General features: G+C 45.8%; 2 protein-coding genes across 3 annotated transcripts in view; both read right to left on the bottom strand.

The window, feature by feature from the left end:
* Nucleotides 1-43,079: 43,079 nt before the first annotated feature.
* LOC146858973 (N-acyl-aromatic-L-amino acid amidohydrolase (carboxylate-forming)-like) lies at nucleotides 43,080-217,515 on the bottom strand. Of its 2 annotated transcripts, none has more exons than XM_085649613.1 (7): nucleotides 217,412-217,515; nucleotides 135,150-135,433; nucleotides 116,529-116,724; nucleotides 105,629-105,728; nucleotides 96,474-96,581; nucleotides 83,354-83,463; nucleotides 43,080-46,679 (listed from the first exon to the last, which is right to left on the bottom strand). In XM_085649613.1, exons 2-7 carry the CDS (start codon nucleotides 135,380-135,382, stop codon nucleotides 46,482-46,484), a joined length of 945 nt encoding a protein of 314 aa, XP_085505739.1. In that variant the 5' UTR covers nucleotides 135,383-135,433; nucleotides 217,412-217,515; the 3' UTR covers nucleotides 43,080-46,481. The 2 variants fall into 2 exon arrangements, with proteins under 2 accessions (XP_085505739.1, XP_085505738.1); XM_085649612.1 differs by lacking the exon at nucleotides 217,412-217,515 and adding an exon at nucleotides 135,660-135,797.
* A 49,543-nt stretch (nucleotides 217,516-267,058) lies between these two features.
* Nucleotides 267,059-288,358, bottom strand: part of MDH2 (malate dehydrogenase 2) — a 63,937-nt gene continuing 42,637 nt past the window's right edge. The window contains exons 8-9 of the mRNA XM_085649614.1: nucleotides 287,020-287,171; nucleotides 267,059-267,362 (exon numbers count right to left, since the gene is read on the bottom strand). Coding sequence (XP_085505740.1) covers nucleotides 267,231-267,362; nucleotides 287,020-287,171 — 284 coding nt within the window. The 3' untranslated portion in view covers nucleotides 267,059-267,230. The remainder of the gene's footprint in view (nucleotides 267,363-287,019; nucleotides 287,172-288,358) is intronic.

The following is a 288,358-nucleotide window of genomic DNA, read 5'->3' on the forward strand; positions in this document are numbered from 1 at the left end:
TTTTATTGAGCCATTCACGTTTTTCTTTCTCCCAATAAAGCATACAGCAAGGGCCAATGGTTCTGCCCGCTTCAGCCATTGGGTAACCAAACTGTGCAAAAGGGCATTCTTCCCTTTCAAAAATGAGCACATTCACACACACGTAGTTGTTCCCTTCAGTGCCAAGGACTACTGTAGCAAGGTGTACTTTGCAAGACCCCAAAAATATATTTGCTTTCAGATATTTGTTTTTCAAATTAGCGAGGGCCAGGCAGCTTCTTTAACAATAAAGTTGATAAAAGAAAATATGCTGTAAAAAAATGTCTGGCAGCCAACACTAGACCTATTGTCTTTGCCAATGCTTGTATTTGTTTGCAGCAGATAGCAAACAAACTTTGGCCCTCATTGGCTCTTCCGGCTACCGGCTTTCAGAGAGAGCGCCGCTCAATAGTCGGTCAAAAGGGTGAGGAGCTATCCGCCATTTTGTGTTCTTTCTTTGATTCCACATTTCCAGACCTGAGCTTTCCTGAGGAAGGTTCATACTTTCACAGTGGCCCAACCTCTCTGCCTGCTCATTGCACTCCTGCCCTGAAGCTATTATTTTCAGTTATTCAGTGGATCGTAAGCGGTGATGGGATGGTAACCATTTTAATTTTGGACATTGTATTAGGTACCAAAGTATTTTAAATAGTTGCACTCATTATTCCCTTTCTGTTAAGGAGATCAGTAATGGTGGTGGAATGTTTATGGGCAATGCTGGTACAACAATATGTGTCGGGTTGAAAGTGACTATTTTTCATGGACATGTTTGCTACTAGTAGATATATCTGCATGTTTTGTTTTGTGGATTAGTCCTAAGGCAGCTCGAAGTGGGTTGTGAGAAGTAAATTTGATACTCTAGACAAGATGATTGTCTATTCCACCAGATCTTTTTAATCATTTAATAGAATTAGAGTTGCTTCCCTGTTGATTTTAGTGGCTGAGAGTTTATGAGGAAAATGTATATATATTATAAAATAGTAGCAAGCATTTAAAGTTGGAAACTGTGTGGGATGAAGGATATTATCCTTGGAGAGATGATGACGTTGGCCCTATTGACGAGTACTGGATACAATATTGCCTTTAAGTTATACTATCACCCCAAATATGAGACCTTTTTCAACTAAAACACTGATGGGAAATTTAGCAAGCACTTTTCTTGACTACAATATTATGAGCAGGGCCGGACTGTGAACACAAACCAGCCCTGGCAATTCAGTCAGACAGGGCCCGGCTGTTGGGGGGGGGGAGGGGGTCAAACGTTTGTAAATGCGAGACCTATTTCACTTAAAAGAAGCGGCCGCCATTGTCCCGGGGTGCTTGGAAAGTGAAAGCGGACATGGCGCGCTGGATGTTGCAGGAAAGCAAGCTGTGCCTGCAGTAGGAGAAACTCATTAAAGAAAATAAGTGCTTACAGACTAAATAAGACATACTGTGTAAAAACTGAAGTAAAAGGGCCAGTCCTCACAGGACAAGGCGGTACTAAGGAGGGACTAACAAGCCTAATAACGAATCAGAAGCCATCGTTTACCTAAATTAAAATACATGGGAAGAAGGGTTTCACATATTTCTGACATATGTAGCCTGCCAAGTTCTGAACACAAAGTGTGCAGCAAATAAACAAGGAATGGGCAAGTACGAACAATAATACAATTAAACATGTCTGAAGCAGTTTCCTGCCTGGTCACCTTCTTCCACTGTAAAGAAGACTGTGCTTTCCAGCAAGTGAACATAGCTAGGTAGGACCAAGCCTCAATACCATGCTCATCATTTAGTTAAGAATACATAATTTTTTATTTTCAGATACTGACATTGCCCATCAACAGGGTGGTTCGCCTTTGCTATTTTTAAAGCAGCTAATTACTATCCCCAGCAGCTGGAACATACATGCCAGTTTAGACGCCCGTGAAGGAAGACAAAGTAACCCAGATAACTAGTTTGCTTACAAGATTTTGAAGATTTAAAGAGAAGTTAGGCTGCATAGTTAGAACAATGGGGAAACTGCATTCAGTAAAGGAATCCCTCACAGGTGTAGACAGGTGTCACGCGTCTACTTGGCGCTACACCGCCCAGTCTTGGAAGCAGACATAAGGTCCATCTGCTTCTTTATAACAGAGGCAGACCTGTCGCTATCACCGTACACACCGAGGCTTGTCAGGCACAGGCTCCCATTTATTCCACAGTCGCTGCCAAGAAATGACAGGGGTACAGGACTTAAAGCTTTCAAGTGCCCTGAGCAACTGCCCTGGGACCCCCTTTCAGCAAAGGAGGCAGCTTCGGCTCAAGAATGCAGGGCGGAAATGACTCCGCTACACAGATTATCTATCACCCAAGGTGCAAAACACTCCTTTGACGGCCAGATCTGTTACAGCTCTTCCTCCTTAAGATTCAAACAGATCCTTTTCTCATACCCTCGCCTCTGCCCTGCTCCCAGAAGTGCCTTGAAGTGACTGACAGGTATCAAGCACTACACAACACCAACACTGGGGAACAGTACACTGAATGCGGTTTACTAAGATGACATCAGCATCGCTGTACCAGTAGAGCAGCACAGAGACCTGAAACACCTGAGCACAGACACAAAGTTCAGGTGGAACGTGCAAGACCTGACCCATAAAAAACCCTTCAGAGTACCCTACTGACTGAGGAGTGGATGTCACCTACCCTTGTGAGTTTTATCAAGGAATGTGCCACACTGGCCCGAACAGAGATTTTTTCCAATATAGAAAGCAACTGTACCACCAGACCCAGGTTACTTCTATGGGGTGCACAGTTGCCCCGAGTCCAGCATGTCTCAATATGGCTGCATTTCAGAGAGACAATAATTTCTCCAGTACCAGCCCTTAAAGTGCCAATATACTTGTTTGGCGCAGATACATTGATGACTTCTCTTCTGGAAAGGAGAGAGGACTACTTGTGAGGACTTTGCAATTGGATAAACACTTTGAATCCCTACTTATGTATTCCAGTAACATCTCTGACAAGGGCCTTCCATTCCTTGACCTGAATATTTGGGTGTGGAAGACAAACTACAAACCACCACCTATAAAAAAACAGCTGACTGTAATAGCCTTCTTTTATACAGTAGTCATCACTCAAAATCACTAAAGGATAATCTCCCCTAAGGTCAGTTTTTACGACTAAGCCATAACGGCACAACAACACAAGACTTCAGCACACAAACGCAACTTCCATCCAACAATCTAGAAGCACACAAATACCCCCGCCCTCCACATCATGTTAGAACACCAAAAATGGGCCAGAACTATCCTGTTAGAACCACGCCACACGAGGATGTATTGATTTGCGTCACCTCTTTCACACCTGATTCCAATAAAATACGGAAGACTGTTACAAAACATTGGTCGATTTTACAGACGGCCAATCTATCACTATCCCCCTCTTTTTTGCCTTTAAACGCGCCTCAAATGTAAAGGCTATGCTTGTACATACTAGGCCACGCAAATCCACAAGAATAGACCAACATCCTTTTTGGGACCAACCCCCTGTGACAGGTGATTTTCCCTGTGGCTCATGTGCAACCTGTGCCTTTACGACTCTACAAAAGAGGCTAAACTAGATAGTAATTTCACCTGGAAACAAAAAACACCACCCAATTGCAACTCTGGAACATCGCAGCAGCATACGGAGTAGAAAGATCAGCACAAAAATGAACACACATTTTCTGACTGAAGAACATTCACTTAACGACATATGGTGGACCGTCTTAGAAGCATATCCACAAATAAACAAAAACACCCTTTTCCGTCTGTCGACCCATGTGAGTGGACTTAATTACAACATTCCATGAAATGAATTGAATAATTGAGCTCCCCGAGGTCACCTCAATGAATATTGTATGGTTAGCCACATGTATATGTTACACCCTCATTTGACTTTTCCATTCAATTTTCAGAATGAGTACATTGACTCCTTTTATAAATCATTTGCGTAGCCATGTATGTAGAATTTATGAAAATACTTTGAGCCTTCCTGTCTACACTTTGACACAAAGTTCATATTATTAGATTTCGTTTGGCCTATCAATGACACTCAGACATCTATAGAACTACCCATCCTGCTACATATATGACCTTGCACCCCTGTGTGAGGATTCACTTTTTTTAAATTGTCTTTTTATTGAGATCCATCAAGAGTTTACAAATTCATCCAAATAACACAATACAAATATCCAATAATACAACCTTACACAATAGCCATATTGATCATAAAAAGTCAGTTGAAGTCAAGTTTCATAGTCAGAAAAAAAGAAGAACCTTGGATTAGACAAAGCATTAGAGATCAGATACAGTATTCTTTCATCAATAACTAGATAAACACTAAAGTGTACATAAAGCAGTATAATATAAGTCTGGATAAAGCTGGAAGTATTGACGAAATAAAGGCTCCTAATGGCAATTTGGCGTACTAAAGATCAAATCCAACGTTGCCTGCCATTTCTAAAACGAGTTAAGGTGTCTATAGTGCATTAGGTCCAATAAAGTATGCAAAAATATCAACATATAGGTGATAATTAATGTTTTTTTGTTTGTTTTTTTCCTTTCTCCTTTTTTCTTCACTTCCTTTCTTTCCTTCTTTTCTTTTGTCCTGTTGACTTAAACCACTTTGGAAAAGGGAAGCTAAAGTATCTGTAAAATGGGTGTCTATAGTGCAATAAAGTGCTAACGAGTACACAAATATGTCAACACATACAACAATAGTTAAAATGTCTGCATATTAAGGTAACCTTTAAATATTTAAGCTCTCATTTAAAATTCAGTCACAATGAGCCGCCCAGACTTTTTCAAACTTCTTAATCCCTCCAATTTGTAATGCATACAAGCGCTCGCTATTCCTGACCTGTTTCATTTTCCGGACCCATTCACATTTTGGTGGTGCCAGGTCTGATTCCCATCTTTGAAGCAAGAGTGACCTTGCGACCGCCATTGCAATTTATAATTATTTAATAAAGTTATCGGAGAGATGTAAAGAAGGGTCGTAGCCAAGGTCTTTCAGCCTATTATTGGAGTCTCTTATGATAAAATATCCAGCCTCCATATGACAAAAAATCTCATTCCAGAACCCCTGAATTGAAGGGCACTGTGATATAATATGCGTCTAATTGGCTTTCGGATGATTTAAACAGCGAAAACACTGACCAGATTAGCTGGTGTAAACCTTAGATAAAAAATGTGGGGTTCTATATAGAAGCCATTTGCTAAAAAAATAGCATCCGGCGCCAATTTGCTCTCCTTAATGTTGTAAAGTTAAGTTTATTTAATTCGGACAACATATTCGCTGTAAGCTCCAAACCTTCGAGTTTTTCCCATTTTGTAATTGCTTTCTCAGAGAGATCCGAAACCCTGATTGGGGCTCAAAATAAATTGCACTCCCCTGGTTTCCTGACTGTGATTTCTTCTAAAAGAGCATAAACCAGCTTTTTACGTTCATTAATCTGAATCAGATCCAGACTGTTAAGGAACCTGATAAGAATCTTAAATGACCCGAGAAGAAGGAAATGATTCGGACTTAGATCGTACATTTCAGAAATGTTAAGCCACCTATCGATCCTTATAAAATCTGAGATTTTCCAGAAACCAGCCTTAGCACATTTTTGAATAATTTTGGTCGATTCTCTAGCCTCAAATACTGAAGTGAGTTCGGATAATGGGGGTGAAGAATAAATAACTGGAATTTTATATCTTCTATAAAAGTCCTGACGTTTATAAAAGAACCACTGCATGCACTTTTAACGCACTAATTTAGAGGATTTCGAAAAATTTTATGGACACCGTATCTGATGCTCTAAATTCATAAAATAATTTACAAATAGTCCTGTATTCAAATCTGACTTAAACCTGGACATATATTGTGCAAAAAATGTAAAATAATAATCCCTCAGAGTAGGGAGAGCTAACCCACCATTCTCCACCTCCTCATATAAAGTGCTTAGTGCAATTCGGGGAGTTTTTCTTTCCCCAAAGAAAGTATGTAAACATAGACTCTAATTTGGCGAAAAAAGATGCTGTTAAAACACACGGACTTGCCAAAAATACAAAATTAAATAGCAGGAGAACAGACATCCTAATCAGTGAGACCCTTCCCATAATAGATAACGGGAGAGAGTTCCACCGAAGCAGTAAATCTTGTACTTTCCGCAGAAGCGGAACACAATTTAGATCATACAGTCAACAATTCCAGACAAGAAATAAACCCCCAGATATCTTTTTTGTTTAGAATTCAGACAGGACAAAATGTTAGGATGTACACACTTTGGGCTTGCATCCACACAGGATTATTTCCGTTTTCTTTTTGTTGATTTTATACCCTTCAAGCAATTTAAACTGCTCAAAAACCTCGAAGCCTTTTGCTTGGACCACATTATTGCCTTTCATTAGAAGCATGATATCGTCCGCATATAACTTTAGTTTCCCCCTAGAAGTAAAGGTGGCTAATATCTGCATTGTTTCGAATAGCGATGGCCAAAGGTTCAATTAAAAAAGCGGATAAAATGGGGGACAATGGACAACCTTGTCTGGTCCCTCGTTTTACACTGATTTGACCAGCCTCAGAGGCGTTAACAATAATATTGGCTTCTGCGTTAAGATATATTCTCTGAATCAGCCCCGTGATCTTAGGAGGTATGCCAAAGATGGAGAGGATTCCCAGTCTCCCAGACCACAAGGTTGAACGCCTTCTTACGTCTAACAGAAGGACCAGGGCTGGTATTTCCTTGGTCTCGAAATAATCCAATGCTTCTGCTAGGTAATGCGTGTTAGTCCCAAACTGCCTACCTGCTATGAACCCATTTTGGTCGAAGTGTAACAAATATGCAGCTATAACATTGAATCTGTTAGCTAAAAGTTTGGTGATGATTATAGTCAGAGTTTAAAAGTGTGATTGGGCGATATGAATCAGGGTTTTCACAGTCTTTTCCCTTCTTTAAAAAACTAACTACATTCCCTTCTTAGAATGAAGGCGGAATCGGGCCTCCCTCGAAGATTGAATTAACAACCAACAAAAAATATTCTTAAACAACATCTGAAAATGTTAAAAAAAACTCCGCCGGGAGACCGTCCGGTCTACAGGCTTTGCCATTCTGGAGGGCTTTTATGATTTCCCCCAACTCTTCTCTGGAGAAAGGGCGCATCATTCTACTTTTATCGGCCTCGGAAAGTACCGGTCTTTCCTGTTGCTGGAGAAACTTGTCAAGGGATGCCTTATCAATGGGTGTTGTTGACCATAAAAATATGGAGGGCAGTATTCCGGACTAAGATTGTATATACCTGCTTTTTGGCAAGATTCCGCACCTCCTCACGAATCAATTTCTTTCTTGTGTCTAAGTCTCTGATTTTTAGTCAGTAGTCAGCAGAAAATCCTCCCAAACGGATTTTCAGATCATGCATTGCTCATTTTTGAGCTTGAGTTAGGTAAAATCTCGGCTCCTAAGAGATGGACTTTAAGTGGACAATGTCTTTCGGAAGAAATGTGGGTACTACTCTAGGAGTTTCTCACAAGAAATCACATGACGGCTCCTCCCCACATCATCTGGCATGGTCTGAAGGCTTATATTCGGGGCCTAGCTATTGGGAAGGAGGCTGAAAGTTCTAGAAAAAAAAAGGAAAAAAGTGAAATTTAGAACAGGAGGCGCAGAGGTGCTATGATATTTTTCTCAGTAACCCCTCGGCCCCCAATCAACGAAAATTCGATCAGGCCAAACGGGATCTTACCGAAGCTTATTACATAGAATGCTAAACAGTTAATAGCAATCATACGCAAAAGGTATATGAAGAGAGCAATTTCACCGGGAGGTTCCTTGCATGGCAGGCCCGGGAGCAGGCCGCAAGTAACTTGATTTAAACTTTGCGATGCCCTGTAACTGGTACCCGAAGTGAAGATATTGTGGTCATAGGGGACATAATGCTTCAATACTATAAGAATATTTATGGAGGATTCACTTCTATATATTTCCTTTGGCTAACATGACGTGTTGACATCTGATTTTGATTGTGACGTTTAGGCACCCATTCATGCCAACGTTTCTTGCTCTTCGTAGCTCACTTCTTACCCATGCAGTCCCGTGGCATATTACAACAGTTGTCACCGGAAGCACTGCTGGGGACTTGATTATGGTCATTTCATGCTCTGTACATCTACCTGCGTTTCCAGTTATCCATGACTAACGAATTTACCATTAGGCCACTTGTGCTCTTTCCAAGATGGCGCTGATGGATAGCCCTGCTCCTTCTGGACGCCGGGCCAGCGTGGGCCAGTGTACAATCTGTTGTAATGGCCAGTTTACTTTGCCTCAGAAGGCGGTCAGGTGCCTTAAAACACTTGACCCTACTGCTACCTCAAAAGGAAACCCTTTTGGCTTCCAGCTCAGTCCTCCCTGGTTTTTCACTCTGGGTAGGACAGTAATTTGATCATTAGCACTTTTTTTACCATTAACTATGAGGCTCCACATTGTCTCTTGAGCGGCCTCCTCCCCTTTTAAGATGGCACCTTATATCGAACAACGCTTACACTTGAAACGGTCTAGTTCCACCGTGCTTGATGGGAACGTTCACCTGAAAGCAGTTACTCACAAGTGATTGGTACTTAAGACGATCCTACCGCTCACTCCTCCATTTCAGAGGCAGTAGAGTTCAGGTAGGTCGTCTCCTGGAGTCTGCACTATGATACTGTGAGTACCACTGTGGGGTTTTTTCTGGGTTCCCTCTGCAAAGTCCATCATTGCACCTCGACTATGAGGTGAGTCCTGCATTACTTATGTGTATTTCTGTATTTTTAGTACACTAAGTTAGCATTTACTCTGCTCCCATTCGAGGAGGCATTACCACTACCCACACTGGGTGAGTTTGCCCTCTGACACAGTGTCTGAAATCTCTGTGTTCTTGTCAACTGTTCAATGTGTGGTTTGGTTTTTCACTATGCAGCTAGCATTTACACTGATAATTCCATGTTGGGCAATATCACGCATGCCACACTAAGATGAGAGTATGCCTCTAGCTACTTGTGCCACACAGGTGGCTTGATTTATGACTTTAATTTGCATTACAGGTCGGTTTTTAGAAATCAGCCCATGAAGGCATCTACCTATACCAATCAAGGTAAATTGTGACTGGATAATCCCTGGAATTACACAACCTCAGATTCCAACCGTTGGATGCAACTTAATCATCTTAAATGTAACACTAAACAAGCATTTGCAATGCAATAGGTCTCGCAATTATACGAGTTTGAGCTATTGGCATTGTAAATGACAATGCTTTTTATTTAAGTTTGGTTTTTGTAAATCATAAATAAAAGGCACTGTCATTTACAATGCTAATAGCTCAAACTCTCGCAAATGCGAGACCGATTGCATTGCAAATGCTTGTTGTTGAAGGTTCTGTTGTGCACAAAACCAATATGTAAAGGTGGCTTTGGGTCAGCATATTACTTGTGATTTGTTGACTTTATGTTTATCTGCCGCTTCATGACGCACACCGTACTCGTGTAGTGATGCAGGAACAAACATATGTCATCATGCTGGAGTCAAAGCCAGAATGGCCTCCACGTCATGACATATGCGTGTGCATTTTTGGTGTTGTATGTGTACATCATCATGCTTTGATCAGATTTGTTTTCTCTCATGCTATTTAGCATCTGCAACAAGTCTGTAACTCCGTTCAAAAGTGAGACCTATTGGCTTTGCCAGTGCTTGTTTTTCTTATTTTATGCCATTTTTAAGTAAGTTCAGTGTGCATTGGACAATGTTAAAATAGTATAGATTATTTTAGGTCACATTGGGGCATACTTTGGTTGTTTGGTTATTTCAGTTCTGGCCAGGTTAATGTACCAGGTTAGGTTATTGGCCGGGCCAATGGAATTGTGCGCAGGGGAGGACCAAATTATGTGGCAGGGTCGACTACATTATGCAGCAAGATAAGGCAAGTTATGTGACCTATTGAGGAACATTTTGTGATAGTATTGCTTCATATTTTTTTCATGTTAACACAATCTGGTCAAAGGTTTCACCTCAGTAGTACCAGTTTAACACCAAAAAAGAGTAATAGGAACATGACCAGTCAACCTTTGCATAGGGCCTTCCACTGCGTGGCAACATGGGTCGCTGCGTTTTCAGAAAACACATTTTTTGTATTAAAATCTGGAGATTATGCAGTAGATGATGGATTGTGTGGTTTATGCGGCAAATGTATTATTGTGCATACAACACTGCCGCCGCAGAATCACATAATTCCAGTGGTTCTGATTATTGGATATTTATTGAACTCACTATTTCCCAGCTTTTTGGCGCTATGGAAAATGTATCAATTTAGTAGCAGCTAGAATATCTGTTCTGCCGAACTTTCGGGTGAACGATGATTGTACGCATTATGTAATAACGCAATAATGTAACTCGTGATTATATAAAGCGCTACAATACCTTAGGGCCGAGTTCGCGCTAAATGAATCTAAAAACAAACAAGCATTGAAAATGCAATAGGTTTCGCCTTTGATTAAGTTAAAGTCATTTGCTTTGCTAATGGTATTATATAGCAAAGCAAATGGCTTTAACTTAATGGAAGGCAAGACCTATTGCATTTAAAATGCTTGTGCTGTGTTGCGGTTCAATTTTCCCCTCTGGAAATTGTATGAGGGGGTAAGTACAGTGGAACCCCATCCCTTTTTCTTGGGCCCTACTTGACAGATCAAGATCACCCCAAAAGTTTCCAGAAAGGAGCTGAGGTAGATTACTTTGTTTTGTCGAAAAAAAACCCTGCTTTTGGCATATTTTTTCGGTAAGACTGGGGAAACTTAGATGGTACTAGGGGGCTTATTTGCAAGCCCCTCACACCACCGGTGCATCACTTTTAATGGGGAAAGGTGACTTACGGGTGGTGCAAGGGGCTTGTAAATAAGCCCCTGGGTGTCCTCATAAACTTGTGAAGGGTTTCTGGATTACATTGACGACATGAGCCCCATAAAAGGTTTTAAAAGGCCTGGCTGTCAGGAAGCATGAAGTCAATCCAGAGTGGATGATGGACCTATCCCAGAGTGCTGATCTGGATAGCATAAATGCAGCTGATGAGATGATCACCTGTAGTCAGCACTGAATAATTGCATTCTAAACTAGTCAGCCTATTTACCTTTGATAACAAAAGTAATTGTACAATAAACAATTTTTTTGTGCGTAAGTGGCAACGTTTATCAATTCTCGTCCACCAACTTATTCATGTTACCATAGCATATCGTGTTGTCTGGAACGGACGACATAGAATAGTAATTATGTGTTTCCCATAATGCATATCGTCTCTTGGACCGCTTGTAGACCAATACTGAACATTTTATTTGGTGCTCCACTGTAATGTGAGTGAAACTGTTTTGACATGAAAAGTGTTACCCGCTTCTTCTAGGATTTTTTACAGTGAGAAGGGGTTTCCTTACTTCAGACCTGAATTGAAAATATGTTTTATTTCATGTACGAGTTCAACAAATAGGGGTTTCAACTTCAACCAATCAGGAAATCGATATGAAAAAGGCCCCTTTCCTGAAATGTGTGTGCTAGACAAGTAGCCGTGAACAGCACTGATATAAGCTGAACACCGATTATTAACATTTCCAGTAGAGGGCACCAGAAGACAAGCATAGAGGTCGGTAGGTTGCCTTGACAAGAATCGTAAGAGATAACAGGGACGACTTCCATTGACGCCAAATATTTACGCTCACCGCTCAGAATGAACGTCCGTTCAGGCAGCACGATGCCTTCTGGATAATAATTGATGTAAACATGCAGTAGCAGAAAGATGATTAATTTAAGAAATTATGAAGTTCTACAGACCATCTTCATGAATCTCTTGTGTCAATGTGCAAGGGAGCTAAGCGGCAGATCAGGTGCAATTCAGGAAATATCTTATCCATAGGAAAACTGTAGTGTAAAACATTAGTTCAGATATTCGCACCAAGAGCGAAAAGGCTAAACGCATAATGAACAAGAAATGAGTGAGGAAGAGTAACGGGCAGAGACAGAAGGTGAAAGAATACAAATATATAGAAAGCAGAATGCGGAGCGAAAGGGAAACGAAGAGAGAACAAGAAGGGCTGGGCGAGAAGGGAGGGGGGAATGCCAGCAACAGAGGAGCCCGCGAAAGTGAAAGTGATCGTGATTACGATCGCTACGGAGGAAAGACACATGGCGCTGCGCGCGTGCACGTTCACGTGCACTGTAGCTTTAGGCCACGGCAGCACTTTGAAAAGCCCAGATATAAAATGTCTCTTCGAGCCTTTGGCTCGCGAGACCTAAAAACACACAGCTAATGTTAGTAGGGAAGTCCAATCCATTCAATCTCAGCTTATGGTGGCCCAAAGACACTCCGCCCCCGCCTAATACTGTAGATGTGGTTAAGAATCTGCGAGTAAAAATCGACTCAGCTTTATCTTTTCGACCAAAAGTATTAGCTGCGGCTGGGAAGTGTTTCAGTCAGTCCCCTTTTACCGCTTCTCTTTGCACTTGAAAAGGAGGCCTTAGCTCAGAGGCTCTGCCAGGTAGGTGGGGAGTGGGGTTCCCGCTGAATGATGAAGTGCACAGTTGCACTGTATGAGGGTGATGTTCTCTTCATATACGTGACATCCAAACGGGGACTCTCAAGATTGCAGGATTTCTTGAAGAATGTCGGAGGGCGCCGAGACTAGGAGTCAATTGAACAAAGTCGTGTGTTTTCCCTCTCCGTGTTGACTGCCCCTTACAAGAGAGCTGAAGCTGCCATGAACGGTGCTGGGACGAGTATCCCTTTAGAAAATGGTGATGCTCCCCCGGCTACTTTTTCCATAATCTTCCAGGGCCTATCCCATGATCCACTTTTCACGCCTGACACGCTATGCTTGGAGGTTTTATATGTAACAGGGGCAGAAGGCAAGTGGCATTCCACAAGCTGCGCAAACGGTAGACAAGGGGGGCCTGGGAGTACCAAACTTTGAACACTACTATTTGGCGGTGCAGCTACAGTGGCCCGTGAGATGGCTGGTACGGAGGCAGACTGATGAGGTGGGCAGGATGCCAGCAGCCAGAGCACAATTAATGCTAGGGGAGGTGTTATTTCCAAGGGCGAGGATTCCTCGAGAGGCGAATAATCTAGTATGTACAGGCTGCAAGAGTTACCAGAGAAGCTTGCGCCTTATGTGGGGCCTGGTGCCATTTTCTCTGGCAATGATTGTAAGCATTATAGCTCAGTTTTCAAAACTCATAGGGAGGGATAACCGGCAATGTGGAAGGAGGCTGAAGTAAATACCATTGGAGATCTGTTCAGGGATGGGGCGCTTATACCCTTTGAATAGCTGCAAGAAGAGTGTGAGTTACCTCCGGATATTCCCTGCCTCACTGTAAATTAGTGGCAGAGCTGGGCCACCTATGGAATATCACTGACACCGAGCCAGAGCAACACCCACTGGCGCATACCATACACATCATGAGGAGCGGCCAACTAAACACCTGGTTTGCCAAAGCGCTAGCGCACATGACAACTGACCCCTGATGGTGACACATTTAAGCTGGGAGAGGGATATCTGCGGAAACTATCCCTTAATGCCAAATTTCAATACATCCAACACAATATATTGCATAGGGTTTATCTTTTCCCTGCAAGCCTACATAAAATGTTTGAGACTCCCTCTTTCTGCCCTAGATGTTGTGCACACAATGAGGATTTAGTGCACAAGTTCTGGAAATTCCCTGCGGCCGCTCCATAGCAATGCACTGGAAGGCACATACCCTCCCGAGTATACAGCACTTGTGTGCGTGAACGCTAAAATGGGGCAGAGCAAAGGCAGTGGCGGTGAGGAGGGAGGAGGCTAGGGGGCTGCAGAGGGTGCCCATAGCGGGTTTGTGGGAGAACATACTGCAGGAGGTACATGCGCTCCATGATGCCCCCTCGGATAGATAGAAGACAAGCTGGCCTTAATAGAGACCTTGACCCCTGGTTCAAGGCCTGCACTCTCCCCAGCAGCCCTGCCTGCTAGTCGTTCCACAGCAGAGCCCCTCCGAGCAGGGTTCGAGCCAGCAGCCTGACTCTGCGCCGCAGTTCCTCCTTGCCTGCTGTGTGCCTGGTTTTGTAGGGTAATCTCCCCCTGGTCTGTTTTATTGTTCCTCACTGTTTGCCTCGTTATTTTGTAGTGTTCACTGTGCGCTTTGTTTTTTCCCCCGCATTCCTCACTGTTTGCCTCGTCTTTTCCCGCCGCTGCTGCCCCTAGGGCCCCGCCCCCCATCCCGGCCCGCCCCCTCTCCCCTACTTATGGCGACCGCTGCGGGGGAGCGCATGTGAGACCTTGACCCCTGGTTCAAGGCCTGCATTCTCCCCAGCAGCACCGCCTGCCAGTTGTTCCACAGCAGACCCCCTCCGAGCAGGGTTCGAGCCAGCAGCCTGACCCAGCGCCGCAGTTCCTCCTTGCCTGCTGTGCACCTGGTTTTGTGGGGTAATCTCCCCTTGGTCTGTATTGTTGTTCCTCACTGTTTGCCCCGTTATTTTGTAGTGTTCACTGTGCGCTTTGGTTTTTTCCCCACATTCCTCACTGTTTGCCTCGTCATTTCCCGCCGCTGCGGCCCCAGCTGCCCCGCCCCCCATTCCGGCCTGCCCCCTCCTTCTGCGCCCGCACCCCTCCCCTACTTATGGCGACCGCTGCGGGGGGGGGGGGCGCGTGTGAGACCTTGACCCCTGGTTCAAGGCCTGCACTCTCCCCAGCAGCTCCGCCTGCCAGTCGTTCCACAACAGAGCCCCTCCAATCAGGGTTCGCGCCAGTAGCCCAACCCTGCGCCGCAGTTCCTCCTTGCCTGCTGTGTGCCCGTCCGTGCCTGCACCGTGCCCAGCACCAGACCCCCTGGCCCCCGCGAGCGGCAAGACACCAGACTCTGATACGACGCCAACACCCTCCACGAACTCAACGCCGGCCTTCCCACCACCTGCTTCCAGGCCACCCCGAAGCACACCCAAGGACCCTTCACCTGCCGAAACTACAGCTTCACCAGCCAACGAACACCGGTACGCCCCGCCTGTCCCACCAGGGCAGGCCACAACCATCTCAGATGCATACTACTCAACACCCGCTCAGTCCACAAGCACGCCATCGAACTCTGGGACCTTCTCAACTCATCCTCCCCAGACGTCGCCTTCCTGACAAAGACCTGGATGAATGCCTCCTCAGCGCATGATATAGCCATAGCCATTGCCATCCCGGACGGCTACAAGATCACCCGCAGGGATAGTAACAACAACCCAGGAGGAGGAATCGCCATCGTCCACAGGAACTCCATCAGAATTTCGCCCAACACCAAATACTCCGAACACCTACACTTCCAGATCCACGTAGATCACAATACCACACTCAGAGGAACCCTTGTCTACAAACCCCCGGGACCCCGACCACAGTTCAGCGACTCCATCGCCAACCTCGTCAGCACGCACGCCATCGCCTACAGAGACTACATCCTCCTCGGAGACCTGAACTTCCACCTCGAGAACACCAACGACAGCAACTCCACACACCTGATAGACAACCTCGCCAACCTCGGATTCAAACAGCTCAACATGACACCCACCCACTCCGCCGGACACACGCTCGACCCCATCTTCTCCGCCAGCAACCACGTCACCTTCAGTCACACCAAGATCTCCACTGGAGCAACCACCACTGCATCCACTTCTCCTTCGAGAAACACACTGCACACAACCAACCGCAACAAATCCCATTCCGCAGCTGGAACAAAGTCACCAAAGACCAGCTCCTCGCCAACCTCACCTGGAACCCTCCATCCAAGCCCTCTGACACCAACGCAGCGGCCCACAACTTCAGACAATGGATCGACGACTGTGCCAACACCCTCGCCTCGATCAGGAAACCCTCCAACAGGAGCACCGACACAAGAGCCATCTGGGTCAACGCCGATCTCCAGAATTCCAAGCAAACCTTGCCGAAGACTCGAGAAGAAGTGGTGCCAAGACCAGACACCAGACAACCACGCAGCCCTCGTGAACACCAGACGCAAGCACTACCAACTCAGCCGATCCGCCAAAAGAACCTCTTTCAAGGAACGCATCGACAACAACGCACACAACAGCAAGGAGCTCTTCAGCATCGTGAAAGCCACCCCCAGTTCCAGCTCCAATTGCATCCCGTCGTCACGAGAACTCTGCGACTCCCTGGCCACCTTCTTCCATCACAAGATCGCAGACATCCACAACAGCTTCGACACCCAGACACCGACGACAGACGCCTACCCCCTCGAATCAACGCCCACCGAACACACCAACCTCCTGCTATCCTGGAACAACGTCAACGACAAAGACACCATCAAAATCATGAACACCATCCACTCCGGCTCACCTTCCGACCCCGGCCCCCACCACATCTTCAACAAAGCAAGCTCCATCATTGCACCCCAACTCCGAAAGATCATCAACAGCTCCTTCAAGACCGCCACCTTTCTGGAGAGCTGGAGGCACGCAGAGATCAACGCCCTACTCAAGAAACCCAAGGAAGACCTAAAGGACCTCAAGAACTTTCGACCCATCTCCCTGCTCCCGTTCCCGGCGAAAGTCATTAAGAAGACCGCCAGCAGATAACTGACCCACTTCCTGGAGGAGAACAACATCCTGGACTCCTCCCAATCCGGCTTCTGCAGCAATCACAGCACCGAAACCGCCCTCATCGCCGCCACCAACGACATCAGGACCCTGCTGGACCAAGGACATCAGGGCCCTGCTGGACAACGCTGAAACCGCGGCCCTCATCCTCCTGGACCTCTCGGCCACATTTGACACAGTCTGCCACCACACCCTGTGCACTCGCCTCCACAACACAGGGATCCGTGACAAAACCTTGAACTGGATCACCTCCTTCCTCACCAGCAGAACCCAGAGAGTCCGCCTCCCACCATTTCGATCCGAAGCCTCCACAATCACCTGCGGCGTACCCCAAGGATCATCCCTCAGCCCGACCCTTTTCAACATCCACAAGGCACCACTCGCCGACATCGTCCGAGCACACCACCTCAACATCACCATCACCCAGCTGATCCTCTCCCTCACCAAGGACCCGGCCACCGTCAAATCCAACCTCCATGAGGGAATGAAGGCTGTCGCAGACTGGATGAAAACCAGCCGCCTGAAACTGAACTCTGACAAGACAGAGGTCCTCATCCTCAGCTCCACCCCCTCTGAATCGGACGACTCCTGGTGGCCGGCCATGTTGAGAGCTGCCCCGACACCCACCAACCACGCACGCAACCTGGGATTCATCCTGGACTCAATGCTCTCCATGACCCAGCAAGTCAATGCTGTCTCCTCCTCCTGCTTCAACACCCTCCGCATGCTCTGCAATATCTACAGATGGATCCCCACCGAAACCAGAAGGACGGTCACACAAGCCCTCTTCAGCAGCAGGCTGGACTACAGCAACGCCCTCTACACAGGAACCATGGCCAAACTCCAGAAAAGACTCCAACACATACAAAACGCCTCTGCATGCCTCATCCTCGGAATCCCTCGCCACAGCCACATCACCGCCCACTTGAGAGACCTGCACTGGCTCCCTATCATCGAGAGGATCACCTTCAAACTCCTCACCCACACTCACAAAGCACTCCACAACGCCGGACCAGCATATCTCAACGAATGCCTCACACCTTTCTACACCCCGAACCACGAACTCCGCTCCGCCGACCTCACCCTTGCCACCGTCCCATGCATCCACCGAACGACCACTGGCGGCAGATCATTCTCCCACCTCGCTGCCAAGACATGGAACTCCCTACCCACCTACCTGCGACAGACCCAGGACCTGCTGACCTTCAAGAGACTCCTCAAGACCTGGCTGTTCGATCAGTTGCTGCTTCATCCCCCTCCCCTTCCAGCGCCTTGAGACCCTCACGGGTGAGTAGCGCGCTCTACAAATGTCTGATTGATTGATAATAGTACACACAGTGGACAACACTACTTACAAATCCGTCTGTGATTGCCTTGGCTGTGATCCCTGGAATCCAGACAGCTCTTGCCGTGTGCCCTTTCCCCAGTTGACTACTGGCCCTGGTTGCCCAAGAAGATGGGGAAAGGGGGTGAGGGGCTACATGCATTGGAATACTGAAGATACAGGTGCACAGAGAGAGAGGGGAAACACAATTTAGAGGGGGGGCAATAAATGAGGTTGGGAATATATAAACTATGACTCTGCTGTTGTGATCTGAAGTTAGACACTGTTTACCACAGTATACTTTTTATTTATGTATTGAGCCATCTACTCCTGCCAATTTCTTATGTCTGTCATATCTGGTACCTCTTGAATGCATTTCCAAATGATGCCTCGCATGATGATTTGTACTGTGACACAATTCAATAAAAATGGTTTAATTAAAAAAAAAAGGAATACTGCCAGATTTTTTCAGAATGTGTTGTGCATTTACATACTGGCCATGAGTCTACTGGCACTGCTCCTGTAGAAAGAGTGACTTTTCATACGGTTGGATTATCATTACTGTTTTATTTCAAAATGATCCATTTCATTTGCTATAATAGATGTCAATATCTATATCTTCCTTCAAATTATAAGGATTCAAGACTGACTGATTCAGAAACATTGCAGTCAAAACACGGATATCTTAGGATGAAATGGCATTTCTCTTGCTTAACTATGTTGAGCAGAATCCCTCAATCTAAAAAGTAGTTCTTATTAGACCAGATTATATTCAAGATCTCGTAGCATCTCCATGTTGTACATTTTGTCTCATTTCTAGATGCTTGATCAGTTATGAATTCAATGCTTAGTAAGTCCATCGGAGCTGACTGCTTTCAATTGATCAAAGTCAGATATACATTTTAAAATGTTATACCGATTCAGAACGTCATGTTTGCCTTCAGAATGATATTGTGGGTTAAAAACAAGCTGCATATGAGGAATTGGATCAGAGAGGTTATGAACACATTTGTTAATCATTGTGCAACCAATTTTAACTTTGGAGATGTTTTGCATTATCTTTGTCGAAATACAATCTTGGTTAATTCCTGGATGAATGTGTTTTTGTTGACATAATTGAGTTAGTGCAATTGGCGTTGGTTTTTGTATGCGTTTGGTATTTTTTTCTATTTAATCTTGATTGTCAGCCCCTATTGAATTTTTGGGACTTAGTTTGAAATGATTGAGAAATTTCAATAACCCTCTTTGCTTCTTCCCTTTGTATTTAATTCCCCGCTGAATCCTTTTCTCATTCTGGAGTTGGAGCTGATATTTCATTAGCACTAGTTTGACTTGATGTGGACGATAGAAAATTAAGTTACATGTATTAGCATTTGGAGTAACCATGTATGAGGTAGCGTTCCCATCAACTTTGATAGAATAATCCTTACATTGATTGCTCCTTTCAAAAATGGGAACAATCTCTCAGTGTTTTTATTAGGTTCAGACTTATTTTTTTGGTTTTTTTATTTAATTTTCTTAAATTCTACAGTCTCTGTTTAGTTGTGCATTGCTAAAATCCATCTCCTCTTTTAGTCCTGAGTAATTTGATTGCCCAGGTATATTGATTATGTCCACTGATTCTGGTTGTATCAAGTAGTCAGCTTCTATTAGGATGTTTCTAGGAGATGGTTGAGTGGCATGGGACTTTTTTGATGCTATAGACCACGAAGAGCTATCCACGACAGTTTGTAAAGTATCTTGGTAATATTTTTTATTTGCGATTTTACTTTTATTAAGTTCTGGGGAGGCCATCTCGTAGAGCAGCTAGGTGTAATAATTGGGCTCCTATTTTGGGAGGTTATAATTGTTGACAAAATCATCTGTTTTTAAAAGTGACTGCATATGTTCCTGAAAGGATTCAAACCGTTTTTGCCAATTGTTCAGTTGAGTTTAGGGACTAGTGGTTTCAGATAACATTGACTTATTAAGGATTAAGACATTTTAGTCAGGATGGGCCCGATTCACAGAAGTAATCCGAGACAAAATCCTAAACTTACTACTTTTGGTATTCACAGAAGGCATTTAGTAGTAGTAAAGGTAGGATTTTGTCTTAAGTCTGTCTTAAGTCTGTCTTAAGTCTGTCTTAAGTCTGTCTTAAGTCTGTCTTAAGTCTGTCTTAAGTCTGTCTTAAGTCTGTCTTAAGTCTGTCTTAAGTCTGTCTTAAGTCTGTCTTAAGTCTGTCTTAAGTCTGTCTTAAGTCTGTCTTAAGTCTGTCTTAAGTCTGTCTTAAGTCAAACTTAAGTCAAACTTAAGTCAAACTTAAGTCAAAATCCTAACTTTACTACTACTTCTGTGAATACCAAAAGTAGTAAGTTTAGGATTTTGTCTCAGATTAGTTCAGTGAATCGGCCCCGATGTCACTGATGGAGCCCATTGCAGCCGGAACAGGGAAGGCAGGTGCAATATTATCGTCCTCAGTGTGTCGAAAGAATAGAAAGTTCTGTTTTTTATGCACAGGATTTTCAATTTCTAATAAAATGTCAGATATCTCTAATGAGTTATGGGAATCATTTATCACCTTTTATGTGCTGTGATAGACTTATGCCCTGTTTGAGTCCGAATCAGCTGCTTATTCAGGAACTGACGTGTGGTTAATCTGTGCCGTGCTTACCTTTAACTGAGACTGACGTGCGGCTGACTCTTCCAAGTTTTCAATGTTTATAACTGTTGATAATGACAAAGTAGATTGGCTGCTGGCCGGTGTTTTGGGGTTCGAAGATTGGGAATCACTGCGCTTCTGAGCTTTGCTCTATTTTCTTTAGATCCTTTGACCCCCGTCCCTTATCAGAAAAGAAAGCTGGTAATTGATCCAGATCAAGAAATTGCAAACTATGTCATTAAGGAACCTTTTTTCTTTGTTTGAGGGGGTGGGGGTTGAATTTAATTTCCAGACCTAGTTTCAATACCTTTGTAAAATTGTAGCTACAAATTCGGTAGATACTGGGCTGAACACAAATATCCACAAACATTCCAGATATATAAGTCTGTCTTTTTTCTATTTAACTGGTGTAATGCTTGACTCACACAGTCACAGATGAAAACAAGCAAAAAACATGCAAACTTTAAGCGAGCAGCTGTCAAAGCTTCATGCACTAGGAACAATTTATAGATAATATCTTCAATAATTGGAAGGAGCTTAGAAAATTTCTTATGCGTCTTTATGTCTGAAGATCGCTAATCCGATCGAGTCAAGGCTCCAACTTCCACTTCTTGTGGATGTACCCATTTACGCTGATTTGGCTGGTTGTTACAATTATTGTCATGCTTGCACTGTCCCCGGTTGCCTTTACCAGGCAGAGAGCAGAAAAGTGAAATGCAAATGCCAAACCGGTAGTGTCTGCCAGCGATTGCCAGAAATTGCCTTTCTGAAGCACTCTGTGGCCAGAATGGCCCGTAGCAAGCACAGGCTCTTTGAGATTCTGTGGTACGACAAGCTGCACCATGGCCGCCTTACCTGGAATGCAACTGCCCCTCCCTAACCAGCACCAATTCTTCTGACATGTCCAATAAAGGCTGGCTCTCCTGCTGGGGTCACAGGAACGCACGGGAGAAAATGAATAGGTGAGAGCAGTAGCAACAAATACCTGGGCATGAGCACAGCCATCCCCTGTGTAGCAGAGCAGACTGTAGACTCAGCAGTAGTCTGTATACTCTGTGTTTTCACGTGGAGGAGACTCCTAGGACTACCGCTATCTCCAGGACTTAGAAAGAATAATCTACTGCTCTCCTTCCTCCTCATTACCTCCTAGCCCCCTCCTCCTCCTGATCTCTTGGTTTGGGTATGAGTAAGGGTATTGAGGCTTGCTGGGACTTGTTCTGGAGATGTTTGATAATAGATGCGTGGTATGGAGCCCACAGGCTGGTGGAAGCGGGGCTTTGAGATGCTTTAGGATGCGGTCCCAAGCATGTTGCTTTCACTCTGAGTTATACAGCATCAGCCACTGCAGGCCGGTAAGCCACCACGGCAGACGGGAGAACTACTGGGCTGCAGTGGACCAGCCTCTGGCAATGAGAGAAGATAGTGGAACTAGCTGGAGAAAACACCTGGTGGTCAGCACTTGGCTCCTGGCTCTCCTTAAACCACATCGGACTGCCCTTGAACTCCTGCACATGACTACTCCGCCTCTCCTTGAATTCAGGACTTATGCAATGAGTCATCCTCTAGTTCAGCTACTGTGAAGCAAAAATATTTGACATTGTAGAGAAAGCTCTAGCAACTGCACTGCAACCTCCAAACACTTGCATTGTGAAGGTTGCAGAAAGGCCAACTGAATGCCCATGATGGAGAATCATTTTGATACCCAAAATAGGCCTCCCTTTCCCAGAGTTAAATGACAATTTAATAGAGCCTCCCACAACGAAGCACTTGAAAAACTGGACCAAACTTTCCTTGCAAAAAAGAATGAATTACTCTCCAAAGCACATGAACTTTCATTTTCCTTAAGTGAAGAACTCCCGATTGACTCGGGTCAATCTCATGTACATGATCAGCTTCCCTCTGAGGTGGATGGGATTTATGAGCCAGAAGACTAAGACTCTTACCACGATAACAATTACCAGCTATGGTTGCCAAAAGGCAATACGAGAACAAAGGGTGAAATAAATGATGATGATGACCTGTAGTACACAACATTCTCTATGAACTAGCTGTGGTATTTTTAATGCGGAGGAGATTGTGCATACACAGTCCTCTGATTGGACCCCTCCTCCCCACACTGACACTCATGTCCAGACAACACTGAGTAAAGCATTAGGTAAAAAGCTTAGGATCTACCTCAGGCCAGAATGCCCCATAGCAACATTGGATAGCAAATTGTCCTCTATGCCTGAGTTGAACACAAAAATGTCCCCCTTTAAGGGAAAATTCTCTAGGGATCAGCTAGTAATATATTTGAAGGAATTGAATTCCTGGATCTTTTCTTCAAATTTTCAAGTTGGGAAGGTAGTGACGGGGTATCCTTTAAAAGAATAACTGGATGGTCCAACTGGAATTCAGAGATGCTTATCTTTCCATTACGATGTTTCAATATCATTACACATTACATCAGTTCATTTGGACCAATCAAACCTAAAGGCTTTCTGGTCATTTCTTTGAACTAGCTTTAGTCCTGTGGTGCTTGACCAAAATGGTGCAAAAAGTTGCAGAATATTTCCATACCATGGGTCAGAGAATGATCATTTACTTTATCAACATGATATGCGTGGTAAAAACCATTAGTCCCTCAAAGCAGAAGTGTCTCTGGCCACAGAACCTTTCAGAACATGAGCTATCTAATCAAACTCACATCCCAAAATTGGAGCTTTGTCTGATGATTTTAACTGACTTTCTGGAGAAGGAAGATGGTAGGCCGAGGCGGTCACGGTGAACACTCTCCCGGTATACCCCCCCATGCAGCCTTACACACCTGATTCAGGCTAATTTTGGCCCAGGCAGTAGTGGTGGACAACGCCATGGACCTGGCACCTTACTGGCAGAGCGGAAGTTGTAGGGAGCGCCGGAGACGTCGCAGATGCTGTGACAGTGCTGTATCGTCTTGCGAGGGTGTTTGCAGCAAGCGAGGTTGGCTCGCTGGCAGACTGGCTCCATTCAAAGGCAAAAACGAAAACCAGCAATGGCTCCACTGCGCGGATCTGCATTGCGAGGAGGTCGGGGAGGCTACAACAATACGGCCGCATCTGCAGGTGAAGAGGTACATCAGGAGGCCAGGAAAGCAGTGGGATCTCTGATCGGGCGGCCCATAATGAAATTCTTGCAGTCTAGTAATGCTGCAGGACTACTAAACTCTTGTAATCCTGGTGAAGCTAAAACAACAGAATCAACGCTGGTGGAAGTGCTCATGAAGGCAGTTCAGAGTAACAAAGGAATCAATGAAAATGAACTGTCAACAGATTTAGCAACTGATACTGCTCCAGATGGGTGTAGACGTATGCAATAAGGATGGCACTTTAAATAATACTACAGACAACAGTATATTAACATCACCCCAGGAGGAGACATCATTCACTGCGGACTTTGGTACTACAAATGCCTCAGAACCCACTGCCAACAATGCGGAGCATGGTCCTATGGATAGCAAAGGTAATGCTAATGCTGGAAAATACTCCCTAGAAAGAGGTCAAGTGGCTGAGTTAGCTGAAGTTGGCTCTGAGGACTTGGAAATTTCTTCCTTAAGTACCGCCATAACAATGGATAAATGTACAGACCTGGAGGTGTTGAATGATAATATAGCTGAGCGGTCTGAAAATAAGAATGAAGACCATGATGTGAGATCGGAAGGGTGGGTAAATAATGAGCCACCTGTGGACAATGCAATATCGGACAGTAACATCCTAAATAAGAGGCAAGCTAGAGCCAACAGTTTAAAAGGAGCCAAAAAGAAAGGACATGGCCAGCGCAACGATATCCAATTGGACCACACTGTTTCAACCCGATATAAGACAGGGTCTAAATACGGGGAGGTTAAAGCTATGATAATAAGACTATCAAAGATCAGCTCTACAATCAATCAATCAATCAGTCATTTGTTAAGCGCACTACATAGCCGCGAGGGTCTCAAGGCGCTGGGGGGGAGGGCCGCTACTGATCGAACAGCCAGGTCTTGAGTGTCCTCCTGAAGGTCAGCAGGTCTGACGTAGGCTGAGTGGGAGGGTGTTCCATGTCTTGGCGGAGAGGTGGGAGAAGGATCTCCCGCCGGTGGTTGCTCTTCGGATACGCGGGGCGGTGGCGCGTGACGAGGTCGGCGGAGCGTAGCTGGTGGTTGGGGATGTAGAAGGAAAGTCGTCTGTTGAGGTAGTCTGGGCCAGTCTTGTGAAGTGCCTAGTGTGCGTAGATGATGAGCTTGATGGATATCCTCTTGTTGACGGGGAGCCAGTGCAGGTTTCTCAGGTGGGGGGCGATGTGGCTGTGGCGTGGTATGTCGAGGATCAGTCATGCCAAAGTGTTTTGGATGCGTTGTAGTCATTTGATGAGCTTGGTCGGGGCTCCCGCATAGAGGGCGTTTCCGTAGTCGAGTCTGCTGCTGACGACAGCCTGGGTGACTGTCTTTCTTGTATCTGTCAGGATCCATCTGTAGATCTTGTGGAGCATGCGGAAGGAGGAGGAGGAGACTGCGTTGACTTGCTTGGTCATTGAGAGCGTTGAGTCACGGATGATACCCATGTTGCGTGCGTGGTCGGTGGGTGTCGGGGCTGCCCCCAGTGCCGTCGGCCACCAAGAGTCGTCCAGGCCGAAGGGTTGGAGCCGAGGATGAGGACCTCCGTCTTGTCCGAGTTCAGCTTCAGATGGCTGATCTTCATCCAGTCGGCGACGGCCTTCATTCCTTCGTGGAGGTTGGCTTTGGCTGTGATGGGGTCCTTGATGAGAGGATCAATTGCGTGTCATCGGCGTAGGAGATTATGTGGAGGTCGTGCTGTAGGGCGACGTCTGCGAGCGGGGCCATGTAAATGTTGAACAGTGTCGGGCTGAGGGAGGATCCCTGGGGTACGCCGCAGATAATCTCGGAGGCTGCGGACCGGAATGGGGGGAGGCAGACGCTCTGGGTTCTGCCAGAGAGGAAGGAGGTGGTCCATTCCAGAGCCTTGTTTCAGATCCCTGCGGCGTGGAGGCGTGCGCGTAGTGTGCGGTGTCAGACAGTGTCGAAGGCAGCGGAGAGGTCTAGGAGGAGGAGTGCTGCGTCTCACCGATGTCCAGCAGGGTCCTGATGTCGTCGGTGGCAGCGATGAGGGCGGTCTCGGTGCTGTGGTTGCTGCGGAACCCTGACTGGGAAGGGTCCGGGATTCTGTTTTCTTCGAGGTATCGGGTTAGCTGTCTGTTGACGATCTTCTCGATGACCTTGGCTGGGAACGGGAGCAGAGAGATGGGCCGGAAGTTCTTGAGGTCTCTTGGGTCTGCCTTGGGTTTTTTGAGTAGGACGTTGATTTCGGCGTGTTTCCAGCTCTCTGGGAAGGTCGCGGTCTCGAGGGAGAGGTTGATGACGTTGCGCAGGTGGGGTGCGATGGAGCTGCTTGCTTTGTTGAAGACGTGGTGCAGGAATGGGTCTGACCGAGAGCCGGAGTGGATTGTACTCATTGGGCCCGATTCACAGAACTAACTTAAGACAAAATCCTAAACTTACTACTTTTGGTATTCACAGAACAGACTTAAGACAAACTTGAGACAAAATCCTAACTTAAGTCTGTCTTAAGTCTGTCTTAAGTTTGTCTTGAGACAAACTTAAGACAAAATCCTAACTTCTGTGAATACCAAAAGTAGTAAGTTTAGGATTTTGTCTTAAGTTAGTTCTGTGAATCGGGCCCATTGTCTTGATGGTGTCATTGGTGCTCATGCTGGTCCAGGCTAGCAGGGGGTAGTGGTCGATGATGTGCGGAGAGCCTGTTGTGTTGCTGTCTGTTGGGGCTGTCTGGGTGTTGAAACTGTCGTGGATGTCTGCTATCTTGCGGTGGAAGAAAGCGGCGAGGGAGTCGCACAGGGCTTGCGACGGCGGTATGTCGTTGGTGTTGGAGCTGGGGTTAGAGTTCCTTCACGATGTTGAAAAGCTCCTTGCTATCGTGTGCGTTGTTGTCGAGTCGGTCTTTGAAGGAGGTCCTCTTGGCAGTTCTGATGAGGTGGTGGTGGTTTTCGGATGGCGTCCTTGTGTGCTGCGTGGCTTTCCGGGGTCTGTTCACTGTGCCATTTCTTCTCTAGTTTCCGGTAAGCTTGCTTGGAGGCTAGGAGTTCTGGGGTGAACCAGCTGGCCCTGTTGCTGGTGTCTCTGTGGGGGGGTTTACTGCTGCACAACCTCAAGCAGTACCATCCAGGGATATGGGTCACACACTGAGCGGAAGCAGCTCTAACTCTGGCTCAACTATTTCTCCTGGATCGGGCAAGAGAACAGACCTCACCGGAAGGCCCTCTCTGGATGTAATGGAATCTGGTGATCTTCCAACTGATACCCGTGCTGGAGCGTTGGGCACTAATGCGCCTACTTTGGCGACAATCCTTCAGTTTTTGCAAACCCAGCGGACGGAGGCTCTAGAACACTATGCGCAGGTTAAGGCGGACAGTGCAGCGATACATCAGGCTCTTTCAGATGTCTCTAGGAAAGTGGCAGTATTGTCGGCCGATATGATGGAACTACAGCAAAGAGATGCAAGTGTGAGAGAAGTTGGGTCAGAAACTGTCAGTTCAGGAACAAGGAGGTTTCATCTCGACTCATCAAAGCAAACTGGAGGATTTAGAGAACAGGCAGTGGCACAACAATCTAAGGCTGTTTGGCATACCCCAAGGGGAGAGAAGGCAGCGACCCTAGAACATTTGTGGTGAACGTATTGCAGAAGGCTCTTCCCGAGATGTCAGATTGGGACATGGACTCACAGATCCAAAGGGCTCACAGATTGCCACCAGTTAGACAAGTCGGACAGGCACATTCAGCCAGAAGAAATTTATGGTAGGCGGTTCAAAATTATACAATGTTTAGGTTGAAATTAATGTGTTGGGGAGTGTTGCTGGGCTAAATCAAACTCGTAAAAGGCAGTTAGCTAGAGAGGAATTGGCAGTTTATAAACCTCATTCCCTGGGTATAACAGAAACTCATCTAGCACATAAAGATAGGCGGACACTGAGTCAATTGGGGCATGATAGTATGACCTGTACATTTCAGACAATGTCTATACATGGGGTGGCTATTTTGAAATGTAAGAGTTTAGCACTTAAATTTACTAAAACCTCTACAGATAGCCGGGCGAGATGGGCCATTGCTCAGCTGCTGATTAATACTCGAAGATACACTGTGTGGTTTATGTCCCACATTTGGATGAACCTGATATGTTTGATTACCTTAGCTTGGAACTGCTAGATTGGAAAGGGGAGTTGGTAGTATTGAGTGATTTTAATTGTGTTATGGATTATAATATCGACTCTACTAATAGAAAACCTAATATTCGTATGACTAAAACCAGCGCTTCAATTATGGCTTCAAGAGATGACATAGGCTAGATGATGCGTGGAGGATTTTATGTCCTCAAATACCTGGCTATACTTATTACTCCTTTCCCCATAGGCATTATTCACATATCAATATGATACTTGTAAGAGAGCAGATGTTAGAGCCAGCACAGATTGAGATATGCCCTAAGATCATGTCTGATCATAACACTATATAACTAACGCTGCGGTTCCCACAAGTAGGATCTAAAGTTCGATCTTTTATGTTCCCTCGGCACTTGCTCAATAATGTGGAATATTGTCAATAACTATAAACTTTACTAGTTGAATTTATTCAGCTCAACAAGGGCACTGCCTCTATGGCTACGATATGGGATTGTATGAAGGCATATATAGGGGGGGGGGATACATTTCAATTTATTTTAAAGAATAGGCACATGCAACTGGAACTGTCTGAATAACGGAAGAAATGTTTAGATTTAGAGCTGCAACATGCGCAGGCAGTTCTTGCAAACAACCCCCTCGAACAGGCCATACACCTTAAGTTAAAGGAGAGGCGGCAAATGGTGAATCGAGGGGATAACTGAGATGGTGGCAGTAAGCTATCAACAGAATAAAATGTATCAGTATGAGTATGTGGAATAAGTAGGGCACATCTTGGCCCATCAGTTAGCTGATAAAAAGCACCATCGCACCATTCAAAAGTATTATGGAAGATGACGGAGGTAGCCACAACTGCCATGTCAATTGTTGATCAATTTCCTGCTTTTAATGAAAAAGTTTATAGTAAACCAGACAGTATTAATCAGCAGGTCATAACTAACTATCTTGAAGAGAGTCAGATTCCCTGGTTAGACTCTACGCAGGGCTCTATGTTAGAAGCAAAGGTCGGGTTAGGGGAAGTGGAGGCCGCTATATGTACTTTACTATCTGGAAAAGCCGTGGGGGAGGATACTATTCCTCTAGAATTATGCGAAATATGTATGGATATCCTTGCCCCAGAATTTGTAGAATTGACAAACTATATCTATAGTCGGGGAGAACCCCCAGTATCATGGCGGGTGACTAATATTTTCGTCTTTCTGAAGAAGGGCAAACCATCTGTAGATAGGGGGTCCTACCACCCAATATCTCTGATAAATGCAGATGTAAAGATCTATTCTAAAATCTTAGCTACTCGCCTTGCCTGTCTCATGCACAAGCTGGTCTCAAAACAACAGCACAGGTTTGTATCTGGCAGGGATAGAATGGCACACATTAGTACTGTGATCGCAGCATTTGATGTTGCCTCTCAAACTCGGGACCGAATGGGAATGATAATGCTGGACCCAGAGAAGGCATTTGACCAGGTTACCTGGAAATCACTTTAGGCGATTATGGGGGCTTTTGGAATTGAAGATAGGTTTACAGCATTAGTGCAGAAATTATATAAGAATCCGAGGGCTAAAATTTTAATGGACGGTAAGTCCTCCTCCCTAATTTCTATATTCAGGGGCACTCATCAGGGATGTCCACTCTCCCCACTGTTGTTTGCTCTTTATATAGAACCCTATATAAAACATCATATGCTGAATCAGAATATACAGTCACTAAAACTAAATGGGGTTCAACTGAAAATAACTGCATATGCAGACGACATAGCAGTGTATGCTGCTAACCCATGTATAGCTATTGAATTCATATCTAAGGATGCAGAAGAATTCGGTGTATTTTCAGGATATAAGCTTAATCTATCTAAAACACAAATTATCCTTAATTTTAAAACACCCACTCCACTAATGGGAGTCACGGACAATCCATATATTTGGGGGTCGGACTTAGCAGTCCGGTGGAAAATAAAGTCACTCTTAATTACAAGCCACTTCTTAAGATAGTAATTACTAAGTTATGACAATGGTATTGGTTTCCCTTGAGCAATTGGGGATTATGCAATATTATAAAAATAAATGTCTTGCCAAAATTCGTTTATTTTCTTCGTTCTATACCGCTACGGGTCCCCAATTTGTTTTTTAGATGTATTGAAGGGGCAAATTGGTAGTTTTATATGGGGGTATAAGAGAGCTAGACCGGCCATTAGATATATGAAACTGCTCTATGAGCAGGGCGTATTTAAATTGCCAGATTTTAAATTCTATTTCTGGGCCTCATTTATGGGTCAGATTCAAAGATCTGAATGGAGATAACTCTAAGACAAGTTCAGTTGTATATCAATTAGCATTAGGTCTAGACATTAGGTATGTGATGCATAAGCTAATGGACCCTAACTATTTTGAAAGGGTGGGATTCAAGGTGATAAGGGACGTAGTTGGTAATGGCGTGAAATTTGTATTAAGTTTTCATTATCAACTTTCTATTCTCTTACCCCACTGTGGGGCAATCCACTATTCCCTCATATATTTCATGACAAGTTGGGTCAAGCTTGGGGGGGATATGGGATTACAAATTCTTGGCCAGCTATACGATACCCAGGGACTACGATCCTTTACAGTACTTCTGGAAATATATGGTCTTTCGCAACTATCTTTTTAAAAATATCTGCAGGTCAGGGACTGTCTCATTCATCAGTGCGACTACAAAGAGGAGCAAGAGATTTCTGCAATATCAATCGCCAAAATGTGATATAAGTACAATGTATCAGGAGTTTATGTCCCATGTTAAAGATGCATCTCCAATCTGACTCACTCAATTTCCTCAGTTTTTGACGGATCTGGAAAGGATGTTTCACTTTCTGATAACATCGAAACTACTTCACCTAATAGCGAACCTCTAGAGACAATGGCAAGTCCTGGTTCTGAGGAGAACCCTCAAAGGAAAATAGGGTTCTGAAAAGCGTCGACCTCACACAGCTAGCCGCAACCATCACAAGTTCACTGAATGATACAGTGTGCAAACAAGGCATTCAGCCTGTTGTAATTCTATTGCCGACTAGCTGGTTCTAGCAGGTTGCAGTAACGCAAACCATAAATAAGCCTGCACCGCTACTGTTTCTTTTCTAATTCAAGGACTGGTCATTTATGTTGTTAACGGTTTGTTGTCATGTATTTGTTAAATTTCAACTATATTGTATTCATTATTTGATGTAGTATTAAATGATAACATGTATGTCTTATTTCTATCACATGAATTTAATGTCTTTTATGTATGCTATACAAACTAATGTTTAAAGTAAAAGGTGAAATAAACACACCAAACCTGCTTTATGTGTCAAAAGGGGTTTATCTTAAGAGACTTAGCCAAACAACACGACCAAACAATCTCTTGTTACTAGTTTTAAATAAACCAGGCATGGGTCCCAGGTATCCAAAAGCAACACCGATCAGCTTGGTCCATGTGGATTAATAGTATGGTGAACAACCGATGGAGACACGTTAGAAATGAAGTTAATTTCCTATCAAAACTTGCACACAAGGGGTTACTTTAAAACACTTTAAATTCTCATAAATCTGCTATTTTTGCAAGACAAGACCCTCTCGACAGTCTACCGACTGGCTAATATCAGATTGTGAAAACAATATTGAAATACAAGGTACTCTCAGCTCCTACAGAACCTAGGCATTCTTCCCTTTGGTATGTCAGCGCAGTACTGAAGTTTACAGAGGTTTAGCTCGCCATGTAGGACTTCACCTCAAACAATTATCAGCAAAACTGGTGATGTCACTTTGTCTAGTTTCCTTCTGACGAGTTTCAGTCGTTAAAGCTCTAGTCCTAGATGGCAGGATGTTTGAACATTAGGGGGTCGCTGTTAATTCTAGTTAAACAAAGCAAGAGATCGATTTCTTATCCGACCTAGTTTTTACTGATAATTCTCATTTGTGTTGTCCATTGCTTAAAAAACAGGAGGATAGAACTAGAGAAATTAGCCGCAAAAGAAGGAGACCATTGTTAATAGCCTATGTGAAACCATAAGCTCCAGTTTCTACTGTTTCATTGGCCAGGTGGGTAAAATGAATGACAAAAGCAGTGCTTAATTTGAGCCGGTGCTTTCCAGTGCTCGGCTCCGGCACTTAATTAGTTTCCAGTGCTCAGCACCAGCACTTAACTATCATCACCACACTTATGACACTCAGCCACATGGTGGCGCTGCTCATCCAATTTAGAGATGAGCAGAACATTGTTCGTTTATGAACACAAAATACATTAACAAATACGAAATCCTGCCTCCCCTGCCATTTCTTTAGCTCTGGGAACCAGGAATAACGTGAACTGTCGCACTTGAAGGTGAAAGAGCTGGTTAGCAGTTGGTTTGGTACCGCCATTGGTAGTGATGACAGGCAATCGGTGGTGCAAGGTGTAGTGGCCTTATGGTTATGGCCCCGGCACTTATTATTTTATAAATTAAGCACTGGAGAAAAGCCAGAACAAATGTTGCCGGGTTTGGGGCACATTCTGAGAGGGGGGCCCAGTATTACGATGTCTGCTGATTGGACTAATCATGCCACATTGAAAAAGGTCTCCTTTAAGCCTATTCCAGATATTGCATCTGATATAACTGCTAAACTCATCTAGCATAATACTCCCCTATGGCGCTTCATCAGAATGCAAAATGTCCTAGCTTTTGCATCTGAAAATGTTGATTCTTTTATGAACATGGAGGCAAGTATTATCCCACCCACATACAGTCTTACTGCAATGTAATTAAGTTCTGATATTTTACATAATTACTCAGTTGTATGTGTTTTGACTCCACCCTACTTTTCGTGATGTATTGTAAGTTATTGTTTTCAGATTGAATTGAAAGTATACACTATGGGCCTGATTCACAAAGGCAAACCTACACTTTCATGTAAGTTTACGATTGCTTGCTATTAACAAAGAGATTTCCGAGTAGTTTCTTAATGACTCCAGGTACATTTTTATCAGGTTGCACATGGTGCCCATTAGGTTCCCAATGACCAAACTTGCAGACAATGTCAATTAGGCACAGACAGTATTTTTAACCACCAGCGGTATTTCATTTTATGCTGCTGCTATCTTTTTTTCAGATAACTTCCAAGAGGCCATATATTTTCCTGCCCGCTGATGATGATTTTAGATCCACTCTTGATGTTAAAATAATAATATGCCACTTTCTGGACTATTTCATGGAATGCTCCACCTGTTCCCATTGGTAATTGATTGCCCCCTCCAATTCCCTTCCAGCTGGAATCAATGTCTATAGTTGACAGTGTGAACACACGAGCCATGGTATCAGCAATCTTGGACTTGCCATCTGTATTTGAGTTTCACTTCATGCTCTCTGTATATCAGATTCTCACAAAAACAAAAGTATTCGCTTTCGGGATACAGCAAATCTGGTCTGTGTGGTGGTTAAGGAGGCATTATCTAGAAATTGCAGATTACTTCCTGTATGTAGCCTTATTGTTCACCAGACCTCTAAAGTTATAAGTAGAATTCTCACTTAGCTCATACACAAGACAGTAACAGGGAGGATACAAGTAAACTCGGGGTGGCATCTTAAGGGTGTTTATGGAATCTATCAAAACCAAAGACAGATCGCTTTTGCACAGAATGTATACATTTGCTATGCTTCACTTGCTTTTGGATTTCATTTTTTGGTGCATGCTAGATCTTACAAGCGGCCATGGTTTTAAAAACATGTTTACCTTTGGCATGATGTAGCCATTTCCTTTGGGTCAAATAAGGTTTTTAGATATAGCAAATATCTTTCTATTTTTTGTTTTTAAGATATATCAACGATCTCTCTATTCAAATAGTGAACATGTGTACTTTGGAAAGTACTGTTTTCAAATGTTTTAGGTTTTAATTTAAGATATGTTTTTCTCTGCAACGTTTCTACAAACTGACCTACAAGATACAATTTTTCAGTACATCTGAAGCTACAAATATGCCAAAAGTTCCTTTCCAAAATTTGTCTAAAACTCGTTTTACAATTTATTGAAATTAAATCCTGCAAGAAATGGTGTGGAGCTTCCCAAGTCACACACGTTACTTCCCTTCCATTTAAAAATAACAATTGCCAACATTTAAGACGGATGTGTGTTGGACTTGCTCAATGAATCCATACAGTTGTCTTCTAGTACCAATTTAATTAAGATGCAAGATTTCACCAAACAAGTTCTGATTTGTAAGAGCCATTAAGAATTCTGAATCAAGGAAATCTTCAGATACATTTTTATATTTAATCCAGTGATTTATTAGACACTTGGCCTGGAAAAAGTTAAATACTGTGGGCCGAGCACAAAGGCCGACAATGCACTGCAGGTCAAAGGATGTGGTGCACTCCAAAAAAACTAAGGTGTCATTTGTACATGGACGAAAGGCTGGTCCAAACGAGCAGAAACACTTATGTGGCTGCAGTTATACCATCCTCAGTGTAGGTCAACAGAAGGTGTACAGTCAAAAATGCGGGATATACACAGGGACAGATGGATTCCTAGGACAACAATAGAACAAAGTGAGGGAAAAATGGAACATCTCTGTCTTCAAAAAGGTATATGGACCCAAATCCCAAGGCTAAAAAGCAAGTTGTAGAGCAGCTGGGGGCGCTAGGTGGCGCACAAGCAGAATGGCCGCACTGCTGTGAGGCTCCTGCAGCCCAGTATATTTATCCTTTAAATGATCCTACTTAGAGACGTTGCTGAAAGTTGAAAGTGGTGACTACAAGGAGCACCTCTACCCGTGTGGCATTGGTGAAAGTCGCGGCACTCTTGGAGCAACACTGCGCGCGCTGTGCCGCTGAGAGGTTTGAGCCGGACTGGTGTGCAGAGCGGTGTGGAGCCCTCCCTCGGCCTGCGGGAGCACGCAAGGCCGGTGCTGTCCATGAGGTGACTGGGCCCGGGAGCGCGCTGCGGAAGACGAGATCTGTGCGGGCGGTCCTGGTCCCTGGGAGGAGTGCCTGCGGAGTTGATACCTGCCTGATTCCTGGTCGGGGGATCGCGGCGGAAGCTGTGGAGGGGTGGCGACGCGGTAGCTGAGACGACTGGTGCGGCGGCCCGCCTCGGCTGCCATGAGCGCGTAGGCTCGGTGCTCCTCGCGCGGCGCCTCAGCCCTGGAGCAGTGCCCTGAGAGACACGGCGGACGCGGGCGTTCCTTCGGACTCGGTGAGTGCTGCCAGGGGGAAGGATGCCGGCCTGCTCCCCGGCTGTGGATTGAGGAGCTCCCACCGCAGGAACAACGGAGCGGTGGCGGAGAGGGTCGTGAGGAGCAGTGCTGCCCTGGGGGCGCGGTGGCAGCGGGGACAGCACGAGTGGAGCCTTAACGTGGGACAGTGCGGCGAGTTGGAGCGCCAAGTGCTTGTTGCAGCCTGCTGGGGTGAGATTTTGGCGCTTTCTGCCTGTAATATGCCTAGACTGCTGCTCGGATCTGTTTGACGCTGTGGTGGCTGGGGTACTTGAAGGCAAACTCTGAGTACGGCCCAGTCCGCTCGCCTACGTAGACCCTGCCAGTGGTGACTGCACCGGGGTTCCCTACCCGGTGCGCTGAGCGTCCTGAGTCTCTCCGTGAAGTTGCGGGTGCAGAGAGGGGAGAGTGTATTCTTTGTTGCATGCGGTAATGGCGGGACGCTGAGACGATTGGGACGTTACTGAACTACCCCCGCGGCTCCCTTGCGATTGCTGACTCGTGATGCCCTGAGGAACCCGGGCCAGGGTGCTGCGGACTGCGGAGGGTTCGTCGTAGCCTTCCTCTTGGGTGGTCCTTGCTGTGTTGTTTTGGGGCCACATCCCGGTCAGGAGTGCTCCATCGTTGTGGCGTCATGGGTAAGTCGGATGCCCGGCAACCTAAGCTGACCTTCGAGACGGCCAAAAAGAATGCTCGAGTCCCACAGGATAACCAGGTGATGGACAATATGGAGGAGGCTCAGCGCGGGGCGCCTGCGGTGACTACCGATGTACAGAGTATACTGCAAGAGGTTCGGCAGGGATTCGCTACTATAGTAGACAAGGTGGACAGGATGTCATCGCGTATTGACTCTATTGCACATAAATTAGACGGCCACGAAGCTCGTATCACAGAGACTGAGAGTCGTATCTCGGACACTGAGGATACTACTACACGGGTCACCACGCAGGTCACCCGCATGGAGAAATTGCTGAAACTGGTGGCCGCAAAGAATGAGGACTTGGAAGCGCGCAGTCGGCGCAACAATATTCGCGTTTTAGGCATTCCTGAGTCCACCAATACGGGGCGGATGGAGGAATATGTGGAAAAGATGCTACTGACCTCTATCGGGCGGATGTTTTCTCCAGTCAATTCATAGTCGAACGCGCGCATCGAACATTGGGACCGCGGCCGCCTCCCGGGGGCACGCCGCACCCCATCATAGCGCGACTATTAAACTATCGGGACCAGGATGCCGCTTTACGGATAGCAAGAAGCAAAAAGCAACTGTCATATGACGGCAACACGTTTTCTGTCTACCCGGATTTCACTCCACTGGTTCAGGAGGAACGTCGCAAGTTCACGGCGGTCAAGAACAAACTGCGGCTGGCTCAAATTGACTACGCGCTGTTGTATCCCGCGCGCCTTCGGGTGACCCATCAGGGCCAGCAGCGGTTCTTTACTGCGCCACAGCAGGTGGAGGATTATCTTAAGCATCTGAAGCGGACAGGTCGCAGTGTGGACGCTGCAGCTGCATCACTGCACTCTTTGCCATCGGAGGCGGATGATGGCGCACAGTAACTATAGTATTGCTTCTTTCTTTTTCCCAATTGCTAATCTTTCTGTTTCAGGATATACTGGAGTTGGACTACATTTCGGGCAGTGTGACAATAGGGATGGCTGGGTGGTTAGGTATCAGGTGATCAGTACGATTGCTGCTCGACTGCCCGATCGCTCTAAGTACTATATTTGACAAACTGGGCACTCTCGGCTCCGCTAGAGTCCAGCCCTCACCATACGTGGTGGACCGGCGGAGCGGGGAGCGGTAAGGTGGCCACCTACTGCGATTCCTCATGGGTAGTCCCCCGCGGTGGCACACTGCATGGCCTAAGCCATGCGAGTTGGCCATTGCCATATTGCATGTATTTTTTGGGGCTGTTTTTTCTTTCCATTTGTTATATTTTTTTTTGTTGGGAGGGGTAGGGGGGTGGGTGAATACTTCTGGCAAGTTGGGGTTGCTTCAGTGGGGGGGGAGGGATTTCATAGGGGTGCTTATCAGAATCACTTGTTCATTACAGTATGGGACAGTTTGAGTTCACTTATATTGAGCACGATAGTGGCTAGCAGAACGGAGAGTATGGCACAGGTTGTACTATTACAATGTATGTGTTTTTCTTTTTTGGATTGTGCACAACAGGCACGGACCTTGATGGTTATTATTGAATATGTATACTTATGTCTGATGGGAAGATAGAAAAACTGAATGTCATTACTTGGAATGTTAGAGGGTTGGGAGATGCACGTAAAAAGCGACACATACTGGCCTATCTCGACCGACATCAGGTACATGTCGCCATGTTGCAGGAGACACATTTTAGTCCCCGGAGCCCCAATACCTTTGCAAGCAAATGGGCGGAACACCGAATTTTTTTCTCTTACTCCTCCTATGCTCGAGGCACAGCTATTCTTATAAAGAGGTGCACACCATTTCAGCTAGCTGGGGCTACCTGGGACGAGCAGGGGAGATACTGCACAGCTTGGGGTAGACTGGGTTCTGAGTCCGTCACCCTGGCTTGCTGCTATGGACCTAAAGTGGATGCCCCAGACTTTTATTCTGAATTGTGGGCTAGGATTTTTGATGTAGGCTCAAATCATATCATTAGGGGAGGAGATTTTAACGTCGCATGTGACCCAGGGAATGATAGGTCCCACCCTGCCCCGCATCATTACACCAAGGCCCGGGCTGTCCTCCGGGACATACTCTGCACTTATCATTTACTTGATGTTTGGCGGCACCTTCATCCATACAGATTAGAGGGCACACATTTCACGGCTAAGGCGGCATCCTGGGCGCGATTGGATTATATCTTCTTGACCCGCAGCCTCGGTCCAGCCATAACACAGGCGCAGCATTTGGCCCGCACTTATTCAGATCACGCCCCAGTTAAACTTACCCTAACATCGGCAGATTACGGACCCCCGCGCAATAGCTGGAGGCTGCGTGCATCTATTTTGTTGGATCCGGTTTTTCAGGCCGGGCTGGGGGAGGAGGTGAGTGAATTCTTCACACGGAATAAGGGCTCAGTCGAGCATGTTGAGACTGTTTGGGAAGCATTCAAGGTCACGCTTAGGGGGTACTGCATATCTAGGGGAGCGGGTGTGCTGAAAGATATTATGGGCACACTGAGGAGGCTGGATGGCGAACTGAAGGACCTGGAGGCGAAATTAGCCGAGTGCCCGGATGGTCCTACCCGGCTTAAATTTAGAGAAGGGCTTACCGAGTATATGGAGGCGGCGCGGCGTGAGATGCGCTTTCGGGGTAGATACTGGACAGCTAGGCGGTATGGTGAGGGAGAGCGCCCGGTCAAGGCACTAGCGGACGCAATTCGGAAACCACAATACTCCTCCTTAGTGTTGGAACTCGCGGGCCCAGGGGAAGTAGTGTACATAGACACGGCAAGTATCCTCAATGCCTTTGCCACACATTATGCTCAATTGTATACCACGCAGAGGACTGGTGAACTGCATCTAGATAGTTATCTGGCTGATGTGACACTGGGATGGCTAAGTGACAGGCAGCGAGAGTTTCTTTGCACCCCGTTTCAGCTGGATGAAGTTAGGGAGGCCATAATGCAGCTACAATCCGGGAAGGCCACTGGCACAGATGGCATACCTGTAGAATTCTATAAAATGTATGTAGATCAGATGGCCCCCATACTGCGTGAAGTTTATGAAGATGTCCTGGAGGTCGGGCACCTCCCTCCCTCTATGCGGGAGGCCCTGATCGTTTCATTATTGAAGCCTGGGAAAGCGTCTCATCAGTGTGACTCATACCGTCCATTATCACTTCTTAACTGCGACGTTAAAATATTAACCAAATTAATAGCCAACAGGCTTAGCTTATTGCTGGAGACCTTGGTGCTGCCTGATCAGTCTGGGTTTGTGCCCGGACGCGCAACCTCCCATAACCTACGCACTCTTTTTGCGGTGTTGAATAATGTCGCTCCTGAATTGCCTCTGGCAGCGGTGTTTCTTGATGCCACTAAGGCTTTTGATTCACTTGAGTGGGACTATATGTTTGGGGTGATGTTACACATGGGCTTTCCTCCTCTTTTCCTCTCATGGATCAAGCTATTGTATTGTTCGCCAGTAGCTACGGTGCTCGTCAATGGTCGCGTGTCTCGGGCATTCCCGGTCACGAGGGGTACCCGACAGGGCTGCCCCTTATCCCCTTTACTCTTCGCACTAGCAGTTGAGCCCCTAGCGGCAAAACTGCGGCAACATCATAGGGATAAGGCGTTGCGTTGCAACATGAGGCAAATATTAATATCCTTATACGCGGATGACATCACTCTGTATATTCGGGACCCACAAGCCAATCTGAATCCGATTCTTCGGGAATTCATCGTGTTTGGGAGACTCTCAGGGATCCAAATAAATTGGAGTAAATCTTGCGTCTTCCCTTTGACAGCCGCCGCGACCCGCTTCCCATTAGACTATCCCCTGGAATGGTGCGAGGATGAAGGGCGGTATTTGGGCATTACAGTCACGAGAGATAGGGATGCACTAATGCACCTCAATTACGGAACGGCTCTGACGCGTATCATGGAATGCGTGACTCGATGGATTACTCTCCCGCTCTCGATGGCGGGGCGGGCGTCCCTGATTAAAATGGTGATCTTACCCCAGTTACTGTATCTTTTCTTAAATATACCATTTTATCCTGGAAATTACTTTTTTTAAACGCTGAAATCTGAATTGATACGCTTGGTGTGGGGGGGCAAGCACCCACGACTACAGTGGAGTGTCCTTATTCGGCCGTACTCGCAGGGAGGCTTCGGTGTACCCAATTTTGAATTATATTATCTCAGTGCGCAGGCTCACTATGCCTATTTTTGGGTGCACCAGCCGCGATATATGCCACAAGTTGCAGCGGAGCACTGGTTGGCTCATCCCATCCCGATAGACGGAGCACTGTACAATGTGCCTGTTAGCAGGGAGCGGCCGACGACAACGGTTGCATGCACTGTGGCAGCATGGCAGCGCATAGGTGTCCTACTGGATGCTCCTATGCTCTACTTCAGGAAACGGTGTTTCACAGATTTGCGGAGTGCGTGTGCATTAAAACTTGGGGAGATCTTTACCAGAATGGTCAATTTCGAACTTTAGAGCACATACTCCAGGACTCACAACGCACTCCACTAGATGTGTTTTTATATATTCGCCTTCGGCAGGGCGTCTGCTCTCTCACCCCAGGGCTTCCCGGCTGACCCCCCGAGTTTGCGCCACTACAATTGATTCTTAAAAGTGCGACGGCTAAACGATTGGTATCGTTAATATATCATACCATCCACACACAGAGACAAGAACCGTCTGCTCCGGCCCGGGCGCGCTGGGGTGCAGAATTGGGGTTTGCGCTGACAGACAAGCAGTGGGTGTATTGCTCGTCACAGACAGAGCAGGTTTCGGCCAGCAGTCGACTGCGTAATATGCACTATACATTTTTACACAGGCTTTATTACACGCCAGCCAGGAGGCATAGGTACAAATTGAGGACAGCGGACAACTGTGAGAGGTGTAGAGCACCAAATGCGGATTTTTTACACTTAGCCTGGGAGTGCCCGGGTGTCTATACTTATTGGAGGAAAGTTTTTGAGGCTTTAACTCTGATGGTAAACAAGCACATTGAACCCACGCCCCTGCTGGCCGTACTAGGCTATGTGAAACCATTAAAAGCCGATTATCGCAAATATGTTGCACTAGCGCTTCTACTGGCAAAGAGGCGTGTGGCGATCCGCTGGGGCAGAGGGAGGGCGCCCAAATTTAATAAATTGTCAGGAACAACTCACCGCATATGCGGAGCTGATGCCGAGCACCTCTATGCCCAAGGATATTTGGGGGCCACTAAAATGCTATCTACTTGCACGCCCACAAGGGGGAGCCGCTGCGGAGTGGGAGAGGGGTATGTGTCCGGAGGGGATGCTGGGGTGTGTGACGGCGTGGGTGGGAGTTGATTCCCTTACTGAGACGGAGAGACATGGGGTTACATAGATTGGCTTACACTAGGTCGGGGTTGGGCTGCCCAGGGGTGCCAGTGAAGGAATCTCCCTAGAAGGAATAGATTGGAACCTGTCAGATATGATACTGTGCTATGCACGATAGGACAAGAGGAAACTGTGCCATGTAAGGTATTGATACTGTGCTGAACTAATGCTCCTGAATGTACTGCACTTGTTTGTAATGTTTGAAATTTATAAATAAAACTTTAAAAAAATAAAATAAAAAAATTAAAAAGTTGTAGAGCAGCTACATACGTCCGTGGCTCAGGGAGAAAGTCCCCTCTGTACCTTATTTATTGATAGAGAACTGCCTAGTCATTGGCAGAAATTACTACTCCTAGAGAACCAAAAACAAGAGAACAAGGAATGAAAGAAGGTAACAAAGCATCAAACACACTTTGAAACAATGACTGCAAGCCAGACTGTACCAAGAAAACAAACTACTTAAGACTTACTATTTCTAAGTTCTAAAATATACTTCTCCCTCATTTTCTTCAGATATGCAAAACACAGAAAGACTAGCGAGTGCTAGACGCTCAGAAGAATAGCATATGAAATCACTTTAAACACTAACACTAAATTATTCCAATTAGAGTATAACTTCAGCCAATCCTTGCTCTCTTTCTTCATAATTGGGAGCTCACGTCATACAAACAAGTCAATCTTCACAATCCACGATCTTCATAGGTTCCATAACTCATTTTGTGAAGGCGTATAAGTTGTTTGTGCACTTTTTTACCTTGTGGACAGTGTTAGATTGAACATTTCTAAATTAAATATGCATTCCTCATTAGCTCAGATGCGGTGTGTTCATGAGAAAGGCAAGCGTTTCCATACTTCTTTCACTATGAACATTAGCACTGCTTTCAAGGACTGCAGCAAGGGAATGACTTGTGATATCTCCCTAGTTCCAGATGAGGCCTGAGAAAGAAGAGCAAATGTCAATCATACCTTGCACAGTCTTGCCTCTCAATATTCCTGTGTGATAGATGTGATACAGGTGTGAAATGTTGGTCCAATTAACAGAAATGAATAAGTGGACGAATAAAAGTCTGTCCTAAATGGAGGTGGAAATGAGTTGAAGAAAAGTTGAATGTTTGGGGATAAAGGGTTCCTAACATGGGAATGGAATCAGTGCACCACTGCCACCTCAGTCAAAGTGTTTTATAATTACTTTCAAAAGACATTTGTAGGGTGACCACACAGCACCTCATTTCCATTTCCTGATTGTTTTCTTTTACTGTAGTCACATCCCCACACCCTTCCCATCACAGGTCAATGTCATAAAAGGGGTAATGATACTTCCCACCTATTCACTTTGTGATATCCTTTGTGCGTTTGTAATGTGTAGTGATATCTCATCAGTACCATGTATAGACTTGAACAAGACTCCGCATCTGCGTTTAATGTCTAAACGTGGAAAGTGTGATTAGATATCACTGAGACTAACCTCTACATAAAGCAATTTGATAGTCCTAAGCAAAGTTCTCAGATCTCCTGGCCCACTTCCTGATTCGCCTCTTTTATAAATAGGTACGATAATCAGACTCCCACCCTTATTTGTCCACAATTAGATGTAGAACATATAAACATACACCCTCATGGTGTTCCCAGCTCTTGAGGCTGTTCCTTTACTAACTTGTACTGTGTGCTCCTATCTCCCAACATTCTCAGCTGCAGGTAATCCCTTTGACAGGCTTGTACATGCTGATTAGATCGTGCCATGGTCCAGGACACAAATCAGCTCTTTAGATCCATCCTCTGCCCTAGCTCACAATGTGACTAGACACGAGAGGTGTGATCTGTGTCTCCCCAAATCCCAGCAGGTTATTTTGTAGTCATGTATAGGGTTCTCAGATCTTTACCATTTCTGATTCAGTGCTTTTATAGATATGTAGGCTTTCCTGTTTTCAGTTTCAATTTTTGGTCAATTCTGGTGTTTTTTTCAGTGTTTTCCAGTGATTTCAATACCTTAAAAAACAGTGGTTATAAGTGGGCACACATTTTCTCACCTTTAAAAACAACCAAAACAGGGGTTTTCAGGTGTTCATGGAACATTTTGCATTTATTATTGCTTGCTTTCTGCACTGGTAGTGCATGGTCTATAGACAGTGTATGTACAGTATATATGAGGTCCAAATATATTTTTACAAATCAAACTTATTATTATAGTACATCATATAATAATACTTCAATACTTCTTCAGTGAGTCTTTAGTCATGTGCCTCACTTTTTCCTTTCCATGTAAACTTTTTTCTTTGGGAGAAGGCCCTCTCAACATGGGAACTTGAGACGGGCAACACCAAAACAGCCAGTACACAATTTGCTAACTCTGGCCCCTGACATAGCTTTCCATGGCAATACTGGTGCACCTTAAGATTGCAATAGTCTGGTATAGGTTCTGCAACATATGTGTTGAAGTGGGCGCATATGCCCTCAGAGTTATTGAAGCGGTCAAAAATGAAGCAGTACTTTTTTAAGTCTGGAGAAAATTCCCTTTTACAGAAGGGATCTAGAACTTGTGCAGAGTACCTCAGTGAGGCTTCATTGACTTCAAATGCAGTGGTTGGTGAAGGGACATTTCTATGCATCATTGCAAGCCATTTCTCATGCATTGTAAAATAAAATTTCCTGAATTGCTCCTCAACATTTCTTTGCTTACCAAGTGACAAGAATTATAACATGGAACATGCTGCAGTGCCAAAGTCACTAAAAGTGTTGCCCAGCCAACTCTCAAGGAGATGTTTCACAGCTACACCAATTACACTGAACACTTGGTAGACAAGGGTGTTTTCAGACTCTAGGTATTTGATTCTGTCCACTACAGCAGTTTTCCTGTACAAATCTAAGAATGGAGTAGAATGTACTTTTCTTCACATCACTATCACTATGCGACCAAACATCCTCACATTTCTTGCCTTTGACATCATCACTAAGCAAACATTCTGTAAAGGTTGCCACATGGATAATATAGCATTCATGGGCTCTAGGACTGAGAACCATGGGCTAAATCACACAGTTGGGATGACTCTTTCTTTGATGCCACGTAAAAGCACAAAATGAGAAATATTAGCATTTTAGTTTGCACGCATAATGAAACAGTGCATCAGAATGGGCTAGAAAGTCACCAGCATTCTTCATTATCTCTGAAGATTGTAAACATGATTTCATCATACCATCTAGCAAGTGGCAAGGATCTCTTACAGGAAAGTACGTCAGCTCAGGTATCGATATTAACAGGTCATCACCTAACTTTTTCATATATGTACCGGAACCATTGCAAAGACAAACAATATCACTCCAATCTTTGTTGAACTTGGTGAGAACATTTTGCAGAAGCAATCCAAGAGGCACTACGTTCCATGTTTTCTAAATGTTCGGTGTCATATTTTCACCACTATCCCAGATACCTGTCACTACACCTTACATTGAATATTTAAAGCTTGCGGTATTTAGCAATTCACCTACTATCAATATTGACTCGCTAGAAAAGGGGGCTGATATAGCAAAGGGTTTCACCCATTCTCTGTCTGTGGGTAAATGTGATGGTACATATTGGGAAAGATTCTCATGAAACCAACCATCATACCTATCAGTGAAAGAATCAAATGTAGCCAAAATATCAAATATGATTTTAATATTTCCTGATTCTCTACAGTTACAAATAATTAAGACCTAAAACATGCTTCTAAATCCTGCACCTTGAGACCAAAGACCACAAAACTGAAAAAAGGAAAAGGAAGAAGAAACAATATTTTAGTGACATTCCTAAACAAAATAACTCTAGCAGAATATCTAGCAGAATAATGTTAGCCCAGTCTGTCTTGTTGCTACCTTGGATATTAAAGTTGACTCTTTCACGATCCTTTACATTTCTTTGGATGACATTTAGTTTGTTCTTGTGCAGGTGTTTTTTCAGTGTTTATATGTTTATACTGGTGAGGGCTATTTCCCTTCCGGCGGGGTGTTACTTATAGGTTTACACCTAAACCATGGGTAGCCTATAAATATGTGATCAGATCCCAAACCTTTGACAAGATTAGACATGAGAAGAGTATTCCTATTTCTTCTTAATCCCAGTAGTTGGGGCCTTTTCACAGATGTGTACAACAGCAAATCATATTTCTTTCGATTCTATACCTTCATTGAGCTATCTAAAGCCTTTGACCATGTGCCTAGGTCTCCCCTATTGTTTTAGACACTGATAAGGCATATGATAGACTTGTACGAGGGATCGGCCCACTCTCGCATTAGGGCATTGCTTTGAACAGAACACTGTGATCAGAGCTACCCCTGCAGCCAGCTCTTGCTAGTACAAGGAAAGGGTGAAAAGATATCCTCCTGATTCCAGTGCTTGATAAGGCCTCTTGATGGACATACACTGAATTACATGACCTATCCTTATCTTTCAGAGTCCCGGAAATACTGTTCAGATTTGTGTCCATTCCAGTGCCTTATAAGGTTTTTTGATACATTGGTAGCTGGTGATCAAATTTTCTTTGGTACTAGTTCTCAATAAGGTGTTGTGATGCACCTTTATAGAGTAAAAGGAATTCCTCATTCCAAACTCTATTAGGACCTTTGATTAACGTCTGCAACGTGATCAGATATCTATCAACTCTCAAGGCTTTTTATTCATGTGAACGCAATGATCAGACCTCCATCTGCTCCAGCTTTCAAAGACTGTTGTCATCAGTGTCCAGATCACCCTTGATCTCCTCACTTGTTAACACTCTTTTAGACACTTGTGTTTTGGAGATCAGGTCATGCTCAGTTCAATTCTCAAAGGCTCTTTGAACCTCATTTGTAGAATCATCCAACATCTCCATCTATTTAGATCCTGATGTTATTTGATATAATTCTGTACAAAAATATAAAATCTGACCTCATAACCATTGATGCTTTCTGACATATATGAAGAGAGTGAGAAGATCTCTCCTATACCCAAGTTTCAGATAAGGATATTTTACACGCTGGCATAGGATAATGTAATTGCCCATCGAGAAACAGGGCAGTTGGATGGCTTGCGCAAGATGATCATATTTCCTCTTTTTCTAGTCCCTGCCAAGGATCTATTAACAAATCTTGAACAGAGCAGGGGATCATCAGTCAGTAAAAATACATAAAACTCTAGAATAAATTTGTACTGGATCATCAGATGTGCCTTTGTCACAAATTCCTCTAGAACTCCTTGGCAGAATTCCCTGACTATATTATTTTGGGGAAACACCACATCCATTCAGTACAGAGAAATTTTACTAAGAGACCTGCATTTGTAAATTTTGGACTCATGGAGTAAGATTTTCGGCAAGCCCTTCATTACTTTGATTAATAAGCATCATCTCTTCGTACTACACAATCAATCAAACTGTTCAGAGTGAAGAGAAGTTCCCCAGCAGATGGCAGAGCTGATATGTAGGTCTGACTTGCATGAAAACCTATTCCTGATTCACACGGATGGCAGGGACAGAAAAACTGACTTTCTTCGTCAAAATGAATGCAACCTTCTTCTCATAGTAAGCAGCTTCATTGATAAATAGAGGGTAAACAGTCACATTTCCATCGTACAAAACCTCCTGTCCACTTAGCATCTGAAAAATAGGATCCCCTCGCTTCACAGGAAGAAAATCCTTATCCTAAAAGTGGAGAAAAGACATTGTGAATGTGAGTTTATTAAAAAACAATTAGTATCCAAGACTTTGAGATCTTACACTTGGATTTTGCCAATGAAAGTCTCAGAGAAACAACAATTTCTGGGTTTTTAAAGAAAGTCTTAATTTAACCAATAGTTAACTACAAAATAGGAGCCCGCAGTAAATGTTCATCAGACACACAAACTGATGAGACATATGTAGACCGACTATAGACAACCCTTATGTACCCAGGCAGGTGTCAGGAAAGTACACTTCTCTTACAAATTACATACAATACAAGATGCACAACAAGCAAGCAAACTACCGACAGTGGAACAGGACAGGTACAGTCTACTTAATCCTCCTTTGCAGACCATGGCCACAATGCAGGCAGCAGTACTGCAATCTCCCCTCACACCAACAGAATGGGTACTGCAGAGACAGCTGCACTGCAGGCTAGCCCATACAAAAGGTGTATGCAGAGGCAGCAATAGAGCACGCTTCCCCCATAAGCAGAGAACACTTAAGCACAGGCAACAAAACTGCAAATTTCACTCGTCCACAGTACAGGATCAGCACAGGTAGCATCACAACAAAACCACAAATACACACATAAAACAAAAACAGTAATGTTAGCAACAAAGCTTCCCTCATACATTCATAACATACATATCAGTATTAACAGCGAAAACAACCACTTCAAACACGTACGGTCTGATTTACAAAGGAACATTTACACTTTTGTCTAAGTTTACGATTGTTTTCTATTTATAGAGGCATTTTACTAGTAGCATCTTTACGACTGCAGAGTCACCGCACATAAAAAGATAGGACTGTCCTAACTTTTTATGTGCTGAGGCACCACAGTCGTAAAGATACTGCTAGTAAAATACTTTTGTGAATAGCAAGCAACTGTAAAGTTACACAAACGTTCAAGTTCACCATTGTGAATCAGGGCCATAAACAGAATAAGCAAAGAAAAGGTAGCAGTAGTGCCTGCTCCTACTTGTGCGCACACCCCATCCCACCCACTAAGTACAACAGTGCAAAGTGTTGACTCTCTCAAATTACACAGCAAAGATACAGTGTGGCATACACAATGCTAGCTCCTCATACACTCAGAAAAATACACTACACATAACAGCACATGCTTCAGTCACACCTAGACCAGGATATCACTTGCAGCACCAAAGAAAACTTCTTTCATCCACTGACAGGAGACTATGGGATCAGCAAGTGACTAAGGTTAAGAGCAGCAAGAAGCCTGAGATTATGGCCATATAAGGCTGTTTTACGTCTGTCTATTATGAGGGGGGAAAAGCATTGGTAGTTGCAATAGTTTGCACCCATGTGATTAATAATATTTTTTGTTGTTGTAAGTTTAGCTTGGTGAGCAGGTGTGCAATTTAAGTTATTTAAACTTCATAAAAGTGTTATGGCTTGTTTATTGAAAATGGCAATATATTGTGCAGCAACTGGCGGTAATATAAAGCGGGGGGATTCGGTAAAGAGAGTAGGACAAAGGAAGAAAACATGCAGGCAACAAGCACGCTTGAAATTACACCACAGAAGTCTTTGCAAACCTGCCCTCATTGCCAGCTGATGTTATCCAATATTAGGGTACAGCGTTTAGAAAAGTACGGATTTCCTACTACAAAATGCCTATCTCTAAGATTTTTAATGCCACTCATAAATGCTAGATCCCTTATTAAAAATACCTTAGTTTTCTCTGACTTCCTGGCGGCCCATACGTTGGACGTGGCATTCGTCACTGAGACATGGGCTGATGCTGCTTCAGTCTCAGATCTCATTATGGCCATTCCCAACGGATTTACCATCACTAGGCTTGACCGGATAGAAACAAAAGGCGGTGGATTAGCCATTATATGTAGGGCATATTTCAAAGCCTCTTTTGGGACGTTGGATGGGATTTCGAAGTGTGTAGCATTGGCTTCTAAAATATCTTTGACCAATCACTACTCTTTCAATGGGGTTCTTATGTATAGACTCTTCGGTCCCAGAACAGCTTTTTTGGATAGCAACAGCCAGCTGCTAGATATAACAATTCATTCTTCAGACTTCACCATTCTAGGTGATTTTAATCTCCATCTGGAGAACCCCCTAGACAGGTATGCAGTATTTTGTTCAGATTTTCTGTAAAGTGGGGGGCTTGTAAAACGTATAAATGCTCCCACACATGCTGCAGGCCACACATTGGATAGTATTTTATCCGACAATCCCTTTCTTACAGTCTCGTCCATCCTCCCGCTAGCATGGTCAGACCATTGTGCGGGTATGTTTTCACTTCATATGGAAAGGCAAGCCTCCACTGTTGTCTCCCAAACATCTAATTCCTTAAGTCGACCCTGGCATAAAATTACACCTGAAGTTTTTAATGAGCTGTTAGTCAATTCTGAACCGGAGATTCCCCAAGATTTGGAGGAGGCTACTTCAGATAATCATAATCACCTCCAATCTCAATCGGTTGGCAAGCTGTAAAGAAAATGGCAGTTACAGTATGACCCCATTGATAAAACGTCTTATAAAAAGGCCCTTCGGTGTATAAAGTGGCGGTTTCTAATGCCAAATCTAGCTACTTTACCGCCAAAATAAAGGTCTCTTTCAAACTTCCCTAAAGAGATTTTTTGAGACAGTACGCAAGCTGAGATAACTGGCTGAACCTAATAATACTGAAATTAATCAAGATTTTTACAATTCTCTGGCAGACTTTTTCTTGAGCAAAGTTGAATTGGCCTGTAATTCTTTTGTAATCAGCCACCCAAGAGACGCAAATCCTGAAGAAACGGCCTTTACACCCTCAGCAGGAGAGACTTCCTCTTCTAAGTCCCCACTGGAGAACAACCCCATTGGGGAAGATCTTAACTCTCTCTCTGAAGCTGCAAAGCAGGCTACCTATCCATCAGAAAGCTACTCTAGTTTGAATGAGTTTAGCTCTCTTGATAAAGTTACTATTTCGGCCCTTTTGAGTCAAACTTACTCTGGTTCACCATTGGACTCTTGTCCCCCAAACTTCCTTCATCTAGTACCTGACATCACAGCTAATAATCTTAAGGACATCTTTAATAGGATGTTCCTGGAAGGCCACTTCCACAAGGAGTGGAAAAAGGCGTCCATTCTACCCGTGCTAAAAAACCTAACCTTGATGTCAGTGACCCGAACAATTACAGGCCAATCTCTCGGCTTCCTCTCCCCGCAAACATGTGGAGAAGGCCATCAACTCTGAACTATCCTCATTCATTTCTAATAATAATCTTCTCGATGCTACTCAATATGGCTTTAGAAGTCAGCACAGCAGAGTCAGCTTGGATTACTGTTTCTGAGGAAATCAGGCGAACCATCGATACGTGGGTGAGGGCTGCGTTCATTTTATTAGATCTATGCGCAGCGTTTGACATGAACAACCATAGCCTTCTTATTGACCGTCTTTCACCCTTGGGAATTAGGGGCAAGGCACTCAGTCTTTCCTTTCAGACAGGAAGCAGCTTGTGGAACTTAACGGTTTTAGGTCTGGGGCCTGCTTGCTTCCCTGTGGGGTTCCTCAGGGATCATCTCCAGGTCTGGACTGGGAACCAAAACCAGCCCAGGCAAAGTGCTTGACCAGCCCCCTGGGGTTGGGGGTGCGGCTGAGCTGTTTGCCACGGCCGCTATGCTGAAAAAACGGCTCTGTAACAAAATCGGCCCCCAAGAGCCCAAAAGCAGACCCAACCCCTGGTGGCCCACTGGGGAAATACACGGTGCCCGCTGTGGCCCGTCCCTCCCTTATCTCTGAGCCCTACGCTCTTCAATCTTTATGTCACTCCATTAGCCAAGCTTATAAAGGCATTTGGCTTTAGAGTGGTATCTTATGAGGACAATACTACAATTTGAGTATCGCTGGCCAGTGACCATGAGGGCACGGCTCTCAGATTTCAGGATTGCATGCGTGAAATTAGGAACTAGATGTCCAACAACTGTCTCAAATTGAATTCTGGAAAGACAGAGGTTCTCTTTTTGGGAAGGATACCTCTTTTAGGTCACCAAACTGGTGGCCTTCGGAGGTTAACTTCCCATCCCGGTCAGAAAGGTAAAAAACGTGGTAGTCTATCTTGAGAACAGACTCTCCTTTGAGGGCCAAATTAATTCTATAACATCCTCTTGTTTTTTACCTTCAAAAATTCTCAGGAAAGTCCTACCTTTTATTCTCCCGTAATTTGCGGAAAGCTGTCATTTCCGCTTTAATATTGTCAAACATTGATTACTGTAGTGCGCTGTTTTTTAACATCCAGATCAAACTTTTTAAATAAACTTGAAGTTCTTCAAAATGCAGCTGCTTGGCTGCAGCTTGCGGTACCAAAACGTCAGCCAGTATTGCATCTTCTGCCACAATTGCACTGGCTTCTTATAAAAAACGTATTAAATGTAAGTCCCTGTGTAAAGCCTTTAAGGCCCTGCACGGTCACGGTCCCAACTATTTCAAACACAAATTCATCCGGTATGTTCCCACAAGACATCTTTGATCAGGAAGGAGAAGTTTTATAGGTAGTACAGGCAGACTATAGCACTCCTTGCCAATTTCTCTCAAAGTAAAATTGGATCTTTCCTCCGTCCGTAAATCTTTAAAAACCTGGCTGTTCAATAATTAATACCCCACTTCTATTTCTCTTAGTCAGAATTATGGCGCCTAGACACCTTCGTGTAGTAGTGCCCGGAATAGATTACATTTTCATTTCATTTCATGCAGAAACAAGCAGATTAAATTAAAAGCTTTGGACAAACAAGAAAATGCAGCAAAAAAGCATGCAAATAATTTGCAGTCCTAATGAAATATCTACACCATCGGTGAAGTTGTTAACTAATATAGAGTGAAGGCGTAAAAAACAGCGGGAGATTAAAAGAAGTATATACAGCCATAAATACACTTTTGTGAAGGCCATGACTTTAATATGCAATATACAGTAAATATATGCATTCAGTAAGGTCAACACGAGGAGATAAGGGGAAGGGCGGAGGATTTAACTAAAATGAAATACAGCCCACAACGTTCTCAGTAAAAATGTGAGCAACATGTTTTAGTACGTTTGTGATTTAGCTGGCAGGAAGGGGTGTTGGAGAAACTACGAGAAGATGAGTTAAAAGGCGTTATAGCACTTTCAGCCACTAGTCTGTGACTCTAGAAAAGAGAATCACTGGCAGAAGTATGCTGGCATCAAAAGTCACAATCAATGTTTAACAGTGAAGGCAATGCATAGACTCTAAGATCTGAGAAAACATACAGATCGTGAAGGGTTGAGTGAAGCAAGAAAAAAAATATTCTCAGAAACAGTCTGTGGAATTTCTGAAAACAAATTTAAAGACCATAATTTATTCCACAGGATAGATGTGGTGTGTAATTTGAAAGATTCTCAAATTTCCACAACCTGCACAATTCCTATTCATTCAAAGAAATATCATCAGCTGTTGAGTGCATCCAGAGAATTGAAAAACATGGAAATTAGCACAATAAAGTCCATTCTTCCTGAGCATGAGTTGATTTTCATCCAAGGCCTCCAAGAATTAAAATATGGAGTAACACTTGACTCTGTGTTCCAGGTCAAAATCATAAACCCAAACTTCCCCATACTGATTCACAGTGGGCTACAATGTGGGGTAAGAAACATTGGTAAAATAATGATAATTCAATACTCAACCTTTGAACAGAGGTCGTCAACAAAATCTTCAGTGGCATATGATGGTTGGTTTTAGTAAGTTGTAAACGCCTAACTAAAAAGCTCCTAAACACAAGGTTCATGACAACTGCAGATTTACTGTTTTTGAACCCTGTCCATTTGCCAATGCCAAACATATTGTTGCAGTTTACACAAGGGTAAAATTGTGCAGGACTCTTGTGATACTTTCAAGGGATGTAGCAAGAGATGCCACTGGCCCTTAAGTAAGCAATGAAAATGATCCCACTGTCTCAAGGAACAGTGTTATAAAAGAGCCATCATTGGAGTACTGTGAGCTGCTCATGCACCTGTGCCTGGGTACCACTTGTTAAGTCAAACATTGATGCAGACCGGCTGCCTAGAACGTGAGTGAGACGGGTATGCTCAGACGTGAGTCCCGTGCTCTCCATGCCACTGGAATCAAGCTATCCTGGCTGAAGAGGGGTGAAACCCCGAAACCGGTCCTAGGATGCTTGGTTCCAGTCCAGGGAGGACCTGGCTTGGCAGTTCGGGCTGGACTGTACCCATTGGGCGCAGGGTCGAGACTGATTTGCATATGGCTGGGTTCAAACTGGAATGGCATGGTGAGCAAAAAAACGATGGATTTAGGCCCAGATCTCTGTACTGGGGTGAATGTATGACATTGTTCTGCATTCTGTCCATCAACTGTTTTTGCATTAGAACGCAAAAAGGCATGTGCACACTGAGTCCCATGTTTAAACAGACTGGCTTCACATTGTGCGAAAAACATATATTAGAGTCCGCTATTACAGAGTCAGAATGGCTGTGGCCTTAGTCAGTTCTGTAGCACAGTGGATCATGCACCTGCTTAAGAGATCTGCCTGAAATGTAATGTCACAGGTGCCACTTCCTGCCGTCACTCAGTCTTTCCGTCTTCGGAATATTGGTAACAGCTCTGAGCTATCATATTATTGAGCCTTGCCACACAATGGTCATGTTGAGGATGCAATGTACAGCTTTGTGTTTTACATAGAGTAAAGATAGATGATGCTGTAGTGAAACTGATGAACACAAGATGCCGGTTGCTGGTCTTCGAAAATTGCAGGGCTGTGGTGCCGGATATTACAATTTATGTCAAGTTGCTGTAATGCATGTATACGTCCATGGGCTAACACTGCCGGCATCTGCTTCACTCTGTACATGTTCAAAATCTATAATTAACTGCCATTTTAGCGCACTTGTCGCACTTGTCCAGACTGTTTGGGCTGACATTGGAGAGCTGTGCTTGAAGCACACTCAGGGCCTGTCGAGCCAAGGGTGTGCTGCTGCTGCAGAGAGTGCCTAATCAACCCTAGTGAGCTCTGTTGGAACAACCCCCTTTTAAATCTGTTCAAGAAATAATGGTCCATGCCACACATTCATAATACCCCATTATATCTCACAACCTCGTTTATTCTACATGCCTGACCTTGCCTCCCAGTTTGTGTGAGAAGCAAAAATATTCAGAGGTGACAGTGCTAAAGCTCTGACAGCACGTGTATGCAGAGCATCAAAGGGGGTGCTCAGGTGTTTTCCTTCACTGTGGGCGGCTGAATAGGAGAGCATGCAGGAAGTCCGAGGGCAACAAATCAACTCACTGGCAAGCTGCATCTTTTAAATTTCAAGGCGGGCACACTCTGGGATCAGTTCTACAGAAGCTGAGAAGGTGATGTGCAAATTGGTGTGGCGCACCACATTAAAGCTATGTATTTTGTTTCGAATTGCTGCGGCAACCAGGAAAGTGCAAGACGCGTTGCAGAGCGCCATTTTAGTTCGGGTAAAACATCGCTCCCAGTGAAGCTACAAAGGCGGCATATGCTCAGCAGTGCAACCAGTTTGAATCTTGTTCGGAGGCAAAATCTTCAAGTGCAGACTCTACAAAGGTTCGTTTTGATGAAGGAGGAGAAACAGAGGCGGAATGTATGTTGTCTAGAGTAGCTCTGTATTGAACAAATGACGGAGCTCACTTTATTCCGAGTTAGACGCAAAGTGAAACAAGCAGGGCTGATGAGAGCTTGCTCATGAGAAAGAAGTTCCATCGAAGCGGATGAACACGGGTACTTGGGCCATGGGACACTGATAAGAGAAATACACAGAGGAACAACTGGAAATAATATGCTACAGCCAATAGAAATGGAGGAAAAGTGAGTGGCAAGCATAGGAACCAATGAAAAGCAAAGACGTAATGTAAGCCCCTTCTAAGAATTATAATATTACAATAGATTGCAGGCTAAACCTAAAACCTAGGTGCATGTGTGCATGACATGTAAAACAATTTCTCAGATTAAGGCAGGTGATTCCAAGTGTCTTCCTTGTGAAAACATCACTCATGAGGACACGTGGCGAGCTCAAAGAATTTAAGACAAACCCTCAAGTGTTTTGAGCACAAGGAAGAGGAACTAAAAGCTGATAGGTGAGTATACTTAGAAGAAGGAAGACCACACACTGATGCGAGCACCAAAGGAAGGGTACTGGTCAAGCAAATAAGTTTGCGAATGCTTGCTGGTGGATTTCCTAATAAAATTTAAGCATACAGACATTACACAAAACCAGTGGTTGTTTAGCATTGATTTGAGTCATTGTAATGGACTGGAAGCATGTGCAGACCCTAGAGGGGCGAGCTACACACTAGCAATTGAGATGCCATTTTAGGGCATTTTTTCAAGTGGAAAGACTTTAGTAGACATTGTTTCACAAGCTGTACATCGAAGCCAGGTTCATCAAATTCATGGCCCATTCCTAGTCATAGGAGGAGCTGCATCAAGGTTGGGCCTCAACCATGACCTGTGGGATGCCCCGACATTAGGCCTGATGCCCAGTGAAAAAGACCCCGGAAAAGCTGCACTCACCAGAATCCTGGACTGTGCATAATCAATGTATTTAATAATTTTGTCTATAGGGCACCTAAGCTTGAACCCTCTAACACAGAAAGCAATGGACAAGTCAGAAGTCAGAAAAATATATTTGTAGGACTAATTATCATAGACAATGTACAATGATATCACTTCATCATTGAAAAGGCATGTCATATCCATCTAATTCACCTCACTTTAATGATAATGGGATTATTCTCTCAATAAAACCGAAGTACACACTTTGCTGGACATATATTACAAATGCATAAAAAAATATTGTTATCAACAAATCACACATTCATAACAAACCACCTGCTCGTCTGTTACTGAATAGCAGCAGTGAATGTAGAGCCAATGCAGGAGTCTATATTTAAAAAAGAATGCATCCATAAACACATTTTCATTCATTATTGACATGCAATAAAACAGGCTTAAGGTGCACAAATACATTTTTAAGAAGCTATGCACTCTTTTGTTAGCCACCTGATTATCTCCATCTATACAAGATGCTATCAGTTGTGCTGGGTCCTATGTAATGCATGTATTACTGAAGTACAGTGTGCTGGAACATGAGTGGAGCTTTTAATCCAGAGTTCTCAGACGTTGTGTTCATGTTCTCAGTTTATTAGCACTCTGAAACTGTTTGGATGCTATGCCAAAACATCACATACATTAGACATTATTATACACAAAAAAATGAAAAACCCTTTCAAAGTAGGTTTATCACACATTAAAAAGTAGTACAGCTTTCAAGTAATACAAATTGACAACCCTTTAAAATAAAGAGAATTTAAGCTTGATTGGTAGATTTAACAAGCATCTGCAATGCAATAGGTCTCGCATTACTGAAAGTTTGAGCTAATGGCGTTGCATTATTATTTGCCACGCCAATAGCTCAAACTTTCAGTAAAGCGAGACCTATTGCATTGCAGATGCTTGTTTAAAAAGTATCTATTACATGTTCTAAGTGCAAGCGATCATTTTTAAATATAAAAGGACTTGAGAATAGTGAAGGCCTAAACAAGGTGTTTTACTCAGAAATATGGCCTGCAGCATCCCCAGCCCACGGCACGATGGGGGAGGGGTAAACTATTCCAGCCCAAAGGGCGTTGCACGCCTGTTTTGGCGCTCCGGTTAGAGAAAATCCACGCTGGAGAACGTTCGCTGATGGCTGGGTGGGATAATGTGCGTCAGGGTCGCAGGGCAGCGTGTTTGTACAGCATGGCTGAGTAGGGCGTAGCGAGGTGGGGCCAGAGGTTCATGCTGCAAATTCGGACAAGCTTGTCAAAAGGGGCCCAAAAGACAGATTGGCAGGGGCGGTTGTCTATTAGAAGCAGGAGACAAGTGGGAGGAAGGGAGAGTGTCCAAGCGTGTCAAGTTGGATGGGGGGATGCAAGATTTGTTCTGTTTCGGTCAGTAAATCAGATTTGATGGTGAAAAGGATCTCCACTGTACTGGGTTTTCATAAGGTTAGATCAGAGAAAGGGGGAGGGGAGCTGTGACAGACTTCATTGATGGCCTTGTCGTGTCGTTGTATGTTGAATCTATGAAACAAAAACACGTAGAATCCATGCAAAGCAGAGACAATAGGAAGTCGTAGACAAAGAAACGGAATGCCAAGGTTTCATAAAGAGGCCAAAGAGGAAGTTTTTTTAGGTGATCCCAGACCGGAAAACAGGGCATATAACATCCACAAAGGATTTATGGTCCGGAAGTGTGGATTAGCGCCATGAAACTCTTCACACTCACCAAATCGCATACATAATAGTCTGCTGAGAAGAGCCGCCAGCTTCAGGTGACGCGCTTTATACATTTCAGAAAGTGAACATCGTGTAGCTAAAAAAGTAATGTGCACGGCTGCCATGAAGATCAAGTGTGGTGTGCCGCTTCATAACAAAGTATCATTTCAATAAAAAATAATGTGGCGAGCCGCGTTATAAGAAAGGTGCGTGGCCGCCATTGATCCAGCTGAAACGCGGCATGCCAGTTCGTTTGAAAAAGTTTTACGAGCCATGCATAACAAATCTTTTTTTAAAGGCGTGGCCGATATTCTTAAAAGTGAAGCTGGCGTGATGCGCTCCTTTACTCTGAGATTGTGCCTGTGTTGTTAATAAACAAGACAAGCCCGGCTTCTAAAGTGGTCCGGACGCGAGTGGCCGCCGCACGAAAGTGAAAGCAAATTTGTCATATGGGGTGGCGCGCGCGCTTGGCGGGGGAGCGCATTCCAGACGGGGGAGCGGACCCTTTGAAGTATGATGCCGAGGGCGCCAGTGGGCTGAAGCGCTTCCCCAAACGGATTGCATGGCGGCACGATGTACGTGATTGTGCGCGTGCTCGCCATACAATCCACTTTTTGGAGCACTTTGAAATGCCCCTCTTACTAGAGTCTCGCATAGCGATTGTGTAAACGCAATAGCTAGGCGAGACCTAAAAAGGGCTGTTTAAAATGAGTTAAACAAAATCTTGTGAGCATGTTTGTCTAAAGTGTACATCAGTAGACTGATGAGTGCCAAAGATGAAAGAGAACTGCAGTCTTTGGTAACTCCACTTGGCCCTTTAGGCATGCGAATCAATCTATATAAGTCCTTTCCAAAAGGCGGTGCCTCGTAATGATTAGGGGAGCCCATAAATGAAAGGGCTTGCTTTTATTGGTCACTCATAGTTCATAATGCCATAGTCAACGGGGTCACCATTGTCTTCCTCTCAGGGCCCTTAATTGAATTACTGTTGGGACCCGTCCTCTATGGGCCACTTTAATGTAGCGCCCATGAGGGTGTATTAACACTCCTGCTGAGCTGGCTCTACTCCCTGATGAAATTCTAGTGGGCCTTGTGTTTGCTTCATTCTTAGCTTGGAGGAGCTTGCGGAAGGCTTAGATAACTGCATTGGAGCTGATAGATCTTTCCCCGGTAGGGTCAGCTCAGGTGCTGCCTCATGTAGTTGCTGCCAGTCAACTGGATCCTGATCAATGCATTATAGGTTAATGGCTGCTTTCTAGGAAGCTAAAAATTGCTTGGTTTAGTTTCTTGGGATAAAGTACTTTCTTTGTGTTGTGCATTTGATGATTGGATTTTAGCTTGGATAGTAATTGTATCTTATGCAACTTGTACGAACCTGGCCCCACTGGCATGATAGAGAGAAAGGAATGGACAGATAAGCCCCATAGGCTGACATTATGTGGCTCAGAACAGGATACTGTGCCTTTAAGAAAACTTTCCAGAACTTTTCCCAGTATCCCAGAATGCACAGTAGGTCCCTTTTACTTTCAGTTCTTTTTGAAGGCGTAGCACACCAGACCTGTAGCATTCCTTACATTAATAAATATCTCTCCACCGGGGAGGAGGGCGGGCGCTTATGACTATCACAGAGATACCCCTACTACAGAACTGGAGTTACAGAAAAGAAACTACTCCTTCTGTAGTAGGGGATCTCTGTGTATAGTCATAATCTAGTGAATAGAATGGCAAGCCCATCCCCACACCAAAAACGGCGGTGGAGAAGAATTCAAAATAACACCACTATTGTGCGAACAAATTTTGCAGTGAAGCCTGCCCAACCTGAGCATCTGCCCTGGCATCCGTGTCCAGACAGTAATGCTTAGCAAAGGTATGGACCGACCTCCAAGTGCCGCCTTGCAGATTTCTGCAATCGGAACATTACGTAGCAAAGCAGATGTAGCCGCTTTGCCCCTGGTGGAATGAGCCTTAGGTTTACCCCCTAAGGTCTTATTAGCCTTTTGATAACACAATTGTATACAGGACACAATCCACCGAGAGATGGACTGTTTAGAGGTAGCAAGACCGGTCCTGACTGATCCATAATTGATAAACAATTGGTCTGACCTACGAATATCCTTGGTCTTATCAAGATAAAACTTCAACACCCTCCTAACATCCAGGGAATGGAGAGACCTTTCCGCTGGAGAAGAGGGATTCTGAAAAAACGTAGGTAAAGTTATGGTCCGGTTGACATGAAAATCAGAAATAACCTTAGGAAGAAATGTAGGGTCAGTACGCATAACAACCTTAGCAGCATGAAATACAGTATAAGGTTCTTGACAACATAATGCCTGAAGTTCACTCACCCTGCGGGCCGATGTAATGGCCACTAGGAACGCCGCCTTCCAGGACAGGTGCTGCAACGAAGCCTTGTGAATAGGTTCAAAAGGCTCCCTCATCAGTCTGGACAGCACCACATTCAATTCCCAGGAAGGCGAGGGAAGTCTGACAGGAGGGAACACCTTCTTCAAGCCTTCCAAAAAATCCTTGACCACAGGGATCTGAAAGAAGGAAGTCTGTGAAGGGCATTTCCTGTAAGCAGTCAAAGCAGCGAGATGAACCTTAATGGAGTGGAAATTAAGGCCAGACTGCGCCAAATGTAAAAGATATGGAAGGATGATATCTTCCTTACAGGTCGTCGGGTCAAAGTTCTTGGACTTGCACCAGATGCAGAATCTCTTCCACTTGTAAGCATAGGAAGTCCTAGTGGAAGGACGTTTAGCCTCCTTCAGTATGTCCATACAATCTTCTGGTAGATTCAAATGGCCATATTGCACTCATCAAAGGAGCCATGCCGCCAAACTCAAAGACGAATGGTTGGGATGCACCATCCGCCCCCCGAACTTCGTGAGAAGGTCCGGCCTGCACGGCAGCCGCATGTGAGGAAGGAGAGACCGGTGAAGTAGGTCCGTGAACCACCACTGCCTGGGCCATTCCGGGGCAAAGAGGATCATCCGCGCCCCGGACTTAGACAGTTTGATGAGCACCGCCGGAATCGGGGGAATGGGTGGAAAAGCGTACAGAAAGCTGTTCGACCAGTCGATCCATAGCGCATTCCCCAGCCTCCCCCGCTGGTAGTACCTGGATGCGAAGTCTCGGCATTTGCTGTTTTCGGCGGTGGCAAACAGATCTACGTCTGGAGTCCCCCACCTTGCGAAGACTTCTCCTAGTACTTCGTCGTTTATGACCCATTCGTGGTTTTCCTGACGCAGCCTGCTCAGTGCGTCCGCCTGAACATTCTGCACCCCCGGCAGATGCGTGACCGTAATCATCAGTCCCCGGGCCAGAAGCCAGTGCCAGATCGCCTGCGCCTCCTGCGACAGAGTGCGCGATCTCGACCCCCCCTGCTTGTTGAGGTAATACATCGTGGTTGTATTGTCCGTCTGTATCAGCAGCGAGTTGGTCTGGAAGGACGGATGGAAGGCCTTCAATGCCAAGGAAACGGCTCTGAGTTCCAGGAAATTGATGTGGTACGTAGACTCCAGCAGGGACCACTTTCCTTGTATCTGTAAGTCTCCGGAGTGCGCTCCCCAGCCTTGGAGAGACGCATCCGTCACGATACTCATCGTGGGAATGTCCTTGTGGAAGGGAACCCCCCTGAGGAGATTTTCCGCCGAACACCACCATTTCAGAGACTGAAGAGCATGCAGAGACAGTCGTATCTTGTCGTCCCAAGAACCTGTCCTCTGATCCCACTGATCCTCCAAGCACTCCTGCAGTGGTCTCATGTGCAGCCGTGCGTGAGGAAGATACAGGAGGCCATCGACCCCAGCAGCGAAGACACCTTCCTCACTGTCATCCATGGAGTGGTCATGAGGTCCTGAGCCTTCCGAAGGAGCGATAACCGTCTCCCCTCCGAAGGAGACACGCTTGCTGACAGCGTATCTATGGAGGCCCCCAAGTACTGTATGCACTGGACCGGAGTCGGGACAGATTTGGACATGTTGACGTGTAACCCCAGCTTGTTCAAGAGAGCGCACGTCCTCCGGAAGTGCGCCTGCGCTTCCGAGAAAGATGAGGCCTTGATCAACCAGTCGTCCAGGTACGGGTAGACAAACACCTTGTTCCTCCGCAGGTGTGCCGCTACCACTGCCATGCACTTCGAGAAGGTCCTGGGCGCAGACTTTAGCCCGAATGGCAATACTGTGTATTGATAATGATTGGCGCCGACTTGGAATCGCAGGAACTTCCTGTGTTTCTTTGCAATGGGCACATGGAAGTACGCATCCTGTAGGTCTATGGCACAGAGCCAGTCTCCCCGTTGCAGCTGAGGGTAAATCTGATGCAACGATAGCATGCGAAACTTCTCTCTGCGAATCCATTTGTTTGCTTGCCGCAAATCCAGAATGGGCCTGAACTCGTTCTTGTCCTTCTTGCGAAACAGGAAGAACCGAGAGTACAGACCTCTTCCCCTTTGAGACAGAGGTACGTCTTCCACCGCCTTTTTCCGTAACAGGATGTCCGCCTCCGCCTGGAGCTCTCGCAGTTGATACTGCGAGCTTACCGGCGGAATTGCTGGAGGCGGTCTGATGAACCGAAGACTGTATCCATTGCAAACAATATTCAGCACCCACTTGTCCTGAGTCATTTTTCTCCACTCTGCCAAAAGAAATTGAATGCTTCCCCCCCACTGGAGTGGGTAACGGTTGCAGGGGAAGTAGACGCTCAGGGCCGAGACCCGGCCGGGCCCTTGGTAGCAGTAGCGGACTGCTGGCCCCCTCTACCCTTCTGGCGTTTCTGGAAGGGTTTTCGGAACTGCTGTTGCTTGTGTTGCTGCTGTCCCGAGGCCTGCCCATGCCCTCTGCCTGCAGACCTGAACCGTCTCTGGAACGGGCGCTTCTTCTTCTCGGGCTTCTCCAACCCGACAGCCGTCAGGGTCTCTGCCTCCGTCTTCATGCGGGCCATCTCATCGTCCGCATGCCTGCCGAAAAGGGTTTCCCCTGAGAAAGGCAGATTGGCCACTCTATGCTGGGCCTCTGGCTTGAGCGAGGTAAGGCGCAGCCACGCGTGACGTCGTTGGTGGACGCCATGACAATACCCATGCGCTGCCAGCAGGGACACATCCGCTGCCGCACTGATCACCTGGTTCGATACCAGCATCCCCTCGCACAAAGTCTCCAAGAAGTCCTCTTTCTTGTCGCGAGGCAGCAGCTCTGCGTACTGCTGGAGAGACTCCCACAGGGCACGGTCGTACCGCCCCAGCAGAGCCCCGGCACTTGCCACCTTCATGGTGGTAGAAGCCGTCCCACAGACCTTCCTGCCCGCCGAATCTAGCCAGCGGCTCTCCTTGTCGGGCGGAACCGTCGATGAAGGGGTGGTAGCATGCTGCTTCCTCGCCGCCGTCACAATAACCGAGTCCGGCTTCGGGTCCATCCTCAAAATAGTCGGGTCCGAGTCCGGCGCCCGATACCTTTTCAGGAGCCGTGAGGGGGCGGATTTCGTCACCGCCGGAGTGAGGAACAACTCCATCGCGGGCTCCACCAGTCCCGGCACTAGAGGCAGCAGGGGGCGAGACAGGTGCTTCTTGTGCAGCGTCTCGAATATCACGGACGTCGTAGGTGTCGGTACCGTCACCGTGATTCCCAACTTGGCTGCCCCCCTCAGTAGTACCTCCTGGAAGGAGACTAGGTCGTCAACCGGCGACACCCTCGTCCCTGGCGAGTCCGACAGCGAGAAGTCCCTGGCAGATGATCGTGTGCGTGATCTGGATCTGCGCCTCCTGCGGCGTCGCCCCGATGTTGACGACGAACGCCCACGGCTCCTCGATCTCCCTCTCCGTCCGGAGCGGGAGCGCAATCTCCTTGGCTTCGGTCTGTCCGCCGGCCTCGCCGGGCTCGGCGACGGTGGCTTACCCTGGCGCCGCGGCCTAGGAGTTCCCTGCGGCGGAGTCGGATACCTGGGCAACGAGACCGACCGTGGCGGAACCGCGGGTGGGCCCCGAAGGCGTGCGAGGCGGGATAGAACGAGGAGGAGGAGGAGGTGGAGGATGAGGAGGCAGTGATGGTGTCGGTAGGGGTGGAGGAGGAGGAGATGGCGTAGGGATCCGCGGCGCGGAATCCCGTGGCAAAGGAGTGCAGGGCAGCGACCCCGGCCTCGTCGGTGTATACACCACGGAGTATACCGAGCCCGGGGACTTCCTGCGCCGCCTCGACGTCGATGACTCCCTCTTCGACGTCGATCTTCGACGTCGATGACTCCCTCTTCGACGTCGATCGCCTCCTTGACGTCGATCGCCTCCTTGACGTGGATCGCCTCCTTGACGTGGATCGCCGCCTCCTTGACGTCGACCGCCTCCTTGACGTCGATCGCCTCCATGACGTCGATCTCCGCCTCGACGCCGAACGCCGCCTCGACGCCGAACGTCTCCTCTTCGGCGACAGGCGACCTCCCCTCGACGGCGAGCGCCGACGCCGGGCCTGGTCTCGACGTCGATGACTTGACGGCGACGTCGACGAAGACGATGACGATGCAGTCGACGGCGGCCTGTTCAGCTCCCTCGACGTTGAGCGTCAACGCCGCTTCTCCCCAGAGCCCTGGGGAGAAGGTGAACAGACCGTAGTCATCCCCCTCGACGCCGTAGTCGACGCCATCGACGGCGGCGGAGAATGGGGACGCTTGCCGGTCTTCCTGCCCCTGGGGAGCCCCCCAGAGGCCTCAGCATGGGCAGAATCAGCCCCTCCAGACCCACCTTGTGCCTTCAGCCTTCTGTCCTCCAGGACTTGGAGCCTGATCTCCATCCTCTCTCTCAAGGTCCTGGCCGAGAACGAGTGGCAGATTTCACACTCCTCCGGCACATGGGACTGGGGAAGGCAGACGATGCACACACTGTGTGGGTCTGATTTAGCCTTCTTCCTATCGCACTCTTGGCACTTGTCAAACAAGCCAGGCATGATGACAACACCAGAAAGAAGGCCACAACACTAAAAGCTTGAAACGTGACAAAATCACCAAATAAACCCTCGAAAAGGGAGAGCTCAATGCTCCAGGGTCCTGCTAGCAGGAGCCGGAAAAAAGAACTGAAAGTTAAAGGGACCTACTGTGCATTCTGGGATACTGGGAAAAGTTCTGGAAAGTTTTCTTAAAGGCACAGTATCCTGTTCTGAGCCACATAATGGCAGCCTATGGGGCTTGTCTGTCCATTCCTTTCTCTCTATCATTCCAGAGGCTTCTGCTGGTAGAGGCAGGTTTTTTCCTGGTGGAAAAAGCTGGGCAGGCAGTGCTGTTTGTGGATGTTGGTGGAATTTCCTAGTTGAAGTACTGGACAGTGTAGCCTGTGGGTATAGGCTGCATTATCTGTCTTTAGATTAAATTCTCTCTTAAGTGTAGATGCAGGTCTGCATGACTTGACACCTTAAGAGATTTTTTTTTTTATTGCTCCGGGGTCCCCGCACAAGGGCGGGACTATTGACTAGATTATGACTATACACAGAGATCCCCTACTACAGAACACAGAATATTCTTCCTTCTCACAAACATAACAGGAGTAATGCAAGCGCCCCTAATTTACACACAGAATATCTACTGAACAGGTGGCAGCAGTGCAAGTTTCCATGCTCATAAAGAACAGATGCTCCACAGTCAGAAGCACTACAAACGTAAGCAGAAGCACTGCGGGCATTTCTCAGCCACACAGAACAAACAGAACTCAAATAATATTAATAAAAGCTTCCATCGCACTCACAGAACAGGCACAGCACTGGCAGCAGCAGTGCACGGTCCCCCAGAACAAGGAACAGTGTAGTATAGGCACTTACAGTACATGCGTCTTATGCGGCACGCAGGTGCAACAGATTCGCCATCTTTGCAAGCTTCCATCACACACAGAACAGGTACAGCACTGGCGGCAGCAGTGCAGGGTCCCCCAGAACAAGGAACAGTGTAGTATAGGCACTTACAGTGCATACCTCTCATGTGGCACGCAGGTGCAACAGATTCGCCATCTTTGCAAGCTTCCATCACCCACAGAACAGGTACAGCACTGGCAGCAGCAGTGCAGGGTCCCCCAGAACAAGGAACAGTGTAGTACGGGCACTTACAGTGCATGCGTCTCATGTGGCACACAGGTGCAACAGATTTGCCATCTTTGCAAGCTTCTATTACACACAGAACAGGTACAGCACAGGCAGCAGCAGTTAAGGGTCCCCCAGAACACAAACTGTGTAGCATGGGCAGTTATAGCGCATGCGTCTCTTATCTAGCATGCAAATGCAACAGATTTGCCATCTGTGCAAGCACAGAACAGGTACAGCAGGGGGAGCAGCAGTTCAAAGTCCCTTCACACCCAAGCAGGGGCAGCACCAGGAGCAGCAATGCAATCATGATGCTTCACTCACAGGAGAAACAGGTGCCGCACAGACAGCACAACGGCAAGCTTCTCTGGGCAGGTACAACACTCACAGGACTCATTCAAGCTTTCCTCAAAGACAACCCACAGGAACAAGAGAGCCACCAGCAGTGTAGTCTTTAGTCTTACACATGAGATACAGAACTGGCAGAAGTGCACGGTTCTATGGAAACTAAACAATTGCACACAAAACAAATTGACCCGTATGTTGGCTTAAAAAAACTGCTAGAATTGATTATACGGACCTAAAGGAAAAAATAGTTTATACTGACCTGGACAATTGTGACCGCACATTTTCTTGAAATAAATAAATAATGAAAGAAAAATACAGTTTTTTGTATCCTCAATGTATCCTGAATGAGCTATTGACTTCAAGGAACTGTATTTTGGGCTATTTTTACAATGTACATATTTGATTATTGTAAATTGGATTATTTATTGTTTTGGTTTTGTTTTACACTCATAAATATTGGCTATTTTTCTAAAACTGGTGTGGGGTCCTTTTGTAGTTTGTTCACTGTATTACTGTGTGTTATGTGCACATGCTAACACATTGCCTGTGAAATAAGCCTGACTGCTCGTGCGTAGCTACCAACGGGGTGAGCAGGGGTTATTTTAGAAGCGTAATCCCATTACCCGGACTAGAAGGAAGGGTCCCTACTTGGACAAGGTGGATAAGATAACTCTGTCAACGAGAGACTCAATCAAGATTTTCAATCATTTAAAGGAGGAAGAGTGTGAGTATCCAGTGGGCACAATGCAGACAACCCTAAAATGAATCCTGATGCCTATCATTAGATTACTATTTACACTTAATTAGAGATGTGTATATTAGCAGCAATAGCAAAAGGGAGGCTACTACGCTGAGGAGTTAAATAATACATGTGTTTTTCTTTTTTTGGTTTACAAAAATAGCATAGCACGAGCAGCAAAAAGAAGCACACTGCTACAGGATATTTAAATGCATCTGGAGACGATTACGCTGATCTATTATTAGAAAAGGTATTTTATTATATTTGCTAAGCACATTAAAGTGTGTTAATGTAGGAGTCTCACTCGAGTATGTGAATGAGCATTCCTTACCTTTCAATTGCTAAATTATAGGCTAGTCTCTTTTATTTCTCTTTGCACATCCAAAGTTGTTGTAGTATCACTTGTGGCGTCTGACATTGACACAGGTCATGCTGTGCTAACGGGAACTGGAAACTGTGTTTTTCTTTCTCTGAGGGGAAGATTCCCAGTGCTTTATTTGAGACGGTGGTTGCAGGTGGGGGTCACCGACGCTCATTACTTTGACCCAGAGCAAGATAGAAAAAAACACAAAAGGGAAAGTGAGGAGGAAAAGGAGGATGGAAAAAACTGAATATGCTACTTACCAGTATGCATCTGTTCTTGGCATGTAGGGCTGCTGACATTCATATCTGTGCATAGATCGCCGCCTAGTGTTGGGTCTGGATGATTGCACATTGTTGTCCTGGAAGAGTCTTCCAAGTATCACGAGATAGGTGGCTCCTCCCCTGGACTACAGTGCGCATGGGCATCCTCTCCATCCTTAGATTATTTTTCGCCATTGTGGCAGTGATGGAGTAGATACAGTAAGTGATGACCATGCTATACAGTAATTCTGAGTGCTGCAGCCGCTATAGGCGCCGGGGAGGAGGGTGGGCGATATGAATGTCAGCAGCCCTACATGCCAAGAACAGATGCATACTGGTAAGTAGCATATTCAGTTCGAGGCATGTGGGCTGCTGAATTCATATCTGTGCATAGATTATATAGCAGTCCCTCCATTAGCGGCGGCTGCCCGTGCCAGCTGCAGCAGTCTGAAAAAGAGTTTTGAGAACAGCCTGTCCTACAGCTGCCTGCTGTTTTGAGTGTACATCTGTTTGGTAAATGTATGTATAGTGGACCATGTGGCTGCTCTACATATTTCCTGCAAAGGAATGTTTCCTAGGAAAGCCATGGACGCCCCTAACTTTCGTGTTGAGTGGGCTCGTGGGGGAATCGTTAATGTGTGTTTAGCTTTTTGATAGCAAATTTGAATACATTTAACGATCCATCTGGCTATTCCTGCTTTGGAAATGGCGTTGCCCTTGTGTTGTGGAGAAAAGGCAACGAAAAGTTGTTTTGTTTTCCTAAAATTCTTTGTTCTGTCTATATAGTACATGAGGTCCCTCTTTACATCTAGTGTATGGAGCATTCTCTCTGCGACATTTTGTGGATTTGGAAAGAAAACAGGCAGTTCAATAGTTTGATTCATGTGGAACTGCGATATCACTTTGGGCATGAATTTGGGGTTGGTACGTAGTACAACTCTGTTTGCGTGAACCTGTATGAATGGCTCTTGAACGGTTAGTGCCTGGAGTTCACTAACTCTTCTTAAAGTGATTGCCACTAAGAAAGCTACTTTCCAGGTGAGGAATTGAATCTCACATGAATGGAGAGGTTCAAAAGGTGGACCCATTAAACTGGTGAGGACCACATTGAGGTTCCACACTGGTGCCTGTGGGTGTCTCGGGGGAATCACTCATTTGAGTCCCTCTAAGAAGGCTTTGATAGCAGGCACTCTGAATAAAGAGAGGTGCTGCCTGCTTTGAAGATAGGCTGCTATCGCGGTTAAATGTATACGTATGGAGCTGTATGCCAGATTGCATCGGTATAAGTGTAAGAGGTAACAGATGATGTTTTGAATGGATGCGTCCAGCGGGTTAATGTCATTGTTGTTGCAGTAAATGACGAACCTTTTCCATTTAGTCGCATAGCAAGCTCTGGTTGTGGGTCGTCTGGCCTCCTTGATGATATCCATACATTCAGGTGGCAGGTTTAGATAGCCAAACTCTAAGACTTCAGGAGCCAGATTGCCAGGTTCAGCTGTTGCGGATCTGGGTGCTGAATTTCGCCATGGTTCTGCGTTAAAAGTGCGGGTGTGATCCGCAGCCTTTGATGCGGCACCACGGAAAGTTCTAGAAAGGTGGTGTACCATGGTTGGCGTGCCCATGTGGGAGCAACTAGGATGAGTGTCAGTGAGTGTTGTCGCAGTTTGTGTGCCACTAGCGGTATTAATGGCGCTGGGGGAAAAGCGTACGCAAATGTGCCGGACCAGTTCATCCATATCGCATTGCCCTGTGACTGCGGATGTGGGAACCTGGCGGCAAAGCTTTGGCATTTTGCGTTTTCGTTTGTGGCGAATAGGTCTATCTCTGGATGACCCCACTGTTGGAAGTACAGCTGGAGTACTGACGGATGTAGCTCCCACTCGTGCATTTGGTGGCTGTGTCTGCTGAGCAGATCCGCCATCTGGTTGTCCTTGCCCGGGAGGTGTTCCACTATGAGGAATATGTTCCTCTGAATGGCCCACTTCCACATGCTCTGAGCCAGATGAGACAACTGTGGAGAGTGTGTTCCTCCCTGCTTCTGTATGTAGTACATGGCAGTCATGTTGTCCGTCCGGATCAACATGACTGTGTTGCATAAGTGTACTTTGAATGCCTTCATGGCTAGGAAGATTGCCATCAGTGCCAGAATGTTGATGTGCATCTTCTTTTGCTGTGTCGTCCATAGTCCCTGCACTGTGTAATTGAGTACAGGAGCTCCCCATCCCTGGAGAGAGGCGTCCGCCATCAGTATTATTTGCGGAACAGGCTCTTGGAACGGTCGGCCCTTGCAAAGGTTTTGTGGAGTCCACCAATGCAGAGAGTTGTATGCCCGACCGCTCACCAACACTAGGTCTGTTAATTGTCCTTGAGCCCGATTCCATTGACGTGCCAAGCACCCCTGAAGCGGGCGCATATGTAGTCTCACGTGCGGGACTATGAAAATGCAGGAGGCCATCATGCCTATCAACTGCATGAACACTCGCGCTGGAAGGGAGTGTTGAGGTTTGAACTTTGTGATCAGCAGTTGCATGCTGTTGATCCTCACTAAATTTGGCTGAGCTGTGGCTGTCAGAGTGTTTATGGTCGCGCCCAGGTACTGTCGTACGTGTGCGGGTTGAAGATGTGATTTTGGGTAATTTAGTGAGAATCCTAGACTGTGAAGAAGGTGAATGGTGAGGGACATGTGGCTGGCACATTGCTGGGCTGACTTTGCCTGAACAAGCCAGTCGTCCAGGTAAGGGAAGACGTGAATGTGCTGTCTCCGTAGATGTGCAGCCACTGTCGCTAGGCACTTGGTAAAGACCCTTGGTGCCGTTGTTACTCCGAAGGGGAGAACTTTGAACTGATAGTGGTGATCCTGAATAGTGAACCTGCTGTAGGGTGAGCATATGGAAATGCTCTGATAGAATGTAGTGGTTGAGGGGTCTCAGGTCTAGTATAGGTCTGAGAGATCCGTCCTTTTTTGGGATTAAGAAGTACAGAGAGTACACCCCTGTCCCTTGTTGGTTTACGGGCACGATTTCTATTGCACCTTTTTGCAGCATACTTAGTACCTCCTGCTGCAATAATGCCAAGTGCTCTACGGACATAGGACGGTGCTTTGGCGGTATGTTGGGTGGAGTGGACGTCAATTCTAGACAGAAACCGTACTGGATAATGTCCCTGACCCACCTGTCTGTGGTGATGGATTTCCAGACTGACAGGAACTGTTGGAGTCTCCCCCCGACAGGTGTTAGTGACGCCCTCTCCCTGCCCCCCGATCACATGTTTGTTTTTGGGGGAGGACCTGGTGTTGCCGTATCCACGTCCTCTGCCTTTGGTGCTGGATCCACGATATCCACCTCTGTTGGTTTTATCATAGTTACTTTGCGTACCCCCTTTATTGTACTGCTGCTGGGACCCCTGACCTCTAGCTGCTCCTCTATTCCCGGGGCGACGAAAGGAGCCACTACGAAACTGCTGCGACTGCAGAGCCCCCATTGATTTAGCAGTTTCAGTGTCTTTCTTAATTTTTTCGAGGGTAGTGTCAACCTCGGGGCCAAATAAAAAGTCTGGGTTGACCGGTTGATTTAAGATATTGTTCTGAATTTCAGGCTTGAAGCCTGAGATTCTTAACCATGCGTGCCTCCTCAACATGACGCTTGTGTTGATCGCCCTGGCTGCAGTGTCGGCTGCATCCAGTGCGCATTTGATGGACGCATTTGTAAGGAGTTGTCCCTCTCTGATAAGGAGCTCCGCTGCCTCTTTGTATTCATCTGGCAAGTGTTGTAGCAGTGATTCTAGTGTGTCGTAGTGTGACCTATCATAACGGGCCAGGAGTGCCTGGGTGTTGGCAATGCGCCAGATGTTTGCCGCTTGCGCTGCTATCCTTTTGCCTGATGTCTCCAGCACTTTGGACTCCTTGTCAGGGGGAGGAGCATCACCCGTTGTTTGTGAATGGGCTCGTTTGCGAGCATTAGCAACAACCATGGAGTCTAATGGTAACTGACCCCTAATGTACATAGGGTCTCCGGGTGCAGGCTTGTATTTTTTTTCGATTCTGGGGTTCAACACCTGTGCCCTGGTTGTTTCTTTAAAAATGTCTTTTGCAGGTTTTAGAACTCCCTTCAACATTGGCAGAGTTTTGATGGTTTTCTCAGAGGAGGCGAATGTGTCCACTAAGAAATCTTCTTCTACAGTGTCAGAATGGAGTTCCACTCCATGATTGGCAGCAGCCCGTTCTATAAGGGCATTAAAGGCAGCAGTGTCCTCTGTGGGAGATGTCTTTAAATTATAAAGCTGCGTATCAGGAGTATCTGGTGCGTTACTGTTAGAATGGGGAACCTCTGGTTGGCACAGGTAGGTACTTGTGACAAGCAGTGGTCCCTTCTTCTATTCAGGGCGAGAGAATTACCCCTTCAGAACAACCCCTGCTCACCCTATAGGTAGTGTGGCGCGAGCAGTCAGGGCTAAACTTCAGGGCGCTAGTCAGTGAAGCATTTATGATCACACACAGTAAACCACAACGATCCCCCACAAATGGACACCAGGCGTAAGTTGTATCAAAAATACGGATGCTTTATATAAAAGATTCTTGGTTACGCAGGCATGTACAAGACCATCAATAACGGTTGCGAAATGGAAGCCACAAGATGATAATTAGGCACTGTTCTTTTCTTTGGTAACTTCTTTGATCACGAGCGCTTCGCAGGGCTCGGTTCGAGTCGGTCCAGTCACGATGATGCGCAAGGCACCCGGGATACAGTGATACGGGGAAATCAGAACGTTGCGGACCCCGAGTCCGATAGAAAGTTCACTGTACCTGGGAACGTGCGATGTGCTTGGACGAGTCTTCGGGGGAGATGCAGGTTCTGCACCTCGTGGGTCTCCGGATCAAGAATTCAGCGGGCGGCTCTCGGTAGACAGGTGCGGCCCAGGGCCTCCGACACGGACTGTGCGGGAGGTCACTGCGGAGGGCGGCACGGTCAGACTCAGGCTGGGAGGTGAAGCGGGGCGGCCGGATACGTTACGACGTACGGGCGGCCGTCCGAGGCTGGATTTCACTTCCCCACTAGAAATCCGGCGGGAGGGCGAGAGGGCACCAAGCGCGCTCCAGTAGCAGGCAGGTGACAGGGAAGCGGGATGGCCAGACTCGATGGGTCCAGAGCGACTCAGGTAGAGCGGGGCTCACGGCGAGTGGAGGCGGCCAGGCTTCGGGGTGTCACGGCCCTAGGAGGGATGCGAAGGTGCGCAGGGCACTCCGGCGGGAGAAAGCACACGGCTCGAATTCTCAGACGAGCGGAGACACAGTGAACCCACTGGTCCTGGGGTTCAGTTCAGGGGGCAAGCTCTTCTTCCAAGCCCTTGGAGATAGTTGAAAACAAAGTGCAAAGTCTCTTTCAGTCTTTTCCTCTCCTTCCTCAGCAAGGCACCTACTGCAGGCCAGTCCCTTAGGTCAGGGAAAGTTACTCCTCCTTCAGCTTCTTCCAGGTCCTTCTAGTCGGGCAGAGTTCCTTTGTGGTTCAATCTGGATCTGATTTCATAGGAGCCAGGCTCCTACTTTTATACAGTGATTCTTTTGTTCTTTAGCGCCAGGGGGCCTGGGCCTGGCTCAGTCCAGTTTCTGGAGTACTTTGTTTTGGTGACTCTGCTCTTTCCTTTCAGCAGCAGGGCAGAGACATCAGCCGCTCCACAGGGGGCGGCGCCGGCTTTGTGGTGGCAGAGCACAGGTCTATTCAAGAGTCAGGGTGTACTCCTCCCACCCATCCTGGTGTAATATCTCTACCCACCACCTGGCAGCCAACCTGTCTCCTGGAATCCCCCAGCCCTGCTCCTGTACTGTTGCTAGGCAGAACACACACCCACAGCAGAGGCGGACTGAGATGGTCAGGCACGCAAAGGCTAACTTTCTAAAAGTAGCATTTGCAAACCCAGGATATTAAAATAACCTTTACTAAAAGATGTATTTTATTATCCCGAGTTCAGGCATACTAAACATGACTTTCTACCATGCTCTCTGAGTCTACTGGGGTCACAGCGTGGAGCGATCCCAGCAGCCCATTCTGGCCTATGGAGAGCAGGTAGCCTTCAATAGTGAAAAACGAAAATGGCTGTAATTCACTATTAAGACATGCCACACACACCAGGGCATGTCCTACCTTAGGCCTACAATGCACCCTGCGCTTAGGCCTACCAGAGGGGTGACTAACATGTAGTTAAGGGAAGGTTTAGGGACTGGTAAGTGGGGACACTTGCTCAGTCAGCGCGACGGTACCAGACCGCGCGCAGGTTCTGCAGTGGCAGACCCTAGACACATTTTACCCCGCTGCTTCGGTGGGTGGCACAACCAGTGCTGCAAGCCCACTAGCAGCATTTGGATATACAAGCCCTTGGCACCCCTGGTGCACTCTACTAGGGACTGATAGTAAACCAAATAAACCAAACGTGGAAGTCAATTCACATAATACATTTTACCATAGGGAGCACTTGCACTGTGGCACTGGATGGCAGTGGCACAGTGCCCTGAGCAGCTAACACCAACACAAAACACATTGAGGCACAGACAAAAATGGAAGGGTGACCCACGCCAATGGTGCCAGGTCTAACACGTGTCCCCTCCAGCTGAAAAGTGGGGAGAACTACCCTACCCCAGGGAGTTCTGCATCACTAAGGCGGAAAAACCTGGACAGACCGTCAGCATTGGCGTGATCTGTGCCAGGGCGATGCTCCACCGTAAAGTCCATACCCTGTAGGGAGATGGACCCCCTCAACAGTTTTGGGTTCTCACCCCTCATTTGCATCAACCATCTGAGGGGCCTGTGGTCGGTCTGAACCCGGAAGTGAGACCCAAACAAGTAGGGTCTTAGCTTCTTCAGCGCCCAGACCACAGCAAATGCTTCTCGTTCTATCGCACTCCACCTTTGTTCCCGGGGAAGTAGCCTCCTGCTAATAAAGGCTACGGGTTGGTCAAAGCCCTCCTCAGTGATCTGTGAGAGAACAGCCCCTACACCATGCTCTGATGCATCCGTCTGCACCAGGAACTCTTTGGAGAAGTCAGGAGCCAAGAGCACGGGCGCCGTGCACATGGCAGTTTTCAGTGTGTCGAAGGCTTTCTGACAGGTGTCAGTCCATATCACTTTTCTGGGCTGCTTCTTCGAAGTCAGCTCTGTCAAGGGGGCAACGATGCTGCCATACCCCTTGACAAACCTCCTGTAGTACCCGGTGAGTCCTAAAAAGGCCCTCACCTCCGTCTGGGTCTTTGGGGGCTCCCAAGCCAGGATGGTTTCAACTTTGGGCTGGAGGGGCGCCACCTGGCCGCTCCCCACTTGGTGTCCCAAGTACACCACTGAACCCTGCCCGATCTGACACTTGCTTGCCTTGATCGTGAGGCCTGCCTTGCGCAGCGCCATCAACACTTCCCAGAGATGTTGCAGGTGTTCTTCCCATGTGCCACTGAACACTGCGATGTCATCCAGGTAGGCGGCGCTGAACTCGGTCAGCCCAGCCAACACCTGGTTGACCAACCTCTGGAAGGTGGCAGGGGCATTCTTCATCCCAAAGGGCATCACCCGGAACTGGTAATGCCCATCTGGTGTAGAGAATGCGGACCTCTCTTTGGCCCCCTCAGTTAAGGCGATCTGCCAGTACCCAGACGTTAAATCAAACGTGCTGAGGTACCGTGCAGCCCCTAACCGATCGATGAGCTCATCAGCTCTGGGGATGGGGTGCGCGTCAGTCTTCGTGATGAGTTGAGTCCTCGGTAGTCCACACAGAACCGGAGTTCGGGCGTGGCACCCGGCGCTGCAGCCTTTGGGACCAAGACCACTGGGCTGGCCCAAGGACTGCTGGAGGACTCAACCACCCCTAGGGCAAGCATCCTCGAGACCTCCTCTTTGATGCAGGCTCTGACCCTGTCAGTTACCCGGTAGGCCTTGTGCTTCACAGGTAAGCTGTCTGCTGTATCTACATCATGGACGCACCAATTTGTGATACCAGGAACCAGGGAGAACAGGTCAGGGAACTGCCCCAGCAGCTGGCGACAGTCACCCTGTTGCTCAGGGGTCAGGGTGGGTGAGAGGTTAACTCCATCCACTGACCCGTCTCGCTCTGAGGCTACCAAGAGGTCAGGAAGAGGCTCGGACTCCTCTTCCGTCCCATCATCGGTGGCCAAGAGCATGCCCACTTCGGACCTCTCCAAGTGGGGCTTCAGTCGATTGACATGTAGGACCCTTAAGGGGTTCCTAGGAGACTGCAAGTTCACCAAGTAGGTGACAGAACTCTTGCGCTCCACAATCTCAAAGGGTCCGGTCCACTTGTCCTGGAGTGCACAAGGCTCCACAGGGGCCAGGACCCACACTTTTTGGCCAGGTTGAAGCTCAACCAGAGTGGCATTCTGGTCGTACCACCGCTTCATTTCCTCCTGGCTGGCTTCCAGGTTTGCCTCAGCAAGTCGCCTGAAACGCCTAGTCTGGTTCCGGAAAGCCAGCATGTAACTGTATACATTCTGGGGAGGTTTCCTGGGAGATTGCTCCCAGCCTTCCTTGACCAGACTAAGAGGTCCTCGTACTGGGTGGCCGTACAAAAGCTCAAAGGGACTGAACCCTAGAGACTTTTGTGGCACCTCGCGGTACGCAAAGAGAAGGCATGGTAAGAGGACGTCCCACTTACGCCTCATGGGTTCCTCGAGACCCATAATCATGCCCTTCAGGGTTCGGTTGAAGCGCTCAACCAACCCGTTTCCTTGGGGATGGTAAGGTGTGGTGAACTTGTAGGTTACACCACACTCTTGCCAAAGGGACTTCATATATTTCGATATGAAGTTGGTCCCCCTGTCAGACACCACCTCTAGAGGGAATCCTACTCGTGAGAAAATTCCCATCAGTGCCCGTCCCACCACGGGGGCCGTCACTGTCCTCAGAGGGATGGCTTCAGGGTACCGGGTGGCGTGGTCCACCAAGACCAGGATAAACCTGTTGCCCATGGCTGTCTTGGGGTCCAGTGGCCCCACAATGTCAATCCCCACCCGCTGGAATGGGGTACTGACCACAGGGAAAGGTTGGAGTGGAGCTCTCAGCTTCCTTCCACTCTTGCCACTTGCCTGGCAAGTCTGGCATGTCCTGCAGTGAGTGTCAGAACTCCTGCGCATTTGGGGCCAATAAAAGTGGGTGACAAGCCTTTCAAAGGTCTTGTCCTGCCCCAAATGTCCTGCTAACGGTACGTCGTGAGCCAGCCCCAGTAGGAAGGCTCTGAACTTCTGGGGTACCACCAGCGCACGGGCTGACCCAGGTTCAGCAACCTTAGGCTCTGAGTATAGGAGGTCGTTCTCCCAGTAGATCAAGTGAGTTCCGGACTGATCACCATTGGCCTGGGCTGCAGCCTGCTGCCGCATACCCTCTAGAGAGGGGCACTCTTTCTGCTCCCTGCAGAATTCCTCCCTGGTGGGGCCTCCTTCTTGCTGCCAATGGGTCAGCTCAGGCAGGTCCCCCAGTTCGGCTATCTGTTCCCCGGTAGGCTCCAGGGCATCCCCCTCAAGGTCTGCTTCCTCCTGGGCCGTGGAAACTTCAGGAGCCGGATTCCCGTGCCTCCCTGGCCCTCTCTCTAAGGCCGGTTCCTGGGCCTCTCCCTCAGGCTCCAGGGTTCCTTCAACACCCCTACCGGCTGCCATCGACCGGGTGGTCACGCACGCCCAATCAGGCAAGCCCACCATCCGCAGGTGAGTTGTCTTCTCCACCTTTTCCCAAGGGGAGCTCTCCAAATCGTTACCTAGGAGACAATCAACAGGCATGGCCTCTCTCACAGCCACTTGCAGAGTACCAGAGACCCCCCCCCACTCAAAGGGAACCTGAGCCATTGGACACTGACTCTCTGTGTTGTCGGCGTTGACAACACGGCAGAATGCGTGTGGGACAACCTGCTCTTGAGACACCAGGTGTTGCTTGACAGCAGTCACACTGGCTCCTGTATCTCTAAGAGCCCCCACCCTCTTGCCATTTATGGTCACCCACTGCCCATACTTTTGAGTATTGGGGGGCAGCTGGGCCTCAGCGACCATCTCACTGTCTCCTAATGAGACTAGGGTCATCTGTACGGGATCCCCCGCCCCTTGGACATCTATCTCCCTCCCCAAGGCTACACTATTCACCTGCTTGGGGGGTGGAGCACCAGAGGGTGCTGGTTTACCATACAGGGGGCACTTGGGATCCACGGAAATGTGCCCCAGGTTGTTACACTTGTAACATCTGAGGGGCCCTCTTTGAACAGGGTTACCTGTCGGGGCCCCGGTCTGCTTCGGGGGTGGGGGTGGCTGAGAACCTTTCCCTTGGTTCCCTTGGGAATTACTTTGGGGCCCTCTGTAGAACTCCCTCTGTTTACCCTTGTCCCCCCCACCCTTCTGCTGGGGACCCTGAACACCTTTGGCGGGGCCTCCCACGGGACCCTTGTGGACCCTGGTGCTGATCCAGCGGTCCGCCTCCTCAGCAAGCTTCCTCGGGTTGGACAGCTTGCTATCGATCAGGTGTTGGCGTAGCTCAGGAAAACAATTATCCGACAAGTGCTCCCATGCAATCAAATCAAACAGCCCTTGGTAATCATTCACTTTGCTACCCTTCACCCAACCATCCAGCGCTCTGCAAAAAAAGGTCACATATTCTACATAAGTGGTACCAGGTTTCTTGGTGCAATCCCTAAATCTCTGTCTGTACAATTCAGGAGTCAACCCATACCTTGTCATAAGAGCCTCCTTCATGTGTGGATAGGATGTGTGGACATCAGAGGGGAGGTCTAGCAGTGTGTCCCGCCCCTCACTCAGGAACCTTCCCCACAACCCCGCTCCCCAATCCTTCTCAGGGACCCGGTGGGAGGACATGGCTACTTCATAGGCCCTGAACCACTGCCCAATATCATCCTGTTTATAATATTCTCTGACTACATCTTTAGGAATGTGCACCCTTGACTCTGTTGAATTGCTGCCACCAGAGGGTGAGTTGTCTAAACTCCTGGCCTTGAGATCCAACTCCCTCATTTTTACCTCATGCTCCATGGCCAGTTTCTGCCTTTCCATCTCCATTTGTAGTTTTGCCATCTCCACCTCATGTGCTCGTGCAGCACTCCTGTCGGCCATCTCCTCGGGCGACAGGCCTCTGCTAGGCTCAAAAACACCTTCTGGGGGTATCACCTCTCGTGCATTCTCTGGAAACTTTGATTCGTGCCAGGCTCTCAGCGCCTTCACGTACTGATCCTTGGTCGTTAGTCCACTTTGCTTAATTCTGTACTTGGAGAGATATCCTTTCAGGACATCATTGGTGCACTTCCTCAGTGCCTCCTGCTCCCAATCGATGTCATCAACTCCAGAGAATATAGAGGACGCTCCGCCTCCACTGACTGAGCTAGGCATGGTTTCTTAAGGTGGAGATTCTTCTTTAGCAACAACTGTCAATCAATCTGTGGCTGCGTTATAGGTCTGCTCTACGTGGTGATCAATAATTCACTGTATGTAAATCATAAATGCAAATTCGAAATCCCACCGCTGCCACCAATGTTAGAATGGGGAACCTCTGGTTGGCACAGGTAGGTACTTGTGACAAGCAGTGGTCCCTTCTTCTATTCAGGGCGAGAGAATTACCCCTTCAGAACAACCCCTGCTCACCCTATAGGTAGTGTGGCGCGAGCAGTCAGGGCTAAACTTCAGGGCGCTAGTCAGTGAAGCATTTATGATCACACACAGTAAACCACAACGATCCCCCACAAATGGACACCAGGCGTAAGTTGTATCAAAAATACGGATGCTTTATATAAAAGATTCTTGGTTACGCAGGCATGTACAAGACCATCAATAACGGTTGCGAAATGGAAGCCACAAGATGATAATTAGGCACTGTTCTTTTCTTTGGTAACTTCTTTGATCACGAGCGCTTCGCAGGGCTCGGTTCGAGTCGGTCCAGTCACGATGATGCGCAAGGCACCCGGGATACAGTGATACGGGGAAATCAGAACGTTGCGGACCCCGAGTCCGATAGAAAGTTCACTGTACCTGGGAACGTGCGATGTGCTTGGACGAGTCTTCGGGGGAGATGCAGGTTCTGCACCTCGTGGGTCTCCGGATCAAGAATTCAGCGGGCGGCTCTCGGTAGACAGGTGCGGCCCAGGGCCTCCGACACGGACTGTGCGGGAGGTCACTGCGGAGGGCGGCACGGTCAGACTCAGGCTGGGAGGTGAAGCAGGGCGGCCGGATACGTTACGACGTACGGGCGGCCGTCCGAGGCTGGATTTCACTTCCCCACTAGAAATCCGGCGGGAGGGCGAGAGGGCACCAAGCGCGCTCCAGTAGCAGGCAGGTGACAGGGAAGCGGGACGGCCAGACTCGATGGGTCCAGAGCGACTCAGGTAGAGCGGGGCTCACGGCGAGTGGAGGCGGCCAGGCTTCGGGGTGTCACGGCCCTAGGAGGGATGCGAAGGTGCGCAGGGCACTCCGGCGGGAGAAAGCACACGGCTCGAATTCTCAGACGAGCGGAGACACAGTGAACCCACTGGTCCTGGGGTTCAGTTCAGGGGGCAAGCTCTTCTTCCAAGCCCTTGGAGATAGTTGAAAACAAAGTGCAAAGTCTCTTTCAGTCTTTTCCTCTCCTTCCTCAGCAAGGCACCTACTGCAGGCCAGTCCCTTAGGTCAGGGAAAGTTACTCCTCCTTCAGCTTCTTCCAGGTCCTTCTAGTCGGGCAGAGTTCCTTTGTGGTTCAATCTGGATCTGATTTCATAGGAGCCAGGCTCCTACTTTTATACAGTGATTCTTTTGTTCTTTAGCGCCAGGGGGCCTGGGCCTGGCTCAGTCCAGTTTCTGGAGTACTTTGTTTTGGTGACTCTGCTCTTTCCTTTCAGCAGCAGGGCAGAGACATCAGCCGCTCCACAGGGGGCGGCGCCGGCTTTGTGGTGGCAGAGCACAGGTCTATTCAAGAGTCAGGGTGTACTCCTCCCACCCATCCTGGTGTAATATCTCTACCCACCACCTGGCAGCCAACCTGTCTCCTGGAATCCCCCAGCCCTGCTCCTGTACTGTTGCTAGGCAGAACACACACCCACAGCAGAGGCGGACTGAGATGGTCAGGCACGCAAAGGCTAACTTTCTAAAAGTAGCATTTGCAAACCCAGGATATTAAAATAACCTTTACTAAAAGATGTATTTTATTATCCCGAGTTCAGGCATACTAAACATGACTTTCTACCATGCTCTCTGAGTCTACTGGGGTCACAGCGTGGAGCGATCCCAGCAGCCCATTCTGGCCTATGGAGAGCAGGTAGCCTTCAATAGTGAAAAACGAAAATGGCTGTAATTCACTATTAAGACATGCCACACACACCAGGGCATGTCCTACCTTAGGCCTACAATGCACCCTGCGCTTAGGCCTACCAGAGGGGTGACTAACATGTAGTTAAGGGAAGGTTTAGGGACTGGTAAGTGGGGACACTTGCTCAGTCAGCGCGACGGTACCAGACCGCGCGCAGGTTCTGCAGTGGCAGACCCTAGACACATTTTACCCCGCTGCTTCGGTGGGTGACACAACCAGTGCTGCAAGCCCACTAGCAGCATTTGGATATACAAGCCCTTGGCACCCCTGGTGCACTCTACTAGGGACTGATAGTAAACCAAATAAACCAAACGTGGAAGTCAATTCACATAATACATTTTACCATAGGGAGCACTTGCACTGTGGCACTGGATGGCAGTGGCACAGTGCCCTGAGCAGCTAACACCAACACAAAACACATTGAGGCACAGACAAAAATGGAAGGGTGACCCACGCCAATGGTGCCAGGTCTAACAGTTATCCTGGTCGGTGGGGTTATCCCATGCCTGATCTGGGTCTTGCATGTGATCATCAGGATCGATATCCCCAGGGTAGGTGGTATCATCCCCTATATAGTCCTCTCCGGCGTCTGCCTCTGAATGCGTAGGAGAAAAGGACGGTGGGTCCTGAAGGAAGGGTTGAAAGGTTTCATGAAGCACTGGTGCGGAACCTGCCGGCAGTTTTTGTTTCAAAGGAATCTTGTATGAGTCCAAGCCCTTCTCTGGTGTGATTTTCCGCTTGCGGAGCATCAGCCTACCAGTGTCGGCGTCGATAAAGTGTGCCTGTGAAGGCTCGATATCGATTTGTCCAGTGGATAGTGACTGTGTTTGGTGGACACGTGTCCGAATTTCGAACATTTTTGGTGCCTTGGGCGGCGGCAATCCAAATGTGATGTGCGCCGGCGCCGAGTGTGATTTTGCGGCCTTGTGCGTTTCGGGACCCGACGTAGGTTGGAGGGTTGCCCGGTCCCTGATGCGTTGCAACGACGCTGAGACCTGTGGCAAGGGGAACGCAGATGGCGCTTTGGAACCGATAGGCACCTTGGAGGCAGGCGTAGAAGCGGTATCCGACTTATTTCCAGTCTTTGGGTCGTCGATCCGAAGGTAGGTATCGACGCTCGTAGGAGCCGATGATTTGGCAGGCGCCGCACCCTTCGATGTCGACGCAGACGGATCGACCACCTTGACCTTGGTGGGCTGGGCCGTAATCTTTGGTGCCATAGGCCGAGGCCCTTGTGGGGACCGAGGGCCTTCTTCTTTGGCTCGGCGCCGGGACCTGTCGCGGTGAGCTCGGCACCGAAATCTCTTTTGGTGCGTTCGGTGCCGATGACCTGTGCCGGCGTCGAAGGAGTGGAGGGCTTCGAGGCCTTCGATCCGATCGCAACTTGTTTCACTTTCGGTTTCGATGTAACCGGAGCGACGGACGGTTTCGCTGAAGGAAATCCAGTCGTCTTCGATATTAATGGCTCCTGTGAAATGTTCGAGGCCGGGCCTTGAGGCGGGGCCGAAGAACCGTGTGACTGATCTCAGGTAAGGCCCGCAGGCGATCCCTCGACCTGAGCCTTATGACGACGTTGTCTCTCGGCCTCCGTATCGACAGGTTGGCCTAGCTCTTCGCTGGAGCTATCTTCCTCGGCCCCAAGGGCCTCATTGTAGTCTCCTACCTCTTCGACGACGTCTTCGTCCTCAAAGATCACCTCATCATCGTCTTCCGATCGGGAGTCATGTTCGGAAGCGTGGCTGGAGTCTATGTCTTCTACGCTCTCTGCTTCTTCGTCCTCGGTGCTGAAGATGTTGGCCGGGGCAGGCGCCGATTGCTGTGCCTCCAATCTCGCTGCCCGTCGATTCCGCAGTCTTCTTCGAGCGGAACCGGGCGCAGGCCATACATTTCGACTCATCATGATCCGGTGAGAGACATTTGTTGCACACCGGATGGACATCGACGTGTGGGTATTTCGCATGGCATAAAGGACATCTCTTGAAGGGAGTCCTCGATTCCATCGTCGATCGGAGTTCGATGTTCGGACCGAATCGGATCCGAAAAGCGTGAAGAAGGTGCTAAAACACAAAATAAACTGGTCGATACCGAACGGGAACAATACCGACGAGGTCTAAAGGCCTTTTGGCCTTAAACTAAAGTTTCCGAACTTGAGCTAAGATAAGCACATCCGAACCCAATGGCGGAAAAAAACAATCTAAGGATGGAGAGGATGCCCATGCGCACTGTAGTCCAGGGGAGGAGCCACCTATCTCGTGATACTTCGAAGACTCTTCCAGGACAACAATGTGCAATCATCCGGACCCAACACTAGGCGGCGATCTATGCACAGATATGAATTCAGCAGCCCACATGCCTCGAACTGTGGCAAAGCAGGGGTGAAATAGAACCTGCAAGAGTAAGATACAAGGGCAGGGAATGTCTGCTTATGGATGATGGAGGCATGAGGTGGAATCAAGACTATGGAGCCTTTGTACTTGAACCTTCTATAGCGCCGGTCATGTTTTCTGAGCAAAGCTTTGGGCCCCTGCACTTATTCTTGTACAAATTAAGCACTGTGCGCCATTTCATACTGTAGTTCATCTCACTGCAGGCTCTGGGAAGCCCAAGCACCCTCCTCCCATATCTAGGTCACTGCTTGTGGAAGGCAGCGTACACTTGTATTCAGGCTGCCTAACTTATAAAGCGCTTTATCCTCCAACAATCCCATTTCAGAGAGTGACGAAACCACAAGGTGTAGGTGGCTGGTGTAAACTACTAGCAAGCTTTGGTTTCTGCCTTGTATGTCACAAAGGACGGAGTCTTGTGCTCTGAAAAACTGCTTTTCTGACATTTGCCTTAGGTTGTTGCACTCCCTTCCATCTTCCTGAAGACTTAGTCCCACTCCTATGGTTTTCTGCAAAGAGCTGTATACTTTTCGTTTTAATACACAATTCTTATAAGTGCTTCTGCCCTCTATTCGAGCTGCTCAGTTATTTTGTTTAGGGCTTCATCTTTTCAAATCCAGTCCTATCATTCTATCTCTACTCCAATCTTGACTACACATGGATGAAATCAAGAAAACAAATAAAACACAACTAATGTCCAAGAAAGAAAAATTGTACTAACCTACTAATATTAGGCTCATTCCCTCGTCAGGGGTCCTAAGCGCTATATAAATAAATGTACAATTACAATCTTTTGAATTGTAATTTCTATGTTGTCTGGGGTACGGACATTTGTGTTTCCCTGCATTGCTGCGTGTGCTCTGCTAGCCTAACCGGCAAGGTTTGAGCATTGCAAACTTTAAAGAAACGTCCTACTGACCTGCAGCTTGGAGTGTATGACCGCCAGCGGGTGTCCAGCTTCGTCCCGGGGGTAGTCCACCCTTTCTTGCACTTCGTATGCTTCCATTTCGAAAGCGGGGAACTCTGCACCTGGCGTGGAGAGAGAGGACAAGGTGGTGAGGTAGATGCATGGACACAGGGGTGAGGGCGAGTGAGACACATGAGGAATCAGGACACAAGGCTACGAGATCGACCCTATGCAGAGGTGTGAGAGAGAGAGAGATGCGTGAAATCCTGGGCTACACTTTGAGGCTAATATCTGGGGACATGGAATGGGGAGCTCCAGACTGCCAAGAACATGACCACACTGTAACTGGGACTCACAGAAAACCAGAAGAGTGGTAACTCTGGAACAAGGAAGATTCAGAGAAAATATGGAAGAGTGCGGGTGTAATGGGTTTGTATTTACTATTCTCTTATTAGAATGTTCTTCGTGCTGTGTTCTGTTTGCCCTGCGCATGGAGTGTGCGTCCTTAGGAGTTCAGTCAACTGCGGTCAGTTCTGAGTTGGATCCTGAGAGTGCGCCGCTCCTTGCCGTGACTGAAGCTGTATGTCATAAACGAGACTTTAAATATAGAAATACTTCTCCTTCGTGGTGTCTCTCAACTTACCACAGCTGAGTGTGACTCATTGAGATCAGGACTAGACTATGATGGACATCCATGGGGGACCGAGAGGAATGGCAAGTGTTACAGAGGGACGCGCCACACACCTCTGAGGGAGATATATGTAAACATGGAAGTGCAGTGAGTTTGACACCCTAAAGGTAAGTATGAGGCTGTGGTGGACGCATTGCGGAGACCTGTCAGAGAAAATCGAGTTCACGCTCATTCTCAAATCTCATCAAAAAGCTTTAAAATACTTTAATACACACCTCAAATATGGTGACAGACGTTAACAAGGGTCACGACAGAGTAGCATTGATGCCCACCCAAGGAAATGGGAAGTCCAAGACGATACTTTTAGTACTCCTTGTATTGAGACTCTAATGGTGCTTAGCCTGAGCACATTCCGCCAGTCTACCATTCTGCCATGTATTCGTCACCCATCAAACCCCATGTAGATGTGCCAGAAGGGCAAACATATTTAGATCAAACTGTGATAGTACATATGGCAACATACTGAATACGTATGTTTAGGTAGTACAATATGGTTATTCTAAGCTTGGCCATAAATATAATAATCACTTGTATAGCTTTTTATAAACAAGGCAAATGGTGAATTAATAGTTGGCCATTTCCTTCTTCTGACAGCCAACATGTTTGATCCTTGTTCACAGGACTTTAAAAAGGCTCAGTTGGCTAGTAAGGGCATTTTTACTTAGTACATGTTAGAAAATTCTATTTCCAAGTGCAGAAATGACTATGAAACGGAATCTGTCTGTATATAGTTTAGGAATCCATTCTACTGAAACTACAGCAATGTAGATACGTGTACCATGCCTCTATGTGGTGGACAGGTAGCAATGATAAGTACTTAAAGGGTGCAAGAAGACTCATGTTTAAATAATACTAGGAAAGTGATGTACTAGAAGCCAGGTTAATCCAATTCCACGTATGAACAGTGTGGACACAATTATGTTATCTCCAGCACTAGCCAAAGATGCTATTAAGGCAACACTATTAAGGCACCAGTTCTGGTTCATCTTCACAGGTTGTTAATTAAGCAACAAGTTCCATTTAAACCCATGCGTAGTGTACTTGGGGCATGGCAATGTCTTTGGTTTCAAACTTCTTTTTCAATTCATTTAACGCAGGGCCCCCGCCTGCTGACAATGTCTGAGATAGTCCTACTGTAGGACTTTTCCACAACTCTTGACAGTTTTTATCTGTGTTGTTCTTAAGCAGTGTCCTATACCATGAAAAACCTGATCACACTACTTTATGTCAATAGTCATAAAGGAATAGAGACTTGGTAGTGATCAATATTTTCAGTCGGCCCTTGTTTTTTTTGGCCGAGTAGATTGTTTCATGCATTCAACACCACTTTTAAACCTGATGTCGCCCCTGACTGTTGGCTAAAATTCAAGACTCCATAGCCGTACATTTGACAAACGTTTGGTGACCCTCAATCCAATGATCCCTAGTCGGATGGTACAGATGATGTGTTCAATGCACTTCACTTAAATGGAGCATACTTAAATGGAGCATACAGAATAAAAAGAGTAAGATGGCAGTCCTGTGATGATATGTAGTCAACCCAATGAGCCTGAAGCTCTACCTCCAAGCCGCAGCCGCTGGAGGTAAGAGCGGTGAGGCTTTGAGGGGATTTCGAGAGACGACCTTGAGGTAAAATGTATTATTTATTAAATTTTTGCTTGTGGTCGTCTCTCGAAATCCCACCACACCGCTATTACCTGCGGCGGCTGAGATAATCATCCCTTAATACACCACGCTCAAGCCTATTAATCCGTTCACCATACTTGCATGCAGAAGCTGTGATTTAGGAAGAATCATATCTTGGGAAAGCCATTCTCAGTTCTGGTGCCGACTATTTAAAATGGCCTCCTGACAGGTCGCAGTTTACCATTTTGCATTCAGGATGCTGTTCGAAAACTGTTCGCTTTCTTGTAGTTATACATACGTGCCTAGTCCCTCTTCTTTTTAAGACAACTTTACTTACATTCTCTGTTGTCCGTGCCACAACACTTCTTAAGAGCGTATGACAACTTTACAAAAGTCCTGTACACAACATGGTATTATGAGGGCTCAGGGGAACTGAACGGTGTGAGAAAAGTTTGTTCATCCTAAAAGAAGCATACCTCACACTGGCCTCTGCCAATGCCAATGTTTTCACTGCGCATCACACATATACTCATGTTTCACCAATCTCTACTCAAAACGTAACCTCTAGTTACATCCGTGTTGCTGCCAAAATACTGTAGTTAAAAGATCACCCGACGTGAATTTGGCTTATACTCCAGGTGATATTCAAACCAATACCGACTCAGCACCCTGCAACACGGTATTGAAGAAGAAAATATTTGCATGCATCACCTGGCATCTGGAAATATACAAGTAACCAAGATGCTCACATGGTGCCCCTTTATAAAGCACCCTAATAAAACTGGATTAAAAAAGGACCCATGATTACAGGTTTAACCAATCCAAGGAGAGTGACAATGGATTTGTATCTTGCCTATCCACGTTTGCATACAACCTCTGACCTGTGGGACAGAAATGTGAAGAGGAATGCAGGTTATAAAAGAATGAGTCTCTTAACCTACTAACCAACGGAGAATGATGCATGTTGGGAAAGAGTGAGTACCTACCCAACCAATTAGGAGATATTAATGATTGGGGGCCGGTATCAGTCAATATCTAGTTTGACTGAGAAATGTGCATATATTTCAAAATTTGAATTAGGTCGAGTTCAGTGCCCCAAAAGTGTAATTACAAATCTTGGCTTCTGGGTGGATAACAATTTGTCCATACAAGATTAGGTTTCTTCTCTTCTTTTTGTGATTACTGTTCCAGCACCTTGCAATTGTTTAAAGAAGTGTTCAAGTGGCTTCCGATAAAGTCTAGGAGAACTTTGATCCAGGCCCACATTATGAGTCTCCTGGATTATGGAAATGCTCTTCTAGCAGCGGCTAACTACACCTTTCTTTCCAAATTACAGGTGGTATAAATTACGGTGGCTCATCTTCTCTATGAACTTTCTCCTGGCTCCCCCAAAATTTGGAGTGGTGCACTACCCAGGTGGTCTTTTCAATACATTTTGTTCACTTGTTTTTGTTGTATCAAAATCAATCCTTTATTTTCAATGTCATCCGACAATACAAAGTTCCAGCCAACGCGTTTCGTTCATTAAGCAATGAACTTCTTCAGGGCGATTGTAGTTGCTGGGACGGTGAAGAGAAATATGCTTCCTGTCGCCGTGTTTTGTGATAGGCGTGATGCGAGCTAGCTCAAGTATGCTCGTGGTGTTCGTAAAAAGAAGCGTCTGTCTGGCAGGTGTGAAAAATTGCAAAACTACACCAGGTGTGACCTCCTTCATAAGGGCCAGGATCCATAGTTCTGTGGTGCAGTACGCCTGGGCCAATCTCGATCCGGTCAGTGAGCCTCTCCTACCTCCTAGCTAGGCACATTCGGTAATGTCCGAGTAGAAATCTGAGGTCCAAGGAAAAAGCCTTTTTAATAAGTCATTGCCACATCTGAACCTCTAGGTTTGGTGGTCAATCATTATCCTACCTAGCCCCTTATCCTTAGAGAGCGTTCCTCGCCATAGTCCATCTTTTTCTGATTTTGAAAGGTTTAAAAAAAACCTGCTGAAAACCTGTCTTTTCTGTATTTTTTACTTTCCTTTTTGTTCACTGGAGCGCGGAGATACTCTTTTGGGAGTAAGTCACATGCGCTATATAAGCTTTAGCATAACATAAAATAATACACTGAACACATTTTGAAAATCCAATTCAACATTAAAAAAAAAGATATGTGGTCATTGATTCTCCAAATTTACCGTCGATTTTGACCTCATGTGCCTCACTCAATCTTTTTTTTTTTCCTTACACGGCCAATTTTGTTCCGCTTTTTTTTGGATCTATTGTCTGTAGTCTCTACTAACAGAAATAAGGCTGTCACCTCATTCAGATTTATTTTTAAATGAATGAATGAGTGCCTACAAATTCTAAAATCAAACAAGTAGACTGAGTAAAGACACCAGGGGTAGAAGCCACTGTCTTTACTCGTAATGCCTTGATTCCGAGAGATGAAGTAATATCCTACGATTCCGCATCCAACTGGTTAGCTTTCTCACGTAAAATGTAGATCTAAATGTAAAACCCTGCACAAGCCTCAATATTTAACCTTTCCCTACCAACTGAACAAACTGGGACTTACTGACCACGCAGGAATAATCTAACCTATTTAGGAGACCTAAATGTGTGGTTGGACAATCCATCAGGGGCAATATTCGATTTCAAAGACTGATTTGAAATCTTTATCATGCAGCTACTGTCCAAATAATTGTAGTTGGAGAGCCCATTCCACTGATCAGGACTGATCATTTAACCATATCCTTTTATATCGACTTCCCTGCCATGGCTAGTGTCTCTTCATTAACAAGATACTGTAACCATACCTCTTCTGACTCAATTGCCTCAGAGGTAATAAATAACTCCAGAGAAAGAGAACAGAAACCAGTCTAGTTTGATCGCAAGGCCTTTGAACCCACTGTCAACCAATCTCGATACGGGGTATTAGACAGCATTATTCCTTTACATGAGAAGAAATTCACTTAGTAAATATAACCTATAACTTGCTGCAGACCTGGAAAAACTTAAGCTACCACCATTACAACATGAGAGGCAATGAAGTAAAACCTATTATTTAGCCCTCAAAAAGTCTTATTTAATAAAAGCCAACACATACAGGGATCCTATCCCAGAAGCAAAGTGTGGTTCAAAAGGCGGTTAAAGCAAGCAAATAGATTAACCAAAGAACTAAACAGAACCATTGATGACTTACAGCCGCCTTTCATAACCAAAAGTAAAGTGAAGACTTCAGATAGACTATGCAAAATCTTACCGCAATTTCCAAAAGAAAAATATAAACACCATCAAGACCATTATACATGAGACCGTATCTAAACTAACAAAGTGTTGTAGATTGCGGCCTGGAAAACCACACTACCAATCAAGAAATGTCATTTATTTCTGAAGAGTCACTAATGGAGGCTATCAATAAAAGTCCCCCTTCCAGCTCTCCTCTGAATCTCTGCCTTTTGCTAAATGAAGAACACTTATCCATAAACAGCTCCCAGGCGTCAAAATTGATTCCTGTCTCTTGGAGTACTGGGCAAGGCTCTTGGAAAAAGTAGTGTTCTCTCAAATTCAGAGCTATGTGGAAGAAAATGGTATACCAGACTCTTTCCATGCAGGCTTTTGTCCAAGGAGCAAGGAGCTAGTTTTGTTCTCAGTACTCAATCTGCACTGACCTGCAGAAAGTGTTGGTGTCTGTGCATTAGCCATTTTTCACCTATCTGCTGCCTTCGATAAAACTGTTCCTATTAACAGACTCGTAAATGCAGGCATCAAAGGGTCTGTATCAAGCGGATGGATCTCATATTGGACATAACTGTATCAATCAGTGACACTACTTGCGTTCAAGCCTAAACACAAAGCTCACATTTGAAGTGTCTCTCAGGTGTCAATACCTTCCCCAACCTTTTATTCATCTATAAAAACTGATATGCATCTGCTGGCAAAAGATCTCAATCAAAATGGAGCTAGGTTTTACATGAACGCAGAAGATACCCAATGGATCTTTGGTTTGTCCTGCACCACCGAGAACTCATCCACTCTGGTAGAAACATGCACTTGACCCACTGGTAAAATCAGGCAAATTTAATTAAATTAAATCCAACTGACAGTAAATTTCTGATTACCACTCAGGGTCTATGACTTCAAAAGACTTAACCTAACCATTTATTATAGACCCACCTCCCATACCAGGTACCAATGACCAAAATGTCCCGCTTTAACTTAGACCTGGATACTCTGACGCAAACATAATTCATGTTCCTTTTTTAAATCGAAGAAACTTTGAACAATCTTCCCTTTCATGAAAATGCGGTTTCATGTTCCAGGGAGTGCAATTTATATTGTTCCCCAGAGAAAATGTTGAAAAACTGCAGCTGATCTAAAGTGCAGCGGCTCATTTAATCGTTAGCATCCCCAGGTCAGCTCATCTTGACCCTATTTTAATGCAGTTGCATTGGTTACCTATAAGGCATAGGGTCAAGCTTAAGGAAATGGTTGCAGTTTACCTACCGAAGATACCCTGATTTCAGGGCCTGTAAAATGTACTTGCCACATACTCTCAAGATCATTAAGGTCTACTCAGAGGCTTTTGTTGTCTATCCCCAGAGCTACAACATTCATCTTTAGTGACAGATGAATTTCTGTTGCTGCAGTGCTGGGTAAGGTTGTCAGAGATGATTTCCTTTGATTGCTTGCACTTCACTTTTTGATTCCAATTCATGCTAAAATCTCCAATAAGGGACTGCTTTCTGAGGATAGGATCTGATCAGCCATAAGCTCCATAAGTTTGCCTTCAGTTATATCCTTACCTGGAGGGAAATATTGAACGCTCAAGCTAGGATGCAAGGCACTGTTGTTAGGGATGGTCACTGTGAGACATTTGAAGAAAATGAGTGAGTTCTGATGTAGCAGCAGAATGGGTGTTCTTTACATATACATACAATATACTACCTGTCTTATCAGGACCGTCCTTGCATAGACAGACTTGCGGAAGTAGGGAGTTAACTATGGGTTGGGATGCAGAGCTGAATTAGGTGGCTATGAGCTTAAGAGCAGAGGATCTGCAGTCCATGAGATTGCACTTGATTTGCTTGTATTCAGTTATTATGAGTGGATCGCTACTAGTATTTTCTGGACTTGCCCTTTCTGCAGGATCTTCTTCATACTTTGTTGCCATCCTCCTCCTATGCTTGCCGAATTAGCTTTTGCTGGACTTAGGACTCTATGTATGTTACCACTACTAACCAGTGCTAAAGTGCTTGTGCTTTCTCCTCTAAACATGGTAACAATGGCTTATACCAAATTGGCATATTTAATTTACTTATAAATTCTTAGTAAAGTGGCAGTACATTTTTAAATGTTTTAATTTAAAAAGTTTTATGTAAAGCGAACATGACCCTAGTGGGTATCAGAGCCCTTTACATAAGAGTTGAGGAACCCAAAAAGCAGTGATATAAAGCAATAACAGCCGATATAATGATATAAAGCAATTATATAAAGCAATAACAGCCGGTAAAAAATGACAACAAAATGATGGAGAAGTGTGGCTCAATGAGTGGAGAAGTGTGGCTCAATGATTAGAGCGGCAGACCCTGATGCAGAGGTCTAGCCCGGGACCAGGGTTCAATTCCCCGCCTCGGCGGGTCTTGGGCTCAAAAATTCCACGGACCTGATAATTCTCGCCTCGGTGCCATTCCAATCATGGAGTCCCACTCTGCAACTCTGGGCAATAGCTTGCTTAATCTCCACAACGGCCCCCACAACGCTAAGGATGCCTGGCCTCCACCTTGGGGGTGCCCAGGAGTGGACGCCTCACAGGGAAAGCCAGGATGGGTTCCACAGCGGTATTCGTACAAGCGCCTTGAGACCCTTGCGGGTGAGTAGTGCGCTATACAAGTATCAATTTACATTTACATTTACATAAAAGAGGCAAGCAATGGGGATACAGTTGCCAATTAATAAAAGGTACATGATAGGGGACAAAAGGGCAAAAGTTTCTAGCTCAGCACGGTATTTATCAGTAATGTTTTCATTTCCCTTTTGAAGGCAAGTGTAGAAAGAATCAGTCTAGTTCCCGGAGGAAGGGAGTTCCAAATTCTCGGGTCAATACCTGAGAAAGTACGATCACAGGTTTTCAGTTTTTTAAATTTCTTTGGCTTGAGAAGCAAGGCGCTGGAGCTCCTTGAGGAACGGGCACCGCCCGACAGTTCGAGCTTATTTGCCAGGTACAGAGGAGTGTTGAAATGCAGTGCTTTACGAGTCATACATGCAAATTAGTATTCGAGTCCTTGCCTCAAACGGAAGACAGTTTAGAGATTTCAGGTCAGGAGAAATGTGGTTGGATTTCTTGGAACCAGCTTAGCCACCGCATGCAGGGATGCTCTGAGGGGGGCTAATCCGTATCTCGGTAGTCCGCAGAATGTGGCACTACCGTATTCCAACAGTGAGATGACTAACACTTGCACCCCCGCTTTGAAGTCATCATGGAGAAGGAAGGGTTTAAGTTTCCTGAGGATGCTCAGTTGGAAATACGCTCCTTTGTAAGATGTGATCTTGCATGTTTAGGGTCTTATCCAGCACTTTTCCTAGGGATTTCGTAGAGTCAATGATGTGAGGTGTGCAGTTGAGAGCAGAGAGGTTTTTCACATACTTCTCCACAATGGGGGTTTGCTTGGACAGCGAGATAAGTAGGAATTCCGTTTTGAGGGCGTTAAGTTTGAGGTGGATGGAGGTTAACCAAATTTGGGTTTTGAGCAGGGTTGCATTGAGTATCATAATATCTTTAGGGGAAGAGATTTTCATGTACAATTGGGTGTCCTCTGCATACTTGTGATATTAGATGTTAGAGGCTTTGAGGACTGCAGTAAGAGATTCAATGAATAGATTGGAAAGCGTGGGAGAGAGAAAGGACCCTTGCGGCACCCCCATAGTGCAGGGACTGGAGTTGGATAGAGTTTGATTGGATTTGACTCTCTGCGTTCTGTGACTGAGAAAGAAGAGAATGTTGAAGATGGATGTGTTGTTGAGGGGTGTTAATTGACTCCAAGAGGCATTGTTTTTAGGCGAGCGAGAGGGCACAGTGAGAGGCAGGGCTGGTAAGGAGAAGTCTAGAGCGAGAGATATATTGATCTGGGTAGACATTAGGTCCGATACAATCTTGCTCGACTTTTCAAGGAAGAAGTCGGGAAATTCATCGCAGTTTGGCTGAGGGCAGGAGATGTGAGGAGATTGGTTAGGCGTGTAATTGGCTTGTAACTTAATCAGTTCAAACAGCCTTTTGGGTCTATTTTTAGCTTTGTCCAGTTGGGATTTGAAGATGGTCGCTTTCGCCGATCTGATGTGCTTGTTGTCACTACTCCTTTTAGTCTTAGAAGCTTAAGGAGATCAATAGATGGAGAAGATCTCCAGGAATGTTCTATTAGTCTCAGGTTGCGTCTATCTGCATTTAGGCTGTCATTGAACCATGGTTTGGAGTCTTTGATGGACTTATTTTTAGTTGAAGGGAGGCAATTGCATTCAGGGTAGTCAAAATGGAGTTGTTGTAGTTTTCAGTGAGTTCGTGAACGTCGGACATGCAAGTAGGCGGTGGGAGGGACAGATTGCAGTGAGAAATGAGCTCATTTACGTTTGTGTTATGCAGCGATCTTTTCCAGTGTTTTTGTTTTAAAGGTTGCCCTCTTTTGGAGGTCCAACTTTCTAGGATTCGGAAGGTGATATAGTGGTGATCTGACCAGTCACATGGGTCAACAGATTCAAGCTGAATGGAGTTGAGATTGGAGATGATTAGATCAAGTGTCGCGCCTAAGTTGTGCGTTTGGGTATCACAGAATTGAATTAGGTTGAGGTCAGCTAGGACGTTTTTGAGACTGATCACCGCCTGTTCATTCGGGTAATTCCGGTGAAGATTGAAGTCACCAAGGAAGATCTGGGGGCTGTGGAGACCCAGGTTGGACGAGATGGTTTCCAGTGGGAGGTTATCACCAGGAGGATGGTAAAAAACGGGCAGGTTTCATAGTGCTCTATGTTTCCTGATGATGTCTATGCACATATATTCACAGGATGAGAGAGTTGCAGAGGGGGACTGACTTGCTGAGAGACTGTTGTGGTAAATACAGGCTATGCCCCCTCTCGTTCTCTTAACTCGGTCGCGTCTAATAATGTTGTAGCAAGGATGGATTAGGATGTCAAGGATAGGATCTGAGGAGTCATTAAGCCAGGTTTCAGTAAGGATTAGGAGGTCTAATTCCTGATCTAGGATAAGAACAGCAAGGTCCGCAGAATGTTTCACAGCAGATCTACAGTTAAGCAACATGCATTTCAGGTGTGATTTGAGGTCAGTGGTAGAAGGCTGAGTAATTGGGATTTGCATGAGGTTAGCAGTGTTTAAGGCATTAGCATTGTGTCTGGGCACTCTGTGTGGGTTAGATGGAATGGATTGTATAGCCTCAGCTATGATTTTCTTGTGATTAATAGCTCCAGGAGGGTTTAGAGGGGCAGTTTGAGTTGTTTCATGAAAGACTTGTTTGACCGATAGAGAGGAGTTGTAGTCTCGTAGGAGGGAGAGAATGCCCAGTTCAGATAAGTGATTCTTGGATCTAATGAGTCTAGATAGGGTGTTAGGGTAGGGAGAAGTACTCCAGTTCTGGACAGGTGTTTTCTGCCCCTGATCGATCGATAGCATAGCGGAAGGAGTTGGTGTTTTTGGGTATTGGTTGTTTATTTGCAGTATCCACTTCGAAGTCTTGTCAGAAGATAGGTCACGGGCCAGCTCCGAGGTGATGTTTATGAGTTTTTTGTATGTTAGTTTTGAGTTTTAGATGCTCCAGATTTATTTGGTTAAGCCTAGAGGCGGGCCCAGATTGGAGATCATAACTATTGGGCAGTGGAGATGGCGGGCCGTCCGCAGAGGAGGATTTACCAAGCTGTTGGTCAGAAGGGAGCTGCAGGGGGAGCCTGAATTGGAGCAAGTGAGGAGCAAGGGTGGAGGGGGACAAAGGTTCAAGGGATGAGGATTAGCAGAGGTGTGAGGTCCCTTGCTGTTAAAGTGTTTAGGGAAAGCTGCCATCTGAGTGGAGAGTGGGAGAGCTTGCCGTGGAAAAATAGGATTATCTAGGCGAGAGACAGGAGGAAGGGGAGAGAAGGAAGTGTTACAGAGGTAATCAGGGCTATGGCTATCGTTTGATCTAGCCATCAGGGAGTGGATGTAGTCCAGTCTGGGTGGTCGGGAGATGGAGGGCGAGTCCGTGCAACCAAGCTGTGGAGACACTATGTCCATATGGGTGTTGTTCAATGTAGGAGGGGAAGTCAACAGGTGACTGTGGCTCATTAAAGAGAGTTCATGGAAGTCCTGAGGGATGGTTAGTGGCTAGCATCCCTAGAGTAATTAAGAGTATTACTTTGCTCAAGAGATTTGTTGAAGGAGGAGAAGCTGTCATCATAGATACCCAGATTCTGATCGGAGGCTTGTATGAGGATAGTCCCATTGTTGTAAATGGATATGATGGCATTCGCTCTGTATGTGGGTGAAGGCACAGCCATTAGTCTTAGGCCATGTGTAAGTTTCTTAGCCGAGACGATTTTGAGTGAAGAATGGAACGCAATTTTACATGTCCTAGTAGTGAAAAACTCTTACATTCGTTTTTCCCTACTGCAAGGCCTATCTCGACAACAGGATAACACTGAAGTTGCCTTGTTACATTTTATAAGTGCTATTTCAAACTACAAAGATATAACCAGTTTATGTTTGGTGTCTATGGAATCTAAATGTATTATCAAATCATGAAAATATCTGGAGCATACAAAAACCTGGAAAGCATGCATAATATTAATCGCAAGCGTTTAGGGCCAAAGTTTGTGAAAGTGGGGTGAGACGAACATGCCTTATAATACTCAAGTAGATTGTGATAGCGTACACTGTTCTTGTGCGTGAAAAAGACTCATGCAGAATCATGCTTTGCAGAAACCTTTCGCTAACCTGTCATTTAAGTTAGTCCAGGAAAGCCGTCCTCTGATATAGTTCTTTCTGATTGTCTCTTCACGGTGTGTGAAGAACTACAACGGCTGTAACGGACTCTTCAAGGGATGCTGTCTGACACCCAGAATAGTCACTGTCTTGTCTCTTGCCCTTCTTCAGGGTTCCTAGTGTGTGTTTACTTCAAATTCCCTCATTTGCCACACAGACATGGGCTGTCTCGGTATAACACAACCTTCGTTTAAGGAGAATGCTGTAAGTCCCACTCTTTTTACTGTGGTTTCTGTGAAATGGTGGAACTGATATCAGACAGCTGACATCACTAGCAGTAAATTGTGCATAGTTTGTTTTGAGGGGTATTTATTAGAGAGCTGAAAAACACTTGCATTTGACAAAGGTCTTCAGAAAATTAGTGTTGAAGTAATTGAGTACTATTGAACAAAGTTCACTAAAGACGTACAACCAAATGATTTTGAAGAGGATTGCTTGTATATTCGGACAGCAAGAACTCAATGCAAGTTATTTAATGTGCGATCAAGCGCAGAAGGAAACAAAGGGTGAAGATAAATGACATGTTGACTTTTCAAATTATTTTTGCCTTGGACAGAACTTTCAGTTCTGTGGTTTGCAATGAGTAACTCCACCCTCTTTCACTCAAATAACACTGTTCCCTGATGGAGACCACAGTGCTTCATATTATGGAGATTACTTTAAAAGGACAGGGTTCCTGGAGATTTACTACAGGACAAATACCAACATTTTGAGCAATGTCTTTAATTTTAGTAAATGAGATTTAGTACTTAAGGTCACAGGTCGAGTGTTCATGTAAAGCTGCAAATGTATCTACAGAGCTGTGCCATACCTTACCCTGGTTATAGAGATCCATGAAGTCCAAGCACCATTTCACCAGGGCTCTCATGCGATTGAGGATGTTGGCTTTCACCACACCCTGTGGCTGAGGTCCCACTTCCAGCGCTATGCATGAAACAGAATAGAAACATTGAGCGTTGTTGAAAGAAAAAAAATGCAAAAATTGTTCAGCGTTTATTCCACACCACCAAACTCTCCTTTATAGTTCTTAAGCATTTGCACCAAGGTCCAAGGAAGAGGCAGGAGGTGCTGCTTCTAGGAATTCGAACAAAAACACAGACTAACAGCAGAAACTTAGGAAATGAATCTTCAAAAGTTCAATGAAGCTCAAAGGCTCCTTCTGAAGGAATCCAAAAGTCATGAAAGGAAGGTGCTACCTATCCTGTAAGCATCTATTAGTAGTGCTGTAGATTCACGTACTCTGCAAAGTCCTGCCATCAAGCATTGGGCTGGAACATTACAATTTGTTTTTCTGTTGATGCATTAGTGGCAATGTCAGTGCATCTCAATCTTTTCCCGCCCTGCTGAGTGACCGTGAAGCATTCAGCCGGGTGACCGGCTTCAATATAAATACCCATAAAGCACAGGTACTGAGCCTCACTCTTTCTAATCAATTGGGCCAAACACCACGTGCAGTAACTAGGAGTTAAGATCTACTCTACCGCCGACAGACTGGCTACCCAAACCTACTGTGAATTCCTAGTAACCACTCAAAGGGACTTGCAGTCATGGCTACTGGGTGTTCTGTCCTGGCTGGACAGAATTGCAGTTATTAAAATTACGCTTCTGCCCAGTGCTTAATTTGTTGTGAAAAAAAGTGCCAGGGCTCTTGTCAGGAGGCCACTGCATTCTTCACCACACACTACCCCTGCAATGCTGCCAATGATAGTAACAACACAACTACTAATCAACACACTCCTACAAGTATAACAGTTCTGACTATTGGAGATGCCCAGAGCTAAGAGAATGGTTTGGGTTGCAGGTATTACTCATTTTAAATGTATATTCAGTTAATAATTAACTGTTTTTGTAGTCATCTCTAAATTAGCCAGAGAGCACCACCTTGTAGACAAGTGCAGGTGTTGACAATTAAGTGCTGGCGCCGAGCACTGGAAACCACTGGCTCAAATTAAGCACTAACAGACAAACTCCACGAATGAACAGAAAATTTCAAATCGGAGGTTAAAAAAAGCCCTGAACAGCAAAGAAGCATGCCTACCTACCTACCAGTAGAGGAGAAAGACGTGGGATTTCTAATCTCATGAACTACTAGCTAGCAGTCCAAATCAGATATAATGTGGAATGAAAGAGGACTGGCAAAGACAAACACTGGTGCCTCACAGATCAACATATAGCAGGCACACACATCTCAATGGTTTCTTTGCTGGCCAAAAAACACAGACCATAGGGTGTCCATTCCTCTCTGGTTCATAGAACCGCACTAGACGCCGCTCATCTACGTCCTTCCCACTGACTCTCATAATAGGCTGCTTGGAGCTCTCCGCTGCCATAGCCAGGAATACCTACTCTGAGTTGCAGAAAGTAACCAGCAAGAGATAGGGAACTTCTACAATGCTGAACGAATCTAATCTTTCAAACACCTGAAGACTTACATTGGAATCCATGAGAGAGAGAGACTGAGGTACTTATAAATCAGGCACTGGGTAATCCAAATTTCTATTAAGCTCCACGCCAGAAGGCCACTTACTCGCTTTGAAAAATGGGTAACTACGAAACAAAAACAATAAACACATACTATCTGACATTTATATATTTCTCAGACCCACAACGCACACCAGGAAAACCTCACCACAAAGGAGGAGGGAGGCAGAACTCAAGTGCATCCTCTCTGAGCAAGATTGGGCCAGCATGTTTTACAGATCCTGCACTGTTCGGCTGCACCCCATCCTGCATCCCTAGAGGAAACATAGAAAAGTGCCTGCCTTCAGGCGAAAGTGGAGGGGAATGGCACCCTGACTTATCTGCTGTGGTGATGCCCCAAACTAAAACAGTACTAGAAGAAAGTTCTAACTAATGTAAACTCAATCTTCACCCGGTCATACCCAATTCCCTGCATATATCCTCCCTAACACACATACCACCATTATCCAGGAAAGGTAGGGCAACAACAGTTGCTCTAAGCTTCATTAAGCAAGCGATCACTGTCCTATGGGGAACAGATGCTGTCCCAAAATACAATGCCTGGCTAAGCAGCTTGTGGGAGCTTCTGGGAACGGAAAACACTCTTCATCATCCTGGATGGCAAAGAAACAGAATTTGAGAAGATGTGGAGCTCCTAAAGCACCTTCTTGACCCATGAACTTAGAGAGAGCAGCTGTACCAAATACCATAATTGGGTAGAGAGGATCAGGCCAAAAAAGAGCCAGTGCTTCTACAGGCCCATTTTAAATGACCTCTTCTTGGCTTAATTCAAACTAAGCAAAAACCAAAGGAAATGATGGACAGAGTGTTGAACATTGCAAGCACTCACCCCCAGTCAACTGATCTGGGTTTAATCCATCACCGTTCTTTAGCCCACTCTGCCACCCCAGTTCAGACATGGCCATATGCAAATCAGTCTGACCCTGTGCCTCATGGTAACAGTCCAGCCCGAATTGCCAAGCCATGTCTTCCCTGGACCGGAAACAAGCTTCCTAGGACCGGTTTCTGGCATTTCAGCCGTCTTCAGCCAGGCTTGCTTGAATCCAGTGGCAAAGTGAGCAAGGGACTCACGTCTGAGCATACCCTGCCAACTTATGGCGAACAAAGCAAAAACCAAAGGAAACTAAGCCAGAAGGTTAGTGTCAAGAGAATGGCTACCAATGAGTGGATTTACTGAAGACAATGTTCAGATTTCAGAAACAAATACCGGATTCTGAGAAAAAGTCAAGAATTTACGAGAGTTCATTAACCTGTTTTATTGGACTGTCTCTGGTTTCTATTTAAGTTGTTGTCATAACTGCCAAGGTTTCCGATTGATATGTGACATTTTCAAAATTTCAATGCGTTTATGAGTGACATTTCAACGAATATGAGTGGCACTTTCTTGCGAGCAAAAAAAATCAAGCAATGAAGATGAGGGAAAAATATAATAGCAGAAATTAGACCGAGAAACTCTAAGAAGATCTTAAAACTTGTGCAAATGATTGCGTCGGCTGACCCATAATTACGATAAAATTATGAAAATGTCACATATAGCAATCTGAAACCTTGGTAGCTATGAGAAGACTGGCCTGAACCCTGACCTGGGAGAATGCCTGACCAAGAGTTAATGAACACCTTTGCCTCACTTATTAAAGCTTCAGTCCTTCTGAAACAGATGTCACTTGTGGAGAATACTCAGAATAGTGTCCCTACTCCACTTATCCTGTGTGTCAAAGTTCAAGATGCTGATTGCAATGTGATGTTGTTGCAATCCTTTATCTGAAGAGGGCCCTGATATGGGGGTGTGAGTTACCAGTAGGTCATTTGTCTGTGTTAATCAACACACGCACATTCCTGTGCAATGCACACAGGCAGTGATTGAGTGTTGAATACCCATTTAAACATGCCCTCGGCTGTTTCCTATCCCAGAGGGGAGGCAGTGTCCACCCTCATATGCCCCTCCCTATTTCCACCACTAACCCGTTCCACATGACGGATTTTGTCACTGGCCTAGCCGGGGAGTGCCATATTTCGATGACTTAAGTTCTCTTATCGGGCTCTGCTTTTGTGCACATCTTTAGTGCTAACGCTTACTAAGGGCAGACCACAGACATATAAATAGATACACACTTGCATGTACATACTCAAAAATTCTACCACACCCAAACACACACAAACGTATAGACAGACAGGTACACACAGGCAGAGGGGGGGTGTGGGAATGAGTTGATGGAGTGAGAAGCAGAAATCAAAGCTTGCCTCTGACGGGTCCCATTCAGCAGTATCCTGACTCAAAAGTGAGCCGAGGGGGTTAGTATCCATAAGTTAGGGTTGCCTCCTCGGCCCCAGGAGGGAGGAAGTGGCAACAGAAAGGAACCAGCCTTCCTGGATTGGCACTCCAAGCCCTGACCCGGCAGTCACACAGCCGTGCTGCTAAAATGGTGATTGAGTGGAGCCTCTAAAGACCAAGGGCCATATGTAGGTAGCCTAATACCGGTCGGTAACGGCCGATTTTCGGTAAAGATCCCGTTACCGACCGGTATTCAGGCTTTTGGTATGTAGGGGGGACATTTCAGGATTCGGTAATTTACCGAATCGGTAAAATTACCGAATCGGTAATTTTACCGATTCGGTAAATACCGAATCCTGAAATGAGATGTAGGGGTAGTGTGTGGGTGTTGTGTGGATTCGTTATTTACCACCAACTAAAAGTTGGTGGTAAATGACGAATGTCTTAGAAAAAGCATTTTTTGGCCCTTAGAAGTGTGCAATGTGGCAGACATACATGCCCTTAGGGCATGTATGTGTGCCACATGTGCACACATGCAGGAATCAGGGGTGCAACAGGGTGTCACTGTGACACCCTGCCACCCTTGATTGTGCTCCCCCCATTACCGAATCGGTATTTACCGATTCGGTAATGGTAACTGGCTTCCCATTGATTCCTATGGGCCTCCTGGCCCATAGGAATCAATGGGAAGCCAGTTACCATTACCGAATCGGTAAATACCGATTCTTAATTACCGACCAATTCCGAATCGGTAATTTTTACCGACTGATTACCTACATAGCATTTACCACTTCATAAATACTGAATCGGTAAAATTCGGTATTTATGAAGTGGTAAATGGGAGGCTACCTACATAAGGCCCTTTGGGCCGAATTTACCGATTTACCGATACCGAATTTTACCGATTCGGTATTTATGAAGTGGTAAATGCTATGTAGGTAATCAGTCGGTAAAAATTACCGATTCGGAATTGGTCGGTAATTAAGAATCGGTATTTACCGATTCGGTAATGGTAACTGGCTTCCCATTGATTCCTATGGGCCAGGAGGCCCATAGGAATCAATGGGAAGCCAGTTACCATTTCGGTAATGGGGGGAGCACAATCAAGGGTGGCAGGGTGTCACAGTGACACCCTGTTGCACCCCTGATTCCTGCATGTGTGCACATGTGGCACACATACATGCTCTAAGGGCATGTATGTCTGCCACATTGCACACTTCTAAGGGCCAAAAAATGCTTTTTCTAAGACACTTTCGTCATTTACCACCAACTTTTAGTTGGTGGTAAATAACGAATCCACACAACACCCACACACTACCCCTACATCTCATTTCAGGATTCGGTATTTACTGAATCGGTAAAATTACCGATTCGGTAATTTTACCGATTCAGTAAATTACCGAATTCTGAAATGTCCCCCCTACATACCAAAAGCCTGAATACCGGTCGGTAACGGGATTTTTACCGAAAATCGGCCGTTACCGACCGGTATTAGGCTACCTACATATGGCCCCAAGTGTGGGCACAGAGCAGCAGAGAGAGTGGCACCCCTAACTGACACCTTGGGGGTGCCCCCATTGGCCCTAGAAGTGTGGAGGCAATTGCTTGGTGGCCCCAGCCTGCCCAGACTGGTGTTCCAAGGTGTTATTAGCATGGTGGCAGAGCTGGATCGCCGGACAGCGGAGGGGATGGCACCCCTGAGAAGCGCAGCAGAGGCAGACAGACGGCTCCTGGATTCGGCAAGTCGATTGCAGGGAGTCGCATTGGCACTGAGAGGGACCGGTGCCCCGGGGGAACACTGCCTTCTCTGCGGAGCCACCTGCATGTGAGCAGACACAGGCAGGAGGCCACAATCTCTCTCTGGTACACCTGTGAGCATGGTAGTGCTGGTGATTGAGACTCTGCCCCAGTGCTTAATTTGTAAAACAATAAGTGCCAGGTCCCTCGTCAGGAGGCCACTGCAGCTGGCACCACCCGTTGCTCCTGCAAGCACTGCCAATGACAGTAGCTACACAACTACTAACCATCACACTCTCGTGATTGTCACAATACAGACTATCCCAGCCCCCCAAAGCCATAAGAACGGTGTGGGTGGCAGGTATTAGTAATTTTTAATATTTATGAATTAATAAACAACTTTTTTTGTGCTCATCTACAAATTAGACAAACAGCGCCACCATGTGGCAGACTGTCATAAGCGCCGGTGCTAACAATTAAGTGCTGGAGCACTGGAAAGCACAAGCTCAAATTACGCCCTGCTCTGCCCCTGCAAACAAGACCCCAAGAACTCGGCTGGAGAACTGCAATACCTTCGGGTCGAGTTAGCACTATTAAACTGCTCAAGATGCAGTGGGGCAACAGTACGCATCAGGATAATAACCCAAGGTCAGATAAATAAAGGCGCCGCTCCCGGGCCAAACTGCCTGCCAGTCCAGACCTGATAAATGACTTTAAGGTACATTGACTCTCAGAGGCAGAGAAACACTTCTAAAGGTAAAGTACATTAGGAAGCCAAGGAGAAACATTGAGTGACACTTCACCTACTCTGTATCAGCTGCTGTGAGCACCATTGACGGTATGGGCCAGTTGCGACGATTGCCCTGGGCTGGCACAGTTCCAGGCAGCACTGCGACCGAAGTACAGATCAGACACTCTTCTCCGACAGACTCGTGTGCCATTAGCAGACCTGGCTGCACTGGACTCGCTGCACGCAGCAGCTGGAGCAGTCATGCTGATGCACCACCATCACGGCTGAATCATCAAGCCGGCCGGACCGCGTGTTGTCAGCAGCAGCGGCAGGCCCCAATGTGAGCTAGCTCCAAACAACTGAAACCATGCTGCGCAGCCGCACCGGCCTATGGCGCCTATGGTGATTGGGCAGATTAAATAATGGGACAGACTCAGGATGTCAGTGAATGCGCGCAATTGCATGAAACATTGTAGCTAACCGCAAGCTGAGCCAGCCGTCCTAAGTCACGACGAGAACAGACTGCATCCCCCAAGCTAAGAGCTTTGCAGTCAGTGGAGGTGCGGATCACCACACTGAAATGCGTTAGTCTAACACCTGATGCGTGGTACTTGGCAGGACTGGCAGGACTGGCAGGACTGGCAGTTTGGTCGGGGTGCGGCACCTTTATTTGTCTGGCCATGGGTTATTATCCTGATGCGCAGTGTTGGCCCACTGCATCTTTAGCAGTTTAATAGCGCTAACTCATCCCAAAGGTATTGCAGTGCTCCAGCCAAGTTCTCGGGGTCTTGTTTGCGGGGCAGAGCCTCACTCACCAGCACTACTATGCTCACTGGTGTACCGGAGAGAGATTGTGGCCTCCTGCCTGTGTCCGCTCACATGCAGGAGTCTCCGCAGAGCAGGCAGTATTACCCCGGGGCACCGGTCGCTCTCTGTGTTCATGCGACTCACTGCAATCGACCTGCCGAATCCAGGAGCCGTTTGTTTCCCTCTGCTGCCTTCCTCAGCATTCCACTGCTCAGGGGTGCCATCCCCTCCGCTGTCCGGTCTTCCGGTTCAGCCACCATGTTATTCGTGCAGCCGACCTCGCAACGCCAGTCCGGGCAGGCTGGGGCCACCAAGCAACTGCCTTCCCACTCCTGGGGCTAATGGGGGCACCCCCATGGTGTCGGTTAGCGGTAACACTCTCTCTGCTGCTCTGTGCACACACTCGGTCAATAGAGGCTCAACGCAGTCACCATTTTAGCAGCGCAGCTGCGTGACTGCCGGTTCAGGCCCTGGAGTGCCAATCCGGGATGGCTGGGCTCTCTCGGTTGCCACTTCTGGCCTCCTGGGACCTTGGGAGCAACTCCTAACTTATGGGTACTAACCCCCTCGGCTCACTTTTAAGTCAGAATACTGTTGAATGGGACCCACCGACTGGGAACTTCAATTTCTGCTCCACACTACATCAGCTCATGTCCACATCCGCCTGCCTGTTTGTACATGTCTGTCTAGATGTTTGTGTGTGTTCGGGTGTGGGAGAATTTGTGAGTATGTGCATGCAAGTCTGTATCTATTTATATGTCTGTGGTTTGCCCTAAGCAAGCATTAGCACGAAAGGTGTGCACTAAAGCAGAGCCCGTTAAGAGAACTTCAGTCATCAAAATCTGGCACTCACCGGCCAGGTGAGTGACAAAATATGTCATGGTAAGCGGGTTAGTGGTGGAAACAAGGAGGGGCATATGAGGGTGGACACTGCCTTCCATCTGGGATAGGAAACAGCCCACGTCATATTTAAATGCGTATTCAATGCTCAATCACTGCCTGTGTGCCCTGCACAGGAATGTTAGTGTGTTGATTAACACAGACACAGACACATGACCTATTGGTACCTCACACCCCCATATCAGGGCCCTCTTCAGATACGGGATTACAACATCACATTGCAATCAGCATCTAGAACTATGGCACTCGGGATAGGTGATGTTGGAACACTGGGTCCAGTATTCACCATTCGGAGTATGCTCGACAAGTGACATTTGTTTCAGAAGGACTGAAGCTTTAATAAGCGAGGCAAAGGTGTTCATTAACTCTTGGGCAGGCATTCTCCCAGGTGAGGGTTCAGGCCAGCCTACCTATAGCTGTCAAGGTTTCAGATTGCTATATGTGACATTTTCATAATTTCATTGTAATTATGAGTCAGCTGCTGCAGTACTGTGCACAAGTACTAAGATCTTCTTAGAGTTTCTCGGTCTAATTTCTGACATTTAAATGTTTCCCTCATCTTCATTGCTTGATTTTTTTTGTCTGCAAGAAAGTGTCAATCATACTCGTTGAAATGTCACTCATAATTGCATTGAAATTTTGAAAATGTCACACATAGCAATTTTATTATCCCACACTGGTGAAAATGCTCTCTTTCGAAGGTGTCAGTTTGCTGATTGTGGATGAAAGTATCCTACTTTACTGCATGTGTACTATGTTTTCTCATACACTGAGAGATAAGCTATTCACAATGTAACAATGGATTGCATTTTTGCAAAAACGTCCAAGAGGGGTCTGTGTTCTCCATGTTTTCCAACTAAAGGGGTTGGCTTATTTGATGTACTTGCTCATTCAGTAATTCAATCATTTTTCAAAACCACTGTAATCGTAATGCATTCTCAGTACGGACCAGAAACCATGACTTGACACTTCTCTTAGTACCACTGATCACTCCCGAGACCGTGCCGATGCTGGTACCCTACCAGGCAGGACAGATGTTCTTACCAATGCCATGTTTCCCAATAGTCAACAAAGAACTGGGCTCTCTTGTCATCTCATGCACAACGATGACACGACAGGGGCTTGAGCTGTCTACACAGTGAATCTGCAGAGGGAGGAAGAAGAGATGGCAGAAGCAGAATATTGAAGCTGTATGTTGATGGAGAGCTGAATAACACAGAAGAGGACAGCGATGGGTCCTTGAGCAGATGGTTTCATAAGGGATATTTATATACCCCAGCGGCTAAAGCACTTTGCTTTCACAGTATCAGTAACCAAATAACATGATGTGCAGGCTGTGCGACTTGTAAACAAGTTGATACATGTTATATCGTACACAAAATTAGGCCTGAGCGAAATTGAAATTACACCATCGAATTCCCAAAATTTTGCATTAAACAAAAATCACAAAAGCTCTTGAAGTTTCACATTAAGCCGATTTGTGTCATACTTAATGTACAGGCTGACACCAATCACATCTTCCTAGACAAATACTGCTCACTGTACAAAGAGACGGAGAGCCATGGGGACCCTTCCCTGCAGGAGTATTTAGACAGAATTCTACTCCCAAGACTTGACCCCATACAGCGCCATACACTAGACACACCGCTAACGATGGAGGAACCTCGCCTGGCGATAGATCATAGAGCACGCAGCAATGGAGAGACTCCCAGTGGAGATCTACTCCATCTTCAGAACAATACCAGCCCCAAAACACCTTCAAGGGTATTCTGCCGGAGACTATGCAAGAAATAATGATCATAGTCCTCCCCAAACCAGAGACCCAGAGGAGATGCATTCCCATAGACCGTTGTATCTTCTTAATATTAAATATAAAATTCTCGGGAAGGTTATTAAAAATGGACGATTGGAGTTTCTCTCCATACCAAAAAAACTGCTTAACCCAAGCAGGGAAAAATTCCTCCACCCATAGCCCTGTCCCTTGACATCGAGAAGGCTTTCGATGGTCTGGGATGACCCTACTTAATGGCAGTGTTAAAAAGAATGGGCTTTGGCTTGGAAATACTGCACTGGATTACTCTGCACAAACTCAGCGGCCCATGTCCACACAGGCAGAGAGATCAGTAATGCCCACTGTTGCCAAATATTTTTGCCCTAGAACGCAGTCCCTTGCAAGCCTTGTTCGCCAACAGTAGCCACAATGGGGGATCACGAGCCATTTCGCTATACAAGGACGACGTACTGGCGTAATTGTGGGACGCACACAGTGTCCACCGATAGGTGATGAGCATGCTGGAAGACTGGAACATCTCTGGCCTAAAACTGAACTGGACCACGCCCTGCTTGTTCACACACAACAGGAACATGAAGCTCTGACTCGCCTGGCTCTAGAGTGGTAATTTGGCATTTCCAATCCCTGGGGTAAACATATACCATTCAGAAGATGATCTCATACAGGGAAATCTGGGGGCGATGGTGGTCAGCATGCGTAGTTCCTTCACATTTTGGGGAACCTTGTCATTATTGCCCATGTGCAGGGTGGCATTAGCCAAAATGCTGGCAGTGCATGTACTACAATACCATTTCTCTGGGTTGCCGGTTCACTTGCCCAAACATTTTTTCAGAGAAATGAACTCTATCCTCACTGACTTGGTATGTGGCGGGTAGGGCCGGAAGACAGTAGCGCTTCACATACTGTAATGTCCGCTAGAGAGTGGGGGTCTCGGTACCCCCAACTATGATCTTTACTACACGGTGGCTCAATTGCAGTGGTCAACATGGTGACTCGTGAGCACCCAAGCGGTCAGTTGTACTGAGGAACTTGGGGTACTGGCTTCTGGACCCCAACAAGATGTCCAAAGTATAGGCTGCATGGCTGCTGGTGTGCATATGTTCAGTTCAGGCGCAATCTCACGCCATCCTCATCAGCTCTCCCGCTGATGACACTCCCAGACTTCCATACGCTGACTGAACACCATAACGTCAGGCCATGGATGGAGGTGGGACTCTCCACTTTAGGCGATACGAACACAAACAAAGCCCAGCTGACTTTCCAGGATCTAAGACACCAACACGGCATAGAGGAGGGTCAATTCCTGACTTATGAAGCAATGTCAACCAAAATTTGCACATTGTGAAGACTGGAAAAAACTGAAGCAGAAGCATATCTGCCCCTACAGACACTATTAACCCATGGTAACGACAGACGAGCGATCCATGTGCTCTACAAAACCCTTCTGAACTCCAGCACAGCGAGGTTTCCTGCCCTTAAAGATACTTGGTCCAACACTGTGGATCAGGACCTTACATACAAACAGTGAATCACTGCATAGGAATTTGTCTGTAAAGTTTCTTTGAACTCCTGTCTAAAGTACACACACGTTTTCTATTTACACCTGACATACCTCACACCTGTGCACATTCATCGCATGTTCACTGAGACTATCCCCAATAGCCCACACTGCCCATGCCTGAGTGGAATTTCTATCATATGGGCCTGTCCAGTTATCATACAATTTTGGGCAGCAGTGTTATTGCAACTGTTAGAAATCACTGGACAGACCCTACTCCACAACCCCCTACAGTGTATCATAGGAGTCCTAAAATGCACACCTGACAAGGGGAGACAATGCATCAGGATTCCTGGACACCCACCTGGAAAAACTGGTGGCAAAGACTGAGGACAGGACACCATGAGGGACCAAATTCTCCCTCATCAGCTGAGAAACCTGAAGGGGTGGCAAGCCCCGCCCACAGCAACTCAGAAATCTAGATGGAACACCACACCGAGCCTAGCCCGCAGGCTCTCCCATCACCTTCCCCCAATCAGATCTCATAGTATCGATTGTATCATCCTCTCCCATGGTGCACTGGCACACCCCACACCTCAACACTTTTTTATAGACACTAAGAGGCGAGACACCTCTTTTGAAGGAGATGCTCGGAGTACCTCCACAAACACATTGTTATACAGGCTGAGCCCTTGTTGGGCAATATTCTAGGTTATTAACAGTGGATCTTTTGCGAACGACAAACAGCGTCTATACTCAGAGGATGTATACACAGCACCTCACTAAATCACTGCAACTGTTGTGACCTAAAAGCCACCATACACAAAAGACACTCATTTACTGTTGTCTCAAATGCATCCGATATACGACTTTGGAGCCGATTTCAATGCGGTCGGAAACTGCTCGGATCATCGGTTGGAGCCGTTCCGACCGCACCGACCGCATTGAAATGTCCCATTTGTATTCCTTTCCAACCAACCAATTATGATGTGGTTGGTCAGAAAGGAATCCAAACAGGTTTTCCAAATGGCTTCCAACAGGTTCGGAGAACCCATCTGCCATTCGGAAAGCCTCCAGTAATCCCTCGGATGGCTCTTTCCACCCGAGAAATTACGATGGAAGATTCCTACAGGTGCCTGCCATGGGGTGCAGGGATGAATTGAACCTCAGCTCTTCACAATGAGAGCATGTATTCCAGTCGGAATTAATGCTCCTATTGTAAGGAATAGGAATGCAACCAAACAGGGTCCACAGGCAAGGAAGGCGCACTCTGATAGAAGTCACTCAGGAAACATATGTAGTCCAAAAAAATCTTTTTATTAAAGTTGTTTGATTCTTAAAACCGGCACACAGCCAACGCATTTCCTTCCCTAGTGCCACAGAAACTTCGTCTATAATAATCATAACATAAATTACATAAATATACATATAAAAAATATAAATACACACTACACATTAGACAATAGAATTTTTAGACAAAACCAGACAATACTCCTGAAATGACCCAAGATCAATGTATGAGTTAAAACACACAATATTCTTGAAGAACCACATGACAAAATTAAAATGCCAAGGAAGATAAAGTGCATACACAGTTAGACAAACCACATATGACCATACAATTCTATACAAAAACAACAATAAAATACCACAGAAGGTAAAGTGCATGCACAATTGTACAGAACAAAAATAACCATACAATTCAGCCAAATGTATGAATATAAAAAGGTGGGAAAACACAAGGCATATAAGATTAGTGGTACATATTAATATTTAGACAGTAAAAGGAAATAGAATCAGCACGAAGAAGGCCCACTGTCAGGGGCTTCAAGCCGGAAAAGGAGAGGGGAAGTGATGAAAAGGATAGAAAGAAAAAAGAATTAAAAAATGTTATTTATAGTGAAACATAGTCAAGAAATATGTATATAAACAGGAGGAAATTGTAAAAAGAAAATATTAGAAAGAATAAACAGAACAGAAAGAACGGAGGAAGTCCAATAGTATGAGACTGTATCTCACCTTGCTCAAAAATCAAATGAATAGATATAACCGGAACAGTCCCAAACAGTCAATTGCGATGTAGAGTCTAAGTATCTCTGATGGAGAAACAACAAAGTACAACCATTCTTGTAACGTCACCTGCTACATGACACTGCTTGGTACCATCAGATACTCGGGATTGCCATGGGTTCTACATTAGCTCCCTCTTACGCTTGCCTCTTTATGGGGTGGTTTGAGAGGGAGTATGCCTGGCACAGACGCGCCTCCTCCTGGGCCGAATATATTCTGTTCTGCGGGAGGTACATTGATGATATCATCGTTCTGTGGTCGGGATCCATGGATCAGTTACACCAATACCACACTTATCCGAATGCCAACACCTTCAATGTGAAACTCACTTGACTCACGATAAAGAGAAAATCAACTTTTTAGACATACAGTTTTATGTCAAAGAGGGAGTTGTACAAAGCACCCTCTATAGAAAGGAAACTGCTTGTAATGCAGTTTTGCATGCTGACAGTGCTCACTCACATGCGGTCATCAATAACATTCCCTACGGGGAGATGACAAGGCTGAGAAGGAACTGCAGTGAGGAAGACACATATCGCAAGAACGTCCTGGAATCCAAGAACAGGTTTTTGCCTGTGGATAGATCGTAAAGGTATCTCATGAGCCGGTGAATTGACATCCCAGCCCACCTGATTACGATACATCGCCAAGGCAAGGTCCGCAGGCCAACCTGCAGCAAAAACCTTGGCATGCTCTTCAGGGATGTAACGTGAAAAACTCGGAAGTATCACGTCCTCCCCTCTAGGAGCTGCTAACACAAAGGGTGGAGGCCAGTCCGCCTCCACTAACAAAATGTCATACGAGGAGGTTAAATTCTCCCAGAATACTGCTTTGATTGGACGCTGTATATCACCTTCAATTTGGAAAAATGTCAAAGTCTATCCGGGGGCAACCCGGGTATCAGCTGTTTCTACTGTAATGAATGTGTCAGTTGCTGTGCCTCCAGACAAGGACCCAGTGCCTCCCGCACTTTGGTAGCCTCTGCTGCGCTGTCGAGCAGAGTCACTGCCCATGTCCAGTCCAGGATTCGCGTTCTCACCGTCTGAGGCATATCTCGCTGTTAAAGCGGCAACCTTCTTCTTCTGATATGGTGGTCAAAAAATGAGGCAGATCCTCTGGTTTTCCTTTACCATCAAACTGTCGAGGCTGATCTCGTCCCTGTGGTGCAGGTTGACCTTTGCCATGATCCTGCCGTTCTCCTCCACCGACTTGAGAGCCTGGTGTGTTCTGTAAAGAACGAGGAGAGCGCTGTTCAGGGACTTGAAATCTATCAGGAGACTTAATTTTCGTGCGATCGCGCAAGTCATAAGTACACTCAGAAGACTGAGGTGTTGGTGAACCAGCACGCGAACCTTGCTTCTGTTGTTGCTGCCCCTGTTTTTTATTTTTCCAGTTCTTTTTAGGAAAGAACGGGTGCCCATCTTTATCAGTCTGGGCTTTTTGTTGTGTTTGAGATTGTGTTTGCATTTGTGTAAAAGGCTAAACTCCCAGACTATTGCGGCGATTGGTTTTATAAGCCTTTGCAATAATCTTGGGTAATTTGCATGGCTCATCCGCGTCAGCGACTGCCTCCAAGCGGTTTGCCACCTGGAAGCTTACAGCATCACCCTTGACATTAGCAAGGATCATATCAGCAACCACGTCGAACACCCACCAGCCTCATTCCCAAATCAACCGCCGCTTGGGCTCCGTGTTCATCTTGAACATGTTTTATCATGGAAGGGAGTACAGTCATGGAGGAAGGGCTGAAACACTTTGAATATACCGCCGCAAACACCTTGCCCCAGGTGTTACAATCAGCCAATTCGGGAATTAAGTCTTTAGGCAAATTAATAGTTAGGATCCTGTGTTTTTCCACAGGACTGGTATTTGGAAAAACAGCCTCCAGTTGTCCAAATTTTTCAGCAAGCCAATATGGTAATTCATCCTTATTCTGTGGACGCTTGCCCATCACTGAATTAACCATAAGCGGGCTGATGGTCACAGCACAAGGACCCGCAGGTTGTGCAGCAACGCCAGGTGGACCCACTTGGAAGTTGCGCAACATGAACTGTATAACAGCTCTATGCACGCGTATCAAAGAAGTACGTAATACGCAGAGTTCTGCAAGCATTGCAGTTGTCAGGGAACGGGGATGTGGGGTATATCCAGCCAAAACGGGCCATGTGGCCCCATCTATTGATAATGGGCCTAAACGGACCATCGTTAGTGGGTGTGGAAGGGTACGATTAAACATAATTTGGTGTTGCCAAGCCGTTAGCGGAACTTCGAGAGCCCTATAAGGCTGATAAACTTGAGGAAGGGCCGTAGCAGTATATTCATGAAACAGATTATCTATTCCATCTACCGCCGGAAAGGTGACGCAAGAATAAAATACTTCGAAGCGGTACGCTGCAACCGCCTCTACCACAAAAATTAACGCAACACCAGCATCAGAGACTCCATTTTGAGTCAAATACGCTGTGACCGCCGCGCGATTAGGTGGTGTAATATCAACCTCCATAATGAAAAGCTAAGAACGACAACCTAAAAGGTGACAGCGCAACAACGGGTTAAGAACAAAAAGAAGGAACTTTTAAAAACATCAAGCTTGAAAGAACCTATAAAACATCAATATAGGAGGTTACACCGTCACAGGTGTCTCTGGAAACAGAAGTGAGGGGATTGTGGACAAGCACAAGTACTACTCAAGAGTCTCGCAGATAAGAACCAGACCAAACGTTGCCGGCGCCATGTTGCAGGGATTCTGTACCTACACAGAACTATGCGCAGGAAAACAGGACCTCGGTGTATCGGGGTGTACCAACCTATCACCTTAGCACCCAAAACAGACTAGCTAAAGTGTCTCATTCGCTCTCCTCCAAAAATCCCGAAGCTACAAATGATTAGACAACCCAGATTACAAAACTCCCAACTCTGCCAGGAATTGTGGCAGCAAGACATACTCTTTCGCTCACTCACTCATACTGGTCCACAATGAGAATATGCAGAGTCACTTCAAAATGTTTATTTTAACTATCGTACTCTACAATGCAGTATAGGAGCCACTACCAGCAGCAAAATGCATAAACTCAGAATGGTTAGCATTGTTACAATTCCATAGAATACAAAGGGGGATGTCATTTTATAAAGACAGTGGAGTAAGGACTTCGAAGGCCTAACCACCCTCCCCTTGGCTGGAAGAAGTATATTCATATAAGGGAAGATCTCTGGGCTTTGACAGTAGACCCCATACCTTAAAGCCTGATGTAAGGTTTACATCATAGGAACAGCGTAGCTCTTCCCCATGGAATGGCTTTCTCCCAGTGTGTGTGTTAAAACAACATGCATCCCCGTAATATCAAAGCACAAGTCTCTGGAATTGCTGCTGTGTATAGCATGTTGTGTCTAGGTGCTAGGGACTGACCAGAATAACAAGGGGCATTGTTTATCGACCTTGTACAAAGTGTTCAGACTAAACTCCAATAACGAAGCAGAGAACGTTAAAAGCAGAGAGTTCACATGTGAAAGGCATAAACATAGTCTTGCAAAATAAAGTCATGTAGTAACGTGCGCAAAAGCAGCATCATGGCAGCGAAGCTCATGCTAATTTAGCAATGTCAACAATGTCCCTTAGAGCCATATAACACTCTTTATTCTAATAAAGGGCTTACTGAGGGCCTGCAGTCTCCAGCGTGTTTCTATAGTGTTCAGTCTTTTTAGGCCGAGCTTCGAGACCGCATCTAAATACTTTAGTATACACTTATATGTGTATGTACTTTGTGGGCTCTGGAGATCAGCCCTAGGACTTGTCTGCTTCCGCTTATGCACTTTTTTTTTCTGTTCAACTGCCTCGATTTAACTGCCTTGATAGAAAACGATCAGTAGAGGTCAGTAAAATACCAGAATTGCTTTCTGATTGTTGAACTGCCTCTATTTAACTGTCTTGATAGAAAACAAGCAGTAGAGGGGAGTGAAATACCAGAATTGCTTTCTGATTGTTGAACTGCCTCTATTTAACTGTCTTGATAGAAAACAAGCAGTAAAGGTCAGTAAAATACCAGAATTGCTTCCTGCTGAGGGATTTTCTTTTTTTTTCTGGCAACTGCCTCTCATAACTTTCTTGATAGAAAACAACCAGCAGAGGTCAGTAAAATATCAGAATCACTTTAGCATTCTCTAGATTCCAGTCCATAGTAATGGTCTTCCACGAGGACCCGTAGACAATAATATTTTTTTCAAATCTGGTATTTTCAGTGATATGACCACCGAAGGCCCTGATTTTATATTAACAGAACTTTGGAATACACCATTTCCTGCTGAAAGGCAATATATCTCTCCATGTGTTTCCATAACTGGTGTACCACGCAGTTTGGTGCTTACTTTCCCTCCATGTTAAAGAACAGTAGATGTTTCAGCACCCAGGCTAATGTGCTGCATAGCTATATACATATAAGGTCCCAAAGGCGAGACCGATTGCATTGCAAATGCTGGTTTTGATTACAAATGAAGTGCCTGCACGTGACCGGATGTAGGCAGTGATCCAGGTCTTATTGGACTCCACTCGACATCCTCAAGCATCAAAAGTTAAGACTGAGGATTGTGTATCGGAAGCTTGGGTGGAGAACGTGGCAGTTTTAACTTACTAAGCAAGTTGAACAGTACTTTAAAATTTATGAAATGTAAATTCTGATGGTGTTTATTGACTATGATGGGGTATTTTGTGCTTGAAACTGAAAAATTGTTGACTGGGCAGGTGAGGACGGGATAAACCAGTTTGGGCAGGTATGGAGGCGACCCGAGATACTAGGAGTTGGCCGTGTGCATGAAATTCACGGAACAAGAGCAAGAGGCTACAGATACAGAAGAGGTGGACAAAGAGTGGCTAGGACCAACAGGACAGACCCTGGGGAATGAATGTGTGAATAAAAGAGGTACACTAATCTAGCCACCCAGAGTCCGGGTGAGCCCCAAAAGGCTGTGATCGCCTGTGTCTCCAAATGAAAGGGACTCAGCCGACCCGCGTGAATGTGCTTTCTACCTCCATCCATGTAAAACATCTTACCCGTCTACCCCATCCCTGCCCAGGATGAGCTGTGGCACAAGTCAGGTAGACACTTAAATGTGTACCTGATTGTGAATAAGGTTGCAGTAAGGAAAAATGGAGGTAGATAAATCAAAACTAGAGAAAGCCCCAGCAAAAGGAACTCTCGCCCATGCGAGGTACCAGAAGTATAGTAAAAGCACACACGGGCATAGTGAAGACTGGGTTGAGTGCACTAGCAGTGAGGATCAGAAGTACTTGCTGGAACAAGGTACCACGGAAAATGAGAGCTCTTATAGCCTCCAGTAATGACTGAAAGATTCTAAGCATCCAGCCAGAACAATGGCAGCCTTTCGGAATTGGTATGAAAAAGCCAATAAATGAAAGCAGGTATCTGAGGTGCAGGGCCTGAAAGACACAAACAAGAAATTGAGACATCCAATTAGTCCTTTGAGGGTGACACATTCAGGGCATGTGCACCTTTTACCCTGCTCCCTTCTTGTTATCCACCAACAAATATGTTGCATGGAAGACAAGCACTGGGAAAACCAATAGCTATGGCTTTAATATAACGCTCGGATACAGCGCTTGTGCCTGCACCTGTATATGTACATTTTAGACCTACTGACTTTGACAAAGCCTTTTAGCATGTTTGAACAGGAGGAAGAACAGTGGATTTGAAACAGATGAGAAAGCAATGGGCAAATTAATTCATGCATTGGTTAAAAACTGGAAATAAACAAATAGAAAGTCAATAGGAAAGATACAGAGACAAAAGAACAATAGGGAAGCAAAATGTATACGAGTCATTACTAAAACATTAAAAAAGACTGCTGCAAATAAAAATAAAAAAATGGTTTCTGTATGCAATGTGTATGTGAGGTGATCGAATTAACGTCTGATGATTCAGGGTACTTTTAGGATGTAAAATAGCACTCCACTGGAAGTGGACTGATTCACTAAATAGAAAATAACATGAGGTGAGAACAAAACACTAAGAGTGTAAAACAGGAGAACCTATGAAGATTTTATGAAGAAAACTGTACATCAATATTTCTCATAGAGACCTATTTCAATCTCTTGAAAATCAACCACTGAAAGAGGTTTTGAGAGTTTTTCTTCCAACTAGGTCATGTATATTGAATACTGCATGCCATCATTAAATTAAGAGAGGACTTGGACACCGTAATACAAGAAGATTAAAGTGAATGTCCTAGAATGATTGGAAGAATCCCCCATAAAAAAACAATACCATATACATCTTATCCGTATGTCACTAACTGGAATGTACTACGCCAAACTGTAAAGTAATGATCTTCTTATGTAAGACATGGTGCAATTGAAACTATCTTACTGAAGTAAAGTGGAGAACTAAAATCCAACTGCATCAAGTACACCAAATGAAAACGTGATGAACTGGAATATCATCTCAAGAAACAAACATGTAAGCTTTACCATCCCACAAAATACACAGACTACACAAAATCCTGCAATTGTAGGATTTGTCTGCATGCACCTGTGATATGTAGAGAAAATGGCAACCTCATATGTCCATGCATACCTGTAAATAGTTGCTGAGGTGCATGGCTAGGTGATCATCTGGTGTGAAGATTAATATTGTGGATCCCATGTTGGCTGTTGTATTGTGTAAATCGATCACAAAGTCACAAGCGCTTGCCGACCCTCTGGGTCCATAATGCTGGTTGATCTCTCTGGCACGTCTCTCCTCATAGGAATCATTCTCAGAATCCGGGGCCCTTTCACAGCGAAAGAAGTAAAATGTATGTGCATCATAAAGGTACCACACTACATAATGTACATTAGTACAACACACTCAGCATTTCAAGCTCTCCCTGTATAAATGTTGGTTCATGCCTGCAGAACCACTCTTCAAGTTGAAAAATCACATATAATCAGCAAGGTTGCTTTGCTGGATGATAATAGACACTCCTCGTTAGAAAAGTTTTATAACATGTATTTACTTTAGAGCAATAAGCAAGAGAAGCATATTGATGTCAAATAGTTAAATGTTTATTGCCTTCATCCGTGGTATAATGGTGGTCGTCTCTGGCAATATCAGTGGTAGCTTCTGGCACAACCGTGGCCATCTCTGGTACACTGGCAGACCTAGCATAATAGTGGCCATTCTTGGTGCAATGGAGCATCTTCCCACTGCCTAATGGTTAGCATAACATAATGGAGGCCATTCTGGACATAAGGGCCAGCTTGCAAAAAATTTGCCCTGGCCAAAGGGGGATTCTTGAGATAATAGTGGAAATCCCTGGCATAACTGTGGCTATTCCTTGGATTATAGTTGACTACAGCATAAAGGTGGCCACCCATTGCATAATGATGGCCATTCTTGACATAATGTGGGCAACCTTAATATTAAGGAGTTTTGTACAGCATTCAGAGTAGGAAGTTCAGATTGATTGATAGATAGGAATATTAAAGAGTTTGATCGAGTCGGATGGGACACAGAGATCAATATTCTTCATATTTGATCCCTGTTCTATATGGGGTGCACGTGGTGGTAAGTCTCATGACGCCGGGTTATATATTCAGATTTGGATTGACTAGATTCCACAACTGTGGTGCTCGAAGCGATCGCCTGCCATGTTTCACCATCTTGAAGGGTCATCATTTAATCAAGCGGACACACAAAGAACAGACGTCTCTTGTTGATATGTTGTGAGGTGTAAGCTTCTGCAAGCATGTCCCAAAATGCATTGCGTCTTAGTAGTGAGCTTCTAATGAAAACCAGAATAGATGATGTTACAATATTTGAGGCTTTCCAGGACACTGGGTTTCATTGGCTGCATTTCAAGGTTAAACTGAAGCAGTGTAAGCATTTTCCGGAGACGACAGAGATTCTTGTTCACACCTTTTACCACTGTCTTGATTTGAAGAGCAAAAGTGAGGTCACTATTTCCTACTTTTTATGTACTTTTGATGAGGTGTATCGAGGGATTACAAGGCCTGCAGGTCAGAGAAATGATAGTGACCAGGGCTGGAAACCTTTAGAATCTAGGAACCATTCATGCACCAAAACCTTTCCTTCATCAAGTAGGACATATGATCCAAGCATGGTAATGATGGTTGGATTCTCTGGATTATTTTTCAAATGAAAACTGATTTTTATCCATCCTTGGCACAGGAGGGCTACTCAAATATATGAGTATGTGGGCATTAACAAGTCAACATGCTTCTCAAAAAAATAAAACTCAAATTTTATATTAAGGTAAAATGTTTTGTCTCAAAATACAACACAGTTTGCTACTCCATCGTTTTGAAGATTTTTAATGCAAGATTTCCCATGTGTTTTATTATTATTATGTCTCATATATATACCAGTAAAACAAACGCTGAACTGGACCATTTTGAGGCATCTCATTTTAGGAGCAATTTTAGGATCAGACAGAGTACTCCACTGGAATAGTAGTTTGAATTTTATTCATCTGACATTGATAAATTATGTGATGACCCTGTTCTTTATTTTTCAACTTAAGTAGACAGGGACTCAATTGTTCTTCTATCTGTTCGCTCCCTACTTAGGAGCTTTAACTGGACCAAACATGCAGTCTTACTTCATGTAAAAAACTTATTTCATAACTGAGAGTTGGCTCCGACATGGCCATAACAGAAGAACTCTTTAAAAGAGTTTACATTTAAAATAAAAAAATATCTTTAATGAGGTCTATGCTCTTCCTTCAGAAGTAAATTTGGGCATATATTGGCAGCTACTTATTCCTCCCTGGCCCCTCTAAGATATTTAATGGTACCAATGTCCCAGAGTCATCAATAACAGTAGCTACAGTATAGTATCAGTATTCTGATTTAAGGCTGATGGGAGCTTCAAGTATGGTAGTGTTAAATGCTGCTTGTCATATCTGTGGGTCAAGAAAGGAATCATGACCTTGTTTCCTATGCATCTACCTGGTTTGATTGCTTATACAAAGCATTATTTAAAACCCATCTTCAATTTGTATTCAATGAAAACAGATGAGTCTACCAATGTTTTATCTCTCCTAGGCCGTACTAATCAGATAAGTATAGTGAGATGTATTTTGCAGTTCTGGAATAAGGACAGTAATTCTTTTGATTCCCAAGAACCATTATGATCACAGTTATACCCTACTCAATAGATATATTGCTATTCAATTTTGATGACTGTAGTTTTATAACTACATTTGACTAAATGTTTCTCAAAGCTACTTAATTATTATGTTGTGTTATGCATTATGATAATCTGTTTATCGAATATGCAATCAATACATATATAAATACATCAAATAAAATAAGCTGGGTGTAGGAGAGTAGGATCTGCTTCTTATGGTTACCCCCACTTTTTGCTAATGTATCACTGTTTTCGACTTAGACTGACTGGGATCCTGCTATTAAGGACCCCGGTCTATCTGCTTTCTCCTCTAAATTGATTGCATGTACTTTGGGTACACTCCAGATTGGATACTGGGGTACCCTTATCAGTCTCTAGTATGTGGTACACCATGTACCCAGGGCATAAGTACCCCAGAGGCCTTCCAGGGGCTGAAGCATGTATTGTGCCACCCCTGAGAGGCAATTCAAAATGACACCACAGGTCTACTACTGCAGCCTCTGTAGGGTGGTGCACGCACCCCTTACTTAGATATAGGTTACCTATATCTATTCTAAATCACTACACATATAAACCTATCAGTCACCCCTATGGCAGGCCTTAACAATCCCGAAGGCAGTGTGCTGGGTTTTATGTGAGAGGGTGCCCCTGCATGAGCAGAGCCCCTCTGCAACCTTCAGAACCTATTTTCCGGGGTAGTCTGTGATGCAGCCAACCATATATATTTAAGTGCATTATAATCTCGCGGTAAATGCTAACTTTAAAACGGCTGCTTAGAAACATGCCTTGTTTGGTGTAAAAAACCTTGGAATCATACCTCCCCGCCAGTAACTGGCAGGGGAGGTATTATTCCACCCTTCTAGAGGGACTTATGTGAAACACGGGAACACCCGGTACCAGCTTTCTCGAGCTGGGCATCACAAAATGGACGCTGCCAGCCACAGACACAAGTCTGCTCTCCTGCTGCTGAGCCAAGCTCGAGCAGAGGAAGGCCTGACAATAGGTTTCCTGTCACAGGATGTGTGACCACCTCCCAGACAGGCTTTAGTGTATTGGGGCTGGGTGGTTGCACTCTGAGAGTGCCAGAAAGTCTGCACTGGGGGCACATTTTGGTGTCCCTGTCCATAGTCCAGCTCAAACCGGTTGCAGGAGCCATTTGCTCCTGCTCTGGCACAAAACTGGACAATTGACATGGATGAAGCCACTCCACAGTCCTGACCCTCCCATAGGTGGGTCCCCAGAGTTTGCCCAATCCCTTCCTTGGGTATAAAGTAGGAAACCTGACTACAGGCTTTTATATTTTACCTGGACTAAACTCTGCAAGCAGAAACCACGTACTTCGACGGTCTACACTTCGCAGGACGACAGAAGAATCTCCCTTGGAGTAAAGGAGTTACTCCCCTGCAGCAGGAGGCACTTTAACGCATCTGACTGGTTTGCATCTCCCAAGCTCCTGAGTACTCCGAAGATTTCTGCAACCCAGGAATAGGGTTCCCGAGCGTCTCTGAGGTCGATCTGCTCTCTCATAAATCCTGAGATCAGTATCCCTCGTGGGGACCGTGCAACCCGAACCCCTATGCACCGTGTACTTTTGCAGCAGCATATGCTTTTTGGCAATCCCTGAGGCTGTGCTTTGGGCTACGTGTAATCCTGACCCGAGCAGTATTTCCACCGAAGATTTCCAGCCTCCACTCCACGAGTGCTCCGTGGGTTGGTACTTCGTGATTCAGCTCGAGGTGCCTTCGCGATCCCTAGTACGTTGCTCTGTGGGTCCCTGTGAAGGTAACTTAGATTTCCTGTGGACTTCCCTGGCTTCTCCAGATGTGCCCTGACTACCCATAGCTTGGAGAGTCTCCTGGACCTTTCTGGTCCTCACCATAACGTGTTTCCTCTGCCCGTGTGGGTTGCATTTGGCAAGGCTTGCTGTGTTTTCAATCCGGACACTGACCCCTCAGCACTCGACATCCTTCGTGGGACAGCTCACCTCCGGACTTTGGCCATCGTCGACGTCTCCTGGTCCCTGTGGCTGCAGAGGCAAGCATCCCATTTTCACACCTGAAGCACCCGACATCGCTGGGCATTCGTCTACCGAGCCCCTGGTCACCCTGAAGTGACCCAGACTCTGTCCCCTCTGCTTTCAGGTTCTTCTCACCTCAAATCCATGCTTGGATTCCACCGGACACTTTTCATCTTCCCGGCAGCAGCACTTCGTCGCATCACGCCATTGAAAATGACTAGGGTTTCCGACACCACTTGACCCCTATGGACCTGGCTCCTCTGGGATAGGTAACACGGGTACCGTGGTACTCACAAGGGTGCTGGCCTTAGAACCTTCTATGTTCCAAAGGGTTTGCTTGAAGTCCTCTCCGAAGTGTCCTTAAACTGTAATTTTCCAGCGATTTTCCCATGGAGTTGTACGGAGCACGAGTCTGTGTTCCTACACTGCACCCGTCCTCCGTGGGTCCCCTGAGTCTCTCCTTTGGGTGGTTCCTTGGGGTCCCAGCGATTCTACGTGCTCTAGGCACTGTGTCTACTGAAGTCGTTGTTGTTATACCATTTTTTTTAGTATATGGTTCGGTCTCCCCCTGGAGCCTGCTGTGTATTGTGCTATTTACTGTCGTTCTATTGATTAAGTATTGTGTGCCTTGTGCTCGAATCTCATAAAGAGGATAGTAGAGAGTGTTTATAATAAATACATATATTTTATATAACACTTGTGTGGTTCTCCTTTCATTTGATCATTCAGGAGGTTCTGGTCTGGTAAAACAAGCTGCTTTACATTCCTTCAAGACTTAGCCTGAAGGCTGCTCTCCATAGCTACCACTAGGATAGCTTTCATGAAGGTTATCTTTAACCTAATCACCATAAGGGTTGTTTGGACTGGTACAGGGAGCCTACTTTATTTAGTGAACAGCATATACCAGGCCAACTTCTCACATTGGTGTGCAGCGGTTGGGATTCAAGCTTGCTATTGTTTTACCAGATAAATCTCATTGAGTGGTTAACTGAAAACCACTAAAGGTATTAGGTACATATAATACATCAAGATTAGAATAAGTAAGTTCTACTGATCTTGATATTGGGTAGTTAAGGGTCTAGCACACCCTTTCTCCAACTCAAGAGAGTTTAGTTCCCACTAGGTTAGGTAGGTGCCTACACCACATAACACTAGTATGTTTTCTAAAGGAGAAGCCAGTGGCTCTCTGCCAACTAGGTATGATCATCTCTCATTTCAGGAATTGGGAAATATCTGTACATCTAGGAAGCTGAGGACAGGGAGAAGTGCAAGCACCCAACGTCTCATAGAGATGTTGCTCTTAGATGACCTCAGAAAGACCCCAGGGTCTGATGAAGTAGAAAGAGTGGGTGGGACAGAAGGTGAGGACAGACCACAAAGTGAACACTTCTTTGATCTGGACTAACCCTGGCCAGGAGGATCAAAATGATTCCTGCCTGGTAAATCCAACTCTTCCTTTGGGTGGAGGAGAAGGCCTCAGTGGCCCTCTCTTACTCCACCAGGGAGAGTACAATGTTTGCCTAGAAGATCAAGATATCCCTCTGTGGAGTCCAATCTTTCAGGTACTTCTGTAGGGACCTCTGCTTCTCATAGAAGGGAACTCTCTTATGATAAGAAGTGCCAATTACTAAAGTATGAGAGAATCAAACTCAGGCTCAAGAAGGAGCAATTGGCCTTAGACAGGGAATGCCTAGAACTCCAGAGAGTTTCCAGACTAGAGTCCCATGGTGGCAGCAACAGTGTCCCTAGAACTAGAGAGTATACTCATAATAACAGGAACCTGAACAAGATAGTTCCTCTCTATCAGAGTGGGGATGACAGCCACAAATGGATAACTGCACTAGAGAGAGCCTGTAAAGTACAGAGGGTCCCTCAAGAGCAGTGGGCAGCTATCTTGTGGCTCTCCTTTGCTGATAAAGGTAGAGATACGCTCCTCACTGTAAGAGAAGAGGATGCTGATAATTACACAGTCTTGAAGAGTGCTCTCATTGATGGGTTTGGCTTAACCACTGAGCAATACAGGATTAAGTTCAGAGACACCCAGAAGACACAGACTCAGGACTGGGTTGACTTTGTAGATTGTGCTACTAAGGCTCTGGAAGGCTTGTTACTTGGCAGTAAAGTGTGTGATTTTAAAGGATTGTACAATTTAATTATGAGGGAGCAGATCCTTAATAATTGTCAAAATCAGTTGTTGCATTAGTACCTGGTGGACTCTGATCTGACCTCTCCCCAAGAATTGGGAAAGAAGGCAGACAAATGGGTCAGAACCAGGGTGTAGCAGAAAACTCAGAACCAAGGTGGTGACTCTAAGCAAGATTCTAAAACCTCAGATAAGGGTGGGGAGAAGGGTAAAGACCAGAAGCCTTTACAAGGGCCCCAAAAGTCTTCATCTAGGGGGGGACTCCTAATCCAACAAGGGTAAAGGCAAAAGGAAACCTTGGTGCTATATCTGTAAAGAAAAGACTCATTGGACAACGGATGCTGATTGTCCAAAGGCCAAAGAATCTACTCCAGCCACCACTGCCCATAAGGCAACTGTTCCCCCTACTTCAGCTCAAAGTGGTGGTACACAGAATAAGGGTGTAGTAGAGTTAACCCTGGGATCTGAGAAAGACTCTGGCCTAGTCAGAGTTCCAACTCAGGCTGTGTTAGTCTGCGATGGAGGCATGGATATTGCCTCCTTATTGGTCAGTCCCAGTAATCTGGGCAAATACAGACAGCAGCCATTGATCAATGGTAAGCAGGCCATGGCATTCAGGGACACAGGTGCAAGTGTCAAAATGGTGACAAAAGATCTTGTGGCCCCTGAACAAATCATACTTGGTGAGATGTACTAAGTGACCAATGCAAGCAATGTCAGTACAGGAATGTTGGCAGTTGTGAATGTCATCTGGGGAGGGGTAACTAGCCCTAAGAAGGTTGTGGTAAGTGCAGACCTCCCTGTTGAATGCTTATTGGGCAATGATTTGGAAACTTCAGCGTGGGCTCAAGTGGAACTCAGGACACATGCAGAAATGCTGGGCATACCTGCAGATGTGTTTGCCATGACTAGATACTGGGGTACCCTTATCAGTCCATAGTATATGGTACACTATGTACCCAGGGCATAGGTACCCCAGAGGCCTCCCAGGGGCTGAAGCATGTATTGTGCCACCCCTGAGAGGCAATTCAAAATGACACCACAGGTCTACTACTGCAGCCTCTGTAAGGTGGTGCACGCATCCCTTACTTAGATATAGGTTACCTTTATCTATTCTAAATCACTATACATATAAACCTATCAGTCACCCCTATGGCAGGCCTTAATCCTGAAGGCAGGGTGCTGGGTTTTATGTGAGAGGGTACCCCTGCATGAGCAGAGCCCCTCTGCAGCCTTAGGAACCTATTTTCCGGGGTTTTCTGGGATAAAGCCAACCATATATATTTAAGTGCATTATAACCTCGCGGTAAATGCTAACTTTAAAACGGCTGCTTAGAAACATGTCGTGTTGGGTGTCAAACACCTTGGAATCATACCTTCCCGCCAGTAACTGGTGGGGAGGTATGATTCCACCCTCCTAGAGGGACTTATGTGAAACACCGGTACACCTGGTACCAGCTTTCTCGACCTGGGAATCACAAAATGGATGCTGGCAGCCACATACACGAGTCTGCCCTCCTGCTGCTTAGCCAAGCTCGAGCAGAGGAAGGCCTGACAACAGGTTTCCTGTCACAGGGAGGTGTGTCCACCTCCCAGACAGGCTTTAGTGTATTGGGGCTGGGTGGGTGCACTCTGAAAGTGCCAGAAAGTCTGCACTGGGGGCACATTTGGTGTCCCTGTGCATAGTCCAGCTCAAACCGGTTGCAGGAGCCATTTGCTCCTGAAACCGAACATTTTTATTTTAAAAGATAATATTTCAAGCAAATATAGTATTTTTCACAAAATGACAAGCTTCTGTTTGATGCTAGATGGCTGAAAACATCAAAGGCGAGAAGACCACCTGTCAAACTAATTGACTATGTGTAACATTGTAAACCTTGTCTTGTCCTGGTGGGTGTGGATTAAGTTAGTTATATTGTGTTCATTTTATAAGAATATGTTATAAAACGTATTGCTCATTGTTATGGGTTGGAATCTATGTTTTGTTTTGGGTTTTTAGGGGAAAGATGTGTTGGGTCTTGGGCATGGAATGTTGTCGGACAAGGGAAATAGAATGCCCTGAGGGTGAAATACAAGTATTGTCAGTTACGAGCTGAATCTCAGCCCTGCCGATTGTACTTAGAATCCTGAAGAAAACATAAAACTTACCTGCAGTAGTACCTGAAGTCGTCTGGACTTTTCTTTGTTGTGGACATTTCAGTGGTGACAAGCAGCTTCTGAGCCTAGCAGGTGGCTCACACACTCCTGTTTGACTGGCAGGGTGAGCATGTGAGAGATCCTCGTCGGCAGCTGCTGATGACCTGGGAAGGCAACCGCACTGCTGTTTGATGGTTTGTGGTGGTAGAGTGGTGGTTGCATTGGAAGAGGCATCAACGCATTGCTGTGCGGTCTGTCATTGCCAGTGTACAATGGGATGTTCTTTGTGACGTCAGTAAATCGGACGCCATTTTCATTTGGTCTCACAGTCTCAACTATTGAATGTGCCTGAATGTGCATAGCGACACCAATACGCGCAACAGCACTACCATTTGGGAAAAGGGCATTTCTCGGTTGGCGGCGCCTCACCATTCTGGCTATCTGCATATCAAATAACAGAGGATCTCGGTGATACAAACACAGGCAAATAGCTTATTCGGCTGTGCCAATATTAAGGATTAAACATTGAGCATATCACAGTACCATAGTGAAACGCACACCATGAAATAAGGTACTGTATACAATTTGCAGCATTTACAGAGGTATATTGTGCTGCTCACAGGAGAAAAGTGATTCACACACCAGCAGCTAGACTATTATTTGAGTGTGACTAATATTCTCAAACTGTATTGAATTATTTTTGGGTACCTGACTTGCACTGTTCTGTCAGCATGCAACAGAATGTAGTACATTCTCCTGCCTTTTTGTCATCCCTGGGTAATCCTCCTGTAGAATTGGAGTTATGAATAGAGGGTTTTGAGGTATATTAGGAGGCAATTGAGGGGGTAAGTATTTACATAGAAAAAAACGTTGCTTTATTGCATCATTACTTGAGTACCGAAGGAAGGAAAGTACTGAAACATCTGGCTGTTTTAACTATGTTAGGGCAAGGAGATGCAGTTGAAGAATATACCATTGCAATGAAGATGCTGGACATTGGTTTCATATTTAAAAAAAAAAAATTATAAAGGAGAGGCATAAATTCTACATGAGATGTCAGTTAACTAGTGAATCTGTAGAAAGTGTCGCCAGTGATTTAAAGATTTCAGCATCTACATGTGAATATAAAACATTTTAGGATGAAATAAGGGATCAACCGTCAGAGAAAACCAACAATAGAAAGGCTCAGGAAAAGTCAACAACTAAAAACTTGACGTTGGAAAAGGATATTGAAATTGGTAAAGTGGTTGAGGCCACAGCATTATGTATGGACTAAATGGACATAAGTGCACAGGCACAAGCTATTCAGACTGATGATGTGTCTAAGATGAAGTGGAAAAGAAATGATGCAAAACAAAAATATCTGGAATGTTATAGGTGCAGTAGCAGTAATCACGAGGCAGTACTTCCTGCTGCCCAGCTGTGGACAGATTGTGTGCAAAATGCAAGAAAAGGGGGCCTTTTGCCAAAGTGTGTAAATATAAAGTTCAAGAATGTTCTCAAGGTTGATACCAAATCTTTAGAGTTGGTGCAGTCAGAGTCAGATGAGGATAATGCGGTCATGATGATTGATGGTATGAGTAACAGGCATCTGAGTAAAAGTAAGGATAGTGTGGATGGAGTGTTAAAAGTGGGCATGTATTCCATTACAAGACCTTATTGTCAAATTGACATTTTGAATATTCCCATTTCTATGATGGCAGATTCGGGTTCTTTCTTGACTGTAATAGGACCACCAGAGGAATGGAAAAAGTTTAAGAATGGCAATCTTTAACAATCACCTTTTAGACCTGTTGCATATGGGGGTAAACCCATTGATGTTTTGGGAGAATTCAATGCCACTTTAAGGTTTAAAGGAAACCGTACATCTGGAACTATTTATGTAGCCAAGCATGGGTCATGTCTGTTGGGTTGGATAGAACAGAGGAATTTAGTAATAATTTTGGATCCCAATCGCCTCGAACAAGTGATGTTACAAAAATAGAGTGCATGTCTGTGTTGAGTGCAGGCAAAGGTGTTTGGGAAATGGATTTCCCTAAAGTTTTTAGAGATAAACTAGGCAAGATGAAGGGTTTTTCACATCAGATTGTACTGAAATTGGGTGCATGTGGTGAATACGCTTGCTATGAGGAAAGAGCTGGAGGCAGAATTGGAATGTTTGTGTCAATAGCTTAACATTGAACCCATCAAGAGTTTGGAATGGTTATCTCCAGTGGTGTTGGTGATAAAGAGTAATGAGTCCTTGAGGATGCGTATTGACTTAAGAGATTTGAATGACAGAAACTGGATGGATAGACATCCTTTGCCTGATATTTTTGAGATGTTGCGTTCTCTTAAGGGAGACAACATTTTTTCAGCATTAGATATGTTGTGAACTTATCACCAGATTGTATTACATCTGGAGAGTCGCCATGATTACCCATGGTGGAGCCTGTAGGTTTAAACTAATGCCTTTTGGTTTGACTACGGCTCATCTGTTTTTCAGAGGGGCAAAGGCCATGTTCAAATATGTCCAAATGTACAGTGCTTCCAGGATGACACTCTGGTATTTGGAAAATATATAGACTCTAATGACAAATCAATGGGAACTGCTTTGATGCTCTTGAGGGAGAAAGGTGTCACTTTGCAAGCTAGCATGTGTAAGTTGGCAGTGGACTGTGTGGACTATCTGGGTTATAAACTGTTGGCCCAGGGAATAGAGCCGTAAGGGAGTTTGGTGAAAGCCATTGTGGAATTTTCTGCAGCAGGGAACAGGATCAATAGCAGTCATTTTTAGAATGTTAGAGTTTTATACACTTTCATTCCTAAGTGGAGTGAGAGGACTCTGGTCCCAGGTCACTGTTGACTAAAAATGAGATATTTGGGGGCCGAAATAGCTGTATTTCTAGCCCGGGGATGCCCTGCAAAACATCGGAAAATCTGGACTCGATGGGCGTCATATCGAGGAATCGAGCTTCCCCCTCTGGCGCCCGCAGTCCCCTGAGTGGAACCCCAAATTCTCAACTGTTCATGGACCGGACTTTCCTCCAATATGCCATGCTTTCATGTCTTGAGATCGAGCACTGTCTGCATTCTGTTACTGTTATATCACCTGCATGTTTGGCAGGTGTTGGTAATCGGTATAAATACGGATATGTTCGTGGGATTAATCCTTTTTCTCCTACAGGTCATTGTAGGGCTATCGCCCGTCCTTTTGACGAATAACCCAATAAAATCTGCTGTTAAAAAAAAAAGAGATATTTGTATGAAATGAGGAACTGAGTAAAGAGTTTGATTCTATCTAGAGTGATTTGGCTAATGGTATGCCTCTCAAACCATTTGACCCACGGGATCCATGTGTGGTGGTTACAGGTGATTGTCAGTATGGATTGGGTGCTGTATTGTTTCAAGTGCGAGAAGGGAAAGATGATGTGGTTACTTTTCCTCTGTGAGGGGCTGAGAGTACTTACTCTGTCATAGAATTTGAAGCATTCGCTTGCTGGTGGGGCATTGACCACTTTAGGATGTATTTGTGGGGAACTGATTTTACCATTTGGATGGATCACAAACCGCTTATCAATATGTTCACATCCAAGGGGGGAAGGAAAGGCTACATCCAGAATCACCAAGTGGCATTACAGATTGCAGGAATTCGAGTTCTGTCTGTAATACATACCTGGTGTGAAGAATCCCTTCTCAGATTGCTTGTCCAGGTTACCCCTGAAAATAAAGGACGCTGTACAAGACAATAACGATGAGGATTTTTGTACAGTCACTTATATGTGAGGATGTGAGCAATTATGTATTTCTGAGAAAGAATGGAAGGTAGCTGTTAGAGAAGACGGGGTTTTGCAGGAAGTTATAAAATATTTAGGTAAGAGATGACCAGAGAAAAGTACGAGTGACTCTATTATGGCCTTCAAGCATGTGTTCTCGAATTAAATGTTAAGCATGGCATTTTGAGGAGGACAGATTTGCTGGTCGTTACCCCTGTGATACAAGAAATAGTATTGAGGCTGGCGCACAAAGGTCATGTGGGCCTGAGAGCCAGGAATAGGAGGATCAGAGAGATGTTCTTGAGGCCATGGGTAGGATGTGTGAGGAAGTGTGTGGCTTGTGTGATTTATGATAAAACCCAGATGACTTTTCCCAGTCCGGTTGAAGCTGTCATTGGACTAATTTATGTGTTTGAATAACATTGCAGGTATGATATCGTACTGGTTGATTATGGGACACAGTGGCCTGAGGTGGAATTTGTGAGAACGGCTAGCTTGGACGAGGTCATTGATTTCTTGAAATTGTTGTTCTTGAGGGAAGAAGCTCCCATGGAGATAGTCACGAACAATGGTGTGCAGTTTGTTTCCAAAGAGTGCCAAAGGTTTTTAGCCCACTGGGGTATTAAACATGTGACCACATCCTTATATCATACCAGGAGCAATGTGTTGGTAGAAAGGTGTAACCGAGTCAACAAGGATAATATTCAACTGTCAGTGGCAAATAGGTTGGATTGGAGAAAAGAGCTTAAGGATTTGTTGTGGGCAATTTATACTATCCCTCATGCCATCACTGATTTATCTGCTTTCTCGTTGATCAAGGGTCGTTGGAAAACCACTAAGTTGGTTCACCCCGGATGAGTGATTCGACTGTGTCTGAAGAGAGTGAAGTGAGAGACAAGTGGGAGAATGTACAAAAGAGATAGGTGAATGTGAGGGCTGGCATAGGGGGGCATCAAGTGGATTTCAAATAGGGGGATTATGGCAGGGTTAAATTACCTGTCATACTATCCAAAGACCATTCTAAGTTTTCTGATGTAAAGAGAAAACTGAGTGTTAAAGAACATATGGTGATTCTTGAGGATGGAAAATGGTGAAACAAGGACAAAGTATCTAAGCAGAGAAGGGAGGTAATGTCGAGAAACAATTCTGTGGTCCAAGGATTACCAATGGTAGCCCTAAATGCTAGGTGGCAGAGGACTTCAAAGGAGACCACCTGTCAATCTAAGCGACTATGTGTAACATTGTAAACCTTGTCTTATCCTGTTGGTTGTGGATTAAGTACATTATGTTGTGTTCATTTTATAAGAAAATGTTATATAACTTACTGCTCTTTGTTAAGGGTTCAGAATATTTGATTTGTTTTTGTTTTGGGTTTTAAGGGGAATGATGTGTTGGGTCTTGGGCATGGAATGTTGTGGGACAATGGAAACAGAATGTCCTGGGGCTGAAATTCAAAGTATTATTAGTTATGGGTTGAATCTTGGCCTAGCTGGTTGTACTTCTGATCCTGCAGATAACATTAAACGTACCTGCTGTAGTACCTGAAGTCGTCCGGAGTTGTCCTGGTCGTGGATCTTTTCACTTTTGTTTGACGAAATTGTGTTTTTTTTAACCAAAATAATAAGAAGTATTTGATAAAATAATGTGTGTATTTTCAGAACAAAAGTACTTAATTTCCAAAATGTATTTAAAGTGGATATGTAGTTGATAAATCATGCTATGTGGGGGAGACATATTGTTTATATTATTTCTTTAGCGTAAGAGGACATTTTGTGCTATAGCTGTTAACTAATTACGCCTATAAAGACATTTCATCATCTAATCTTTTTATTTTATGACATCACCACTTATGCTGCCTAAGGCTTGCTAGTGGAAAGATTGGTTTAAGGTAAGGCATAGTCCTGTGGTCGGTATCTGTGTAAGGGGGTGATTTATATAGTTTGGTGGACAGGGTATTCTGTTGTGTTTGCGAATGAGTATTTGGTCTGCCAAAGTGTGGGTCACCTGCCCTATTTGGTGTCAAGATGACCACCAGCATTCTGCCAACAAAGCCCCTATTGGCTCTGTCAATGGAAAGCTTCCTCTGACTGCTCAACGTCAGATTAGGGTGGACGATGTGATAGATTTTTTTTCTGTCAGCCACCTAGCAGTAAGGGACAGAAAAAAAACCTAGTTACTTCCAAACCCAGAGAAAAAACTTCCTGTATGTGGGGGTCATTTTTTGTTGTTTGCTTTTCAATAAAAGACACAGAGAGAGAGAGAGAGAGAGAGAGAGAGAGAGAGAGAGAGAGAGAGAGAGAGAGAGAGAGAGAGAGAGAGAGAGAGAGAGAGAGAGAGAGAGAGAGAGAGAGAGAGAGAGAGAGAGAGAGAGAGAGAGAGACTACAAATCTAGTCATTCATTTCTCAGCAAACCAGCCAGATGAATGAGCACACGGTTAATGTCCAACAGGGAAGTATAGCTATCATGCAAATTGTAGGTGCACTTCAGAGGAGGGTTCCTTGTGTAATTACTCTGGAAATGGAATTCCATTTAGAGCAGTGGAATGACTATATAAACAAAAGTTGGGTTACTGTGGCAGAGACATCAAGGGGCATCTTAAAGTATAGCTGAGGCTTTATTTTGAGCTCTCTGTTTTGAAGCTACTCTAAAATGTACATCGAATTGTCTATGGACACAGCTCTTGGTACTGCACCTGAATTATTACTAAGGAATGCCAAGACCAGGACAGCATTCAACTCACTGCAGCATAATGCGGCTGAATGGGAGATCATCATCTCTGGACAAAAGGGCGGGCCCTATTCACCTTTTTACCTGCCCCTAGAAGCTTTGGGTTGACAGTGCATCCTCTGAATAAATTTAAAACAAGTATTTGATCAAAATAATACCTGCATTTTCAGGAACTGGCAAGCTGATATCTGTGAAAAAATACGACTGAATTTCCAAAATGTATTCAAATTGGATATGTAGGTGAAAAATCATGTTGTGTTGGGGAGACATATTGCTTATATTATTTCTTTAACCTAAGAGGACACTTGGTGCTATCGCAATTAGTAAATTACTCCTATGTCGACATTTCATCATCTACACGATGATATACTTTGTGACAGCACCACTTATGCTGCATAAGTCTTGATATCAGAAAGATTGATTTCAGGTTTAAGTTAAGGCGTAGTCCTGTGGCCTGAACCGGTGTAAGGGGGTGATTTATAGTTTTAACTATTTCAGGTGTACTCTTTGACGCAGACACTTCCTTGGCTCCACAAATCTGCTTCATGGTTACTGCCTGACACCTAATTAGTACCTCACATCCTGCCTCTACTTCCAGTTGAAAAAAGTGAAATTGTATTTATTGCCCTAATCAACTTGAGAATGAATTATATGCTAGCTTCCTTAACTGATCTGAGGAGAGAGCCCAGAATGTAGCTGTACGTTTCGCTTTAGGCGTGAGTAAATAACTTCAGGTCGCTGCCTTCCACAGATCACTACACTGGTTATCTGGGTTAAGCTCTCTAGCCGATACATTTTTAAAGTTCAGGGGTCTCCAACCTTTTCTGTAATAAGGCTTACTAATGTTCAGTGAAACTCATCGAGAGCTACTAATATTACTATTGATTTAATAGCGACCACATCAGACAAGATTACAGCACTGGCTACGAGATTACTACCAGCAACCACCTCAGTGCATCAGGCATGGTTGCCAGCAGTAATGTATAAAAGGTTTTGTCAAAATGCAATGCCTCTACATGGCTAATACAGATCCGTCAGAGCTGCAAAGCCTCTGGCAACATTGTAGTAACTTTTGCAAAAAAAAGAATCTTCCCACTACCACATGATTTATCACTCAAATATCAGTTTTAATTATTTTTGGGATATTCAGACATCTTTTTCCAAATATCAGCTTATGAGTTCTGAAAATAAACACATTTTCGTCTCAACTATACACTCTAAATGTTGGTATATGTATATTAATTCAATCGAGTAAAAGCTTTAAATGTAGTAGGCTGGGCAGCACACAAGTGAGCTACTTACAACTACCTGGAGAGCTACCAGTAGGTCATGAGCTACTCATTGTAGAAGCCTGCTTTAATTCCTTGACACATCTCTACTTACTGCTGAATCTTAAATCCCCCACTCATAGCAAAACTCCTTGCGAAAATGAGGCCGTACATAGCTAAAATCAGGCCTTACCGTTCCCAAACTCTATTTATCCATACAAGGCATTTAACCCTTCTCCATTCAGACCCCTACTCTTTGGAATACAGTGTCGACTGAAGTAAGATAGGGAACTGCTCTTATTAGCTACAGACAAATACTGAAGTATACTTTTTTTGTAAGGTGCTATTTAAGATTAGTGCTAAGAGACACAACTGGCTAGTTTGTGTTTTATAAATGCTGCCATTCAGGGAGTCCTCCGAATGTTGTTGCTGAAATCCAGTGGTTACAGCTGCTTATGGAGCACAGCTGTTGGCTACCACACACATTACCCCACGCCAGCTGTAGTATTAAACTACTGAGAAAGAAGGCTGCTGTAATTGAGCCAGTGCATGCTTATTTCACTCTTGAATTTCAAAGTAAGTGTGAGCAGTCTTCATACAACTGATGGGATAAAACCATCACTCTTCTGGGCCTGGCATCAGAAATGCATATACAACATCAAAACTCAGTGGAAATCTTTAAACCATAACCACTTGTGGGTCACTTCTGAAATATCGATGTGCTAAATTAATTAACTTATTCGGGAGAGGAGTTGGCTTAACGGCTAGGGCTGTCGGCCTCGAATCTGGGGAACCGGGTTCGAGTCTCTGCAACGACGCTGAACATCCTGGGCAAATCACTTAATCTCCCCGTGCCTAACAACAATGAATGTGTCCTCATGTAACGCAACTGGTGCTATGTAAAGCGCTCCGATACCCGATACAGCGTCAAGTTCGCGCTATATAAAACTCAGCAAAAAAATAAATATATGAAAGACAAGAGAGAATCTATATGATATCCCAGGTCATTCAACATTGTGAAGGTGCTCTAAAGAGACCAAAGTAAGTGGGGTCAGGAAACATATCTGAACAAGATGTCCCAACTAAACTAGAGAACAGCTAGGCGTGGTTGAGGTTCGGTTATCTACCATTTACTACAAATACTCACAGAGTCTCATAATGTGAAGACGTTACCTTATTAAATAAGCAGTTGTTCAACTCCTGAAACATCTGGTGAATTTTTCGTATTCTACCCTTTAAAGGACTTAAAAAACTAATGCCAGATAAGAATTCACATATACCTACTCAATTCATATATAAAAATATTTTATTGAAGCACCGTTGGCCCGTTTATCTGTAAATGCAGGACCAAAATAAAAAAATAGTTTTAGTTCAAATCAAGGTTCAACCACTGCTTTGTAATCTAACCAATGATTTTTAAAGCTTTTCAACGTAGGCTTCTTGGAGCTTTTGTGCACCATTGTGTAGTCACTTTAAATACCAATTGTTAATTTGTTTATAAAATGTAATGTGAGAGCAAAGGCTGCAACAAACCTAATTATAATCCCCATTAGCAAAATGCACTAACTCTGAGTGGATTGCATAAATAAGGACGCCTAAGAGCCCAAAAACAGTAAGTATGAGTCGCTTTATCAGTTTGGGGCATACATTTCAAGGATTACTCCAATTATTTTTTATTTTAAGTAATGATTAAGAGGGGTGGATTTCCACATTCGTTTTATCTATACTATTTTCTGAGCTGATTAATAACAACAAACCCCGCATAGGTTTACAAAATAAACAAACAGAGATTAAACAAGTTAGATCATAAACATTTTAGTATGCCAACCTTTGCAATAAACTGACCACTGTGGGACTGTCAATCAAATCTACACTGACATAATTGAGGAAAACTCTAGTGATATCCAATGCTAATGTGCTTAACTGTTACACACAAGTGGAACAGGATATTGCTTGTCCCCTGGAATTTTGACAACTCTATCCCCTTTATCCTTCCCCCAACCCCACTTCCTACTCACGTCAGGTTTGTTTCTTTAAAGCTGCGGTTCAAGTCCTGGTCAATGTACCGCGCACGCTTCTCCGCGGCCATGGGATTCGCCAGGAATGGTTCAGCAGTGACTGTCTTTCTGCGCAATTCAGTGGCATCTCGAATCCAGTGCCTGACAAGATAGACCCCCGACATCTCATCGCCGTGGGTGCCGCCTACAACTACTACTCGCCTGAGAGGGCCAAAGTTCAGGATGTTGCTCATCTCTACACATGTGCGATCCACAACTTGGTAGCAATGACCAGTCAGGAACTTCTGATAAAGACAAAAAAAGCATAGGTTTGATAAGGAGACCAATCTTTGTCTTTGATAATTTGGTACCCACGAAGAGGGACAACAAGCGTCTTCTGTCATGGCCAAACTGCCCTCTGGCTCAGTGGCCAGGACTTTTTGGGGTTACCTACTCTCTGAGCATTTCATACATTTTAAACTGTGACGTACAGTGACAAATCATAACACCACTAAAAAAAGTCACACTCACCCACAAAATCGAGACGCTTGACAGATGGAAACTGCAAGAAGTGTCACTTGCGTTGATTCCTTGCATTGAGAGAAGATCCTCTCCCTCCTCCTGTTTTTCTCACAGTGTCTCGCAACCGGCTATAGACGGGTAATAAGTGATGTGCTTAACTGTGCTGGAGACACGGCAGAGAAAAACGAGGAGCAAAGGTTGCCGAGGGAAACGCGGAGTCACCAAAAAATATGCAAAACTATCAACATGCAAAATATTTCAAATACCTGTGCACTGAAATGGGGCTAGCTTTGGTATGAATTAACATTTTCGGGATACACTGTGAACTTGTGATTATCCTTACAAAAAAAGTAGCTAAATGTGGTCAGTGGAGTAATACAACCTGAGGGTCCACACTGCAACTCAACCTCGTACTCGTTCTACATTGGCCCATCACAGCTAATGCCCTAGCAAAAAAGTGAAGGGACTTGTAAAAATTAATGCATTGTGTAATCTTTGTCTAAAGTTGACAACTTCCTGTGGTAGAAGAAGAAATCTGCATGTCCACAACCAAACTCATTTTTGCCTTTTCTATTATGTTTGTGGTTGCAATGCATTTAACCCCTTCGGTGCTCATGACGGAATGGTTCCGTCATGACCCACGGTTGAGCTGTGCTCATGACGGAACCATTCCATCATGACCACGCCCGCGCAAGATTCCGTCAGCACAGCGGCGGAATCTGCGCAGCATCGAAGGGGTTAAAGGAGAGTTCTGCCTATATTGCGTGTTTAAAATCATTATCATTAAATGTTGATCTAAGACGATGCTGTTTTTAATAATGAAAAGATCACATATTCTACAAGAGTAAGAGAACATGTTGGCCATCATTCTGCGTGGTGCAGGAATACCTTTGCAATATCACACTTTCCAAAATTTTCAATCGCACGGGTATGAGTAAACCCAGGATACAAGATTCCTGTGATACTCTAACTTACACCCTGAGAAATGGGCAATTACCTTGGAATTCAGACTTACAGCGCCTGGTTCCCTTGGTAATTCTCCATCTATCGACTCCCTCCCATGCAGAGATTTCATCGGCTTTTAGCTGGTGAAATGCCCAAATTGAGGGTGTGTTTCTCCTGCATCCTCTGTAACTTCAGATTCAGCCATCCACACCGGGTCCAGCGGCACTTGGACTTACGCCATTCTAGGAATTGAGGCACTGAGTTCTGATTTTGAAATGGAATTTAGGCTACTTCTCAGAGAAAAACAAGGAATGATTCCAGTTTTAAATCATCCAAAAAGTGATTCAGAACACCTAACTAGCAAGTCAAATTCACAAAAATGTCCCTCTGGATAGACCGGAGTTGTTCATGACTGTTGACTCCCCCGGTAGTAAGTCACATATACTCAGCACAGAAAGCTTTGTAAAACAGCCCCATGAGCTCACTCACTGTGCTGGACCATAGGCACATACAGACACAGAAATGTTGCTGGACATGTCCCCCTAATCTTTCGAAAGGATCATTTTGGTATCGCTCTCAATATGTGCGGTCTGGATCCCCCAGAGAAGTAAAACGTAAAAAGCAAGTGTTTACGTCCAATAACAATTGACTGTGAGCTCAGTTAGGAGCATCTACAGAGAAAACCATGTGTTATTAAAAAACAGTATTTGTTCACTTTCACATGCTCACAATGTCAAAATAGTTTTGTTGTCATGGGGAAGGTAGAGCAAGGAAAAAAAATAAAACAAGATATTTGTGGGGCATGAGATGTGTTGGGAAACCCAAAAGTCTTTTTGTGCAGAAGGAGAAATAAAAATAAACGTAATTCTAGCACTTTTCATAGAAGGGAATCATTGAATGTGACCACAGATTTGAATATTATATTCAAAGTTATCACCTGGCATGATCTAAATGGTTGTCTCTGCGAAAAGATATTTAAAAGAAGTCAATTTTTCAACAGAAATACCAATTGATGTGTTTTATTAAATGCTAAATAGGGAGATATTCAAAACCTGTAATATAATAATGTTAATACTTAGATTTATAAAGGGCGTCTTATCACCCCTAAGGGTCTCTAGGTGCTGTCCATAGGCAAAAGGGGATTAAGTCATCTGCCAAGAATCATAGGATGTTGATCCGACGCCGAGACTTGAACCTGGATCCCAAGTTCCGAAATTGGCATCTCTGGCTGTTACACCACACCCTACCCCATATCAGTTTTTATTACCTATGAGCCTTTAAATCATTTTTCTACCTGTGGAAGCATGAAAAGCTAAAAAGGGGCTTCCTGCGATTCAAATCTGATATCAGCAAGCTACATACACCTCTCTGCAGCAGGTGCAATAATTGGCTGAGCTGTATCTCGGGGATTGGAACTCATGGCAGCAGGGACATACACCTCTGAAATATACTGCCACTAAAAAATTGACCTGATGGTTACCTCTGCACCATAAGCGTAAAGCAGCCACCCTCCCCTCCTGCGGCTGGAAAAGGTGATCTGCAAGTAGCACAAACACTTCTAGACAGTACTTAATTTGTGAAATATTAAGTGCAGGTGCTCAATTTTTTTAAGAGGTCGTACCCACTTTCCCTGCCTACACCCACTTCCTCCACTGGTTCCACCCACTTATTCTATTGGCTCCACCCGCATCCTCAACTGGCGCTGCTGAAATCCAGATGTAATACTCCATGATTCCATGATATATATTAGGTTATGTCTTTAAAAAATAAAAATAAATAGATTGGGTCATGTCCAAACGTCCAAGTGCATTAAGCTTACACGGTCAACATATGCACTCTAACATCTCCAACTTCACAGCCCTCGCACTGGCCCTTGTACCCAAGCATAGCCCAAATGGCCCACAGATATGAAAAATTTCCGGCCCATCTCTCTATTACCCTATCTGTCAAAATTACTTGAGGCTCATATAGCCCCCCCATCTATGCTTATGTATTGAAGTCAGGCTGCTTGGACCCAACTCAAGCAGGATTTCGACCGGCACACTCTACAGAAGCAGTGATCATGTCTGTTGTCGATGGCATGCGTAAAGAAGTAGACAATAGCAATACCCAAGCATTGGTGCTATTGGACCTGTTTGTGGCCTTTGACACAGTCAACCATATTATTTTGGCTGACCGGGTTAGGGCTGCAGGTTTTCGGGACTCAGCGCTGAACTGGCTTATCTCTTTTCTGAGGGAAAGATCTCAATCAGTCAGGCTTCCCTGTTTCTCTTCTACAGAGGTGCAACTGAATTGTGGGGTTCCTCATGGTTCTTCGCTGTCCTCCCACCTTTTTAACATCTATATTCGCCCCTTGATTAACGCCCTCAATAATAAAGAAATCAACATTTTTAACTATGCGGATTACATGCAACTGCTATTCAAGGATTAATGATAGCTCCACGTCTTGACAGCTATTTCAGGATACTATGTTGTTCATCCGGGATTGAATGTACAGCAACCATCTGAAGTTGAATTCCGATAAAAACATAGATAATTATCACAAAAAGTAAGATGGATTATTGGACGCCATCGTTCTAGACTAGTGAGATGGGTTCTCCCCCACACCCAAAAAAGCTGTAAAAAGCTTGGTCGTTATTATCAATGAGGATCTATCCTTCAAGCAGCAGCTAGGAGCAATGACCTCACGTAGCTTTTGCCAGCTCTGCCGCATAAACAAGATTAAAAAAATTAATTACTAGAGAGGCTTTGACCCAAGTAATTATAGCTTTAGTCATGTCTAGAATTGACTACACCAACTCCCTCTACCTGGGTCTTCCCAAAGTCCTCCTACGCAGGCTCCAGCTAATCCAAAATCAGGCTGATCGGCTAATATACACTCGGCCCAGACATAGCCACATCTCCCAGGTGACCATGGACCTTCACTGGTTGCCAGTCGCACAGAGAACTACGTTTAAAGCTTGTTGTATGGTTTTTAAGTCCCTGTACTTGAATTACCCCGCATTTGTGAAGTCTCGGATCATAAAATACTGTCCTACTAGAGCACTAAGATCTAGCCACCTTCACTTTCTGGTGATCACCTCTTGGAAAACACAAGGGATCGGAAGGCGTAGGTTCGCCGTTATCGCCCCTCGAGTATGGAATAGTCTACCCCTGGACCTTAGGCCCATCTCTGATCTGGTTACTTTTAGGAAGCTCTTGAAGACATGGTTTTTTAGACAGGCTTACCAATAAGTGGGGATGAAGTCCGATCAGTTACCTAGTGCCAAGAGACCGTCTGGTGAATATGCGCTTTATAAAAGGACAGTGACATAACATGCCTACTAACAACTACCATGTATAATCCAATTGCAGCCACATGATGGACAGTGACATAACATGTCTACTAACAACTACCATGTATAATCCAATTGCAGCCACATGAGCTATGATACCCCCCTTCGATGTCCAACGCAGCTTCATAATGCAAATGGCTGCGAAATAATCTATCCTGCAACCCTAGGTAGTGTGTGGTGGTAGGTGGTGTTCCCCACAGAGCTGAAGGTGGGATAGTAGTGTGTGTGTGTGCCACTGCCTTAATAATAGGGTTCCTCTTAAGTGGTTGCGATAGGCACCCTCGAGCAAAAGGGGATAGAGGTACTCCTGCTTTAACTGAGGCGCAATGGGCTGTGAGGGAGGGAGGGCTGAGTAAGTTCCCTTCAGAGCTGGAAATGCAGGCCCTTCCTAAAAACAGCCTCCCAGCCACCATTGGAACGGGGTAACAAATCCCTCCCATTCTAGTGGCTCAGCCCCTCTGTACATGTTCAAACCCTGACACGTACTAGGGATAGTCAGATAACACTTGGAACCGCATTTCATTTCGGAAAATACACTAACATGGTCTAATAGTTACATTTAATGTTATTTCTGTTTCAGTATCTGCTTGTATAAGTTTATAGTTGTCTTTTTTAGATTCGCGCACTCTGAGGCAGGCCGCGAGTTGCATGTGGCGGCCAAATCTATAAAACACACATAACACAAAACATAACACATTATCGGATAACTGCACATGAAACTATGCTGCGGCCTCGTCAAGGTAGAGTTAAAATGAACTATGAGGAACTCAGGTTGTAGAGCTTAGATTCCTTGCCTCAGCTGCAACATTGCTTTGCTGGAATGCAACCAACCTTGGTTTTGCAGTGTTTTTCCATATAGCGAGAACTCGGGTACTGGAGCGCTTTACATGAGCACCAGTTACATTACACAAAGTGACATTCATGTTTAGTAGGCAAAGGGAGATTAAGTGTTTTGACCAGAATCACAGGATGTTGGGCAGACGCCGAGACTCGAATCTGGTTCCCCAGTTCCAAAGTCAACTGCTCTGGTCGTTAAGACACACCCTTTCAACATCAACATATCGCTGTATGTGAACATTTGCAGATGGATGTAGCATGCATGGCATGTACAGCATTGCCCCTATTGTTCCAGGGATTATCTGCAGCAATTATAATGCAAACCAAGGGATGCCATTGCCAACCCTCAGCCAAGCCTTTGGGGTTCTCTCTGGAATGGCCAGTGTTATTCCTGCAGCTGGGCTTAACCAAGTGTCTCTTGATGAAAAGCAACAAGCCAGCTTTATGAAAAGAAAGCCACGTCTTGCCAGTCTCCACTTACTCTAATACTGCCATCCAGGCACAAAACAAAAAGGCAATTTCCATGTAATTTCTGCAACGATTAATACCTGCACTTATCTCTTTGCTTGCCGCCCCATCATCTTGTATCTGGTACACATGTACATCATGAGATATAATCTTATGACGTTCCATTACTTCATGTATTATTATGATTATGAAATCATTACTCACTTACTGCCTTTTATTACCCTGTGGCCTGCGGGAAACAACCTTTACAACGCAGTCATTACATTTACAACGCAATCATAACATCGCAACATCCTTTATGACGCAGCCATTACATTGCATGTCACTACAACGCATGACACTACAACGCATGTCACTACAACGCAGGCATTACTTCGCATGTCATACCAACGCATACCACTACAACGCATAGTACCCCTACACTATCCAACACTTACCCTACTGTTGCACCCCCTGGAGTTAGAATAGTAATTTTTACCCCTACACTATCCAACACTTACCCTACTGTTGCACCCCCTGGAGTTAGAATAGTAATTTTCACCCCTACACTATCCAACACTCACCTTAAATGCAATGTAATGGTATGCGTTGTAATGGTATGCGTTGTAAAAGTATGATGCGATGTAATGTAATGCGTTGTTAGTGTAGTTTTAAAGAATTTGTTGTAGTGGCATGCGATGTAAATGTGTGCATTGTAAAGGATGTTGCGATGTAAAAACTGCGTGGTAAAGGCATGCGTTGTAAATGTATGCATTGTAACGTCATACATTCGTGGCCTGCTGCATGCTGTTGGCACTCTGCATGCTTCGTCTGCTTAACACTGTGGCTGCGCAGTATGCTGGGGCGTGCGATAACAAAGTGGGAACACTTTTCACATTGGTCCAACTCGGGACACTTGACTGTTCAATGCCAAGGGGAGACGGGCCGATAATTATTTGCAGGCGGACACTGGTAGCGATACTCTGATTTATGACGGACAGACCTGTTAAGCTCCCTGAGGCAGAGACCCACCCAGGCAGCTTCTGGCAGTGTGTGCCTCATCATGATAGGGCGGGTGGCGTCGAATTTACAAAAGTGTATGCACTATTCTCCACACAACACCAAATCTAGCATAATCAGTAATCCAGTGGTGTTTTTCTCCCACACAAATGAGAAAAAAATTCACTCATTTGTGTGGGAAATCGCACAATCTGGCAACACTGTATACAGGCATGGATGGATTTACTGTGTGTGTGGTATCGGTTCTTCACCGGGAGTCTGGAGACCATGTAAAGTGAGCCGATATCGTATGTGGCACACGATGCCACCCTATGAGTTGGCACTTGGCAGGTATGTCAATAGATCCGGCCCTGAGACATAAGTGCTGGTGCTAAGCACAGAAACCACGGGCACAAATTAAGCATTGTTTCAAGAGCCTATTCTCATCTTCAAGATATATTATATTGGAAATAAACATGTTAACTCAGAGTAGACACTCATGTCTGTAAGAGGTGTTCAACTTTGAGTTGTCTTACCATATGAGCTAATTAATTATAGAGTAGCCAGAAGTCTCAATAGTTTAATACTTAACGAAATATTTTGAGATGGATTACTAGTGTTTTAACTACTCAATGGTATTCATATGAAATTAAAACCTGAGAATCTGCAAGTCATATAGATCCCTGCAATAGGCGGATAGAAGCCAGTGTTAAAAATGATGGACTGGCTTTAACATCAAACTCTGAATTGTATTGTAGATGCTTCATACTCCTTACAAGGGCTGCATTCTTGGACCAATAGAACACTATACGGTAGGGTGCTCTTCGCTGGAAAGATGGTGAATTGTAGTGAGGCATGTGTGGGGAGCGCGTTGCTGGTGCTGATCGAAGTGGTGTTCTTATTTAGTTCTCTGCGCTTGAGCATACAGTAGAGCAGAGATGCTTGAGAGATAAAACACGTGAGCCTCTTGGTATTGTTGGGTTGGGTTGGGAGGATGTGGTTGTCACTGTGGTCTATGGTGCTAGTGCTTCGGTGTTGTGCATGGCGAGCAGCGGATTATATCTCTTACAGGCTGCAATTGTGCTGCGGAATTGGTCTAGATCTTGGTTAGGTACAGCAAGTCCACTGATGCCCATTCTCTACTTATGTGGGGATGAGATCTCTTTTTTGGTCACTGTGATTCTTCATCTTTGGTTTGGGAAGAGACAGTTTTTATCTCATTCCTGAACTCCACATGATACAAGATATTTCTTGTCAGATCGGTGGGAATGCCATAATTGTGGTGTTACGGAGAATAAGAAGTTCCACCTATGTGATTATTCCTACAGGGAGGCATGACCGGCTGAGGTTCTAGTCTGTAAGAGCTCATTGGAGGTCTTGGTTAGAAAAGCATTGCAAGAGCTCCTTGGGAGTCATACCCGTGTTTATATTTTTGATCATTATTGTATATGTTGTATAGATTGTGTTAGGATAGTTACAAAAACCAGGTCTTATCGACCTCGATATAGATGCTGGGTGATCAGGAGGTTTTCTTCCCACAGGTTTATTGCTGGTAGAGTATTTGAATGTATGTTAGTGAAATGGGCCCTAGCGTATGATGAATATATGTGCGTGTAACTGTGAGATTACTCTATCCGTGGTAGTGGGGATATTTTAGATACCCAGATCTCTATCAATTTCCTGGTAGCAGAGTAGGATGGTTTTTGATGCCTATCTTGATCTGATAAGATTGCTTGTACATTAGCTTATTGATTATTGATTTTATTTGATTGATGTTGGTATATGTACTAATACTATATGTTGGAGTTGTCATGTTGAGTTATATGTAGTGCTTCTGGAACTTGGAAGCTGGTAGCAGTTTCGTAGTAGAGCAGAGGGAAGTATATGCTGCTCTCGGGAAAGACGGAATTGTAAGGAATAACGTGTGACAATTGAAGTTGCGCGTCACATTGTCTGGGTTCGGAATCAGTGACATTATTATATGTTACTATTAGAAAATATTTCTGGTATATAAGGAGTGTGTATCGTAGTGAAGGTTATCTTTGAAACTCTGGTCTTAAGTCCCAGGGATCCGTAAGGATTTTCGTTAAAGCTTATTGCGGGAGGAGTAATAGGTATTCTCTGAGCTTGTTTGAAGAACTGGGCAGAGGTAAGCTGCTTAGTTGTTGTGAGTTATAATTCTGTAGTGGGACAGATTGTGCGCTGTTCTCGGGAAGCAGGATTCTGTGTGCATGTACTATATTTTTTTTGTATGAATGTGCGTGAATGCATATACATTTATTGATTGTAAGACTCTTTGGATAAGTCCTAGAGGAAACAGTTAGGAGATGTATGAAAGTTTGTCGATTCTTGAGAAATAGACTCTCTTTTTACTATTCTGTGGTTAGCGAAACAGACAATGGAGATGTTTTTATGTTGTAACTAATAGATTTTGTAGAAATTTTGACACAAAGTCTTCTGAGGAGATTTTGTAAAGGAGGGGTAGACGAGTGACAGAAGACAGGAGACAAGCGACTGCAGCGACTGTTGACGTCAGAAAGTCCGCGCTCTGATTGGATAGTGGATCAGAATAGGGTTCGCGCTAGGATTGGTGCGTTAGTGTGAGTCGCGCAGGGATTGGGAGAGCTGTTTAGTGACGTAGGCGTTCCAGGATTGGTGCGTTACTGTGAGTCGCGCTGCTATTGGTTGAAAAGCTCGTATTGTATATTTATAATACGGAAAGAGTAGAGAGTTTTGGTAAGCGCTAAGATGTATTACCAAGAAGAGAAAAAGAAGAAAACATTCTTTGGAAAAGTTAAAAAGTGGTTTAGCAAGGATAAAGAGGTTAAGACGAGAGAGGGTGAGTTGTTACCTCCAGCGAAAACACCTGCATCCTTCATGGCTGCAAGATATGGGTTACATACCTGTATATGGTTGGAGAATTGGGTTAGGTACACTAAAGAAGATGGTGTTCTAGCATTTCCAGAACATGGTTCATTTAATTTGGCCGTGTTGAGAAATTTACGGGAAAAGATGGTATGTCTGGACCCGAAGCCAAGACCTACACAGTTCGAGGCTTTAGTGGAATGGGAAGAGGAAGTACATAATCGAGAAAGACAAAGATCTGGAGGTCAGTACAGATACATGTTTGGGAGAAGACATGATCGTGAGACTCATCATGATCGAATGAAAAGGTGGCGAGATGCTAATATGACAGAAGGATTATATCCGATGAGAACAGTTGAAGGAGGAGCAGAAAGGGTTCCTGAGTCAGATATGAGAAGATATGGAGAGTATGAGGATGAGGTCTTGAATGACATGATTTACAAAAGACCACCTCCATATAGACCAGAACCAGATGAGAGTACACCAGTTGTTTCTCCGATAAGAGATACGGTTTGTACTATTGAGACAGAAAAGGTGACACCTAATTCTAGAGGTAGTAATAGAGGTAGTAATGAAAATGCCAGACAATTAGCAAAAACGACAACGGAACTAACTGAGAAAATTAGGGAGTTAACGAAGAATCTGGAAGCTGTTACGGTGCCTGTAACTATAGGTCCGGTTATTCCTGTGTTTGATAAACAGAGGACAGGTGAAAATGGACTGGTGGTTCCATATGTTGGGAATAATTTGACAAATTCAGTTGGTCTTTCAGGAGACTCGGGTAAAAGAACAGAGAGAAGTGACCTGAGACAATCTAGACATGACATATGTAGTGAAATACTGGATACTAGTGAACCTAGTTGTTCAGGGATGCCAATTTTAGAACCGCAGAAAAGAGTGGTTCCAGTGAGAAAAAGTGCTGAAATAACAGTTGATGATTTGAATGATTGGATGAAGGTTCTTCAGAAAAAGGATAAGGATTCACAAGTTATTGATGTGGTTAAGTTACGTGTAGAATTAGAAGAGCTTGTGACAGGAACAGTTCCAACAGAAATCCTGAAGAGTCATCATGATGGTGAGCTGATGTTTATGTGTAAAAGCATAACATGGAGAGCAAGACATACACATGACAGGCTGAGAACAATAGCAAATGAGCTAGGAGTTGATATTGATAAAGTGAAAGCTTTGCAGAAAACCTACAGGATGGATTTTACAGAGAAAGATATAGAAAATTTGAATGCTTCTGGTAGAACAGGACAGATTAAAGAAATGGTGGCATTATTGCGAAGATGGGGTGATGTAGAAAAGTGGAAGGATAGGTGGTATAAGAAAAGAGAGGAATCTGAGGATAGAACGACGTATTCAGCATTTCCAGTGAGAGAAAAGGAGAAACCAGTGAATAATTATCCTATGAGAGAAATACCTGGAGGAGGATATGTACATGTTCCATGGACCAGACAGGATATTTTATCATTTACGAATGATTTCCCTCGATTGAGAGAAAAGCCCGTCGAGTGGTATAGGCAGGTAGACAGGTTTGTGAAATTGTCAAAAGTGCTGTGGGTTGACCTGAATAGTCTGTTTGATATAATTGTTCCAGCAGACTTGTGGACTGAGTGTAAAATAGTTGTGAGTTGGTCTACTGAGGAGTATCCAAGAGATCCAAGAACAGGGGCACCAGATCCAGAAGTGATGAGGAAGTATGATCAGGTGATGGTATACCTGAAGAGTAAAGTACCTCCAAAAGAGACAGACTGGGTTAAGATAGATCGAACACAACAGGAAGCAAAAGAATCAGTTCATGCTTTTTACGAAAGGCTGATACTGGCTTTTAAACAATTCAGTGGAGATGAACACCTGGGTGACAAAGATTTGAGTCATTTTGTATACAGGTTTGTATATGGCCTGAGACCTGAAATTGGTGAGAGAATTCGTGAACACACAGTGGATTGGCAGAGTAAGAAAGTAGATGAGATTCTGAGGCATGCAAAATACTTCAGTGATGAAATTGAAGCAAAACAAAGAAAGCTGAAAGAGAAAGCAATGTGGGCACAAGTGAAGGTTGCGGAAAGACAAGAAGCACAGTTAGTGGAACAAGCGAATAATCCAGGAAATAATGTGGGAAATAGACCTAGATTTGCAGGAAAAGGGAAAGGAAGTCTTGAGGAAGCAAAGAAAAAGTTCCCTTGTCACAACTGTGGCCAACTGGGACACTGGAGGTCTGAATGTCCAAATCCACCATTAGTGAATAATGATAATAAATCCTTAAATCAACAGGTGCAGAATGAAGGGAATAATCAACAGCAACAACAGAAAGTTGTGAGACAGCAGAGTCAAGAGCCAAAACCGCCCTTACCGCAGAATAGAGGGGTACAAAAGTATAATCAGGATTCAGGATTCTACGATGATGAGCAGGTAAACAAACCAAAACGTTCTAACAAAGTACAACAGTACTTGTTAAAGAGTGAAGGGAGTGAGTCTGAGGGTGATTATTGACGGTGCCGAAGAGAGGAGGAAGAGTGCATACTTGGTGCAACTCTAGAAATAGACCAGGCAGGACCATTTGTGGATGGGAAAATAAATGAAGAGAGTGTTACTTTTTTGGTAGACACAGGTGCGACAAGATCAACTGTCAGGTCAACAGATGTTAGAAATCTTCCTCTCTCGGATGAAGCAATCCAAGTAGTTGGTGTAGCCAATACACAGATCAGAACACGTCTTACTGAACCAGTAAGAGTACAGATAGGGAAATTTTCAGACATGCACAGATTTATTGTCTGTGATACGAGTCCAGTGAACTTGCTAGGTAGGGACCTATTGTGTAAGATGAACTGCACAATTTTTTGTACACCAGATGGAATAGCTTTTGAGACACCAGATGATGATGTTTTCTACCGTATGACTCTAGAAAATAGAGAAAGTGAGTTAATTGGTGCATTTGCTGTGTTTAATCCGGAGGATTTGCCTCAAGAGCTGAGAGACACAGTGAAAAGAGCAGTGTGGGATTTTACAGGAGAGGATGTGGGATTGATGAATAATGTAGATCCAGTGAAAATTGCAGTGAAAGAGGGAATCACATATCCTAACATTCCTCAGTACAAAATGACACCAGAAATAATTGAAGGGATAACTCCTATAATTGAGAAAATGATTCAGCAAGGAGTCCTGAGAGAACTATTGAGTAGTCCGTGTAATTCACCGATAATGGGACTAAAAAAGCCCAATGGGAAATTTAGGATAGTGCAGGATTTGAGAAAAGTTAATCAAATTGTGGTGGCATGTTGTCCTATTGTGCCAAATCCATCAGTGATTCTGTATCAAATTCCACATGATGCTGAGTGGTATACAGTGATTGATTTGTGTCATGCGTTCTTTTCAATTCCATTGCATCATGATAGCCAGCCGATTTTTGCATTTAGGTTTGGCCAGCGTATTTTAGCATGGTGTCGTATCCCACAGGGATATACAGAGAGTCCTTCGATATTCAATCGGTTATTGAAGAAATCGTTGGAAAGTTTGATCATGCCCGAGAGTTCAGTGCTAGTACAATATATTGATGACCTATTGGTGGCATCAAAGACACGTGAAGCTTGTGAAGTAGATACCATAGCTTTACTGAATCATCTGGCAGATGGAGGGTTAAAGGTATCTCCAGCTAAATTGCAATTTTGCAAGAAAGAAGTGCATTATCTTGGACACAATATTGAAAAAGGTCTGAGAAAAGTGACTACTGACAGGATCAGAATAATCAGAGAAATGAAAGCTCCAAAAACCCAGAGGGAAGTGAGAATGTTCCTGGGTATGGTGGGATATTGTCGTCAGTGGATAATTAATTTTTCGCTGATTGCAAAGCCACTGATTAAATTGACAAAAAGTGAGATGACAGATCCATTGAATCTGGATACAGAACAAATGGCAGCATTTGAAGAGCTCAAAAGTAAAATGTGTGAGGCTCCAGCTTTGGGTATGCCTGACTACGAAAAGGAGTTTGAATTGTACTGCAGTGAGAGGAATGGATGTGCACTTTCAGTGTTAATCCAGAAACATGGACAATTGAGAAGGCCTATTGCGTACTTCTCATCAACACTTGACCCTGTAGCCGTGGGTTTACCAGGTTGTCTAAAATCTGTGGCTGCAACATGCAGAAGCCTGGAACAGAGTGAGGGAATCATAATGGGATATCCTGTAAGGGTATACGTACCTCACAATGTGGCAATTCTCTTGACAAGAAGCAGAACTCAGTACATGTCACATAGTCGTTTGACTAAATATGAAAAAGTGATTCTGGGAGCATCAAATGTGACTCTTGAGAGATGTGTGAATGTGAATCCAGCGACACTTTTGCTGGATATTGAAAACGTAGGTGTGAAAATGGAAGATGATCATGATTGTTTGGATGTGCTTGAGTACTGTACAAAACCAAGACCAGACATAAGGGATATTCCCTTACCTGAAAATGACCATGTGTTGTTTGTGGATGGATCATGCCTGAGAAATGATAATGGTGTGTTATGTGCAGCATATGCGGTGTGCAAAGTTTCAGAGGTCATGGAAGCATCACCGTTGAAAGGAGTGAAATCTGCGCAAGTTGCTGAATTGGTGGCATTAACAAAAGCTTGTGAAATTGGGAAAGATTTGAGAACAACTGTGATGACTGATAGTCAGTACGGATTTGGAGTTGTGCATGACTTTGGCCAACTTTGGCTACAAAGAGGTTTCTTGACATCGGGTGGAACTCCAATAAAGAATGCTGAAATGATTGGTAAATTGCTTGAGGCGATACAGCTGCCTAAGGAATTGGCAGTTGTAAAATGTGCTGCCCATGGTCAGGGAGATGATTTTATAACGGTTGGAAACCGTTACGCCAATGATGTGGCGCAGTATTGTGCAAAGACAAATCAATCCATTAATAGGGACAGAGAGGGGGAAATGTCTTTTCTGTCTGTGATGTTTACTAATGTCTTAGAGACATGGGATGAAGTGAAGCAGTTACAGGATGAGGCAGGAGAGGAAGAGAAAAAAGATTGGATTAAAGCAGGATGTGCTCCAAGAGAAACAGACCATGTTTGGGTCTACAGAGATGGCAGACCAGTAATGCCGAACTCCATCTTGTCGTCAATGGCAAGGATGTATCATGGCCAGGGACATTTGGGGAGGGATGCGATGGTCCGGTCGTTCAAACAGACCTGGTACAATGCAAAATTCAGGACAATTGCAGAGAGCATCTGTCAAAGGTGTTTAATTTGTCAGCAATTTAACACTGGGAAAAAGACAGTGGTGAGTCTAGGGACAATAGGTAGAGAAGGAGGTCCTTTTACAAGAATGCAGATTGATTTCATTGAAATGCCCCAAGTAAACAGACTAAGGTATGTTCTAGTGATAGTCTGTTTGTTTTCAAGGTGGGTGGAAGCTTACCCGACTAGAAGAAATGATGGATTAACAGTGGCAAAATTACTGTTGAGGGAATTAATTCCTAGGTACGGGTTTCCAGTTACAGTTGAGTCTGACAGAGGCAGACACTTCCAAAATGAACTCATAGGTTTGATTTGTGAAGCATTGAAAATACAGCAGAAGCTACATTGTGCATACCGACCAGAGGCTTCTGGTGTGGTTGAGCAGATCAATGGCACAATCAAGAATAGGATTGGAAAGATGTGTTTAGCCACTGGCATGAAATGGCCAGATGTGTTACCTCTAGTTCTGATGACTATGAGATCTACTCCAGATAGAACTACAGGTTTGAGCCCGCATGAGATAATTATGGGACGTGCAATGCGCCATGCATTCGTGCCTGTAAATAAATTGGTGACAATAACTGATGACATGATTTTGGATTACTGTAAAGGCCTGGCTGACGCAGTTCATTCTGTGTTTCACCAGGTTGGAGAAGAAGCTACCACACTTGAGAAGAAGTAAGCTCATGATCTGAGTCCAGGAGACTGGGTGAGGATTAAAGTTCACAGAAGAAGAAATTGCTTGATTCCAAGGTGGGGAAGGCCGAGACAAGTTATTCTGACTACGACGACTGCAGTAAAGTGTGCTGGAGTGAAGCACTGGGTACATGCAAGTCATACTCTGAGAGTTCCAAACCCAAAAGAAGGGACTGGTGAAGAGTATTTTGAAGAATCAGATTCCAGTGATGGTGAAGATACTGAAGATACGGAATCAGTGAGAAAAGAAGCAGAGAGAGCTTCAAGAGAATCACTGCGAGTATCAGAGAGAAGATCGGATTCTGTAAAAGAGCCTGAAGTTTCAAGTAGCAGTGGAGGAAAAAGAAAAGAAAAGAGAAATCACACAGAGACTACTCCTGAATCAGAAGAGGAGGAGTTTGAAGAACCACTTGAGATTATACTTGAAGAAGCAGGGTCAGAAGAAGATAGAGAGGGACAGATTGCGGAAGACCCCCGAGGAGGTGTAGGGAACATTCATGAGGAGCTAGGTGAAGGGACAAGTAGACAGCAAGAAGATTGCGTGTCGGAGACCCGAGGAGGGAGAGAAGTAGGGAAGTCTCAAATAGTGGTGAAAGAATCTGTGAAAGAAAAGAAAACTGCTGTAAAAAGAAAACAGAAGGCAATTGAAACAGAATCGGATGATGAGAATGAACAAACAGAGGGTCGAGTTCTGAGAAAGAGAACTTGGATTGAAGAAAAGAATGAGAAAGAAGTGAAACCGAAAAAGAAATCAAAAGAACCAGTAGAAATAAGAAGAGTAAGAAGACCCAACCAAAAGTACAGATCACCGGAATGGTCTTATGTGACACTGTCTGAAAAAGGAAAAGAAGAAACAGTGACTCGAGATAATCCGGAAGTGGTCTTGAGAAAAGTGGTTGAGGAAGATACTGGTGAAATTTTGAAAGTACTCTTGACTGACATTGGAGAAGAGTCAGATTCTGGGGATTGTGAGATTGGAGATCTGATACAATTTGATGTTGAAGAAATTGGAGTGAAAAACGACGAGTATCCAAACTGAATAAAAGAAGGATTCATTTGGACTGAGTGAACGGAAAAGATCTTTTGGAGAAACTGAGGAGTTTGGAGCAAAAAAAACGTTGAAGAATTTGAAAAGTTCTAATTTCAGTAGTGGAGTAGTAGAGGTTAAAGCAAAAGTAGTAAAATGGCTAACATAGAGGATAATCAAAATAGATGTGCCTTCTTTAACCCCTTCCATGCGGGGCGGATTCCCCCGCTGTGCTGAGCGCTGCTTGCGCGGGCGTGGTCATGACGGAACGGTTCCGTCATGAGCACAGCTCAACCGACGCTCATGACGGAACCGTTCCGTCATGAGCGCCGAAGGGGTTAAAAGGTGGTGTAGGATGTGCTTCTGCTGTACTGGATTATTAATGCTTCTATGGGGTATTTTAGTTTTATTAGTTACTTTTAAAATTGAATTTGAGATGAACACAGAAAATGTGACTAATATAGAGAAGAATTCACAAAAAGTAGTTCCAATTAGAAGTAGTAGTTACATACACAAAGATAGGTCAATTAATAATTTTTCTAGTAATGTTTTTTCTAAACTGTTATATGAATATGTGAAGACAATGGAAGTGAGGGATTGCTACGTCTGTATGCAATTACCTGCATCCGTTTCAGAGGGTGTTACTTATCACCATTTACCAGCTACATATGGTATTTCTTGTAGTATTTTAAGTAGTGTTTTTTATTTGTTAGGGAAAGTAGATTATAAGATGTCTAACAGAGATAGTATTTTTGGGCACTTGCCAATGAACAAAGAGCTGAATCCAGCTAAAGAAGCTAACACTTTTGGTGAGATCTTTATTGAAGAAAAGGGATTAACATTAGCTTACATTTTTAAGAATAATTTAACTTGCAGTCTGAAAGAAGAGGAGAAAGCTTTTCTGGATATGGTAGAGGAAAGGAGAGTGAACATGCACGAGAAAGCGGGAAAATATGAAGTGAGTGAGACAATTTGGGACATTGAGATGGGAAAAGAGTTGAGAAATGGGGCTAGTCCAACTTTAGCTCTAGATGCACCGCAGAAGGGTAAACTATGCATTACCAGAAGGAAATCCCAATATGATACATATTTCGTGGGGACTAGTGAGTGCCATGATACATACTTCATTGCGACAGGTTGGGGTTTCAGGGGTGGAGAAGATACAATTTTTCCAGGAGTGTACTATGTTTGTGGGAACAAGGCTTATTACAAATTGCCTGATCATTGGTATGGCACGTGTTATGTGGGCTTAGTTTTTCTTAAGATTTTTCATACAGATAAAATAAGAGATGTAGAAGATATTAACTTATTAACACGTTTTAAGAGAGAAACTTGGTCTGAAATTGTGGGTGACATTTTTGGGGTTTTGATTCCAGCAGTGGGAATTTCTTTAAATGCTTATGGAATTCGGAAACTGTCCACAGTGGTTGATCGCTTATCGACAAATACCGCAGGAGGGTTTCTTTTGGTGAATATGGAATTAAGTGCCGTACGTGCCATGTCTATGCAAAATCAACTTGCCCTTGATATTCTATTGGCCAAGGAGGGTGGAGTCTGTGGAATATTGAAAGTTCAACATTGTTGCACTTACATTCCTGACGAAAGTAAAGACTTGAAGGTCTATATCAAAAATATTACTGATTTGCATGAAGAATTAGTACCACTTGAAGCTGGGAGTTTGTGGACTAAAATAGCTAATAAGATGATAGCTGTGAAAGATTTTATTGCAAAAATAGGTAGTACTATTATAGGTAGAATATTGTTTCCTCTGTCTTGTATAATTGTTGCTTTATTGATACTGAGATTAGTGTGTGTGTGTTGTAAAAACAGGGGAGGGAAAAAGAAAGTGAATAAAGAAAAGAAAAATAAGAGGTTGAAAAGAGAACCGCAAGAAATTGAATTGGAGGAATTGAGGGAGAGTGTTTACTTAGAAACAAAGAGGGATGATGAAAGAGTGACTGGTGTGTAATGTTGTGTAAGGGGAAAAGACATTTCTGATTTCTCCTAAAATGGGACTAAATTTTCACTAATTTTTTTTGTGTGTTTATTTGGTGATAAAATCACCAAAGGGGGGATTGCTGGAGCAGAGTTTTCATTTAGAAAATTCAGGGGCTTTTGAAGCTCTAGCATGTCTATGCGTTTTATTAATTTATTAATAATTAACAATTAATTATTTGTCTTGTGCAAGTGTGTTTACATTAATCAATCCGTTTGTCTTAACAAAAAGAGAAAGTTACACAAGGGTTAGCATGTGTGTGCTGTTTCTGTTTTCTAAAAAATAACGTGCAAGTTTTCATGTTTAAACGTTGCTGTGTGCTGTTTATTTTTGAGCACAAAACGCTTTTCGAATTAATGCTTTTTATGTCGCAAAGCTAGATAAATACATACACATAAGGGTATTAGTGGGGTTAACACTGTTTAATCATTATGTTGTAGTAACGTTTATTTTGTCTCTTTAATTAAGATGGTCTATTGTGGCCTATGGAGGCCTATATTAAGATGGCTGAATTTTGAAGCCTGGCTGTGGCATATTCTGTGAAAACTGAGACGAGGGAGACCTCTGCTGGAAATGGTCCTGAAGTCGACCGTAGTCCTTGCTTATGAAATTTTCCATGAGGACATCAGCAGTTTTGGAGGATCTCCAAAAGAAATGGAACGTCCTTGGTGATCTCTGAGAAACAAAGGAGCCTTGGAGAAAATTCATGAACTATGGCTCGATTGCCGAGGAGAGACGGAACTATTTAGAAACATTATAGTTTTTGGTTCCTGTTCCGTAGTTTTATATTTTGTGAACTTTTCCTGAGCGAAGAGTTTCAGATGTAGCAATGTTACATTCCTTCCTTCTCGCTTTGCTCAGTGATTCAGCGGATACTGCAAACTGTAATGTGTGTTTCCATTGTAGTTTTTACTATAAGAATGTTAGCCTAGGGAGGGTTTCTTGCCACTTGCCATTTTACCTTTGCCGTGTGAATCTGCGTTGCTGAGGATCGATGCTGAGGGACTTCGTCTTGAGAGACTTTACCGAGAGACTTGTCCTGACCCGTTCTGACACTTAGTTAGAATAGGTAACTATGAGAAATGATTTATTCTGATTGATTTACTTTGACTAATTTTTAGATAAAGCAATATAATTTTAAACATGGTGTTGTATATTCTTTCTTGTCAATTATTGGGTTTATATTTTTGATCATTATTGTATATGTTGTATAGATTGTGTTAGGATAGTTACAAAAACCAGGTCTTATCGACCTCGATATAGATGCTGGGTGATCAGGAGGTTTTCTTCCCACAGGTTTATTGCTGGTAGAGTATTTGAATGTATGTTAGTGAAATGGGCCCTAGCGTATGATGAATATATGTGCGTGTAACTGTGAGATTACTCTATCCGTGGTAGTGGGGATATTTTAGATACCCAGATCTCTATCAGTACCAAGTGCGGGTAGATATGTACTGTGCTAGTTTTGTGGAACTCATACGGGAACAGTAGTGCATGGTGCTCATCAGTTGCACTGTGCGTGCTCTAACAAAGTCCTACTTATGCAGCAATGTAGGGTGCAGGTAAGCATGGGTAAAGGTGCATTGTGAAAGCCTTTATTGTGAAAGGTGCAGGTCAGAGTAGGGATGAATTGAAGGAACTCTGTGGAAGTCTTAATAGATAGAAATGTGTGATGCAAGTGATGGTAGATATACTTTGTGTGAGCTTTGCGTGGAATAGCTCTGCATGATGAAGGGTAAGATATCATCGCAGAAGCTCTGTAGAACAAGCATTGGCATAGCTAATAGGTCTCGCCTTTGGGGCCATGTGAGTGTTTAGCCATGCAGCACATTATCGTGGGTGCTGCGCCGCCAGGGATTGAATAGCTATACAAATACTACACACTGGGTCACGCAATGTGATTCGGCAATGCATGCTTGCATCTGCGGCACGCTTCTTCTTCCTGGGTGGCATAGCTTTCTTATAGGATAATAATGTGGTACAGAGAACATCCACAGGGGCATGTATGCTGAAAGCATTAGAATGGCAAAATATAAGCATTGGCATCATCAACAGATCCGGTACTGTCTGCGTGCCTTTTAACTTTGTCAAGGCTTGTTTTGTTTTCTGCAAAGCTTTGTTAGGTGGCTACCGGGCACATGTCAATAACACAAATCATTGGCTTGGAAGCTTTAATTTCAAGAAGTACACACTGCTGTTACAGTCCCTGGAAGTAAGTAGTATTATGTGCAGAATACAGACAGTGAGGTTAGCCGAAGGCAAAAGTGGGCTGACGCACCGCCATACGCTGAATGGAAAGAAGAACATGTGAATGACGCAACCCTTCAACATGGGTTACTCAAACCAAAATATATCTGTAAACGCAAGACATAGGAGGAATGGAAGAGACTACACGAAAAGGGATAGGGATAGGTCAGAGGACAGTAGGTATAATGAAAAAAGGCCGACTTGGTCAGGAGACTAAAAGGTGGGTGAGCAGTGTGTGGGAATAAGGGAGACGAGAACAAGGGAGATGAGAAGAATGGGGACAGGAGGGTGAAACAGGAGGAAGTGCTGACTCAGCATTGTATTCAGTACTCCACTGTCTGCGACAGACCTCTAAATAGGTGTCTGTAGTGAGCCCACACACGTTTACACACTTTCTTGTTGCGGGACTGGTTTAAGCAGAAAATATCTTGCGGGAGACTAGCTTGAACAGGAAATGTGCTGCAGGAGACATTTCCTCCTAAAGCCAATCAGCTTGCTCGTACCTAGAGTGACTTTGAACACGAGGTACACCTGCACGTTTATTTTTCACTTGAGATACCCTAAAGTGCATTTCGTGTAATTTACTCTTAGTCTTGACACAATTTTCCCAATGTCTTAGTAAACGTTTCAGGAAAATAATACATTAGTTTGCTCATCCCTACTTAGCAGGCGCAGGGAAACTAATTTCTCTACATAGGAAAAACTTTCCATTTTGAGAAAAAATGAGAAAAAGAAACATATGCTTCCTCTAACCCTGACTGAGCAGAATATCTGTCTGCAAAATGATTGCGGGAGCATGATTGGGGGGTAGCAAAGTACATCTAGCAATATAACATTTTCATAGTTTACTCAGGGAGCTCTTTGGGATTTTGAGACGCTCAGACAGTCGCAAGTTTCAGCCATAAAGTCTATGATGCAAAGATGTATGCACTTTTCAGTAAATAATGCCTATTTTGTGACAAAAATGATTGACTAAAAAAAATGTTTTACACGTCAATCCAAAGGTATGTAAATCATTGCTTATAAACAAATTTCCATTTTGTGCTCGTGGGCGAAATGTGAAGCTTTTATGACAACTCCACAGAACAAATAAATTACTTCTGGGACAGTGTGCAATGTATGCCCTTGGAAATAAATCATTGGGCAAATTAATAATAAATTGACTACTCATGCAGGTGCTTGCAAAATTATTTTCCCTGTTGAACTTCCTGCATTTGTGGCCCATTACCGGGCACACGCCGACATGAGGAAACTCGAGCCCACACCGATAGCACGTTTTTTCATGCTTCTTTCTTGGTCGTGGCGGTGTGGCATCTCTCCTTTTGCCGTTTCCAGTTAGACGGTTCGCTTGCTCCGCTCTTCTTTCTTTTCCGAGTTCCATCTGTCTGGCATGCGTCGTTGCTCTGGCTTCCACTCGAGCCATGGTCATTATTTTCTCTAGTGAGGACGGCTCTTTCAGAATTTGTGCCCAGAACTCCACTGACTGACAGCCTTCAATGATGCGCAGTCGTATTGCTTGTTCCTTGTCAAACATGTACACTGTCGTGTCTACAGAGTTCATGCAGAGACAGTCTCGTTGCTGCGCTCCCATGCACGTCCTTGCTCGTGCCCTCGCTGTCCAGGAATCCCTCCCCACTCCTTGACCGGAAGTGGTGTCCGGTTCCTGTCCCTCCCAGCATGTGGGTGCAGGGTCTTAGTGCCCCCTGACTCTGGTCACTACATACACTTTCTCCAGCACTGTGAAGTAACCATGGGAAGACACCTAGATAGAGCTGTAGTAAATTCTTAGTAAATGCAATTCCTGCACTTAGCGCCTCACTATGAGGAAGGCGCTGCCTTTCCCGAAAGGCAATCTGCGACGGAGAGAACCTCTTGGAACAGGAAGTAACTGAAGGCTCAGGCAGACAGCGGAAGCAGCTGCCCCAGCCAAAGTCAATTTGACTCCAGTTCAGCATTATAGGTTATTGATCTGGGCACTGATTTAGTCTCTAACTAACAGGTCTCCCTGTCAGATTTGGAAGGTTTCAGTGTCTGCAGAAACCAATGAAAGTGTTGCTTTGCAGAGGGCAATATATGTTTAAAGAGAAAGGCCTGTTCATTTTCCTGTGTTAGCTAAACGTTGTAGGCCAAAAATGATTTCCCTTGGTAAAGGCTTTGGGTTACAGGATGATGGAAAATCTTAGAGAAGAGAGGTCCTTAGGGGAGGAGCCAGTAACTGCTGAGGAAAGAAAGACAGACAGCAAGAGAAGGGCAAAGCAGGAGCGGTAAGTGAAAGTTAAGAGGAAAAAAGGGAGAAAGTTAACATTACAGGGGAGAAAGGAAGCAAGGACGGCAAAACTCAGGAACTATTGAGACTTCTGTCAAGTGGTTACAGAAACAGGTAGTGTTATGGGTAAGCTGAATTTAACATGGTCAGGAGTGACTGAAGAGACAGAAAAGGAAAGTGATTGGCAGCTCTTAAAAATGATGAGAAAAAATCAGGCAGAGAAGAAACCGCTCAAAAGAGATAGGGAAGCATAAACTGCGAATGAAGACTAGGAAAACAGAGCATGAACTACAACGAGAGCAAAACTGTGAAGATCAGAAACTGCTTAAGAGAAAGGAAAACCTGGGACATCAATATATGTTTACAGAGAGAGAGTTAAGCAGGGACAGTAAACACTTCTAGGGCAGAAGGCAGGCAATACAGGAATTGCCAGGGATGGACAAAAAGGAAGGGGAGCAGCAGATGTGAGTGGGAATGTGCTAGACACACAGGAGGAAAGAGAAAACATACGGAAATGGCTATGGGAAACTGATGGAAATTTACATATGCTTAGGACAGGGATCGGCAGAAAAACAAATTCTTTGAGCTGAAAGTTTTAACAAATGTTTTAATTTATTTCTCTGAGCTTTGGGTAAAATGGTATTTAGTGGCTAACTAGATCCCCTTGAAGGTAAGACATAACATGATCTTCATATTATAATTGTACAGCAGGATAGGTTTTAACTTTTGAATAAAATGCATTTTACATTATGGTAGGATTTCCTTATACACACAGAAATTGCAGATTGTATGAGCTCACACCTTAGACTGCAGACCAATGATTCAGGTTACACATTCCTTAATTGCTTAGGTCTCGGACAGCAGAGTTATCTCTATGGTTATATACTACGCATGCTCTGGTCTCATAGAGCAGAACCATTCCTCCAGTTACACAGGTTTCACAGCCCAAGGGTTCAGAAAGCACAGCTATACCTAAAACTAGATTTGTCACACTGCTATAGAGAACAAGCATTGTCAAAGCCAATAGGTCTCGCCTACACCAATGTTATTGGCTTTGTCAATGTTTTTTAGGCATGCGGCACAGTAGTTCAGCTGCTTTGTAGCATGATTAAAAGTACAAAACAGTGCTATGATGCTTTATTGTGTTTTATCTTTCTTTCTTCCATGCTGCACAGCAGTCATGCAGCTGTACAATAAGGCAAGGAAAACATTGGAAACCCTAATAGTAGAGCTGTGCAGCATGGCTGAAGGTAAAAAATGCACTATAAAGTGGCCAGCGTTGATTGTGTCATTGCACTTTTTTGTACTTTTAGCCATGCTGTACAACATGGCTAAAATGCTGTAAAAATTGATGCAGCCAATAGATCTTGCACAGACGAAACCTACTAGCTTTGCAAATGCTTTTCTTTTTGCAGTGTTCATATAGCACAAACTCGGCTCAAGGCACTGGACCACTTTACACAAGCACAAGGCCACTTCTATTTTTTTAGGCACAGGAGATTAAGTGATATGCCCAGAATTACATTATTATGAGCTGACACGCCGAGACAGTAACCTGGTTCCACAGTTATAAAGTCAACAGCTCCGGCTATTATACCACATCCTTTCTCCTGGCTGCAGAATAATAATTCTGCAAAGTGAGTGCTGTTGCAATAATAGCCCTTGCAATCAAGGACGCGATCTGGTGTTTATTGGAAGCAGGATTTGATAAGAAGCGTGGTGGAGTTGTATTACACTTGCCCTTGTGCAACACCCCAGCCATTTTCTCCATGCTGCTTTCCTAGAAACTGTTCTCAAGGGGGGGCAGCCTGCTGCAGTGAGTAGATATGATCGAGCCAAAGGAGGGCGCAACTGTTTGTCCCACCTCTCTCCATACAGAGGCTTTAATCTGGACATGCCATACAGGACTGCACCTTCCGTAAACTCCTTTCCAGACAATCTGTTGTTCGTGTTTTTGCCAGATTTCAGCTACCCACTGCCTCCTATCCTACAAAGGTGGAGAGGGGGGGCGATGCTGAGGATATTTCACTAAAACCTTTCTTTTTAACATAACAATTGCCATGAGATGAAAGATGTCTGGGAGAAAGGCTATCCATATATTTCTGATATTTTAACAAAACGAAAGAGAGAGAAATCTCCTGGATGAGCTCTTTGTCATTACAGTACGCAAGTTTACTAAATCAGCTTGTTTTGTGCGGCAGAGGGTGCAGCACTGGGGAACTTGCATGTAATCTAAATTATTGTGCGTAGGTGGGCAGAGTACGTGCTGTGAAACGCTGCTCTACTGCTCGTGCCTAGAAAGGAATCATTAAAGTTTGGGTAGAGTGATTCGCTCGCATTAGAAGTTCAACGGGATAGCTACAATTTGCATACAAAGAAACCTTCTTCCCCGTGATCCTAATGTGTGCTACACCCCCACGCCACGCAGCCCTGCCAAGTACCACGCATCAGGCGTGATACTAACACATTGTTGTGCTGGTGGCCGCATGACTGCACTCAAATGCATTAGTCACGCATTTACAAATCTCCCTGATACACTGGGAGATCATGAGGTGCTCCATCGCCAAATAAAAGCAACCTGCCTGGGCAATTCCTGTGCTATTTACAGCTTAATATTCTGTTACAGAGGCACTCACTCGTTGTCGTGGTGACCACTGCAAGTTTAAGACTTCAGTCAGAAACATTGTTTCATTGATGCGCGACAAACTAAATTGTGCTCTGACGCCCCGCCCCTCGGAGATTCAGTGTGCCACGGCTTCATTTCTCAGGCTGTTTATTGTGTCAGAGGGGTCTTCCTCAATCACAAACTATTAAGCGCCAAGGTCACCCAGCCTCATGTGGAGGATCCGTCGTCACTGCAGTTAATTTATCCACCGTGGTCAGTGACATGAGAGTGGGGTTGGGTGTCCCCTCCTCCGCGTCCTCTGAATTCTGGAGCGAGAGCAGGTCAAAGGCTGTGACCGTCCTGTTTGAACGAACGTGAATCCACCAGCAGCACTCTGCCTCTAGATAACTTGGTTTAGCAATAATGCCACATTTTACTGAATGCTGCACTCCATAATTATGCATTTGTTACATTATTGTTTAAATTCCGTAATCTTTTATTTTTCATGTTGCTCGTGCTTCCGTGGGCTGTTGTGTATGGGTGTGGCAGGGTTATACACAGCGCTATCTCTGGATCAGATATTAGGCAGATCGCCTCTGCCGGGACCTGCCACCCTGCTCTGGAGCTGCTGTGTAAACCTGTTATTTTGGGCAAAAACAAGACTTTGTTTGACTCAAGGTAATAGAGCCACTCCCACGTTTGATACAGCCCCATGCCACTCTCTCCGCACAGCATTGGGGTCGGTGTGACAGAGAAGTAAACATGCATCGATTCAGGCCTGGCATTTTTTTTACCATGGTTTCACAGCGGTACAGTACCCCAGAGTGACGCATTATAAGAAAATCCAAACGCATAAAACTATTTTGACTTTATCTTACATTCCCTAAAAGTATTTGCATTTTAAAGTAGTGTTTTCATGAAACAGATAGGCCTCTTCTACAGTGCACTGAGTTGGTTGGTTATAGTTGTCTGAGTTAGTTAAAACTTATAGGTGAGTGCTTATTATGGGGTATGATAGAGCGCTGTGTGGCTGAGGCTGAAGGTTTAGAGAGCTTCCCGCAGTGCCCGTTGGTGGGTCCAATAAAGGTGTTCAGACTATCCAACCCGTGGCCTCTCTGCAGAGAGATGTTCACATGTGGGCCAATTGTGATTTCTATCTTATATGAAAGTGTGTGAAGGAGTAATAAGCAGATGTCAAAATACTGGTTGCATGAAAAGAAAAGTGTGTTTGAATGTGAGGAAGAGAGGGTGGGTAGGTGCGTGGTGAAGGGGGCCATACACGCAGTGCTTACAGGACACAGTGAAAAATAAGAGGATGAGGAAAGAGATGATGCAATATATGCAGAATAAGGTTTTCAAAAAGAGGCGTAGAAAAAGGGGGGGACCTGTGGCTAATGGTGAAAGACTGCAAATGAAAGCAGTGTGAACAGAGAACAGGAGCGATCCGAAACTACAAAGACCAGTAGCCCTTTCACAGATCTTAATAATGGTTAATTACTTCTTACATTTACTTGCAAGAAAGTATCACTCAGTATTGCTCATTTGACAGTAGAATTTCACTCATATGCAGGTCCACTGGAATTATGTGGCAGGGGAGGGTCAAATTAAGCGGCAGGGTAGAGTAAATTATGAGGCAAGAAAAGACAAATTATGCTGCTTATGCGGCACATTTTGTGATGGTACTACTTCAGTATTTTGTCATTTTCAGGTTTGTTAACAGTGTATGGGCATTTGTTGTGCCTCAGTACCATCTTGACACCCAAATATAGCAATAAATTATATAAAGTTGACCAGTCAACCTTTGCAAAGGGCCTTCCACTGCTCAGCAACATGTGAGGTTGTGTTTTTACTAACTTTTGAACCGTTTGAGGTAGAAAAGTTTTTTTTAAATCTGCAGATTATGCAGCAGATGATGGATTATGTGGCAAATGCGGCAAATCTACAATTATGCCAAAATACCAGCACAATCACATAATTCCAGTGGCCCTGTTCATATGCACACTGACACCGCCAAAATGTCACAATTAAGCAGTCTGTAAACTTGGCAGCTATGTTTCTGGTCATTTGCAACAGTTTTAAGATCTCTTCGAGTTCATCGTTGCTCAAATGGGTGTAATTTCTGATATTCATAAGTTTCCATTGTCTTCATTGCTTTATTTTTGCTCACGGGTTTGTGTCACTCAAAGTCGTTGAATGTCACTCATAATTACACTGAAATTATGAAAATGCCACACATAAGCAATCTGAAACCTTGGCAGCTATGGCCACGGAGTATGAAACCAATTAGAAATAGAACCCCCTGAAGGAAATAACCATAGTGAAAGCCAATAGGTTTCGCTTCCCTAACCGGCATTTATGTTCAACATTTAAACAGTGCTGGCTCCTCCGCTAAGGCGGAGGAGCGTTGCCCCACTGCTTTTCAGCAGTGTAAATAAATGAAAAATAAAATGATAATAACTCAATCTTATTATCATTTTATTTTTTCCTGCTGTGGCAGCTTTGCGGGGCGGTGCTTCTTTGCTCACAGAGAAGGGGGAGGAGGAGTAGGTACTCTGTAAGTGTGCATGAATGTTTGGACAGCCATCTTGGGTAGGCCAAACATTAATGCGCACTTTGTCTGCTCTCCACCCAGGCTGTATTACAGCCTGAGTGTATTATAGCCTGGATGGAGAACATGCCCAGGCGCCCAGGCTCCCAGTCTCCATCTGATTGCTGAACCACAGTGCTCAGACCAATAACTCTGCATTGCAGCGTTGGGAGTGGCTTAGGGGAGCCTGGGTGCTTCCTGTTCCGGCCAGATGTGGAGAGATGACGGAGGAGAGACGTGGTGGAGAGGTAAGTTTATTTTCTTTTTCTTTACACCAGCCCCCGCCTTGCCACCCCCGATCCGGGCTAAAAAAAAGTGAAGTATTCCTTCAATGGCATGCAACTTGATTTGCGGCTTCAAAACATTCAGCAGGCATTACAAATATGCATAAATAACCATTTATAAACATATCGGTCCAGCAATGCAAGGAAAGCCGCAGACTCAGAGGGCAGGAGTGGCAGCAATGAAACGCTGAGCATACACAGATTATGGCAATTTATCAATCAATCAAGTGACTACTCACCAGTAAGGGTCTCAAGGCGCTGGGGGGCAAGTGGGGACTGATGATCTGTTGAATTCACTGTGGTTTAGTCAGGGTGTTCCAGGTCTTTACTGTGAGGTAGGAGAAGGATCTTCCTACGGCCGTGGTTTTGCGGCTACGTGGAACGGCGGCTTGGTCCAGTTGGGTGGAGCGGAGGTCTCTGGTGGGTGCATGGAATGCGAGGGGTGGTTGAGGTACGCAGGTCCCATGTCATGTAGGGCTTTGTAGGCATGGGAGAGGAGCTTTTGTTAACTGGGAGTCAGTGGTGGTCTCTCAAGTGGCCAGTGATGTGGCTATGGCTAGAGATATTGAGGATGAGTTTGGCGGAGGCGTTTTGAATGTTCTACAGTTTCTTGAGGAGTTTCTGAGTAGTGCCAGCGTAGAGTGAGTTACCAGGGTCGTGTAGCTGCTGATGAGTGCATGGGTGACCGTCTTTCTGGACTCGTGGGGATCCACTTGAAGACCTTTCGGAGTGGGCATAGTGTGTGCAAGCAGGACCATGAGACGGCGTTGATCTGGTGGTTCATAGTGAGCGAGGAGTCCAGGATAATGCTGAGGTTGGTGGGGTCAAAGATCTGCGGGCCACCTGGCGGTGGGTGTGGAGCCCAGGATGAGGACTTTGGTCTTCTGCGAGACTAGCTTGAGGCAGCTGTCCTTCATCCAGGTGGCGACAGCCTTCATCCCGTTGAGGAAGTTGTTCTTGGTGACTGTGGGTTCGTTGGTGAAGGAGAGGATCAGCTGGGTATCGTTGACGTAAGAGACGATGTTGAGTCCTTGGTTCCTGATGATTGCTGCCATGTAAATGTTGAAGAGAGGGGGGCTCAGGGAAGAGCCCTAAGGCACTCCGCAGCTGGTCTCTGTAGGTTCAGAGTGGTAGTCTGACACTCTGTGTTTGGCTGGTGAGGATGGAGCGGATCCATTCCAGGGTTTTGTCGCGGATGCCGGCATCGTGGAGTCTTGTGCATAGGGTGTGGTGGGAGACAGTGCACAAGGCGGGCGAAAGGTCCAGGAGGATGAGGGCTGCAGTTTCGCCTTCTTCTAGGAGGGTGTAGATGTCGTCTGTGGCGGTAAGGAGGGCGGTCTCTGTGCTGTGGTTGCTTCGGAAGCCAGATTGGGAGAGGTCCAGGATGTGGATTCTTCCGAATTTATGGATGAAAGAAGAAATAGTACCTAAATCACAGAGTGACCAACACACCAACACTAAGTAAACAAATAAACCTGTACTGGGTGCATGCACCAAAGAGAGAGCAATAAGTGACGTTTCGGGTACTGTCCAATTAAAGAGCCAGTAAAGAAGAATGATGTAAAGACAACAAATGGTTAAGCAATGGGATAGCTACAAACCCTTTTCTGTACACAGAAGTGTCTCGCAAGATGCACGCACAAGCGCAAGCACTCGCAGGTTCGACCCTAAAAAAAAAAACAGAAATGTGGAATTTTATAAAATATCTACTTGTCCAAGGTACGAGATACTTCAGAAATCTACTTGCCCAGTAAAGGTAGAGTCCACTTGTCCCATCTGGTACCACGCAGTTAGGTAAAAATTACTGCGGCATTCTCCTTATTTCAGAGGTCTGATAATAGCTTCTCTGTTAGACTACAGATTATTTCAGGGATTGGATTTCAGTAAGGCTTTAATTATGCAATCTTTCCTAATATACCGAAACCTGACTCTATTTTTCGTCAAGTCTTTCAATAATCACAGGATCTGCGTATGCAGAGGTTCTCTGGCTTCAAATAGGCGAATTTATGGATAACTGTAAAGGCCTGTTTATGTTAGCATAATTTTGATTATTCTGGCATTATCCTAGATATATCTCATTCTTACTTAGTTTGTAAGAAAGGACCTTGTGAATTGCTGTGGCAAATTTACTGTTACGCATTCACTTGATTGCACAAAACAATACTGCAAGTAAACACAGATTTTATTTGCTGTCCAGTGCATAGGTTGCCAACGTGGGGATCAGTGAGGCCACTCAAAGTCAATTCTTTTCCATTAACCACACCGTGTTATTTATGGGTATATCACTTCACCTCAGTGTCCTGAGTCTGACATAACTGTGAATATATACCAGCCACTGTAACAATGACATGGCTTGGTAGTTTGGGCTGGACTGTTCCCATGAGGCACAGGGTCAGACTGATTTGCATATGGCCATGTCTGAACTGGGGTGGTGGAGTGAGCTAAAGAAAGATGATCAGTTGACTGGGGGTGAGTGTTTGATTTGCTCAAGCGCTCCATCCATCATCCCCTTTGGTATCGCTTTGTTCGCCCTATGTTGGAAGGGTATGCCCAGACGTGGGTCCCTTGCTCACTGTGCCACTGGATTCATAATAGCCTGGCTGATGAGGGTTATGAACCCGAAACCGGTCCCAGGATGCTTGTTTCCGGTCCAGGGAAGACATGGCTTGGCAGTTCGGCCTGGACTGTTCCCATGAGGCACAGGGTCAGACTGATTTGCATATGGCCATGTATGAACTGGGGTGGTGAAGTGAGCTAAAGAAAGATGATGGATTAAACCCAGACCAGTTGACTGGGGGTGAGTGTTTGATTTGCTCAAGCGCTTTATCCATCATCCCCTTTGGTATCGCTTTTTTCGCCCTAAGTTGGCACGGTATGCCCAGACGTGGGTCCCTTGCTCACTTTGCCACTGGGTTCAAGATAGCCTGGCTGATGAGGGTTATGAACCCGAAACCGGTCCCAGGATGCTTGTTTCCAGTCCAGGGAAGACATGCCTTGGCAGTTCGGGCTGGAATGTTCCCATGAGGCACAGGGTCAGACTGATTTGCATATGGCCATGTCTGAACTGGGGTGGTGGAGTGAGCTAAAGAAAGATGATGGATTAAACCCAGATCAGTTGACTGGGGGTGAGTGTTTGATTGCTCAAGCGCTCCATCCATCATCCCCTTTGGTATCGCACTGTAACAATGACAGCACGTTTACATTCTGTGAGTAGCTTAACTTTGCACGGTATGGTAAGCATCATAATGGTAAGGGCCCAATTCTCATGTTCTTATCCTGATTCCCAAAGCGACTAATGTACTTAAGTTTAACTTACATGCGCCAAAGGTGGTTTTGCACTCATAAAAGGATTTACTCAGATGAAAATCTTTATGTGAGCAGACCAATTCATAAGGGGAGGGGGCATAGGTGAGTAGGTAGAAACTGGTAATCCCAGGGCCGGAATATCCTCTGAATTACAGCACATCTCCAAATTAACACTGTAGGAAATGGTTGTTTCTTGCAGGGTCACCCCCAAATCTTTTGGCTTCTTTCCCCACTTTTTCTGAATTTATTTGTGTTGGTCTTAGGACCTGAGAGTTTTCCCACTGCTAACCAGTGCTATAGTGCACATGCTCTCTCCTTCAAACATGAACACATTGGCTCATACTAAACTGGAACATTTAATTTACTAATAAGTCCCTAGTAAAGTGCACTACATGTGCCCAGGCTGTAAATTAAATGCTACTAATGGGCCTGCAACACTGATTGTGCCACCTGCTTAAGTAGCCCTCCAACCATGTCTCAGGCCTGGCATTGCAGAGCTTGAATGTGCAGTTTACACTGCCATGTCAACTAGACAAAATAAACCTTTTACCAGGCCCAAACCGTCCTATAGTCACCCCTAAAGTAGGCCCTGGGCAACCCGGATGGCAGGTTGCCAAATATTTAAAAGGTAGGCCATGTATGACATGTACTTTTACGTGTCCTGCTAGTGAAAAACTCATAAATTCAGCAAGACTTATTATCTCCCTTACGATGACTTTGGGATTACCTTTTTACATTTTATAAGAGTTGTTTCTTAATGGGATGATATAACTGATTCATGTTTGGTGCCTCTGGAATCACAATTTAAAATCCAAAGTTATAGTGAAGTTGGATTTTAACTTGCAATTCTGAAAATGCTACTTTTAGAAAGTTGGCTTTTTTTACTTTAGCCATTTAGACATTTGGTGCCTGCTGCCTCTCTGTGATCACATGTCTGGGGTGGGTGACAGCTGGGTTCTGTGTATTTTCCCGAGACAGCCATGCACACAATGGGAGCTCAGGTGTGACTTGATGGGCCATCCTGGCAGGATGGGAGGGAGGAGCTGGACCCAGCCTCACTTATAGCTGAATAGGCTGTGTCCTGCCACACACAAAACTGCCAGGGCAGGACTTCTGTGCACTTCAAAGGCCCGTCTTTGAAGTCTCTCCCACTTCAAAGACACAACTGGGTATAAGTACTAGACCTCTAATACCACTACTTCAGTACACTTCACCACTTTAGTACACTTGAGGACCTGTGAAGACTATCGGAAAGAAGGACTGTGGTGTTGCTTAAAAGACTGCCACTCTGGTGGACTGCTGCTTTGCTGAGCTCCTGCCCTGCAGCGCTCTTGCCTAGGTGAGGAGGACTGGATCTGCAAAACTTGAACCCAGAGTGACTCTAAGGGCTAGCTAGCCTGATCTGAAATCTCAGGGACATCACAAAACTTCCAACCAACCTGCTTCTACACCTAGACTCTGTCATCTGTGAGTCTATCCTGCCAAGTGGTGCCACCTCAGTCCTAGACCTTGGAAGTGGGCCTATGGTTTTTCTCCAGCGAAGTCTGCTGAGCGACGCATCCCCAAGCAGAACGGATGCCTCTCCTTGGCTGAGCGACGCACCTTCGAGCATAACCAATGCATAGCTGCTGTCGTGTGGATTGGACCCATCGCAAAAGACTCACATCACCGCTGTGTCCTGCAACTTGAGACTGACACACTGCCTTCGGAATTGCTGCTGCACAACTCTTTCTCAGGTGAAAGCTCCTCACATCCCTCGTCGATGGCAGCCTGGACGACATCTCCGAACCTCCATATCACAGCTTCACCAATCTTCGGAACTGACGCATTGTCTCAGCTGCGCCTTGCATCCTTGATAGCGGCCTTCTGTTAACAGGATAATCAATGCATCAGGACCTTGCATTGCCACTTCTGCGCAGCGCATCTTCAATACGGCTCCACACAAGCGCTCTGCTACCAGGCTTAAGGTGCTTTGGTACGGTGCACCTAACTGGGTCCCTGTAGCTGGCCCACGCTCCATCACAGTCAGCCTTCACTTTTGCCTTTATCCCGGTCCGGCATGATCAGATATCTCCGGTTGATGCTTCATGATTCTAAGCATTATTTTACACTTTATCTTTGAAAATTCATAACTCAAGTTCTACTTATTGTATTTTTGTTATTTTGGTCATCTTTTATGTATTAAACCAATGTCTATTTTTGTAACCTAGTGTGGAATCTTTTTGTGTGGTGTTTTCACTGTTTTACTGTTTGTAGTGTTACACAAACGGGCCTAAAAAATATACTCTCCCACTCGCAATTGTGAGTCAAATTTTATCAGGTCGAGATATTTTTAGCACCTACTAGTCTCATCTGGTGAGTGAATTTAAGATGGTAAAGGAGCAGGTGTTCTGTTCATTCAGAAAGTGAATGAGCAATAAAGATTCCATTAAATCTTGTATTTATCTTGACACATTTGCTGTCTGTTCAAGGCAAGAGGTCAAATGTCAGTTTGTCTTTTTACTAATCACTGCTTGGAAAATGGAGTTTAATTTTCTCTCTCTTCCTAGAGTTAGAGGTTTTTGTCAAGTGAGCTACCTGAAGATGTCAGTTATTTTTCTCTAACACATAACATTTAAATAAATAGCCTGTTAATTAATATTACAAATATTTCAAAATATATCAGGAATTATGAAAGCACATTTTTTGTAATTAAGAAGTGTAATGCAAACAGAGTTAAACAGGAGCAAAACAAAACAAAAAACTTAACTTAGTGATATACAAAAGACACATATTTGCAGAATCTCGAATTCCAAACATTGTTTGTACACTATAGGGATTTATCAGTAAAACACATGTCAGTAGGAAAGTTAGTGGCCATTTCATTGTAAAATCTGCTGATTACAAATGACAGTGTGCTACCACTTCATGCTTTAATTATGTATTTATTAAAAGTGATAGTTTTTATACATGATTTTAGAAACATTCCTGCCACCGCCCTGATATATTTTATTTATTTATAAAGTTTTATATAGCGCGAACTTGATCCCGAGGGATATCAGAGCGCTTTACAATTTGGGGGAAGGAAGGTAACAGATCACAACAAGAATCAAATGGGGAATCTAATAGTCATTGAATCATATAGTGCACACATAACAGATCCTTTATAAACCTGGGGTAAAGAAGAATGGGCTAGTCGATGATACATAATGAAATAAGGGGAGCAAATACAATAGTAATAAACAGGATTAATAACCAATACTGTAGTATTTCTGATGCGATTAGAGCTGATAATCGTCCATCATGTTAAGGTAAGAACTTATTCATGAGGAATCTTTTTGCTTCCAGTTTGAAAGCAACCTTGGAAGAGATTCTACGAATTTCCGGTGGAAGAGAGTCCAAAATTTTTGGTGGAGAGCTAGAGAAGGCTCGTTGGCAGGTTCTCTTTTTGCGGAAGATCTGAGGTTTCAAGAGGAGGAAGTTAGCACTCCTAAACTGTCTCCCCCCTCCGGATAGTTTTAGCTTTTGCGCAAGGTAGTTGGGGGTTTTGAAGTGGAGGGCTTGTCGGATAGGCAGGCAATCTTCAATTGAATTCTAGCTTCATAGGGCAGCCCGTTTAGAGACTTTACGACCGGGGAGATGTGTGCATTTCGCTTGGTGCCCGTGTTCAATCTGGCCGCCGCATTCAGTGAAGCCTTTAGGGGGGCCAAAGTGTATTTGGGGAGGCCACATAGCGTAGCACTGCCATAGTCAAGCCTCGGCAAAACAAGCGCTTGGACCACTTGCTTGAAATCTGCTTGAGGTAGGAAAGGTTTGAGATTCCTGAGTGTTCTCAGAAGGTGGCTAGCTCCCATGCACACGTTGCTAATATGGGTCTTCATATTCAGATGCGTGTCCAGGGTGATTCCTAGAGATTTAGCCGAGTCAATAATGCGGGGGGAGCAGTTGAAGGCGGTGAGTTGGTTCATCCAGGGGTCTATTTTAGGAGTATGTTTCGGGGGAGATATGAGGAGGAATTATGTTTTGGAGGTGTTTAGCAGGAGGTGGTTCTCAGTTAACCAGTTTTTGGTAGTCAGTAGGGTGGAGTTGAGTGACGTGATGTCATCCGGGGAGGAGATTTTCAGATAGAGTTGGGTGTCATCTGCATAAATGTGGAAGCGAATGTCCAATGATTTTAGAACATTAGCTAATGGTTCCAGGAACAAATTGAAGAGAATGGGAGATAAGGAGGACCCTTGGGGAACCCCCATGGTGACTGGGGATGGCTGGGAGAGTGAGTGGTTAGCTTTAACTCTTTGGGACCTGTGCTGCAGGAAGGACGAGAACCAATGCAGCACCTGACCAGAGAGGCCCATCCTATGCTCAAGAATGACTAGGAGGTTGTCATGATTGACAGTGTCAAAGACGGAGGAAAGGTCGAGTAGGATAAGGAGGCAGGATTCATGTAGATCAAGCATCATTAAGATGTCATCCATCACATGAGTGAAAGCCGATTCCGTGCTGTGCCCACTACGAAAACCAGATTGTTATTGGTCCAGAAGATGGAAATTTTCGGTGTACGCATATAGTTGAGACTGGACGCATTTTTCAAGGAGTTTGGCTAGTGTGGGGATACTGGAGATAGGTCGGAAGTTGTTAAGATCTGTACTGTCAGCTGTAGGTTTTTTTTTTAATATAGGTGTTACCTGAGCCTCTTTTAGGCATTCAGGGACAGTGCCTTGTGACAGATGCATTGACGATCTTTGTCCAGAAGAGGGAGATTTCGTCCTTAATTGCTTTGAAGATGATGGGTGGTAACGGGTCACTGAAGTGATTAGATGGGTTTATACTCCGAAGAACCTTTTTGATCTCATTTTCATTGAGGGGAAAAAAGGTGTCCCAGGAAGCGTTGTTCTTGATACCCCAGCTACATGGTGCTGCCTTGTCTAGTAAGGCCAGGGGGGTGCAGGTACTTTGGGTAGCAATAGAGCCCTCCTGGTTTCCAGATCAATGTTAATAAGTCTAGTTTTCTCAGTAAAAAGGGCAGCCAGATCATCACATGAGGGAGGTCTGACTTCCGAAGCTGATCGGTTAGGGGCTTCCACCGATTGCTGTTTAACCAGTTGAAACAATTTCTTGGGTCTATTAGCAGTTTGCTTAAGTTGGGATCTGAAATATTCCACTTTCGCTGTCTTGATTTGTTTGTTATAAGAACTTCTTGCTGATCTAAGGATTTTAAATGGTCCGCAGATGGAGTGGATCTCCAGGAACGTTCGATGGCCCTTAGAATGCGACGTTCCGAATTTAGGTTACTATTGAACCAAGGTTTATATCTTTTTGTAGGCGCATTTTTTTGTTGGAGTGGAGCCATAGAATCCATGATGCTGGAAATAGAAGAGTTGTAGAAGTCTGTGAGAGCAGAGACTTCATGTACTTCCAATTGGGGAGAGAGGGCACAATTACAGCGGGTTGCTAGGTCAACTGTATTGATGTCTCTGATGTTCCTTTTCCAAATCTTTGGTTTGGTTGTTTGTGCCTTACTCTGGTAGACCTCCGAGTTGATATGGAAGGAAATGATGTGATGATCCGACCAATCACATGGTATGATGGAGTCCAATGTGATGTTATGACCTTTGGAGGAGATGAGGTCTAGAGTTTCCCCTTTAATGTGGGTAGGCTGGTCACAGTGTTGAGTCAAATCGTGATCATTCAAGAATGAATTGAGACATGAAACTGCTTGGTCATTAGTGTTTGACCAGTGAAGGTTAAAGTGCCCAAGGTAGATGTGGGACTGGACTGAATCCACATTGCCAGAGATGATTTCCATTAATTATTCAATGAAGGGGAGACTGTCGCCTGGGGGGTGATAGAATGTGTGTAGTTTGCAAACCAGATGATTGCGTGCTCCGACGTATACAAGCTAGGCCACCTCCCAGCTTCTTAACTCTGTCCAGACGAATTAGGTCATGTGTGGGGGGCACCAAGAGGTCTAGAATTGGAGTGGACGAGGGGTTGAGCATGGTTTCTGTGAGGATAATGATATCTATCTCATTATGTTGTATGAGGTCGAAGATCTCGGAGGCCTGTTTGTTGGCAGAGCTACAATTGAGTAGTATGCATTTGAGTGGAGCCGGGGTAAGGGTGGGAGGAGTCTGAATGATGTTCACTCTCTTGAGGTTATCGTTGTTTATGACTCTGAGGTTGTGGTATGGTTATCAGTTAGGGTTAGAATGAATGGTTTGAACTATTCCCTTTGGACTCATATTGATATCCGTGCTAGACGAATAAGACTTGAGAAGGCTGTCAATTTCCTTGGGCGTATGACTGGAGGAGCTTCTTGGGCGAGAGACTGCATTAGGTAGGGGAACGGAATTGGAGATGGCAGGGGAAGAGGGATGGTCACGGGGTGCTGTGTCAATTGTGCTGGCGGGGGCTCTGGGCCGGTTTGGACTAGAGAGGAGGGGGCTTAACAATGGGAGATAATCAAGTGAAAGGGCTTTCAAACCGTGGAGTTCGAGGGAGAGAAGGTGTATCTGGAGGGAGATATCGTCCAAGCGTGCCAACAGGTCTGGGTTTTGGGAAAGGGGAAGAAATTGAGTGTGGAGATCTGGGGAGGGTGTCTACTAAGTGTGTTAGAGGGGTCTGAGGCGGTAATGGGAGATTCAATATGAGAGGGTAGGTCACTGAATATAGGCGGTGTTCCAGGATGCATTGACCAGGAGGTTGATTGAGTGTTGGGAACTGGAGAGGGGGTAGGGTGTCGATGTGTGTTAAAGGGTTCAGAGGCGGTAATGGGCGATCCCAGAGGGGGATAGGGGGTAGGTTGTCGATGTGTGTTAGAGGGGTCAGAGGCTGTAATGGGAGATCCCAGAGTGGGGGATTCGTCACCGAATATTAGAGGTGTACCAGGAAGCCTTGACAAGGAGTTTGGAAGTGGTGATAGGGTTAATGGCCGCGAAGTATGTATTTCGAGCCGTTTCGAAACCGGTAGGGGCAAGGGAGGAGTGGTGAGTGAGGAGTGAGGAGGGAGGTAAATCGGAGGAGGAAATGGAGGCATCGATTTGGGGTGGCCTTGAGGTAGTTAGTGTTGAATCTTGTCGTACTGGGGTTGAATTGTTAGCTACAAAGCATTTGATATTCGAAAAGAGTTTGTCGAACTGCTCTAGGTTTCGTTTGGAAGCTTGAAGGAGAACGATCCCATTGTTGTAGATAGTAATGGTGAGATCTACTTTGTGGATAGGAGAGGAAGTGATAGAAAGACTAAATCCATGGGGTGTTTTCCTTATCTGTTTGCACTGGAAAAATGATATGAGAATTTTTCTCCATTGGGCTCTCCTGTTCGTGAAGAAGATTAAGATCAGACATGATGTTGCCATTGGACATACAAAAGTAAGTATCTGATATAAGTGTTTCAGTTTTTTTTTATTAAGCTGTGTTTGAGTTTTTTTGATGCATTCTTAGTGAGGTTAGGGGGATAAGTGATCTTAAAGGCACTGAGGCCCACTCTAGAGAGTGATCCTTCAGTCAGACTGATGGTGTTGGCATCCATGGTGGGCATAAACCGAGGAGGCAGTGGAGGCGAGGGAGAAGTCTGGTCACTCTAGCATTGTCAAGGGCGAATGATTACTAAATAGTTTCCTGTACTCATCCCCAGCCATCATGTCTTTCAGTGGGCAACATAAATGGAAAGAAGAAAGCCTTTCCAAGATGGCCGCCAGATATGTCGAGACTTGCTCCTCTATAAATAGTAGTCCTTTTTTTAGTTTTAGTAAACAGTCACAAACCGAGTCCTATTTCCATGTCGAGGCCTAAGGTCAGAGTTTTGATATACGGGTGATGATCCCAGGTTGGTCTTCCCCTCAGGGCTACAGGATAGGCACCATTTTGTAGCTAACTTGTAGACAATTATGGGCTGAGGGAAACAAAATGGAGAGATTCTCCCATGGCATCAGGGCTTCGGAAAGAGCCCAGAACCAGCAGAGCAACTAAGTTAAAGCATCTGTGCCCTCATAAGCAAAGGTACACAGCCGAGAGGGAAGTTATTGCTTAAAGCTGTTCAGTTGCGAGTTGTCCCCGTAGTTAGCCAGTCGTTAATCATGGGCTGAGAGTCAGACTGAAGCAATTCCTCCGTGGCGTCAGCGCCGCGCAAAAAGCCCAGAAGTAACAGAACCACAAAGTCAAAAGTATCCGTGCTCTCATACGCAAGGGAACACAGCTGAGAGGAAAATCACCACCACTGGAACTGTTTGGTCATGAACTGTCCCTTTAAGACGGCATCTATCCAGCCTCCTATTCAATTGTGGTGCGTGACTTCCCTAGGCAGGCGCCGGAACTCACCCGCTACAAGAGCACGCAGAAATCCTCGAGCGGCTAGTTCTCAGCCTCAAAGGGACAATGAATCGCACTTTCAATCGGCAGACATTACGCCGAAAACTCCATCGTCTAGGAGGTCACCCTCGTGGACAAGCGCCCCGCCCCAGAGCTGCTTCCCAGAATCACCCACACCTGGGCAGCGATCCGGGAACTTACCGGTGCCGTGAATGCTGGGTCCTAGCCTCGCCGCTCCGGAGATCAACCCCGTGCGGTCAGCCGGAGCGGGGGACCCGGCGAAGAGCTCCGTGACCTAGCTCCTATTCTCAGGGAATCTGCCAGGTCTCCGATGGTCGCCTCCCTCAGCCAGTCCAAGTGCGGGCCCCGAGCGGAGACTCAGCATCGGCGACCAGGACCCCTGGATGCCGCGACAATGCTGGACCATGCTGGGACCTGGCCCCGAAGATTGCCGGACACCCCAGGATCCCCCTCGTTAGTCGGCTGTGGTGAGGTGTCCGTCCCACGGCAGCCGGGCCGGTGGCAGGCAAGTGGTGTCCTAGAAACTGTTCAGCGGGTCACTGCAAGTTGATGTAGGGTGGGGATGGAAGGCAGGGCAATGAGCGATGGGGTTATACGGGGATATCCACCGGATTGGTGATCCCGGAGCTCACTAGAGGAGCTCCTGCCCAGCTTTAGTCTATTAAATCAAACAAAAGAGTTTTTTGTACAGCAGACATGCTAACTCGCACATTTGAAGGTGCGTTCATAAGTGATAATAAAGAAAAGGGCAACTCAATGTAATAAAATAGTTGCCTACGTTCACATAATTTGAAACCAGTTTATGGGTCAAGAGCATTACAAATAGGTTAAGTAAATTATTTAAGTCACTAGACCTGCAGGTCTAGTAACATTTTTATGATTTTGATAGGCCCGACAAATACTTTACACATTGCCTTTAAGTTAAGCCTGACTGCTCTGTGCCAAGCTACCAGAGGGTGAGCACAAGTTAACTTGGAGTTTGCTTGTGCCTTACCCTGACTAGGGGTGTGGTTACTGCTTGACCAGGGCTCAAACCCCAGTCAACCAGAAACCCAAATTCTAACATATATATTTAAGGGTATTCTGCAACTCTTCTTCAACACTTCCCACACTGGAAAGTCAGAAATGTAGCCCTGCAAATGACAAAAATAAAACATTTTCTAGGGTGCTAAGGGACACACCAGCCCAATAAAAGGTGGGGGTTCAGGGAAGGAGTCATATTTTCATACTAAATAAAAAAGGGGAAAAAAGATTTAACAGGTGAATTTTGCTAAGCACATTTTTACTTATGTACGTATGTATATCTGCTCTTACGAAAATTTATTTCACAAATGCTATCTAGGAATGCCTGAAATATGTCTCTAATCCCGTTTATGTTACAGGTTTCTATTCCTACTTCAGTAAACTAATGTGAATTCCTGAAAGTCGTAAATCTGAACCCATACTAGGTCGCAGACCTCAGGGTTTACTTTTGAGACTTTCTTTAATTTACTTATTAACAAATTGCCCATAATGGTTTTATAATCATTTTCCGTCAAACAGGTTTTATTTAATGATGCTTTACACAAATGGTATTTAATGTAGTCTTTCATCCACATTTTTTCCCAAGTTGCAAATATTTTTGTCACATCATATCTGGATAGCAAATAAATTGAATGATAATTTACGAAAACTCTCTGCAACCTTTGTCATTATTTTTTTCCAAGTTGCAAATATTATTTGAATACATTTTATTTTGAAAGCAAATTATCATTAACCTTGCGCTTATTCTGCTGCACTCATTTGCATATAACCAAGGAGCATTCTGGGAGACTTATAAATAGTCACACTTTGTTAAGTTGTGCAAACATGCATACATATTAATATCGGCAATACATTCAGCAATGCAAGATGACTTCACAGCTTACTGTGTGCTGACAAAGGGCTCACTTTAATAATAAAGGCTTTGCAATAATTAATCATATATATTTTAGAACATTCATTGATGCAGACCCTGCCTGAGCAGCAGACAATCCTTATTTCCACTCCTATAGTGAAACACCACAAACCGACAGCCAAAGAGTTTGTTCTACAGAGGGTTCAGCATACTTTTCCAGTGGACAAATCAAACTCAAAAGACTTGCTGAAGCAGAATAGGCAACCTGCCCAGTTTGATAATCCAGTCACATTACAATCTCAGTACTTGAGAGATGGATTGAGCAATGCTGCCCATGAGTCTGAAAGTCAATATTGTAGCAACCTTTTAGTTCAATACAATTTATCACCTCTCATAGCTGCCAAGGTTTCAGATTGCTTATGTGTGGCATTTTCATAATTTCATTGTAATTATGAGTGACATTCAACGACTTTGAGTGACACAAACTCGCGAACAAAAATAAAGCAAAGAAGACAATGAAAACTTATGAATATCAGAAATTACACCCATTTGAGCAATGAGAAACTCGAAGAGATCTTAAACCCTGCTGCAAATCACCAGAAACATAGCTGCCAAGTTGACAGACAGCTTACGTGTGACATTTTGGTGGTGTCAGTGTGCATATGAGCAGGGCCACTGGAATTATGTGATTGTGTTGGTATTTTCGCATTATTGTAGATTTGCCACATTTGCCACATAATTCATCATCTGCTGCATAATCTGCAGATTTAAGGAAAAAAACGCATGTTGCTGAGCAGTGGAAGGCCCTTTGCAAAGGTTAACTGGTCGCCTTTATATAGTTTATTGTTATAGTTGGGCACAACAAATGCCCATACACTGTTAACAAGCCGAAAAATGACAGAGTACTGAAGTAGTACCATCACAAAATGTGCGGCATAAGCAGCATAATTTGTCTTTTCTTGCCTCATAATTTACTCTACCCTGCCGCATAATTTGACCCTCCCGTGGCACATAATTCCAGTGGACCTGCATATGAGTGAAATTCTACTGTCAAATGAGCAACACTGAGTGATACTTTCTTGCATGTAAATGTAAGCAGTAATTAACCATTACTAAGATCTGTGAAAGGGCTACTGGTCTTCGTAGTTTCTGATCGCTCCTGTTCTCTTTTCACACTGCTTTCATTTGCAGTCTTTCACCATTAGCCACAGGTCCCCCCCCTTTTTCTACGCCTCTTTTTGAAAACCTTATTCTGCATATATTGCATCATCTCTTTCCTCATCCTCTTATTTTTCACTGTGTCCTGCAAGCACTGCGTGTATGGCCCCCTTCACCACGTACCTACCCACCCTCTCTTCCTCACATTCAAACACACTTTTCTTTTTATGCAACCAGTACTTTGACATCTGCTTATTACTCCTTCACACACTTTTATATAAGATAGAAATCACAATTGGCCCACATGTGAACATCTCTCTGCAGAGAGGCCACGGGTTGGATAGTCTGAACACCTTTATTGGACCCACCGACAGACACTGCGGGAAGCTCTCTAAACCTTCAGCCTCAGCCACACAGCGCTCTATCATACCCCATAATAAGCACTCACCTATAAGTTTTAACTAACTCAGACAACTATAACCAACCAACTCAGTGCACTGTAGAAGAGGCCTATCTGTTTCATGAAAACACTACTTTAAAATGCAAACAATTTTAGGGAATGTAAGATAAAGTCAAAATAGTTTTATGCGTTTGGATTTTCTTATAATGCGTCACTCTGGGGTACTGTACCGCTGTGAAACCATGGTAAAAAAAATGCCAGGCCTGAATCGATGCATGTTTACTTCTCTGTCACACCGACCCCAATGCTGTGCGGAGAGAGTGGCATGGGGCTCTATCAAACGTGGGAGTGGCTCTATTACCTTGAGTCAAACAAAGTCTTGTTTTTGCCCAAAATAACAGGGTTTACACAGCAGCTTCAGAGCACAGTGGCAGGTCACGGCAGAGGCAATCTGTCTGAGATCTGATCCAGAGATAGCTCTGTGTATAACCCTGCCACACACATACACAACAGCCTACGGAAGCACGAGCAACATGAAAAATAAAAGATTACGGAATTTAAACAATAATGTAACAAATGCATAATTATGGAGTGCAGCATTCAGTAAAACGTGGCATTATTGCTAAACCAAGTTACCTAGAGGCAGAGTGCTGCTGGTGGATTCATGTTTGTTCAAACAGGACGGTCACAGCCTTTGACCTGCTCTCGCTCCAGAATTCAGAGGACGCGGAGGAGGGGACACCCAACCCCACTCTCATGTCACTGACCACGGTGGATAAATTAACTGCAGCGACGACGGATCCTCCACATGAGGCTGGGTGACCTTGGCGCTTAATAGTTTGTGATTGAGGAAGACCCCCTCTGACACAATAAACAGCCTGCAGCCTGAGAAATGAAGCCGTGGCACACTGAATCGCCGAGGGGCGGGGCGAGGCGTCAGAGCACAATTTATTTTGCCGCGCACCAATTAGGCCTGGGCCAAAATTCCATTCCGTTCGCGGAAATTGCGATATTTTGGCATTCTCGCGTTCCGCGGAAAGCGCGAAAATGTCAAAATTTCCGCATTCCGCAGCTTAGCGATAATTTTTTTCTTGCTCGCGCTGTAAAACAATACATTCTCGCGCGTGCGCGATCGCCTTACCTGAATCCCTGCGTTCTCCGACAAGTTTTCTTGACCCGGTCGCGTTCTCCACGAGATGTTGGATTTTGGTAGCCATTTTGCGCTGTCTCGCGAGAGTTCGCGGCCGCATTCAAGTCATTTTTCACGCGATCACGTCATTTGTCGCGCGATCACGTCTTTCTTCTCGCGATCATGCACCGCGCGAGTATGAGAAGATTGAGATCTCGAACATGTCATTCTACATCGCGAGCCAGAGAATGAGGACGCGGGCACATGAAATCGAACGCGAACAGGAGAAAGAGACCGCGAACACGTCATATCCAACGCGACAGGGACAAAGAAGAGAACGCGATCATATCGTTTTCGACACGCCGGCGGAAGTAATGTGAAGCTGGAGAACTCAACAACGTAAAATTTACAATTTGGAGAGGAATATCGGCTCTAGCAGCATGAAACCATCTGCAAATACTGATTTTGGATGAAAAGAACTCCTTACATTCACATTTGGCTTTCCTTTTTTGTGCAAGGAGTCATTTTTTTTTTACAAGGTGGAGAGAGGGAGGAAGTGACACAGATTCTCCAACTTCCTGTTCCTGTCCAGCAGGCTCCTCCCAGTGCTTTGTCCATCTCCTGCTCATTCTGCCTTTGGATTTGGAGCTGGAAAGATCACTCTTTTTGTCTGCTGCATCATTGCAATTGGATTTCAGGATTTTTGGAATAGGATATTTTACAAGTAAGTGGTTGTTGTGTTTGATTGTGGGCATTGCAGTTGTTGTGTAACTACAATTTATTTTTGATAATTAATTATCATCATTCCTTTTTTTTTTTTTAATTTATTTTAATTTTGTGGGTTGTAGTAGTAGGCCCGAGCTAGCCATGGGCATGGCCTCATGGGTGTGTGTGTGCATGATGAAGCAACTGTTCCTTTTGTTTTTTGAATATATTTCATTTTCAATCACATTTAGGGCATGGATGGCATTGGATTGAGTTGGGGAAGTGTGTTTTTTGGGGTGGCCTTGCTGATGTTGTTGGGCCTGGACATGTGGCTGGTGGCCATTTTGAGGCCTAGGCCTGCAAGCTTGCCTGGCCTTGTCTGCCAGCAGGCCTGCTTTCATCCACTGCTACCAGAGCAGGTAGCCACAGCTTTAGTAATCTAGGGCCTCATGTAGGTAGCCAAATACCGGTCGGTAACGGCCGATTATCGGTAAATATGCCGTTACCGACCGGTATGCAGACAAGTGAGATGTAGGAGTCCAAAAACGACTATTCGGTAAATATGAGGCGGTAAATACCGAATCAAAAATACCGAATCAGATTTACCGAATACATACTTAACGAATCGGTAAATATGAAGTGGTAAATATGAAGTGGTAAAAATTAAAATGACATGTAGGAGCACTCGGTAATTAAGAAATCCAAGGAAATCGGTAAATAAGAGTCGGTAATTAACACGGATTGAAAGCAGGTGGTAACCATCAACAGTGCATATAAGCAATCCCAAAATGCAACAGCGTGGACAACATGGCCGCTATGTATGTCATTGCAAGGCGCCTACGTCTACAGGCAGCAGGACTGAGGGTTTGGCGACGGGAGGAACGCATCTACAGACAGAAAGTTGTGTGCTGCAACAATGTTCTTTTTCCACCCCCGCATGGGCGGCTGGATGTTTCCATCTGGCCTTCGATTCCAACCTTGAAAGCAGAGTTCAACAAGTTGTGCAGAATAAGAGCGCTATTGTCCCAAAAAGAGGTGCCTTTGACTTCCTCTCGTGAAACATTTGTCCTTCACGTTGCTAATTCGCGCACTGAGGTACAGGCGCTTCTGAATACTGACCTCCCCCTGCATTTCGGCTCTTTGATCCATACTATTTTCAATGCCTCGTCCACGACCGGCCTGGCTCATTTTTTTAAACTTGTGGGCTCGGGTCTCGTGACCCCTTTCCAAACTATTTTTGGTGTGATTCCGGCATTTCTTCATTCACTTTTCTCGAGCATCTTTGAAGGTGTCCCGCTGCTTCTGGCGCTAGTGGCAGGTGTGCTGCTTTTCCTTTTTATACTCCGGAATGGCTGCTCCTTCTGTGCCACACGAGCACCTGTCCCGTCTGCATCTTCTTCGTGATAGGATGCTTGACTTTTATGGTACTTTGCCATTGGCGACTGTGAGCCTGGCTTATGGATTATCCTTCAGGTATTCCTACTTCACCTGCGTACAACCTGTATTTCACTGCCTGGATTGTCCCTTTGAATGGCCTCTGGATTTGTGCTTGACCAACATGGTGTCTCCGGTGCCGGATTTCGATCGACTGATGAGGCCCTTAGTGTCTCACGAGTTGGCCTGTTCTGGTGTCCGGATAATGGCCTGTGGTGCGGCGCATGGTATCCTGGGTAATTGGGACATCTCAGCGGCCGCCTACGACTTCTTGGCTATGAGCTATTTGGAGGAACATTCCGGGTGCCCTCTGATTGTGCTAGAGGCTCCGATGGTTGGAGAACACGTATGTTCCTTTTCTTTACTTAATTGGATGGCTGAGACTTTCAGTGGCCCTGCAAACGATTTTTTGTTGGAAGCAGTGGCCACATATGCTGCCTATACATTCATGGATTAACTGGACTGTCGTCCATTGCGCCTGTGCTACTGGACAGCACCCTGGCGCAACATTTATTTCTTTTATTTCTCTTTTTTCTCTTCCTGATGGTCGTTTTGAGTTTTTTATATACTTGCATTTTTTTTTAGAATTCTATGCTGCTATTTTTTGTAGTTTCGGACTTTGGCGCAGCATTGGTTACGCCTTGTTCTGCTCTGACGAAACTGAACTCTGCGTTCTCTCTTTTCTTGCCTATTGAATAGTGCTTCGATCAAGGGGGCGTGTAGTGAGTTCTCCCTGAATACGTACATACATTGTTAAGTTAGCATAACCACGTTAAATGTTAGAAAGCCATCTTTTGGTCGTTGCACACGACACTGCGTTTACATGTTATTTCTTAAATAAACTGCTGACTCGAGACTTGCTTCACACGAGAGCAATCTGTTGTTACCATCCCAAGCTCTGCGCAGCGACCTTGGTCTGTACATGGTGTGACAAACAGTCTGGAATATTACACAATGCATGTTTTCCACTCTAGGTTGATCGACCCACTGTTTAGCCATAACACACGAGCAGCTGCAAATACCTGAAAGTTGGTGCTTTTAATATCACAGACATCATGTTTATGATTCAGACCGAAGACGAGCCTTCCTGCGAGAAGACTCCTGATGCTCCTGTGATGTGATTTCACTAAGCTGATCTTTGAGGTATGGGGTCCCCTATTCAAGCCTAAGAGACCTTCTATTAGCATAATAATAATATTAGCTTCTTAGTAAAGGGAAGGTGGTAGTATCCTCGGTATTTTCCGATTCGGTAAATACCACCTCGGTATTTTCCGATTCGGTAAATACCACCTCGGTATTTACCGATTCGGTAAATACCACCTCGGTATTTACCGAATCGGTGAATTCCGATTCGTGATTACCGAATGTTACCGAATCGGTAACTGTTACCGAATTTTTACCTACATATAACTTACCGATTCTAATTTACCGATTCGGTACGGCTCGGTATTTAAGAAACGGTAACATTTATTTACCTACATGAGGCCCCTACTGTTTTCTGTGTGCTCTGTTGAATTTAGACATCATTTAGGGCATGGATGGCATTGGATTGAGTTGGGGAAGAGTGTATTTTGGGGTGGCCTTGCTGATGTTGTTGGGGCTCGCCATGTGGCTGGTGGCCATTTTGAGGCCTAGGCCTGCAAGCTTGCCTGGCCTTGTCTGCCAACAGGCCTGCTTTCATCCACTGCTACCAGAGCAGGTAGCCACAGCTTTAGTAATCTACTGTTTTCTGTGTGCTCTGTTGAATTTAGACATCATTTTGGGCATGGATGGCATTGGATTGAGTTGGGGAAGTGTGTTTTTTGGGGTGGCCTTGCTGATGTTGTTGGGCCTGGCCATGTGGCTGGTGGCCATTTTGAGGCCTAGGCCCTTTGCAAAGGTTAACTGGTCGCCTTTATATAGTTTATTGTTATAGTTGGGCACAACAAATGCCCATACACTGTTAACAAGCCGAAAAATGACAGAGTACTGAAGTAGTACCATCACAAAATGTGCGGCATAAGCAGCATAATTTGTCTTTTCTTGCCTCATAATTTACTCTACCCTGCCGCATAATTTGACCCTCCCGTGGCACATAATTCCAGTGGACCTGCATATGAGTGAAATTCTACTGTCAAATGAGCAACACTGAGTGATACTTTCTTGCATGTAAATGTAAGCAGTAATTAACCATTACTAAGATCTGTGAAAGGGCTACTGGTCTTCGTAGTTTCTGATCGCTCCTGTTCTCTTTTCACACTGCTTTCATTTGCAGTCTTTCACCATTAGCCACAGGTCCCCCCCCTTTTTCTACGCCTCTTTTTGAAAACCTTATTCTGCATATATTGCATCATCTCTTTCCTCATCCTCTTATTTTTCACTGTGTCCTGCAAGCACTGCGTGTATGGCCCCCTTCACCACGTACCTACCCACCCTCTCTTCCTCACATTCAAACACACTTTTCTTTTTATGCAACCAGTACTTTGACATCTGCTTATTACTCCTTCACACACTTTTATATAAGATAGAAATCACAATTGGCCCACATGTGAACATCTCTCTGCAGAGAGGCCACGGGTTGGATAGTCTGAACACCTTTATTGGACCCACCGACAGACACTGCGGGAAGCTCTCTAAACCTTCAGCCTCAGCCACACAGCGCTCTATCATACCCCATAATAAGCACTCACCTATAAGTTTTAACTAACTCAGACAACTATAACCAACCAACTCAGTGCACTGTAGAAGAGGCCTATCTGTTTCATGAAAACACTACTTTAAAATGCAAACAATTTTAGGGAATGTAAGATAAAGTCAAAATAGTTTTATGCGTTTGGATTTTCTTATAATGCGTCACTCTGGGGTACTGTACCGCTGTGAAACCATGGTAAAAAAAATGCCAGGCCTGAATCGATGCATGTTTACTTCTCTGTCACACCGACCCCAATGCTGTGCGGAGAGAGTGGCATGGGGCTCTATCAAACGTGGGAGTGGCTCTATTACCTTGAGTCAAACAAAGTCTTGTTTTTGCCCAAAATAACAGGGTTTACACAGCAGCTTCAGAGCACAGTGGCAGGTCACGGCAGAGGCAATCTGTCTGAGATCTGATCCAGAGATAGCTCTGTGTATAACCCTGCCACACGTCTTTCTTCTCGCGATCATGCACCGCGCGAGTATGAGAAGATTGAGATCTCGAACATGTCATTCTACATCGCGAGCCAGAGAATGAGGACGCGGGCACATGAAATCGAACGCGAACAGGAGAAAGAGACCGCGAACACGTCATATCCAACGCGACAGGGACAAAGAAGAGAACGCGATCATATCGTTTTCGACACGCCGGCGGAAGTAATGTGAAGCTGGAGAACTCAACAACGTAAAATTTACAATTTGGAGAGGAATATCGGCTCTAGCAGCATGAAACCATCTGCAAATACTGATTTTGGATGAAAAGAACTCCTTACATTCACATTTGGCTTTCCTTTTTTGTGCAAGGAGTCATTTTTTTTTTACAAGGTGGAGAGAGGGAGGAAGTGACACAGATTCTCCAACTTCCTGTTCCTGTCCAGCAGGCTCCTCCCAGTGCTTTGTCCATCTCCTGCTCATTCTGCCTTTGGATTTGGAGCTGGAAAGATCACTCTTTTTGTCTGCTGCATCATTGCAATTGGATTTCAGGATTTTTGGAATAGGATATTTTACAAGTAAGTGGTTGTTGTGTTTGATTGTGGGCATTGCAGTTGTTGTGTAACTACAATTTATTTTTGATAATTAATTATCATCATTCCTTTTTTTTTTTTTAATTTATTTTAATTTTGTGGGTTGTAGTAGTAGGCCCGAGCTAGCCATGGGCATGGCCTCATGGGTGTGTGTGTGCATGATGAAGCAACTGTTCCTTTTGTTTTTTGAATATATTTCATTTTCAATCACATTTAGGGCATGGATGGCATTGGATTGAGTTGGGGAAGTGTGTTTTTTGGGGTGGCCTTGCTGATGTTGTTGGGCCTGGACATGTGGCTGGTGGCCATTTTGAGGCCTAGGCCTGCAAGCTTGCCTGGCCTTGTCTGCCAGCAGGCCTGCTTTCATCCACTGCTACCAGAGCAGGTAGCCACAGCTTTAGTAATCTAGGGCCTCATGTAGGTAGCCAAATACCGGTCGGTAACGGCCGATTATCGGTAAATATGCCGTTACCGACCGGTATGCAGACAAGTGAGATGTAGGAGTCCAAAAACGACTATTCGGTAAATATGAGGCGGTAAATACCGAATCAAAAATACCGAATCAGATTTACCGAATACATACTTAACGAATCGGTAAATATGAAGTGGTAAATATGAAGTGGTAAAAATTAAAATGACATGTAGGAGCACTCGGTAATTAAGAAATCCAAGGAAATCGGTAAATAAGAGTCGGTAATTAACACGGATTGAAAGCAGGTGGTAACCATCAACAGTGCATATAAGCAATCCCAAAATGCAACAGCGTGGACAACATGGCCGCTATGTATGTCATTGCAAGGCGCCTACGTCTACAGGCAGCAGGACTGAGGGTTTGGCGACGGGAGGAACGCATCTACAGACAGAAAGTTGTGTGCTGCAACAATGTTCTTTTTCCACCCCCGCATGGGCGGCTGGATGTTTCCATCTGGCCTTCGATTCCAACCTTGAAAGCAGAGTTCAACAAGTTGTGCAGAATAAGAGCGCTATTGTCCCAAAAAGAGGTGCCTTTGACTTCCTCTCGTGAAACATTTGTCCTTCACGTTGCTAATTCGCGCACTGAGGTACAGGCGCTTCTGAATACTGACCTCCCCCTGCATTTCGGCTCTTTGATCCATACTATTTTCAATGCCTCGTCCACGACCGGCCTGGCTCATTTTTTTAAACTTGTGGGCTCGGGTCTCGTGACCCCTTTCCAAACTATTTTTGGTGTGATTCCGGCATTTCTTCATTCACTTTTCTCGAGCATCTTTGGAGGTGTCCCGCTGCTTCTGGCGCTAGTGGCAGGTGTGCTGCTTTTCCTTTTTATACTCCGGAATGGCTGCTCCTTCTGTGCCACACGAGCACCTGTCCCGTCTGCATCTTCTTCGTGATAGGATGCTTGACTTTTATGGTACTTTGCCATTGGCGACTGTGAGCCTGGCTTATGGATTATCCTTCAGGTATTCCTACTTCACCTGCGTACAACCTGTATTTCACTGCCTGGATTGTCCCTTTGAATGGCCTCTGGATTTGTGCTTGACCAACATGGTGTCTCCGGTGCCGGATTTCGATCGACTGATGAGGCCCTTAGTGTCTCACGAGTTGGCCTGTTCTGGTGTCCGGATAATGGCCTGTGGTGCGGCGCATGGTATCCTGGGTAATTGGGACATCTCAGCGGCCGCCTACGACTTCTTGGCTATGAGCTATTTGGAGGAACATTCCGGGTGCCCTCTGATTGTGCTAGAGGCTCCGATGGTTGGAGAACACGTATGTTCCTTTTCTTTACTTAATTGGATGGCTGAGACTTTCAGTGGCCCTGCAAACGATTTTTTGTTGGAAGCAGTGGCCACATATGCTGCCTATACATTCATGGATTAACTGGACTGTCGTCCATTGCGCCTGTGCTACTGGACAGCACCCTGGCGCAACATTTATTTCTTTTATTTCTCTTTTTTCTCTTCCTGATGGTCGTTTTGAGTTTTTTATATACTTGCATTTTTTTTTAGAATTCTATGCTGCTATTTTTTGTAGTTTCGGACTTTGGCGCAGCATTGGTTACGCCTTGTTCTGCTCTGACGAAACTGAACTCTGCGTTCTCTCTTTTCTTGCCTATTGAATAGTGCTTCGATCAAGGGGGCGTGTAGTGAGTTCTCCCTGAATACGTACATACATTGTTAAGTTAGCATAACCACGTTAAATGTTAGAAAGCCATCTTTTGGTCGTTGCACACGACACTGCGTTTACATGTTATTTCTTAAATAAACTGCTGACTCGAGACTTGCTTCACACGAGAGCAATCTGTTGTTACCATCCCAAGCTCTGCGCAGCGACCTTGGTCTGTACATGGTGTGACAAACAGTCTGGAATATTACACAATGCATGTTTTCCACTCTAGGTTGATCGACCCACTGTTTAGCCATAACACACGAGCAGCTGCAAATACCTGAAAGTTGGTGCTTTTAATATCACAGACATCATGTTTATGATTCAGACCGAAGACGAGCCTTCCTGCGAGAAGACTCCTGATGCTCCTGTGATGTGATTTCACTAAGCTGATCTTTGAGGTATGGGGTCCCCTATTCAAGCCTAAGAGACCTTCTATTAGCATAATAATAATATTAGCTTCTTAGTAAAGGGAAGGTGGTAGTATCCTCGGTATTTTCCGATTCGGTAAATACCACCTCGGTATTTTCCGATTCGGTAAATACCACCTCGGTATTTACCGATTCGGTAAATACCACCTCGGTATTTACCGAATCGGTGAATTCCGATTCGTGATTACCGAATGTTACCGAATCGGTAACTGTTACCGAATTTTTACCTACATATAACTTACCGATTCTAATTTACCGATTCGGTACGGCTCGGTATTTAAGAAACGGTAACATTTATTTACCTACATGAGGCCCCTACTGTTTTCTGTGTGCTCTGTTGAATTTAGACATCATTTAGGGCATGGATGGCATTGGATTGAGTTGGGGAAGAGTGTATTTTGGGGTGGCCTTGCTGATGTTGTTGGGGCTCGCCATGTGGCTGGTGGCCATTTTGAGGCCTAGGCCTGCAAGCTTGCCTGGCCTTGTCTGCCAACAGGCCTGCTTTCATCCACTGCTACCAGAGCAGGTAGCCACAGCTTTAGTAATCTACTGTTTTCTGTGTGCTCTGTTGAATTTAGACATCATTTTGGGCATGGATGGCATTGGATTGAGTTGGGGAAGTGTGTTTTTTGGGGTGGCCTTGCTGATGTTGTTGGGCCTGGCCATGTGGCTGGTGGCCATTTTGAGGCCTAGGCCTGCAAGCTTGCCTGGCCTTGTCTGCCAGCAGGCCTGCTTTCATCCACTGCTACCAGAGCAGGTAGCCACAGCTTTAGTAATCTACTGTTTTCTGTGTGCTCTGTTGAATTTAGACATCATTTAGGGCATGGATGGCATTGGATTGAGTTGGGGAAGTGTGTTTTTTGGGGTGGCCTTGCTGATGTTGTTGGGGCTCGCCATGTGGCTGGTGGCCATTTTGAGGCCTAGGCCTGCAAGCTTGCCTGGCCTTGCCTGCCAACAGGCCTGCTTTCATCCACTGCTACCAGAGCAGGTAGCCACAGCTTTAGTAATCTACTGTTTTCTGTGTGCTCTGTTGAATTTAGACATCATTTTGGGCATGGATGGTATTGGATTGAGTTGGGGAAGTGTGTTTTTTGGGGTGGCCTTGCTGATGTTGTTGGGCCTGGCCATGTGGCTGGTGGCCATTTTGAGGCCTAGGCCTGCAAGCTTGCCCGGCCTTGTCTGCCAGCAGGCCTGCTTTCATCCACTGCTACCAGAGCAGGTAGCCACAGCTTTAGTAATCTACTGTTTTCTGTGTGCTCTGTTGAATTTAGACATCATTTAGGGCATGGATGGCATTGGATTGAGTTGGGGAAGTGTGTTTTTTGGGGTGGCCTTGCTGATGTTGGGGCTCGCCATGTGGCTGGTGGCCATTTTGAGGCCTAGGCCTGCAAGCTTGCCTGGCCTTGTCTGCCAACAGGCCTGCTTTCATCCACTGCTACCAGAGCAGGTAGCCACAGCTTTAGTAATCTACTGTTTTCTGTGTGCTCTGTTGAATTTAGACATCATTTTGGGCATGGATGGCATTGGATTGAGTTGGGGAAGTGTGTTTTTTGGGGTGGCCTTGCTGATGTTGTTGGGCCTGGCCATGTGGCTGGTGGCCATTTTGAGGCCTAGGCCTGCAAGCTTGCCTGGCCTTGTCTGCCAGCAGGCCTGCTTTCATCCACTGCTACCAGAGCAGGTAGCCACAGCTTTAGTAATCTACTGTTTTCTGTGTGCTCTGTTGAATTTAGACATCATTAAGGGCATGGATGGCATTGGATTGAGTTGGGGAAGTGTGTTTTTTGGGGTGGCCTTGCTGATGTTGTTGGGGCTCGCCATGTGGCTGGTGGCCATTTTGAGGCCTAGGCCTGCAAGCTTGCCTGGCCTTGTCTGCCAACAGGCCTGCTTTCATCCACTGCTACCAGAGCAGGTAGCCACAGCTTTAGTAATCTACTGTTTTCTGTGTGCTCTGTTGAATTTAGACATCATTTTGGGCATGGATGGCATTGGATTGAGTTGGGGAAGTGTGTTTTTTGGGGTGGCCTTGCTGATGTTGTTGGGCCTGGCCATGTGGCTGGTGGCCATTTTGAGGCCTAGGCCTGCAAGCTTGCCTGGCCTTGTCTGCCAACAGGCCTGCTTTCATCCACTGCTACCAGAGCAGGTAGCCACAGCTTTAGTAATCTACTGTTTTCTGTTTGCTCTGTTGAATTTAGACATCATTTAGGGCATGGATGGCATTGGATTGAGTTGGGGAAGTGTGTTTTTTGGGGTGGCCTTGCTGATGTTGTTGGGGCTCGCCATGTGGCTGGTGGCCATTTTGAGGCCTAGGCCTGCAAGCTTGCCTGGCCTTGTCTGCCAACAGGCCTGCTTTCATCCACTGCTACCAGAGCAGGTAGCCACAGCTTTAGTAATCTACTGTTTTCTGTTTGCTCTGTTGAATTTAGACATCATTTAGGGCATGGATGGCATTGGATTGAGTTGGGGAAGTGTGTTTTTTGGGGTGGCCTTGCTGATGTTGTTGGGCCTGGCCATGTGGCTGGTGGCCATTTTGAGGCCTAGGCCTGCAAGCTTGCCTGGCCTTGTCTGCCAGCAGGCCTGCTTTCATCCACTGCTACCAGAGCAGGTAGCCACAGCTTTAGTAATCTACTGTTTTCTGTGTGCTCTGTTGAATTTAGACATCATTTAGGGCATGGATGGCATTGGATTGAGTTGGGGGAAGTGTGTTTTTTTTGGGGTGGCCTTGCTGATGTTGTTGGGCCTGGCCATGTGGCTGGTGGCCATTTTGAGGCCTAGGCCTGCAAGCTTGCCTGGCCTTGTCTGCCAGCAGGCCTGCTTTCATCCACTGCTACCAGAGCAGGTAGCCACAGCTTTAGTAATCTACTGTTTTCTGTGTGCTCTGTTGAATTTAGACATCATTTAGGGCATGGATGGCATTGGATTGAGTTGGGGAAGTGTGTTTTTTGGGGTGGCCTTGCTGATGTTGTTGGGGCTCGCCATGTGGCTGGTGGCCATTTTGAGGCCTAGGCCTGCAAGCTTGCCTGGCCTTGTCTGCCAGCAGGCCTGCTTTCATCCACTGCTACCAGAGCAGGTAGCCACAGCTTTATTGATCAAGTGTTTTCTATGTGATCTGTTGAATTTTTAGACATCACCTTCCTGAGAGTGTAGTGTGGCTGTACACAGTACTAGTAGTATAACATAGCTCTAGTTAAAAAAAAATTCATAAATGGCTAGACTATCTTTTGTTTGCACTAGTACAGTACTAAGTAACTGAACCACAAAAACAAATGCAACATTTCAATGATGTTCTTCTCCTGTCTTCTTTGCTTTTAGGTGCACAAAAGACAGAGTAGGAGGTGTCATCGGCATCACCTGGCTACCCGTTGTACTGCCAGCCAGACAGAAGTCCTGCTGCGCATCACGCCCACGTGTGACCAGAACTTGTTGTGCATCTGCCTCCTGCCTGACGTCGGAATAAGATGGCCCCAAAGAAAGGTACCAGGTCCAGTACCAAGAAAGTTGCTGGTGAGAAGAAGGAACAGAAAAAGGAAGTGCCATTAACCACGACTGGTGGTGTGCCGGCCAAGGTTTTTTTTTGGCACCAAAGCGTTGTCCGGGAACCAAGCTGGGAGCAGCACAGCGGTCCAGCAACCCCACCAACCTAGGCCCAAGGGCTTTACTGTCGCAGAGGTAGCCAGTCTACTAACGGGCAGCGATGTTGAAGAAATGTCATTACCGCAAAGTAGTACACAATCAAGTTCAACGCAGGCGCAAACTCAGCAGATCAGTGTGCAGCCGCCGCAACAAGAACAGCAGCAGCAGCCGCCGCAACAAGAACAGCAGCAGCAGCCGCCGCAACCAGAACAGCAGCAGCAGCCGCCGCAACCAGAACAGCAGCAGCAGCCGCCGCAACCAGAACAGCAGCAGCAGCCGCCGCAACCAGAACAGCAGCAGCAGCAGCAGCCGCCGCAACCAGAACAGCAGCAGCAGCAGCCGCCGCAACCAGAACAGCAGCAGCAGCAGCCGCCGCAACCAGAACAGCAGCAGCAGCAGCCGCCGCAACCAGAACAGCAGCAGCAGCAGCCGCCGCAACCAGAACAGCAGCAGCCGCCGCAACCAGAACAGCAGCAGCCGCCACAACAGCCCACCATAGTAGTTGTTGCTCCTGACGTAGGGGCATTTCAGGAAATCGAGCTTCCTGCAGACAAAGCGGAGCGAAGTCAAACCACTGTTTCATAACATCTATTGTCTTCCAGACCACCAGCAAGGAAAAGGAGGCTTAGTCCATCATCTTCTTCTTCAAGCCCCGCTTCTGATGATCGTGATGACACTTGGGTCCCACCAGCTCGGTCTGAGAGTGAAGTACGCCACAAGACATTGCTTCTGAAAAGGAAGGTCCCAGAAAAACTTGGAGTTATGGAGGTAGATGTAGAAGAGGGGGGTGATGATGTTGATGAAGACGAGCCAGTCATCACGCACATTACTCCCGCCCCAAAGGGATTGGAGACCGACATTCTAACCCTATCCAGAAAGGCTGCTACTGAGCGGGATGTAGCACGGATCTCACCAACACAGGTTACACCACCACTACCTCCAGCTGCCATATTTTCCAAGGCCCGGCAGGGACCTACATCCAGCTCAACCACCTCAGTAGGAAGTGGTAGTAAAAGTCACAGTGTAGGTGGACAGGGTCACATATTTTCAAGCACCCCCTCAAGTTCATCTGGTGTTGAAAGTGGCACATCCAGCAGTGCCAGAAAGTTCTCCTCCCCAGTTTGGGACTTCTTTTCTGTTAGCGCCAAGGAGGAGAACGTTGCTATATGCGCAATTTGTCGGCAAGGTGTTCGGCGTGGTAAGCTTGGTACAAACTATGGTACCGGAGGACAAGCAAGTCATCTCAGAATACACCACACTATTGTGTGGGAGGATCACCTACTTAAGTTAAAAGAAAGTAGGAAAACTAAACCCTTTGAAGTTGGTCAGGAATCAGGGAGCGATATTATTGTGGTGGCAGGTGAAGAACAGGGAGGCATTTCTAGCCTTGTCTCCAGTAGTGCAGTCACTGCAGTGGTAACGCCCACATCCTCCTCAGTAACATCAGAGTGGCACCGCAGTAAGAGCCATACTCAGAGTGTGGGTGAGACACCAAGGCGACCGGCGAGTACCTCAATGAGACAATCTGTGTCGTTGAGCCTTAGTGGGTTAATGGCACCACTAAGGAAAGTAAGCCAGCCTACCATTGACAGCATGTTTAGGTTGGAGGGGCAGTTCCAACGCAACCACCCAACGGCACGATTGTACAATGCGAAGCTGGCTAAAATGTTAGCGCTGGACCTTCTTCCTTTTTCATTTGTGGAAGGGGTGGGTTTCCTTGAATTTGTGTCTGCAATCTGCCTGAAACGGAAAGTTCCAAGCCGGTCCTATTTCGCAAGAATTGCTGTTCCGGCACTACATCATGATGTGCTGGAATTGGTTGGACAAGCTTTGCAGAAGAGTGCTGTGCACAATATCCACCTGACAACAGACATGTGGACCAGTTGCCAAGCCACAGATTACATGTGTATCACTGCACACTGGATCTCTTTTGTGGGGGTTAAAGATCAACTATCTGCACGAGGTGTTGTTGACACAGCTGCGATTTTTGAAGGTACTCGGAAACATGCAACTGTAGCCATGTTCGCCATGGAGAAATCTCATACGGCTGAAAACATTTTAGAAGAGTTTCGCACCAAGGTTTTGGAATGGCTGCAGCCCAGAGGGCTTGGTATTGGTTTTGTTGCCACAGACAATGGCAGTAATGTACTTAAGGCCATGGAACTTGGTTCCTATTTCAGGGTTCCGTGTTTGGCACACTGCATAAACATTATAGTGCAAGACTTTCTGAAAAAAGAACCCATAGTAAGCAATTTACTGTCCATCTGCCGAAGAATATGCACTCATTTCAGCCATTCTTTTAAAGCTCGGAAGCAGCTGAGGATCATCCAACGTGACCGTAGGATGCCAGTCAAGGCACTCATCCAGGAGGTGGCAACACGTTGGAACTCAACGTATTACATGCTTGATCGTCTGTACGAACAGCACAGGTCACTCAATGATTATGTCTGGTACAGAAGCAGTGATGCTAGTGTTAAAGGCATGACCCTTCAGAGGGAGCAATGGACCCTAATTCAATGCCTCACTGAGATGCTGTCTCCTTTTGAGGTCTTCACACGTGAAGTCAGCAAGGAGGACTCTACAATGGGCCAAGCTATCCCATTGTTGCAAATGCTAGAGCATGAGCTGAATAATGTGTCTGAATCCTACAAAGGTGTAGAGGACAGAAGGCAAGCCCATGACTTGGTGGAGAGCTTATCCAGGCGCTTATCAGAAAATCTAAGGATACAAAATAAAATTTTGTCACAAGAACATTACATTTGTGCCACAATTCTGGATCCACGTGCAAAATTAGGACTATTCCGTTCTTTTTCCGACACTGATGTTGCCCGCTACAAAAGTTGTATAGCTGAAGCAGCCATCAAGTTTGAAAACGAAGGGCTGCTAATTAAAAGCCCGCCACATCAACCCACAACAAGTACTGATACTGAAGCAGGCCATGCAGAATCAAGTGCAACTTCGTCGGCTGAGGGCAGTGCGGTTGGCTCACAATCGCAACACTCACCATCACCATCGACTACAAAAACAATAACTGGATCATTCGGCCGAGTACAATCATTATCAGATTGGTATGTAAAGATGGGCCTTAAGCACAGTGCTGATGCACAGAAAAAACAGTACAAAAGCTTACCAGCAGCAACCCTGAACATTGAGCGGATGGTCCAGGCCTATCTGGACGACCCAACAGAGATGTACGTTGATCAAAACCCAGTGCAGTATTGGCATAGGAAAAGGTCTGAATGGCCACAGCTCAGCAGGCTGGCGATAAGCTATCTGGCTTGCCCTGTCGCAAGTGTCTCTTCCGAACGTGTTTTCAGTGCTGCAGGTTCCATTGTAACCTTGAGAAGGACCAGTCTATCTCCCAAAAACGTGGAGAGGTTAACAATGATCAAAATGAATCAGCACTTCATACCACCGAATTACACAATGCATGAATCAACAGAGGAAGATGAGGACAGCGGCTCAGGTGACGGAAGTATTGTGTCAGATGATTACCTACTACTGGAAGATCCCCCAGAGTTTGAGGACGAGCTATACTTCCCTGACAATTAGGCTCGCACTTACTGTCTTCCTCCCTTTTTTCCCCCTTTGTTTGTGTCTGTTGTTCCGGTTATAAACTTGTGAATCGCAACCAATGCATTATCACCGTCTTCTAATCTTCTAATTTAAGATACAAGTTTCAGGTGTCTGCCATTTGACACTACAGTCCTCAGAATCCAGCTCCTCCGCTCGATCATACTGCATCTCCTGGTCAATTCCATTTCCCTCATGAATGATGATTGGATGATGGTAACAACAAATTCAAACTTTCCTCGTCCTTCCAAAACAAGTGGACCATGAATCTGATGACTTCTATAGCTATCCTCCTTCAGAGCCGAGAGAGACTGGCCATTAACTGAAAATAAGATGCAACAGGTAATGATTGATGCCATGCATTGTCCGCAGAAAAGCAGACTGAGTGATGTAGATTTTGTTGTGTGTGTTGCGCATGAATGAATTGATGTAATTGTGCATTGCCACTAATCAACATTCTACAGAACACACTAATTTTCCTCTTCTGGCAAACAAGAAATGTGTACTTCTCCTGCATCTTGGTGATACATTGCTTTTAATTCAATACAGGAAGGGGACTCACTCAATCTGCGCAATGCAAATGACTGTGACTTAACAGCACCGTCCATCATGATGATGGCGAAAGAGACGGCCTGCAGCGTTAACGAGATGAGATGCAACAGGTAATGATTGATGCCATGCATTGGCCGCAGAATAGCAGACTGAATGATGTAGATTTTGTGGTGTGTTGCGCATGAATTGATGTAATTGTGCACTGCCACTAATCAACTTTCTACAGAACACACTAGTAATTTTCCTCTTCTGGCAAACAAGAAATGTGTACTTCTCCTGCATCTTGGTGATACATTGCTTTTAATTCAATACAGGAAGGGGACTCACTCAATCTGCGCAATGCAAATGACTGTGACTTAACAGCACCGTCCGTCATGATGATGGCGAAAGAGACGGCCCATTAACTTAAGATGAGAAGTAACAGGTAATAAATGATGATAATTAATGGCATGCATTGGACACCTGACTCTGAGCTATTGGTCTTTGTGTTTGCGTTGTTTGTTGTGCACAAAGTGATGTCAAAGTGTACTAGTGTTAATCTATCTTTCTGTACACAATAAAGAATGACTCAAGTCAGTAATATTTATATTTCTACTCTTGTTGTGTTATAAAAATTACACTTGTACTGCAGGCCGATCTTCAGTCAGTAGAAGTATCAGAGCTGATGATGAAGTCAGGAGGATGTTTCATGAGTGGCATAAAACGGAAAAGCCTAAAGGTAAACACGTGAACCACAACCACAGCACACCCAAATGTCTGTGTAGAAGTTGAATAGAGTGTAGCGGTGGGATGACTGCAGTGCATTGATTTTACTAACTTTAACTGTAAAATGCTATGTCTGGAATGGATAATGTGCTTTGCGTTTGTCCAACTCTTTGAGAGAAAAAAAAAAAGGACTCTAAAGTGTTAACGTAGGATGTGCTAATGGTAAGCACTGTGGGCCTGATCTCTCCTGTTACTGTTGAAGGTCTATGCTGGAAACAGACTACATACATGCCACCTCGGAAAGTGTTCTTGTTGCACTACACCATCACTTGTGCATTTGTTTTCACTTTCTTTCTGAATATCCCCTTTGGTTTTCAATCTAAAATTACAGGCCGGGCCTTGTCCAAAACTTTGTAAAACATTACAATGCATATTAATTACCTTACCAATCAATCACCTTTTTATTCCAGCCGGGCAGTGGCGAGTGGTGAGGCGACACACCCAAGATTGATGGACGAGAGGAGCAAGAGGAATGCCGAGATGCAAAAAACCAGTCCACATTTTTGACCAGGATAAGACAGTAACAGTATCCACTTTTCACTTCTTTTAAATAGTTTGATTAATATCTTGTATACATTCTTTACAACAGTGTGTTCTTGGAGTTGTTATTATCAATCATCATTACGTTTGCTCTGTGTTTACGATTCTTCACTACCAATATTTTAAATTTCTATTTGCTATCTGTTAAAGTATTAAGGCCGGAACAGAACAAGAAATAGAAGTGTATGTAATCCGGGTCTCATCATGCATGCATTTCCTTTTTTATACCTTAACATATGGAATGGATATGGTATGGTAGTCTTCAATGATTGTCGTTTGTTTGTCTATGTATGCATACTGTTTTTCTATGTCAAACCTTTCACAAAATCCCCCTTCCCATCCAATCAACGGACCCTAACCCTCTTCCCCCGGGCTGTGTGACTTATTGTCGAGGTGTAACTAAATTAAATGTACACCAATACTTAATCACACACTTGCTGGGGCGGATGTGGTGAAAGCAACACTACTTCAATTTCAATGCAGAGCGATGATCTTCTTCTGCTTGCCCACCCATGAGTAGGATATTTCACAGGTTATTTTATTTAACAAAGGAACATATACCTCAGCATGAATTGCCGGCATTGATTGGATTTGTTTGTTGTCATTCCTCATATACAGCACTAACTGTTAGACTGTAGGCATAGCCAAGTCGACAAAACTATAGTTTGTAACTCTGTCTAGTAGGCTATCCTCATAATAACCAGCATTCAGTTTTTTTGACAAATATTTGAGCATATAATTGTGGCTCGGTAAATTCTGTGATGTACTTCATTCAACTACTCCTCTAACAGTCTCTCAAAGGCGATTGACTATCTCCTTTTCTTTTTTTGGAAATGCTGCCACCCTGCCAGTGTATACTACTACTACTATACTACCACCACCACCCCAATCATGGCATGTATGAAAAAGGAAACCATCTTCACCATGCAGCCAGTGCTGTGCCACAGTTGGACATAAACATCAAGCACCGGTAAGAGAGAAGTTTGGGGGAGGCAGAATCAATAATGGACATGTTGTCAATGATGTCAGTTTCAAACACCACTCCAAAGAATGCATAGTAGGACCAGTCAATGAGTGAGGTGTGTCGCATCTATCTGTTTGTGTCTTATACAGTCAGCAAATTATTGAAATCAAACACACGCTATGGGCGGCCATGCACCAGCAAAGAAACAGTGTGATGTAAAACAGTTACCCCACCTACAAAACATTAACAACATTGCATGTAACATAGAAAAATATATTTAATTGACCCTAACAAATAAACTAGACCCACAAAAGCTAACCCACCCACCTCCCTAACCCCAACGACTGTCCATAGAAATAGAGAACGCCCAAACGAGTGAAGAACGAACAGGAATTAAAAAAGGGGCAGTGACAGGGACTAACTGGTGGGGCGGGACTGGAGGAGGACACGAATCTGGTCCTCTAAATGGGCGACGAGGCGTCTAAGGCCGCGGCAGTTGCAGCCACAGTGGGGGGGGGGGCACCGGAGATGGCACGGTGGCGGCGGGCAGCCGCCAGACGGTGGCGCCGTACCGCTGGAGGGCGGTGGCTGGGGCCCGGGGCACTGGAGGAGGCTTGAATTGCTGCTGCAGTCTCCTCCTCCTCCTCGGCTAGGACCACCAGCCGCCGGTATTCATGCTGGATTGCCTCCAGCTTCCGGCGCCGTGCCTTGGCGGCCAACTCCTTCCGGTTGATTTTCGGAGTAGCTGTATATCAAAAAGAAAAAAACAAGACAATTGTAAAATATAGTCTTAATAAAACAGTAGGACAAGGTAATTATTTACACACATAGTGGCATGGTAGAGTAGCACTATAAAATAAAGCACAGTAGTACATAACATTTTAAATGTCGCCCGTCCTTCTTCCTTCCACCTGTCATACACTTTTTAGTTGAACAGTGCACCAGGTGCTCTTCTCCATAAAACTTTCAAAGTGGAGTTGAAATCAGATAGATGAGGCCATTGGTTACTCAATACTCTGGCTCCTAGTCCTATACCAATTAAAGGGAATTCTAGTCTTCTAGTTCACTCTTCAAACGTCCCCAAGAACTCATACTTACTTACGACATCGGATAGCGGGCGGACTTTGTCCGCCCGCCATCCGACTGCTAAAAAAGGGTGGGGGTCCCGTGGGGACAATTAATTAGGATGATGCGCCCGGCACAGTGGCGGGCGCACCCTGTTATTTTAAATTTAAATTCTGGTTGGCTTTGCTGAAAGCAATGCTAAAATGTTGTGCTGCTTTTCCAAGCACAACATGACGGGCCTCGCACGGAGCCTGTCACGTTTTGCTTTGAAAGTCGGGGGGGTACCATAGCATCGGTAGGTACCCTCCATGGGGGCCCCCAAGCATACTCTGCAATGTGTGCATGCCTTTCCGTGGCGGACGGTAATGCCGCCACGCAAAGGCATTCCAAAATGCAGATTATATGGCTGCCGGTGTGGTGAGAGAGACACCACCGCCATATTGAACCCTTTTCCGCCTAGACATGTCTGAATATTTTCTACAGGGATGGCGGGAGGTTTGCCCCTGCTGTGACGGCAGTGAATTCCAGCCAGCCCGGCGGGGGCAATACGCCCACCATCCTAATGGGGCCCTAATTCACAACTTTACAGTATACATATACATACAGTACACCTTTGCAGTGAGTGTGCTGTCAAGTTCAACAATAGTTAAAGATTATGAATCTAACTTACCACCGCCTGCCACTGGTGCTGCCACTCCCCCTCCGTTGCTATCTGCAACTGCCGCATCCTCGCCCTCTGCGTCGCCTTCGCTGGCCCCAGCAATGGTGGTCGGTAGTGCGCCTAGAAAACATTACACATTTATTAGGCAACATATACACCTCCCCCCTATTGATCAGTAGCAAGGTTGAAAAATGAGTTAATACTAACATAAATCACTAGTACAAATCAGGTAGTAGTAGAGTAGACACTAAGTTATATGATCATTGTAGCATTTGCTTGATTAGCCCTAGCCATGCGACGTTACCTTTACCTTGCAGCTTCTTAAGACACCTTTGAGCCCACATGACCTGCCTCACACTGCTACTGTCTAGTCTACGCGCTGCGTACAGGCGGTCAACAAACATTAACAAGCCACTTTTTTAGGAAGAACTGGTGTACTACTGTTACTGTTAGTCCATATTGCTTATCCATAGATGCTACACTTTTTGGCACGGCTGAGAAATGCTTGCAAGTTGCAATATACTAACGCACACCATTTCTTTTTTCGCATTACAGACGCAAGATTCGCTTCTACGAACCAGAGCTTCTGAACGATGCACCAACTACCAGTACTAGGTTCTTCTGAGGTGAGGGGTCCCTTCACTCACATCTTCATTTATAAATGTATATAAACTAAATTGCTATGGGATGGTGGTGCTGCCTTCCACCACTTCAGTTATCATGATTTAATTCCCAACTGTATAAGTGTAACAATGTATATTGTTTTAATGTTATTGATTTGCCGGTTGGTGCTGCTAAGAAAACAGTGTACAGACCTTCTCAAATCGAAATAAAAATTTTAAACTTACATAGACTTTGTGGTATTTGGTGTGGAGTGGACTAACTTACACGATTGAGCAAATTAAAGTAAGGGTGTGCATGTGAATTGCTTCCACGACAGAGGTTGGGTGTGTTAATGTTCTGGGTTGTCTACTTGTTGGTTATCTTGGGGGGAGGGTTCCGAGACCTAATAGGTATGACAAGACAGTACTATAGTCAAGCAGTGGAATTGTGGTGGGTGCGGAATTTCTGATTGAGGTGTGCAAGGAAGGTCCAACCTACCATCACCAACATCCTATTTTCTGGTGCAAATGTATGTGCAAGATCCCTACAACAGTTGTATGTCCTATAGGGTATCATATCAAAATATTAAGAAATCTGGTAGGGCTGTTGCTGTGAATTTTCAAAGCCTAAACATCAACAAGAGTAAAAAGTAGTACAAGACAACGACCCAACGGATTGTATGAGCTACTGGTGAATATGAGTTTTATATTACAACCTTTCACAAAGAGTGGCACTGGCCAACTGGGCAAGACTAGCTACTACAGTACAGACAGACAGACTGATAGTATGTAGTAGTACTCAGTCATCATAGCGGAGGCAGGGATAAGCTTTTTGAAACCGTACAGATCGAAGGATAATTGGTAGTAAAAAAATAGCATTTGGAAACACACTATAGTTCGGGAGAAATAGGGCAGTAAAAGTTATGGAATAAGAAATATTATTAAAAACAAGAAGACTTACTGGGGCCAGCAGAGGAGCCCTCAGCGGTGTCCTCCTCGTGGTGTTCCTGTCCCGCCGACTGCCCAGTCCCTGCCCGTCTGCCCCTGGGTGCTGATGAACAGGAAAGATATAAGAAAGAGACAAACATTGATGGATGGTGTCAACTTAAGCAAATACAATATTTTTCAACAACGGTCAAAAAACACTTATGTAAACAATTGCAATAACTACATTGACCGATCTCATCTGGTCAACATGTAATATCGGGGGATTCGCAGTTCGACTACTTAAGTTACTATTTATCAACAGTAATCCATTCTTCCATTCTGATTCCAGAAAACTAAGTTACAAGTAAGCCTAAGTATTAGTACAACGTACCACCCAACCTAGCCCACCTATTCCAGGCATGCCAATTGTACATTAAGTATGCATTTCGACTGTATTCCTCAACAATGTGTATGATCCAATCATGGAGGACACATGAACATGACTACATTTTTTGTATACACCAAATTTTGGTTTGATTGATGCTGATCTGCTACTGCTAAGTAACTGCAAAGCCTACCTCCACTCATTGAACAAACTAGAAAGGTTCTAAAGACTGGCGTACTAGCAGCACGTCACGTAACTGAGTGAGGGGGGCATCACGCATACCACTAACCAATTAGAAGCTCATACAAAGTACCTAAACCTATGTATCAATCCGCCCCTATCTATTAGTGACAGGACAAAGTAAGGAGTGGACGTGAGTCACTGTAGCATTACGTAACTTAATTTCTCTAAAATAAACTCGTAAAGAATCACGCTAAGCAAGCGCAAACGCAAAGCTGCAAACAAGTAAGATTAGTAGTAGCGCAGAAGAGCACCTGTGTCATAATCACAGAAGACTTTTAAACGTTATTAACCTGGAATGTATTGCAAGCAGCAACATTCTAGCTGGTTGGAAGGAAAAAAAGATATTCGCAATATATAACATAGAGCAGAAGAACAGACACAAAGTTGTAATAATTAAATAGGTACTCACCAAGCCCCGGGACCTCCACTCCTAGCAGGTCCAGCAGGTCCTGCTCACGGTCCAGGATGTCGGACCACCGGTGCGTCAGCTGTGCCTGGGTGCGCCGGACCCCAGAGATGCGCGACACTGCCCGGCGCACCTTCCCCCACCGCTGCCGACGCTCCCGGAGGCCGTACCCGGACCCAGGCCTGCCACCTGCTGCCAGGGTTGAGGGGAGGTGGCGCTGCACAAAGAAAATTAGTGCAGCCAACTCCGCCTCCCCAAATAAGGCCCGTGCATGCACCCCTTGTGGGCGCCGCCTTCCGCAAGGAAGGCGGTCGCGGCTCTGGCTGCGCCGGCGAACAGCCCTGCCCTTGGACATGGTTCTGGGGACGGGGCGGGAAAGAAAAGGTAAAATAAATAAAGGAGTAAAGGAAATAAATAGCGGGCAATACAAAGAGAAAAAGTAGCTAAAAAACAAAAAAAAAGTACACAAAAACCAAAAATATAGAGGCAGGAAAATAGTTAGAGAAATAATAAGTAATAAAGATCCAAAAAAAGTGGCTATAAACAAAGGATTGAAAAGATTTAGGGAGGATTGAAAATCAGGCCCCAGAACCATGCAATAGAGTGGAAATCAAGATGGCCGCGCCCGTTGCGACCACGTGCGCAAGTTCGCGCGATATTTTCTCCCTGAGCAAGCAAAAAGCAACGCGATCAAGTAAAAGCGATCGCGAACAGGAAATATCGACCGCGAACATGCATTGCGCGACCCGGAACAGGAAGTAAACAACGCCAGAGGGCGGGACAAGTGAAAACAAGATGGCCGCGCCCGTGAGCGACCGCATGGGTAAGTTGGCGACCCGCGAACACGCAAAAAATACCGCAAACAGGCGGCAAAAAAACTTCCGCATCTTCGCGATATTTCCGGCGTGTTTGCGGAGATTTTCTGCATTCTCGCGATAATTTGCGGAGGTTAATTCCGCAAATTCCGCCCACCCCTAGCACCAATGTTTCTGACTGAAGTCTTAAACTTGCAGTGGTCACCACGACAACGAGTGAGTGCCTCTGTAACAGAATATTAAACTGTAAATAGCACAGAAATTGCCCAGGCAGGTGGCTTTTATTTGGCGACGGAGCACCTCAGTGTATCAGGGAGCTTTCTAAATGTGTGACTAATGCATTTGAGTGCGGTGATGCGGCCACCAGCACAAAAATGTGTTAGTATCACGCCTGATGTGTGGTACTTAGCAGGGCTGCATTCTCTTTTTTCCAATTTTCTAGTACCATTATTGAGAAGGTCCTTATGGGCCCAAATAGAAACTATTTTAGGCTCAGCATGAAAAAATGAACAAGCATTTACAATGCAATAGGTCTCGCAATGACATTGTTTAAAGCTTTTAGCATTGTAAATGATATTGTTTTTTATATTGTTTTTTTTCCTAAAAAGTATACAGTATATATTATCAAATAAGCACCATTAGACTGGAGATGACACCCCACAGTCTGCCGGAATACCCCTGTCCTCCCCGTGATGCAGGCTGCATTGTGGTGCTTTAGGTAAAACACACTTCTTAAAAACATGATATCACGTACGGCTTTAAGTGGGCCGGGTCCTGCCGGTGCTCACCACCGGCAGTTGTTAAAAGCAGGAGCCGAGAAAGGTCTGTATCGGGCTCTCTATTTTCGTCCTCAGTCTGAGAATAGAAAAAAAATCTTAACTCTGCAGCAGTTCACTATTTCTGATGTAAGTTTAATTTTATTTGCTGTTTTGTATTGCTAAACTGGAACTGCTTTACATAAGCACCAACAACGACATCTTCATTTAATTTTTTGTAGGCACGGAGGATTAAGTAATTTGCCCAGAAACTTCATTTAATTTTTGGAAGGCACAGAGGATTAAGTGATTTGCCCAGAAATACAGGCTATGAAACTGAAACTTGCTTCTTGAGCTCCAAATTTGGCAGCTGTAGCCATTACGCCACAAACTTGGGGTGGGAGGTCCTTTTATTGAAAACCGGAATATGAGCCCCACAACACGTTTTTAGAAAGCCCCTGTGCACAAGCATGCCTGGGTTTATGCCCCCTGCCATACAGGACACGAGCTGGCTGGTTTTATTTTTCCAACGGTTTTTGTGTGCTAACTGCTCCGGGCTAAGGCGATTCTGTGTTATAGTTGCTGTTTGTTTTGCTCTCCAGCCCACAAAGCTTTTGGGCCTCGGAGCCGATACGGTTATACTCTTATTTGAGCATTTTTAAATGGGTTGGGTATATTCCTGAAGTACATCCAGTCATTAAGCAGGGCCGCTAAAGTTGAAATTATCATGTATGGCAAAAATCCCCCGATGCACAGCCGCACAGTCTGCCGGAATACCCCTGTCCTCCCTGTGATGCAGGCTGCATTGTGGCGCTTTAGGTAAAACACACCTTTAAAAACAGCATATCACGCAGGGCTTTAAATGGGCCTGGTCCTAAAAGCAGGAGCCGAGACAGGTCCGTATCGGGCTCTCTATTTTCGTCCTCAGTCTGAGAACAGAAAAAAATCTTAACTCTGCAGCAGTTTTCTGTTTTTGATGTAACTTTTATATTTTTTACAGTTCTGTATTGCTAAACTGAACAACGACATCTTCATGTAATTTTTGGTAAACACGGAGGATTAAGTGATTTGCCCAGAAAATTCATTTTATTTTTGGTAGGCAAGGACGAGTTATATTCTTATTATAGCGTTTTTAGACGTATTGGGCATATTCCTGAAGTACAGCCAGTCATTAAGCAGGGCCGCTAAAGTTGAAATTATCATACATGGCAACGTTATTACCCGAGCTGATGCACATCTAGCACCTCGTGCAGCCCACAGAGCTATGCTATTGTGCGCTCTCGTTAAGTCTGTGTGACATCACGTTATTAATGCCCCATATGTAGCCAGGTCTGGTAGTTCATTGACTGAATGCAGCTACTTCCGGAAAATGTGTTAGACCTCGCCGTCTCAGGTTCTAATCCCAGCAGGTTTAATCAGCAGTCCATCCTTCTGAGGGTGATAGGATGAGTACCACTGCGTTGGGTAACAATAAATACCTTCTAACCTATTGATAGCGCCAAGAGACCTGCTTCCACAAATATGCACATTATTACCGGAGCTGATACACATCTAGCGGCTCATGCAGTCCACAGAGCTACGCTATTGTGTGCTCTCGTTGAGTGTGTGTGACATCACGTTCTTAATGCCCCATATGTAGCCAGGTCTGGTAGTTCATTGGCTAAATGCAGCCACTTCCGGAAAATGTGTTAGACCTCGCCGTCTCAGGTTCGAATCCCGGCAGGTTCATCCGCCGTCCATCCTTCTCAGGGTGATAAGATGCGTATCACAGCATTGGGTAACAATAAATACCTTCTAGCCTATCAATAGTACCAAGAGGCCTGCTTCCACAAATATGCACGTTATTACCCAAGCTGATGCACATCTAGCGCCTCGTGCAGCCCATAGAGCTATTATCACCTAATGAGGCATCCTTATTTGGGGCCACTAGCCAGTGATTTACAACAGCCTCATCAGCAGCTAAACCGTAAATTCAAGAAGCTATTAACAAGTAGTAATTTGTATGCTCGAATCACTGCTATGTAGAGAAGTAAAATGGCACCTCAGCAGGCGCGCAATCCAATGAGCAATCTTGTCAGCAATATATGCATTCCAGTGTTTACGGACTGCCTATATTAGTGACGGAACAGTATAGTATATTCAGCAGGCAGGCGCCCTACTCATTAAACCATCACCCAGTATGCATCTTTATTCTCAAGGCCACCGCTGTGTAGAAAGGAGTAACATTACCCCATTCATGCTTTTAGTGCATTGATAGATTGTGTACAGTGGAGGGGTCCTGCAAGCATTGTGGGAGCGATGAGAGCTGTGTTACTCCCCGCTTACCTCCTCCCATATAAAGGAGCCAACGCTGTCTCTGCTCCTTGTCCCGGGATTTTAAACAAGCTGTTGCCGGTGCACCCCACACAGCACTTGAGGAGGGGGAGGAACAGCAGAGAGAGTGGGGTGGGGGTGGAGGAGGGAGGGGAGGGAAAGAGAAGACACGTGTGACGGCCTGGAAAGCAGATGCCTTGGTGAACTCTGCCTGATCCTTAGTTTAGCACGCCTCCTCAGATAACAGAACAACCATAAAACTGAAAGACGCCGTAGACTCGGTGTCCCAAGGGCGTGTACAAAAAAGCCACGGGGCGGTAACCAAAAACCCTGCAGAGCAATGAGAACACAGGGTTTTAAATAAATATTGACATTGCCCAATAGAAAGTATGGGCGGGATTACAAGTCCCTCTCCTAAAATACTTTTAACCCAATATGTCTCGCTACGCGTGCAGCGCATGCACGCTGCAACGCTAGGCAACACCTAAAAAGGTCAAACAAAAGTAGCCTTTGAATATCTCCCCAAAAGAGATTAAGCCCACCTGAAGTCTAATAACATCAAATGTGATCAAGTTACGAAGACCTAAATGCTTTCGCCAAGATACTTCTTCTGTTTGATCAATTTTAGGATTAGAAACAAAAATCCAGGTACAATAGTCATAAATTACTTTAATGCACACGTTTTTTCATATTAACCCTTCTTTAAGGGCAGCAGGGAACAGCAACCAAAACACATTCTGCATGTCAATTATTAGTGGGTAGTTCCCTCTATACTCCCTTATGTGGGTGTTGGGGGAGAAGGAAAATGTGTTGTGAGGTGCATTCTACAACTAGCAGATACACAGGTGATTCCTAGATTAACAGGCGGATAGCTGATATAAGGAAAGAAAATGTGATAGCCACCCACTTGCACATTTTAACTGACCCGTAAGTCCCTAGTATGCAGGGCCTGTAAGTTAAATGTCATTAGTGGACTGCAGCACCTACAGTGCCTTTCACTATAGTGACAGTGTAAAACTTGGTTTCTGTTCTACCATAGAAGCCTGACTGTGGCAGTTTACACACTGCAATTCGACCAGTCAAAATAAACCATTTTGACAGGTCAAAACCTGCCTTGTAATAATATTAAGTTACCCCTAAGTATGTCTTATAGCCCACAAGGCAGGGTGCATGGTATTAAAAGTATGACATGTCGAAATTTAATTTTAACATGTCCTTACATTGACTAGCACCCAAAAGCAAATTTTCACTGCAGCAGACCTAGCTGTCCTATTTACAAAAACAGTTACATCAGTGAAGAAGCGATAAACCTCAGAATCATCATCTAAGACAAATTCAACCTTCTGCAGGGATGGGGAATTCTATAGCCAGACGCCCAGGACATATTGTTTGGGGTCAAGGGCAACAAGTTTTAATGTGTATTTTGTCCTTGGGACAAGTAGGCCCAACCCCCTACAACACAAACCCTTTGGCTGCCAGATTGCAGTAACACGTTATGGATCAGAACAGGGCACTGTCTGCAGTTAAGGTAATATTTATGTCCATGTGTTAATGCTGTTCAAACCGGTATATATGGTTCATTAATGCAAAGCCTTTATTATTAGGGTAAGTGCTCTAAGTAAATGTTGTAAGCGCGGACTGCACTACTGACAATGGTTCCAGTATCCAGTATAAAAATGTGCACACACGTTTTCAAAGTTTAGCAATATGATGCTGTGTATAATGCTCCCAGACTTCTCTCTGATTGGATGCAAATATTTACAGAAGCTTGAAAGCAAGATTGAGGAGTATTTGCTTTCAAACAAATTGTTCACAAAAAAATGCAAGTAGGAATAAAACATTTAGCTAAACTACTGTAAACCTTTAGGTACCATTTCTTTACAGCATCATTTAGTAAAATGTGTTGATGCATGCTAGTATTACCCTAAGAAGATTCATAATGGAAAATCATTGTAACCAGTTTCAATAAGATTACTGGAAACATAAAAATAAACAAATATTGGCAAAGCCAGCAAGTCTTAAATTGGTGGTCAGCCTTTTGGTTTTGTTAATGTGTGACTTGTTTTGGCATGGTTTTTGTAAAACCTTATTGGTGAGGGAGCTGCTGGGTCCTTACCATTATAACAAACATTGGCAAAAGCAATAACTGTTTTTGGGTCTCAAAAAGCACACATTTCCACAGTAGTTCGTGGCACTGAACAAAAAACTATGTTGTGTGCCGATATGCTCCTTGTGAAAGAGCAGAATGATGTCACTCACAGTGAAGCCAGTGATAGAGAGAGACATAATTTACACAACAGGTCATGGTTAATGCCAGACCTAATTAGGGGCCCAATTATAAAGAAAGTCTCAAAAGTGCACCCATGGTATATGTCCTTGCATTAAGTGCAGATATCCAACTTTTGTGAATTCACAAGAGTTTACAGAAGTGGGCTAAGAAATAGTACTCCTGGAAAATATTTGTCAACTGCATTTTAGCATGAGCAAATATGCATGTCTAGATTTGCTCACGTGAAAATCTGAGTGTTTACAAGTGATTTTTCCCTCCAAGAAATTTTTTCCCAACCCTGGAAGAAGTTTCACATCTGCCATTGTCAGGAGTAAAGTTTCAACCTTTCTTGGTATGGGAAAAGATTAGATAAGAGTGAAAACCTTTAAAACATGCAAGTTAGTAGGTTTGCACAGACCCTGGAGCTACTGCATACCTCTACCTTCAGCCCCAGTATGCAGATCTGTGGAAACGTGGCAATGTAAAGGAATGGATCGTATTCAAACCCTACTATGGTATGAGCCCTGGCATAATCAGAGCTCTTATATAATGAGATTGCTGCCATAATTTGCCACCGCATTACATATAACAAAAGGGACAAGTGGATTTTGTAACAGGACAAGTAGGTTTATGAAGCAATCTGCACCATGGACAAGTAGATATTTTATTAAATTCCACATCCCCGCTTCTGAAATTTCTGAAAAAGATTTTCAAGTGGCTCCCAAAGAACACCAAGCAGATGGTCATCCAAGCCTTCATCAGCAGTAGACTGTACTACAAGAATATGCCAGAATCCTAAAACATCTCACAAGCAGCCTACAGACAACACACAATACTGCTGCTCTACTCATCCTCAATGTCCCTCGAAGGGAACACATTATACTGCACCTCAGGAAGCTCCATTGGCTACCAATACACAACAGAGTAATGTTCAAGCTTCTCACCCACACATACAAGGCTCTCCACATTAAAGGGCCAGGAAACTTCAACAATCAAATCCAGCTATATTTGAATTAAAGACTGTAGGGCTTCAAATATATGGTTAGAATGTTAAATGAAGAAGTTAGGATTCAAACAAGTGATGTGCAGATTACACACAGATCTTTTCAGTTGGTATGTTAAGCACCTGATCTAGCCTACCAGTATACTATAGAGACTTTCTAGATGGAGCGTGGCTTAAACAGGAGGACGTGCTCTAGACAAGCTCTGCTCTTCACCACGATGATCTGGCATTTATCCTAATGGGAGCTCACCATCCACAGACACAAGCTTCCCGCTCCATGTTTCCTGCCCACTATGCTGCAGTAAAAAGAGAAACCGCCGCTGTGAGAGGTGCGGAAAAGGCACTATGGTCTTCAATCGTAGAGGCCTGGAGATGGGCCTGGGACCCATTTGGCACAACTACTGGTCTGGACCCTCTGTCTGATGGTGCAGTGCAGCAAAAAATGTGATGGTGAGCCGCTACTCTGGTCTGTCAAGTGAGGGTTCAAGGGGCTACAGACTTCAGTGCTCTGGGGTGCAGCATGCCTGCCAATCCCAGCGTGTCTGAATGAGTGTGACACAGCCCAGTGACTGAAACGGACAATGGTGCTTGCCGGCATGTGGTGAATGTGAGCTCCCATGGGCGCTACTTTAACGGAGCTGGGGCTGCCTGGAAGGTGCCACACGAGTGGGACCTACTGTACTTAAGCCCCGGCCTTAAAGAGGCTGTGCTGCCCCCTGCGGTACTCCCCTGTTGCTGGTGCCCATTGGAGTTAGGGCTGCTGCAATAAGGGCTATTTTGAGCGCTGCTGCTGGCTGCTCCCGGCTCCACCTGCAGTGAGATGAAGCAGCGTTCTACAGCACCTGTGGTCAGCCGGAATCTACACGTGGGCATACTGAAGTTGTGAAGTGTTATACAGGTGGAGTGGGTGAGGCATCCCTGGGGAGACTACTTGCCCCCGTTCAGCTGATGATCTTGTTGCAGTGCAACTATGGATCCCCCTTGAGCCCCTGACTGGACAATGTGTGCGGTCGCCCGGAGGCCCTGAGCCTCCTTTGCCAATACATGTACACCTTTGAGCAACTCAAGACGGAAGCTGGAATCTCCCCTGAACTGGCATAGACCTGGGCCCAATGGGTGACTACTCCTACTCCTGTGCATCCTTGTTCAATCCGCTGTGATTGTCCATGTGGCTTACCGTGTTATGTACTAATGGGGCTGCATGTGCTACCGCGCTCAAGGACCCTGAATGGCGCAAGTTAGTGGGCCCTCTCTGCAGTGAGTGTGCCGTCAACTGCTACATTGGCAGCACAGAACTACGGCAGCACAGAACTTCCCCAGAGCTGACCACCACACAACTTGCACCACCTGTGACAGCATAGAACGGGCTGGTTTCTGTATACAACTGCTACCGGGTACCTGAAGACTTGGGGCTGCACGTGCTGCTGTGTCCCTCCCCTTGCTTGGGACTGGCAGGCAGACCCTAGCCGGTGGCGTGGAGTTGCATCAACTGGAGCAGTTGGGTCTCAGTGCAATTGGACGCCCACAAACGAGTACACATGGCGCGTCTTCAAAGCACTCTGCTGAGCCGGACAGGCTACTGCGTAGCACTGGCCCCACCGATGGTTCCGCTCCCCCACTGTCATAAGCGACAAACTGGATGCTGTTCCTGACACAGTGGCCAAAATTGGTACTACTCTGAAGGCCACACGGGCGTCCTTGGAAAGTAAGAGACACGGTAATGACATATCTGATGCTGCTACATGCGGATCACTGCAAACTGGCAGATAAGATGCATACTGCTGAGCTGACCATTGCGGAGCTTCAGCCAAAGGCTCACGAACTTAACTCTTCGATGCGCCTGATGGCGGAGCATGTGGCAGTCCTAAAATGCCACATGGAGGATGAAGAGGGCCGCTCATGCAGCAACAATGTACGCATCATTTTATTTTACCGTACTGGCTCAGTTGGTTGGGGAAATACGGGGCTGGGCTGTTCACAGTTGTGGTAGGCACTTTCTAGGTGCGCATTACAGTTTGGCTGCCCGTCTTAGCATGTTCTCCAGCATGCCGTATTGCACAGATTGGGTGAAGAACATGCACAGCCTTTCTGCTCCTGTTGGAGCTCCGAACCAAGGCGCTCGGACTAATCACAATTCGGCTGTCATGCAGCATCGTGATTGACTAGGGGATTCTGGGAGCCTGTGTGCCTCCTGTTGCCGGAGAAGAGGACGGACGAGAGGAGTCGGCGGACCGTACCAAGTTATTTGTTTTGTATTGTTTTTATTCTCCCATCTTCCTCTCCCCCCACCTGCCCCACCCCGTGGGGTAGCAGCCACTACTGCCGCCTAGACAGCCGCTCCATTCTCTTGCGCTCTATATATGCACCAAACTCGGAACATACCATCTTCTTCTACATGCTCTCGAACACTTTATTGAGATGGAGTGATACACTGTGGTTCATCAGGGTCATTTTAGCAGTGTTGTAGACTCAACCCTTGATCACTCCTCTCCCCACCAACCCGCTCAACTGCGTCCTCCAATGCACAAATGCTCACAGATTGGCTCCAACAATGGCAGCTGGTCGATATGTGGCATTCCCGAAATCTGGATACGAGGGTGTATTCCTTCTATTCCGTATTTCACAGCGTGCATGTCAGCAATAACAGACTGGTTGGGGATCCATCGCTACTTTCCTTTATCACGCAGGTGGAATACATGGGCCCTACCCATTCCAATCACAACTGCCACATCCTTCAACTGTAATGGGAAGTCGACCCACCTCCCATCCCTACCTTGCGCTTCCAGCCTATTCCGAGCTTCTCTGGGATCCGCGATTGAGGACAACTTTGATCACAATTCTGGCAATGCCTACACTAAATTGATCAAATGGACGCCTTCAAGGTGACACTGCCGGGACACTGTCTAGGCATGCAAGGGAATATGAGGCAACTACTTAACACAGACATTACTAAGTTAGAAAATACCCTCCTAGAACTGGATACTCGAATGGCTAACGATCCCAAAACTGCCGAGGAGTTGGCATAAGCGTGGAGTGAACACGTCAAGCTGTTAGAAAGACTGAGCTGCCTTAACTATGCTGTGCATTCGGCTTGCATGCATGCCACAGCTGACAGAGTTGGATGGCTCTTGGCCTGGTTTACCAGGCAGGCTCAGCCTCAACGCCCCATAATGGCCCTACGTTCCAAAACAGGTTCTATCCTCTAAACATAACACGCTATCCACAAAGAGCTTACACAACACTATACACAGATATATCAGTTAATTACAGGCACAAGACTGGATGACTGCGACCCCTTCTTTGCCAATCTGACACTGCCCCGCATTACCGCGGACCAGAGAACAGAACTGGTTGACCCGATTACACTGGTGGAAATTAAAGATACAATTGCAGCTTTGGCCACTGGCAAGTTCTCCGGACCAGACAGTATACTGGTGGAACTGTACGAGGCATATGCGTCCCAACTAGCTTCACACTTATTGACAATGTACAAAGAAGCCCTCTCCATTGGCAGTCTCTCTGACTCTCAGAGAGGCAACAGTCATTGCCTTGCCTAAACCCAACAAAGATCCCCTACTAGTCGGCTCCTACAGGCCACTAGCTCTGCTCAATACTGATTATAAGGTGCAGATGAAAATACTGGCGGACTGCCTGGCACCCCTGGTCCCGACTTTGGTTCACCCGGGTCAGAACAGGTTCGTTCCTGCTCGCAACACCTCCCGGAATTTGCATTTCTTCTTTAGAGTCATGACTTATGCCCGACATGAGTTGCCTGATGCTGAATGCCTGCTCTTTGATCTTAAAAAGGCCTTTGACTCCTTGAAGTGTTAGTATCTCTTTGCTGTGCTATCCCGCTATGGTATTGGCCACTGCTTTCTGCAATTACTAAAACTGTTACGTGTCAACCCCCTAATTAGGGTCAAGATGGGGCCCCATCTTTTGGATGTCATTACCATACACAGGGGGATGAGACAGGGCGGCCCGCTTTTGCCACTATTGTTTTAGCTGGCAATTTAACTCCTGGCACTGGCAATGCGCTACTGGGGGATACAGTGGGATATCCCTCTGGGCGATGGGATACATACGATGCTGTTATATGCAGACGATATGCTGCTGTACATACACGGCACGCACAACATTCATGACACGATTGCTTCAACTCTGGCCCATTTTGCAACCATCTCCAGACTGCAAATTAATTGGATGAAATCTTGCCTCTTCCCCTTTCTCCCTGATGTCCTAAATTCATACTTTGTTCTCGGTGGGACACAGACTGGCAGCAACACACATTCAGATATCTAGGGGTGTGGGTTTATCGCTCCCTGACTAATCTTTTTAATGCCGCTCGGTCAGTAACATCATTGCGCGACCAGAGAGCCTTCTGGCACATGTTGCATCTGGCAGTTGAAGGGAGTGTGGCGTTGCTAAAAATGGTGGTCTTGCCCCGTCTTCTGTATTTCTTTACTGATCTTCCTATACACATCCCTGGTGCATTCTTCTGCACGTTTGATCAACAAGTCTGAGAATTCATCTTGAAAAAGTCGAGGGGTAGGGTGGCGTTGGCATAACTCTGCTCACCCACTGTCAGGGGGGTTAGCCACTCTGCATTTCAAGCAGTACTACCTTGCTGCCCAAGTTCAATGGGCAACCCAGTGGCTGGCAGGTTTACACCTGTTGTACACAGCCACGCCCTCCCCTAGCTTGAGCCTGTCTGCTATTTTGCATCTATTTCACCCTTGCACACTAACACGGGTGCCTGAATCACTATTGCTGGGGATTGCGTATCATTGTTTTCATAGATGCCTATGTATCACTAACCATGGGTTCCCCTATGCCCCAGGATTGGCACTGCTGGGTACAAGGCCTGTGGGGCCCACATCAACAGCTGAGCTGGCATCATGGTATGCAGCGGGCTTACACACGCTGGGGGACCTCTATGGGAATTGGGAATTGGCAATGTATGAGAGGCTAATGGAGGAGGATGGCTTACCTCCTGGTTAATTTTTGCTTCACAATTCAGTACTTGCTACGCTGGGGCACCACTGGGGCGAAGCGACTACCGAACTGCCCATACATCTTACGTTGGTTTGCTGATTCACCCCTCTCCCACACTACTCCACAGCTCCCCCCTTTGCGTCACCGCTGGAAGCGGATTTGCCACGTCCTTGCACTGAGAAGGAATGGGATGTCTTACAGGAAGGTCCACGACACGTGCCACACACGGCCTGATTCAAGCTTATCTACATTGTACATAGGGCTTATCTCACACCTGCCAACATCAATTGATGTTATCATAGGGAGGATGCAGCTTGCCCACGCTGTTCCGATGAAGATGCTGACTTACACATGCTTTGGCCCTGCCCCCACTTACACACATATTGGACCAGCATCACCTCAAGCATATCTGCCTACACTGAAAGCATGGAGCTGCATAAGTGGGTAACAGACCTGCATAATTGAGAAATATGTCTCCTGGGATTGTTTAGAAGGAGGAAGAAACACAGGGTTACCTCCTGCCTCCTAGACTTGCCTTTTATAGTGGCTAAGCATCTTATTTCTCGTAGATGGAAATACCCAAAGCCCCCACCAGTCACAGCTTGGGAGCATCCAATGCTAACCTGGGAGCAAACAAAAAGTGTAGCCCTGCATAGAGTAAACACACTTGGGCTGAGAAAGTACCCCATTGCTACTTACTGGGACCCATTTTAGCTGATTTGCAGTCTAATCACTCACCTGCGACAGGGGCAGTAGCCCTGGCACATACTGTATATACAACACCCCTCACGCACAATCTCACTGGGGTCGTTGGTGGTGGATATTCCACACACTAACTGTCTGAGATGACAGACAGGGGGAATGGGGGCAGGCGGCTGAGTTGTGGAAATCGTTATGATGTTTCAATTGGGTTTTATAGCTTCACATTTATCTAAATCTATTTCCTATAACAGATATGTTTCGACTGACGCGCCGCCTTTCTTATGCTTTATAGCAGGGGTTGCCATATAGAAGTTCTATTACTTGCGCAAGTATATACATTTAGATTGTATGTCCTATTCTGGAGCTCAGCTCAAGTGTTTCTCATATTTTTCAACACTAATCCTTTATGGGCTCTGAAATAGCATGCCTCTCGCCAGAAAAGCGCTTCAACACCCATCCGGGATAACAGGTGCTATATGAATGCAAACCTTCCTTCCCCTTCTATCCCTCCGCTATACTTCTCACTACAAATAACTGACTAATATCCACCACTCAAATTACTTTCATATTTCACCATACTAATTCACCACTAATCCTTTAATTCACCACTAATCGTTTATGGGTTTCCGGAGTAGCGTGCTTCAACACCCCATCAGGGGTAACAAGCGCTATATAAATATCAACGTTTTTCCTCTTCTATCCTTCTACTATCCTTCTGAATCCAAATAACTGACTAACCTATCCACCACTTAAAATTTACTTGCATGTTTCACTATACTAATTCAACACTAATCCTCTATGGGTGCCAGTGTAGCGTGCTACTTGCCGAAAAAGCGCTTCGACGCCTCGTCAGGGGTAGTAAGCGCTATACAAACGCAATTGCAATACAATAACAATATTGCACGAGCTTACTGGGGCACACTCATCTCTATGATTCAACCGTTGTTGGAATTTCAGGAATTGCACTATGTTAAAATTATATGCCAGCATGTTTTCAACTGTGTATCGTCTCTTGCTATGTCACTGTATTGTGCGGAAAATAAAAAACTTCAATAAACAGATTTTTTTTAAAAGGAGAGAGACTTGATAAACACAGCTCTCCCTCAGGTGCCATTACCACTGAGGCTGTCTCAAACCCCCTTCAGTGACTTATAAAGTCAGCCAGAACAGTCATTTAGACACACAGCAGCCACACTCCATATCCTCACTTAGTGGAGTTTGAATGAGAACACTAGATGGCGCCAGACACTGCGTAGATTCTGGGTCTATGCCCAGCTATATAACAAAACACTAAACTACTTCGCCCACCAAGATGATAAAACAGAGTTGGGCGCACATTGGAAAAATTTGAATTAATTATACACTATGGATATTTAACAAAATCAAGGGAAAATAAACACCAACATGTCACTCCTGAAGAACGCCTAACATGCGTGCCTGGCAATAGAGCCCCCTAGCGAAGAACTTAAGATGCATGTAAAAAGCACGCTGCGCGTTAATCAAACAAAAAACATTCCCCCGGTATGGAATTTCGTCCACAGTGTACCCTGTTGTGAAGCTCTCCCGTATTATTTCCAGGGCTCGCAGCGTGTAAACGCCTCTGCCTCACACCGCACGCGCCACCCAACCTCTTATTCCCTCACCTGCTTCGCCTGCCCCGGCTCCTCCGCAGTTTAACGCTGCCGAGTCAGCCTACCTTGCTCACTCAATGTCAGTACCGTCTTTTCCTGCTTAACCTTCGACCGAGGCTGAGACCAGGGCAAGCACCGCCCCCTTTGCATAACTCTACCAACCTCTGCTGGCTGCCCTGGGACCCAGTCTGGCACACAGCCGCCGCAAACAAAGCATCGAGATGCTTCCAAGTCACCTACACTGCTTTTAACTACTACTGAAATTCCGCATATGGGGGATTTGCTTTTTAGAACTCCAGTTTAAGTCCTGCCCTGTGAGCGTAGCACGCCCCTCTGCCGCATTCTTTTTTATTAGGTCTGGCTAGAGCCAGCTTTGTGGCTATTTTACGCTTTCTAGAATATTCATAATATAAACATGCATACATGCATACATGCAGACATACAGCTTTCTCCATCCACTGGTCTGCTGAAGTGTCATTCACATTTTGCTTTCGTTCATCAGGGCTTACAGCATCTTACAGGTGGGGCAACGGGCCAGCCATGTTCACCCATGGGCTGTGTGGTAGTGAGTGGCTGCATTGTGCCTAATCACATGCGTACAGATCCTGAAAATGAATGCCCTTCAGTGCCAGGGCTGCAGGATCACTCATATGTTTTTTAGGTGATAGCCAAGATTTTTTTTTTAACTTATTTCAAATGTTTGTAAAAAAACAAAGATTGGATCAATGTTTGTTTGCTGTGTTTATTCAGAGCATTTATGCATGCATGAGTTGCTGGGACACTCACGTTTCACGTTATCGTTTTTTTTAAACATATTTTAAGTGTTTGCACAAAAAATTCAAGCTTTCAGCAGCTGCACCAGTCCCCAGTGTCTTTCAGCAGAGAGAACTCTCCTTGGTCATCTTCTTATATTTTCCTTTTTCCTGCACGCATCAGGTGTTAGACTAACATATTTTAGTGTGGCGGTCCGCATCACTGCACGAAAATGCAAAGTCACACATTTATAGCGCCTCAGCCAAGCCGCAGCGCTACTAATTAGCACTGACTGAGTAAACAAGCATTGAAAATGCAATAGGTCTCGCCTTTGATTAAGTTAAAGCCATTTGCTTTGCTAATGGTATTGTATAGCAAAGCAAATGGCTTTAACTTAATGAAAGGCGAGACCTATTGCATTTGTAATGCTTGTTTTTGAAGGCGGCCGCACTGCTGCTGTGCGCCTGCAACACATGTGGCAGACAATTTGTAACTGACAGCTGTCCTGCAAGGCTTCCGGTGCGGCCTTACTGGCGACAGTGTCAGCGCCACGCAAAAATGTACGCACTGCCAGCAACACACAACTTGAGCACTCCTGCAATCTGAGGCAGTCAACCCACTCCACAATGTGTGCCTGCAGCACCATGCGACCAGAGCACTGGCAGCACCATTCACAAAGTGTGCACAGCCCAAGGCCACACAATGTATGTCGCAGACAGCATCACCCAAAATTAATGTGTGCGACTAAACAATCAAACAGACGCACCCTTCACAATCTAGGGGGGTGGTGAGAGGTGAACTAATGCAGTGTAAGGAGGTAAAGGAAGATAGTATGTATGAGTAGGAGGTATAGAGAGGAGAGAGGTGGTGAGGGACGGGTGAGAGAGGACGGTGATATTGGGAGTTGAGTGTGTATAGTGGGAGTGTGGGAGAGATGAGAGGGGAAGTGGGTGGAGCAACAATCAGCCAGCCTGGAGTGTAGCTCACGCAGATTTGTAAAATTATTTAAAGCACTTTAGAGTGCAATTGCTGCAGCATGGTGTAAGAGAAAGAGAAGGGTGCGCTAGAAATACCTGGTAGTCTAGCAGTGGTTAATGTCTGTAGACAGCACTGGGAGAAGCCATTCCCATGCCTCCTTACTCTTCCCAAGCTGGGTTCTCAGGCAGCTGCAATGTAAGGCTGGGAGCGAGACAGCAGCATGTTATGCTGAATGCTATCACCACCTATGGCAGTTTCCATACAGACAGGCTGAGGGAGAGGCGATACGAAAGCTGAAGAATTCTAAAGATGGATAATGTTAATGTCTGTTTATCGCAGCACTCCCGGGTCTTCCCCCACCCTCTCGTGCTCCAGGGTGAGGTTAGAGCCCAGCCTAAAGTTCCAGAACAAGGTATTACATTGCTTAACTACAAACCGAAGGTGACATGGGGAGCGCCTGCAGAACGGGTTGCATGGATAAGGAGGAACACTTAAAATGAGCGAGAGTACGGAAGTGGTGTCTGGGTAAAGGGGAAGCCGTGATCTGAGTAGTTAGTGGGAGAGATGGGGACCGCAGCAAAGCATTCTCGGAGGGTAACAGCAGAGGTTGCCCAGCACTGGGAGCTAACAGGAGCGATCAGGGGGCAGCACAGACCGGGACGGTAGAGTACCTGTGCACGGGCAGAGCGACTGAGGTAGGGAGCAGAGAGGAGCAGTGTCAGGATGCTCCACAAGACTTACCTCTGCTTGTGCAGCGATTCCGCAGAGATGACAGGAGCGCCCGTCCCTGCACCCACCTGACCCTCGTGGACCGTAGAACCCAGCAGGGATGAGATGGACGCAGGGAAAGGAGCCTGAATGAAAGCGGTAGGTAGGGGTGCAGGGTATCTCGGAATGACCTACAAAGAGGAAGACTATGGTCAGTGAAGAACCCCCAACCACCGTGGAAAAACACACAGAGCTAGGTCCTGTCCTAGACTCAGGGAACTCACCCTTACTGCGGGGACGCCGGTCGCTACACGGCAGTAGCGCAGGTGAAGTGCTGAGGACAGGCTATGCAGTAAAGCAAATGTCGGTGCTCCCACACCGTGGTCAGTGGAAAGCAATCTAGCTTCCCAATAACAACCCTGGAAGCGGCACTCAGAGTTTAAACCCTGCTCCCGAGTAGAGAAAACAAAACAGCAAGGCGCTTCTGCGAAAGATCAACGGAAACTCCTCAATGGCAATTCAGCACATACACATTGGCAAAATCATCAAATGGAAAATTCAGCAATGGAAATTCAGAAATGGCGCTCTGCGCGATAAGGCAAAACCAACGGTGGCAAAATCATCAAAGGCAAAATCAGCAATGGAAATCAGAAATGGCGCTCTGCGCGTTTAGGCAAAACAAACTGTGGCAAATCATCAATAGGCAAAATCAGCAATGGAAATCAGAAATGGCGCTCTGCGCGATAAGGCAAAACAAACTGGCAAAACTGGCAAAATCATCAATAGGCAAAATCAGCAATGGCAGGCTCACTTCCCACACAGACACAAAAACAGGGGAACCCTTCAACAGCCCGGGAAGTCTAGGGGGCAAGGGTTTGGAAAACCTGAGAAGCCTGGACTGGTTCCGAAGTGTGGACGAAGGTAGAAGCAGGGTTCCAGTGGAGAGGGACGGCGTTCACTTCCGCTTGGCTTCAGGACGGTTAATCTCGCTCCTCGCGGCTCGGGTACTTCAAGAGAATCCGAAGCGCCGAGCCGGCGGGAAACGCGGCGTATAAGCGTTTCCCCCGGAAGCGCTTCCTTGACCCTAGTGCCCAGTGAACGACTAGACCGGTACTCGACTTCCGCCCGGAAGTGAGTATTCCGGGTCGTCTCTGTGTGTGCGTCTTCGTGGAGGGGGACGGCAAGCGCCGTAACGTGACAAGCAGGTGATGCTGGTACAGGCCGGGTGTCGGCTGGGCTGCACTACGGAGGCTGTTGTGCGACAGGTTCTAGCCGACTAAGCCTGTGGTGTTAACGAATCTACTCACCTACACGGATCCCATTCCAATCAATGAGGGCTAAGCTCCCGCCGTTGTGTCAGGCCCTATTATTAACTGACTGCACTTGTGAGGACGCCATGACACCAGCACTCCTCGCCGCTCAAGCTCCAGTACAAAGTAAAGGTAGATGCGCAGCTGCCATAATTAAATGTAAAAAAAAAAAGCCATTGTGCAAAGGCAGCCGCTTGTTTATATAAGCGCGATGCAAAAATAAACACACGGCCAAAGGCTACTGAAAAAAAAAAATTGTGCCGACATGACTAATCAAGCAGAGAATGTACCGCCGCAAGTAAAGTATCTAGTCCCAGGGGCGGGGCCAAAATCAGGACAGGGTGGCAACAAGGAGGGACTAGGAAGCCTCCTTTTCAATCGTGAGCCAGCGTTTTGCATGTAGGATTACGCTAGCGAATGAAAAAGATTGGAGGGGCTTCAAGTCCGCCTCTGAAAGCTTTGGAATCCGTATTGATTCCAAGAAGCCCTCGCATGGCGAGATGACAAGTGCAGCACATGCGCACTGCTAACACAAGGCGAGACCTAAAAATGGCAGCACGCGTATGTGCTGCTGTGGCAGGCTTGGACTCAGCTTGCTCTGGCTACAATGTGCAACAATCACCAACACCATGGCATTCAGATTCACGTTAACGGATGAGAGTCTGCAATGATTTGCCCAGTGAGTATGAGTCATGCTCTCAGACTGCAGTTACTCACTTAGGTATCTCCTAATCTATATGTAACTTACTTTTAGATCATTCTGAGCTTGTAAGTGTACAGCTCAGTCACAGTCTGCTCACAGTTCAGCATCAGTCTCCGGCTGTGTTGCGAAACCTCAGTCGGTGCTGTAGTGACCACCTGGTCACTGTTCTAGTTGTTGCCAGTACCAGCCACACACCGAGGGCTGGATTACACCCCACCCCACACCCATCCAGCACAGGCGTCACTGGACATGTGACCCTGACAATAAAAGGGGCCAGGCGCACGTTCCCTGGGCCAGTTCTACTATCTAAGTACCATGTGTGTCTGTGTCATTACTATGCATGTATGAGGGCCTAGGGCCCTACAGCATTACATTGGCTACTAGCTGGACCTGTCTGCGTGTGCAGCCTTCTTGTTTGGTGGTTGAAGGAGGAGAGTGCTGCCTGCATCGAGGGCACCCCCTGCCAGCAGCCTGATCACCCACGGGGCATGAACGGTGATCGGGAGTCCACCTCGCACCTGGTGTGCCCACAAGTGCTGCGTGGCGGCACATGAAAAAGAGTGACTACGGGGTTGGAAGTGGCACGTCTGGTCAGGAACGCAAAGTGAGGACAAAGTGCAACAGAGGCGCCGTAAGCATACCGATGCTATGTACCCACACAGGACGTTGTAAGCTGCCCCCCCCCCCTTCAGCTGCTGTGAGTGGGTGCAAGACGAAGGCCATCAGCTGCTCTGCGAGAGGGCCGTGCAGCAAAGCACAGGAGTGGCAAGAGGCCCACCGATAATAGGTGTGCCCCAAACCCAGTAGAGCCAGTGTGGGCAAGAAGAACCTTGAATCCACCGGGAAGGGGTGGACGGTGCCCCCATCGGATCAATTTCTGCTCAGCGAGGATGTCCCGTGAAGAGAACCTACTACAGCTCCTGGTAGGAGAGATGTGCCAGGGTGAAAGCGGGGCTGCGCCTGCATGGTGCGAGATCGCCACGGCCCTTGTGAGTGACTCCAAGGATGGCTCTGCTTGGCAGAGGCCGTAGACTTCCGGCAAGAGTGAGGAGCGGTAGAAATGGCACACCGAAGTTGCGGGTTTCAACGCAGCCAAATAAAAAAAAAAAAACAAAGAAGAGAGAACACCTACCTTGGTGCGAGGTTGTAACATTGCGCCGTGATGCTGGGCGCTAGGACCTCCTCGGCTGAGGAGGCGTGTTGTGAGGGCGGGATAAGGGAGGAGGCAGAGGCATGCCCGGGTAATGGGCAGTAGAAAGTAGGCATGAGATAGGAAAGGTCGCAAATAAAGAAGCTTGTGAAATCCTGATCCAGTGTCCGTGTCCTGTGTACGAAGGACACTACATCTGGCGACGAGGGTGGCCACGGCCCATGCGGTGTGGGTGTGTGTAGCCCTGTGACTGCGGCAGCCGGGAGGAGCTGCGCGAGCGTGTGGAGCGCTCCTCAGGATTCACGTGGCGCAGTTCGGGAGCCTACCCCGAATGCGTTCATTACGGCGGGTTGCGACGCGGGTGCCCACCCCGGTTGCGTCTGGAGTGCCGTCAGACGGAGGGGTAGCTGAGAGCGCCGACGCTAGAGTGGCGGAAAGAGTGCAGGACACCTGCGGCCCCCCCCGACAGTGGAGTGGCGTGATGGTCTCACGTTCCTTGCACGCAAAGACGATCTGGGTGCCCACCCCAGTCAAGTGTCTCCTGTGCCCTGATTACCTGTGGGTGAGTGCCTTCCTTCGTACCCGAGTGCTGGATGAGGCCCGGTTGCCTGAGACGCTGCTGCCGGTGTGTGCGAGGCTGCATCACGAGGGGCGCGTGAGTTGGCAGCGGCCATCTTTAAGTCAGGCGCCTGCACCAATCCCCTGCGAGGAATCCCTGGCGGCCATTTTGAAGTCAGGCGAGGTTCAGAAACCAACACCAAGCAGTGGTAAATGCAACTGAAAAGCCTAAAAGTCATCAAGCACTGGTAAATGCAACGGAATGATCTGAAATTCATCAAGCACTGGCAAATTCGACGGAAAAGCTTAAAAGTCATCAAGCATTTGGTAAATGCAACTGAATAGTCGGAAATTCATCAAGCACTGGCGAATTCAAATGAAAAAGCCTAAATGTCATCAAGCATTGGTAAATGCAACTGAATGGTCAGAAATTCATCAAGCACTGACAAATTCAAATGTAAGAGCCTAAAAAGTCATCAAGCACTGATACATGCAACTTAATGATCTGGAAGTCATCAAGCACTGGCAAATTCGAATGAACGAGTTTCAGAGTCATCAATCATTAGTAAATGTGACTGACTAACCTGAACGTCAATCCCGCATTGATACACTCACCTGAGAAACTGTGAAACCTTGGCGAGCACTGATAAGTTCAACTGAAAGGCTGTTTTCCTCACCATGTCTACCCCACCATCTCCTCGAGCAGGCTCGGCGCAAGCCAATACTGGACACATGGGGATGCTCGGAGTGTCGTTTCTGCGCCCACCCGAACCGCTGGTCCTTGAAACAGGAGAAGGTATGGGTCTTCGGTGGAAGGCGTGGCTTGAGGACTTTGAAGATTTTATGAAAGGGTCGCACATGACGGACACCGGTCAACAGCTAATAGCACTACGCAATCTCATAGGAAAAGATGTCGGCCAAATCATAAAAGAACTCCCTGAAGCCGATGTGGTATCTTACACGGATGTGTGTGTAGCCCTAAACCGGAAATTTTTGCATAAAAAGAACATTGATTATGAGAGATACACGTTTAACCTGGGGGCTCAAGAAAAAGAAGAGCCCATGTGTGCCTTCATCCCTCGCCTTAGACGTCTGGCATGCTATTGCGAGATTGACTCTTTTTCGACCGAAGATGCCCTTCGTCTGAGGGTCATTGAAGGATGTCAGTCCGAATCATTAAGACGGAAACTGTTAAAGAAAAGCTATTCGCTGGACGAAATTGAAGAGATGACACGGGTGCATGATCAGGCTGAGGAGCATGCCAAAAAGATGGAAGCAGGGAGAAGTGAGAAACGCGAACAAGCTTTCAGACTTCAATCCCGCAACACACGCAGATATTCTCCAGTGAAGCAGAGGTCTTCGCGGTCCAAGATGCAACAGCAGCCTGTACACCAACGACGTCGTAGCTCCAGTCGAAATAACAGTCGGCAGGAGAGGCATCTTAAATGTTATCGGTGTGGCTATGACTTTCCCAACACGGACTGGTGCCCCGCTATGGGTCAGAAATGCCGGAAGTGTGGAGGGGAGAACCACTTCAAGAACATGTGCGGAAGTTACAGAAAAAACAAACAGAAAGATCAGGAAAGGTCATCTCGATCTGTGAGCACGCGTCATCAGGCCAAAGCAGTACGTGATCACAGAGACTCGTCAACAGGATCCTCCCGTTCCAGCTGCCAATCTCGCTGAAGCTATAGATCTCGACACACACCGTCTCAAGAATCAAGATCACTGTCTCCGATCTCGCAGGACAGTGATGAATATGTGTGTATGGTCACTGACCCTGACAGATTGAAGAAATACCCTTGGCTCAGCATCCAAGTCGGCAAACACCGGACTAAATTTGTGATGGACAGCGGAGCCTCTTTAAACTATATGCCAGTAGTGGAATATCAGCAAATTAAACCACCCCCGCGACTAAGCCCGGCTCATGTGAGGGTGTACACGTGGATGTCAAAAAACCACTCCCATGTTTGGGGAAGTTTTCAATGCATCTTACATATAAAGATCGTACCATTCCTGCGTACATCCACGTCATTGAAGGACCAGAGGCTGACTGCCTTCTGAGTCTTCCGACTGCCGAGTGTCTCAGACTAGTGGACATTTTGTACAGGGTTGATGACGAACTTGATGTGGCTCGGAAATTTCCAAAACTATTTGTTGGCCTGGGAAAGATGGCTCATTGCCAAGTTTGATTACATATCAACGAACAAATAGCTCCAGTAGCCCAACACCATCGACGGGTACCTTTTCATCTCCAGCAAGCAGTTGAACAAGAGCTACAAGATCTCCTCGCAGCCGACATCATTGAAAGGACAGATGGACCTACACCCTGGGTCTCTCCGGTAGTTGTAGTGCCGAAAAGAGGGGAACCTGACAAAGTCCGGCTGTGTGTCGACATGAGGGCGCCTAACACCGCCATTGAAAGAGAAAGACACGCAGGGCCACATATCAGTGACATGATTAAGTCACTCAATGGAGCAAGAATATTCTCCAAACTGGATCTCAATAAAGGTTATCATCAACTGGAATTTCATGAGCAGTCGCGTTAAATCAGGACTTTTTCAACCAACCTTGGCCTCTTCCGATATAAAAGACTCAGTTTCGGAGTATCGTCCGCTGCTGAAATTTTTCAAGAAGCCATTAGGAAAACGATTCATCACATCCCCAATGCCCTCAACTATAGCGATGATATCCTGGTGTATGGGTCCAAAACACAAGAACATGACACTGCCTTAGAACGAGTCTGTCATGCACTAATGGAAGCTAATCTCACATTAAATAAAGCCAAGTGTGAGTTCCACAAGTCCACATTGAAGTTCTTTGGCCATATCTTTTCCCAGGCGGGAATGAGACCAGATCCAGACAAAGTGGCGGCGCTGAATGACACCCCCAGCCCCCGGGACGCAGGAGACGTTCGCTCCTTCTTAAGGATGGCCAGCTACTGTGCTCGGTATATCCAAAACTATGCAACCATCAGCCATCCCCTGAGACAGCTCACAAAACAAGGTCACCGATTCCAGTGGTCAGCGGGATGTGAACAAGCATTCAATGAAATTAAAGCGGCTGTGGAGTCAGCCGACAACATGGCCTACTTTGATCCGAAAAAAAAGACAGAAATTACTGTAGATGCCAGTCCTGTGGGGTTGGGAGCAATTTTAGCTCAATATGACTCAGAAGGTGATCAAAGATACATAATCGCATACGCAAGCAGAAGTCTGTCTGAGACAGAGAAAGCATATTCACAGCCCGAAAAAGAAAGCTTGGCTGTTGTCTGGGCCTGTGAGCATTTCCACATTTTCATATACGGAAAACACTTTACGCTAATCACCAATCATCAGGCCCTCATTACCATTTTTGGAAATCCTCGAGCCAAGATGCCACCGAGAATAGAACGCTGCGGCCTTCGCCTCCAAGAATACACGTACACCATTGTGCACAAGCCCGGAAAAGCAGAGAACTCTGCTGATTATATGTCAAGACACCCTAAAGAAACAACAAAGTGCAGATCATCTGTAGCCGAGGAATATATCTGCTTCGTGGTGGATCAGGCCCGACCACCAGCAGTCCCGCTGGTGGCCATCTTAGGTGCCACTCTCGAAGCTGTCACTCTGCGAGAGGTCAAGCGCCGTATACAGAGCAATGACTGGAGACACTTAGATGTTGACACTCCAAACAGTGCTGTTGACAGACATGAACTTGCAGCCTTCAAGCACATGAAGGAGGAACTGTCAGTAGCCACAAATGGTCTGATACTAAGAGACAATCGAATAGTCATCCCGAAACACTTAAGGCAAGGCATCATCAACCTGGCACATGAAGGTCACAGAGGCATTGTGGCCACCAAGAGAGCCCTGAGGGAGCGAGTATGGTTTCCAGTCCTAGATCAAATGGTAGAGATCACACTGAAGGACTGTCCCCAATGCCAACTGGTCGGTTGACCTGATCCTCCAGCACCGCTGCAAATGTCCCGATTGCCTGAGGGTGTGTGGCAGCAAATTGCTGTAGACCTTTTTGGGCCATTTAAGTCGGGACAATATATCCTGGCCATCATGGATGAGTATTCACGGTTCCCGATTGCACAACTCATTACATCAACCAGAGCGTCCAGCACAATACCTGTGTTGGATGAAGTGTTTGCCGCTTGGGGCATTCCCAAAATAGTGAAAACAGATAATGGGCCCCCATTCAACAGTCAAGATTTCGCAGACTTTGCCAAACATCTCAACTTCAAGCATCGCAAGATTACCCCTCTGTGGCCACAGGCTAACAGAATGATCGAGAGATTTATGTCCACTTTAAAGAAAGCCATCCAACAGGCTGAAGCGTCGCGACAAGACATTCAAAAGGTCTTAAATGAAGTCCTGCGGGCGTATAGAAACACGCCTCACTCTACCACTGGTAAGTGTCCCGCGACCCTGATGCTGGGCCGGCCAGTGCGCACCAGGATACCCATGGTTGACTGGACTGATGAGGCAGTAATCCATGGGTCTGACCCAGATGACATAGCTAGCATTGATCGACTCAGGAAAGAGAGGATGAAGACTTATGCAGATCGTCGCAGAAGAGCTGCCCCACCCGTGATCCACGAAGGTGACTGGGTACTAGTGAAACAAGAGCAGCAAAAGAAGACTGACTGTCGTTTTCATGAAACTCCTCTAGTGGTCACCAAACAAAAAGGAACTATGATCACTGTGGAATCGGATGATAAGAGAATCACCAGGAATGTGGCGCACTTTCAGAAGTGCAGACCTAAAGTCAAAGAACTACTAGATGGTCCTACCACCGGAGAACTGAGATGAAGTGCAACCGAAATCGGTGATCATTCACCGAGAGCGATTCCTGGTGGAGGAGAACCAGACTGTCCAGACGTCACTGGTCGTCCCTGCCGAACTATCAAGAAGCCGAGTCGTCTGATCGAAGAACTGTAACTAGGTGATATTACGTTTGGTTATTTAAAAAAAATAAAAAAAGAGAGTGATTTAATGTTGGAAGGTGGATATCTGACTATGGTTACCCCCAACTTTTTGCCTAGTGTCTAGCTGGTTTTTCGACTTTGTTGGCCTGAGATCCTGCCATTCAGGGTCTCAGGCTGTCTGCTCTCTCTTTAAAATGGACTCCATGTACCCTAGGTACATTCCCAATTGGTAAGGATCACCTTATTGGACCCTGTACAGTGTACCCTAGGTACCCAGGGCATAGGTGTACCCTAGGCCTCCCAGGGGCTGCAGCATGTATTATGCCACCCCTGGTCTGGCCTTCCAATCAGACACAACTGGCTGATCACTCAGCTGGGGCAAGGTCGTGTAATCACCCCTTGCTTAGATATAGTATGCCTATATCTACCCTTATATATAGACACATGTGTACCTATCAGTCACTCCTATGGCAGGCCTTAACAATCCTGGAGGCAGAGTGCTTGGTAACATGTGAGATGGTGCTCTAGCATGAGCTGAGCCTGTCTGCAGCTTTCGGAACCATGTCCTTATAGCTGTTCTATGATATAGCCTACCATATACTCTTAAAGTGCCTTATAATCTTAAACGGTTATGGTAACTATGGTTTGGCTTTATCAAAACATGTCGTGTAAGGTGTCTAACACTTTGGAATAATACCCCCATACCATTTCTGGTGATGAGGATATTATTCCCCCCTTCTAGAGGGAGAGACATGTTAAAATCCTACTTTGCTGTTTAACTCTAACCAAAGCGTCAGCATCACAAAATGGATGCTGCTGCCACGACACAAGTCTGACCACCTGCAGCTGGGAGTGATCCCAGCCAGGGAGGCCTGGACAATAGGTTTCCTGCTTGGGGAGGTGCTAGCACCTCCCCAGACAGCCTTTAGTGTATTGGGGCAGGGTGGGCTGAAAGGAATGAGACATGCCTGGGGCACACAAGGTGTTCCTTGCATAGTCCAATTCAAACCGGCGCTGGGGCACTCCAGCCCCAGCTCTGGCGCGAAACTGGACAAAGGGAAGTGGGTGTAACCACCCCCTCCCAGGTCCCACCCATAAGGCGTGACCTAGCAGGTATCCCAGTCCCCCAGATTAGTATAAGAGTGGGAGTTGGGCCTCAAGACTTTGGATTATCCTGAACCTGCAAACTTGAACAGAAACTCTGGACCTTCGACATTCGACGAAAGAAGAAGACTGAAGAATCTCCCTTGTGGCCAAGGAGTGGCTACCCTGTGCAAACAGGCACCATCAAGAGACTACCCTTTGCTTTGCCCACGTTCTACGAGGAACCGACTGCAGAGCCCGACCAGAGCCTTGACTTCCAGACTTCTCCGACCCTGATCCACAGCAGAGCTGAGATCCGTGGAGGCGACGAGCGACGTGGGACCGGCTACCTGGGAAAAGTGGCTAGTAACTTCAAGCGCAGCTTCTGAGGCACCCTCGAAGTTGTGCACCGGGGATTGAGAAGCCCCAACCCCAAGCATCATCTGCACCGAAGATCAGCCCCCCACACTTCACGAGTTCTGCGTGGGGCCCTTCTGCATTTTCCTGCTTGCCGCGTCTGTCCGGTTGCTTGCCCGCTGGCTAGTGGCCTTTGTGACGACGCACCCTGAAATCTTCTGCGCTGGTTTGGCTCCTCCAGACTGGCTCCCGCTTCTCTGCAAAGAAGAAGCACCCCAGACCTTCCTGGTCTGCACCAGAAGCAAGTCCTCCGTTCTCCGTGGGTTCCGCTTGCCAAGGCTTGGGGAGTCCTAGTCCAACTTCGACGCCGCCGACAGCAAGAGCCTTCGTGGGACAGCTCGCCTCCTGGTCCTGGTCATCCTCGACGCTTCCTGGTCCTCCTGGCTGCAGCGACAAGCTTCACCTTCACCTGCAATCTTCACGACATCGCCTGGTTCCTTCCTGGTTCCACGTGGTCACTGGCTAGTGACCTTGACTCTGTCCCTTCTGCTTGCAGGTCTCCTCTCTTCTTGATCCCAGCCTTGGGATCCACCGGACACTCTTCACTGACTGCCTGTCAGCATCTTTCTTCAGGCATCCATAGGAGTCGACGACGAAAACCGACGCAACTTCACCCCTATGCACCCGCAGCCTGTGGGCTAGGTAACTTGGGTACTCCGGTGCTCATCAGGATAGTGACTATCCTAGTGTCTAGTTTTCCAGTCTCGACTTCCTAGCTACTCCGGAAGTGTCCTAAATCTATCGTTTTCTAAACTGTACTATTGCTAGTGACTTTTACGCATTACGCGGGAGTGTTTCCACTCTGCACACGAATCCCGTGGGCCTCCCACTTCCTAACTAACGCTAGTGTAGTGTAGCCCCAGCGATTCCCTAGGCCTAGGCCTATTCTATTTCCGTGACAGTGGTCCTTATACCACTTACTTAGTATATGGTTTGCGTGGCCCCTAGGGCCTAACTGTATTACTTACCTGTGTGACTTAATGTATGCTTAAATAAGACTGTGTTGTACTTACCTCTAATCTCATAAAGAGTGCTGAGGGTTTGACTAGAATAAATACACTTTATTTTATATATATATCTGTTGTGGTGTCCTTTCATTTGGTATTCAAGGGATTATATATGGTATCACAGCTGGCTTCACATGCCATTCAGAGTTTAGCCTAAGACTGCTCTTGTCCATGCTACCACTAGGATAGCTGGTCTATAAGGTTGACTTTACAACCAATCACCATAAGGGTATTTGGACTGATATAAGGTGTACACTAGAACTAGTGACCTCATACATCAGGCCAACTTCTCACATTGGTGGCAGCGGTGGGATCTGAGCTTGCTGTTGTAATACCATTGTAATCTTGAGATACTAAATTGAAAGATCACACAGATATTGTCTAGGTACATATAACATAGATTATAATACTTAAGTCCTACTGGACTTAGTAGTTGTAGGTTGAAGGGAGTAACACACCCTGACTACAACTACTAGAGAGGTTTAGTAGATACAACTAGTGTAGGTAGGTGCACACACCACACCCTCACTAGAATCATGTCCCTGAATGGAGATCACACTGATGCTCCCTCAGGAGAGGAGAATCCTAGACAGGTTCCCTCTAGATATGATGCATTCACTTTCCAGGAGATGAGACAACTGTGTACCTCCAGGAGATTAAAACAGGGTTCCAACCCTACCCTTAGACAGCTAGTGGAGCTTCTGGAGGCCTATGATGCTGAAAGAGCTGCCAAGTATGGTGCCATAGCTGTAGATAAGGGTCTACCCACCACAGAGGAGTCAGATGGGACTTCAGATGAAGAGGTAGACAGCCAGGGCCAAGTAGGAAGACTTAGCCAGGCTAACCTAAGCTTACATGGGAGTTTGCATGGGGTCCCCCCATACAGACCCCCAAGTGGGCTTAACCAGAGAAGCAGGAGGGACAGATCCCCTTCAAGGGAATCCATCCACTCCCATGTCTCTAGCATCTCTAGTGCTTCCTCTCACAGGGGATTGACTTCCCCTGAGAGAAAGGAGCATGAAGCCAGAATGAGGGAAGCTAATCTGAGGATTCAGAGGGAAGAACTTGCCCTTGCCAAGGAGAAGCTTGCTCTGGCTAGAGAGCAAAAATTGTGTGGGTCAGAACCCACTGGTGGCAGCAACATTCCTAGAGATAGGGATAGGTCTTATGACCATAGAAACCTAAGCAAGATAGTCCCCCCCATATCAGAATGGGGATGACATCCACAAGTGGATGACTGCTTTGGAGAGGGCCTGCAAAGTACAGCAGGTACCCCAGAGTCAGTGGGCAGCTATCTTGTGGCTCTCCTTTTCTGACAAAGGTAGAGACAAGCTCCTCACAGTCAGTGATGAGGATGCTAACAATTACAAAGTCCTGAAGAGTGCTCTGATAGATGGGTTTGGCTTAACCACTGAGCAATATAGGTTGTTGTTCAGAGACACCCAGAAGACACAGACACAGGACTGGTCTGATTTTGTGGATTGTGCCACTAAGGCTTTGGAAGGTTGGTTAACTGGCAGCAAGGTGCAGGACTATACAGGATTGTACAACTTGATTATGAGGGAGCAGATCCTTAGTAATTGTCAGAACCAGCTTCTCCATCAACACCTGGTAGACTCAGATTTGACCTCTCCCCAAGAATTGGGAAAGAGGGCAGATAAATGGGTCAGGGCCAGGATTAGGCCTAAAAATCAGGGTGGTGACCAAAAGAAAGATACCACCAAGCCTAAAGAGAAGGGTGGGGATAAAGCCAAAGAGAAATCTTCCTCAGGGCCCCAAAACTCCACACAGGGTGGTGGGTCCCAAGCTCCCTCCTCTACCACAGTTAAAAAGCCTTACTGCCATGAGTGTAAAACTCCTGGGCATTGGAAAACTGACAGCAGTTGCCCAAGGGCTAAAAACAAAACTGTTCCTCCAACTACTCCTGTCACACCACCTATTACGGTCAGCAGTAATCCCCCAGGTGGTGGGAGTGCCCCCCAAAATTTGGTTGGGTTTTCTTGGGGAACACAGGGGGATCCTGGCTTAGCCAATTCCCCTACAGCAGCTACTCTTGTCTGTGATGGTGGCATGGGGTTTGCCAACTTCACTGCCTGTCCCAACACATTGGGTAGGTACAGACAGGAGCCCTACATCAATGGTAGAAAAGCTGAGGCCTACAGAGACACTGGAGCTAGCATCACTATGGTGGCCCATAGGCTAGTTCCCTCTGAGCAGCTTTTGCCTGGTTTCTCATACCAGGTCACTAACATTGATGGCAAACAGAACAGTCATCCCATGGCAGAGGTATGTCTCAGCTGGGGAGGGGTCACTGGCCCTAAAAGGGTGGCAGTGTCTCCAACCTTGCCTGTGGACTGCTTACTGGGGAATGACTTAGAACTCTCAGCTTGGGCTGAAGTTGAACAAGACACCCATTCTAAAATGGTAGGCCTTTCACAAAAGGGTAGTGGGGTTGTGCCAGCCACAACCCCTGTCCAAGTAGATTTCCTCCCTGAAAAGGTTGGAAGGGCAGTGGTAGCCACAGCCCAGGCAAAGACAGACTTCCCTGTAGAGACTGGCAGAGCTGTGACAGTCACAGCTCAAACCCAAACTGAGTGCCTCCCTGAAAAGGTTGGCAAGGCTGTAATGGTCTCAGCCCATACTCAGACTGACATAGGTGTAGTGAAGCCTGAAACTATGGATCACTCCACACAAACAGAGAGTAGTGGGGAGGAAGAAAAGTCTCCCTCTCCCCAGACATTAGGAAAAGGTCAGCCTCCTCAGGGATCTGACCTCACCCCTTGTGAAGGAACTGCCCCAGAGGTAGCCAGGCCTGGCCTGGCAGAGCCTCTGATGTCAGTGGCCCCTTCCAAGGTGGGACCCAGTCTGGTGCAGGTAGCCTGCCTCTCTCTACCCTGCCTCAGTCAGCCCAGGGCTGCAGAGGTCAGGGAGGCCAGTGGACCCCAAGAGGGCCCCTGTCCACAAGAACCCCCCCATCAAAAGAATGAGGATTGCCTGGCTAGTAGCCCTAGCCAGGTGATGGGTAAACACATTCCTGAGGGATCCCCTTTACAGGTAGTTAGGGACCTCCCCCAGAGGGATTCTGTTGGGCACAGGCAAACCTGGGACCTTAGGGCCCCAAATCTGACCTGTCTCTCCAGTAAGCCCACAAAAGGGACCCAGCCTCCAGCTTTAGGTAGCCAGAGGCTGACCCTGAGAGCACAGTGCAACTCAGTGAAAGAAAGAAAGGCATCCATGGTGGAGGATGATTGGAGGAAGCCGAGGCCTCACTTTGAGGACACTCACTTCAGTACTCCATCTCAACACCAGCCTTTTACTTTGCAAAGACACCCCAAAGGTAGAGATTCCCTATGGTGGAGACCCTATGATGCCTTTAGGATGAGGGATTGCTTAGTGGACCATGAGACAGGGGGTAACCATGCCAGTGCTGGTTCTTCCTTATATGGCCACTTAGGCAATAGAGGCTTACATTGTCAAGGCCAGCCTTATCTCCTTTCATTTGGGGGGGCGTTGTGTAGGAAGGTGGATATCTGACTATGGTTACCCCCAACTTTTTGCCTAGTGTCTAGCTGGTTTTTCGACTTAGTTGGCCTGAGATCCTGCCATTCAGGGTCTCAGGCTGTCTGCTCTCTCTTTAAAATGGACTCCATGTACCCTAGGTACATTCCCAATTGGTAAGGATCACCTTATTGGACCCTGTACAGTGTACCCTAGGTACCCAGGGCATAGGTGTACCCTAGGCCTCCCAGGGGCTGCAGCATGTATTATGCCACCCCTGGTCTGGCCTTCCAATCAGACACAACTGGCTGATCACTCAGCTGGGGCAAGGTCGTGTAATCACCCCTTGCTTAGATATAGTATGCCTATATCTACCCTTATATATAGACACATGTGTACCTATCAGTCACTCCTATGGCAGGCCTTAACAATCCTGGAGGCAGAGTGCTTGGTAACATGTGAGATGGTGCTCTAGCATGAGCTGAGCCTGTCTGCAGCTTTTGGAACCATGTCCTTATAGCTGTTCTATGATATAGCCTACCATATACTCTTAAAGTGCCTTATAATCTTAAACGGTTATGGTAACTATGGTTTGGCTTTATCAAAACATGTCGTGTAAGGTGTCTAACACTTTGGAATAATACCCCCATACCATTTCTGGTGATGAGGATATTATTCCCCCCTTCTAGAGGGAGAGACATGTTAAAATCCTACTTTGCTGTTTAACTCTAACCAAAGCCTCAGCATCACAAAATGGATGCTGCTGCCACGACACAAGTCTGACCTCCTGCAGCTGGGAGTGATCCCAGCCAGGGAGGCCTGGACAATAGGTTTCCTGCTTGGGGAGGTGCTAGCACCTCCCCAGACAGCCTTTAGTGTATTGGGGCAGGGTGGGCTGAAAGGAATGAGACATGCCTGGGGCACACAAGGTGTTCCTTGCATAGTCCAGTTCAAACCGGCGCTGGGGCACTCCAGTCCCAGCTCTGGCGCGAAACTGGACAAAGGGAAGTGGGTGTAACCACCCCCTCCCAGGTCCCACCCATAAGGCGTGACCTAGCAGGTATCCCAGCCCCCCAGATTAGTATAAGAGTGGGAGTTGGGCCTCAAGACTTTGGATTATCCTGAACCTGCAAACTTGAACAGAAACTCTGGACCTTCGACATTCGACGAAAGAAGAAGACTGAAGAATCTCCCTTGTGGCCAAGGAGTGGCTACCCTGTGCAAACAGGCACCATCAAGAGACTACCCTTTGCTTTGCCCACGTTCTACGAGGAACCGACTGCAGAGCCCGACCAGAGCCTTGACTTCCAGACTTCTCCGACCCTGATCCACATCCACAGCAGAGCTGAGATCCGTGGAGGCGACGAGCGACGTGGGACCGGCTACCTGGGAAAAGTGGCTAGTAACTTCAAGCGCAGCTTCTGAGGCACCCTCGAAGTTGTGCACCGGGGATTGAGAAGCCCCAACCCCAAGCATCATCTGCACCGAAGATCAGCCCCCCACACTCCACGAGTCCTGCGTGGGGCCCTTCTGCATTTTCCTGCTTGCCGCGTCTGTCCGGTTGCTTGCCCGCTGGCTAGTGGCCTTTGTGACGACGCACCCTGAAATCTTCTGCGCTGGTTTGGCTCCTCCAGACTGGCTCCCGCTTCTCTGCAAAGAAGAAGCACCCCAGACCTTCCTGGTCTGCACCAGAAGCAAGTCCTCCGTTCTCCGTGGGTTCCGCTTGCCAAGGCTTGGTGAGTCCTAGTCCAACTTCGACGCCGCCGACAGCAAGAGCCTTCGTGGGACAGCTCGCCTCCTGGTCCTGGTCATCCTCGACGCTTCCTGGTCCTCCTGGCTGCAGCGACAAGCTTCACCTTCACCTGCAATCTTCACGACATCGCCTGGTTCCTTCCTGGTTCCACGTGGTCACTGGCTAGTGACCTTGACTCTGTCCCTTCTGCTTGCAGGTCTCCTCTCTTCTTGATCCCAGCCTTGGGATCCACCGGACACTCTTCACTGACTGCCTGTCAGCATCTTTCTTCAGGCATCCATAGGAGTCGACGACGAAAACCGACGCAACTTCACCCCTATGCACCCGCAGCCTGTGGGCTAGGTAACTTGGGTACTCCGGTGCTCATCAGGATAGTGACTATCCTAGTGTCTAGTTTTCCAGTCTCGACTTCCTAGCTACTCCGGAAGTGTCCTAAATCTATCGTTTTCTAAACTGTACTATTGCTAGTGACTTTTACGCATTACGCGTGAGTGTTTCCACTCTGCACACGAATCCCGTGGGCCTCCCACTTCCTAACTAACGCTAGTGTAGTGTAGCCCCAGCGATTCCCTAGGCCTAGGCCTATTCTATTTCCGTGACAGTGGTCCTTATACCACTTACTTAGTATATGGTTTGCGTGGCCCCTAGGGCCTAACTGTATTACTTACTTGTGTGACTTAATGTATGCTTAAATAAGACTGTGTTGTACTTACCTCTAATCTCATAAAGAGTGCTGAGGGTTTGACTAGAATAAATACACTTTATTTTATATATACATCTGTTGTGGTGTCCTTTCATTTGGTATTCAAGGGATTATATATGGTATCACAGCTGGCTTCACATGCCATTCAGAGTTTAGCCTAAGACTGCTCTTGTCCATGCTACCACTAGGATAGCTGGTCTATAAGGTTGACTTTACAACCAATCACCATAAGGGTATTTGGACTGATATAAGGTGTACACTAGAACTAGTGACATCATACATCAGGCCAACTTCTCATATTTAACACATTTTGTCAAGAAAGGGGGAGATGTAACATTGCGCCGTGATGCTGGGCGCTAGGACCTCCTCGGCTGAGGAGGCGTGTTGTGAGGGCAGGATAAGGGAGGAGGCAGAGGCATGCCCAGGTAATGGGCAGTAGAGAGTAGGCATGAGATAGGGAAGGTCGCAAATAAAGAAGCTTGTGAAATCCTGATCCAGTGTCCGTGTCCTGTGTACGAAGGACACTACAGAGGTGACCCGAGCAGATCGGGTCGAAGTGGAGCCCTAGCACCGGCATCCCCACAGTAGAAGAGTGGAGACAGACAGCACGATTCCTCGGTGTCACAAACACAACCTGGGCCAATGCTGGAAATAATGCAATAGTGCCATCTTGTTGCCATTTTGCAGTACCGCACTGTCAGAATAAAGACTAGTTATCATAACAGGCCTGCAGCATAGGGAGGAAGAATGACTGCTGTAGCCTATGACCAGTGCTAGGGGTGAGGCACCGAATTCCCCTCCAGAAGGAAAAAATGAAATGAAGGTAAATACTAGTGCCATCAGTAGGAAACCGCAGTGAGGGAGCTCTGAGCCTGAATCTAAATGAACAACAGCGAAGATCCACAGGTGGAGTGGAAGGGTGTTTTTTCAATGAAGTGAAGGGCCAGCCCAGTTGAGGCCGTGTCAACAGACCACGTGTGTAGGGAGGGCGACCCTTATTCCTGAATGTTCAAAGGAGGAGGGCAACAAAAAGAATATGGTGCCTGAGAAGAATGCAGTTTGCAGTGTCCACGACAAATGTGGCTAGGACGTGGAGCACCCAGAGCTAGGTAGTGGTGTAAAGCGAGTGCTGAAAGGAACAGGGAGGACAAAGGCATCCAGGGCAGGTGAGGACAATGCGGTGATGCCTAGTGGCCATAGGTGATCACTGAAGCAGCAGCAAGGATAGCCCTGGGACAGCGTGAACAGGAACATGGTGGCCCTAAACTGCTGGGTGCCGAGGAGAAGCTGAGAACACACTATGTTCCCTGGACGGAGAAGCTCAAAAGTAGCCACTGCAGATGTAAGTGCGCAACAAGCAAGGACACTGGATGTTTTGCCACCAGGAGAGAAAGGCAGCAAGTCCCTGGAGAACAGAGGAAGTGTGCAGCATTCACGCCCAGTGCTGAAAGGACACCACCGCAAGTGGAAGATGAGGAAAGAGCGCAAGGAGAGAAGTTGCACTGAAGATGTACCCCAGACACGGATGGTACAGGCTAGAGCTCGAGAGCGAGCACCCTGCAAGGAAGTCAGGTGGTCACATGGCGTGATTCATCTTGTGAAGCCAGCCCGAGAGGAGGCTGCAAAGAGAGCCACGTTAGTGTGGCATTGAGGCGCCTGAAGCGAGTCCTCACGAGCAGAGAAGACGAACTGCCAGAGGGTCTCAGAGAAGACGACCTGCCAAAAGGTCGCGGTGAAGATGATCTGCCAGAAGGTCACGGCAAAGATGATCTGCCAGAAGGTCACGGCGAAGATGACCTGCCAGAAGGTCACGGAGAAGATGACCTGCCAGAAGGTTGCAGTGAAGATGACCGAGAAGTCTAACAAGATTGACCAGAAGTGAAGATAGAAAAGTACGAGAAGTAATGAACCGAAGAAGGTTGCGACAACAGGTCTGGTCACCGAAAGAAGAGAATGCATTGTCCTAGGAGTAGGACAGGACCAGGGAAACCTGTGTGAAGTGCACATCACATGGGGTGGCCTGGTCAGTGAAGACTAGCAAGAAGGTTGGACTAGACCGCATCGCGAAGCGAAAGAACAAAGAGGAAAATGTGTGGCATGACACCACCGCGAAGAAGTCTCAAGAAGAAGACAGAAGAAGAGAGGAGTGTGTGATCTGCCAACTCTCACACCGGACGGCAAAGGTGACAAGTGCAAGAACATCTGACATGGAGCACAGTACCTGGAGAACATCGGTGGCACTTGGAGAAACTACCTATCCACAAGTCCTTGAAAAACCTGGTGATTGCAGAGGCGAGTAGGCAGGACCATTTGTGACATCCACCTTTGGGGTCGCACTGGAGATTGGGCAGTGAGACTGCTCTGACGGCCTGAAGAAGAGGATCCGACCACTCCACACCAGGCCGTGGCGACCCAGGGACAAAGGCCTCAGGGATGACAGTGAGAGCGGGTCCCACCACAAGAGATGAGTCTACAGCCGCCTTTCCGCAAGTCCCAGGAAGATGAAGATCTCATGCTAAGTGGCAGGATTAAACAACTACCCGTCAGGTGGAGCTAAGGACTTGAAGGTGGGACTTGCAGCACTTCGTACACACACCGAGAGAGTGGCGTTGGAGCTACATGGCGAAGTACACCCAGTCCAGTAGAAGCCTGGTAAAGAGGGCCTCCAGGACAGCCTATGAGAGGGGAACACCTGTGAGAGGGGCATCCTAGTGAGAGGGATGTTTGCAACTACTCCACCATTTTGTAGAGAAAAGCATTGCAGCATTTTGTGTGGATGCCACAACAACCAGGACTGATAAGTGATTCACCATCACTCTACCTGCACCGTCACAAAGAGCAGTACAGAAAGAGAGACTTTAGTGTCTACTTCCACATCGTGAGTCCAAGAAGGACTAGATCTGCAGGGCAACACTGAACTGTGCCAAGCAGAACTAGTGAGCCTAGCTACAGTCGTACCATCGTTTTACTTCTGCAAGCAGCTGAACAGACTCAGTGGAAGTTCTTATTTACTATTTTATTCTCTCCCACAGGTTGGACTCTGTTGCTCCATTTTGAATAAAGTTTTGGAGGGATGTAGTGACCTGCTGGTGACTGTTCTAGTTGCACCAGCTACTCTCTGAGGGCTGGCTTACACCCCACCCCACACCCATCCAGCACAGGCATCACTGGACGTGACCCCGACCATAAAAGGGGCCAGGCGCACGTGCCCTGGGCCAGTTCTACTATCTAAATACCATGTGTGTCTGTGTCATTACTATGCATGTGTGAGGGCCTAGGCCCTACAGCATTACAGGTGCCGCGGGTCCCAGGCTGGAGGCTGCGCTCAGCTCACACAGCTGCTCTGCAACTGAGACCAGCTATTGGTGCCAGTTATTTGCATTATTGATTCTTGGAATTTACTATATTATATTATTACGGAGTCGTACTAACTCGTTGGGATGAGGTCCAGCAACATTTACTTTTCGTTTAACAGTGTCACTGTCTCAGCAGCGCCTGTAGCTCTGTGACGGGCTGCTCTCAGACTGCTGCTAGTGGCTCGCCAGAGTGGACCATTCAGCTGACAGACTGCGAGTCAGTGGAGTCGGTAAATGAATGGATATTAATTATTTAGAGCTAGCTAAAGTCTATTGAAATTATTATTACAGCCTGTGTGTCAGCCTCACTCTCCTGAGCTTGCTAGAGCTGCGCTCGGAGTCTGCGAATCAGCTGACTGCGACTCCACGCGGTTTGATCTGTGGCATCCAGTCCATATTATCTTTTTTTATTCAACTGTGCGTGTGTCTGCATATGTGCACAAAACTTTAATAAAGTACTGCCTCTGAAAAACTTTAATTTAATGGTTACACATTTACTTAACAATATGATCAGGTTGCAAGGGCACTAGGGTAGTATCCTTCCCCTTCCGCTACTTTGCAGCTGTTTTAAAATCTTATTCGAGTTTCGCATTGATCAAATGGGTGTAATTTTTTATATTTATACGTTTCCCTCGCCTTCGTTGCTTCTCAGGTGAAGAAACCAGACAGCATAAAGCCAGCATAAATGAAATGTACTGGTATCATGACCTGGATATCTCTACACTGACCAACAGAAATCCAGTCAAGGCCAAAATCTCTGAGTAGCTACCATTACCCGTGCTCCAGAATCTCTCTCTCAACAAACTTCCTGGCGCTGTCGAGCTACATCAAAACAACAGTGTGCAACTTCCCAGAAGGACTTGCAAGTAATAGGCATGCATGAATATATGTATGCAGCGGTATTTGTGTGGTGCAACAACTGGAAAGCAACAGAGAGCAGAATAATGGGCGGGAGCCTAGGAGTACCATTCAGCTCATTTGCAAAGAGAGAAGTACCAGGAGGGGCAACTGTTTTGGGGTGGGAATGCTCCTTATGTAGATGTGTCCTCCACATCTTCCTGAATTGCAGAAGTGGTACTTATTCACGGGGGACGTTATCTGATGACCACAGGCTGCCACGTGTTGCTTTCCTTCTTACACCTCTGTAGTCTTCAGTGTGGCACTGTCATGACTCCTAGAGTGTGTCTTGCCAGATATGTTGGGATATCATGTCTGATTGTCGTGTAGGGGATGCAACTGATCTTAAAGAAGATACGGACCTGGAGAGGAAGCCAGGCCCATATCATCGGAGTAAAGTGATGTCATCAAACTAGCTCAAGCCTTGGATTAGATATGCCGAAGAGTGTAGGACACTTTTCTGGTGTGTCTAGATTATGTCTGGGAGGTCGTTGACCATAGCATCGCCTCCATCCAGGTAGAAGAGTTACAGTGATATCCTCAAAGTGGCTTCTGGAAGAAATGGTTTACACTTTCTTCCAGAGTGAGCACGGGTGTTTCGTGGTGCTGTGTTCTTGTATGCGTGAATGCACGCGATTGTGCACTCTCTGTCTGCTGGGGTGTGAAGCCATGCCTGTTTGTGTCCAAGAGCCTGGCTTCAATGTGTGGCTGTCTGGAGCTCTTGGCAAACAGGATGACGCTTTACATTAGAAGTGTGATTACTCAACTCATACTTCATCACAGTCCCTTACTACTGACCGGTGCACAACTCTCTTATCCACTCCCCAAAATGAACTGACATCAAATTGTAAATGTATCACCTGCATAAGATGATGTTACAGTCTGAAAACTGCCATCTATGTCGCCTACAAGCACTCCCCTTCCAGAGACGCCTCTAATGAGCCCATTTGATTGACCCATTTCCTCGAAATCACATCATGTCTACATTGTAGATTTGTAGTCTCTGCTGCAATGTCCATATCTGCAATAAAAATCCTCCCGCTAACTGCCTAACGTGAGATTACCGCTGGAAACCCAGCGATAATCTCACGCAATGTGTGATAGGGACTCACAAACTTAGCCATGATATCCACCCACCATAGGATATCATGGCTAAGTCAGTCCTGAAGCAGGCGTAAGGAAAGTAGCGATAACAGGGGTTATCGCTACTTTTCCTGACTCTATGCTTCATAGCGTGGGGCTTGATGATAGGAGAAATGTCGCTTAGCGACATTTCTCCTGTCATGTTAGGTCAGGAACGCCCACTTTGCATCTCATTAGAGATGCAAAGCTGGGCGTTAGGAATCCCCACGTTAAAGTAAGATTTCACGCGTTAGCGTGGCCTTGCTAATTAGGCAATAAAATTATCGCCGCTTTTTGGCCGAAAACAGCGGTAAACGCGGCGATAATTTTTTATCGCCCGCTTGTAAATATGCCCCAGAGTAACTAGACCACAGAAACAGAGCATTGTATGTCATCACAATTGCAGCATATAGAGTTTTATTGATCAGACTGTTACTATTGAAAAATCCTACACATACACCTGCACCTCTCTTGCACATATTAAGGACTCTACGCCAGAGCTGCTTTTCATAGGGAAACGTCCCACATAATCCTCACAGATTCAGACCACGCCTCCATTCCTTTAAAAATCCATATCTTAATGCGCCCTGCCCATATTAAACCGGAGGCAGAAATGGTAAAACCTAAAGATGTGACGCACATTGGCAACAAACATTGGAAAATCGACTAGGTCTGGGTTTAATGTACGAACACATGGAAAAGCAGCCACGGTCAAATGGGCTCAGACTGCGCCATGTCTCTGAGCAACCTGCCTCTTTCCGTGTCTCACACGCTTGTGACACGTTTAAAAAAAAAAAATCAAAGTCTGGATGGTTGGCCGGCATATCAGCAGGACTGACAAAATCCAGGAATGCACTCGGGTACCATCAATCCTATGTGAGAAATATAATGCTGACTTTTCATGGATTAGCAAAGAACACCAGGAGTACTCCTGAACATCTCAGACAGAATTACAACAGTACCCCTATCGGGCTACATTTTCTCATTCCCCATGAGAACCTCCTTACAGAAGGTTAGAAGTGCTACAAATCATTTTACATTTGTAGTAAGCATATTTCCCCATATAAAGCCGGATTTTTGTAAGTAAAGGCTGGCAGCATTGTCGCATTATAAATAAAATTATACCACTTTAGTGCAAAGCAACATACTGCCAATGAGCACCAGCAACTATCTGGTGCTACCATCACAGATTTAAATGCAGAAAAACACACAGAAACATTTAAAGCTACGTTTGCAGGGATATCACAATTATCGGGAGCGATAACGCAATTAGCAATATTTGGCTTCTCCAACCAGTAGTTCGTGAGCTACTGGTAGCTCTCCAGCTTGCTGTAAGTAGCTCTCCTGTGTGCAACCTAACCTACTAAATTAGAAGCTTGTTAGGTTGAATTAACATTTGCATAATAAATTGGAGTGTGTATTCTAAAAGAAAATCTGAGTAGGTTCGGAACTCGTAAATTGATGTTTAAAGACAAATGGATCAATTTCCAATATATACCTCAGAGCTCTTGATTGATAAATCATGCGGTATGTGGCATACTCATTATTAATAACATAACCTTGCTGCCAGTGCAATTGGGATATGTATTACTCTTGAAGAGGCATTTGAAACCTTTTTTCACTATACTGCTGAAAGCCTGCCTGATGCCCTGAGGTGATCAATGCTAGTAATCTTGCATATGGTGGCAATTGATGTAATTTTCTCTGGCGTGGTCGCCATTGCATTAATATTAGAAACTCGGGATGATGTTCATTGAACATAACTAGCTCTCGTTACAGACAAGGTATGGAGACCCCTACTTTAGCATGTGCTCCCTCCTCCCACAGTGATGTCATGGAGGATAAGGAAGATCATTTGATGGCAGCGGGGAATGCGTATGGTTCGCCATGTCATTGCTAGATAGTACTTCAGTTGAGTAGTCATAGTACTGTACTTGTTTTTATTGCAGGTGCAGTCCAACATCAGATGGAGCCAGTATCAGATAATAAGCCTCATCATGTAATAGGAGATTAAAATCTCTTATGAATTAAAGTGTGATTTAGACTATGGTTTACTAATACTGATTTCTATCAATTGCCGCACCTGCCAACTTCTGTTCCCAGATACAGTGCTGATGGAAGTTGTCAATCAGACAATTTGGTACTCTTTGGGGAGAGGGTTTAAAAGACCCAATGACCAATCATACTCTAGAATACAGAGATAAGTCACATCTCATTTGGTAAGCTTCTGTGCAGTGAGGATCAGCTGACAGCTGTTTTCTGCTGATGAAGCAACCACCAAGCATATGTTCGTGGCTGGGATGAGACCAAAAGTGGCAGTCAGCAAGGACTTCTAGAGCCAGGCCTCTGAGCGGAAGACGATATCTACTAGTATGTGAACATGATCACTCGCCAAAGTTCATCAATCAGTAGATATGAAGGTCGCTACTTGTCACCCATGAGGGTATCCAGGCGCTGGAATGGTGAACAAGGGGGTGTGGTCTATGTAACATGAATGGACTCCTAGGTTCTGTCAGTTCCGCTACAACCCAGTGTTCACATCGGATAGAGTTGTATTCACAGGTGTGTTAAGGATAATTAAGAGGACCACAGAATTTGTGTTGTAAATTCCTCTCTAGTGAAATTGTCAAACTGTATTCAAGCCGATATCCAACTCTAAATCCCTTGCTTTATAAAATAGATAACAGGCACTTAAGGGAGATGTATGTGACTGTCGAGGCTCCATATGCTCGTATTACACACAGTAAAACTCTCAATCACACTATCGAATTTAAAAACCCTAGCTTTACCTTCTTTCAACAAAGCAATGACACTAGATGTAGCCTTTAATTGATGTAAAAGATGTTATAAATTAAAGGATGACAATCTAGTACAATGCATTAAGCCAAGGAATGTATATGTGCTCGACCCGGGGTGGTGGGTTATTTAAGGCCTGTGGTCCGGGGGACCCTGGGGTTGGCAACGCCTACTGACCGGGTCCGCAACTGCTTAGAAAATTAAATGAGATTTAAAGATTGTATATTATATTGTATATTAATAAGTAAGCAAACTGTAAAACTGAACATGTTGAAACATTTGATAAACATGAAGGAATTTGAAGTTGGAGGCTGAAAACTAAGTTGGTATCCTCAGACTGCTTCGTGAGAGCCCCGCCAGTGTATCAAACAGAGTATAGCATGGGCAAAGGGCGGCCTCCATTGCATTTAGAAAACCTCAAACCTACAATATTTACTGATCTGTGTATTTGTTTGATGAATGCTTGGTTAAGCATTTTTGCGTATTGTTTTGCTTTGCTATTAAAATCATCAAAAATACTTAGGTCGGGTTCTCCAGATCCCAATAATAACTCAGTGAGGGTCCCCAGATCCCAACAGTGATACAGTGAAGGTCCCTGGATTCAATGATAATTAAGTGGCGGATACACAGAAGTCAAAAGGTTAAGAACCATTGATTTAAGATGTCACCCACTACATGTAAGTCAACACCCCATCACTGGAACAACGAGGTCATACCCGCCCTCTAGTGAGGAGGCCCCTTCCATTTGGTATACTGCCAATCTCTAGCCCTCAACAATTTCACACCAAATAGCTAGCAGTAAAATTGTCACTATATTTTGAGATGCAAAAATACATATCGCATTGCTCGCACCATTCAGAGTTAACCTGGGTCAGTCCAGGTTGGAAGAAGCCATGAGGAATCATGGACTACCAGATTGCTCTGAGTCAGATGCAGTGTGCCAGGAAACTCAGGAGGGTGTGGAAGGACCAACTCTATTGTAAGCACCACTGCAGTGAACGAGGAAGCACATAAGTGACAGGCCAATCAGTATCTCCTGGCTAGAGGGGAGATCCTGGGGGGGAAAAGGGGTTGTGAATTAATTCATTATGGTAGATTGAATCTCACATTATTTCTGTGGTTCAAAGTAAATGAAATACTTTTAGGACTCCTTTTGGCCTGTTCTGTCTTGGAAGAATGCCTCCCAGCCTTGCTCCTGCTGGGCCAGTTTTCTAGAGCGCTCTACTTCATATTTATTAACCAGTTATTCCAGGATGATACTCTGTGCTCATCCTATTTGATATACTTTATTTGCATTCCAAGAAGCAGAGCAGAAATAACACATGGCACGAACAGTGCATCCAAAGGAGAGTGGAGCATCCACCTCATGCCACATTAACCATCTTGCATCCCACTCCTACTCCAGCATTCAAGGTGGAACATAATGCAGACTGTTACAAGAGTAAGAGCAAGAAACAATCAAATAACGTCACATCACGTCTTCCTCCTCCCGTTACCCCTTCCGAGGACCCCCTGGCAAACAAAGTTCAGATATCAACTAAAGGGGACCTCACACTCTCCCCTCCAGCTTCCGGTAATCCTATGAAGAAAGGCAAGCCGCCGTGGTACAGGGGCATCTCCAGTCTGCAGCACCTGATGAGCCAACTGGGGTAGGTAGACTATCATGTGGTGGATCCCCGCAAGAGTCCGGAATCTACGTATTCTGGGGCAGCAGGGCGAGTAAATGCATTGAATTCGCCCACATCATCGTCAGGCCACCACTCCGTTGTATCATCACGACACAGGTCCACTTGTCTAGTGCTCATTCATTATCACTCTAAATGGCCAGGAGGGAAGTTTGTAGAGAATGCAATAACTAAGTGTGCAGTGGAGTTTTCAACAGATGTCTTCAGCAAAGAAGGATTCCCAGAAATATTAATATCACATTCAGCATGTCAAGTTGACCTTAAATCAACCGCATGGTAATGTAGAGGTAGATTGGTTTACAAGTGGGCCAACTCAATGTTTTGAAAGAACGGTACCACATCAAAACAGAGAAACAGCAGTGGTGCTCTTGTGTAAAACAACCTAGAGAGCTACCCATTTTAGGGGCGTAGCTACCACTCGTGCAGGAGGTGCAGTGGCACTAGGGCCTAGAGCTCTAAGGGGCCCATTGAGCTCCGACAATGTATTTAACTACACCAAAATCACTCAGGGACCCTTTGTCTTGCTTTCACCAGGACGCATGGCATCCTTGCTACGCTGTTGACCCTTGGTGGACGGTCTTTGTGGCTCCCTCACCCCCCCCTCCTCCTCCCGCCTTGACCAAAAGGGGCTTGTATGTCACAGGAATGACCAAACCAGACTACGCGTACTCGTACAGCAGAGAGATATGGAGTTCTGTCGAGATTAGGGGCACTTCTCTACAGGGATTAATGCAGTCACATACTTTTACGGGGATTCGGTTGCGAAGATTTGGCCATCCGGTATATAAAACCGGACCAACGTACACAACCTGTTTTTTAGGTCACATAGACTGACTGTTGACGAGGAAGCCAACAGATACTTTAGGATATATATATACATAGAATTTAATGAAACACGACTATAGAAGACATTTGTGACCTCATATCAGCGATAATACTGTTTGACCAGTCTTGTGATTCTGCACCTACATTTGGATTTGCATTTAAAGACAGGACAACAGCTCTGAAGAAATCTTGGGGTACTCCCTCTAAGACGAAACACGTGTTGGCTGCAACAACAAGAAAATAATTTACAAGTGATGATTAAGAATAAAGAAAAGAAAGAATTCCCGAACATTGGCAAATGACGTGTTCCAAAGTGCATTACTTGGCTGTTAATTTGATTTGTACACTCTAAATAGCATGTGCTAGAGATTGGTTGATTCAGGACTATATCAGATAAGGTGTGTGAGCGTAGGTCTCACCTCTTCCCATCTCCTATGATTCCAACATGGAGCACAGATTATACACCAAGATTAGTTCTTTTGACAAATGGAAGAGCAAAGGCTGCCTGATAAAGGTCCCATATACGGACGGCAACATTTAGGTTTTTAAGCAAATGAACTTGGAATTGATCTAAAAGAAGCGGAGAGAATTAATTGCAGCCAAGTGGTGCAGTAGGTCTCTCACCCTTCGGGCAAAAAGGGTCAAATACCACTCACCCAGTTTGAAAAGGGATATAGGGAAGGCTACAGGGCACTAGACTGCTTTCAGGCACATGCAAGTAGCAGCACCTGGTGGGAGTGCTGTGGGGCAGGGTGGGGGGTAGTAAACCACGGAATACGGCCGAAAGGAGGTAAGTACATAAATAAATAAGCAAAACTAATTACATTGCGCACGCTGCATAGCCATTTGGCATTGCAGCGTGCACAATGTAATTTGTTTTATTTATTTATATACCTACCTCCGTTCGGCTGTATTCTGTGGTTTACTAGCCCCAACACTGCCCCTCACCGCCCCGCAGCACTCCCACCAGGAGCCGCTACTAGCAAGAAGCCACATAGAGAGAGTAGGAAAGGGAGCTGCAGGAATGATCAGTCAGAGGAGGCCTGGGTGGACATATAGACTACACACACCATGACACCAAGTGTAACTGGGAGTAAATAAGAGCTCGCTTAATGATACTATATTGTGCACTGGCTTCGTAAATGGGATATAGTAAGTTCAGACATGCTTGAGAGTGTGTGGGATAAAGAGTGTCTGCTGAACATTTTCCTGGAATTGATTTTAACCTATGAAATATTGAGATAATGTAATTGTGAAAGTGAATTAAAACTACAGCATTTCTTTGCCTAGATCCACAGATGTAATACGTGCTGTGTGGCCAAGGCTTGCTTACGAAATGAGAACATAAGAGGGTGCTGATCTGACAAAGCATGTTTCAAAAAAGAGCAATCTATCATTGGTGGAATCTCAGAATGTAAGATGAAGCATGTGGGACTAGCATGCACCAATATGTAAAAATAATAATATGCTACTCTAGCAGAGACCACAATCTTTACAGATTTGTAGTACCTTACATAGTCAATCACTTGCACTATGGCAGCACGGCAAAACAGCCTGAACATAGAGGGTCTGCCTAACTTTGGATCTTCTGTTATGCAGAAGTCTGTATAATGTTGATTGAGAACCCAAAGCCGCCATGGGAATTATAGATCCACCTTCACTCTATTCAGAATGCATTCCAAATAGTGTATTTTACTCTGGTTGAAAAAGATGTACAAGTAACTTACCTTCAGTAACACTGTTTGTGGTAGATACTCTATCGAACCACAAATGCCTCACCTTTAGAATATCCCCCAGGCGCGGGACTGGATGCAGACAGTTTCATAGCAGCAATGCCAAGCTCCACCAGGAGGCGCAGTGTGGCTCTACGTGGACTTCATTCTTCCCCAGAATTGATGAGCAGAGCTCCAGATAAGCCCCACCCCAGCACGCTGATGTCAGTTTCTTCCTTGACTATTTCCACAACATCAGAGGCAGAGCACAAAACAATCAAGGGTACCAAGGTGGAGATTTCTCATTTGGGATCTTTTTAGGTGGAAATAAAGAGACCACTCCATAGATAGACTATTCACACGATAAAGCATTACAAATGGTAAATACCTTGTTCATCAGATGGATACTTCTAACCGCAGATTCCTGACCTTAAGAACAGATGCTAGAGCACAACCCCAACCCCTGTCCTAAGGTGGAGGGTATGTGTAGAAGGCTATGACCAGAAAATTGTGCAGGACAGAACAGGTACGATGCCTTTCCCATTAGACCTGTACTTCAAAGCAGGAGTACTTCATGAACATATGCGCTGATGTCCACATCACGAAAGAGGTCAACAACAGCCACTCCAGACAGTGTTAACAGGTTTGGGCCTGGTGGAATGAGCCCTTAGCCCTTCCACAAGACAGCTGCACGGCTGCCATTAGAGAGACGTTTATGATGGAATTGCAAGATAGGTTGCTGAAGCTGCTGCGTTCAACTGTTGCCAATTTGCTCAAATCTGGATTACATTTTTTTTGCACAAACCCTGAGCTGCTATTCTTGTTTTTATGCTGTAGATGTTGTTGATTATTTAAAACTTTTAATTTACCAAGCTTTTAATCTGTGGAACTTTTAGGATCGAGCCTCACTTGCGAGATACTCGTGTATCCAAAGAGGACTTGGAGCCTGCCTCTTGCTTACCATTTGTTGGCTTGCATGCCAGTCTTCTTTACAGCCTCGTAATTCGTCAAGACATTCCTAACATAACTTCCATTCCCCATTGTGAAGCAGGGACCAAGCACTTATTGATTCAACTTGATCAGTGCTCGTCCGCTGCACCCAATGGGATTGAGGTACTATTTTGATCTGTTTAACTTGTAGTGCCCTGCAAACGGAAAGTGTGTGACTGACAAAAACGTGCTCAGCAGGGCAAACAAAATTGCAAATATTTATTTTCTATAATTAACTTTCTTTTATTTTGCCAAGACTTATTTTCTCACTTCACACTCATGTTTTCTTTTGTTTTTGCTCCTCCGCGCGGTTTTAAAAGGAAGATTATTTTATTACAAAGCGACATTGTTTCTTTCTCATGTGTAATTTCAAAAATGATGCTTTAATACATAATCTTGTAGTATACCTCAAGCCACCCTACTCCAATCTGCTACTCTCCCATCCATGCCAATCCACCCCACTTCACCCCACACCAATCCGCCCCACTCAATCCAATCTACCCCAGACCAAACCAATCTACCCCACTCCAATCCAAACCCCTCACTCCAATCCAAACCCCTCACCCCAATCCAACTCACTCCAATCCACCACACTCCCATCCTCCCAACCCACTCCACTCCAATCTGCCACCCTCTAATTCACCCAACTCTAACGCAATAACAACCTGCCCTGCATCAAAACAATCTGCCCCACTCCAGTCCAAAAAAATCTGCCCCACTCCAATCTGCCTCACTCCAATCCAAAACAATCAGCCCCTCTCCAATTAGCCCCACTCAATCCAAATCAATCTGCCCCACTCCAATCCAATCTGCCCCACTCCAATCAAATCAAAAACAATTGCCCCACTCCATTCCAAATCAATCTGCCCACTCCAATCTACCCCACTCGAATTCAAAACAATCTTCAGCACTCCAATACATCACACTCACAATCTGCCCCTGTCCAATCCAAAATGATCTGCCCACTCCAAATCTGCCCACTCCAATCTGCCCCTGTCCAATCCAAAATAATCTGCCCATTCCAATCTGCCCACTCCAATCTTCCCCTGTCCAATCCAAAACAATCAGTCCCACTCCGATTAGCCCCACTCCGATTAGCCCCACTCCATCCAATTCACCCCGCTCCAATCCACCATAATCCATCCCACTTCAATCCACAATTCACCACAATTTAATCCAATCCACCCCCTCCAAAATAATCTGCCCCACTCCAATTTGGCCGAATCCCATCCAAAACAATCTACCCCACTCCAATACAAAACAATCCCTCCCATTCCATTATGCCCTACTCCATTCCAAAACAATCTGCCCCACTCCAATCTAAAACAATCTGCCCCACTCCACCCCAATCTGCCCCTCTCCAATACGAAACAATCTGCCTCACTCCAATTCTGTTCAACTCCAATCCAAAACAATCCACACACTCCAATCTGGCCAATACTAATCCACCCCTCTCCAGTAAATCTCACCGCAATGCAATCCACCTCACCTCAATCCAATCCAATCCACCTCACCTCACCCCAATCCAATCCACTCCAATCCAATCCAATCCACTCCACCCCACTCCAATCCAGTCCACCCCACTCCAATCCAGTCCACCCCACTCCAATCCAGTCCACCCCACTCCAATCCAGTCCAGTCCAGTCCAGTCCAGTCCACCCCACTCCAGTCCAGTCCAGTCCAGTCCACCCCACTCCAGTCCACCCCACCCCACCTCAGACCAATCAACCCCAATAAAACTAAATTCAATCCACCCACTCCAATCTACCCCACCCCAATCCATTCCACCCCAGTCCAGTTCACCCCCACCCCACTTCACAAGAGTCCAGTCCAGCCCATCCACCTCAGTTTAACCATCTTCAATCAGTCCAATCCACCTCACTCAAAGTCAATCGACCCCACCCCAATCCAATCCACCCCAAACTCGTCCAGCCCGCCACAATTTAATTCACCCCATTTTAATCAACCCCAATCCACCTCACTCCAATACAATCTACCCCATTGCAATCCAATCTACTCCACTCCAATCCACCTGCTCCCACACCAATCCAATTCACCCCGCTCCAATCCATCCCGCTCCGCTCCAATCCACCTGCTCCCACACCAATCCAATTCACCACGCTCCGATCCACCACGCTCCGATCCACCACGCTCCGATCCACCACGCTCCGATCCACCACGCTCCGATCCACCACGCTCCGATCCACCACGCTCCGATCCACCACGCTCCGATCCACCACGCTCCGATCCACCACGCTCCGATCCACCACGCTCCGATCCACCACGCTCCAATGCACCACGCTCCAATGCACCACGCTCCAATGCACCACGCTCCAATGCACCACGCTCCAATGCACCACGCTCCAATGCACCACGCTCCAATGCACCACGCTCCAATTCAATTCACCCCATCCCATTTTAATCCACCCCACTTCAATCTAATCCACCATCCAGTCCGACCCCACTCCTATCTACCCACTCCACTGCCACCAATCCCTCCCACTTTACTCTAATCCCCCCTACCCCACTCTACTCCATTCCACGCCACCCCAGTTTAGTCCATCTAACTTTATCCAATCCGTCCAGCCCACCACACTCCAATCCATCCTACACCAATCCAATACACCCAAACCAATCTAATTCACCACACTCCATTCCACCCCAATCCACTTCACCTCATTTCAATCCACCTCACCTGACTCCAATCTAATCCACCCTATCCAGTCCACCCACTCCAATCCACCCCACTGCACTCAATCCAACCCTCTCTACAGCAATCCAATCCAATTTATTCCAATCCAATCCACTCCACTACCTCAATCTAATCCAACCCACTCCACCATATTCCACCCAACCCCTCCACTATGCCACAGCACTCTTCTCCCCTCACTCAACTCTACAACACTCTACTCCAGGGTTCACCAAGGTTGGTCCAGGAGGGTCTGATCCATACCAAATTTTTAGCATATCCCCATTTTGATAAATGTAGTTATCTTAAAAAAATCTGGCATGGATCCAGACACCAGGACCGACTTTGGAAAACCCTGCTCTACTCCAAAAAATCCAGTCTTCAACACTCTACTCTCCCCACCTCACTCTAGGACACTCCACTTCTCTGATGTTTAGCCATGCTGACCAGCAGCCACACTGGTGTACGACATTAACAAAGCCAAATACCGCTTGCATAGGTGAGACCTATCGGCTTTGCAAATGCAAGATTATAAAACTTGTTACTTGGGCAAAACTGTTTAAATAGCTTACTGCACTGTGTATAACTGGAAGGCTGTGTAACCCCTCTGAGGGGCAGTTGCTGCTGTGGATAGGTGTGTGATCCCATTTTCCTAATTTAGGTGTCATTTTGGGGGAGGTTATGGGTAGGCGCACTAGTTGTTGCACTGAGCAAGGAGCTATATAAACAAGACAGCTGCGCAGCTGAGCAGCAGGCCCACTGAAGTGGCGCCAAAGGTAAGCTGATCTGTACCTGTTCAAACACGAACGGTAGATAGCACCAGGCATGCTGTCCATTTTATTTTAGGAGTGGGGCACAAAATCCAAGTGAACTACACTTATTAGATATCTCAGTCGTGTTGGTTGCTGCCTGAGTATTTTGATGCCATGAAAAAGGTACCCTGTGGAAGCAACCTGGTAAGCAAAAACAGTCACATGTGAGAGTTGGCAGTCTAGGGTGTAAAAAGGAGACAACACACAAGACCAAAACAGCTAAGGTGAAGGGGTCAGCATGGGAAGAGGAAGTAATGGCTATCACACAGGAGACTGATAGCACTGGTGTAAGAAGGGAAGGGGCAAGACCCACTAATAAACAAGCGCTCCCCCCGCAACTAGAGGAGGGGCGCCCTTAGTTGCACCGCGTGGCTGAGATTCCTCCGGGGGGCAGGGAAAGTAGACAGATACAGGCGGGGCCGAGGGGGCATCATCAGGCTGCGTAGGGAATCCTGGCAGAGTAGGGTACTTCAGGATGCGTCCCAGTGGTTCGGCTTCTTTGACCTTTTTCGTGGCTGCAGGAGCATCATCGACCACCCACCCACCCACCCGGCAGAGTAGCAAGGCCTCGTGGAGTAGGAGCGGCGGAGCGCTGACAGTTAACAATAAAGAAGGGTGTTACAGCTACTGGACGGACCCCATGAGGGGGTAGTTTCCACAAGTAAAGAGGGTAGGCAGGGAGGGGACTGGGCTGTTGGTGGTCCTGGACTCAACTGCCCTAACCCAACATGGATGGACTGGAGTACACTATTGGGGAGGGGGGCTGCCTGTGTTCAGGTACCCCGGTGGGTAGGTGCGCTAAGCAGTGCCTTGGATTTCAAGTTGTGCCACTGCTGGCTGTAGTCCATTGTGGCCTGCTGGTGCAATGGACGCAGCAGAATGGGTGCTGGATGGGCCGAGTAGGCTAAGTTCAAGTGTACGGCCAAGTTCAAGTGTATGGCCATGTAAAGTGTACTGCCAAGTTGACGATCAAGTGGAATGTCATGATTAAAAGTCCTTACGGCCTGACACATGTTGATAAACTGTGAAGCTGCAAATACTTGGATATATGCCAGGAAGATAAGTTTACTACCGTAATGGACTGTGGTGAAGTACCCTGATTAATGTGAAAAAAGAAAAAGCTACGCCCTTGAACAACATATCCTGAGTCTGAGAGTTTCTTGGGCACAGCTGGATGGAAGGGTGAAAAGAATGTGGGGAGGAATGAATGTCACGTTGTGCGCACACTATGGGGCAGTACGATGTGGTTTGATTAGTGCCTAGTCGGTGGTGAAGCACACCCTAGAAATGCCTGACCTTTTAGTGGAAGGGCCATTTGATATGATGTGTATCATAGAAACCTGGGTCACAAAGCAAGATGTTCAGAGCTAAACTATACGTGTCCTGTTCGGTTTAATATTTTGCAGCGTATGCAACCAAGTCCCCGCGTGGAGAGGGAGGGCAGTATTGGATTGGAAAGGTGGGCAGTCGGACATTGGGTGATGGGCCAGTGCCTAAGGGTCACCTGTGAACCCTTTCTTGCTAGGAGCATTGTCTACCAGGCCACAGAGCCTTACTGTCGCTTCCCTGCCAGGCCACTCTAATGTGGGGCCAGCATCATGGGCAGGCAAGCTCGGGGGCGGGGGGGGGGGGGTAGTAACTTGCAGCAACATCGCTAGGCCAGTATTGTGCTGGCTGCTTCAACCTTTAGCTCGGACCCCTAGGGGCCGGCGCAGATGTCCAGAAGCAGAGTTCAACTCATTCCCCTGCATGCATCAAACTGAGACGCATCGCAGGGGGCAGGTTACGTGACGGTTGGGCCATCATCACCTCAGCTCCACTGAAGCAGCAGCAGCTCTGTGCTTTTCTTCACCCCTCCCCTTCCAGGCAATCGTCCTGAAGCTATAGTTGGCTGGGGAGGGGGGGGGGGGGGGGGGGGAAAGAGTAAGTGAAGCGGCTTCGGCTAAGGGGTCGTTTTGGCACCTCCGCCCCAGAGTCTTTCAGGCCTTAGTAGAGGGGGGTTTCCCAGGAGAGGAGAATTGAGAGGATCTAAGGTTAGGTTCAGAGCTGCCGAATTTGGAACTATGGAAATAGGATAAAGTCCTATCCTCAGCTCAACATCCCATGATTCTGTGCACATGAGTTTATTGCCCAGCCAGGGTTATCTAAAGCAACAATGCCACAGGCTCCGCCCCCTCTGTGTGCTAGAGAGAATATCTCTGGTGGTTGCAAATGAAGTTTCAGGTTGATATGCTGGGGAGACAGACACTTCAGGCATTGGGGAGGCAGGTAGTTTTAGATCCGTGGCACAAGAGGGTTGGGAGAGGCAGTTCGGGGAGGGGCTCTAGAGGCATTCTGAGTCACAACCTATTTGTAGAACCACAGTACATAGGTCATCTCATGTGGCGATGCATCGACTACATTCTGCCCATTAAAAGGTGTTATCCTGGAATGCGAACGGCCTGGGCAGTAACCTTAAACGTGGCACCATGTGGTAATACTTGGTGCAACAAAATCCGAATGTAATCCTACTAGAGGAAACCCAGCTGGCAGGCAGCACATGCAGGGTATTGAACTACTGCAGATATACCCTGCTGGCTCATGAGGGGTTCTCAACGGGCTCCTGGGCAGTGGGCCTTCTAGTGCGCAAGTCCCTCCCATTCCTAGTGACCCAAACAGGAGTGGACACGCTTGGGTGCCAGACAGCAGTGAATGAACGTTGAAATGGGGAAAAACCTGTTCGTGTCACGGTACATACCGCCGGGCTGCAGACTGAGGGGATAGACTAAATGGGAAGCTGGATAGTGGGGACTCCTGAGGTACTGCTCCTGATTGGTGGGGATCTTAATCTGACCGTGCACGTGGACCTGGAAAGGGCAAAACTGTCAGGGCTTTAGACACCGGCAAGATTCCGGTTTCGCCTCCCACCCCTTGGCAAGAGGGACCCAGGGACTAGACAATACACTTATGCTTCTAACCAAATTCGGTCAATGTTCAGACTGGACTACTTCCTCACATCATGCAAACACCTGCACAGATTTAGCCAAACAGTAATCGTGCCCGAAGCATCTAGGACCACTTGATAGGGGTTGAAGGGGGGGGGGGGGAGGGAGGCTGGATCCCTGGGACCTATCTGAGTAGGACTAAAGGAAACAGATCCAGGAATCCACAGACCTACACTTTATGGAAAACAGGGGCTCAGTGTCATCGGAGATCGATTTCTGGGAGGCATATAAGGCTGTAATACCACTGCAACTTATAATACACTTGGCAAGAAAAAGAAGGGCAAGGGACAGGCAAGCCAGGGAATTAGAATCTCAGTTGTTACAAAGAGAGGCAGAATACGTCAACGCTCTCACCCAGAGGTTGGCAACCGAGATAGGGGGGGATAAAGGAGGGCCTGTGTAAACTGGTTTACCAGAAGGCAACAAGAAGTTCCAGGTGAAACAAGACAGTCTATGAGGCGGAGTACAAGGCAGGTAAATTATTAGTGTGGATAGTCAAGTGAGAGGAAGGACAAAGGTGGATATCTGCCTTAACACTGGATTAGAGGGAGAGGGCAAAAACCCTGATTGTGGTTGTCCAGGCCTTGGCCACACAGCTGGCCGGCTAGTACCAGATGCAGGAGGTATAAAGCAGACCGACTTCGAGAATATAATCAAGAATGTTTCACTCCCTGAAAGTGGACCTAACAGACAGAAAAAATTCTGATGCTGTAAGATAGATCAAAAAGCAACAAATACCAGGGCCCCAATGGCCGGACACCTACATTTTTCAAATGTGTCTAGTCCCATATTGTGGGCCGGCTCGAGGCAATGTTATGTACAGCCAAATGGGATGGTGTTCTGCCTAGAGTCCTGCGACGGGCGAGCATAGGCATGATCTATAAGAAGGGGAAGCCGCCAGAAGTCTTTGCCTCATGTTGGCCAATCTCCCTCCCAAACATTGAAACCAAAGTATTTGCTAAGGTGTTGGTCAACTGGTTAATGCAGGTGCTAGACACACTGGTGGACCCTGACCAATCAGGCTTCATGTCCTACACAGCATAGACTGGCTAGCAGTCTGGCATGGTGAAACCTGATAGGGAAGCCAGCTATTCTGCTAGCGATGGATGCTGAAAAGGTGTTTGACAACAGCCCTATCTAATGGCACTACTTTAAAAGAGGAGGATAGGCCATTCTTTTTTAGCCTTGGTGAAGTTGTTATACACATACCCCATTGCAAGATTTAAGGAAAATGGGGCTTTCTCCAAAGAATTGTGTGTGACCTGGCATCATTGGCGCAAGTCTCCCTTCCATTTTGTCAGATTGCCTCCTCTGTTTTTGCTGGTAATATGCTTGGGGAACTGTGCCACTGCTATTCAGTGCCACGGTGCAAGTGCTCCCTATGTTAAATTGATGTATTGATTAGTGACTCCATGATTGGGTGATCTGATTTACTTGTCAGACCCTAGTACAGTGCACCATGTGTGCCCAGGCCTTGTAAATCAAACACTGCTGGTGGGCTTGCAGCACTGGTTGTGCCACCCACAGAAGCAGCTTGTAAAGTATGTCTCAGGTCTGCCATTGCAGAACCTATGTGCAGTCTAGTACTGCCATGCTGACTGACCAAGTGCATCCACTTGCCAGTCCCTAAACCTTCCATTTTCTTCACATCAGACACCCATATGGTAGGCCCAAGGGCAGGGTGCATTGTAAGTACAAGGTAGGACATGCCCTGGTGTGTAGCATGTCCTAATAGTGAATTACAGCCATTTTCGTTTTTCACTATTGCAAGGCTACCTGTTCTCCATAGGCCAGAATGGGCAGTTCGATTATTCCATTTTATAATCCTAACAGACTCCGGGAACATGGTAGAATTTCGAATTTAGTATGCCTGAACTCAGAATGATAAAATACATATTTCAGTAAAGTTGGTTTTAACATTCTGTGTTTGAAAACACCACTTTTAGAAAGTAGGTATTTTCTTGTCTAACTATCCAAAGCCTTGCTCTGCTAGGTTGTGTATTCCTTGTCTGGAGTTTGAGTGACAGGGCTGGGGAATTCCAGGAGACAGAAGGAGTCAGCCCAGTGGCGAATAGGGAGATCTGCATCTAGATGGGAGGGAGTAGTTGAACCTGGGACCTGAATAGGGCTGGGCTTTCCCTCCACAATGTTAGCTCCACCTCCTGGGGTGCGGCTGATGTCTCTGCCCTGCAAAAGAAGAGAAGGAATCATGTCAGCAAAGTGCTCCGGGGCTGTGCTTTCCCTCCACAATGCTGGCTCCACCTCCTGTGGGGCGTCTGATGTTTCTACACCGCACTGTGAAAGTAAAGAAGGAGTCCTGTAAACAAAGTGCTCAATAACTGGTTTGGACTAGGCAGAGGCCTCTCTGCCTTCAGAGAACAAAGGATTTTGGGGTATAAATATTGGGACCCAGACCCAAGAACTTTAGATCACTTCTGGGAACAAGACGAACCTTTTGCCAAGGAGAAGAACCAAGGAAGCTGCAGGAGTTTGGACTGCCCCTCTGCCAGTGTGCTGTTTGCTGGGTTGGCCTGCAGTGGTGTCTTCATTGCCAAGGAAAGGAGAAGGAACTTTTCAAAGGGCTTTCACCATCTTACAGAATATTTGTGCTTGCCTCCTGCTGAAGTCTCAGGGACAAAAGACTTCACCACCAGCTCCCCTCTGAATTTCCTTGCTGGGAATTCTATCTACAGAGCCTGCGTGTCGCTGGCAGCTGGAAGCGCAACACAACTAGAAGCGTGTCACCGCCGCAGCTGTAGTCGTTGCATTGCCAGAGAAGCGTGCCGCCGCCACATCTCCCAGGAAGCGTGTCTTTGTTGAAGCTGTCTGCTGTCGCATCACCGAAGAAGCGCGACACCATCGAGAGGGTCGCCATCACATCACCGGAGAAGCGTGTCGCAGGGCCTGTCCCAGCTCCAAAGTACAGAGTCTTCGCAAGGCTGCCAGGGCGTGAACGCATTGCCGTCGTATCAAGGGCACCATCTTCTCGCATCGCACCAGGATTGTTGCATCGCATCGAGGCGCCATCTTGCGCATCACAACCGGGCCACAGGCCGAGAACCTACACATCACCCCCGCACCAGGGTAAGGATCACAACGCATCCCCTACTCTGCGCAAGCATTGAGGTGCGACGCATCACCTCCCCCGGAACCGACGCATCTCCCTCTGCGAGCCTTTTGTTTATTTTGCGTTACGCATCCAGGTACATTTGTGATAACTGTGTCACACTTATCAACTTGAACTAAGTAACTTTTACCATCTTTAAGTCAATCTTAAGTACAGTATTGAGGATTTTTGTCGTTTGTGGTCTTGTGTTAAGTCTATATAAAGAATACTTATTTTTATAAAACCTGTGTGGTGTCCATCTGTAGTGGTTTCACTGTATTACTGTATGTGTTCATAAATGCTTAACACACTGCCTCTGAGATAAGCCTGTCTGCTCGTGCCAAGCTACCAAGGGCGTGAGCAGGGTTTATCTAGGAGTGTAATCCCCTTTTCCTGACTTAGAAGCAAGGGTCCCTATTTGGACAAAGGTGTATACCATTGCCAACTAGAGACCCCCAGTTCTAACAAATTGCAACTCAGCAGAAGCACCCAGAAGGATGCCCGTTGTCCCCACTCCTCTTTATACTTGCAATCAAACCCTGGACTTGCTGGCTAATGAAGGATGCACTGATGAGGGGAATAAGTTGGGATGGTGAGTGGGAGGATGGCGTTTCCCTCTATGCAGACATCCTATTATACCTGGCTGACCCAGAGCGCTCCACTCCCAGGGTGTTGGAGGTGTTTTGGCTCCTATTCGGGCATCTGCATTATCTGGCACAAATCAATTGCATTCCCTTTGACAGAGTGCTTTGGAGGATAGCCGGAGTCACCCCCTGGAGGGTGACACAGAGGTTTTTATTGCCTGGGAATCTTCATAACTTGGGACCCAGAATTGTTCCTCAGAGAACATCTGGATAAAATCCTGAACTCGTATAGAGTACAAGAGGGTCACTGGAGCAGATTCTTAATGTCTCTGATAAAATGATTTACTTGCCTAAGTTCCTTTATGTGCTGCAAAATATCCCATTTGAGGTCCCGGATGGCTTCTTTCGGGCAGTGGCAGATGTGACATGAGGACTACTGTGGGACGGGTGACCACCAAGGGTAACCTGGACTTCTCTTACTAGAAAGCCCCTGTAGGGCAACATTTCACTTCCAGACTTGCAGCTGTATTTCTGGGCGTCACAACTACAGGTTATCAATGACTGGGCATTTGCCTCCCAGCAGGAACCATCACAGTTAGCAGACAGAACGGGCATGGACCCCGAGAGGTATGTGTGTCACCTCTATAGCAATCAGGGGATGGCAGACTAGCCGACCCCTACAGCTGCGGTGGTCAGGATATGGCACAGATGACCTGGGCCATGGGCTGGAAAGGGAAATGGACACCCCGCTGTGGGATTCCGAGAGGGCCATTATAAAGGGGACGTCTAGCAAGGTACGGACATTAAATCCTTCTCCAACCTGAAGGAGCAATACGAGATGACAGTGAGCCAGTATCTCAGATACCAGCAATTACATTTTCTCCTGAAAGATCATAGGGCGATGGTACAGGAGGAAATGAAGGAGATCCAGTTGGAATCAAGGGTCCTGAGGGCCCCCTTAACAAGCCATGGGGTGCCCTGTCTCTACTCCTCCCTTTCGCACAAAAGACGTCCTCCCTTGGAGGGTCTCAGGGACAAACAGGAGCACAAGCTGTGCAGGAGGGAGGACGACAACTGGGGTGTGGCATGCCATTAGACCCGTGAGGTTGCCATAAGAGCAGGCTTCCGCCTAAGCCAACTAAAAATTCTTCATAGAACTGTATTATGCAAGGGCCAGAATGTTCTGCATGGGACGAATCAAACTCTGCTTAAGGGAATGTAGGCAAAGGGACAATCTGGTGCCCCAAAAATACATGCGTTCTGTGGTAAAATAGGGCACAGGATATTGGCAGTCTTGGAGGTCACACTAGAACTCCCCTCGCTGTTTAACACCTTGGGCATACGGGGGAGGGACAGACATTGGACAGCTATGCACTTCTGTTCTTCAACACCCCCCTTATGGTAGCAACACAAGACGTGGTCAGAAATGGGGGGCATTGACAGAATCTTTGTTACACGCATGGGAAACAGACTTAGACTGGTGCATGAGAGATTGAGAAAGTAGTATACTAGGTGAGGGGATGCCCATGAAAATTTGAAATGATTTGGGGACCCTGGAGAGTTACCAAAGATACCAGGCTATCAGTGTAGAGTCAAAAGGAGGGGTTGGGGGGGGGGGGGGGGGGAGGGGGGTGAGGTGACTAGGAGGAAGGGAGGGAGGGACACAAAGCTTACTGTAGGAAGAGGGAGTACCGGAAATACTCGCTAGACGGGGGGGGGGGGGGCTTTTATTCTCCACTGTAGCTATGCAAAAATGTGGTTGAATCGGGTGACACTATGGGGCCGATTCCGATCTCACTCGCAAGGGCTCCGAATGCGATCCGGCTGGAAAAAATACGAGACGTACGTGTGTTTTCCGACTGACTCGACCAGCTGTACAAGCGAGCAAGGACGATGCGAAAAAACATGAAATTGCCGACCGAATAGTTTCCGGGTCCAAACCGCTCCTAATGTTTCATCTGTAAGCAAACCGTGCCGTGCAATGGAGACGATTTCCGACCGAGCCAGTGCAATGCACGATTCGGACAGCCGGATCGAGTCAGAGCCTCTGACGCGGAAACGCTCCGGGAAGCAGACGTATGGGGTCTGTGCAGGACCCCACTTCACCCGTAGCCTTCCAAGTCGATCACAGGTCCCCCCCCCTACACAAGCGTATATAGTGCGGGTGGCATAAACGCGTCCCCACTACAGGGGGCACCCTTGTGCGCAATGTACCTTTTTCATCAATGGGAGCATATGTACGCGTTGTAGAACAGGCTCCCATTGACTTCAATGGGGCTCCGAGCGACTCATGCCAGTCAGCGCTTGTTCGCATCGCACTCGGGCGCTCGTAGCCAGAGTCGGTCAGAAAACCCTACGGATCCGAATTGGACAGACCCTTCTCCCAGGGAGATCGGAATCTGCTCCTATATGATAACAGCTATTGCCCACAAGTTTACTTGTTGTATATCTCACATGTGAAACTTAATAAAAAGAACTAAAAAAAAAAAAGAATTATGGAGGCTGATAATTTTTCTAGGGAAATGTTTAAAATCGTTCAGCATTTCTAATCTCGAACTTTTTTAAAAATCAGTTCTTACTTATGGACTATATTGAAATAATGATTTTAGTTCTCTAGGGACACTACCTTGTAGACTCGGATGTGAACACTATCCACCCAATGTTTGGGTGTGCCACTGTAATGTGTCAAATTTCCTAGGGCCCCACATGCCCATAGTCCTAATTCACTTTATTAGGCACAACACAGCCACCCGGCTTTTAGAATCATAAAAGTGCTACAGCAGAGGTGCACAAAAAAACAAAACAAAAAAAATCATTAAGGAAAATAAATTAAGTATTTGCACTGCAATCAGTCTCACAATGGTGAAAGTTAGAGCTATTGGAGTTACAATGACAAGGTTTGTTAGTTATTTTTTTGGTGAAAAATATCCCAGCAGTAGCATAAGCAAGAATACAAAATCCTCGAAACGAAAGGGTGCAGTACCAAAGGTTACTAGGTGACCCTCTGGAGTCCTAAAGGAACATCTATTAGCCACATAAGGTACTGCACCCTTAATGTGCTGTGCAGATTATTGGAGCAGGCTCACATTGCCATCCAACTGCAGCACAATGACAAGAGGGGGTACGAGAAAAAGAAAAAAAAAAAAACCATTTCCCTGGGATAAGCAATTGACTGCCTTTTAAGGGACAATGATGACATATGCCACTATAACAACTGGAACGAGGCACTAACGCAAGCATGATGCAAGCCGTCACTTCAGCAATGTTCCAGCCCTGCCTGTACTTCGTAACAGTTGACCTTTCCTCATGACAAGAGATGGTTACTTCCCAGCAAATATGAGTGGCAAACACGTAACAGATGTTACAGAACCTGACACCAGGGGTCAGTGTCAACAAGAGTACTCTGCATGGATCATGTGGTAAATTGGACAGAGGCGAAGGCATGCTAATTGGCAGTACAGACACAAACACACCCACACATCTGTTTGCCTGCTTACTACTGTGGCCATATGAAAATGCTGGAGCTCTGTGTCCCCACCAGTCGGCCATGGCTGTATATTGAATGTGTCCATCTGTAATGCAACTGGTGGTCATGTAAAGCATTCTGAACCTTCAGGTCCAGCTCACGCCATATATAGTGCTGCAAAATAATACAACCCAAAAAAACTTTAAAAAAAAAATAATAAAAAAAATTAATAAATCGGTGCTGGGTGAGGAGGGAGTGGCGGGGGGGGAGGGAGGGAGGGGAGTGGTGGAAGGGGGAGTTGCAGGGAGTGTGTGGCAGGTAGAGGGTGGCATAGCAGCAAACACCAAAGATCTTTTTTTTTTTTTTTTTTTAAAGCAGTATTGTGAGCGCTCAACACAGGGAGATTAAGCGGCTGTGAAGAGTAATAAACACAGAAGACTGGCAAACACAAATGAAGTAGAATTTCATGAAGCCCATGCACAAACTCAACAGAACACTTAACAGCAGAGGCAGGTCAACAAGAAAATAGGGCTCTCGAAGTTTCCCCATCTAACCGGACGAGGAAGAGCACATGTAACAGGGAAGTCCTCATAGGAGGATCCAAAAGAAGGGACTACTAAGCCTATGCACCAATAAAAAAAAAGCCTGTATTTTTATAGGACAGTAAGAGGAGCCTTTTAAAAAAGATGACCGGTGCTTAAAGCCCATATTCTAGGAACAGCAGATCTCAAACAGACAGTCCCCACGCAGCCTAGGCGAGGCCTAAAAACCACAAGTACAAATAAAAGGCAGTAGTCTGTAACCTATAAAAGCAGGGTTTTCCCTTGGAGGGTAAGATGTAGGAGGAACATTACAATTTCAAGAAAACAAACGGACCCCCAAAAAGTCCTATCCCTACAACGGGGAAAGAATTCTATGGCAAAATTCAGAACTAGTGAATGCAAAATAAAGATAAAGGTTGTGTGTCCGGCCCATCTTGGTGCTCCAGAGAAAAACTGCAAGACATTGCTCTGACCTAATCCTTAAGAATACAGGAATGTGAAGAGGCACCTTCTCTGAAACAAGCCATTTGCATAATTATCATGCTACTTGGTTGATTGGTCTTTGACTAAGCCTAGGTATTTTAGCCAAAATTCCCACAGTTCCCACTTCACCATTCAGTGGATATTGGTTGTTAGGTTACACTGGCCCTTCATTTATTCAGAACCTTCTTGTCCATCACTAGCAGCATCACCCGTTTGGGTTATAGCAATGAGCAAGTCTGAATTTGGCATAAAGTGTTATTGGGGGAACTACCACTAGTTGCAGGTGGGCTTGCTATAAATCATACAGGTCTACAAAGCAGGACAATTGGAGCAGTGTGAAGAGGGTAGGCGGAATCCGCTCACGAGTACAATGAGCAAAATTCAGCTGTCGTATGTCAGTGTAAAGGTTCTCTCAAAAGATTGACAATGCATGTATCTATTCATTCTTGCTCTCTCATTCACCCTCTCTCGCGCATTCCCTCCCCCAACTCCCTCCGACCATCTCCCCCAGAGTGTTTTCAAGCGTCAAGGATCGGCAAAGAGGAATTCCAGGACAGAGTATGATGACAATCCATCTCATCCTGACCAGCCAGGTACAATTTAGACTTTGAGGCACTCAGTAGTTGCCTCTTCACCCTGGGTCTTGAGGTTGAATACCAGTAGCTGCACTTGAGCACCTCAATTTTAGACATGTCTCTCACCTTTACCTTGCCTGGGATTCTCATTTGAAGGTGTGACTGGACAGTGGGCTCAGAAGCTTAAAACAATCTGGCCATCAATACAGAAATGCTGCTACTCTGGGATAGAAGCAATACCCAAACCTCTCAACAAAACTGAACTTTCTGGAACTCTTTCATCCCCAGTTATCCACTGTGTACAAACAAAAAAATGTCCCAAGTGCTAACTCCACTCAAGTGTAGAAGACCTACATACCTGCATATCCCTCATCCCTGGAGGGGGAAACAAGTCTGCAAACTTCAGTGCTCAAGATAGCAGTTCCAGACAGGTTTCAGTGACCTATATTCAAGTGTTAGACAATAAAGCAGCGCCTTGTTTGGGGTTAGAGGCACTAAATTGTGGACAATGCAGAGTTAACATGGCAAAGCCATCTGCATTTCAGACTAGGAGAGTACTCTACACTCCATAAAACGGTCAAGCATGATGCTGTACCCACTACAAACACAGGCCTGCTTGGAATGGTCCACAGAACAGTGTTTGAATGATTTGGCCTTAAGCACATCAAGTTTCCAAAAACTGAACAAACATACCCTCCTACTTTGACAATTGAAAGGAACAATATTCTATTCCAACCAAATACGAGACACTGCATTTATCTTTAAGTACCAATGCTGAGGGCCCCCCTCATGCCCCCTCCCCCATGACCCAACTTGGTCATCTCCAATTGAAATAGGAAATACTTCAAACACTAGTAAAACAAGCATTGGCATAGCCAATAGGTCTCACCTATGGGACCTTACAAGTGTTTAGCCATGCAACAGTTGCATAACTAAATACTTCTAAGGTCCCAAAAGCGAGACGTATTGGCTATGCCAAGACGTGGGATCGCGATCAAACATCAAAGCGGCCGTGCTTTCGTGAAAGTAATCGCAGTAAAGTGCACACGCCCGCGCACTGTAGCTCTAGGCTGGCCTGGTAGCACTTTTTGGAGCCCTCTCAATAAGTCTCGCCAGACCAGCGCATGCGCTGGGTCAGGCGAGACCTAAAAAATTGCCCATACTGGCTGATCAACCTGAAACCCTGTCCATTCTATGCCACTGTTCCTGCCGACGTTTCTTCAGAGTAAGTTTTTTAAATATATAAAACACAGTTCTTCACCCTGAAGATGGTTCCGGAGAATTGGTCATTAATTTTTCAGTCTGTTTCTACTACGGTGCTTAAAAGCGAAGCAGGTGTTATCCGATGTGTGCGATTGGACTAGAACACGAGCAACAATTAGCAGGTAAGGTTTACATCTTTAGAAGTTTAGAAATCCAGGATACGGCCACAAATGTCAGTTCTAGAGCAGATAGACTGAGATCGTTAAACACCAAAAGTTATCATTTTTACTCTGACAAAATATATATATTTTTTTTATTGATGGTCAGACTCAGATCACCTACACTACTCAGCAGGTGGAATACATTAGTAATGCAGCACTCTTTACAGCATGTGGTTTGTCCGAACGTCTTTAAAGTGACATGATGTTTCAATAAATTAAGGAGGGTTAACTCCTACAACTGCACATTTCACTTCCGGCTTTTTACAAAATCCTCCCCTTTCTTAATGGAGCCCTTGAGCTCGTCCATGGCCCCAGCCACCAATTTTTCTTCATAGGGAGACAACTTGCCCAGGCCCAGGTTCTTCTCAATTCCATTTTTCTGAAAAGAAAAGCACATACAGGTTTCATTCTTTTGGGTATAGCCAGTAGTACTTTACAACATACCAATATTGCCACACACATTATCTTAATGTAGGATTGATAAAAATAAAACTACTAATAAGTCTAAGTAACTTGCATTCCGTCAAATGGTTATGGGCCATATAAAGGGTATTGCCATTATTCATTCCATAACGAGCTGAATACTCTATATGTATAGTTGCTAATGCAATACTGAAGTCTGACCAGAATGTGCAGGCCTGGTCTTGAAATCATACCCATTAGGCTTGAAAAGCGAAGTATTATATGTTCAAGGCATTTGCAAACATCACATGAAATATCACTTATTTTGAAAATACATCAGAATGATATGTAACCTAGCAGCAAGAATTCTGCATTTAAAGAGTTTTATTAGCAGTACGAAATCAAAGCAGTCTTAAACCGAAGCGTACATTATATTAGAATTTGTCCGGAAATGCACTCCGACAGTCTGCAAGAGTGGTCTGAAATACTCGTTTAATTTATGGAAAATACTCATTAATCCATTTTGCATTATCTTTTTTGCTCAAAGCAAGCAACAAGCGTTACAACAAGACACAGTGAAAAGATACCAGGCACTCGTGCATTTGAGAATAACCAAAATGTGCATAATCGGAGAGATACAATTGCACCTGGGAGAGAAACAATGGGGTGTGTTGAGCTATAGAAGTCCAGAAGATAAGCCTTTAAGTACAATCTTAGTCACATGATAAAGCTTTCCTAAGACTATTGGTTAAACAACACCACTAAGACATTCTAGGTGAAGTGTAATGTTAATGGATCCCTAGTGGGACATAAAACCACTATTTGTTGGGGTGAGAAATATGAAGGGGTAAGCCAGTCAAATTTCGAAGAGTGTTAGGAGGCTGGAGAAAGAAGAGCAGGAAGGAGTCAGTTTGCCATTCATTTAGAAGTTGGAAAGCATTAGAGCGAGAGTGGGCTAGAAAAGAGTGAAGCCACTAAGACATTTTCTTCTTTCATACAACTTTATTTGAACATGGCAGTGGCTTTCTCCGGATTTAAAAGATAATACTGGAGTAAGCTTTCCTTTACAGGAGCACATTCAGTCCCGGACTAGTGCTTTGCTACTACAAGGAGTGTGATGCTCATTACAACTGAAAGGGGCATTTTTAGTAGCATTTGTAACTGGTTTAATAACGTAGTTGCATTTCATAATTCAGATTTGTATCTTATAGACCAGACTGCTAGCACACGTTTGTGGACTAACTGCAGAGAAAAAAGTTGAATACGAACAACACAAAGAATCATTTGCGGCACAGTGGCCACTGCAGGTCCACAGGCTGGACAATTAGAATCCCTCAAGACTTTGAAAGGTAACCAAAAGTTTATAACATTTTCTTTAGGTTTAAAGGTCCTGTGACATACATGTATAACTTAAAGTATAGCAAAGTGGGAAGTTATGGGAATATGAATTAGTTAATTTCTAACTAGACATTCATGCACACATTAGAATAAAAGACAAATACCATGATAAATTTATATTTTAGAACAATGTTAGCATCTATTTCAGCTAAAAATAAGCATCCCGCAGTACCAATTTCATTTTGGCAACTTACATGTAGAAATGGCTGTAATGTACCTGCAATTCTCGTCAAGTTCCAACGGATTATATTCTTTATTCAAATCAAGGCGAGAGAAGACAGTCGCACCATTGAACTGCATTATCGGCAATGTGCTGACCTGTATGTGGTTCTCAATTGCCTTGTTCGCTTAACGCATATTGACACAGTCGCGTACAGCTCCTTCACCATCCTTTAGGTACTAACATTATGGCAGAAACCCAAGGCGACGCACCAGTGGAACACTCAATATCATGTTTGATTCAAGTTCTTTCCCCACAGCTTGCTGTAAATTAAACGCAATTAGTCTGTCTGAGCAACAGACGTCCTCAATCTGTAATTATACTTTCATAGTCTTGAGTTTTCCTAACCCCTGGAACGACGAAGGGAACTGACGTATATTTAGTGATGAGCATTCATGTTATAGTTCACCGATATCAGTCCCATATCAGCAGCTGTGCTGGAACTGATCAGACAGTCACTTGACGCCACACCTTGAAGTACATGAATGGGTGCCGGTACTTTTGTTTTCTTGCGTTTCGTTGTTGCTACAACTGGACCTTGACTGTTTAGTGGCGTTGACACTGCCCATGTATACACTTTGGTTTTCGATGGAGTAAGTTGTGGCAATGGAGATAGTTCCTCACATTTCTCCTCAGGCATAATGTTAATACACGCACCACTGTCTATAATTAAAAAGGTATTGAGCAACCATTTCCCTTTAGTGTAATCTTTGGACAATGTTTGAATGACTTTGGGGCTCTCATGTCGACTTTTGTTTGCCCTGCATTTTTATTCACATGCAGCCAGTCCAACATGAGCACGTTTTTCTGAGGTAAACATTGACATTGATCAACCTTCTTCAATTTCACTCTATATTGATACTGATGAACTTTGACAATCTACCTAGCTTGGTGTTGATTTGCCTCAACAGGTGTGGTTACTTGACCTTATGGGCATGTATTCTACCACTTCTGGAAGTGAGCACCCTACTTCCACTCTTTTCTATCAGCTAAGGAGCCACCAACTCAAGCTGGACAGTTGACTGAATAGGTCTTTGTAGGTCAGGCAGGACTCCATCAGTGCCAACTTTGAAGTTGTCCTCAACTGGTGTGGAACCTCCACGGCTCACTGGAACTGTGGCTAACCGTTGTCCACCACCTTTCCTGCACCACTTCTTTGCTTGTTCTTTTGGGACTTACCTGCACTTACTGTTAGGTACTACACCTACAGGCCTAACAGTGACTCCCCCCTGGGATGGCCTTTACTCGTCTCTCCTGTGATGTACTGGTTTGAGAGAACAAGCCTGTTGTGCATACCTGTGTGACTGGCACAGGTATCGCTCAGGGCAGTGGTTGGGATTCAATTCATCAGTAGGTGGTAGAAGTGTCTACTCCCTGTGGAATCTCCAACTCACCTTTTGGGCTCACTTTCCAATTGAAGGCTAGGAGGACCTCCTCATCTGAGGACCCACCCTCAAAGCTTACACTGACCACCCCTGGAGTTACACTAGAGGTTTGGTTTTTAGGACAGCTAGGGTCCTTGGCGTGTCACAACTGTCTTGACAGTTGTGACACCATGCCCTACTGGGATCCCAATAAGGTAAGACCTTGGTACCCAGTTTGTCTGTGATGCATCTTTGGGCCCATCCACGCCCTCCTCGACCAAGGCCACACCGTGGCCCTGATTCTACTCGACCCATCAGCAGCCTTCGACACAGTCATCCCATCAGACACTCACAGATAGATCGTTCCTCACCGGCAGAAGCCAAAGGATCAGACTGACACCCTTCCTCTCCCAACCCACAGAAATAATCTGCGGAGTCCCACAGGGATAATCACTCAGCCCAACCCTCTTCAACATCTACATGGCCGCCTTCATCCGACGACACGGCCTCAGCATAGTCTCCTACACCGACGATACCCAGCTCATACTCTCCCTCACCAAGGACCCCACCACCAGACTCAACTTCCAGGAAGGAATGCAGGACGTCGCAGCCTGGATGAACAACAGCTGCTTAAAACTCAACTCAGAGAAGACAGAAGTCCTCGGAACCACCCGTTCGGCGTGGAACACCACCTGGGGGCCCTCCGCACGCAAAGAACCTCAGCATCGTACTCTACTCCTCCATGGGGGGTAAGATGTTTCTCCTACGTTGTGGTCAAGACCTGGAACGAACTCTCCGCCAACATCAGACGTGCCCCCTCCTTGAACACCCTCAGGAAGGCGCTGAAGACCTGGCTCCCCCCACCTCCCTCCAGCACCTAGAGACCCTGTTGGTCATCACCCCCAGGTCTAGCTTTGGATACTCTGGTTCTTAACCAATGTTCAGTTTTCCTCACCAACGTTTGGGAAGAGACTTGTCCCAGTTCTACTATGTATTGCCACAACGTTTCCTGCACACAATTACTGGACAGATGTGCTTTCATTATCAAATTATAAAGCCCATCATAATAAAGTACATGGTTACCACTTACCCAACCCCCTAGAGTTTTCACGGAGTAATCTACAAAAACTACTCACGATCAGGGTACCCTTCATAGAAAGTACTTGGGCTGGGAACTTCACAACTAGATTTCCACAGCACCAGAGTGGTTTCACTGAAACCAGAAGTCTTTGTTCCCAAACATCTCCTTCTTTTAATAAATCTAACACTGGCATCAGTGTGGATTTATTACAAGTCCTCAGAGGGAACCTCAGAAGTGCCCCCTGAAAACCTACTGACCGTGGTGTGGGCGCGTCCTGCCACATACAGGCATGTTTGTGGACCACTGGTTGGAGAGTGGTTACTCCAAGGACTCTGGATCCAGGTGGATCTGTGTCTCCTGTCCACTCTGCACCCAATGCCCTCGGCCTGAGTGAGTGGCTCACCTGTACAGTGATCTCTGGCGATCCTGCCCCTAGCATGCCTAGGGGCATGCTAGGGGCAGTGGCATGGTCCCATGGGACACTCCACAGCTTCCAGGACCTGGGTACCACTAACTAGGGGCATTCAGAGGGGCAGAAGTACCAATTGTGGACATTTTTAGGAGGGGGGGGATGGGGGGGGGGGGGGGGGGGGGAAGAGAAACACTGGTACTGGGAACCTGGGCAGCAGGCACCCAGTACTCTACAGTCAAAGTTGCATCAAAAGCCAGGCACAAATTAGGGGTGTATTGAAAAAGATCCCCATTTTCATAGTCATGATGCACTTTCCATCACCCTGCAAACCGTTGCACAAATGTTCTCCTTCCCACAGCCTTTGCAAATCTGTCCAATGGCAGGATATTTATCTTTGTGTGGAAACAAAAATACACACCTGAAGAACAAATTATTTTTCTGTAGAGTCTTCATTGTGTCCTTCGGTCTTGTGCTTTTGCATACTTTTCATGTTCGTGACTAACTCACCCCTGGCCTCTATGCCAGCAGCTTGTCGATCGGCACACTCTTCAGCTCTGAGCACATGCTCCACATTAAGAGCTTTTTCTCTGCATTTGTTGTCTGAATTTAACAGGCATCCTTCAATTACTAGGATGTAGAAACTGAATATTAAATTCAGTGTTTGATAAGCATATCGAGTATCTCAACAAGTTCATCGATGTTTACCAACTTTATCGTTCTTGACTGAAAATCTACCTTTGGTAATCTACATTTGGCACTGAATTGAACTTAAGATTCAAGGCTTCTTTGATTTGACAGTATATAATTTCAACAACTCGCAGCATTTTCTTTTACATCTTCACCAGCAAGATTCTTAAGATATTTGACAATCTTGTTATCTGTTTCTTCTAGACGATCAAAAAAATCATCAAATGTCTATCCAAGCAGTCCATCTGTCGCCGATGTTCTATTTTTTGACGGTTTCCAATGGCGGTGGTGGTTTTCAAGAAGGCGATGGCACTGCAACCATTTATGGGATTGGCTGACACAGAGTAGATTCCTCTCTGACATGGTCTGCTGTCCGCTAGGAACTGCTTCATTCATGCCTTCTCTAAGGTCCAGTGATGGCCCCATGGTCATCCTGGACAGTCTGTGGAACCTTGACCTCCCTCTTGGTCTCCATTGGAGCCCTTCACCTTTCGGGTAAGCCGATGACTTTCTTGTATCTGAATTGCTTTGCTTTTAAGGGTATCTTTATACACCATCTGACACCTGGCTGATCTCTGCCTTGCAGCGCTTCGGATCACACGAGTTATCTTGCAATTTGCTGTCACTATGTGCTACTCTTTCAAAACCTGTTTTTTTTTTTTTAAACATCTGACTGAAAAGTGACAATTTTGTCCAATAGCATGTAGCATTTTAGAAAACCCCACATATACATAAAAATACTAACTCCAAACATAATTATTTTATTTTTTACTGTATGAGATTTACATATTTTTCCCACCTCAAACCAAATTTCATATCCCAGTGAAGCATGCAGAGGTTCCCTTTAGGCAGATTTAGCAATTTTTCACTCTTTCAAGAATCAGTCCTGTTAGCGGAGGAACAGTGCTTGGGGACCTTTACTCATCTTAAGCAATTTAAGTAATCTTAGATAGTTTCATTAGATTCACAACCTTTGAATGTGTCCAGAGAGTCTACAAGAATACTTAAACAGTCTTTAAAAACATACATCCCCAATATAAATATATGGGGGCAAACTACTGAACATTTTGAGGTATGCTCACAACGAGAATTGGAATTTAGACATCAAATGCATTTAATAGGCAAACTGTACCTTGTATAGAGCAGCACCAGCACCATTTCCAAAGATATCTCAAATCTTGACTACTAGTTGGGATGATTGTAAACTGGATGGAAATGGCGCTCACTAAGTGAAGTATTTCGTAGCTAAATTATTTATGCTATAGGTGCCCAGGGAGGAGGTAATCATCTAACACCTCACCATTCAGATCAACAGATCCATGCAAATTTGGAAACAAGCCCTGGCACACATTTGTAATCATTGCATCATGTCAATAACATCAGTTTCAAAAGAATATATAAGGAATAATAAACCGTTTAAAAATCGAAACGAGAAGACTTTGAAAAAGATTTTTGCAATGCATAGAATCAGTGATTAGTATCCAACATATTAAATCAATATTTGCCAAAATAATTTGACAAATTGGTTTATGCACTACCCGATTTAAGGTCGGATAAGTAATCAGGGTTTATCAACCCGTAGCATTCTGAATCTCATAAAGTGTAAAGTACCCATATCCAAAGTATGGGTGAGGGAAAAGAGAAAAGTAAATCCGTATAACTGGGGGATATATATTGGAAGTCCCCTGTAATGATGGTGGATCTGTCCCTAGGGTGTACATCAATATTGTTTGGTACGTCTGACACCATTGAATAAACATAAGAACATGATGTTTGAAATATTCTTGACATAGATATCGATTACATTGTCCTAGATTGGATGCAGTTGCACTTGCTCTAGGGATATATGAGGGGATTTGACAAGCACAATTGGGTTTACTTACAACTCATAACTATGAATGTATTATTGATGCCAGAATGTTTGGGCTTATATTCGGTTTATGCACGTTTTCCAGCCCTGAGGAAGTCGCGGGTGGCTTGTCCCGAACGACGAAACACGTGTTGGCTGGAGTCTCAACAAGAAATATTATTAAACTGTTTATTCTTCCTTATATATTCTTTTGAAACTGATGTTATTGACATGATGCAATGATTACAAATGTGTGCCAGGGCTGGTTTCCAAATATCTCAAATCTTACTCGTTTAAGTAATACCACAAATACTGAGTGACGTCCAAGGAATGTAAAGATACATTCACCAGCAAAAAATAGTCAGATTATGGTAACTGGCAAAAGTGTAAAGCAAAGTCCTGTTTTATTAACAAGCACAGACAAAACTAGAGGGCCTGGCTTGCATATTTAGTCCTGTCAAAGAGCCTACAGCAACGAAAGCAAAAAAAAAAATTATTGCTTGCAGCACACAATGTATCATCGAGAGGCAACCGAAGGTGAATTTAACACCTTTGGGTGGAGCCAAAGCCCAAACATATACATTTTAAAGAAATGAACAGCAGCAATTGCAGACAGCTTTGCTGCCATGCCAGACTTAATAAGGGACCATGCATTTATGTGCCATACCAGACTCCATATAACGCTCTCTCTTTAACCAAGGTCCAGTACTGTTTATGTCATGCAAAAAGACGCTTTACAGCAGGTGATGTGGAGGTAGCGAGCGCAAGGAGTGCCAGTACTTCAATCACACATGCAGGTATTATTAACTTTGACTTGTCTCCCTACTCTATGTAGTTACTAGGAAAGATTATGCTTAGTAGTGGAAACAAACATAACAAATTAGGAGTCTTAATTCAATCATACTATTTAACGGAGAGGAGAAGCTTCAAGCTCAGAAAGGGTATTCTGGAAGATATGAGTACATGCCACAGCTAATTCCATGGCCATTTTATAGATAATAAGCACATGCTGCACCTGTAATTCTGAAGCAGGTCGAAGCTATGACCACAATCAATCTAGCAAAAACACCCTAGGGGCACTAAAGTAAGACTGCCATGGCCAACAAGAAGATTAGGGATCCTAAAGGCCACTTTTTAAAGGTGCAAAGCTGCAGGGTTCACGATCCTGATCTTATGCTGTACCTAGTTTGTATTTTTATTGGTAAGCATAAATGTATTTATAATTAAAAAAAAAAACTGTTTGAAAGTCCTTGGGTGAGGATGTCTTTGAATTGTACCTTTGATTATCTCAAGCTCAATATCCATTGTAAAATGATAATCTACCTAACTCTGTGGTTTACTACTTGGGACACCATTTTTAATGCCGGACACTTGTTTTTATGTATATTGGATCTATTTTGCCACAACAGTCCTGGTAACTGACATCCTCATGGATGCATCAATCATTTTTACCATGCAAGCATAATGTCTCTCGATATTTTCCAGGCGTCAAAATGAAAGCTGAAGAGTTATGCTAATAAATAAAATCGGTCTGTCTCTCTCAATAATGATAACTCATTTAGACCAGCATTGCGATAAATAAAATGCATTATGCCATCAATGCCAGCAGGGGTGATCTCTTGACAGTGTAGAAAATCTTTATATGCACAAGATACAATTTGTTTTTAGGCGGAGCCTCTCCTGTAAAACTTATTCCATAAAGCTTGCAGACAGTATACTAGTACATGAATTGATTAGGTATTAACAATCATACCAGAATATATCTGGGAAGGAATTCTGCAAAACCCTTGAAAGACTACCATATTTGACATTCATAGTGATAGAACAAAATGAATAGGCTGGCTGTCATTAATACATATGAGGTACCACAAATCCCATTTCATTTTGCAGTAGTACAGAAAAGAAATGAAAGGATGCTAGAACAAGGGGGTTTGTCCTAAAGGTGGAAGGGAGATGAGAAGGTACAGCTTGTTTTTGAGCCATTCTGTTTCCAAACAAGCTGGACTAACAGCACGGTTGATGCTGCAGTAAGAAAACTGCCTATCACTGGCTCAAAAAACAGCGTTCGCAGTATCAGTTTTGATGTCAAGCAATAGTGTGGTGAAACAAACTTAACCACAATAGGGTTCCTTTGGCCGCCATCTTCTAAAAGTTGATATGGTCAATAGCTAAACCCTTAAGGGAATCATTGCTGGAGAGGTTGTTGAGTAAGGTGTCCCACTGATCCTTTGGAGACGTCATTCAGGATTTACCTATTCTCAGTTTGTAATTACCTTAGTGTACAAGATTATCTAATGTGCAAGATCCTCAAAATCGGGTCTGCAAGGAAATGGACACGTAGTCATCTTTTTTCCTGTGATCAAAAAAAAAAATGGGGGTCTCTCCAATTAAGGAATGGGAGTTTCCCTTTAAATTACCATTGCTATGACCAGGGATGAGAGGGCATCTCAGTGATGGTTGCAGTGTCTAGGAGGAGGCTTCTTAAGGGGTCATAGTAACTCAATCCTCATATCTTTGTAGAAAATACAGTTTTACAAGATAACTGACAATAAAGGGTACATGATCCTTTTCATCTTTCAACAGAAGAGACAATGCATAAACAGTGTCAGGATGTACATGCTTATGGCTTATACAAAAAGAAGAACCAAAAAGATTTCCAGAAAGGGGGGCATGAAGGGGAGATCAATTGTTATTTATACAGCCATCCTAAGGCATGGATTGAATTGAAAAATGCTTTGAAAACGTTTGATACTGCAGTTAAGGAATGGCAGAGTTCAAGACTTGGAGACTATACAACGTTTAAAAACTAAAAATAAATTACCACAAGTGAGTGGAGCTGCTCCTTTTCAATTTCTGAAGCAGATGCCTACCTTGCTTCAGTTTTTTTTTAAAATAACTTTATTTTACGTTTTGTAATGCTTGTTTTTACATTATCAGATTCCACATTTATAGATTTGACAAAAAGGGAAAGAAAGGGAGAAAGCAATGAAGCAGAACGAGAAAGTAATGGGAGTCAACACTGTCGCGTCGACAGCCAACCACAAGCAAGAACCAGTTTGCATCTGCAAGCAATCCTTCAGCATAACATTCCCTAGGGGTTTGAAGCACTATTATCGTCTTCAGGTAGGGAATCACATATTCCAGGGCAACAAAGTCACAGAGAGGATTGGAATATTGCCTCCCAGCGTATGACCTCTTTTCATATGAGTAACAGATCAGATTCAAATCATTTCAAATTTATGAACCCTTTGGACCATACATCTCCAACACATGTGATCTGGTGTGTTGTTGGCAATTTCCAGATAAGGGCTATACTTAGCCTATCTGAGCAGTAGATGGGAGATAAGTTTCCCCACTAGAGTGGTCAGAGGTAATATACTTGTTAGACCCGGCCTTGTGGCATGGCCATCCCTGACCCCTAGCCACACACCCTGACCCGTGCACCTCATTCAGCCCCGAGTACACGGCCTAGCCGGTCCTTCCCGCCAGAACCCACACACACCCGACCCGGACTTCCCCGTCCGTGCCCTCCATCTTCCCAGCACCACAGAGCCCACGTGCCCACTTCATGCACCTACAATGGCCGCCCGGCTCCAGCGCAACCCAGGCCTAGAGGCACCGCCCCGGCTGGAGGACATCGTGCTCCCACGGAGTGCGAGAGGGAGGAGCAGTTTCCATCGCACCTCTGACCTCCCCTTGGGAGATGGGTTTCGATCGGCCTTCCGGCCTCCCTGAGGGCTGGCTCCACGCCTGCTGTGTGTCTGGGACTCCTCCCGACCCGGCCCTGAAAGGATCAAAGGACGACATGGCAGGAAGCTCCAACAAGCGACCCCCAGGTGCTAAGACCCCTGCCTACACAGACTCCGGACATCAAAGAGGAGTTTACCTATAACAAGGGGTGCTCTGGGACTATCCGGCAGATTCGACTCTGGAACGACGAGAGCCCTGCTGACGTGGTCGCGGCTCCCTTGCAACCTTGGAACACTTGAGCCCTGCTGAGTGACTCGCGGCTCCCCTGAAGATCGTAAGACCTCCGACCCTGTGCTTGAGCCCTGCTGAGTGACTCGCGGCTCCCCTGAAGATCGTAAGACCTCCGACCTTGTGCTTGAGCCCTGCTGAGTGACTCCCGGCTCCTAAAGACTCCCTCGGTCCGGCTGGACCCCAATGACCACAGCGTATCCCCCCTGCTCGAGGATTGTGAGCTGTGCGACGGGTACGTCCCTGCATTGATCCGGATCCCCAAAGACTGTCCCGCTACCCCCTATCCCTACCGAGACTCTAAGCCCGTGCTCTATTTGTAAATATCCACCTTGTTGATCATAAAGATCCTACAAAGCTGATTAGATAAAGATCTGTTCCCAAGAACATACGGTGAGGTGTCTCTTTGTCGTGTGGTGCAGTGTGTACGATCCTAGACACGAGACTCTTCCCCTGAGGAGTCTCCCGCCAGTGCCCGGCTACGATACCCCGAGGGTAGGTCTCAGGGTGCTCAGGTAACCTCCCTGTCTCCTCTGAGGTCGCCTTCTAACAATACTATTCTCTCCTAGGTCTACCATTAGAAACCGAAAGGGTTGGGTTGGTAGTGAAATGAACATTGCTTTCGTACGTGATAAGGTTTCTCTCCAATGCGCTTGGATATGTATGCAGGATTGCCAAGAATGTAGCAGCGTGTCTCCTTACCCCACAACCCTTCCAAAAGTCATTGGGACCCTAGAATATTGCCAACTAGTCGTGGACAAGGATGAGGTTTCTGGGGGAGGGGCATGTGGTCAGACACCTTGAATAAGAGGGAACAGTCTAGTTTATTGGATTGCAAACTTCTAGAAATCAAGAAAGTCGATCCTGGAGCAGGATTTATGGATACTGGGAAACCTGTTGTCCCTGTCATTGTGATGCAGGTGCTAGATGTCAACTAGGTTTACAACAATGAAGACTGACTGGACGAGTGATGAGGGAGAATTATGCTTGGTCTCACAAGGGATCATCAACTGGGTATAACATCTTGTTGAAGTCATCCCCCTACAATCAAATCTCCTGTTGGGAAATTGACCAGACAAGGGAAAAAAAAAAAAAAATCAACAAAGAAAACTCTGCATTTCTGCTGGGGACGTAAACAGAGGTCAAAGCCAATGTTACCTGGCCCAATTTCTCTCCAATGCCCACATAGTAACCCTCTTTGTCCTAATATTTGGCTTCTATTTTGCGGTCCAAGACCCTACGAAGTAGGATGGCCATACCTAGTTTTACTTGTGTGGGAAGGGTGAACCTGAGTGGGGAACCAGTATGAGCAGAAACACGCCACATCCTTGGAAAGCAAGTAGCTCTCTTGCAGCAAGGCTAAGTCGACCTGCTTAAGTTTAAGCTATTAGAGTATTGCCTGCATTTGATCAGGGAGTTAAGGCCCCGATAATTCAGACATACCTTCACTAATGGGACCATTGGCTAATTCTGAGAGTTTTGCTGCATAACTCGTGTTGTAGCTTAATTACAGAATGTGAGTAAGTTTAGAAGCAAGGACCTGGAACTGGCAAAAAATCCACCTCCCAACATATGCTCCAGTCAGTTCTGTGGGCCTGTAGTAGGTCCTTGATGGAGGATGCTTAAACGGTTTCATTCCAATCTGCTGCCACGGAGGGAGGGCACCCACCCCCAGTGGGGTGTGAAGCAGGGGGGGCACCAGAATCACCTCCGCAGCTCCTCCATCGACCACAGATGTCAGCCATCTTGGATGCCACCGCACATCACCCACTATTCTCGTCTCTCAAGAGCCCAGATCACCATTTGTCCTGCTGAGTCAGTGTCGCTGCATGCTACCAGCCTTCAGCTGTAAATCATTACTATTTCATATGAACAAGTTACTTACCTTCGGTAACGCTTTTTCTGGTGGATACAGTTTCTGCCTGTGGATTCCTCACCTTGTGAATATCCCCTGCGCCAGCAACATTCGGAAACTTTTGTAGCAGTCCACGCCGATGGGGTCGAAGATGACGTCACAGAGGCACGGCTCCGCTCGCGACTCCGCTGACGTCACCGGCTCCATAAGAAGACCTCCTCGGCGTGATGACGTCAGTTCCGCCCCTTTTTTCCGTGCCTTCGAGGCACACGGACGGACTGACAGCAATATGTACATAAACAGCATACACAGTACACAATATGCATATCAACACACACAGTGCGGAGAAGAAACATCAAAGCACTAGAAATAACCCAATGTCCTTGACAGTCATAAATACATTTGAAATCATCAATAGAATTACCGTCATAGAGTCACTGGTATAGAAGGATGGACAACGGGGAGGCGGGTGGGTCAGTGAGGAATCCACAGGCAGATACCGTATCCACCAGAAAAAGCGTTACCGAAGGTAAGTAACTTGTTCTTCTGATGGATACATCTGCCAGTGGATTCCTCACCTTGTGAATAGATTCCACAGCAGTCCCCACTCCCGGAGGAGGGTGTCCATCCCCCTATACCAGAAAATCCTGAAGGACGGAACGGGCAAAATGTCCGTCCCTCCTCACCTCAGAGTCTAAACAATAATGTTTTGCAAAGGTGTGAAGGGAGGCCCAAGTTGCCGCCCTACAAATGTCCTCCACAGGAACACCCCTAGACAAAGCAGAGGTAGAAGACTTTGCTCTAGTGGAATGAGCTCTCAAACCCTCCGGAGGCTCCTTACCAGCTAGGGAGTAGCAGATCTTGATGCATAGCACAATCCATCTTGAAAGGGTGCGCTTGTGCACCGCACGACCCTTTCTGCAGCCAGCAAAGCCCACAAAGAGCTGGTCATCAATCATGTAGTCCTTAGTCCTGTCCAGGTAAAAGCTCACCGCCCTCTTAGGGTCCAAGCGGTGAAGTCTCTCCTCCTCCTTGGAAGGGTGAGGGGGAGGATAAAAGGTAGGAAGGGTAATGGACTGCCCCAGATGGAAGGGAGTTACCACCTTAGGCAAAAACGCAGCCCTGGTCCGGAGAACCCTTCGTTCAGCATGCACAGTCAAGAATGGGGGTTTTGAACTAAGAGCTTGAAGCTCACTTACCCTCCTTGCCGAGGTGATAGCAACGAGGAAAACCGTCTTAAAAGACAACAGTCTCAAGGGACACTTATGCAAGGGCTCGAAAGGAGAACCCATAAGATAAGTCAGTACAAGGTTTAAGTCCCATTGAGGCACAATAAAGGGAGTAGGAGGAAATTTATTCGTGAGGCCCTTAAGAAACCTAAGTACAATAGGTGATTTAAACAACGACGGCTGATCCGGCAGGCATAGAAAAGCCGACAGAGCAGATAAATATCCTTTAACTGTGGCCACAGCAAAGCCTTGCTGAGCAAGAGAAAGGGCAAACTGCAGAATATTAGACAAACGAGCCTTCAAGGGATCAATTGACCTCTCTCCACACCAGAAAACGAATTTAGACCATCTATAGGAGTATATGGATTTGGTGGAGTGTCGCCTGGCCGATAAAATAACGTCCACCACATCCGGCGGGAGAGAAAAAGAATTCAGGTTGCCCCGTTCAATCTCCAGGCATGAAGGTGTAAGCTCTGGAGGTGGGGGTGTAGAACCTGCCCCTCCGACTGCGAGAGGAGGTCTGCCCTCAGAGGGAGACGGAGCGGAGGGCACGAGGAGAGGTGGAGAAGATCTGTGTACCACACCCTTCTTGGCCAATCCGGGGCGATCAATATGACTTGGGCCCGGTCTTTGCGAAGCTTCCTCAGAACCCGAGGAATCAAGGGTATGGGAGGAAACGCATAAAGGAGCTGCGAACTCCAATCCATCTGAAACGCGTCCCCCAACGCCCCCTGCATCGGATACTGGAGACTGCAGAATGACAGGCAGTGCGCGTTCTCGTGAGTGGCGAATAGGTCCACCCGAGGAATCCCCCACGTCCGGAAGACATGACGAACTACCTCTGGATGAAGCCTCCACTCGTGGTCGGCGGAGAACTGCCGACTGAGACTGTTCGCACGCACGTTCAGAACCCCGGCCAGATGATTTGCCATCAGACAAATCTGATGGTCCTGAGCCCAGGACCATAGACGCAGGGCCTCTCTGCATAGACAAAGAGACCCCACTCCTCCCTGTTTGTTTATATACCACATCGCAGTCGTGTTGTCCGTCAGGACTTGAACAGACCGACCGCGAAGGGAAGGGAGGAAGGCCTTGAGCGCCAAGCGTATCGCCCGCAATTCCAGAAGGTTGATGTGAAGCAACCTTTCCTCTGGAGACCAAAGACCCTTGATCTCCAGATCCCCCAGATGCGCACCCCACCCTAAGGTGGATGCATCCGTTATCACTGTGGCCACCGATGGAGGAAGATGAAAGGGCTTTCCTTGAGACAGATTGCCCTCCACGCTCCACCAAGATAGATCCGCTGCAGCTTCTCTGGAGATCCTCACAGACTCCCTGAGATCCCCTTTGTGCTGATACCACTGCTTGCGGAGGCACCACTGGAGCGCCCTCATGTGCCAGCGTGCATGGTTGACCAACAGTATGCAGGAAGCAAACAGACCGAGCAGGCGAAGGACCTTCAGAACTGGAACAACCGCTCCGTTGTAAAACAAAGGAATCATTTCCTGTATGTCGAGAATCCTTTGAGGAGGAGGGAATGCCCGACACACAGTAGTGTCCAGTACCGCACCTATGAACAGGTTGCGCTGAGAAGGCACCAGGTGAGATTTGGGCACATTGATCGAAAAACCCAATTTGTACAACAGTTAAGTTGTAACCTGCAGATGACGCAGCACCTTCTCCGACGACTCCGCCTTGATCAGCCAGTCGTCCAAATAAGGGAAAACCGAAATTCCCGACCTTCTGAGATGGGCTGCCACCACTGCCATCACCTTTGTGAAGACTCGAGGTGCCGAAGTAAGACCAAACGGGAGGACCGCAAACTGATAATGCTGCGACCCTACCGTAAACCGGAGATACTTCCTGTGCGACTTCAGAATGGGGATGTGAAAATACGCATCCTGCAAGTCGAGCGACACCATCCAGTCCTCCTGATTCAGCGCCTGAAGAACCTGCGCAAGGGTGAGCATCTTGAACTTTTCCTGTTTCAGGTAAAAGTTCAGGATTCTGAGGTCTAATATCGGACGCAATCTGCCGTCCTTCTTCGGGATCAGAAAATACCGGGAGTAGCATCCCTGACCCCTCTCCTGCTCCGGAACCACCTCTATCGCACCTTTCTGAAACAACTTCAGGACTTCTTCCTGCAGGAGAAGACGGTGGTCCTCCGAGCAAGCACCCTGGCAAGGAGGGTAAATTGGAGGAAATTCCCGAAAGGGAAGGGCGTACCCATTTTCTACAAGATCCAGAACCCAGAGATCTGTAGTTACAGATTCCCAATCTTGCAGAAAATGGGTAAGCCGGCCCCCCACAGGACCAACATGATCCGGAATGTCGAATCTAGGGCTGTTTTGCGGTGGTGGGAGGGGCTGAGGAAGAGGAAGAGGAGGAGGAGAGTTGACGGCCACGTGAGCGACCTCTAAGTCTTCCTCTATATCCCTTGGAGCTTTGCTGCTGCTGCTGCTGCTGCTGGGCTGGTCTATAAGAACGAAAACTCGCCCTTCCAAAACCCCTGTACCTCTTGAAAGTACCTCTCGGCTGGGATTGAAGGCCCAACGACCTAGCCGTAGCCTTACTCTCTTTGAAGCGCTCGAGAGCAGCATCAGCCTTCTTCCCGAACAGACCAGACCCATCAAAAGGTAAGTCCAATAAGGTCGACTGGACATCCGAAGAGAATTCGGCGGACTTAAGCCATGCACCCCTCCTGGTGGCAACTGAAGACCCCATGACCCTGGCAACTGAGTCTGCTGTATCCAGGCCACTCTGTATAACCTGGCGAGCAGCCGCCTGGGCATCCGACAGTACTTCATTGAAGCCTGCTCTATCCACCTCCGACAGCTTCGGTGCCAACTTTTTAGCTGAATCCATAAGCGCATGGATATAGCGCCCCAATAAACAAGTCGCATTAGAAGATTTTAATGCCATACTGGCTGATGAAAAGACCTTCTTGGCCGATTGGTCTACCGTCTTGGCCTCTCTGTCCCCTGGGACTTGAGGAAACGCACCTTTTGAACGTCCAGAACAAGCAGCCTGAACGACCAGGCTTTCAGGTGAAGGGTGTGATGACAAAAACTCAGGATCCCCTGGAGCCACCCTATATCTCCTTGCAACCACCTTGGACACCGCAGGAGCCGAAAAAGGCTTGCGCCACACATCCAACACAGGCTCCAATATTGCTTCATTAAAAGGCAACAGCGGCTCTGACACCGCAGTTGGAGAGTGCAACACCTCAGTCAAGATATTGGACTTGAACTCAACAGATGGCAATTGAAGGTCCAACAACTCTGCAGCCTTTCTGATTACAGCATGATAAGGTGCCGCGTCTTTAGAAGGTTCATCCGATGGAGGAGTGATCTCCCACTCCGGAGACAAATCCAACCCACTTGCCTCCTTCAACTCGTCAAACACCTCATCGGATTCGACCAATTCCCCCTCTTCAGCCTCATCCATAAGATAGCGCCTCTCCTCCAGCACTCTCTGCGCCTCCCTTCTGGAACGGATCCGCACCTGTGGCGTCGGCGGCGCCATGATCGAATCCGACGGCGCCGGCAGAGGCGTCGAACGCGGATCAGCTGGAGCAGCCGGCGAACGAGGTCGAGTCGGCGCCGGTGAAGAGGGAAGCGGCGTCGATGTTGTCGGCGCCGGCATCTGCCAAGACGGCGTCGCTGGGAAGAAAGGCATAAACGGTGCTTGAGGATAAACCTGCGGCACTCCCAGATTAAAAGCCATCGGACCCATAGGTGCACCAGAGGAATACATGGCCCGTGAGAACACCCCATACATCGCATTGAGATAATGCGAGGGGTCCTGACCTGGATTAGGGAAAGCCGGATACTGGTCAGGTAACACCGGACTCGGGCCTGCCGGCGCCGACGGTGGAACTTGCGGCGTCACAGACTCACCCGGAGCCTGATCATCCTCATCCTGGGCCGGAGTCGGAGACGGAGCCGAAGGACCTGCAGGATCTGGAGAAGCCATCGGCGCCGGAGAGGACGCCGGCACCTGCGAATCAGCCGGAGAAGACACAGGAGAAGGAGCAAGAGGTGAAGCCGGGACAGGAGAAGGAGACACTGACTCCCTTCGACGCCGAACAGGTGATTTAGACTTCGACGTCGAGGCCTTATGATGAGACGAATGCCTCCTCTTCTTCTTATGCTTCTTGCTCTTTGAAGCATGTCCCGAAGTCGACTTGGAAGCAGACCTCGACCTCGACCTGGATCTTCTTCTACCTCTTTTCTCCTTCTTCATCCGGGCGATAAAGAGCTTTGCCTCTCTTTCCTTAAGAGCCTTCGAGCTCATCTTCCTGCAATACGAACATCCTTCAACATCGTGGTCCGATGACAAACACCAAACGCAGTCGTCATGCGGGTCAGTGATGGACATGTGTTTGCCACATTCACGGCAAGGCTTGAAACCAGACTTCCTTGCCGACATTCTCGAAGAAAGACAGAGAAACTTCGGAATAAACACAAAGTAACAGGTAAAGCTACCAGTAACGATTCCCGAAATCCGTTGGCGTCGTCGGCGCGGAAAAAAGGGAACTGACGTCATCACGCCGAGGAGGTCTTATGGAGCCGGTGACGTCAGCGGAGTCGCGAGCGGAGCCGTGCCTCTGTGACGTCATCTTCGACCCCATCGGCGTGGACTGCTACAAAAGTTTCCGAATGTTGCTGGCGCAGGGGATATTCACAAGGTGAGGAATCCACTGGCAGATGTATCCATCAGAAGTCGATGGCAGGTAAACAGTATCTTTACAGGTAAGCCAATCGCTCGAGGCGCAAAGGAAACAAACTTGAGGGTCTACGTCCTGGCCACACCCCCACACAGTTTCTTCCTTCTAATAGATAAAAGGGAAAGTAAAAAATTGATTCAGCTGCTTTATTACAGTTTTCTTTTTGTTAAGAAAAAACAAATTAAATGGCTTAATGTTTCCTGGTGATAGGAAGAAAATGCAAAAACAGTTGATGGACAGAATGCAGAACAATGTCATACATTAACCCCAGTACAGAGATCTGGGCCTAAATCCATCTTTTTTTGCTCACCATGCCATTCCAGTTTGAACACAGCAATATGCAAATCAGTCTTTACCCTGTGCCTCATGGGAACAGTCCAGCCCGAACTGCCAAGTCAGGTCCTCCCTGAACTGGAAACAAGCATCCTAGGACCGGTTTCGGGGTTTCACCCCTCTTCAGCCAGGATAGCTTGATTCCAGTGGCATGGAGAGCACGGGACTCGCGTCTGAGCATACCCGTCCCACTCGGGGTAACAAATGCAAAAACATTTGGACAGAATGCAGAACAATGTCATACATTCAACCAGTACAGAGATCTGGGCCCAAGTCCATCGTTTTTTTGCTCACCATGCCATTCCAGTTTGAACCCAGCCATATGCAAATAGGAAGAAAATAAAAAGATTCAGACATGGTTTAAAAATAAAAATCCAAGACCCCACGTCGGACCAGTGATATTTAGTGCTTAGGACTATCAGTGATGAGCCCACGATTGAGTGCTTTGAATAAAAGCACACGCCAGAGACCAAACATTTGGTGCCTACACTGTACTTACCCCAAGCAAGAGAGGTGTTGAGAAGTATGGACATGCGGTTTCTTCAGACCTCACAAAGGAACATTCAATTACTCCCTCTTTTCCATTCATGGCATCCAAGAGAGAGAAGACAAACCTGGCACCAGCATATGCCATTGAAAGGGTGGCAGATCCTGTCAAAACAAGAAATAATGGGTTTTAAAGCAGGCAGGTACGTTTGCAATTTGAACACAGAACACGCATACACTTCGAAACTGACAATACTCTGGTGTCTCCTGTGAAAGAGGTGTTATGACAAAGCGTAAACAACTGATGCAGTAACTAGAAGTATAATTCATACACAGAAACATCTGGAACCAGTTGGAAACAAAACAAAAACAGTCCTTTAAAGGTATGTCACTCAAAGGAAGATCCAACCCTGCAGAAATGGCAATAGCAGTGTAATGGTAACTCCAATTGCTATTTGACAACAGGAAGTTGAACAATAAGTTGACTTTCATGGCTTTGCAAAATTTTGCAGCATCTGATGGGACTGAGGAAGTAAGGCACTGGCTTCAAAATATGCAATAAACAGGTCTCTGAACTTCATGTACAGTAAATTGAGAAAGAAGCACTGTCACATGGTTAACACAAATAGGAACTTAGAGTTCATGCTCCGCATATCCGGTGTGTTTTAAACAAAACACCTCTCCCAATAAAGATCTGCCTGCGACCCCTTCCTAGCATGAATACAGTCTCTCCAATTACTGACGAGTTGCAGCATTTGCTTCCTTAGCACCACTGACCACAAATATTTGGAAAAAGAAAAAGGACGGAAAGGACGGACCTCAAAAGTTATATCGGATTGCACAAGTCCTCAAAGCCACAGCTACCCCCAAAGAGCCCACCATTCTGCACTGCTCTTTAACAGCCGAGGTTCTCAGATGCGACACTATAAATGCCCAAGTTCATTTATACATTAAGCTGATGACGGATACAGATCATAACGGTCTCCGAGACACCAACGTGTTGATTAAAGCACAAACCAATGTTCCAGTTGAAAAAAACCATACAATTAATGACTGACAAAATTAAAGCTGATCAGGCAAATGGGGGGGGGGGGGGGGGGGGGGGAAACACTAGTCAGGCACTGCACTTCACCTAGTTGTTAAACATACATCACAGAGGGTAAGAGAATGGAGTAGTAGTAAAGAATAGAGATGTCCATGCGTAAGTATGTGTAGTAAAACAGAACTATTGCAGTGAGCGCATGAGATTCTACAGCTCTACATGCCAAGAACAGATGCATACTGGGTAAGTAGCATTTTCTGTTAAAGGCATGCGAGCTGTAGATCACATGCTTTGCATAGACTATACAGCA

This window comes from Triturus cristatus, chromosome 3_2 (genome assembly GCF_964204655.1).
Source record: "Triturus cristatus chromosome 3_2, aTriCri1.1, whole genome shotgun sequence".
Lineage (NCBI taxonomy): Eukaryota > Metazoa > Chordata > Amphibia > Caudata > Salamandridae > Triturus > Triturus cristatus.

Bases quoted from the DNA above. Each gene is read 5' to 3' on its own strand.
- LOC146858973 (XM_085649612.1), bottom strand. From the start codon at position 135,725: ATGCAAGGAATCAACGCAAGTGACACTTCTTGCAGTTTCCATCTGTCA. The intron at 135,434-135,659 runs GTGAGTGTGACT...TGTCTTTATCAG, and splicing joins CAAGCGTCTCGATTTTGTGG to AAGTTCCTGACTGGTCATTG. The intron at 83,464-96,473 runs GTAAGGTATGGC...TCTCCACGCCAG, and splicing joins CATGGATCTCTATAACCAGG to GTGCAGAGTTCCCCGCTTTC.